This window comes from Tenebrio molitor, chromosome 4 (genome assembly GCF_963966145.1).
Source record: "Tenebrio molitor chromosome 4, icTenMoli1.1, whole genome shotgun sequence".
NCBI classification, from domain to species: domain Eukaryota; kingdom Metazoa; phylum Arthropoda; class Insecta; order Coleoptera; family Tenebrionidae; genus Tenebrio; species Tenebrio molitor.
Genome location: NC_091049.1, coordinates 9,656,373 through 9,874,951, shown reverse-complemented (window position 1 = coordinate 9,874,951; position 218,579 = coordinate 9,656,373). Strand labels below are relative to the sequence as shown.

At 35.5% G+C, this 218,579-nt stretch overlaps 8 protein-coding genes, 4 long non-coding RNA genes and 1 other non-coding gene across 26 annotated transcripts; 9 read left to right on the top strand and 4 right to left on the bottom strand.

Annotated features, from left to right (window-relative positions):
• The first annotated feature begins 3,591 nt into the window (after positions 1–3,591).
• Positions 3,592–12,557, top strand: LOC138129300 (reticulocyte-binding protein 2-like). 2 transcript variants are annotated; one of them, XM_069045601.1, is made up of 2 exons: positions 3,592–3,717; positions 11,389–12,557. In XM_069045601.1, the coding sequence occupies exon 2, from the start codon at positions 11,403–11,405 to the stop codon at positions 12,486–12,488; it is 1,086 nt and encodes a 361-aa protein (XP_068901702.1). In that variant the 5' UTR covers positions 3,592–3,717; positions 11,389–11,402; the 3' UTR covers positions 12,489–12,557. The 2 variants fall into 2 exon arrangements, with proteins under 2 accessions (XP_068901702.1, XP_068901703.1); XM_069045602.1 differs by having other exon boundaries at positions 3,660–3,717; positions 11,376–12,557.
• Positions 12,558–22,976: 10,419 nt separating this feature from the next.
• LOC138128660 (uncharacterized) lies at positions 22,977–42,539 on the top strand. The gene is made up of 2 exons (XM_069044865.1): positions 22,977–23,102; positions 36,931–42,539. Exon 2 carries the CDS (start codon positions 36,934–36,936, stop codon positions 42,238–42,240), a length of 5,307 nt encoding a protein of 1,768 aa, XP_068900966.1. The 5' UTR covers positions 22,977–23,102; positions 36,931–36,933; the 3' UTR covers positions 42,241–42,539.
• On the top strand, positions 33,073–33,989 carry LOC138129592 (uncharacterized). Of its 2 annotated transcripts, XR_011159270.1 has the most exons (4): positions 33,073–33,296; positions 33,378–33,454; positions 33,510–33,590; positions 33,648–33,989. It is a non-coding gene; the product is annotated as an uncharacterized lncRNA (long non-coding RNA). The 2 variants fall into 2 exon arrangements; XR_011159269.1 differs by having other exon boundaries at positions 33,091–33,296; positions 33,510–33,989.
• A 5,512-nt stretch (positions 42,540–48,051) lies between the features above and the next one.
• Positions 48,052–50,462, bottom strand: LOC138130037 (uncharacterized). Of its 8 annotated transcripts, none has more exons than XR_011159471.1 (6): positions 50,118–50,462; positions 49,695–50,055; positions 49,542–49,643; positions 49,007–49,476; positions 48,787–48,960; positions 48,052–48,733 (listed from the first exon to the last, which is right to left on the bottom strand). It is a non-coding gene; the product is annotated as an uncharacterized lncRNA (long non-coding RNA). The 8 variants fall into 8 exon arrangements; XR_011159469.1 differs by having other exon boundaries at positions 48,787–49,476; positions 49,695–49,817; positions 49,863–50,055; XR_011159467.1 differs by having other exon boundaries at positions 48,787–48,947; positions 50,118–50,461.
• A 970-nt stretch (positions 50,463–51,432) lies between these two features.
• On the top strand, positions 51,433–69,635 carry LOC138130036 (uncharacterized). The gene is made up of 4 exons (XM_069046403.1): positions 51,433–51,637; positions 54,061–54,241; positions 54,478–54,645; positions 64,155–69,635. Exons 3-4 carry the CDS (start codon positions 54,481–54,483, stop codon positions 69,291–69,293), a joined length of 5,304 nt encoding a protein of 1,767 aa, XP_068902504.1. The 5' UTR covers positions 51,433–51,637; positions 54,061–54,241; positions 54,478–54,480; the 3' UTR covers positions 69,294–69,635.
• Positions 69,636–74,469: 4,834 nt separating this feature from the next.
• LOC138129206 (gustatory receptor for sugar taste 64f-like) lies at positions 74,470–80,330 on the top strand. The gene is made up of 8 exons (XM_069045459.1): positions 74,470–78,153; positions 78,203–78,388; positions 78,441–78,589; positions 78,639–78,764; positions 78,813–78,967; positions 79,019–79,187; positions 79,701–79,790; positions 79,844–80,330. The coding sequence occupies exons 1-8, from the start codon at positions 77,916–77,918 to the stop codon at positions 79,898–79,900; spliced, it is 1,170 nt and encodes a 389-aa protein (XP_068901560.1). The 5' UTR covers positions 74,470–77,915; the 3' UTR covers positions 79,901–80,330.
• Positions 80,331–86,845: 6,515 nt separating this feature from the next.
• On the top strand, positions 86,846–140,023 carry LOC138128025 (uncharacterized). Of its 4 annotated transcripts, none has more exons than XR_011158493.1 (2): positions 86,846–87,264; positions 87,318–87,592. XR_011158493.1 is itself a non-coding variant. In XM_069044218.1 (2 exons), the coding sequence occupies exon 2, from the start codon at positions 134,490–134,492 to the stop codon at positions 139,692–139,694; it is 5,205 nt and encodes a 1,734-aa protein (XP_068900319.1). In that variant the 5' UTR covers positions 87,070–87,264; positions 134,487–134,489; the 3' UTR covers positions 139,695–140,023. The 4 variants fall into 4 exon arrangements, 3 of the variants coding, with proteins under 3 accessions (XP_068900319.1, XP_068900318.1, XP_068900320.1); XM_069044218.1 differs by lacking the exon at positions 87,318–87,592 and adding an exon at positions 134,487–140,023 and having other exon boundaries at positions 87,070–87,264; XM_069044217.1 differs by lacking the exons at positions 86,846–87,264; positions 87,318–87,592 and adding exons at positions 127,636–127,783; positions 134,487–140,023.
• Positions 120,351–122,414, top strand: LOC138128026 (structural maintenance of chromosomes protein 4-like). 2 transcript variants are annotated; one of them, XM_069044222.1, is made up of 3 exons: positions 120,351–120,644; positions 121,246–121,899; positions 121,963–122,414. In XM_069044222.1, the coding sequence occupies exons 2-3, from the start codon at positions 121,260–121,262 to the stop codon at positions 122,346–122,348; spliced, it is 1,026 nt and encodes a 341-aa protein (XP_068900323.1). In that variant the 5' UTR covers positions 120,351–120,644; positions 121,246–121,259; the 3' UTR covers positions 122,349–122,414. The 2 variants fall into 2 exon arrangements, with proteins under 2 accessions (XP_068900323.1, XP_068900322.1); XM_069044221.1 differs by having other exon boundaries at positions 120,352–120,644; positions 121,246–122,414.
• Positions 140,024–162,933: 22,910 nt separating the features above from the next.
• On the bottom strand, positions 162,934–164,850 carry LOC138128876 (retinol-binding protein pinta-like). Its single transcript, XM_069045082.1, has 6 exons — positions 164,615–164,850; positions 164,404–164,563; positions 164,109–164,352; positions 163,937–164,047; positions 163,784–163,886; positions 162,934–163,729 (listed from the first exon to the last, which is right to left on the bottom strand). Exons 1-6 carry the CDS (start codon positions 164,793–164,795, stop codon positions 163,581–163,583), a joined length of 948 nt encoding a protein of 315 aa, XP_068901183.1. The 5' UTR covers positions 164,796–164,850; the 3' UTR covers positions 162,934–163,580.
• Positions 164,851–172,871: 8,021 nt separating this feature from the next.
• Positions 172,872–174,799, bottom strand: LOC138129713 (uncharacterized). The gene is made up of 3 exons (XR_011159353.1): positions 174,396–174,799; positions 173,915–174,143; positions 172,872–173,852 (listed from the first exon to the last, which is right to left on the bottom strand). It is a non-coding gene; the product is annotated as an uncharacterized lncRNA (long non-coding RNA).
• An 8,753-nt stretch (positions 174,800–183,552) lies between these two features.
• On the bottom strand, positions 183,553–203,819 carry LOC138128354 (uncharacterized). The gene is made up of 2 exons (XM_069044557.1): positions 203,526–203,819; positions 183,553–184,987 (listed from the first exon to the last, which is right to left on the bottom strand). The coding sequence occupies exon 2, from the start codon at positions 184,969–184,971 to the stop codon at positions 183,661–183,663; it is 1,311 nt and encodes a 436-aa protein (XP_068900658.1). The 5' UTR covers positions 184,972–184,987; positions 203,526–203,819; the 3' UTR covers positions 183,553–183,660.
• On the top strand, positions 188,371–189,798 carry LOC138128355 (uncharacterized). The gene is made up of 2 exons (XR_011158612.1): positions 188,371–189,543; positions 189,597–189,798. It is a non-coding gene; the product is annotated as an uncharacterized lncRNA (long non-coding RNA).
• A 14,346-nt stretch (positions 203,820–218,165) lies between the features above and the next one.
• Positions 218,166–218,237, top strand: TRNAP-UGG (transfer RNA proline (anticodon UGG)). The gene has a single exon. It is a non-coding gene; the product is annotated as a tRNA-Pro (tRNA).
• The last annotated feature ends 342 nt before the right edge of the window (positions 218,238–218,579 follow it).

Here is a 218,579-nt window from a genome sequence, read left to right as displayed (position 1 = left end):
AAGCCAGCTGTGAAGATAGCAACAAAAAAGCATATACGATGTTTCTCAAAAATAAACATTGATGAACTGCGACATGATACCAAAGCATTATCATTTGATGCCATTAAGGATACCAACGATGTCAATGTAAAGATTAGTTTATTCAATGAAGAAGTGTCTAGCCTGTTTAATGAACATGCTCCACTAAAATCAGTTACTTCGAAAAGGGCTAAGCCGGAATGGTTAACTCACAACATCTCTGAAATGATAAAAGCACGACGAAAAGCATATAATGCCTTCAATCGCACAAGAGCGCAAGAAAAATGGCGGTTCTATGTTAACATACGAAATGAGGTATCAAAAGCAGTACAACGTGAAAAAAAAGCTTTGCAAAATATAAACTGGACAAATGCAGTGATGCCAAGCAGATGTGGAATGGGCTGAAGTCATTAGGAATAAAGCAAAGAACAGCAAAGTCATCTTCAAAATCCAGACCTTATTAACGACTTTTTTTATAAACCGCTCAAAAATGAATGAACATCATTTGCAGGAAGAAATCGAGTTCTACGAAAAACATAAACTTCAAGACTTCTTAAAACCATTTCAACTTCGAAGTGTCAGTGAAAGTAAAGTGCAAGATGTTCTACAAAAAATTCACTCTTGTGCGATAGGATGTGATGGTATGTCCTTACACATGTTTAAAATTATACCAGATCTATGTTTAAAATCACTAACGGACATCGTGAATTGTTCCATTGAAACAAAGGTGTCCCAAAGTCCCAAAGATGTCGCAACCTGTAGATTACGGGGATTTGAGACCTGTCTGTGTCTTGCCCGTACTATCGAATGTCTTGGAAAGGCTAATGTTTCAACAAATTATGACATTTTTAGAAGATCATAAAATTATACCAATCTGTCAATCTGGATTTAGAAAGCATCATAGTACAGCTACAGCTTTAATCAACGTTTTTGATGACATATTAAGAGCACTTGATAAAGGAATGATGACTTTATTAATATTATTGGACTTTTCTAAGGCCTTTGATACAATTAGTCATAACTTATTAATAGCCAAACTGAAATACATCGGTTTTTCTATTAATACTATAGATTGGGTAAATAGTTATTGAGTAATAGATCTCAACAGGTCACAATTAATATGGAATTTTACACGTTTGACTTTCATCATTAACATTAACATTCAATAGTATGCTGACGATACTCAAGCATACAAGTCCTTCAAAGCAACAGATATCTTAAAAACAATCAATTTATTAAACACCAATCTAAACACACAAAAATGTGAAAAACAATGTTTGAAACTTAATCCACGCAAAACACAAGCAATGCTATTTGGTCCAAAAAACATGTGATGTAATCTATGATTAAATAAAGCTTAATATTAATGACAATGATATAGAAACTGTGTCTCAAGCTAAAGATTTAGGTGTAATTATAGACAATGACTTAAGTATGTCTTCACATGTGTCTTTTATCTGTAAACGTTGTTATTGTGCTCTGAAATCTATTTACCCACTACAATACACTCTTACTGTTCAATTAAAAATAAAAATCTGTGACACGCTAATTTTATCATTGATCAATTATTGTTTCATATTTTACGGCTCTTTTCTAACCAAGGGTGAATTTTATAGGCTACTAAAAATACAAAATTCATGTTTGCGTTATTGTTATAATGTTAAACGTTACGAACATATCACACCGTATCTACGCCGATCGGGTTAGCTGAATGTAGAAAATAGATATAAGTACTACTTTTGTAGCATTATTTTTAAAATAGTAACTACGAAGACACCCGAATATTTATATAGTAGAATTACATTTAGGAAGGACATACATGATAGAAATACGAGGTCTACACAACTGATTGACATCCCAAAACATAATAAAGAAATTTACAAATCTTCATTTACTTATACAGGGTGTAACAGAAATAAGTACATTAATTTTAACTGGTAATAGAACTCAACAAAGGGAACAACTTTTCTCTCTGCCATTTTGGCGAAAAATATTGCGTAATGGCTTAAAAAAGTAGGAAAGATTTTCCTAAAACCGTTCATATCTCCAAAACTAAGCTACCTAAAAACGTGAAACAACCAGATTCTTACGAAGTGGATGCTATACGGGTGGATTTGTTTGAATTTCGATTTCTGCGTTAAAACATGTTTTCTGGATGAAAATGGAGGTTTTTTTCATATTAGCGATGATCTCAATTAGCCATTGCAGTATTTAGTGGCGTAGGGTTATTTTAGTGAAAAATCTCTCCAATTTTTTTTTTGGAATTAAACATCGTTTTTCAGGAAAATGTTAGATAGAAAAGTTGTTCCTCTTGACGAGTTCTATTACCAGTTAAAATTAATGTACTTGTTTCTGTTACACGTTGTATATGTGCTAAATTGTACAATGATTTTAATGAATGTTTTAATTGTAATTCGTATATTGCTTTTCGGGCTAAGCTCAAACAAACTGTCTAAATAAATAGGGCCCTGGGCCTCTAAATGGCATGAATGGAAAACAGTCTTCCTTGACTGAGTCATGCCTTTTGTAGCAGCAGTATTTCATATTTTTGTTCAATAATTTTAAGGTTTTGCTTTGTATTTATTTATTTTATGCTTTTTTTGGATGGCTGCAATAAACATTTATTATTATTATTTCGTATCCCACCTCCACCCGTCGGCACGGCAATTTTGCCGGAGTACATACACTATTACGGATATTACTATCAAGTAATAGTGCAGTGCTTATCAACATAATTACCGGCGTCTCGCCTCCACATTTTGACTTTTTTGTGTTTTATGTTCTGTGTCAATGTTAAGGAATTTCCTCACGATGTGACATGAGTATAATAATATACCTTTTTGAATTTCAACCACCAATGTGTTCTCTAAGTCCAAAATTTTTAAATTTTTAAAAAGAGATTGCGGTACTATTCCTGTTGCTGAAATTATAAATGGTAAAATCGAAATTTTTTCTAAACACCAAAGATTTCTCATAGCAACGGATAGTTCTAAATATTTATTAATTTTTGTATTATATGTCTGTGTTATATTGTGTGAATTTGGAACAGCTATATCTAAAAGATATGCTTGCTTTTGTTGTTTATTTAAAATAATAATGTCTGGTCTGTTATGCTGAATGTGAATGTCAGTTAAAACTGTGCGATCAAAATATAATTTGTAATTGAAAAATTATTATTATTATTATATCCCAAGCGAAGTCAGAAGACCAATTATTATCAAATAAGAGCACGAGACGAAGTCGAGGGCTTTATTTGATAATAATTGGTCTTCTGACCGAATAATTTATGGATGTTTGAGTTCATTAGCAAAAAAATTGCCGATATTAAAATTTTGCACGAGGGGTATACGGCTGATTATTTCCTGAAGAGAATGAAACCAAACGCATTATTTCCAATCCTTTTTATTCAAAATAATTTAAAAAAAAAAATCAGGTACCGACATTTTTTATCAGATGATTGCACAGTGTGCATTTTAGAGAAATTTTATCGGGTTATTTTTTGTTAATAAACTAACTGAATAATCTAACTAAAGGCATGTTAGGGTTATGCCAGGCTTTTATCAGGATTCATGACGAATCAACAATGATAAGAAAGAGTTCCGCAAAATATAAGAGAGGTACTTGTAAATAAGTGGTACATTTTAAGATTAAACGTGTAAATCATGTATGTTCTTCAGTGAACGCAAAAGTTAACATAAGGTAAGTTTAAAATGGTTTTGCTAATTATTCGAACTACAAAAGAATATAACAGTGCGTAATATCATATTTTTTTGTGAAATGTTGTGAAATCTTATACATATTATACGTATATTGTTATATCAAGTGTTAGAAATGTGTTCACCATAAACAATTTCCTTTTGCAAAAAACCTACGATAGTCCAGTCAGTAGGGAATTTTGCCTTAGAAAAGGTGGGGTAGTAATGATTTTGAAATACTATGTTGTTTGATAATAATTGGTCTTCTGACCGAATAATTTATGGATGTTTGAGTTCATTAGCAAAAAAATTGCCGATATTAAAATTTTTAAGGCAGAATATAGCCTAAGGGAGTCCGTTTCGGCTCAGGGACGCGAGGGTCGCGGGTTCGATTCCGACCCAGGGCGAAATTAAAATTAAAAAAAAAAAGAAGGCTCTATTCTGTCTCGTGATTCGGAAGTCACGTTAAGCCATTGGTCCCGGTCTATTGAGTTGGTCATCATGCCCCTCATAGATTTGTAAACCAGTCCTAGACTGGGTAACAAATTTTTATTCATCCTGAGACTGAGGGTTTTATATTTGCAATACAAGATCGTGTTATAAATACAAGAAATTATAAAAAACACATATGCGGTTTACAATCGATCATCGATAAATGTAGGATTTGCGGAACTGAAGGGGAAACCATTGAACACATCATTTCTTCTTGCACCGTTTTGGCTCAAAGCGAATATAAAAAACGTCATGATATATTCGCAAAAATTATACACATGAATTTAGCAGTTAAATTCAATTTATTAAAGGATACACAACCACATTACATTTATAAACCAGAAAGTTGTTTAGAAAATGACAATTACAAATTATATTTTAATCGCACAGTTTTAACTGACATTCACATTCAGCATAACAGACCAGACATTATTATTTTAAATAACCAACAAAAGCAAGCATATCTTTTAGATATAGCTGTTCCAAATTCACACAATATAACACAGACATATAATACAAAAATTAATAAATATTTAGAACTATCCGTTGCTATGAGAAATCTTTGGTGTTTAGAAAAAATTTCGATTTTACCATTTATAATTTCAGCAACAGGAATAGTACCGCAATCTCTTTTTAAAAATTTAAAAATTTTGGACTTAGAGAACACATTGGTGGTTGAAATTCAAAAAGGTATATTATTATACTCATGTCACATCGTGAGGAAATTCCTTAACATTGACACAGAACATAAAACACAAAAAAGTCAAAATGTGGAGGCGAGACGCCGGTAATTATGTTGATAAGCACTGCACTATTACTTGACAGTATTATCCGTAATAGTGTATGCACTCCGGCAAAATTGCCGTGCCGCCGGGTGGAGGTGGGATACGAAAAATGTTGTTTGAGTAATGCCCCTGATGTAAACTACACGTTTTCGACCTTGGGGGGTGAGCGTCAGCTGCCATCTTGAATGAAAGGTGCAAAAAACTCGATAACCGTTTATTATATGACAAAAATGTTGTTATTAGTAAATTGTGCAAATGATCAAAGCAAATATTTTGTGTAATAAATAACTACTAATAATTGGCACAAAGCGAATATAAGAAACGTCATGATATATTCGCTAAAATTATACACATGAATTTAGCAGTTAAATTCAACTTATTAAAGAATACACAACCACATTATTTTTATTACCCAGAAAGTTGTTTGGAAAATTGCCGTGCCGCTGGGTGGTGGAGGGTTAAGTTTTATTGAATTTATCAATATTATTAGTACTAGCGTATGTGAAAGTGTAATTGGAAAAGTGATACGGGGATGAACTAAAAAAATTTGAAATACACTGACCGGCACAAAAAACGACGCATTATGATTTCTTTAATAAATGATCTTGAAATTATATTTGTGCTTATTTTTCTTTATTATAGTTAAATTGGGATATTTTCAATGATCGGGAGTGCTATGGTCCCCATCGTAACCGAATTGTTTTGTTTAAATAAATTATTAGAAAATTTGCGCTACTTCCATGTTGTGTTTTTGTCGGTTGATTTACGTGTTAAAAGATTTAATTTGACAATACAAGATACTGATTCAAAATGCTGCTCAAATTTTGGCAATTTTTCATAACATACATTTTTTTCTAAAAAATTACTTTAATTTTTTTTTCATTAAAATTTTATTTGCTGTGTTTAATATTTTGTTTGTTGGATATTCTTTGGCAAAGAATAACTTAAATAACACTTGTCAATACAACATGATATCAAAAATTTTTTTCAAGACAATGAATTACTTAATTATATTAATAAAATTAAAAGTGAGTCGTTTTTTGTGCCGATCAGTGTACGTCACAATATGTAAATCATAGTATCTTCAATACTAAGTGAATAAACCGAAAATGTGATTAAACATTTTAAAAGCTTTAAAAACAGAAAGTGACAAAACCTTACTATGAATGAAACAGCCGAAAAACACTAAACACGCAGCCGCAAAAAAGTGTAAGATAAGAGTGAAAACCAAGTGAAAGGAAAAGTCAAACCAAAATCTATAACATTTTGCAAAATTCGTAAAAGTATTCCAAGATTTTTTGCCCCTCAATCTTTACCAAACGAGTCGTTTTGTGTGATTAACATTTTTCTATTTTTTGTAACCACGAGAATTTAAATTTAATTATCTAATCTTTTCTACAACAATGTAACTTTTTAACAAGGCTCCGTTTCTATAACAACAGAAAATTTTCGCCCTTTATATACTCGAAATGTTTTGGATATTGATTGTCAAACTCAAGGTCGCTTAAAACTTATGATTGAACTGTACATTAGTGAGATCTGTCATAAATTCCAGTAACCTTATTGGCGCGCCTATATGCCGTTCACGATTATTTTAAACACGCAGGAGGCCGCGATATTTTTTTGTTAGATTGGCGTCAGGTCCTGTCATATGACGTTTCGTTTTTAAATATTCGCATTGTTGTCAATTCCGTCATTAATTTAGTTAATAAGAATTTACCCAGAACTGCCCTACAAATATGTATGTTTCATTTAAATTACAATTTTACGATTATTGTTCCTAATGCGTTCAATTATTTAAAAAATGTAACAACTTGGGAGCAGTGTTCGGTTGAATTATAACCTAAAATAGATTTATTAAGACAAACCACAATACTGCCAACTAAAATGTCAGATTTTCATAGATAGTCCGAATTTGAAATAATCGTGAATGGTTTATAGTTACTTTTGCTGGTAGTGCCAACTTAACGACAAGTCCCTAATCCATATCTATAACGTTCCGACTGTACACTTTTATGGCTAATTTATTCCAAATTTTAAATCCGTTTGTAATGCTTTTTCGTAAAAATGTTATACAGTGCATTTTTTTTAACTGTTGCCATAGGGAATTGCATGGTAAAACCCCCTGTTAACTTTTGTTCTGATGAAAATATTCAAACCATTTTTGGAACAAGGTTTGAAGATTTTTTAAACTATCGGACAGAATACAATTCAATATCCTAAACTGTCGAAAAAGTTGTGAAAAAAATATTTTCTAGCGCGCCGGAATGATAGTACGTCGAGCGGCCGCCAGAATAGCGTCCCTGTCGGCTCAACCAGCCAGCACCTGACTATCTCCACTTTTGACTTTTGTCACTTTCATTTAAAAAATAAATAGCGAGATCTCCTCGAGGCTATGATTAAAATAAATAACAAAATAAAATATAAAATCTAAATTTTGTTCCCATATCGTCTACTACGTTTTTGTCAAATTATTTACGTTCATTAATTTTAATTTTGAAGAGTAAAATTAGTAAAATAAAACTGCTTGTCGTTGTTCAAACAATATGCATTACGTAGTCTTAATGATCTATTACAAAAATAAAAATTAGCACCAAACCTGCAGTGGATCATAAGTTAACAGAGGATATTATTTTTACCATGCAATTGTGTAATTCCCTATGGCAACAGTAAAAAAACGCATAAGAGGTCAACCAGAAACTGTGGAGAAATTAAGGGCAAGAATAACTGAAGCTTGGAATTCCATTACAGTGCGACATTTACAAAACACGCGAAGAAATTTTCAAGATCGCTTGGGACATTGTCCAGCAGTCGAAGGAAAACACTTTGAACAAATTCCTTTGACAATTTCTGTTAATTTCTTGAGTTACTTGTGCGTTAACGTTTTTACATTTTGTTTTTTTTTTAACAAATAAATGTTTAGATGTTCTGCCATCCAAAAGCTAATTTAATCAAGGCCTCGAGGAGATCTCGCTATTTTTTAAATGAAAGTGACAAAAGTCAAAAGTGGAGATGGTCAGGTGCTGGTTGAGCCGACAGGAACGCTATTCTGGCGGCCGCTTGACGTACTATCATTCCGGCGCGCTAGAAAATATTTTTTCCACAACTTTTTCGACAGTTTAGGATATTGAATTGTTATCTATCCGATAGTTTAAAAAATCTTTCAACTTTGTTCCAAAAATGGTTTGAATATTTTCATCAGAACAAAAGTTAACAGCGGGTATAAGTTTTACCATGCAATTCCCTATGGCAACAGTTAAAAAAAATGCACTGTAGGTAGAGAAAAGTTTAATGAATTGGCGAGTTCTTCCGCTGGTTAAAATTAACACACGTATGCTAATAGGTACTAATAAATAATATTAAGAAATTTAATTATGCCTTAAATACAATTATTAATAGTACAGTGCAGTACAGTATTATATTACTGGCAAAATTTACTAACAATAAAGTTTGACGTTTTTTGGAGTAAAAATTTCGTTAAATTGCAATTTCGTCGATTGTATCTTAATCCTTATTAAACTTACAAGAAAAGTATACTTATACATATAAAAAAATAAAAAAGAGTGTGTGCTTAAGACCGCACGACAGAAGTGAAAACTTCTATGATGCTCGTTTCTGATTTTAAGTAATACTCGTATGTATCTATTCTATAAAAAATATATCATTATGGATGATAGTACTTGGAGGAATAAGTTGCAAGGCATAAATAATTAATATTATTTAAATTCAATGCTGTTTTTAAATAAACATCAAAAATCACTATTTTTCAATAGAAACTGCAAATACGTCCGCTTTTAGAGGTACCGTAAGGCAAAATTTGTTAGGTTAGGTTTGGATGTTTAAGTTTTATTTTCTTGACGGTGATATTGAACACAACAGAAGTTTTGCTACACAAATGTTTCCAATAGATGAATTGTTGAAACCACGACCTGCTAGATAGTCAGAGTGTCTATAGCGGCCTGGGCGTAGACCGAAAAATCCTATGTTCTCAAGATTCTGACGTTTAGGGTTGATTTCGGGGGTTGCTGTTAGAGCTCGTGCCAACTCTCATGATCAATGACGCAGAAACCAAAATGCGTACCGAAGCGGCTGTACTATTCGAACTAAAAACATTGGTACCATTTTGTCACGCTTTACAGATTTCTGAGCTAATTTATGTTGATATTTATTTGGCGAGAAGCCGACAAGTCCTTAGATGATGTCGGACATTCTAATCCAAATCCTTGAACAGTGTAAAATGAAAATTTGCCGCCACCCTGAAAATTTGAACTAAACGACCAACGTTTTTACGTTTCACTTATTAAAATTGGGCTCCGCCTTCGCGCAGCTTTTGTCAAGGTCATCGATCATGACAGTTGGCACAAGCTCTAGCAACTAACTGTCATGCTATCACATCGTCATGTGCATCGTGACAATTTTGACATGCAGTCCACACACATGTATCTGCATGATGCATGCAGTCATGCGTAGTTGTCCAGTGATAAATGATACATTACTTTAATTGTAATTACAGTTTGGATAGTCTAAATGGCAAAAGCAAAATGTTGCACACTGGTTCGGTTGTGCGGGAGGGACAAAGTTTCGGGCCCGCGTTTTTTGAAAATATCTCGGTCAGTGACGAGTGCAAATTAATAGAATAATAATTTGCCCAAAATGATATTATGTATATTCAAAACTGTACAAAACGTAAAATATCCTTTCCACTTATTTCCACCAAGAATGGCACGGATTAATTAAGCAAATATAGGTAATTGTTTTGTTGTGGACCCATCTTTATCTGAAATGACCCGCTTAGGAAATAATGTAGGTACTGCAAATCCAAGAATGAGATTATAATTTTAATATTAATCTAGAAATAGGTTTACAACATTACAACTAACGGAATTTGTTGTTGCTGCATTTACCGCAATATCAGTTCTAATATGATAAAAAAGCCAGTTCATAAACACTAACAGCAAAATGCTAAAAACCAGAAACACCACACAGAACTAGCATTAACAAAATTAATAAAATTGTTGTTATTAAAGCTACTTTTAAACTGCGACACTCTTTGAGTCTTTGACACTGCATTTTGACAACTTCACTGAATTCATTACATTTATTTATAAGGTTATGATTATTTAGTGACATTCCCCCCTAAAGTGGCGCCGTGGAGATCACAGGCACTAAAGCTTCGCCCAGGCAGATGTATAGTGAAATATGTCAATCATCAAGACGGCGGTGGTTGAAACCATATAATTGAGAACTACGTATTAAATCGTACATTCATCTGTAAACTTACAATATTTGTCGTGTCTTTATCATTTATATTATATAAAACTCTACAGAGTATTTCAGGAGTGATAATGAGCCTGACGGAATAATAAATTCAACCCATAATACATTTTCAAAAAAAGCTGGACATTTTCATTTCAGAAGCCAGCTTTTTTCGGAAATATAGTGTGGGTTGCATTTTAAATTACGTCAGGCTCATAATCACTCGTGAAATATCCTGTATATACAGTTACTCCTGCAGCTCTGCACTGAGGTCAGTCAGGTCACACCACAACGTACAGTCGATGGACAAATAAAACTGGGACAAAAATGACAATCACATAAGTCAAAATTTACAAATTTGCATCGTTTAATTACGACTTTATCACAAACAGGTTAACTTTGGTATGACATATTGTATAGACACTGACAAGTATATTGACAATTCAATGGTCTGATTTACACAGACTAAATTTTAAGTGTCCCAGTTTTATTTGTCCACCGACCGTACAATGAAAATTTAAAATTGACAAGTGACGCACAGTTGATTGATTTTCGCTCGCTCCGCTAAAAAACTCGACTCCCTTGATTTTAGCTTGCCGTGTCGTGCTGCGAACGATTGTCGCTGAGCTGCGAACGATTTTTGCTTGTGCTGCGAACGATTTTATCGTGTCGAATGAAACTAATTCACTGCCCGGGCGGGAAGAAAATGTATGTGGCGCGCCTAAAGAAGTTTTCACTTCAAAAAGTTGCCAAATTTTATCCTTTACAACTTTTATTTGATCATTTTTCTCATAATCATCAACGGTTATCGAGTAATTCTGTAAAAACGTGTTTTTTTAACATTTCATTCAAGGGAGGTTGACCCCCAACTTTGAATATAAATTTAAATGAACACCCGATAGTACAGTATATTATTATAGGCGTTTAATAAGACGCTTTATTATCACATGAGTGTGTTTAAAGCACGACGAGCGTAGCGAGAAGTTCTTTAATGAAACGAATGTGATAATACGTCTTAATATTAATGATAATGATAATACGTCTTAATGAGCCAATTTGTAACGCAAAGTAGATGAAAAGTAAATATATATTTTGAACTTATTTTCCTATTTATAATATTTATGTGTAGACTTTGTTTTCAGATATATTTCTCAAAATGGGCACGGTTCAATCTCAATCAATTGTCGATGTAGTCGTAACCAATGACACTAACACCGATATTAGCACCATTTCTGTATCGAGTGTAGACGATTTTGACTGGGCCGGTGGTAGACCTTATCAGTTTAATGGAGTTTTCATAGGTGCCAATAAGATAGTGGGACGTCGGTTAGCAATCAATCCATTTGCCAGCCATTGTCCTTTCAATATGACTCTCCATTTCCGAAATGGCGACATAGACACATTTCGAATTCACGCTGTGGGTTGTTGTGGGGGCTTCCAACATATCCAGAAATCACATAACATCTATTACGAAAGGGGCCATGAGAAAATTATGATCAAAATCGAAAACACGAAAGAACAGTTGCAAAATGAAAGAGCAGAAGAACGGAACAAAGAAGGACAAGTTGCCATGAGAAAGAAACAGTACGAAACAGCGATTAAAAAGTTTGACGAAGCTTTGAAATTGGCACACAAAAGTTCTACGATTACTTCGATTAAGGATAATAAAAATGAAGCGTGTAATAAACACGGAGAGAGTTTGTTACAGAAAGCATGGGAGTTGGAAGCCGATAAGACTCAAGACAAGTCGCAAGAAGCTCAAAATATGTTTGTGGCAGCTAAAGACATGTTCCAACAAGCTGGAATCGTAAAACACACTTCTGAACAACAAGAAAATTTGAATCTCGCCAGTATGAAGGTTGAAGGAAATGAACTCTTCAATAAAGCTATTGAGGTGGAGAAAGCAGCCTTTGAGGTGTTTGAAACTGCGAGAAAATCTAATGAAAATGATGATTACAAGGCGGCGGAAAATAAATACAAGGAGGCCTTAAATACGTACGAAGCAGCTAAGAAAAAATTTGATGAGGGGAGCAAAATTGAGAGTGAAAAATTTGGAGATTGTGCGCAACTTACCAATGATCGTATTGAAGATGTTAAGAAAGTTTTAAATGGAATCGATAAAATAGAATTAACTTGCAACATTAGTAAGGTTGCCATCGAGGAACGACAAAAGGAGGAAATGAAGAGTCAAGTTGGTATTAATAGGAAGATACAAGAGCAGGTGGATGTAGCAGTTGACTGAAATTAGCATCAGAATTTGAAAATTATTGTAGTATTGGTTTAGCTTTAATTAAAATAGTATTGTTTCTTATTTTCTACGCTTTCTGAACGCTACTTCAGTAACAACATTTGTGAATCTTGAAATGTCAAGCCACGCGTCACATCCTTTAATTTGGTACCTACAAGAGGAAATCACAGGGTGTGTCAGATCAGGACTATAAGATGTTGAAATAATTTTATTTTCGAAGTTTCTTAAAAATGGTTTGGTTCTTGAGCTATACAAGATGAAACGTTGACGTGGTGCAAACATATTTTATGTTTAGGAAGTCATAAATTATTTTTTCTTCAAACGTCAGTAAAATATGATATACCTACTGCGGGATTGATAATGCTAAAGTGCCACTTCATTGTTATGGCATCTGACGAGTGGCAGATAAAGTTAGTATCTCCCCCTGACGAGGAGCAGATAAAGTAAACTAGGTAAATGATTTGAAATTCCTAACAATAATCTATATAGATAAAACTGAATGTCTGTTTGTTTGTATATTTTGTATGCAAATCTACAGTTTTACTCCGAACTTGATGAAATTTTGTGCACTTGATCTTCAAAACAAGAAGAAAATTACTGTCTACTTTAATTTTACAAAAACCAACCCCTACTACCATTTTCAACCCTGTTAAGAAAAAAAGACAGTTTTTTCAAGTTGGAAATACCCTAACCTTCGGCGCGTCACCCCTATTTCATCCTCTGAGTATATCGTCACCTTCGCCGCTTGACACCCACAAAAAGCAACCCCTATTATCATTTTTAAGCCTGTTAAGCACAAAAAAAGTTTTTTCGAGTTGGAAATCGCGTTTGCATGATATGTTCAGGTGTCATAGTCACATTTGCAGGTATCTGAAATCAAACGAGACAATCAAACAATAGGAAGATAAGGTTACAACTGAAGATAAAAGTGTTATGTTGGCGTATTTTCATGAATTGGTAAATTATCATAGCGTTAGTTTCTTATCGTATTGATCTTTTTGTTTATATAGTCGAAGAAAAAAGTAGTCTACAGTAAAGTTTTAATTATTCTTCGTAAAAAGACAAACCTCATATTGAAATTACTGCGTTTATAGCAATACATGAAAGTTAGAATTTGCGGGCAAAGCCGCGGGTAAAAACTAGATTTACATAATTGCAAAACATACTTACAAAACTATCCAAATTTAAACGGATTGACAGACGAATAATTATTAAAGAAAATTTCGGATTTTGTTCACAGCGTTGTTGTACTAAACTACTAATCATAGTCATAGTAACGCTTTCCAAAACGAGCTGCATTAATTTATCAGTCTACTCAGTCTTCTATATCTGGTTTCTTAACATTTCTCACTTCGTTCAGCAACCAAACTACAGCTTGACCAGAATAGCTTGGCGAGTGAGATGCGTACAAGAGGAAACGAGCGAGTCTCTGTAAGACAAGGATATGGCTATGGTTGTAGGTACGGTACACTCAACGAAGCAAATCTGCTCAAAACAGCCCGGACATGCTGCTCACTTGAAGCTTAAAGCGCTGATTTTAGCCCGTTTGTACACGATCTAAACACTTTCAGACCCAACAGACAACTCCGCTAGTGGGAGGGATTTCAGTCCACTGCGTCACTCGCCAAGCTGTTCTGGTCGACCTGTACCAGCCTCAGCACATAAAACTTCACTTTTTCTACTAATAACATAATATACCGTGCCTTCAATTAAATTCGGAATTAGAGTAAATAGACAAGAATAAGGAAAAGTGACCGTAAAATATCTAAGAATATTTTCAATCAATCTTTACATAGTGCTATTTACATATTTGATAAGAAAAATAAAAGATTTGCTTGTTGTACCAGTACGTTTTAGAAATACCCGTTTTAAGGTATTATTTGAACTTATGTCAAAAGTAAAAGCCACGCTTAGATTATAAATATTTTATCTAGGAAAATATATTTGACAACAGAGATTTTTATTGTATCCTTTCTGAGAATGGTAAAACGCGAATAATCAAGATTGAACAAAATTAAATATCCGTATTTGTAAGGGTAAACAGTTGTACTGAACATATTTTTTGGTAAAACCCTAAGAATGAATAGAATTAATTTATTTCATCCTGTGTCAAATTTCAATACTTTACGTCATCAGTTTGAATCCGGAAAACGCAAAAAACGGCCGGATGCCGGTTAAGTGTTGCTATTGGAAACACAAAAGTAACAATCGCAATAACAATTATTCAGGTTTATGAAATGTTTTATTCAAAACTACATCTAAATGCAAATTAACAATTTAACTATTTCGGCCACAAAGAAGATGTACTTACTTTCTCAGACTAAAAACGTTAGTTCACAAATAAAATAATACAACCATTTAAACCAAATCTAAAAAATAGGCCAGCCAGCATAACCTCTTCCGTAATTTTCTTCACATTATTTTCTGATTTCCATTTACAAAAATGGCTCAATTGTTTTTGATATCTTTCACCACACTTGCTAGGTATTAAGTCGGCACAGGCTTCTGCAGATTTTCTTACAATTTCTGGAGGATTTGCTTTACAAGTCATTTTGACGCGCACCAAATTATTTCAACAAAATCAACAAAATCAACAAAATAAACAATTGCCAAACAGCCGTTGCTAATCATGTTCCAAAAATGTGACTAGATTTGGAGCTTTGTACTTTGTCTGTCCAGGCACGAAGAAAAAGAGGATCTTATAGATCTTTCATTAATAAACTACAAAGGAAAATAAAAATTTAATGTTAATCTCACCTGGATTCTGGGTGTAAATGAAGTAGTGAGCTTTGTTAATAAACGCGAAAGTTTCGTGTATATTTTTACTTTTTACAAGATAATGCACTTGGGACATATACTTTGGTTACATGGACGACTAACAAAATGAATGGTAAACACTTTAGAACATTTGCTTGAATGACCTTACGTAAACTCGGTACACGCTTAGATTAAAGAAAATTATCACAAAACGTTTCAGTAAACATTTCTGTTTCCTCCAATTTAACATGTAGATATACTGTTAGATGAAATTTCAAATGTCCCGCCAGACGGCGAGGCCAGTGGTCGGGAGGCAGCGGGGGAAACACCGCTCTGCTCGGATCAAGAAACAGCAAGATCGGAGAGTAGTAATCAAGCTCACATGCAGTTATGTTGGTCATCTACCCAAAATAAATTCGTTTTAATTGGTCAGAGAATTTCATTTAACAAATCAGAAGTGGGATTGGCCTATGTGCTTTTCGGCATAGTGTTTCCCAAAAATAGATCGGTACGCGATAAATTGTAGTAACGATGCCTAAGAACAAGCGACATCGAAAACAATCACCATCATCTTCGAGTTCAAGTTCGAGTGTTTCGAGTGACAGTACTGACAGTACCAGTACTTCAGACAGTAGTTCAAGTGATAGTTCACAGGAAAAACGGCATCTAAAGAGAAAAGTGCGAAAACTAAAGAGGAAGTTAAGTACAAAGTCAAACCGATATGAAGGTAAAATAGACAGTGTACCAATGTTCGGTGGTGGTTTCGAGGAAATGAACGTGCAGCAATGGATACACACCATCAACGCTACTGGAGATGTATTTGGTTGGGATGATAAGGCTCGTATATTTTGCATGACCAACAAATTGCGAGGCAATGCAAAATCATGGTATACTAATCAGGACAAGCTCGATCTTTCCTGGAAACAGTGGAAGAAAAATTTGATTGAAGCGTTCCCTCCCCAGCAAGGTGTGTTTGACAAACTGAAGGAATTGGTGAATGTACAGCGGGAAAAACATCAGAGCCTGGTGGACTTCTATTACCGCAAACTAGGATTAGGTCATGCGTGCAAGCTGGACGACCACGTAACAGTGGATATTATTATTAACACCATTAACGACCCTTTCCTCAAATCTGGGGCTCGAGCTGCAGGGTGCGTAAGTACTAAACATTTATTACAGTTTCTAATTGCAAATGTGGAGCAACAAGAACCCGCTTCCGGTAGTGGATCTGTGAAAGACAGATTGGGCAAACGGTCTCCTGTTTCTGTTGCAAAAGCCTCGAAAGTGTTGAGATGCTATTTGTGCGGACGCGAGGGGCACAAAAAGGTTGACTGTTTTGTTGCAATATTTTCTTCTTTGCTCTTGTCAGGAGGTTAATAAAATTACGAACAATGAATTAAATTAAAATAAAGATGAATATATTGAATAAAATTTAAAACACTACAACACACAAATTATTTTAATAATGAACAACCGATAGAACTCTTATGACTTATTCTGATAACACTTAGGCCTCTAATTTAAGACTCTTAGTTGGGACTCTTAGTTGGGACTCTTAGTTGGGACTCTTAGTTGGGACTCCTCTCTCGAGCTTACATCCACACCTTTTACTAAAATTCAAACATCCCTCTACCATTCTTTCATCCATTCAGGATTCATTCTTTACAACGGCCAAACTGGAGCTCCAATCAGGAGTTACTTTCATTACATCATTTTTAACCGATTTCCAATTTAACCGTTGTCTTACTCATACAATTTATTAGACCGTGCATAATCCTAATGCATCGACCGTTGGTCCGATTCTTGCAAATCTCACGTTTGCCACAATTTTACGACAAACGGTCTTCAACGGTCCTAACGAACTTTCCACATTCGTTCCATTTTCACGCAATTTCCAAAATATTATAACAGTTTTAAGTATAAATCCGATAAAACCTGCAATCATTGCAAAATAAAGGGACATGTCGAAGATGAGTGTTTTAAGAAGAAAAGGGGTGAGTTTGAACCAAGTGCGTTAGAACGGATGAAGTAAACAAAAAGTTCCATAAGTAGGCGCGAGTCGCAAATAAAATTATTTCCGCATAATATTGATTTCATGGTAGTGGGTGTAATATTATGAAAATTGAAACTGCTCGTAAACTTAAACTAGAAATTAAGCCGGACGAAACTAATGTCGTGATCGAAGGTTACGGTGGCGCGATGGTAAATCCCATCGGAATCGTAAAAACTGAAGTAGAAATAGACGAAATCGAAACAGTGACAAATTTCTCTGTAGTACCGGACACGTTACAAACGGTAGATATTCTCGTAGATAGGCCTGTTACTGAGCAAGAAGGTTAAGAAGGTGTATTTGTTTACAAAACTTCCGATTCATCGAAGTTAATCCAGAAAAATTAATTCGAATAATTGCCTGGAACTGATGCGATGTTTAGCGAGGACAAGTTCGAAATTGTTTTTGCTGACCGCACAATAGTGAAGCCGGGTGTTGATTTAATTTCAGTCAAAACAAACATAAAGAACGGAACATTATTCTCTAAATTCTCCGAATCGTATCGGACCGGTGATGGCGTAATCGTACCAGTAAATAAACTTCAAATTTATGAGGGCATTTGAACTTTAAGGATTTTTAATATTAGTGGCCCTGAAATGAGAGACGTGCAGACTCTGAGAGAAGAAGCAAAGAGGCGATGTACGTAATAGCTCGAAAGATGAAAGAAAGATATGATAAGAACAGAAAGGAGGCAGTTAGATACAAGGAGGGAGATATAGTCCTTGTGGAAAGAACACTCTTGGTTAAGGGGTTAAGCAGTGTTAAACTAGTACCAAAATATTGAACCAGTGAAAATCATCTTAGGCGACGATCGTCACAGGGTAGCGTCGTTATCCAAGGACCGCAGACGGTTCAAAGGCGTAGTGGCTAGTGACCGGTTGAAATTGTTCGTAGGTACCCCAAGATGCGGAAATTGAGTAACTCACAGTGCTTGGTAGGCCGACGTGAGGTGTTAAAGAAATGTTTAATGCAGTATTTTAATAGTTTAGTGTTTAATTAGTCCACCGATGTAGTTGACAGGGATGGGCGTCGACGCGTCGACTTTATTTGTCGACATCGACACGTCGACAATACGTCATCAATGTCATCAATGTCGACAATGTCGATAAAACGTCGACACTGCGTCAACAATATCGACAATGTCGGAAATTGTAATATGTAATGTGAGGTTATGTATGACTTAAATCTCACATGCACTGTCGTATATATGCCAACAATTTATTATACAACATTCACAATTATTTCAATTTCGAAATGTCTATGAAAATCTGACATTTAAGTTGGCAATCAATAATCAATATTGTGATTTAGCATAATAAATCTATTTTAGGTTATAATTGAATTGTACTATAGTATATTATGATACGAGTCTTATAAGATGCATTTTATCGCACGCACGGTTTTAGAGCACGACGAGCTTGCGAGGAGTGCCCTAAAGGAGTAAGTGCGATAAAATGCCTTATAAACGAGATGTCATACAATATTTTTTCTACTTTGCCACTTTTTCAATGAAAAAAATTATTTAAAACGTAAAACCGTTAAAGTTGAAGGATTCCACCCAAGGTCACGTCTGCAGTCTGCCGCGACACCACAGTATCCGTCAAAATTAAAAAATTAAATTTCACTATTTTTAGTATTATTATTATATCACGCCTTTTCCTATTACGATACGCAAAACAGTATCGTAATAGCATCAGTACGAACGCAAAGTAGAAAAAATCAATTACGGAATTGACAACAAGACGAATATTTAATAACGAAAGGTCATATGACGAGACCTGACGCCAAACTAACAAAAAAATATCTTGGCCTACTGCGTGTTTAAATCAATCGTGAACAGCTATTTTTTTAATACAATTGCTCCTACTCGTACTTCATATTAGCTGTGATAAGTGTCATACGTAGACAGGTAACTATGTAAATACGGAAGCTTTGTGCGGGTGCCGGGTGGCATCGGAGAACAACTAATTGAAAGCCGTCAAAGGGTCTGCAAATTGTTTTCTCGGTGTTGCATTTTTTAGGATATTTATGTGACTGAAGGCCAGACTAATAAACCGATGGGACACCAGATGAAGATGTTGGTACCGACTGTTTCATTGTAATTTTACCTTAAAAATGTTTTGCCATAAGGGTCATTTTTGTCTCATTCATAATTCTTGTCAAATCAGGTAGAAACTCCGAACCCACAGTCCTTTCCTCAATTACAGGGATCGTTCTTAGTAAATTCAGATTTAATTGTAATACTTTGGGAAATACACCTACACAATGCCTCTCCCTGTATGTGGTGAATATTATAGTTTTATTAGATCGGCCTTCAGAGTCAGATAAATATCATATATCTTGAAAGTGTGCAGCACAACTGCTGCACTGCTAAACATTGGATAAAAAGTGTCATACTCGGCATTGAAATGTTTATTAAAGGCTTTGTTTGGGTCGGTGTTGTTTACAACAATTTGGAGCGTTAAAGGGTGTAATTTTTTGAAGCTGCCAGATGTTCGGTTTTGCCTTGAAATTTTCTACCTAACTCGAACCCGACCGGCCGCAGTCCCGTAGCGAAAACTTTTCTAATAATATAATTTTAAAACATAACGGTAAAAATGAATTTCGTATTTAGTTTCTTAAATGATAGGTAATTGTATAAATTTGGCGCAATCCTCCTTATTGACCAACCGTACTCAGCTTTAGCATTATTTCCAACTTAACCAAATTGTTAATGCGGATTGCGGACCATGTTCGATTTGATTGTTTTGGATTTTTTTTTTAATTTACATAGAGTGCATTTAAAACCATCACTTTTCTTAAATTTTTATTTCGAGAGTAAGGATGTTTTCTGAATGCAATTAAAACTTTAATTATCGGAATCTCGACATTGTTGACATTGTCGACATTGTTGACAGCTCCCAATTTGTCGACATCTAGCTAATTGTCGACGCGTCGACAATGACATAGTCGACACAAATTGTCGACACCGCCCATCCCTGGTAGTTGATAGATACTGTTAGTAACGATTAGTACTTAGTAGATAATATGTTATGTTCGTTCTGTAGTAACGATTTGTACTCAGTAGGTACTATGTTTGTTTTGTTTAAAAGCTTGTATAAGAAGGTGCTCGAGCGCTCGTTTACTCGGTCTAGTGTACCAAAAGTAGATTCGGTCCCGTGTACCAAAAGTAGATTCGGTCCCGTGTACCAAAAGTAGATTCGGTCCCGTGTACCAAAAGTAGACTCGGTCTAGTGTACCAAAAGTAGACCGATCTGGCCAATCGGAGACACAACTCAGTATGTTGTGGGGCTTAGGGAGAGAATGAGACTCCCTAGGCAAAGCAAAGTCTAGTGTACTACTGACAGTTTGCAACTCAGTATGTTGTGGGACTTAGAATGTCCATGAGACTGTCAGGCAAAGTAAGGCCCAGTGTGCCATTGAAAGTTTGCAACTTAGTATGTTGTGGGGTTTAGAATGCCAATTAGATTCCCAAGTGAGGTGTGGGCCAGTGTACCACTGAAAGCTTCATATACCTGATTTAGTAAATTAGTGAGTGAGTCCAGTGTACCACTCAAAGTTTGATGTATTTAGCCTAGTAGGTCAGCGATTCAGTCCAGTGTACTCTCTCGCAAGACGGTCCTGTACCGCCCCTCAAGGTCTAGTGTACCGCCCCTCAAGGTCTCGTGTACCGACCATAATCAAGTCAAGTGGACTTTGTTGAGAATTGGACAAGTGTACCAAAAGCAGTGTAGAAATCATCAAAGATGGACGTGGATAGCAGTCGCGAGGACGCTCCTACGTCAGGACAGCCGAATGTTAGATGAAATTTCAAATGTCCCGCCAGACGGCGAGGCCAGTGGTCGGGAGGCAGCGGGGGAAACACCGCTCTGCTCGGATCAAGAAACAGCAAGATCGGAGAGTAGTAATCAAGCTCACATGCAGTTATGTTGGTCATCTACCCAAAATAAATTCGTTTTAATTGGTCAGAGAATTTCATTTAACAATACATATATTTAAAAAAATACTTCGTAATAATCTTCTGTTAAATATCACATGCTAACTCTCACAAACCAATGTGACAACTGAAAAGTAGAGGCGAGACTAATCACACCGAAAGTTAAGCTTTAGGTTTTTTTTTTTAAGCAGCAGCGCTATTTGGCATCAAGAATGTATGCAACAGATTTTTCCATTAATTTTGATAATTAATTATTATTATTAGAGGTTGCTGTGATGGAGAGAATATGTCTAAAGAAACTAGGGAATCAACTTTACGTTTGCAAAATAATGGCATAACACAGTTTGAAAAATGTCAATTCGGGGTAATTATGAGTGCCTTTTATTAACAGAAAATATAGCATCTTTATGTCACGAGGATGGGTGTGATGACATCCAACGAATCATCACTGACACCAGAGACCTTTGCATTCTGTGGAGTAATCAGGGACAGTATTTAGAACTACTTGGTACATCTGTATCTTTAAGCATTTTTATTTTCATTTGGACTTGAAACAATTTTCTGTTTTAGCGTGTACGCATATTGATTTTGTGTTCTATTTTTTCGTATACAATTATAAAATAACAGGAGTTCTACTGGAGTGATTGAAATTTACAGAAAAAGTTGTTACGAGTCATAGCTTATGAAATGATTAATGATTCACCTAATATTCCAATGAAAAGGACCATATACTTTTGTGATTTTCGTTGTAGGTCGTAACATTTTATTGCATATTGTGAGCGATTAACGGGCACAATAGTTGGGTTTGAAAAGGTTGGGAAGCGGCGCGTGCCATTTGCCGTACAATGCAAATATGTATACAAAATGTACAATACAACCCTGCATAAAATATTACCTGGTAGTGCTAAACTAGGAAGGTCTTTACCATAAAATTTTAGGACCTACAACAAAAATGACAAAAGTATACTAAGATCAGCGGTACCAAATTCTCCCCCAAGCTGATCATGTAAGATTTTGCCATGGGTAAACTGCGCTCAGAGTAGGAACAGGTAGTCAGGGTTACTTAATCCTCAACTGAACTGCGCTCAGTACTTATAGGTACTGTTACGTTATTATTAATTAAACTTAATAAACAACAACGATTTTGAAGAGTTGACTTCTTGTCGGGTCACACAGTTGACGCCTTGAGGATGCGAAGACAGGATGTTCTAATTGTGACACTGCCCCGAGTTCAGGAATGACACAAATTTTTCCAACTAATCGTTTATTCAGGTATCGACAACGAAATAAATGAAATGGACTGCAAATGGAGCCTTACTAGCCTGATGGCGTATACAAAATTAAATATCTCTAACATCCGGCACTCTTTGGAGGGTCCTCCTCCGGGTCGGAGAGGTTCAACCGGACGAGTTTCGACGAAACAATAAAAAAATCCTTTAACGAAGGAGGAAGGGCGACTCATCATATGTAAACGTCGATATTTGGCTACGCCGTCCGCTACGCTATCTGCAATCTTTACACTCGGGTCCTGTAATAATGCTTTTATCCCACTAATTATGTAAATAACTATTATATCATTTAATTATATTACGAGTAAATGTATCTTTTCATTACATATCTAACACCTTTATTCAGTCAGGTTTAGTGTATTATTTGCACTGTTGTGATAACAACGGTAAATTTTTGAATATCAACCAAATAAAATATTTACCGATAAAAAGCAACTGTCTGTTAAAAGATTGTATGACAGTTATTTACAAACTCTTGCATGGTGTGCTAGTACAATTCTTTAATAAGGATAACGATTGAAGAATATTATTAATTAGTAAAAGTGTGAAATGTGTGACACGTGTATTTGAGCAAAGTAAGTTTGCTTTAAAAATTACGGCAACAATTTTGTGTGTTTATATAAATATAATTATTTCCCAACAAATATAGTCAAGACAAGTTCTTACCAGGGGCCTGTTTCATAAAAATAATAGAACTTGTCCGACAAGTACTTTAATACTCAAGAATTACAAATGTAACAAGTTATTGTTTCATAAAACTATAAGTGACTAGTGATTAGTGACAAGCGACAAGTTCATAACTGAGAAGCAAATTTCCCTTAAATTACTAGCGTTTTGTTTCATAAAATTACAAGTCTCATAAAATTAGTTAGTTTTATTAGTAAAAACTGACAAGTTAAGGGAGCACCGTACATTTTAATAAATACGTACTAAAATATGTATTTATACTGTTGTATAGTAAGAATGATGACCGATGGCGTTGAACAAGTTAAAATTGTAAAATCTCCCAGATTAGGTATTTCGAAAAAGAGTAAATTTTCGTTTTCAATGTTTTTCTGAATTTAATGAACGGTTCCGTCTAAGTTCTGTGAAAATGGAAGTAAATATTATCTAATGCCATTGGACATAGATTACAACACGAAACGCAAAGAAATTATGCTTCGAGTATACAGAATCAAATTCACATCAGCTTTTTTCGCTACTATCTCCAAATTTGCAGACGTGGTACAAATTTCTTGCCAAGCCTTTTGTTTAGACTGTTTAGTCACTTGGGGTGTTAAAGCTCTAAATAAAATTTGTATTTTTTTAAATTAATTTCCTGTAGGAAAGTAACTTTAACTGAATCGCTGATTGTAGAAACGACATGAGTCAATATAATATCAAAATGTTGGGAATTAAAATAAAACCACCCTGACTCGTGGGGTTTCATCACTAATTCAAGTTCTTGCACGCTGGCCATGAGTAGTTCTAATAACTAGACTCGTGGCGTTTCTTTACTCATTGTGTAAATACCTCTGTAGAATGTGAAAACAACATAAACGAAATTTAATAGAAAAATTGAATCATGTGGTTTCTGCAATCAGCGATTCAACTGCTTTTTTTGCCATTTCAAAGAATGTTACAAGTTCTTGTCAAAAAAAAATTAATCACCATAACAATTTAGGAAATTGTCATTTGTTTGACAAGTAGTAAATAATATTTTATGAAACACAAATCATTACTACTTGTCGTTACTTCAATAATCACTTGTCACTAGTCACCAATCAACTTGTAGGTTTTGTAAAACAGGCCCCAGGAGTGTAGTTGTGATAATGTATTAGATGTGAACATATTAAAATGTCAATAGCTTCCAGATGTGTGTAAACTATTCTATTAGTTTTGGAGGAAACGTAAAATTTCTTTAGAGTAAACCGTACTAAAAGTAGGGAAAGTGTTATTACGAGTGAGACTTGACAATCCAAAACAAGATACCTATTATAGTCATAATATGTCTAATATTGGTAGTACGGTTGATCTAGGACATACTTCGTTTGTTGGAAAATGAACGGAATGGTTGACTGTTCTCTTTTATTAATATCAAGCACTCGCTGCAGCCATTATTAATATAATAATAGATATTATGTGAAATAATCTGACAAGTATGTATATTATGCTACGAATATAATTATGAGTGTGGCTTGGAAAAATTGCCTAAAACTAACGAAAACTAATGTTGAAACTATTTCTTTCGCTGTTTTTTCGTATCTTCTCATTTGTGAAAAGCAAGCAACATTTTTTACTTATTATTTATTAACTAGGAGAAAGTTTGTAGGGTGACATCTGCACAGTAGAGTGGTAGCAATACTTTCCGTAGTTGGTCGTCTTACGCTAATGGATGTTTAGCCAGATTTATCGTTTTAGTCCAATTATTCTTTCCTTGGGCATTTCAAGAGTTTTCTTGTCTAATTAAATTGCTCAAAAAATGTTTTAGTAAATTTCCTTGTATTGTTGTAATCTTCGAAGGTTAGTCAAGATCGTGATAATTTCTTAAAAATCGGAAAGTAATCAAAGTTGCGTCAAGAAGCTGAAAGAAGCTACTATTGGTCCGTAATGGAGGGGTCTCTCTTCTCTCTAATAAAATTTAAAATCACCAGAATTTTAGTTACTTAATATGTATTGGGTGATTCAAAATGATTGTGGCCAAGTGTGGCAACTATGTACGAAAATTTATGTGGCAACTGTGTGAATGGGGTACAGTTAATATTTGTATGACATTTCATAAGCGTGCATTTGATTTTTTTAATTCCATTGCACATTGATTTGACAACTTTCAAAATTGCATGCCTATGAACTGTCAAAAAAATCTCAACTCTACCCTACCCACACAGTTGCCACATAAATTTTCGTACATAGTTGCCATACTTGGCCACAATCATTTTGAATCGCCCAATATATGTACTATCGAATTCATGAAAAACTAGGACAGCAAAACGTCGTAGTTATATCAACTTTTCAAAAATGTTGTAGTGTAACGTTTCTACGTACTTTATGTTAACTGGTTACTAATGTCCAACGTGTCAAGTACATAACCTAAATACTTTTGACGTTGGATTGATCATTGCTAAATTCGAACTGTCATAATCACAGACGTTTATATTTGACATTTTCATGTGGCCCAAGTTACTTCAACAAAATTTTGTTGTACTAGATTTTCATGAATTCGATAGTACGGTTGGTGGACAAAAATGACAACTATTCATTTGGCAAATTTGCACCGTTTAATTCAGGCTTGCGAACAAATGGGTTAACTATGATATGATGACATAAGACAAAAATGCCCTGTGTAAGTTGAATACTTACGAGTATATATTGCATATTTGTTTAAAACAAGTTGTTAACGAACAAAAAACCTAAACCTAATAGTGCGGTCAAGTGACCGCACCCCCTTGGCAACCGGGTGTAAACATGTACACTTGCTTTCAAAACTTTCGCGTACACATTAAAAATCAAGTAACAACGATTTTGCAAAATTTAAGCAGTGTGAACGGGTAATTTTGAGATTAGGTTAAAGGTGACATTGACAGCAATTAAAAAAATTATTATCGGTCTTCTACTCACAAGAAATGCTGAAAGTAAAAATTCACAAATTTATTAAGAGTAAGTAGATGAGATTATGAGTATTAAGTGAGATCGTTTAAATTTATAATTAGAGCAAGCTGTGACTTTAACATTATATTGGCAATACCACTGACACTTTGATTTGAATTGTCAAAGTGACGCTTCAAAATTCAATGAAACGGCGAGTTAACAGTTGTATCCAAGCCGGATGTTCTATACACCTGTTAACACGCAGTTGGATATTTTTTGTTGAATTTTGAAGCGTCACTTTGACAAACCAAATCAAAATGTCAGCGATGTTGCCAATATAATTTTCAAGTCATAGCCTGCTCTAATTATAAATTTAAATGATCTCACGGTATAATAAAAATTAAATGTTTTCCCCGGTTTCATCCTCTTCTACCTCATTTTCATCTGAAATAGTTGGTGAGCAATTGCTGCAGATTTCCCCACTACAGTTCCCACAAGCTCGCGTGCAAAAAAGTCCTGTTTTCCTGCATCCACAATTTCCTCCGCAGCCAGATTTACATTTCTAGAAAAAATTAAAATTTGTTACACAGTCTAGGACTGGTTTACAAATCTATGAGGGGCATGATGACCAACTCAATAGACCGGGACCAATGGCTTAACGTGACCTCCGAATCACGAGACAGAATATAGCCTTTTTTTTTTTTTTAATTTCGCCCTGGGTCGGAATCGAACCCGCGACCCTTGCGTCCCTGAGCCGAAACGGACTCCCTTAGGCTATATTCTAATATAATATTATTATTAAACAAAAACTGGCAAGATTACGTGACATTGGTTGTTTTTGATATTATTTATTTTGACATTGGCTATTTTTTCTAAAACGCTGTGTCTTTGTACCACTGTATTATCCTGACTTTGAAAGTTTTTGCCACACAAATTTACAGACAGATGCAAATGTCATTCCTGGAGCAAGTAGTGTCAATAACTAAAATTTGAAAAAAAAATGACATTGGTTGTTTTTGATGAAAACCCCTCAATTCATTCCAAACGTTCACCTCGGCTACGCCTTGGTAAACTATCTTAACTCTCGACAGGAATGAAACACTTCCCACCTCGGTATGTAATCTACTATTATTTATAACATATAAAAAAAATCTCGTTCAAATCCGAGCTGTTGCTACCGGTTCCGAAATAAAAATCTAACGTTGCTCCACTATTAATAGTATAGAGGCTGTTCTCGAAGTTGACGTGTTCCTTGTAACACGAGGTACTACACATTATTCTTAAGAATGTTAGCCTAAATCTTCTTAGCAAAATGTTTGTATTAACGGAAATAATTGATTGTATATTTTTATTGTTTTCTAAAATTTTAAGTCCGGTCCTGTCCATTTCTCCGCTGTACTAGATTAATAACTAATCTGGCCCAGAATGGTGTCTTTCCGGAAATCGCTTTGCAATACTCTCTGGACGCTGCAGATGCATTCTGATAACGTGATAACATTGCCCATGCATTTGCAACATATCTGTGAGCTCATTATTTTCCTAATAATAAAGCCATTTCGACTAATTAGATTACAACTCTGACAGTAGTTTTGATTAACGTCCATGCTCATTTGATTTTTTTTTTGTCAATTCCAAACTCTAACAAATCAGCGCAAATTTAAGCAGGACCGGTTTCAAAAATTTCAAAAAAATTAACTTATTGTATCTTTGTTGCCGTACACATTTTACTAAGGTGATTTTGGCTAAAATTCTTTAGAACAACGCATACTATCAGATGTTAAAAGGAACGCCTCAACTTCGAAAACACCCTGTATACACAGCATGTATCATGAAATTTTTTATGCCTTATGTCAAGCTTATGTCCATTGTGAGCAAGGACTAACAAGCGATTTAGCTTATGAATTTAAAAAGATATAACCTAAGAATAACGTAAAACGATATACCGGGTGTAGAATTGGTTTACGAGACATAGGATTTTACATGTAAAAATAAAGAGTTTCAATTATTGGCTCACCTAATAATTTTATGCCAAAATAGTCAAAATAAAAGTTAGAGAGAATTAAAAATACTGTCTAATTCCACTCTTTGTTTTTTTCTAACATCTTGTGGTACTGAAAGAAAAGCAAGAAAGGCGTTAACACAAAAATACTAAAAAGTAGCACTAGCCATGAAATTTGACTTTTAAAATACTATGTATTTGTCGGATGGTTTCTCTATTATTTAATTGTCTTTTAATTTGCCCTTCAAATGAAGTCGTACAGGACTACAGGATGAATGAAAAGGTATCTTCCATTAAATGCTCAAACTTCTCTACAATTCTTCCAATTGTTTCTGTGGCAGGAATTGATCGGTCTGGGAAACCTGAAGCAAATGTTGCTTGGAAGTTGCTTAAAAAAGATCCTCCATAATAACATTTAAAGAAAGAAATACAATTTCATGCTTAGTAATACTTTTTACTGTTTTTGTGTCAACTTTTTTCTTGCCTTTCTTTCAGTACCACAAGATGTTATAAAAAAAGTAAGACTAAAACTAGACAGCAATTTTAATTCTCTCCAACTTTCATTTTAACTATTTTGCCGTAAAATTATTAGGGGAGCCAATAATTGAAACTCTTTATTTTTACATGTAAAATCCTATGTCTCGTAAACCAATTCTACACCCGGTATATTGAAACTTTTCGACTTCCTTGACTTTTCCTCGATGATTTTTTTTTCCTTATTTGGTGTATTGTTGGTTGCCGCATTCCCTCGAATGAAATTTTGCGGAAAATTACGAAACAAAAATAATGAGAAAAGAAATATTTATGGATCCTACGTTGTGTTTTATTTTTCATTTTGTTTAATTAGGTTCTAACGAGAGGCCGTACCTTCGGAAGGTTTTTCAAAAATAGAATTAAAACGATTGAGCACACTTCACTTAAATTTTATTTAACAAATAATCGAATGTGGTGGTGTTTGGTCCCAACAAACAGTGTGAATAAATCAGTGAGTTTAATAACAGAAGTTGGTGAATATTTGACTCAGGTAGATTTGACTCGCGGCTCGCGAATTGAGATTCGACTCATGAATAAATGACTAAGCTGGGCAAATACAGAAGTTTCTGGCGCGAACAGCATTATACCAGTTTGAGATGCGAATTATGTGATCCGATTTAGATTTGAATTATTTCCCCAATTAAATTGAACCCGACGCGATGCCCTGGAATCTCGTAGATCACCCTGGTCTACTCCGGTGGTCGAAAATAAAAGGGAAAAAGGTTCTAACAGGGCCAAAGGTTACTTCTCTTCATGTGTCAGCTGGCCTAGTTTGGTCGCTGGCCCCCTTGGGGGTGACGCGGCTAATTTTGTGTTCTTACGCCGGACCACAGATAATTGAGTGCAACGGACACTGGTGGTAGCTTCCCGAACTCGAGACTCCAAGACATAAATAATGAATGGAAATGTTTTATAATGATTGTATACTACAGTCCATTCCATTTAAGTATGCAGTGTAGAATAGCATAGGGACTAATTTCCCGTTGTTGATTGGTCAAAATGAGAGAAAAGTTTACACCAGACAATGTTCGATTTTTGATACTACTGTCAAATTTTGATATTTGATAGATTTTTTGGTTATTAGTGTCAAACTTATCGAGTTTTTGTATCAAACGGATCATTAAACTACAATTTTGTTATTAGAATACCACTACCGTAAGTTCTTTTATGACTTTTTTTTTGTTAATTTTCCTTGGAATGTATGTTTTCAAATTTGCCGCGTTCGTTAGTGTGAAACGTTCTCCATGTGAAGCGACATCTACTGCATTCTTAAATGGAATGGACTGTAGTTCGGTAAATGCAAGAAGATCACATACTTCGCGATAAAGAAATTAATTCAAGATTCTAAAGGGTCACGTGACCATCAAATGCTTAAAGAAAATAATATAATTTTTATTTTGACACGATAAAGAACTAAATGCTGTTTTATTTAGTTAGTTAGTTATTATATTATATTTTATTGAGGGAAATGTCGAAAATCGGATAATTTATAAACCTGAGGTATAAGTATTAAATATACATACAACAATACTGAACTAAATGCTGTTTGACTAATTAAATCGCGACTACAAATAATGTACAAGAATTAGAGAAATAATTTACCTTGTAAATGTAAGCACGTGAATCAAAAATGCCCTGTTTCCCGTTCCGCATTCGGTTTTATCATTTCTGGCGCACCCCACTTTCGCAACCCCTACTTGACCAAAGTGACCAATCAGCTCGATTCTACTTTACGCCGATCGCGACACCTTTTCGATATCTCTAGAACTTTTGAAATTATAGTTTCCGTTTTCCACCATTATTTTAAATGTTTAAATTTAGACTTTTGTTAGGACCAGACCGAATGTACATAATTTGTTGTTGAATTAGAACTCTGAAAAAGAACACTAAATTACTGACTCTATACAATAATAAATTTCAACATCAAGAAACAAACACAATTAAAAACGGAACAAACAGAATTAAACAGGAACACTGAATTACTGACTCTATACAATAATAAAAATCAGCACCAAGAATTAAACAGAATTAAAATGAAACAAACAGAATTAAAATGAAACGAAGAGAATTAAAATGAAACAAATTAACATTATTTTGAAATCTAAATTGGGCTTGAAACGCTGTTACGCAAATGCCATGTCATGCAACTAAATTCCGTTGATCTGCTACTTTTCAAACTTGTTCTACATTGGTTTTATTCCCCAAAACTGTTCTAATTATAATTAATTCGTAATTTTCATTCTCTCTCTCTCACTCACACCTCTGATTTCTACGACTACCTGGCTTTACCGTTTCCTTTCTACTTTGCTTTGGGGCGTATCCGAGTTCCTCCCCGTGGTCACTTCTTTACCTGCATAACCCTATTTAACGGACAAGTTCCTCCCGAGGTTATCGGGGATTACTGCGATAGGTAGTGGACGAGTGGTAGCCGGACTAGATTATTATGGCGAGTATTTTGCTTGAAATTGGTAATAAATACACTGATGAGAGGGAGAAACAATTTTATTTAAAAGGATAAATTAAAATTTGTGTATAGTCCATTTTTTAATTATAGTCCGATGTATCAATTAAAAAGGAGAACAACTGTCATATTGCTATCTCTTTTCAACACAATGTAAACAAACTATTGAATTCTTGTACGTATTGTATTAAGTGTGTCCCACTATGCATCTCGCTTTAGCATGTGTGATTCGAGCAAGACACGAGTTGTACGTTTATTACATTAGCGACGTCAAATTTTTAGGTTACGTTTTAACCACATTATTTGTGATAATTTTGTTTAATTTTGCTTTAAATGTCCTCCATATGATGCCAACGAAAAGCATGTGGACAGATTCATTTACAGAATTTGTAAATTTCCAAAGTAATATTGGAATTGCGCGGAAACTTACAAGACTGGAAAGTAAACAGGTAAGGGGGTAAACTAATTCATGGCGTTGCCGAAACAAAATCTAGGAAGAAAGAAAGACAGTCTAAACGTGGTTTTTTAGTGCTGTTCTCAACAATTTTTAATATATCTGACCTATTAGTTGATATGTAAATAGTTATGAAAAGAGTTCTGAAGGGAGCGGTTTTTTGAAACACAAATTTAAAACGGAGGAATGAATTTGCCAAGAAAGCACGAAAGAACACAACTCAAAATCTTAAAAATTGAAATTTGTAATGATATCTGTCTCATGTTGCCTAAATAAATTTTCAAATGTGTATCTATTAATAGAACCATGCACTGCTGTCAAATGTCGAAAGCAGACACAGGTCATGTCGACTTCTTGATTCGGACTAAGCTCATCGGACTATAATAAAAAAATGGACTATACATGATATGAGTATACAGTGAGTTTTTTTTAAGACTGGCCGTAGGGTTTTACATGCTAATTTTTCAACCCCCTGTTAATTTTATTTTTGTGAAAATTACAAAGCCTAGCACTGTTTTTATATTAAACAATAATATTATCTAGTCATTAAAAAAAAAACTCAAGGTATATCTATTTTTGCAATAAAAAAACTTTTGAAAACATCTCCCACTTTTTCACTCAGTTTCCATGCTGACGCTTTTAAAGAAATAATTAAACTAAAAATTTTTTCCAACATCGATTATAAAAATGATACTTTCATCACTCAACCCCCTCATTCTTATCACCAGAGCTAATTCCTTACCGTTCACTACCTGCTACAAGACCTGAGAATTTCTGACCACCGGGAGGAACTCCGCTGCCGCCTTGCTTTGTTACTTTTCTAACTAAAAATGCAAACGATTCTAGTTATTTTCTACCATAAAGCGCTCTGTTTTAATTACACTGTGCCCATTTTACACCTATTAATAAAACTATCTGTAATAAAATATGGTTTATTAAAAATTTGTGAATTAAAGAATAGTTATTACATACTTTCATGAGAAGAAATTGTCTTATGTAACATTCTTTCGATTTTGTGGTAATAATTCAGAATTTATTCCTGCCACTAATCGTGCTGCTTCTGGTGTCACATTTAACTCACTTTCTGAACTAGACATTTTTTCAGTCGATTAACACACGAGAATTAAATTTTCAAGCACTAACAATGAAAATTTAACCTAATAAACACAGCAAATAATTTGTTAAGAAAAAAACAAATGAGCGGTCACGGGGTCGTCAAGGAATTGATTCCACAGCATTCGGTTCTTTATTGACGATGTCAAATTCTACAATAAAATTAGTCTTGATTTAAAAAAAATCTAATATTTTGGTCAGCCGAAAAGTTTAATACAAATTTCGTACGGGAGATATTTTCCGGCCCTCCAACTAATCAGGCACTCGGCTGCGCCATCGTGCCCGAAACCAGTTGTCGTGCCGGAAAATTCACATCCCGTACTCTAATGTAAATAACTAATGCCCGTTTGCACCGTTTTGTCTATTCAATTTGGCAACACAGCAAAATTCTAGTAATATTGGCGGCGGTTGGTATAAACTTAGTTACAAACTAGATTTTTGACAGGTGTTTCTAACCACTTCTATGTTATTGTTATCATTACAGAGAACGGTTAACGATAGTGTTTTTGACTTTTTTTACATGATGGCTAATTATCTTGAAAACAGCAACGACGATATATTCGAGGACGATTTTGATATCCTCAAAATAATTCTGAGCATTTCGATACTCTTGATGAATAAGGTTTTTATAAGAGATTCCGGTAAGTACCTATAGTCACTCACAAACCTAGCTAATGTAATAAAATAATCAAAATTTTAAAATAAATTGCATTCCTTTTTAGCCTAACCAAGCAAAACAACATTGAATTTGTTAGAGTTAATTGAAGATGAGATAGAACATCGAACATCCTACAGATTTGTAAGAAATACAGACAAATAAAGTAGCAATCATATAAATATGTACTTATTTTCAGCACATGATGCCACAATTTTTAACAGTAGTTGTGTGTAAGCAAGGTTTGATGCTGGACATTTTTCCAATTGTGTATTGTTAAGTAATGTGCAAAATCCACAAATTACATCAATAAGATTACAATAATGTATTTACTCAGGTGATAGTGGATCACCCCTACGACCATACTTTTTAACACCCATATTGAATTTCCTGTACTTGCATATGGCCTACAGTTAAAAATGGACACTGCTTTGACAGTAATTATTGCTGCAGGAGTGCTACACAACTTTGCCAAGTTAAACAATGAACAAGAAGCACCACCTGCTGAGGGCATAGAACACAATGTTTTGGAAGAAATTATCCAAATGGGACAAGTACCACCTATAAATCCAAATGCAGAGGACCATGCCAATAGAGACATTAGAAATGGATTTATAAATAATCATTTTGCAAATTTATAATAAAAAATTTATTACAATACAGAATTGTTGTTCCAGTTCTTAATTTTTTTTAATTGTTCTTTTTTTAACTCTAATTCTACTTGTAGAATTTGCATCTCCATTTTTCGTTTTTCTTCGTCAAACTCCACATTCCTCTTCAGCTGCTGCTCAGTTAATTCGGCTATAGACAGCCGTTTGTCCCATAACCTTACCTGGCAACTCATGATAAAATAGCAACAAATTTGCTGATCTAATAATTTAATGTAAAAGATTCGCCGATGCGAAGCTTCGACAACCGACAAGAAATGGATAATTTCGCGCCAGCGCCATCAACATCACAAGTCCGAACAAAATATCTTATACGCATGTGCCAAGCATTGCCTAAGAGTTAGGACAGGAATATTCGGGGGCTTAACTTAGGCACAGCTTAAGAAACCATTTGGTAGCGGTGCAAATGAAATCGGCAACTTAAGTCTGGTCCAATACTTAAGCATTACTTAGTATTGACGGTGCAAACGGCCATAAGGGGTCATTATAAATGATTGTCTCATCGCAGTAGGTGTTGGTGACGTAGTTGAATGTGCCGCAAGCTTTATAGCATGAGTGAGACTAGCATCGCCGATAGGTAGCGCTGCTGGCGGTAGTGTAAATTTGTCTACTAGTTTGTTTAACGTTGCGAAGCTAGCGGCACATGCCAAATTTGTGTGGGTTTTCAACGCCAACTGCGATGGGACAATAATTTATAATGACCCTGTATTTTGGGCTCCTTGCAAATACGCGTTGTTCACATCACATGAAACTTTGTTTTTACGGCGACTGTGTGACGGTGAATGTTTCCCACATACTATGCGGCAAAGTAAATAATCCTTGTTTTTAAACTTTAGAAACGTAGAAGAAAACCACAATTTTAAATTAATGAAGCTGGGTTTCAGGAGAACAATATGTATACATTTTGAATTCAATTAGTTTTAGAAAATAAAATCTAAAAGAAATCAAAATAGCAGCGCCATTTGTCGGTTCTTGGGTGCGTTCCATTAACATTCGAAAAATAGTAATTGTTTTTAACATTTTAAATTAAAAAATGTTAACTATAATTCGGTATTTGGGCGATAAACCAGTAAAACAGGAATTCTCAAAACAAGTAGCTTTAATCTCGGAAGCAGCTGATACAGGTCCCGACTCTTAAGTGGTTCATTCGTATCTCTCTTTTTCCGCGCGGTACTTCGTCCTGCTCCCGTCGCCGGCCGTCGGATTCCCCGAGTACCACCGAGGACGCTCACGGAGTGCTGACGTGGCGTTCGTGGAGTCCCACGGGGTTCCACCGGTTAACAAAAACGTCGGCCAAAAAGCATTATACATACCTTGTGTGTGAAGCATTTTGAAACGCTCAGTTTATGAAACACTCCGGTGCGCATCGTGTTTCAAATTAAACTTCGCGCTGCAAAATGTAACTTCTCACACTCGATTGTAAATAGCTATTTCCAACACTAAATATGAATGAAAAATGCAATGACAGATATACCATTCAAAGTAATAGAACACCTTCCTGGATTATTGATTTAATTTTTTAATACCATAATATGATTTATGCTTTGTAAATTGTAAAGTTCATTCACGTTGGATTTTCCTCGTCAAGGTCAAATTATTTAATTTTTTGGCAGTGTGATTTTTACTTCAATAATAATATGTTAGCTGTGTATGTCGCCAATACGGGCTGATAAAGTAACTATGTCATACGTAGACTGCAGAAGTTAGGTTGGGATAGGCATATTTCAGTTGTTGACTACATTTAATAAACGCAGTTTTCAAATTACCTGTTAATAAAACCTTCATTTTTCTTTCCGCCATGGTAAAATTAACCAGGAATAGGAGAGGAATAGAATTTTATGAAGAAATCTGTAACTTTATTTCACACGTCAAACTAACATTCAAAATTAAAAACGTCAAATCGCTCTAACACGATAATGTGAAAATTACTAGAAAAGGAGGTGCAGGTTTGCAACATGACAACAATTTGACAGGGAAAATCCAACGTGAATGAACTTTAGTTTGGGTTGGATTTTTACCTGGTCAGGCTCTCTATATTTCTATTTAGCTTCATCACTATCTATCTAATATCCGTCTACCTATTTTAGCGTTGGTATATTTTTTTTTTTTGACTTAAAAACAATGATTTTCTCAAGAATAGTACATATATTAAAATATAAGTTGTAGAAGGCATCTATTCAAGCACGAATTTGAAATTTCCGGCTGTGAAAAAAATTTAATTTAAAACGTCAGATTTTTTTTAAATTTTCGCATTTGATGTTTGAAAATAAATGCTGAAGAAAGTTTATTACTAACGTCGCCGCAAATGAGGCAAATTGCATAATAGACTTATTCTAAACGCAAAATATAAAAAAGGATATACATTTATTTAAAGCGTATAATAAGTCCTATGGTGTTTAAATTCTTACGATATCTATTTTTTTTTCAGTTTTACATAGGTTGCGTTAAGTTATCTATCTAATAAAAAGACGACAATTTAATAAAAACTCAAAAATTCTTATTTATGATGTCGTGAAACTGTTCTCTGCTTTTAGAAGACGATGAATCTTAGTATGCCGTTTAACTTATTCTCTTTTGACAGAGAGTCATGCTGAACCATAATTTATACCCGGTAATTATGGATACGATAACTTATGTATTTCTCACATTTCGTTGTTGTTCTTTCTGAATTTACAAAGAAATCATGTTACAAAATATTTTGATAAGATACACAACAATATATTTTTGGAAACACATTGGTTGTTAATTTCTTAACACTGGTAGATACTTTAGAATAATCTTCAATTTACGATCAGTTTTGCTATCTTGTCAAGGGCTCAATAACTCAGTTTTACTATTGTTAACTGACAGTCCTGTAATGTGCCCTTTGGATGCAAATGTTTGAGTATATCTTATTGAAATAAATAGAAATAATTTGGAGATGAATAAATAATTAATTCAAACTGTTTTCAGAAAATGAAACGAACAGAATGCATAAATAGAAAAAATGAAAAACGAAAAATCGAAACTTTGGCAAAGCAATCAACTCCGGATACTATCGAATCCGATGCAAAGATCTTAACCAAATTACTCGCCCGTATATCTTATGACAGCGAAGACATTACAAAATGTGCAAAACTGCTTTTAAAGAAATACGGCTACGACTTCGACCATCAGTTTAAACTTGTGGAGAACATCCAAAAATTTGACGAAGTTCTTGAACAAGTTGAACTTCAACAGCAAAAACCGTTATTCGTAATATTCGGCAAACCGACTAAGCGATGGATTCTCTTCTGCGTGATCTGCAGTCAAGATGGTAAGAATAAAATCCTCTACAAAGACCCCAGTGGCGCTCTTATTTCTTATAAATTGGAAATCAAACTTAACGACAAATTTGGCAATCCTAAATTAATTGCGCAGACGAATCAAGATCAAGAAACAGATGACGAATATTCTTACGGTCCGCTCTGTATTCGAAATTTGAAAATTATGCTAAACCTTTTCAAAGAAAATCCTACAAAATTTGTAAATGAATTTTCACAAATTGCTTTTGCTCAACCAACAACGATAAAGGAAGAACAACTGAAAAATGTGATCAAATTAACAAATCAGCTAGGAGAAAATGAGGATTTTAAAACTGCGCTGAAGGAGTTTATCAACAAGTTACCACTGGATATAGGTCATGGTATGTTGGAGTACCAAAAAGTGTTAGAAGAGGAACTCGAAAAAGGTGAAGAACATGCAGACCTCAATAAAATCAAAGAAGCAAGGATGAAGTATTTGAATCAAGAAACGGTCGATCAACTTCAGATTAATTACAAACTAAACGCTAAAGATAAAGAGAGAAAGGAGTACGAACTCGAAATTCAGAAAAAATTTCCAAACGAAATGAAAACATTAAACGATATTCTTGAATTTCTTGAAAAGGTTAAAGTTGATCAGCAACTCTACGATGCTGTCGAAAATATAAGTGAAATATTAGACATCGATTACCTTAAGATGAAATCGTTTTACGAACTCAAGCTTAAGAAAGAAGATAGAAGTCAAGACAAGAAGCTAACATCAGATAAGATTGACGATATCTCGAAAAACCTTCCACCTCCAAAAGAGAGTTTAACGACAGATGACACACCTCTAAATCAATTACTGAGTGAAATCACTTTAAGAATGGACCAACCTGATGCACCACCTTCGCAACATTCCCAAGAAGATATACATCAGTTAGAAACCAAGTATTATTTGGTCAAAAGTAAGTACGAACAATGGAAGGATTCCGATATTCAAGCTGTCAACAAGTGGGCTGTTGCAATCAAGGGACGTTTAGGAGTAGGCGATGACGAGGTTTGCGAAACAATTGCCATTATGGATCGAGCTTTAAATCTTCTAACAGGGGGTCATCGTCTTCGAGACACACAAATCTTGGCAGTTCTGATTTTTTTCCACAACCAAAAGAATCAAGGACGATTGTGTCAAATTAAAACCGGCGAGGGCAAAACTGTTATCATTTCGTTAATAGCAGTTATTCGAGCTCTCCAAGGTGTCACCGTAGATGTGATCACAAGCAATCCAATCCTAGCTGCGAGTGGAGTCGACGAAACTAGAACTTTCTATTCGGCGTTTGGTCTAACCGTATCGACAAACAATCCAGTAGAAAATGACAAAAGTGACTTCAAAATTGGCTACACCGCAGATGTCCTTTACGGCACCATCAGTAACTTTCAATTTGATTACCTCAAAGATACATTCGAAGGATTCAATCTCAGACACGAGAGAAGATTTGGACAAGTTATTCTAGATGAGGTCGACAGCATGCTTGTGGATAACGGAGGACACATTGCCAAACTAGCTTCACCGTACCCCGGAATGGAAAGTTTGAGATATATCTACATCAAGATTTGGCAAGAATTCCACAAAGCAGAACAAAGTTTAATCGAAGAATCAGACAAGAAATTTAAAGAATTCTTGCAGCATTATTCCGATAAGGAAGAAACAAATGTAGATTATGAAAAATTTATACAAGAAATGATTTTGTCTGAGCGAAAAATTATTAAACAGAAAATCAAAGACAGTAATCCCACTGATGTTCCTTTAGTTCCAGCCCATTTGAAGGAATATGTGAAGAGAAAATTAGATTTGTGGATCAGAAATGCCCTCCATGCGAAATATAATTGTCACGAACATCAACAGTACCGAATTATTACAAATGATTCTGGAGAGAGGGTTGTCAGCCCCGTAGATTATTTAAATACCGGAGTGACTCTAAAAAATACAATTTGGTCCAACGGACTTCACCAGTTTGTTCAGCTAAAACACAACCTTTACTTGACATTCGAAAGCTTAACAAGCAGCTTCATTTCAAATATAGGCTACATAAAAAATTATCAAGATAAAAATATTTTTGGATTGACTGGAACTTTGGGCTCTAGCGCGGAACAAGAACTTCTTTCGCACATTTACAACATAAATTACGCCAAGCTACCGACCTACAAACAGAAGAAATTTGAAGAAATTCCAGGCTTAATTGCCGACGATTCCTCTTGGGACCGTCGTGTTGCAATAGAAGTACTAGAAAAAATCGAAGAAAAACGAGCTGTTTTGGTGATATGCGAAACTGAACAAGACCTTCTTACTGTCAAAAGAAACTTAGAAATATTACAAAATACCGATTTTAGAATTAGAATATATGCCAGCGAGGATAATGTCAAAGAAACAGAGAACAAAGTGAAGATAGGTGACATAATTCTCGCCACAAATATTGCGGGACGTGGTACAAACTTCAAAACAGAAAAGGATTTGGAAGAAAAGGGTGGCTTGCACGTTTGTGTCGCTTTCCTCCCATGCAACTTACGAGTTGAGGGACAAGCATTTGGAAGAACGTCACGTCAAGGTAACAATGGTACTGCTCAACTGATCATTCGTCGAAGTGAAGTTGATGAACTTAGAATAGTTGACGACGATCCAGATTTTACTAGAATTAAGCAAGAGCGAGATCGTCTTGAAAGGGAAAGATTGAAACAGATCAAAGAAGTGTTGGTCAAAGAACTGAACTTCAAAGACAAAATTTTTGAGTACTTTTCAGAGTTCTATAGAAATTTGAAGCAAATAAAAGCAACAAGAAATTTCATGTTTGTTCTAGAAGATTTGAAAGAATTCTGGGCATTTTGGCTTGAAAAGAAAAATTTTAAGGCAGCGAATATTGCAAATACAAATCCCAAGCAAGAATTTGAAAAGTTTTTGAACAAAGCGCATCCAATAATCAACGGCACAATCAGCCACAATCCGTTTTATTGCATTGGTCTGGCCGAATATTACCTAGAAGAAAACTACAGAGAACAAGCTTCAGAAGTTTTGAAACAAGCTGTTGAAATGACTGGTACCGACAATTACGAACTGTTAGCAGGTCTTCATTTGAAACTTTTTGAATTGGCTATTATGAGTGGCGAAGAAGTGATGTCAAGATTCAAAAAGGCAACGATTAATGTTTTTTATGTTGGTGTCAGTAAGGATGAAGACTACAAGCGTAAAGCACTGAAGCAGCTGAAACATGCCAAAGCGGCTATTGAAAAAGAAATAAATTACATTGAGGAGTACCTAACAGTAAACGAAAATAAAAAGAATCCAGATTTTGAAAATATTCTGCTTGATGACAACGAGGAAAACTTGTTCTTAAAACACATCTACTCGCGTCTATACTGCTTGCAAATGCACAACGGAAACATTGACCATTTGATTAAGCAAATTGATACAACCTCAGGAGGGTTAGACTTTAACGGAAAAGCTCCAACAACCTTGCAGAACTTTGAAAAAATGAGCGGCGGGTCTCAGCTGAAAGTCGCTAACTCTGAGCTTTCTGAGCTTAAATCGATTGGAGTCGACACTATTTACGCCCTAAAAGAGATACACGACATTCCAAACGTTATAATTTACACAGCTGCAGGTCAAATCTCAGCAGGAATTGCTGCCTTAACTGTGGGATTTATCTTCGTGCCGGTGTTCCCGATTATGAGCGGCATCGCAGGTACGTTAATTTCCGAAAGCATCATGGACATAGTGATGGAACTTATATCCAATGGTTGTTCTGAATTCGACCAAAAGGACTTCATAAAAAGCAAATTTATTTCTTATGGCATCAGTTTGATCACTTTCGGTATCAGCGCCGTCACCCAGGCGGTCAAAATTTTGTCGAAAGCTGTTAGCTTCTGCAGAAAATTGTCGACGTTCCTGCGCAAGAGCACCTATTTGAAGGGGCTTTGCAACAAATTGGCCAAAATAGTTGACAAACTCGGAAATGTCTTTGAAATGAAGTTGATAACAGCACAATTCAACAAACTGACCAAAGCCCAACAACTGGATGAATTGGTAAAGTTGAAACAGATGGGTAGTTTGGATAAGTTTCAACAACTGGGAGGACTGGACAAACTGTCTGAACTCCAAAAATTAAATCAAGCCGGAAAGTTGGGTGCTCTGACCAGATCTCAGCTGCTTGTTAACTTTGCCAAAGATGTAATCAAAAATACGGCCAAGCAAGTTGTGAAATCGGTTGTTGAAGAAAAAGTTCTTAAGCCATTGTTATATTTGTTGCTTGAAGATATTATTGAAAAAATCAAGGAGAGCTTTCAAAAATCAGTAAGCGATTCGATAAGGTCCAATGAGCGTCTGATGCAAAAACTTCGAACCAACTCGACCGATACGATCAACGAAACTGTTGAGGGATTTTTGGAAGGTGACGAAGTTAAAAACACCGCCAAACAAGTTGGCTTTGAGCTTTTAGGATTATTTGAGAACAAACAAATTAACTTTTTAATGGCCGCGTTTGACACCGTTAAAGGTACAATAGATCTGGTGCTATGCAGCAATCAGTTTGTTTCTTATCTAGACCGTGAACTTCAAGATGGTAATTGTAAGAATGACGTCGATGAAATCGTTGAAGATATCAGCTCCAAGCTAGCCGATAGAATGTTCGACTTATTGTGTAATTGTGCAAAGGGTGCTAACGAGATATTAAATTTAAGTGAACGGCACCGAGATTACAAGTTCAAGAAAGTTGGCGATGAGAAAGAATCTATTGTTGCTCTCTCATCAATAAAAAAACCTGTTAATGAGGCCTACAGTATTCTTGGCCTTGAGTCTACTGCTTCTTCGTCTGAAATCAAAAGGAGCTACAGAAGATTGGCCCTCGAAGTCCATCCTGACAAGAATCCAAATGATCCGTACGCCAAACAAAAATTCCAAATGATTAACGATGCTTACCAAGAGCTTGCGAAAGAAAATAATATTAACTAAGCTAACAACAACATAACTACACTACTTTATTTTGCTTTATCAGTTATCAGAAATGTTCTATTGTGATTGCATTTAGAATAATTATCTGTATTGACAGGAATTTATTTAATTAAATTAGCGACTAAGGCAATTTTGTTCATACGAATCTCTCTGCCGTTTATAATTACATTTAAATGAAATGATCCGTTCCATTGTGAACCTACAATAATTTATTAAGATAATTAATTGACTCTTACTGTTGATTAAAAATATGATTTTCAATTTTATATTTGTATCATTATTAAATTGGTTTGTAACAAGTGTATTTTATTTTTTTACGATTTGCCTCTAATCAACTCGCAATGTAAAAACAACCAAAATTATGGATAAATATGGTGTAAGTAAATAATGAAGCACCTACCTGAGAGAAAGGGATAATACAAAACGAAAGTTTTCATGAACAATGCTTAATCTCCAGTTAACTTCAAAGAGTTTACCAACCCAAAAGCACTACTACATATTATTTTATTTGGACCAAATCAATGTAATACCTTCTTAAAATCAGAAACTAATTATTCACAATATTGCCATTAAAAGTACAATAATTACGGTTTTTGAAAAGTAATCCATGCTCTGGAAGTGTGCATTCTGGTTCTTTTGCTGCACTTACAATTTCGGGAGGTGTACACGAAAACGCTTCCTCAACAGTTTCCCTTCCTTCTACAGGCTTTTGAGCAATGTTTTTTGTAAAAACACAAAGAACACCGACACAAACTGACACAACAATTCTTTCTGTTTGTTCGTTGTCACTAGTTACAATAATCACTGGACATCTGATTTTAACAAAAAATTCGAAGAGCGAGCGTTTTGTAGGCATTTTTTCGCGCGTGAGCGACAAAGTGACAGTCCTCAGAAAACGTCAACTTTGCGCTGTCAAATGCAAGCGCAAAGACCTACTTTCTACATCGATTGTAGAAAACATATTTTTGACAATTTAAAAATCGGTTTTTATCGAATTTCGTAGGAATTTCAATATTCGTTCATTTAGTCAAATGTGGGTTTACTTCTTGAATTTAAGCATCTCATTATGTCAGATGAGATTTAAAATCAAATTGACAAGAAGAAGTGTTATCTCAAATCCACAAAGTAAAGCAATTGTTGCTTACTGAACGTTTTCAAACATACAAAATTCTTTAAATAGCTATTTTCAATACAAGTGAGCAAAATAAACTAGGCAAAAATGAATAGGGAATTCCACAATTTTTCTTGGAAAGCAAAATAATTGTCTCAATCCTCCCACGTATTCTTAAACACTAGATAAATTTTAAATGTTACAGGTACTTGAAAGATTACTTTTAATGTGTATATATTTATATTTTTAACACATTTCATTACAAATTTTAAACTGTATTTATAAAAAATTCAAAAATTGAAAAATTCCCTATTCATTTTTGCCTAGTTTAGTTGGGCGTCCGAACCGAAGGCGAGGACCCCAACCGTACGAGTGATTTAATGAACATTTGCTCATGTGTGTTGAGTCTGATTTTTTCCATGATCATAAAATACAGTCGCGGAATCGAAATTTCGGGCAGCATTTTTCTTCAACAACTTCAACAAAATCTCTGTAAACCCCAAGCAATTTCACGATTTTTCGTCAATTGAAATCTAAATAACAGGTTACAAATTTAAATACATAAGTCAAAAATAAGACAAGCTTTAGTTACTAATATTCAGAAAGTATTTTAAAAATAGATTTAAAAAAACTTTCAGTACAACATATTTGGCGCACTCTATCGACAAACTCGCAAAACATTCACTCCGCTGACAGTGAGAAATAGTTATTTATGGTATAAGTGGGTTATTTAAGATATTACCCACGAGAGGTATTTGTAACCTACGAGGGCTTGCCCGAGTAGGTTATTATCTCGAGTGGGTAGTACTTAATAACCCACGTATGCCATACAACGTTTTATCCAATATTCCAAAATTTTTAGATAATGACATTATTGATGAAATTCTGCTCCCGATGGGTTATGGACGTTAATAACCCACGGTGCTAATGGCAACGTGGGTTATGTATGTTATAACCCACGGTGCAAATGGCAACGTGGGTTATAACAACAGACTAGTTATAGCCCAGTTTACTCAATTAAAACTAACTAGTAAAACACGATATTAATATTGGATAAATATTATTTCCTCACTACTGATTCAGTTGCCATCTTTGCTCTATTATTTTCAGTGAGCGAAACCGAAAACCACCAAAATTCAATAATCACGGAAAAAAATATTTTTTAAAATTCCATAGTCGGAAATTTTTTGAAAATTTTTATTTAAAAATATAACCCAAAACGGATGATATAAATTTTAATTAATTAGAAAGTTGACCATAATCTGCCTAGTCTAGGGAAAAGTTGCAAAACAGTAGGAACTTTGGACGATAACTCCGATAACCCAGCCCTAAAAATTGTTCAGCTTAATCCTGCAACTTATTATTTATTCAATTTTGAACAGAATCTTTTCCATACATTTTTTTGTATAACTAATAGTTTCTGAGACGCAGCCGTTAATACTTGCTCACGACTGTAAAATTGCAATTAAATTGGGATATTTTCAAAGATCGGGAGTGCTATGGTCACCATGGCAACCGAATTGTTTTGTTTAAATAAATTATTGAAAAGTTTGCGCTACTTCCATGTTGTGTTTTTGTCGGTTGTTTTATGTGTTAAAAGATTTAATATGACAATACGAGATACTAATTGAAAATACTGTTCAAATTTTGACAACTTTTCATATGATAAATTTTTTTTCTAAAAAATAACTTTTATCATTTTTCATTAAATTCTTACTTCCTGTGTTTAGTGTTTTGTTTGTCGGATATTCTTTGGCAAAGAATAACTTAAATAGCAATACAATACAACATGATACCAAAAAAAAAAAAATCTAAGACAATGAATTACTTAAAATTCAAAGTGAGTCGCGAGGTGAGTCGTTTTTTGTGCCCGTTAGTGTATTTATTGCAATGCTATTTTTGAATAAAAATTCAAATAAAACAATTGCTTGATAAAAAAAGAGAATAATTTATTTAAAAAACAGAAATTAGGCCACAACGGCTGGAAATAGGCATACATAATGTTAATAAAACTGGCCTTAAAATTAAATTTTACATTTATATCTAGTGTCAAAAATGGTAGTTGCTATTTAAAAAAATGAGTTTTCGCCGTTTCTTGATTATCAATTTTGAAAAATTGCAGTAGGCATATGAAACATTAAAAAAAATGTCACTAATGTCTCAAAAGATCAGCCAAACCTTTAGGAATTCAATAAAAAAAATCAATTATTTATTTGCGATAGTTCAAGAGTTATAAATTTTTTAATAAAGCCCTGCACCCTCGCTTTTTTGAGAAAAAAATTACATAGGTGACAAACGATAACAGATAAGTATTAACAGAAGGACGTTCTAAACTAAAAATTTAACACAGAATCCAAATGTGAAATAAAAATGGCACCTTTCCGTTTAAAAAAATAAATATGGCGTCGATTTTCGGTATTTCCGGAAGTGTCGCCATTTTGAAAATATATTATTTGAACCTGGAGCAGTTGACTATAGTCGACTACCAATTTTCGTATTAATAAGATTTTGGGAAATCAGAAAGTTTCTAACGAACGGGCTATGTGAATCACTCTGTATACCTAATAATTGAAGATATTTGCCAACTAAAAACTTTTCTGTACCTTTGCAAGGTAAACCTATTTAGTGATTTCGCTAATTTTATATTTTTAAACGACGGATTATGAATGGGATATAAGATTTATGCTAGAGTTTTGGAGACATTTTAATCAATTTTCAAAATCGAGTTGGCCTATTTAGTAATAATCTCATGTGAGTACCTAGATGTATAAAGACTGAAATCGAATTGGTAATAGCACCGTTGGAGTAGATCTTTTGAGTGTGATGTCCAAATCCGAGAAAGACCAAATAGTCGACAATTTACGAAATAGACCTATCGAAACATAAATCGAATGGTGAGGAAGACTAAAATTGATTGTATTAAAACCCTTTTTTTAAATTTTTTAAAGATTCGCAATAAAAAAAAAGTGTCATATCCTATACTCGTAGATTCCTTAACGGAATCTTCTAATTTCAGTTAGACGGTTTTTAAAAGTAGTTGGCAGAAAAGTGTACATTTTGTATGAAATTCATAGGTATACAAAGTGTCCCAGAGTTGCGAAAAAGCTCCATAATTTGTTTGCTATACCGTTGGAAACCTTGTCAAAAAAGCTTTCGACCAGAATAATAAGTGCGGGGTGCCGTTTGAAAAAAATGAGTTTTTGACATTTTTAGTTTGTTATAAAAAAATTGCAGTAGGCATATGCGACTAAGCACGTTATTGAGTAAACACTTAACAGATGTGGGAAACATTCAGGAATCAAACAGCGTCATAGTTATTTATTTAACGAGTTCGTGTGTAATTTTGGCTTTTTTTGGCATGAGTGGACCTGTTTAAAACTCGAGTGAAACGAGAGTTTTAATTTATGTGCAACTATTTGGAAGGTACGAATTTTCGAAGGGACCCCTGCAATTCGGAATTCTGGTAAAAAAACGCCACTGATCGAAAACGATGACAGATAAGCAAAAATGACCTGTATAGATTTGATTCACAATTTAGCATAGAATCCAAAAATGAAATCAAACTGGGTGAGTTCCATTTAAAAAAACATAACTTTAGTGTTTTTATAAAATTGGAACACCCTGTATATATAGCGCAATATTTTCCGAATATGCAGTAGAAGCGTAGCTATCATCTAGAAAAAAGAAAAAGTTGATATCTTTAATAACAAACAAGTTATAGAACTTTATCGCAATTCTGGGACAGCCTGCATATGCACACTTTTTAGCTAAAAATGCAGTGAAATATGCACAAATATTCAAAAAATATGCATAAACATGCTATAATATGCTATATTACTTTTACAAAAAAAGACAAATTTCACATAATTAATCTATTTATTCAAAATTTATTAATATACAGTGAACGGCAAAAGTATGGAATAAATTCATTAAAAATTAAACACTTTATTTCAAAAAAATCTTTGGACGGGTCAATTTTAGTTTATAAAAATACATATTTTAAAACCAAATAAAAAGTTAAAATTAGAATTGACAAAAAAAAAATCAAATGAGCCTGGACGTTAATCAAAAATACTGTCAAAGTTGTCATCTAATTAGTCGGAATGGCTTAATCATTACGAAAATATTGAGCTCACAGATATGTTGCTAATGTATGGGCAATGTTATCAGAAATAGACAGGGCCGGACTCGAAATTTTAAAAAACAATAAAAATATACAATCAATTATCTCCGTTAATACAAACATTTTACTAAGAAGATTTAGGCTAAAATTCTTAAAAATAATAAAATTCATAGTAGCGTTATGTGATGTTTTTTGGAAAATCGCTCGGACAGGTCGATTTTATCTTGAAAAATACCATCCTGTGACGTACAACTTGTTTAAATGACGTCATTGGTTTTTGAGCAATGACGTCATCACCAATTTTTTTAAATGGCAACCCCCACTTTTTTTATCTCTTTCTGATAGACCTTCCTACTACCTAACCGATGAATGAAAAAATTTGGTACCTTACATGACAATTTTTTTTTGAGAAAATGGCAAATTTTATTTTAAAAAATTAATTTAATTTTTAATGTAAAAATTTTAATTGACCTCAAACAAATACAAACAACCATCTAAGGTTAACAATAAAGTTGAACGCAAATGTTTAAATTATTCCCTGCCAACCACTTGGCACTTACCGACACTGTACACTGCGCTTGTTACCACCGGCCCCCTGGAGCGGTCGAACTGTCGAGTCCATCTTCGGGGCCGGTGTCGAGATTTGTTGACCGATGCCGTTTTAACGCTGGAGTAGCAAATGCACCCCGTCGAAGAAGATAGCCGTTTCGCAATCCAGCCGGTTTACCCGGACCGTCAGGCCCTTTGTGCAGAAGGAGAGGAGCACGGAAAAAAAACAACCTTCTCCTCTTAGATCAGGTAGAGAAGTGCCGTGCCGTTTCCGGCCGGCGTCGACTATTTTTAGAAAGTTGGACCAAATGTGGCAAAAGAACGAGCGGGGGTGGTTTTAGACCACCCAGGCACCCAAACGAGCATACACTTCTTTTCCAACGCGTACCGACCAGTGACCGAGGGTGGGTGGAGTTTAATAATGGCGCCAATTTAAAAAAAAATTAATGTCGTGTTTCATTTAAAAACGTGAGCATTGCTGCTATCACTGACAATTAATAAAAAATAAATTTTTAGATGGATGTTTAAAAAAAAATGGGAGTCAGAAAAAACACAAATTTCATCACAAACTGCAGTAGTACTTTATATGTAAAACCAAAAAAATGTTAAATATGGTTAATTTATTTTTATTCTTGACTTCATCTCATAAAAGAGTCGGATCTGTCCCTCCACCAAGTCCAACTGACCGACCATTTTTGCTCATTATTATACTAGAAATTTAGAAATGAAATATATATCTTCAAGAATTTTGCAAAATACTCACTACTCATTTCTTAGGATAATACAATTGCTTCTCTATTTTTATTTTTCTGCATAATTGATTATTATTTGTTTCTTTCTCGATATTTTTCTTGCACTCTATTATCATCCCTTCCAATTTATCAAATGCTTCTCCCTCTAGATTCTTGGCCCAATTAACAAAATCTGCAAGTACAATCTGTAAATTACTATTACAGATAAATGACATTACTTCCAGTCCATACACTTTTAACGTAGGTACTTCCTTTCTCCTTTCAGAACTGATCAACTCGTTTCCTTTATTTTTAGATGCCTCGTCCAAATACTGGTGTAATTCACTTGTTGAAGGTTCCTCAATACATAAATTTTCCTCAGAATTTTTTCTTCTTCTGTATTTAAAATTTTCTTGAATAAAAATCCTTGATTTTTTCCTTCTTTATTCCATTCTTCAACTTTTAATGCTGTAGCTACCATATCATCTGCATCTCGTTTCTTATCAATGTTGAATCTTCTTATTAAATTTCTTAGATCTCCTCTTGTAATTAAATTTAATCGGTCCAGTTGATTGTCACGAATTTTTCTTGCATTCTCTAATATCCTGTCATTTGAAATACCTGCTCGACTATCAGTGTCTGTTTCTTCTGACACAAACGTTTCGTTCTTAATTCATCTTCATGACCCACATGTGTTTTAATAAATTTCACATTTATCGTTCCTTAAAAGTTTAACAGTAACATACATTTTAATTATTAATACTAGAAAAGACTTATTAAAAGTTACCATTTCCAGAGATTTTAGCACATATTCTTGATGGGCATATTCCACAAATCCGAATGCTACCACCAGTCTTCATAGCTCTTTTAGTACAATTACTTTTATATCCTAAAAATTTTTTTAATTACTTATTGCCGTTGAAAATTGATAAATCCCAACCTTTTGAGTTACTACGATTACAATTGTATATATAGACTTTTCACCATTAGGACGGTTTACACTTGTAGTATAAGCACTTCTCTACCTTCCTGTGTTCTCCAAGCTTCGAATTCTTCCATATTCCTAAAACTGAAATTATATTGTTCGATACCTACTTACACTGTGTACCTTCGTTAAATGTTGAATAAGGCTATCATGATTTGCTAAAAGTTCCTTTCTCTCTTCAGAGCATATTGGGCACTTAATGTGTTGGGATTTTCTTGCTTCTACTTTCTCATTATGCATTGTCTTCAAATGTCGATTCTTTGTTGAAACGCAAACAAATTTCTTCTGGCATATATGGCAAATTAGTTTATTTTCACTGAAACAAAAATTTATAATGTTTAAACGCTTCTTTTGTAGACTAAAGTTAAATTAACTGACCTCTCCATGACCCTGCTGCAACATAACCTTAAAACGAATAGGTATTATAAAAGTTATTACAAATCAAATGAAAGTTTGTAATGAAAATTGCAGATCAAAATAAGTCGTGAAACGTTAGGACGAAGCCAAAAACCAGCAAAATACTGTAAAAAACAGCAAAACACTCTAAGTCAAGGCGCCAAGTAAAATGTCAAACGACAAGTGAATTGTGGTAACGGTTTCTTTCCAACGTTCCTTTCGAAATTCGAATTCCTAAATTGGCGCCATTATTAAACTCCACCCACCCTCGGTCATTGGTCGGTACGCGTTGGAAAAGAAGTGTATACTACCCAAACGACCCACGGGTAACACGCTCAATAATGTCAGGGCTTTTCGTTCCATTTTAGAGCGAATTCGCTGCAGTAAATCTTCTAAATTCTTTGGTCGATTAAAATAAACCTTCTGTTTTAAATAAACCCATAAAAAAATACATTAAAAATTAAATTAAATTTTTGAAATAAAAATTGCCATTTTCTCAAAAAAATTGTTATGTAAGGTACCAATTCTTTTCATTCGTCGTTTAGGTAGTAGAAGGGTCTATAAAAAAGAGAAGAAAAAAGTGGGGGTTGTCATTTAAAAAAATTGCTGATGACGTCATTGCGCAAAAAGCAGTGACGTCATTTAAACAAGTTGCACGTCACAGGATGGCATTTTTCAAAATAAAATCGACCTGTCCGAGTGATTTTCTTATTATTCATTATTTTTCGTTATTATGAATTTTGTTCCAAACTTTATGTTCACACTGTATAGTACCTCGTGTTACAAGGAACGCCTCAACTTCGAAAACACCCTGTATTAAACGAATTTTTTTTATTATATGTCTAACATCTTTATTTAATCAGGCTCAGTGTATTATTTGTATTTGTGATAACAGCAGTAAATTATTTGAACATCAACCGAATATAATATTTACTGATAAAAAGCAAATGCGGTCTGTTAAAAGATTCTGTGCCATTAACAATCTGCTGTCTGGTGTGTTAGTATTATTGTTTAGTAAGGATAACGATTCAAAAATATTTATTCAGGCAAAGTGTAAAATGTGTGACAAGTGTATTTGAGCAGAGTAAGTGTGCTTTAAAAACTATATCAACAATTTTAATGTTTTTATTATTAATTATTTCCCAAGAAATATACCCAAGACTAATTCTTACTACGAGTATAGTTACGACGACGTATTAGATGCGAACAGATCAAAATGTTAATAGCTTCAAGATGTGTATAAACGGTTCTATTCATTTTGCAGGGAACGTAAATTTTTTTAGAGTAAGCTGTACTAAAAATAGGCAAAGTGCTATCTGAGACTTTACGATCCAAAACGAAATATTATCGGCAGATGTCTAATATTAGTACGGTTTTATTTAGAGTTTACTTCGCTTGCTGCAAAATGGACGGAATGGATGACTGTCCTCTCTTCTCTCTTACTCTCGTTACATACAGAGTGATTTTGGAAGTTGTGCAGATGTGATAGAACCCCACAAAAGGTAACGATTGAGTCAATAATGCCTTATACAGGGTCTCTATAAATGATTGTCTGGTCAAGCCTCAAGCCAGCCTTGGAAAAAAAAATACTGTTCCGCGTTTTTGAAACCGATGCCAAATTCTAGTTCGTTTTCACGGTCACTTCATACATTAATGACGTTTTGTTTGCGCTCGTCAGTCGAGTTTTCGTTCCTTATATTCGTTTTATCGCAGTTAATAAACACCAAACATCTGTATTTTTCAATAAAAATTGCAAGTACGTCCGCTTTTAGAGGTAAACAGACTGGCCAAATTTGTGAGGTTATGTTTTAATGTTTTATGTTTTATTTTAGCTTTATTTTCTTTACGTGTTCTATTCTGTTGAATAGAACACGTTCATTGTTGTTTTTTACTTTCGAAATTGAAGATTTATTAATGGGGAATTATCTGTTTGTAAAAATGAATTCCAGCAAAATATCCGGATAACATCTGTACGAAATTCTCACATCTCCCTTGCTTAGTCTGGACGCTCGGTTCGGAGGGCACCTGCTTGAAGTGGTTGGTGTCATAATAACGTCCCATTCGATAGGACGTACCCGCCTAACCCCGCATTATTACCTCGTTTTGTTTATGTTACATCGTGCTGGGGGTGAAAAGGAATTTTTGTTTTTAGTTTAGAATCTCGTGTTAATAAGAGAGCACGTCTCATTTACTTATACTGATCTGAATTGTTTACTACTTTTTGATATATTAATAAACTTTATAATTATTGGAATTTAAATATTTCTTACACATCCTCGATGATTGTTTGTTAATTCACATTGGGCGAATTGTGAACAGATTTTTAACAATCGGAACAATTAGCAAGCGTAAATCATCAGGACGACCACCAGTATCTGATGAAATAGTCGAGGATTTGAAAGAAACGGTGGAAAAGACTCTACAGATATCCATAGCCCCGTTATCTCAACAATCTGGTGTACCACGAAGCACTTGTCACAAAATCATTAAAAGTAGGCTAAAACCGCATCCTTATAAAATAAGTGTTGTCCAAGAACTCCAACCTGCAGATTATCAAAGTTGTGTTTAATATTGCAGGTAATCAGTTTCAAAATCACCTCAATTTCAGAATTTAGAGTGCTGAGAATCCACACCAATTTGTAGAAATTCCTTTACATGTTTTGAAAACCAATTTGTTATAGTTATTTAGTGTTGTAAATTATGTTGTTGAATACATTTGATTTTATTGAAAAACCAGTAAGACTTATTTGTCATGAAAAGAAAAACACTTATTTATATTGGAAGAAAAAATGTGAGTCAATACTGTATTCGACAATTCAGTTTAGGTCGTATTTATCACTAGCATAAAACAAGAAATGTGAAAGCAGACAAAAAGGTAGTATTGTATAGTGGCATACGGGGACAAAGTATTCTCAATATTTATCTGTTTGGATTTGTTCTCATACCAATTCCTGTACACTATGTGGCGGTACGATGGGGCCAATAATTGTTCCCCTGTTGGTGTTGATATTAAATAATAAATACATTAATGTTAGCAGGAGTAAAGCACACAGGTTAAAAGCCAACAACCTAACCTGAAAATGTGACATTCATTATTTGCCGAACAAAACGGTACATTCAAAGTTTGACAAGTTTCCATGGCTGGCTGGACCCGACAATTATTTATAGAGACCCTGTACAAATGTTGATATTTTCCGAGGCAAAGCGGCTAAAAATTTTTCAAAAAAAGTTTGGGAGAGACTGAATTTTATAAAAAATTTGTAAATAAACGTTGTGCAGCATCTTCGCGATTTCGGGCGTTTCGAAATGAACATGCGTGATCTTCGCTGCCAACTAGAAGATCGTATTTTAATTGCAGAAGAAAAAATTCACCACGAAAACCAAGACCGTCAGTTCCCGCAGTCATTTTCAATTAACGTGTTGACTGGAATTATTGAAAATCTCGCCATTTCATGAATTTTTAAACGAAGTTTTGCCCGAATTGATTCTTCTAGCAATTCGACGAGAATTGTGGTACCTTCACGATGGTGCACATCATTACATTCAAAACGCCGCTCAGGAAATTAGTGAAACCGGCATTCTGAATCGAGTTCGATTTTCTTGGATACGTCTGCTGAAGCAAATGATAGCAGGCATTTTGAGCAACTTCTGCTCCATGTTATGCTTGTATTCACAATTACAGTCTAATTTCAATCAAGAATTTATGATAAAATTTAAAAAACTTAAACAATAAAAATCAAACATAACCTCGAATGATATAAAAACTTGACATTTTAGGTTCGGCGTACGTCAGAACTGCCCGCGAAATTTTAAAATTTTCAGCGGTTCCCAAACAAACTGATTCCTTGGATTCTCTTGTAAACCATTAAAATTTGAATAGTATTAGTTGGGTTATTTTGCTTTCTTTCAACACGTATGACCGTAGGTTAAAATATCTGCACAACTTGCAAAATCACACTGTATAAATGGCTTGGAAAAATTGCCTAATTTGCTCCCTAAAAATATATCTATTTTTTGCAAATTTCTTGAATCTGGAGTACCTACATAATAAATGCAAAGGGTTCTGTATTTTGAGAAAACATTATGGGAGAAAACTTTTCCTCTAGGTATATTTCTATCAAATTAACTTCATCATAATCTATCCAATACTCGTCGACAATTGAATAATCTTCAATTTTCGATCGGTTTTGCACTCTCGTCAAAAATTGAATAACTCAGTTTTGTGATTATTAACTGACAGTCCTGATAGTGTTTTTGATGCAAATATTTGAGTATATCATATTGAAATAAATAGGAATCAATATGAAGATAAATATCTAATTAATTAGATAACTGTTTTCAGAAAATGAAACGAACAGAACTATCAAAAAGAAAAAATGAAAGAGGAAAAATTGCAACTTTGTCCAAGCAACCAACTCCAGATACTATCGAATTCGATGCAAAGATTTTAACCAAATTACTCGCCGGCAAATCTTACGACAGCGATGATATTACAAAATGTGCAAAACTTGTAGCGTTACGAAACGCCACAATGGCGATTGGCCGGAGTAGGAGGCCACGAGGTCCTACTTATGCTCGCGGGGCTAATAGATCGCAGTTCGAAGACCCGGAACTAGCAGTTAACGCACGGCATTTGGCAACGCGACGCGCCCACCCTGCCTTCAAGTTTTTTACGTCGCTCATTCCGGAAGCGGAAAGTTTCAATTTAGAGTCATTTGTGCCAGCCACCACGGGGGGGCTGGAAGAACACATGTTACCCCCGCAAATGTCAGGCTGAGGTGGCCTCACGCCTCTAGGTTGGCGAGCTGCAACCTATCTTTCAGAACCCCACTTTCACTTTCTCTTTCTCTTCACTTTCTCTTCTTCTCTTCTCAGCGATAGGTGACCGTACGGCAATGTTGGGTCCCTTTTCCTCTTTAGTAACTTGCCGGAAAGTCATCTCCTTCTTTTCAACCCCATCTTTCTTCCTGTCCTTTTTTTGACCTGCGAGTTACGGCAATTAACATCAGGATAGACGTGCACGACTTACCGACACAATACCGTCCAAAATCTGAATTCTCCCGCTCGGTATAATTTCGAGGTAAACAAACCGACGCCATGACGGTCCACCTGTCATGACACGCGCACGTGTAGTACCACCGGAAATGCACATTTTTGATTGCGCAGTACCACGCAAGCGCAGCCCGCCTTATAGCACAACTGAATAAGGTCGAGAATCGCGCGCGTGACGATTTTCGCGATTTATGGGACTGCGGTACCGAGATTAAAAATGCGGAAGTCGGACACTTCGTCGAGAGCCGTCGAAGCGACGCCAGCGAAGCGCCTTTTAGAGTTCGTGGTCGAGTGACCCCTCGCACTATAGAGGTAATTATCGTTCAATTTTGAATTCATTTCACTAAGACCATGTATTAGGGGTGGTTCGATCCAGTTTAGAGTCAATCCCGTTTGGATGAATTGATCCAGTACCGTATCGCAACTTTAGAGTACCGAAAATTTTTGAGTAAAGGAGTGCCGGAAGGACTTCGATTTAGCGCCAAGAACCCCCTTTTTCGCTGAAAGGTAATTACCGAATCTTCCGATTTTCACAACACTAACGACAATTCGTTAGGGGTCGTTCGCAGGGCGATTCGTAGCCAGATCGTTCGCAGGGCGATTCGTAGCCAGATCGTTCGCAGGGCGATTCGTAGCCAGATCGTTCGCAGAGGCGACCATTTTGGAGAACATCGTTCGCAGAGGCGATCGTTTATTTTGAGCACCGTATCGCCAAGGTCACACCGCAAGTCAAAAGGACGCTATTCGAGGAGACAACAGACCCGTCATAAAGCTAAGTCGCCATATTTTTTTACCGCGGCATTGCAAAATTTAGGAACGCCTCGAATTTCTCGCTTCTCGCTTTCATGATTTTTGTATGTTCACTAAATTTTTTTGAAACTTTGCAAATGTTTAGAATTTTTTGTAAGAACCTTTTCATTCAATCTCCAGTGTCAACTTAAAGAAATTTCAGTCAAATTTAACGTTTCGGAACTTCACCGATTTAAACTTTCCTATCAGGATCAATTTTAATTTTTTGTCAAGGTGACACCCCAATCTTGACCTTGGGTTTCATTAAGTTTACATTTAATAATTAGCTCGATCAGAAGGAAGTCTAAGTTCGGGAGGTTCCTCATCAGGAATCAAAACATCTTTTATTTCGTCGAAGAATATCATGTTTAGTTTAAGATTCGGTCACATGTGAAAGAAAAGCTTTTCTGGTTACGACCAAAGTAGATATTAAGGCCACCAAAAAGTACTGGTTCCGCATCTTTCAATTTTCATCTAGTAGTTACAAGCGAACCATTATCGCATTCGTGTGAACCAGTACCGAACCACCAAATACTGTTCTGTGGATAATTTTGCAGTAACCGAATAAACCAAAATTTGTTTAACGATCAGAAAGCGTTTGCTTTTACTTACCTTCGACGAGTAAGATCTGAGCACTTGTCCCGGCAGCTGGACAAGCAACAACCAGCTCAAGACAATAGCTGCCTGGCGCCCATTTTTTTAAAAATCCGAACCCACGCCCTCTGCCCCGAAAAACCCCCTGGGAGCCCGGAGCTGTCACTGGCCAACTTTTGGTCACACAAATTTTGACGCCCAGAACGTGGGGCCCGATTTTTTGGAGCAACCACAAATTTTCGTTTATCGTTCATCTTCAGTGAGGCTCAGTCACTTTTTTCAATCGGAGCAAAGGGAGTTGGTAAAGGTTTATTGAAAGTTGAATTTTTTGATTGTGTGTTAATGAGAAGCGGAAATTTAGCGGCGAATTCATTGTTTGAGTAGCGGTCTTATCTTGTACCCTCGACGACAAAAACCTTTTCTCGGAATCGACTATCGTGTTGCGCGCTGTTTTTTGGTAGTGTTTTGACCGGCGTTTTTATTGCGTTACCGACCCGTGGAATCGCGGTGAGTCTTCGTCAAAATGGACGAACAATTCAAGGTCAAGCATTTACTAGCTGACGAGCTGACGTATGAATTGCGTATACGCGGCATCACGACTAGCCGAAACCAGGACGATAAGAGGAAACTGTTAGCGAGAGCTCTGTCCAAAGAACTAGGTCGACCGGACGAATACTTTCTGTCACTTCATGACGCAGAGTATGATCACGACACCGAGGTCCAGGCCATTGAGGACACCCTTGAGAGCATACGCACGATTTTGACAGAATTTGAAGGAACGGCGGAAGACATGATCTTCAAACGGTTGAAGACCCGTCTAACGCACCTTTCATTTCGCATTCGGCGAATGAGACGCGAGCGAGATGCGGAGTATAGAAATGAGGCGTACGCGACATGTTTGTTGCTCGAAGCTGATCTTCACGACAAGGCAGCAGAAGCGAGCCCGGTTACGGTGGAAGCGCCACCAGTCGTCGCGACTACTCCCATTTACGTGCACCCTCACGCGAGATCTCCGGAACCGAAACTAGTGCCAATTCACACCTGGGGCGTATCTTTCAACGGGGAGGAAAATGGAATGACGGTGAACCAGTTCTTGGAACGGGTAGAGGAACTGTCGGTAGCGCGAAACGCAACCAACAGGGACCTTTTTAACGCGGCCATTGATCTCTTTAGCGGCAAAGCGCTGATTTGGTATCGTTCTGTTCGGAGCAGGTTGAGCGATTGGGACGAAGTGGTTCAGTTGTTGAAACAGGAATTTCTTCCACCGGATTTCGATGAATTGTTGTGGGACGAAATCAAGGGCAGGCTTCAGGGCAAAAGCGAGTCGATAACCATTTACGTTGCGGTTATGGAGACGCTTTTTGCTAGACTTAGTCGACCACCGGCGGAGATAACCAAGGTAAAGACGATTCGGAGGAATTTGCTTCCATGTTACCTTAACCAGCTTAGCATCACCGAAGTTGTCACCGTACCGGAGTTGATTGAGTTGTGCAAAAAAGTGGAGGAGTTATCGGCTTTGCGGCAGAAACATCGCGCTGCACCCAAGTCATCTTGCGTGTTGGAGCCAGAGTTGGCATATGTTCGGGCGAGCGAACCCGCGAAAGCGAGTCCACGCGCCATCGTCGTGAAGGAACCCTCAGGCAATTCAGCCAGACGGAGTGAACCCGCGAGTTCGTCCTCCAGGTCGTTCAAGTGCTGGAATTGTCAACAGCCGAATCATTCGTTCATGAACTGTCGACTGAAAAGAAAGCAGTTTTGCTACCGTTGTGGGGAGCCAGACGTCACCTTGGCGACCTGCAAAAAGTGTAATCCGTCGGGAAACGCGCAGTAGGGACGCGGCAGACTTGCGGCCGTGCTACGTTCCTAAAACATCCCAAGGCCGATGTAAACGCATCGATCATCGCAAAACGTACGGACACCCAGTGGAACGCTTGGTTAGACGAAGTCAAAGAGTTTTGCAAGCCTTCTCGGGCAAATTCCGCTTCCATTTTCGTCAGCAAAACCAATGACAATAGGCCATTTATCAGACTGCGTCTAAACAATAAGGAAACTGAAGGACTCGTGGATTCCGGTTCGAATTGCACTATAGTTGGTGGAAAAGGAGCCGATTTAATTCATTTTCGCGCAGGTGGAAAAACTTTCCCATCTCGGCTAAAAACCATCAGAACTGCCGACGGAAAACAACATCCGGTAACCAAAGCTATCGAACTAGAAGCAGTGTTAGACTCGTCGAGACGGCGAATTCGTGTCTACTACGTGCCAGATCTTCAGCATAGCGTCATATTAGGGTGCGACTTTTGTAGATTATTCGGACTCAAGATAGATTTCGCGGGTCACAAAATTGAAGTTGCGTCGGATATCGTAAGAGTACCAGAATGTGACGCGGTGACGGAGTGTGGCGCGGATCGGCATGAGATCACCGAGATCATCCGGAAAAATTTAGATTTGTTGAGCAACGACGGAAAGTTAGGGAGGACACACAAAATGACAGTCACAATCGACACGGGAGAAGCATTGCCGATCAAACAACGTCCGTATTGGTGGTCTCCGTACATGCTTGCGGAAGTCAACAAAGAAATTGACCGCATGCTCGAGAACAATGTCATATCGCCTTCTGACAGTCCGTGGTCTTCTCCAATTTTGTTAGTAAAGAAATCTTCCGGTGAATACCGACTTTGCTTTGACGGTCGCAGGCTCAATGCCGTGACAAAACGTGACAGTTACCCATTACCGCGTGTCGACAGGATTCTCAGTATGTTGCGAGGAGCAAAGTACATCAGTTCGATCGATCTCAAGAACGCTTTTTGGCAAATCCCGTTAGATTCAGAGTCTAGGCCGAAGACAGCTTTTGCGATTCCCGGCAGAGGTCTTTTTCATTTTAACGTATTACCGTTCGGACTGACAAACGCAGCCCAGAGGCAGCAGTGTCTCATGGACAGAATTTTCGGACCTGAACTAGAACCTCACGTCTTTGTTTACCTGGACGATCTAATCATTATCGCCCCGACATTCGAGAAACACGTACAAGTTTTGAGGGAGGTGATACGACGTCTTCGAGACGCGAAACTCACCGTGAATGCGAAAAAGTGTCAACTTTTCCGCTCAAGTTTGAAATATTTGGGTTTCATTGTCGATGAACATGGTCTAGGTACCGATCCAGACAAAGTAGCGGCCATGGTGAGCTATCCAGTCCCGAAGACTAGTACCGAAATCAAACGTTTCGTAGGCATGTGTTCTTGGTATAGGCGTTTCATCCCTCATTTTTCGACCCTCATGTCCCCGATAAACGCGTTACTTACCGGAAAGCGAAAGCGACAGAAAACGGAGTGGACTCCTGAAGCTCAGGAAGCTTTTCAGAAAATCAAGGATGCACTTGTTTCAGCACCCGTATTGTCAAGTCCTGATTTCTCGAAACCTTTCGTGATCCAAACTGACGCTTCAAACACCGGTCTAGGAGCAGTTTTAACGCAAGATTTAGACGGAGATGAGAGAGTGATCGCGTACGCCAGCCGTTCGCTAACAAAAGCCGAGCGAAATTATAGCGTTACGGAACGAGAATGTTTAGCCGTTTTGTTCGCGTTGGAAAAGTTCAGACCTTACGTTGAGGGCACCCATTTCACGATCGTGACGGACCATTATTCATTGCTCTGGTTAAACCGAATGAAGGACCCAGCAGGCAAGTTAGCGCGATGGAGTGTCAAGCTCAATCAATTTTCATTCGATTTGGTCCATCGTAAGGGCAAGCTCAATGTAGTACCGGACGCACTATCGAGACTACCTGCAGAAATTGCTGCGGTAGACATTGACAGCTTTCTCGGCGTGAACTTGAATGATTTGGACGAGTCGTACACGCGACTTCGCGACAACATAATCGCCAATCCTCAAAGAAATCCATCATGGAAAGTCGAGAACGGTCTCGTGTATCGATTCGTACCGAACAAAATTGTACTACCCGGCAACGTCCCGGAGTGGAAGCTTTTAGTACCGCGAAATCAAAGAACAAAAATTTTAGAATCATGTCATGATGCACCGACATCAGCTCATTTCGGGTACTACAAGACACTTTCAAGGTTATCCATCAATCACTTTTGGCCGAAAATGCGTCGTTCCGTCATTCGTTACGTTCGAAACTGCAAGGTTTGCAATGAGCAAAAAGCACCGAACACCGCTCGCGCAGGGCTTATGGGAAAAGAAAAAAAGGTTCAGTTTCCGTGGCAAATGATTTCCGTTGATTTGATTGGTCCATTACCGACGTCCACGAAAGGATATTCGTATCTCTTAGTGATCGTAGATTGGTTCACGAAGTACGTTGTACTATTTCCGTTACGAAAAGCTACGAGCTCAAAAGTTACAGAATGTATCGAGAACGGAATTTTTCTTGTGTATGGTGTACCGCAATTCATTTTGGTCGACAACGGCAAGCAGTTTGTCGGAAACGAATTTGTAAAGACTTGCGAGAACTACAAAGTTCAAAAGATCTGGTTCACAGCCAAGTATCACCCTCAGAGCAACCCTGTGGAGCGATACAACCGCACAGTTGGCACTGCCATACGAAGTTACGTCAAAGGCGCTCACAAAAAGTGGGATGCCGAGGTGGCAAAGATCGGGTACGCGATTCGCACAGCGGTCAACGAAGTAACCGGATTCAGTCCAGCATTTCTCAATTTTGGTAGGGTAGTACCCTGTACCGGTGAATTTTACGGCAAAGTAGCGGAAAATCCGGAAACCTTGACGACAGCTGATCGCGAAGATCACGCGAAAAATTTAGAACACCTCAAGACCATCTTGCAGGATGTAACCCAGCACCTTCACAAAGCGCACGAACGCAACGAACGCTCGTACAATCTTCGGAAGCGCGACGCTGAATTTTTTGTAGGCGACAAAGTTTGGAAACGCAACAAAGTACTTTCCAGCGCTGCGAAAGACTTTGCGCAAAAATTAGCGCCACGCTACGTGCTGTGCACGATAACGAGAAAACTATCGAAACTCGCGTACGCTCTCGAAGATGAGAACCGCGCAGATCTAGGTGTTTGGCACATGAAAGATTTGAAAGAATTCAGAGGATCTCTGGCAGAAGCCGAAGAACCGTAGCGAGCTTTGCATTTCACTTTTTCGTACCGTTCAATTTTTCGATTAATTCTTTTGTCCTCCTTTGGAATGTTGACGACAGTAAAATTTTACCGTGGAGTTTGTTCAGGAAAAGTTTATTTAAGAACCCCAAATTATGACATTTAACCGGACTTGACTTACATCATACCGCAGTACTCAAGTACTAATTGACATTGAGATTCAGTTTTCAATCGTTTGATACGCGCAGATATCGACAAGCCATTTTCGTGGCGAAACCAAAACTTTTCCAGTGATCAAATTTTGACGTTTTTTTTGTGAAGACTTCATCTTCGTTTTTTTGTAAAAAGTAAAAGGCAACTGAGTTACCTTTTCCTTTTTCTTTTTGAGGAGGGGGGTAGTGTAGCGTTACGAAACGCCACAATGGCGATTGGCCGGAGTAGGAGGCCACGAGGTCCTACTTATGCTCGCGGGGCTAATAGATCGCAGTTCGAAGACCCGGAACTAGCAGTTAACGCACGGCATTTGGCAACGCGACGCGCCCACCCTGCCTTCAAGTTTTTTACGTCGCTCATTCCGGAAGCGGAAAGTTTCAATTTAGAGTCATTTGTGCCAGCCACCACGGGGGGGCTGGAAGAACACATGTTACCCCCGCAAATGTCAGGCTGAGGTGGCCTCACGCCTCTAGGTTGGCGAGCTGCAACCTATCTTTCAGAACCCCACTTTCACTTTCTCTTTCTCTTCACTTTCTCTTCTTCTCTTCTCAGCGATAGGTGACCGTACGGCAATGTTGGGTCCCTTTTCCTCTTTAGTAACTTGCCGGAAAGTCATCTCCTTCTTTTCAACCCCATCTTTCTTCCTGTCCTTTTTTTGACCTGCGAGTTACGGCAATTAACATCAGGATAGACGTGCACGACTTACCGACACAATACCGTCCAAAATCTGAATTCTCCCGCTCGGTATAATTTCGAGGTAAACAAACCGACGCCATGACGGTCCACCTGTCATGACACGCGCACGTGTAGTACCACCGGAAATGCACATTTTTGATTGCGCAGTACCACGCAAGCGCAGCCCGCCTTATAGCACAACTGAATAAGGTCGAGAATCGCGCGCGTGACGATTTTCGCGATTTATGGGACTGCGGTACCGAGATTAAAAATGCGGAAGTCGGACACTTCGTCGAGAGCCGTCGAAGCGACGCCAGCGAAGCGCCTTTTAGAGTTCGTGGTCGAGTGACCCCTCGCACTATAGAGGTAATTATCGTTCAATTTTGAATTCATTTCACTAAGACCATGTATTAGGGGTGGTTCGATCCAGTTTAGAGTCAATCCCGTTTGGATGAATTGATCCAGTACCGTATCGCAACTTTAGAGTACCGAAAATTTTTGAGTAAAGGAGTGCCGGAAGGACTTCGATTTAGCGCCAAGAACCCCCTTTTTCGCTGAAAGGTAATTACCGAATCTTCCGATTTTCACAACACTAACGACAATTCGTTAGGGGTCGTTCGCAGGGCGATTCGTAGCCAGATCGTTCGCAGGGCGATTCGTAGCCAGATCGTTCGCAGGGCGATTCGTAGCCAGATCGTTCGCAGAGGCGACCATTTTGGAGAACATCGTTCGCAGAGGCGATCGTTTATTTTGAGCACCGTATCGCCAAGGTCACACCGCAAGTCAAAAGGACGCTATTCGAGGAGACAACAGACCCGTCATAAAGCTAAGTCGCCATATTTTTTTACCGCGGCATTGCAAAATTTAGGAACGCCTCGAATTTCTCGCTTCTCGCTTTCATGATTTTTGTATGTTCACTAAATTTTTTTGAAACTTTGCAAATGTTTAGAATTTTTTGTAAGAACCTTTTCATTCAATCTCCAGTGTCAACTTAAAGAAATTTCAGTCAAATTTAACGTTTCGGAACTTCACCGATTTAAACTTTCCTATCAGGATCAATTTTAATTTTTTGTCAAGGTGACACCCCAATCTTGACCTTGGGTTTCATTAAGTTTACATTTAATAATTAGCTCGATCAGAAGGAAGTCTAAGTTCGGGAGGTTCCTCATCAGGAATCAAAACATCTTTTATTTCGTCGAAGAATATCATGTTTAGTTTAAGATTCGGTCACATGTGAAAGAAAAGCTTTTCTGGTTACGACCAAAGTAGATATTAAGGCCACCAAAAAGTACTGGTTCCGCATCTTTCAATTTTCATCTAGTAGTTACAAGCGAACCATTATCGCATTCGTGTGAACCAGTACCGAACCACCAAATACTGTTCTGTGGATAATTTTGCAGTAACCGAATAAACCAAAATTTGTTTAACGATCAGAAAGCGTTTGCTTTTACTTACCTTCGACGAGTAAGATCTGAGCACTTGTCCCGGCAGCTGGACAAGCAACAACCAGCTCAAGACAATAGCTGCCTGGCGCCCATTTTTTTAAAAATCCGAACCCACGCCCTCTGCCCCGAAAAACCCCCTGGGAGCCCGGAGCTGTCACTGGCCAACTTTTGGTCACAAACTTCTTTTAACAAAATACGGTTACAACTTTGACCAACAGTTCAAACTTGTGGAGGACATCCAAAAATTCGACGAAGTTCTTGAAAAAGTTGAACTTCAACAGCAAAAACCGTTATTTGTAATATTCGGCAAACCGACTAAGCGATGGGTTCTCTTCTGCGTAGTGAGCTGCCAAGGTGGTAGGAACAAAATCTTCTACAAAGACCCTCGTGGTGCTCTTATTTCTTTTAAATTGGAAGTCAAACTCAACGCCAAATTTGGCAGTCCTAAATTAATTGCCCAAACGACTCAAGATCAAGAAACAGATGATGAACATTCTTACGGTACGCTCTGTATTCGAAATTTAGACATTATGCTAAACTTGCTCAAAGAAAATCCTACAAAATTTGTTAATGAATTTTCACGAATTCACTTTGCTCATCCAACCACAGTAAACGAAGAAAAACTGAAAAATGTGATCAAATTGACAAATGAGTTAGCAGAAAGTGACGATTTTAAAATTGCACTGAAGGAGTTTATCGACAAATTACCACTAGATATAGGTCAGGTTATGTTGGAGTACAAGAAAGTGTTAGAAGAGGAACTCGAAAAAGGTGAAGAACATGCAGACCTCGATAGAATTAAAGAAGCAAGGATGAAGTGCCTGAATCAAGAAACAGTCAATCAACTTCAGATTGATTACAAAATAAACGCCAAAGATGAAGAAGCTAAGAAGTACGAACTCGAGATCCAGAAAAAGTTTCCAAACGAAATGAAAAGTTTAAATGACATTCTTGAAGTTCTTGACGATGTTAAAATTGATCAGCAACTCTACGATGCTGTCGAAAATATAAGTGAAATACTGGACATCGATTATGTTAAGATGAAATCGTTTTACGAACTCAAGCTTAAAAAAGAAGATGGAAGTCAACACAAGAAGCTAACACCAGATAGCATTGATGATATCCTGAAGAACCTTCCACTTCTAAAAGAGAGTTCCACGACAGTTGGTACACCTCTAAATCAACTGTGGAGTGAAATCACTTTAGGAATGGAAAAACCTGATGGATCACCATCGCAACACTCCCAAGAAGATATACGACGCTTAGAAACCAAGTACCATTTGGTCAAAAGGAGCTACGAAGAATGGAAGGACTCCAATATTCAAGCTATCAATAAGTGGGCTGTTCAAATGAAGGGGCGTTTGGGATTCAGCGATGACGATATTTGCAAAACCATTGCCACTATGGATAGAACTTTTAATCTTTTAACAGGAGGTCATCGTCTTCGAGACACGCAAATCTTGGCAGTTCTGGTATTCTTCCATAGCCAAAATAATCAAGGCCGATTGTGTCAAATTAAAACCGGCGAGGGCAAAACAGTTATCATTTCATTAATAGTAGTTATTCGAGCTCTCCAAGGTGTAACCGTAGACGTCATCACAAGCAATCCAATCCTAGCTGCGAGTGGAGTCGACGAAACTAGAACTTTCTATTCGGCGTTTGGTCTAACCGTATCCACAAACAATCCAGTAGAAAATGACAGAAGTGACTTCAAAATTGGCTACACTGCAGATGTCCTCTACGGTACCATCAGCAACTTCCAGTTTGATTACCTCAAAGATATATTCGAAGGATTCAGTATCAGACATGAGAGAAGATTCGGCCAAGTTATTCTGGATGAGGTCGACAGCATGCTTGTGGATAACGGAGGTCACATTGCCAAACTAGCTTCTCCGTACCCCGGAATGGAAAGTTTGAGATATATCTACATCAAGATTTGGCAAGAATTGCATAAAGCAGAACAAAATTTAATCAAAGAAACAGAAAAGAAAGTTAAAGAATTTTTGAAGAATTGTTCCGATAATCAAGAAGCAAATGTAGATTATGAAAAATTTGTACAAGAAATTATTTTATCTGAGCGAAAAATTATGAAACAGAAGATCAGAGACAGCAATCCCACTGATGTTCCTTTAGTTCCAGCCCATTTGAAGGAATATGCGGAGAGAAAATTAGATTTGTGGATGAAAAATGCCCTCCATGCTAAATATAATTGTCACGAACATCAACAGTACCGAATTATTACAAATGATTCTGGAGAGAGGGTTGTCAGCCCTGTCGATTATTTAAATACCGGAGTGACTCTCAAGAATACAATTTGGTCGAACGGACTTCACCAGTTTGTTCAGCTAAAACACAACCTTTACTTGACTTTCGAAAGCTTAACAAGCAGCTTCATTTCAAATATAGGCTACATAAAAAATTATGAAGATAAAAATATTTTTGGATTTACTGGAACTTTAGGCTCTAGCGCAGAACAAGAAGTTCTTTCGCACATTTACAACATAAATTACGCCAAGCTACCAACCTACAAACAGAAGAAATTTGAAGAAATTCCAGGCTTAATTGCTGACGATTATTCTTGGGATCGTCGTGTTGCAATAGAAGTACTAGCAAAGATCGAAGAAAGACGAGCTGTTTTGGTGATATGCGAAACTGAACAAGACCTTCTCACTGTCAAAAGAAACTTAGAAATATTACAAAACACCGATTTTAGAATTAGAATATATGCCAACGAGGATAACGTCAAAGAAACAAAGAACAAAGTGAAGATTGGTGACATAATTCTCGCCACAAATATTGCGGGACGTGGTACAAACTTCAAAACAGAAAAGGATTTGGAAGAAAAGGGTGGCTTGCACGTTTGTGTCACTTTCCTCCCTTGCAACTTGAGAGTTGAGGGACAAGCATTTGGAAGAACGTCACGTCAAGGTAACAATGGTACAGCTCAATTGATCATTCGTCGAAGTGAAGTCGATGAACTTGGAATAATTGATGACGATCCAGATTTTACTAGAATTAAACAAGAGCGAGATCGTCTTGAAAGGCAAAGATTGAAACAAATCAAAGAAGTGTTGGTCAAAGAACTCAACTTCAAAGACAAGATTTTTGAATACTTCTCAGAATTTTACAGGAATTTGAAGATAGTAAGAGCAACTAGAAGTTTCATGTTTGTTTTGCAAGATCTGAAAGAGTTCTGGGCATTTTGGCTTGAAAAGAAAAATTTTAAGGCAGCGAATATTGCAAACACAAATCCCAAGCAAGAATTTGAAAAGTTCTTGGACGAGGCGCGTCCAATAATCAACGGAACAATCAGCCATAATCCGTTCTACTGCATTGGTTTGGTAGATCACTACCTAGAAGGCAATTCGAGAAGCCAAGCTTTAGAAGTTTTGAAACATGCTGTTGAAATGAGTGGCACCGACAATTATGAATTGTTGGCAGGTCTTCATTTGAAACTTTTTGAATTGGCGATCATGAGTGGTGAAGAAGTGATGGGAAGATTAAAAAAGACGATGTTTAAGATTTTTTTTATTCCTATCAGTAGGAACGAGCACTACAAGGATGAAGCACTTATTCAGCTGAAACACGCTAAAGTAGCTATCCAAAAAGAAATAAGTTACATTGAGGAGTACCTAACAGTAAATGCCAATCCAGATTTTGAAAACATTCTACTAGATGACAACGGCAAAAACTTGTTCTTAACGCACATCAACTCGCGACTGTACTGCTTGAGACTACACAATGGAAATATCGAAGAGTTGATTAAGCAGATCGAGACAAGCTCAGGAGGGTTAGATTTTAGCGGAAAAGCTCCAACGACCTTGGAAAACTTTGACAACATGAATTGCGGGTCTCAACTGAAAGTAACTAACTCTGAGCTTACTGAGCTTCAGTCGATTGGAATCGACACTATTTACGCCCTAAAAGAGATCCACGACATTCCAAGTGTTAAAATTTACGCAGCTGTAAGTGAAATCTCAGGAGGAATTGCTCTGTTATGTGTGGGACTTTGCTTCTTCCCGGTGTACCCGATTATGAGTGCCATCGCAGGTACGTTAATTTCCGAAGGCGTCATGGACATAGTAATGGAACTTATATCCAATGGTTGTTCTGAATTCGACCAAAAGGACTTCATAAAAGGTAAATTTATTTCTTACGGCATCAGCTTGATCACTTTCGGTATCGGCGCCGTCACCCAAGCGGTCAAAATTTTGTCAAAAGCTGTAAGCTTCTGCAGAAAATTGTCGACGTTCTTGCGCAAGAGCACTTATTTGAAGGAACTGTGTAACAAATTGGCCAATTTAGTGGACAAACTCGGAAATGTCTTTGAAATGAAGTTGGTAACAGCGCAATTCAACAAACTGACCAAAGCCGAACAACTGGATGAATTGGTAAAGTTGAAACAGATGGGTAGTTTCGATAAGTTTCAACAACTGGGAGGATTGGACAAACTGTCTCAACTGCAAAAGTTGAAACAAACCGGAAAGTTGGGCGAACTGGCCAGATCTCAGCTGCTTAGAAACTTTACCGAAGAGGTAATCAAAAATACAACCAAGAAAGTTGTGAAATCTATTGTTGAGGAAAAAGTGATTAATCCATTGTTGTCTTTAGCGCTCAAAGGCATTATTGAAAAAATCAAGCACATCTTCCAAAAATCAGTAAGCGATTCGATAAGATCCAATGAGTATCTGATGCAAAAACTTCGAACCAACTCGACCGATACGATCAACGAAGCAGTTAAGGGATTTTTGGAAGGTGACGAGGTTAAAAACACGGCGAAACAAGTTGGTTTTGAGCTTTTAGAATTATTTGAGAACAAAGTACTTAAGGGTTTGAAGATAGCTTTTGACACCATTGAAAGTATAGTAGATCTGGTGCGATGCGGGAATCAGTTTGTTTCTTATCTAGACAATGAACTTCAAGATGGTAACTGTGAGAATGACGTTGATGAAATCGTTGAAGAAGTCAGCTCCAAGCTAGCCGATAGAATGTTCGACTTATTGTGTAATTGTATGAAGGGTCCTGCTACTGAGACATTTAATTTGGTTAAATGCCATTTGGATTCCAAGTTCAGGAAAGTTGGCGATGGGAACGAATCAATTGTTGCTGTCTCTTCACCAATAAAAAAACCTGGTAATGAAGCTTATAGTATTCTTGGCCTCGAGCCTACAGATTCTGTGTCTGAAATCAAACGCAAGTATAGAAGATTGGCTCTCGAAGTGCATCCTGACAAGAGCCCAAATGATCCGTACGCTCAACAAAAATTCCAAATGGTTAACGATGCTTACCAAGAGCTTGTGAGGGAAAATAATATCAACTAAGCTAATAACAACATGGCTAGATTACTTTATTTTGCTTAATCACAACTATTCTATTGTAAATGCACTTAGGCTAATATCCTGTATCGGCAGGCATTTATTTAATTTAATTAGCGACTGAGGGAATATTGTTCATAGGAATCTGTGTTTTTAATTTAATTACATTTAAATAAAATGATCCGTTTCAGTGTGAACCCACAATTAAGCTTGATAAGTTAATTGAATCTTACTTTCAACAGTAAATAGTGTTGTCGGGGAGTTTCCTCTTGATTAAAAATATGATTTTCAGTTTTATGTTATTATTATTAAACTGGGTTGTAATAAATGTGTTTTATTTTTTTGCAATTTGCGTTTTACATAACTCTCCTCAACTGACATAATGAGATACTTAAATTCACAAAGTAAACCCACAAGGGCCGGTTTTACCAACGTCTGTTAAAGCTAACTGTATGTTAAAGTATACGAAAACATTGTTATAACAATAGGTAACTGAAGTAACGAAGCATTTTAATCTACAGTTAACTTTAACTGGCGTTGATGAAACCGGACCTAAATGAATGAATGTTTAAATTCCCACTAAATTCGATACAAACCGATTTATGAATTGTCAAATTGCAAAGTAAATATTTTGTTATGTGGAGTCTGCTTTGTGGTTGGCAAACATTTTGAGTTTAAGCTTGACTGAAGATTAAACATTGTCAGGGAAAATTTTCGTTCCATTTCATTCATTTCTCTCAGGTAGGTTTACTAATAGCAAATAATATTTTTGTGGTTGTTTTCAAATAGCAACATTTAAAATCAAACTGACAAGAAAAAGTCTTATTTCAAATTCAAAATAATAGAATTGTTATTTATCTTCAAGCGGTAGAAAATCGCATCTTTGTGTATCTCAGTAGAAACGGTTAAAGTGGCAACAAATCAGTTCTTATTCGGGAGTATTTTAAATAATTTAAAAAAGAAGAAAAATTGTCTCAACTGCCTCTACAAAATAAACTAGAGAAAATGGCTCAGTAGCGCATATTTCCAGCTCTACCCATGCTGTTAATAGTGAGTGGACAGGACATCTGCTTGGTCCTGATTGTCCCAAATAGCGATTTTCTGCTCACCAAGTTCACCCTGCATAGCTGGAGGTGGCTGAAGCGTCCGGACTCGTCACCCCATCATGTCCCACACATTTTCTATCGGGTTAAGGCCCAGGGGTGCGATTTTTGGGATTCGTAGATAAACAGCGATGGTGATAATTATCGAAGGCATTAACAACGACCACATGTCAATATTTGCATTTTTCACATCGATCGTTATGATGTTTATCACCCAGTGCTAATTATCGAATACAAGAATTGGCAATTACGGGAAACTTTTTATTTTAAATTTGACATATGGTTGACGTTTCGCGCTCTTCATTAACTACATGCGTAGTGGATATCCTGAATTCCCTAACAAATAGTAGTCACTGTGACCCCTTTTGTGAAGGTTTTTCATGAATGTCTGCTCATTGGAATTATTCCAAATGCATCCATCATGAGTGCTACCAAGATATCTTGCACATACATTTAAAATAATCATGTTTGAATCACATACCTAAGAATGAAAATTACTTGTGTACAGGCAGACAGCAGTGTACAGCAGTTAAAAATTTTCGGATTTTTTACCAATTGCACCATTATTGAGTGGTAATGCTTCCTGTTGACTTGGATACTCCGGGTCTTCTGTCTTTGGAGGAACTATTGCAACATACGCCCCAGCTTATATCTTTCTTATTTGACATCCGATTTTAACGAACAATACATCAAATTAAAGGGTTGAAAAAGTACTATAAACTGGATATAAAATGTTGCCCTTAGCGATCCTCCCTTGCAAGGGTCAAGGGTCAACTTTATTTTTTTAATAGCAACATACAATTTTTTTGGTGCAGTTAGATTCACTATGTTTTTTTGAGTTCAAAAATATAGCACACTCTGTATATTTAAATATCATTCTAATTTCTAATTCTAATAGCAATAAGTAGAACTTTATTCGTAACAGGCCATGAATTACTTATGAAGACATTTTTGTAGTCATGGAAACAACATTTATTAAGTGATACAAACAATAAAAATAACAATAATTTTTTTTCAACTGTTCAAATTGAGCACCATTTTGTTTGGGACACTTCGCGTGGCATTCAGAAGGCTTTCAGGTGGCGTTTCTCTGCAAGTAGTAATTTCTATTATTTCCGAAATATGCTTGCAACATATCCACAATTTCATTAATGTTCATTTTATTTCACAACACCAAATTGGAGAAAAAAATTAAACAAAAATTAAGACAAATAAAGTTTATTTTCAAAATACGAGTAAATATTTATTTTTTTGTGTTTCCATGGCTAGAAGAATATCTTAAGTAATTCATGGCCTGTTACGAATAAAGTTCTACTTATTCCTAATGATTTGTAATTGAATTTTATTTATTTCTTATGTTAGAATAACATTTAAATATACAGGGTGTGCTATATTTTTTAACTCAGAAAAACATAATGAATCTAACTATACCAAAAAAATTATATGTTGCTATTTAAAAAATTTAAGTTGCCCCTTGACCCTTGTAAGATAGGATTGCTAAGGGCAACAGTTTATATCCAGTTTATAGTACTTTTTGAACCCTTTAATTTGATATACCGCTCGTTGAAATCGGATTTCAAATAAGAAAGATATAAGCTGGGGCGTTTTTTTGTGATCACTCTGTATAATGAAGAAACCCTTATTCGAAATTCATACTCCAGTCTAAGAGCATTTAATTCGTCATAATTGTTCGGAAATTTACCCCATTCATTAAAAATAGCCGGATGATTTAGAACATTTGTCATTTCTTGCAAACTACGACTTGCAGTCGACTGACTGATGTCTAAGAACTTATTCGAGGCTACATCGAATTGGTAACTTCCCCCTGCATAAAACCTTAGCGCTGTTAAAATCTATAAGTGAATAAGTAGATAGGTAGCATATTTAAGAAAAGTATCCCATAGTATAAAATAATAATACAGACATAAGTACTCTAGTTTTGATATCAAGATCTCTTAGACGAATTTATGGTCTCATGTAAGGTTCCAAAAGGTCAATTAACCAACGGCAAACATTTTTAGATAAACGGAACGTCCGTATAAATTGCCGTTCGCTAATCAGAAGAAAAGAATCTTAGGATTGTGCTGATTGTTCAGTATTGACCTTCTAAAGCAGTTCTAAATTTTCTATAGCGAAAGCTGGCATTAACTCTTCCATGGTGTGATAAGTAAAACTAATGTTATTTTTGACATTTAATTTTTATCATTACATCCAACTGCGGTAGCTACTTATCGATTAAAACTTTTCACAAAGTGATAATTATCATAGGTCAAAAATATGTGATTTACTAATTTCGCTAGTTAATGAACGATTTGTTACTTATCGAATAGCCAAAAATTGCACCCCTGTTCTCCTTGCTGGCCATTGCATAGGAGCAATATCTACTTCGTCCAGATACTCGGGCACAATTCGGACACTGCGCAGTCTTGTATTATCATGCTGGAAGATGAAATTATCGCCGATAAATGGGGCAAATGGTACCGCATATTGTTCCAGGATAATATACGTTAATGTGTCAAAATTAAAGGTCATTGTGACGTTTTTGGATCTTTAATGTCAAAATTTTATCAATTAAATTAACAATAAAAGAAAACAAAATGCTTTTACTTTATAACTCCAAAAATATTCAATCTCGACAATACTAAAGATTTCTCTTGGTTTTGCCTTACACTGTTTGCAATATGGGCCATTGCTCTTAAACTAAATTGCTTAGGATAATATGATTTATAAAATGTTGGAAATGCTGTTAGTACAGGGTTATTCTAAATAATTGTAGTCGAAGTAAGCGTGAAAACTGAATGTAAAATTTATGGTTGCCGCTCCACATAAAAAAGATCAAAATGATGTAAATAAGTGTGTACACACCGTTTACAAACGGGAGTTAAATTGGGTGCAAAACTACTCAATATTTTTAAAATTGGTTGCAAAACAACTCAATATTTCTGGATTAAATCGTTAATTCAACAAAAATAAATAAAAATCTCATCACCGCACTTTTCACCTAAAAAACGGGAGTGACACCGAGAAAACTGACAGTTCACATGAAAGCGGCAAAAATGTAATAACATGGGCATGGCCTACTTCGACTACAATAATTTAGAATAACCGTGTATAATTTCCACTTGCCATAATGATCAGAGAATATACTATAGTCCAGACAAAATAAATTTGAATTCTGATTTTATTAAGTCAAATTATTTCACAACATGATAACGATAATATAGTTATTTACACTACGAGAGAGGAAGGTAAAGCTTTTGTTCACGCGAGTTGCGTGTTCTTCCACGACGCGCACCGGAGTGGAGGATGCAATTCAAGTGAACAAAAGCGGCCTTACTCTCGAGTGCTGTATTTGATTTTGTTCGATACCTGACCTAACTCCTTAGAAAATGAGTCTGTAATTTTATATTCAAAATTTTAAAAGATTTATGGTAGGTTGTTCTCGAAAAGGAGCAGGTATAAATAGAGCAAGTTTTCGAAATTCATTACCTGCATCTTTGGTGGTAGATAACCATCTGTTCCCCATCATAAATATTTATTATTGTTGTCTTTACATTTTCATTTGAACATGTTGTTAAATAATTTGAGATAATAAAGTCAGGATTCAGATTTATTTTGTCCGAAATATACAATAGTTATTTACGTAATTAGTGGGATAAAAGCAATATTACAGGACTCGAGTGTGAAGATTGCAGATGACGAGGGCGTTAGCCCGAGTTCATCTGTAACACACGAGTTTCCTGTAATATGCTTTAGCCCACGTGTTATGTACAACATTTTATCTACGGCTGCGAATTATTAATTAAAAAAATCAATTTTTGGCAAAAACGTCAAATTTGACATTTACAAAAATATATTTTGATAATTGTTAAATGTCAGTTTCAATCATTTTAATTCAAAATCAAAGCAACAAGATTGAAACAATTTGCTCAATACCAGGACAACCAGCTAATTCTGTTTGTAAACAACGCGTTGTTTTAAATTTTTCATGATTGAAAACCGGGTCGTTTACGACTTATCGCGGCTCTCGGAAGGGAAGTGACTTCGAAAAATGTACATTGGGGTTACCCCGACGTCAGGTGAGAAAAGTACCAGAACCTGGAATGGAAACGTATGTGATCCTGTTTCGAGGACGACCTGCAGTGCAAGAGACGAGCGTCTCTGGAGGTGTCACTGCAGTTTGCGTCGTTTTCCCAGTACGACGTGTATTACAAAGTCGTCTCTTGTGCGAGTAACCCAAAAGAGAGTAGTAGATGATATCATTAAAAATGGAAGTGAGTCTTTTTGTGCCAAGCCCAGAGATTGAAGACCGAAACGAAGTCGATGCCGGACTGGGCGAACAAAATGCAAGGACTGTGTTATGTATTTACAATAAGTACCTAGCTTTTCTTTTGTATTGTTGTATTTCAATAAATTTTGTCTGTTTGCTTCTAAATAAAAATGCGTTACGTAATGAAACCAGTGCGGTAATGAACTACATTACGCAACTCAAATTACTGTAAATGAGTGTGGTAACAACGACTTATCCGAGCAGCCGTAGATAAATTATATTAGGGTCTCAATCTTTTATTACATTTTTGTACAATATACTTATTGAAATGCATAATATTTCCTTTTATTACTACTGCATTCCTGCAGATTTATATTTTTTTTAACAACGTGTTTGTTGCCTACAAGTTTATTACAAAATTATGTATCTAAAATGCATTCTTATGTTTACGATTATGAGACAGTAGCATGTTTACGTTTATTTTAAAGTACAAGCTGTTCTTCCACACACTTGATTTAAAGTTTTTTATTTTTGGATAAACAAACAACAAAGAAATCAATTATTCTAAGCAGTTACTTTCATGTAGAGGGAATGTGGCAAGTTGATACAATGAAAACCAAGAATCAGTAATTCATTCGCTCGGGTCGAAAGGTAAACTTGGGATAATATGGACTTTTTTTTAGCACAATATGATATCTTCATATAAAGCGGACCCATATTTCATTTAGTCTCAGTTTCTTCGTCGGTTACTTTTAATTGCTTTTGCTGCTATCGACAGAAGATGAGGCAATGAATAGGCGCCAGAAAATCGGCCGTTGCAGTGCAGCATAATATGCGTGTCAATGGAACTGCTGAATTTGATGGCACAGCTCCTGCTAACCTCACGGGTCCCGGTAATGCGCATGACCCCAACCTCGAGGCCAGCCTTTGTACCATCCGAAAAAGGCTGAAAGATGGACATTTTTAAACAATTTTCTTGAAGATAAATTAGCTCACTGACAACTGAATTGCAGCCATTCTTTCATTAACAGACCAGGGATGATTATTAAAATAGTACAATCAAAGCACAAAAGATTATTACAAATACATGAATTTAGATCAAGCGTCGTCCTATAGTCCAGTCAATATGGACATAAAATAGTTTTCATTTTTTTATTTCCACCTTCTAAGTAAATGACAATTTACAGATATCTGTGGTAGGTAACTAAGTAAATGAGTAGTTACGGGTGAGCCCTGTAATATTTTACAGGCTAGAAGACACCTGTAATATTTTACGATGCTCATCAAAATAGTTTATTAAAGAACAACTTTTATAAGAGTTGATTTGGCGCACGAGTCCCAGGTGTAGAAAACGACCCGTAGGGGAGTTTTCTATGGGACGAGTGCGCCAATGACCTTATAAAACGAATACAATAATAGACCTATTAGAGACGCAAATTTGAAAATAGTATATTATACACCAAAATTAGATTCCGAGGCGTGCCGAGGGATGTAAGGCGCGAAGGCTATAAGGGACTTCTCCATCGTGGTTTATATACTATTTTTTCCACACTAGATATGTTAAAACCCTTTCTGATAACAATTATTAATAAAATTATTTTGTCCGATGCGACGATCCGAGTTCTCATTTTTCAACGGTTGCTATGAAAATCGTCTACGTTAACCAATGAAATCAACGAATATCTTTCGTTGCTAGGTGACGGTTGTTCATTAATCATTATTAATTAACCACTGGTTAATAATGAAAATCTATTAACCAGGACTCATTGCTGTTGCAATTTATAGCAAATCATCCGAAAAATTTCATTTTTCGTCCTTACAACATATAATGCATTTCCCGTTGTTTTGGCATAATGGGAGACCATGGAAATCTTGCATTCCATTTGGTAGTAAAGCTGTCTGTTGAATTGTAGCGGCAATGTCTAGTGAATTGTTGTCAGTTTTACTAGTTTGCACTAGAAGAATACTCAGACATCGCGGGAAATTAAGTGACATGCAGTGTTGCCAAATGATATTTTTGAAATCCCCCAACTGGACGCACGAAACCCCCCAAAAATAATGGTATTTTGCAGAAAAACCCCCAAAATTTCCAATAAATAAAACATTTATTTATTATACTCAACTTAAAAAAAAAAAAACCAAAAAAAAAAACGAATATGCGCCTTCAGGCACGCACAGGAAGTCCCAAAAATATAAATCAAATAGGTATACAAATTAAATTAATTCATCAGATTAAAGAGAGCTGAAAGTTGTACAGTTAAATTCAAAATATTTTGGTCGTCTATGTTATTTTTTGACAAACTTTGGCGTTAATTGTGACATTGGCGCGGCGATGTCAGGCTCATGATGCTATCGTGCGTTCATTTAAATTTATCCTCAAAGTTGGCATTAAAGACTCGATTGTGATCGCGCCACTCGTGTAAAAACGTAAGATTTAAACAGCTAATCCATGATCCGTAATACGTATAGTGCGTTCACAATCGACTCTTCAACGCCAACTTTGAGGATAAATTTAAATGAACGCACGATACTGTTGACGTTTAAATTATTTTTGATTTTTTGATGACAATAAGGCTTGATTACACAGTGTAAATTACAAAATTCTGAGTTCTGACATAAACGAATAATTTTTTAGTGACATTGACGACCAAAACGTTTTGCATTCGACTGTTCACCTACCTATGAATTTAGGGTATTCCTGAAAAAAGTTCTTCTGCTCTGCTACACATGTAAATAAATTTGAAAACATTTTTTTAAATAGTATTTTTATCTTGAATATTGATAATATGCTAGTTTCTTCCTCACCACCAAAAATAATATCCCCCCAACAAAAACCCCCAAACATTTATACCCCCCAAAATTTACCCCATCTCTCTAAAAAACCCCCATTTTTGGGGGAAAAACCCCCAATCTGGCAACACTGGCGACATGTTATGTTCATTTTGATAGGTCCGCATATCAGGCACTTTAGTGACGGAAATCAGTGTGTCCAAAGTTAAAAAAATAAATCGTGGTCTCCGATTATGCCAAAATAAAGTGAAAGGTGTTTAAATAACTATTTTCTATTGTAATTTCCCCCGTTTCCATTTACCCACATTCCATGTAAATATTTTCTTGACATTTTCATTTGCTTTTACCGTGTTGTTTACACACCAATCTCAGTTGTAGATTGAGTAAACGTTATTAAGGTCGCACTTTGGAGATACACTAAATTCATTTGATTGACCACCACGAGGTGAAGAAGTAAAGTGAACGATGTCGCACAGGATATTGTCCACAAACAATTCCCTGTGCTTCATGCTAAAATTCGCGCAATGCTTCGGGATGTTGCCGGTGTGCGGAATAAGCGACGGGGATTGCTCTTCGCTTAAATTCAAGTGGACCGCCAAGCGCACTTTGTACTCGATGGCATTTCTGTGGCTGGCGATTTTGAACACATTTTTCCAACTCTTAAAGATGGCTCGACTGGAAGTTGTAGTATTCAGACAATACGGTACTGTCGTTTAAGAAGAAAAGTTCTGCTAATCTTCAGTTACTTGCAGTTACTCTGATGTTTTTTTCTGTAACTATAATAACAGTCGCAATTTTTATTGATGTTGCAAGAAAGTGGCCCAACTTGATGAGGAAATGGGCGGAAGTCGATGACGCGATGAAACCTTACGGATTTCCGGTTGGTCTGCACAAAAAGCTCAAAATTGTAGCCGTCGTGGTCATGACCGCAGCAATTGGTTCCAATAATCTCTTGTCGTATCTCACAATGTCTTAATATTACTGTTTCAGCGGAACACTCGTTATTTCTTGGACTTGTGTTCAAATATATTCAAATAGGCGACACTTTCCAAGAAACTGTCCAACTATATTTTCAACGCATCTTTGATCAAGTATTCAATGTCGTTCCCTACAATATTGTTTTTGGTCTAATCACACAGGTGCACCTAATTCTGATCTGAATCAGTATTTTGATATATTTTGTTCCAGATTTTCAACTTGTTCAGTACTGTATCTTGGAATTTTATGGACCTTTTTATCATGCTGATTAGCTTGTCTCTTTCTTCTAGATTTAAGCAGGTAACGGGACACATCAACATCCTGGTGAAGAGGAAGGTAATGGAAACAAATCTTGTAACAAATTTTTCTTTATATTTAATTTAGGAAACTAATGAAAACAGGTGGCGGATCGTAAGAGAAAACTACACCAGGCTCTCGGCTCTTTGTGAAACAGTCGACGATGCCATTTCTACCATAATACTAGTGTCTTTTGCTAACAACATTTTTGTTGTGCTTGTCCAGCTCTATTTTAGTCTTCAGTAAAACCCAGAATAGAATGACGAAACAAAACATTTTGAATTATTTTTTAGGCGTTCACCTAGTGAAGGAGTTTTGAACAAGATTTACTACGTTTATTCTTTTTCATTTCTCATAATTCGTACCATTGTTGTCGCTTTGTATGCAGCGACTGTCCACGCAGAAAGTAAGAAACCACAATTTTATCTCAACAATTTGTCCTCTGCAGTTTATAATATCGAAGTAAGTTGAATTTTTCAAAACTAAAATTTACAAATTTCATTCACTTCAAAGCAGCTTTATTTTCATTTGTTACGATATTTCACACTGACATCACATCAACTCTTTTTTTTTTAAAACTCATTTTTTGCATCACTATAAGAAAATTACCAGTAAACACCCTTCACGCTGTTTTGGCATACTGGCAGACCATGATTTGTTTTAACGTTGGACACACTGTTTGATTTCTGTCACTAAAGTGCCTGACATGCGGACCGATCAGAATGAACATAACATGTTGCTTGAAACCGAAAACAATATCCACGTTAACTTTGCAACTGTGTTGTGGGTTGCATCTTGCATCACTCGTGAAATACCTTCCATTACATAGAAACCCCTTGTTTTCAGGCAACCAGTTAATCACCCCTATATTTAAAAAATATGGGTACATTGTGCATTGCAGGTGGCAAGTTTTCACAGCACCTTACAATATTGGAAACATTTTATAAACAGTTTTGTGAGATTTCTCTGTTTTAGATAGAGAGGTTCATACAGCAGACCAAATACGATACAGTTGCGCTAACAGGGCATCGATTTTTCAAAGTTACCAAATCCTTAATTCTGAGCGTACCTATAAAATGACTATATCTTCTTCTACATTTTAATGCTTAATCTTTTAGGTTGCAAGTGCTATTGTGTCTTACGAGTTGGTCTTAATTCAGTTTAATGTCGACTGATTAGAAGAATTAGTAGTTGGCGTGATTGGAAAAATATTTAGCAATAACAACCCTTGCATGACTGGCGTTGAAAACAAATTAATTAGTATGGAGTATAATTCGTAGCATAGGTAGTTGTTTATTTGACACCCTAAATATAGGGTCATTATAAACGATTTTTTGTAATATCTAGTTGTTAAAGGTAGCTTTCCGGACTGTTTGTCACCATGTAAACAACCTCATAAGTTAAGGGCGGCCGCTATGAGCGGGAGACTAAATAACTATAGTAACGTAGATCTAATAGTTATTTATGCAACGAGTTTCTGTGTAAATTGGGCTTTTCTAATTGCCCGAGGGACAAGATTAAAACACGAGCGTAGCAAGGGTTTTAAGGCCTCGTGGGCAATTAGAAAAGCCCAATTTACCCAGAAACGAGTTACATACAAAATTTTATTGTTTGAAACGACGATTTATAATGGCCCTGTATAAATATTTGTGTATAAAAGTCAAAAAGTGCATCTTTTTCGTCCGACTCTGAGTTTTCTGGCAGAGGCGCAGCCGAGAGTCAGAGGTGCACATTAAATTTTTGTAATCGAAGCAGGCCATGCCCATGTTATGAAATTTTTGCCGCTTTCATGTGAACTGTCAATTTTTGTCGTTGTCAGCGTCATTTTTTTAGATCAAAAGTGCAGTGATGAGAATTTTATTTATTTATTTTAAATTAACGAATGAATCCAAAAATATTGAGTTGTTTTGCACCCAATTTAACTCCTGTGGTTGAACACAGTGTACTCACTTATTCACATCATTTTGATGTTTTTTATGAAGAGAGGCGACCATAAATTTTATATTCCGTTTTTACGCTTACTTGGACTACAATCATTTATATACTCAATTTCATATAAAATGTGCATCTAAGCAAGCCACGAAAATCTGATTTTCTGTTGGTAGTAAAGCTAAAGCTAGTGATTTTAACTTTCAAAGTTGCTTGCTCTGCGCAAACCCGATTTGACTAATTTTTCAGTTTTTGTCCATTTTAACATTGCTGATTTCAAAAGCAATGTTACGTCTTTTTACTGATTAAATTAAAGTAATTCTTATTTGTTTTGTCTTTGTATTTTTACCAAGTAAAGATTTATTGGACATGACCTTCATAAATGTGACTTTTGTAATGTAACTAAATTAAAGGTGCTTTTACAAATGCACAGCTCACTTGATGAACATTTATATGAAATCAATTATAATAACCCTGTACGAGGCAAAAGACAAAAGATACATTTATTTATACATATTAAGTAACAACTTTTTTCATACTACATATTTGTTATCAGCTTGACAATAAAACTAGAAATTTATTCCAATACAATTACTTATTTACATAATTTATGGTGACAGGACAAATATTCGTTTTGTCGGTTTCCTTGCTAACTTGCTAAACAGATCAACAGATGGCGCCACGGTCAGCATCCGAAAAAGTGCGTCCGTTTTTCTTCAAGGGTGCCTAAAAAAGTAATAAATCCTGGTCGACTTGTATGTTGAGTCTTTACTCAAGTGGGTAAACGCTGATTTATCACCATCATTATTTATCTAGTTACATTGTGTTTGTTAAATTTACCTCTTGGATTATTGTCGAAGATTTTTCTCTTCATTTCTCTTTTGTTTCGGCATTTTGTAAATAATTATTGAAACAACAACAAGATTTTGCTGGTCCAAAATGTTTTTCCCTCTAAAGCGACCCCGTTAAAACAATCGAAAGTATGTAAGTGGATATTGTTTTGCCAGTCTCTGGTGTTATTCTTACGTACTAGTGTTTACACATGTTACGACCACGTTTTTACGGTAATCTACTTTTAATAAGTATTTTTTGTCGGTGCTTTGATCACACACTTAATTATACCACATTCTATCAATAATATAGTGAATAGTCGCTGACAAAACTTTATAGGAAATCGTCTAGTATGCAATTTAAAAAAGAGTGTTCGGCGAAAGAACATAATATGTATGTCGAAGGACCAGGATCCCAGAAGAAGACACTTTGTTGGGTTTTTATGGGATTTAGGTGTGTTTAAGCGCAGGTTTTGATATTTAAATTAAACTAATTATCGAGAATGAACTGATTTATTTGAAAGCAGCTATTCGACTAACTAAGAAAAACGACAAAAACGCATGGTGTGACAAAAATAGAGAGACACAAAAACTCACTCGCTTACATAAGTCACAATGGAAATAATGCACATCCGTGACATTGAAAAACTGTACTTTTTGTACAATAATAATTCAATATTCTAACACTCCCACTCAAAAATTACAGGAGCTAGATACCTTGAATTTAATTATTAACTTTATATAAAAATAAGTCTAATGGTAGGCTATAATATAATGTGACAGTAAAAACTAATATTTCCTTACTGTAACTTAAAATTATTATTCCATTCCAATAGTTAGTCGAATTTCTAGAAATTTTGCTGCTACTAGGGACTTTGTAAAAACGTCTGCCAACTGATGACCTGTTGGAACATATTTTAAAATTATTGTGTTTTGTTGTATTTGTTCTCGGATAAAATGATATTTGATATCAATATGTTTGGTCCTTTTATGATCAGTTGGGTTATTGGCAATGCTTATGCATCCATTATTATCTTCAAAAATAATTATAGGGTCTTTTATTTCAAACTGTATGCTTTTCATAAGTGATTTTAGCCACATTGCTTCTTTTACACTTTCATATAATGCCATATATTCGGCTTCAGTGGAAGAAGTTGCTACTGAGTTTTGTTTTTTAGTATTCCAACAAATCGTACAGGATTCAAAAACACGAAACAAATATCCTGTTGTACTTTTTCTATCACTCAAATCACTTCCCCAATCTGCATCAGCATAGCCAATAACTACGTTTGTATATGTAGACCTTTTATATACTAATTTGAGGTCAAGTGTCCCTTTTATATATCTCAATACTCGTTTTAAACACTGCCAAAGCTCTTTATTATTTTTACTTTGAAAACGACTCAGAACATTTATTGCTGCACAAAGATCTGGTCGTGTACAGAGCATGGCATACATTAAACATCCAATTAAATTTTTACAGGGTGCGTTATAACTTATATTCGAGTTAAGTTCTTCATAATTTATTTGTACAGGCAAAGGTGTAGCTACTGGTTTACAATCACTCTTAAACTTAAATTTTATCAAAATATTTTTAAGAAATATAGTTTGATCTAGGGTAATTTCATTTTCAGAACGGATAATTCTAATACCAAGAAACAATGAAATTTGTTTTAAATCTATCATTCGAAACTGTTGCATTAAGAATGCTTTGAAATTAGTCATGGTTTCAGCATTATAAGTAATAATTAGTACATCATCAACATACAACAGCACATAGATATTGCCTTTTAAACTACCCCTATTTAAAATATACAGACAGCGATCTACCTTTGAATTTTGAAAACCCTTTTCTTTTAAAGTTTGATCAAACAGTTCAAACCAGCATCTTGAAGATTGTTTAAGCCCGTACAATGATTTATGTAATTTGCACACCTGATTTTCATTGCATTTAACACCTTCAGGTACTTGCATGTAAATGTGCTCTTTCAAGGTACCATTTAAAAATGCAGTTTTAACATCCATATGATGCATTTGTAAATTAAATTGATTAGCAAATGCTAATAAAAATCTAAAGGTGGTGATTCTTGCAACTGGTGCAAAAGTTTCGTTATAGTCAATTGAATATTGTTGACTGAAACCTTTAGCAACTAATCTAGCTTTGTACTTTATAGGATTTCCCATTGCATCATTTTTAATTGTGAAGACCCATCTACAACCGATAATATTTTTACCAATAGGTTTATCGATTAAAGTCCAAGTTTGATTTACTTCAAGAGCTTGGATTTCTTCATTTATAGCGTCCTCCCACTGTTTGCGATCTTCCCTTTCTTTAATTTCAGTGTAAGATTTAGGGATTGTTGTATTATGAAAAGTAATCATGCAATTTAAGTATGTTTGCATTTCAGTAAGTTCATCATTATAACAGGGTTGAGGACGATTTTTAATTCTTTCACTCCTTCTAATTGGTGTTACTGATTTATCTGTTTCACTAATTTCTTTCACAGGTTTATCAGTTTCATGCGACACCGATTTGTCCACTGTTTTATCTGTTTCATGACTAGCAAGTTTGTTTTGTTTGTCCAATGATTTATCTGTTTTATTTGTACCAGATTTATCATTTTCGGACATCACAGTTTTATCCACTGTGTTACTTGCTTCATCACAATCAGTTTTAACAGTCTTAAATGGCACATAATTATTTACTGTTTTATCTGCTTTATGATTGTCAGATTTAATAACAGTTTTAGACTCTGCAATTTTCAGAGTTTCGTCCATCTGCAATAAAGGTCTCGAGATTTTAAAATTTATCTCGTCAAATATTAGATCTCTAGCGATTAGGAATTTTTGATTACTAGGGTCCCATATTTTATAACCGTTAGGTGCATATCCAACTAATATGCCCTTAAAAGATTTTTGATCAAATTTACTTTTTCTGATTTTATTATGAACATATACGGTTGACCCAAAGACTCTTAAATATTGTATTTTTGGTTTTTTGTTGTGCCACAATTCATAAGGAGTTTTATTTGCCTCGAGAGCTTTAGTGGGGCTTATATTAATAAGGTTTACTGCTGTTAAAACAGCCTCACCCCATAGGGCTTTATTTAGGTCAGCAGCAATGACCATGGTCCTGGCCCTTTCAGTAATGGTACGGTTCATCCTTTCAGATATACCGTTTTGTTGAGGCGTGTGACTAACAGTCAAATGATATGTAATGCCCTTTTGGCTACAAAAATCTTTATATTCATTCGATAAATATTCACGACCATTGTCGCAATACAAATTGACGATCTTTAGATTAAAATGGGCTTCACACTTTGCTACAAAGTCTTTAAACATAGGGAAAACATCAGATTTATAAGTTATTAAATAAACAACTGTATAATGAGTGAAGTCATCAATGAATGTCACAAAATAATTTTTGCCATCTACAGTACTAGGTTTAATTGGTCCACACACATCGGTGTGAATGATAAAAAGGGGGCGCTTTTCATGATTTTTAACTTTCGCTTTAGCGAAGGGAAGTCTAGACTGTTTACCATAAATGCAAGCTTCACAGATATTATCTGTAGGTTTTATTAATTCAAGATGATTAATGTCATCTATCATTTTATGTGTTTTTAATTGAATGAATTTTTGCTTGCTTATATGACCAAGTCGTTCATGCCATATTTTGTAATTATTATTTATTACAGATTGACTTCCTAAATTTACCATGTTTTTACACGCTTTAATTTTTACAGCTGTTAAACCATTAAATGGCTTACCTGTTAAAATGGTTACATCACCATTTTTTATTGTGACACCTGCCGCATCAAATATAGTCGTCATTCCCTTTTCCTGCATCCGACGAACGGAAAGTAGATTGTAGGGGACGTCTGGGCAATACAGCACATCTTCCAACGTTCCGTGATGTCCTAGATTCGTCTTCACTTTTACAGTACCTCTTTTTGTAGCAATGACGGAAGTATTCGTCTTGGCGACGGCAATGTTGATTGGTGGTGATAATTCATGGAATTCAGTAAAAACTCCGTCGTTATTTATTATGTGGTCTGTGGCCCCGGAATCCAAAATAAATGTAATTTGATTGTCATCATTTGTTTCTGACTGGTACTCCGTGCTTCCAATCATAAAAATAAAACCTTGATTAGCACTGTCGACATTGGTTTGAATACTTTGGATTGTTCGGGGACGATCTCCTTTTTCTATCATCCTTTTGTAGAAATAACAATCCTTCTTCATATGATTGGTACGTCCACAATGGTCGCATTTTAGGTTTGAACACTTATATTGACGTCCAGATTTAAACTTATTTTTATGACCATTTTTCTTGAAGCCCTTTTGTGGTTTATATTTGAAATGACCTGCATTTTTCTTGTGAAAGGAAAAGTTTTGATTAGAACCACTTGATCCCGGAACACTAACACTCAGAATTTTTGTACTGGTCGCATTATCACCATCACCTTTAATTTTCACTTCATAGTCTAAAAGTCTATTTTTGACAAAGGTTAAATTCAGGTTGTCTTCGTTGAGAGTCTCTAATGCTGTTATGAGACCATCATAAGTCGAAGGGAGAGTTAGCAGAAGATGTGATACTTTGTCCATTTCATCTAATTTCGCACCCGCCGCAGTTAATTCCGTTATTATTTCTTCGAATGTGTTAAAATGTGCGATCAACGTTTGATCACCTTCCAGTTTTAATGAAAGGAGTCGTTTTCTTGCTGCAAGTTGCGTGGCCAAACTTCGTCGTTCATAGATAGCATCAAGTTGATCAAAAATGGTTTTGGCGAAACGTACCTCTTTCGCGAAACTCAAGAATGCATCACTTAAGTAGTCCACAATAACACCTCTCGCCGTGGAGTCCGCCTTTAACCAATGTTCGTCTGGCAGATCTGGGATTGCATCTTCAACTGCATGAAGAATATTCAATTCACGCAATAGCGACTTTACTCGAAATTTCCAAATGCTATAGCGTTCTCCGTTGAATTGTTTGATGTTTCTTTTGTCGATCTTCTCCATGTTTTACACTTGGCACACCGGCACTTTTGTACCTTAATTTAACTTTCACGGTCGATTACAGATATTACACGATACCTGGGCCCATAACCTATGGGATTTAGGTGTGTTTAAGCGCAGGTTTTGATATTTAAATTAAACTAATTATCGAGAATGAACTGATTTATTTGAAAGCAGCTATTCGACTAACTAAGAAAAACGACAAAAACGCATGGTGTGACAAAAATAGAGAGACACAAAAACTCACTCGCTTACATAAGTCACAATGGAAATAATGCACATCCGTGACATTGAAAAACTGTACTTTTTGTACAATAATAATTCAATATTCTAACAGTTTTTGTAGTTTATTAACTTAACTAGGGGCTACATGTATTTTCGGTTCGACGATGTTATACCGAGTTCAGATACAGAGTCTATCTAGAGCTACAGAGTGTGGTTTTTTATAACGCACAAAAAACTGCTGCGTGGGCGTGGAGCCGTGCTCCGATCGCTGCCGGAAACGTCCGAACAAGTACGGGCGTTAACAAAGAGACCACTCATTTCTCTCTGTATTTTGCTCTGGTTTTCGGCCATCAGTGTTTCGGGATGTTACCGGTGACTGGAATAACGGGAGAGAACTCCATCCAGTTCTCTAATATTTCGCTGGGTTTCCAAATGAACTGTTTACTCGTTGGCATTTGCTGCAGTAGTTGCAGCGAACACATTTTTTTTGGTCTTAAAAATGGTTCGCGATTGTCGACAGGAGTTTCCGGACTGGGGTAAGGTAACATGTTTGTTTTAGAATACAAAATGTTATCTGCGGTCGTTCTAGTTACTCTTTTGTTTTTTCTGGTTACGGTGATCACACTGGTAATATTCATAGACGTAGCCAAGAAGTGGCCACCTCTTATGGAGAAATGGACAGATCGATAAAACGTATTATGTAAATATCCTCGCTCATTGGCTCTAAATATGAGGTGAAGGCGATAAAATTTTGGTTTAGTTAATTTTACCGATTGAAATTTTTTACTCCTTGTTGAATGACGAGATGCTATTGGCCGAAATTTAAACGAATGAAATAGTCAGAGAAATAAATATTTAAACCACTTTGTTATGGCGCATTTCATTTTTAAATTAATCTTTTGAAATCCAGGATATTATTAACATAAATTAGTTGATGTTTGTAAATTGTCTTTAAAGATATGTATTTCTTTTTATCAGATTTTTACACATCAGGACGAATCTCAAAGAAATTACAGATTCAAACAACTTTAAGGCGAGGTTGTACCTAGAAAAATCCGGCTGTTTTAGGCACTTCCAAAATACCGCCTAGTGGCCTTATTATTCCACCTACAGCAGCAAATTTTTTTGTGGACACAGACAAAAGTTTAAAAGAGGTACCGACGGTGTTTTTTTTTGCGCTTTGAAGTTTATTTGAAAAAAAAATACAAAGTTGGTGAAAAATTGTCACTTTCACGGTATAATATTGTTGATTTCTGATGCTTTTTTTCAAATAATAACACCGTCGGTACCATCTCTCATCTTTTACGAAGATATCTATGTATCATTTTTGTCAAATGATGAGCAAATAAAGAAATGGGACGGAATTTTGCAACACTCTGCAGCCCGAAATTGCACGCTCAAACTTTGCTTACCCTCACTCGGGCTAGGTGAAGGGGCGACGCAAGAGGGGCCTCACGCCGTCGTGTACTCGCAAAGATCTCTTGTGACTCGTAGTCTCGATCGTAGTGGAATAAATGGTTTTTCCTGGGTTTTCGCCTAACCAATAAATTAATATAAAAATGGACCGTTTAAGACTCTCAAAAAAGAGACTTTCGAAACGAAATCGTGCTAAACGAGCAAGCCAATACAGGTAAAAATATTCACCAACTGCTAAAAATAATTTTTTCTTCAAACGTCCGTAAAGTATGACATTGCACTGCTGTATTGATAATGCTAAAGTGTCACTTCATTGTCATGGAATCTAACGAGCTGACCAGCGTCCGTGAAGTTATTATCTCCGCTAAGAGCGTCCGTGAAGTTATTATCTCCGCTGATGAGCGGCAGTAAAGTAAACTAGCTAAATCATTTTAAATTCCTACCTGGTTTCTTAACATGTCTTAAATAATTTGTTATGAAGGTTTGAAGAAAAAATAGTATATGTTATTCGGAACAAAAATGGTTTTATGTGCTTTGGCTGGTTTGTCTGCCTCACTGCGTTCGGCAGCCAATCTACCAGCCGCAGCACATAAAACTTCATTTTTGCTCCTCATAACATAATATACCGGGTGGGGCATCGTATACGCGCACGCGAGAAATTGCAATTTTTAATTAAATAAAAATGTCGAAATTTTTCACAGTTACTTGGCTATTGGTAAGGTACATGTAATAATTTTTTGATAATTTTTCACTTAGAAACAAAGCCAAAAAAAAATAAAATGTAAATTTCAACCAAAAATCAAATTCTGATTTTTATACTGATCTACCCAGATTCACTTCCTATAATTATTTACGAAATCAGCGGAAAAAAACACCAATTAGATTTTGAATTAAACGCAGTTTTACATTTCAACTTTCAAAATCATTTTTATTTATGATCTGCTAGTTGTGCTGTTGTAAATTTAGGTGACAATGGAAACTGTCAATTTTATGGCAAAAAGGTTTAAAACGGTCGGTTATACCTTTTGTTGGGAAATTATACCATTGTGCCATAAATCACGCGTCTGGTTTGCGTTTAAATAAAAAAGCGAATTATTTAGCTAACCAAGTCAAAATTTGTAATTGTGCCACCAGGGTTTGATGCGCTATCAGATACAGATTCATTTAGTGTAAAAACTTTATAGGTAAATTAACAGTTAATTTCAGAAAACTAATAAAACTGTTACGGCCTTATTTATTAACAAATTTTGTTTTTTTTAAATTCGCAAGTATACCTTATCAATAATTAGTTAGGTATATAAAATTTCGACAATTTTATTTAATTAGAAGTCGCGATTTCTTGCGTGCGCGTATACGATGCCCCATCCGGTACTATTTTAGAAATAATAATAAACAAACCTATATGCCTATAATGTCTACATAATCTCTGCTCCCAAAAACAGTTTGTACATCATCTATAAGCCCAAATACCTTATCCGAACTTAATAATGTTTCTTCTCACTCAAACGTTATTACATCATTAATAATAGTTATTATACATAATATACAGGTGTCCCAAAATTGGCGTACAAACTACTTACTACCTTATCGAGGATGCTTAAATGTACATGAAAAAAATATGGAAAAAATGTTTCCGACAAAAAAATTAATTATTTTTATTATTACTATTAACGGTAATACAATGTAAACAAAGATATATTCGTACATCATTACCTTGCAATGTTACCGTAGTGGATTTAAAATATTTTTTCGATTTCCAAAGCTTCTAAATTCTCTATTATGCAGGATTAAATATTGGTAGTGAGTGATCTTGTACTTTGTGATAATATGTACGATTAGAGGTAACTGTCATACATATATTTCAAAAGAATTGACAAGTGCCACTTTCAAAGACCGCCAAATCAGCAAATAAGTTCAATAGATTTTTTTTAACATTTTTCTGACGTTTACTGTAATCTTTTCTACACCGTAGTGCACCGTTAGTACGCCATTTTTGGGACACCCTGTATTAATAAACGTTAATTGAAACAAAATAATTCTTGTTTAATTTGTCTAATTGCATATTAGATCTCAAAGCCGTAAAAATAATAATGAGACTCAAGGAGAGCTTTCAAGTTTTACAAATTGTGATGAGTAAGTTTTCTATTTGTCTTTATACACATGGACAAGTCTTATTACTTTAGCAACAACTCCGAGAGCAATAGCACTCAAAGCAGATATGATTTCATGGAGACATCTTTTCAAGACAATAGTAGTGATTCTCAATCTAAAAAAGAAGAAGTTGAAAGTATTACTTCTCAAAATAGGTATGATGGAAAAGTTATTATAAACATTTAAATAACAATTTGGCTCTCCTTAGTAATGATAATGAACTATTAGATTTGCCATATGATACAGAAATAGTAGAATCGGATCATGCTGTTTCTGCTACAATTGAAGGCAGAAGGATTTTCGACGTTGCGTTCCTTGTGGAACAATTAAAAACATTTGGACACCATTCAGAAGGTTTATTTGGTTGTAGTGGAAACAACAGAGTTTTCAAAAAGAAATTAGACGAGGAAGTTGTTTTGAGTTGGTGTTCAAATGTGATATGTGCCACAAGGTAGAAAAACTTTTTTCTGAGCCTAAAGACGAATCTTATATGGATGTCAACACAGCCACTGTGAGTTACCTGTTGTAAAATTTGTTAGTGTGCTTATTCATTTCAATATCGTCTCAAGGTACTAGGAAACACTTGTACCGGACAAAGCTTTTCCCAAATGGAACAACGCTATGCCGTGTTGAATATGCCTTCTATGTCTTCAAAAACGTATTTTAAAATAGAAGAACGTCTCCAGAAGGTAATTGGTGAGAGAGCTCTAGAGGAAATGAAGGAAGCGATTGATGAAGAGAAACAACTCGCCATAAAAAGAGGAGATGTAGACGAAAACGGGGTACCTCTTTTGACGGTAGTTGCTGACGGATCGTGGGCTAAACGGTCCTATAAATGTAATTATAGCTTTTTGTCGGGAATGGTAAATTATTTAGAATGTCAAGGTTTGTCTATTTTTAATCTTGTGGTTCTTTATAGGCTTCTATAATAGGGTTCCATACGGGAAAAGTTTTGTTTATTGGTGTACGAAACATCTTCTGTTTGCTTTGTACATTGGCGGAAAAAAGGCAAATTGACACACCAACTCATACTTGCTTCAAAATTGGTCGGGCTCTCCAAATGCAATGGAATCCGACATAATTGTTGGAGGTTTTCAACAAAGCATTCCAATGCATGGGGCCAAGTATATTCGTTTAATAGGTTTGTAAGAACATCTGCTACGATGGGTCTTATAAGACGAAAATTAATTTACAATTTTTCTACTTTTGGCTTCTATAATGTAGTTATTCTAAAATTTCATCTAGTGAATAATAAATTATTATCGAATATTATCAATATTTTCGTTTTTATAAATTATAAGTATAGGTACAATATAATGACTACATTATAGGTACATATCCAAACTAGAAAAATTTTACTTTTCTATTCAATTCGTATTTATTTGGCTTTTTTCAAAGGTGACGGTAGTAGTGTCACCGAAAAACTGAGGAGGGCTAAACCTTATGGTGTAGATTCACCAATTGAAAAAGTTGAATGCACTAATCACATCTGTCGCAATTTTAATAAACGCTTATCAGAATTATCGAAAGACAGAACTTATCCACTAGAAATGCGAAAACTACTATCAAAAAACTTGGATCGCATGAGGATCGGTGTCTATTCCGCAATCAAAAAACGTTCCAACGAGTCTACATCTATAAATGAAAAGCAAGCCAATTTAACGAAAGATCTTATGAATGCCCCAAACCATGTTTTTGGTAGACACGCCATCTGTTTGCAAACAAGCACTAATTGCAAAGATCCTGAAAATGATGTAGACTTTGTTGATGATTTAAAGACTTCTAAACTATGGGATGCTGTAATGCATTTGATAAATACCGTGCTAATTAAAAATGTGCAAAGTTTAATTTTTAACGTTAACAATAATTACTGTGAGCGCTATAATTCGGTAATTGTTAAATTTATTGGTGGGAAACGATGCAATTTTGTCCAGAGAGGTTCCTACAAAAGCAGATGTGAAGCTGCAGCTGTATCCTTCAATAACAAAAGAACATTTTACTCTAAAATTAATAAAGCTATGACACATCGCAGTCCCGGAAAGTACGTAAAACGTTTTGCAAATAATTGCAGTAAAAGAAAGAGTGCCAAATGCAAACGCTCTTTAAAATTTGAAAGAACTAAAAAAACATCCCGAGCAAAAGTAACTGGAGCAGACGAGGATTACGGTGGAGTGACGAATTTAATGGATAAAGAGGAATATGAACAAAAATCATCTCAGTTTTTAATTGAACTATCCAAACATAAAAACATTCAAGAATCTACAAGGAGTCAACACCAAAATAAATTATGGCACAACGAAAGATTCAAACGATTGACTGCCTCAAATTTTGGTAAAGTTTGCAAATTGAGAGATAGTACCAATCGGCTAACGGTTCTAAAAAATTTACTTTACTCAAATTTTGAAGGAAATAAGTATACAAGATGGGGTCAACAAAATGAGTTTAAAGCATTAAACGAAGCGTCTACAGTTTTAAATTTTAATTATGAACAATGTGGCATGTTTGTGCACAAAACATTGCCCTATTTAGGTGCATCTCCTGATGCTTTAGTAGGAAATGAGGGAATAGTTGAAATTAAGTGTCCATTTAGTGGAAAACATCTTTCTCCTGTTGAGGCAGTTCGTAAAAAAATCATTAAATTTTGTAATGTTGACACTAACAATCAACTATCTCTAAAAAAAATCATCCTTATTATTATCAAATACAGGGACAACTTGAAGTCACCGACAGAAAATATTGCATATTCATAGTTTGGACCCCTCATGGCTTTTCATCGGAAAACATACTTAGAGATCCCGAATTTTGGCATGAAAAAATTGAAGAAAAACTTAAACATTTTTATTTAACATATCAATTACCGGAATTGATAAACGCCAAAAGACAATAATTATAAGTATTAGGACTGGTGGAATTAAAAAATCTACAAGCGGTACCTATAAATAATTTGTTTTTTTGAAGTTTCTTTTGTGTCTCTGGGGAGGCAATAGTTGTGTTTTCTGTTATAATATTTTTACTTGGTTTTTCTCTTTTTTGTTAACTGCAAGAATTTATTTTTGTTGTCAGAGTACTGTTTTTATTTCTTTAGTATTATTAGTAATAATTGCTAACATTAATATGAGTACCTAATTTTATTTGCATTTTCATTAAATTTACTCTTGAGTAAATTTATCTATTTACCTCCCACTGGATAGATTATTTCCTGTAATTATTACATATGTACTAACATATTTTCATTCGAAAAATTAGTGCAATTTTTGTTATATCCCCGTTCTGCATTCTATATACATATATATATGTATATCTAACATTTTTAACTTTCTTTTACACATTTGACGAAATTGCACGTTTTGTCCATGGTATAAATGTTTAAAATATTTGTGAGTTTTTAAGCAATAGCTTCATAAGCCTGCTATAGCATGGGTTGCCATAGGTAACACGCCGACTCGATTTATTTTTTAATTGATTATAGTCAATTATCATAATATGTATGACTTTTTCTTATGTAAAGTTATAGACTGCAAAAATAATAACAAAAACCAAAGATTTATAAAATTCTTGTGTCATCTCATGGAATCTTATGTGATTTTGCTCCTCTTTCTGTTTAATTTTCTTTGTCTTCTATAAATTGAAAAAATCATGATGTGATCAAGACGAAAAAATATTCTGTGCTTTTGTGTATAATATATTATAGTTATGTACAAATCTGTCAACAAAAAATTTAAATTTTTACTTTTTGGAAATACATAGTGACTTTCCGTCCTACTCAAAAAATCGTCAATAATTCATTTCGTATATTGTTGAACAATTATTGTTCACTTGGTTACACCCCAGAGGTCGATTTTACTTACTACGGTGTATTATAAATATAATCACAAATAGGTACGTTCGAGCATATCCTAAATGTGCCGAACGTGTGCCGAACATTTCCATTCCAGCCTTGGTCTCTGCATGATTTCTTAACCTCCTCGCACTTCAGACCCCGAAAACGTTATCAGGGTTGCATATTCAAAGATTCTGTGTTCGCGGCTAGGTACAACCCCGCCTTAAAGGAGGAGGGAACAGAGATCAGCTTATAAATTTCAATATGAGATGAGATGCTGGCCCAGCTTTGTGTGCAGGAATAATAAAACCATGCTTTTAGAAAGAAGGAAACGCGTCTTTACTGATAGAATAATTCAAAAATACAGGGTCATTCGTTATAAATGATTGTAGTCCAAGTTGGCGTAAAAACTGAATGTAAAATTTATGGTTGCCGCTCCATATTAAAAAATAATGAATACTTGAATACACATCGTTCACACACAGGAGTTAAATTGGTTGCAGAACAACTCAATATTTTTAGATTCAATCGTTAATTTAGAAAGAAATAAATCGAATTCTCATCACCGCACTTTTCACCTAAAAAATGACACTAACAGTAACAAAAATTGACAATTTACACTGAAGCTGCAAAAATTTCATATCAAGGGCATGGCTTGCTTCGATTACAATAATTTATAATGACCCTGTGCATGAAATGATAAAACCAATGACCTGTTACATTTTTTGGAAAGAATTGCTTTTATCGATTGGCATCGATGCATTTCCTGAATTAAGATTATTAATTAAGTAAGTATTTTCAACATTCTCAACAGTTGCATGTAGTCAAAACATTTAATACGATAATGATCGCTGCTTATCGACAGATAAAAAAAATAAAACTGATAATGAATATGACGCGACTTCAAACTAGACTTTTAAAAAAACCGAAAATAGATTTTTTTGTTCGACACTGTCAGAATTTGAGAATTTTCTTCTATGTGAACGGATTTTGATAAATGTCACAACTTGTCAAAAGGAAACGTCAAGCTAATTTTAAAGGTTTTAAGCGATTTGGAGCCTTTAAGGGGCTCGTCGAACAAAAAAACGTTGTATTCAACTCGTTCGTGTGTAAATTGGGCCTTTTTTGGCACTCTGGCACTGGCAAATAAACTACTATTTTTCTATAATGGCTTCAAAAAATTGATATTCACGCACAGGTATCTATGCGTGAAGTGGGTCATTTTCTTACACATTATGTAATTTTTTTTACACTGTCGTAAGATTGAAACTATATAAGCCATACATTACAATGTGTGAAATCGCATTTCACTTAAGCTTTTCTGTTTTTCACTTCACGCACTGTTTTCTATTAGTTACTGAAACGTTTCGACTTCCTTGAGTCCTCGATGAAACTTTCCTCCTTTATTTGTGTATTGTTGGTTGCCGCTTTCCCTCGGAGGATATTTTTGCGGAAAAATACGAAACAAAAAAAAAAATGAGAAAAGAAATATTTATGGATCCTACGTTGTGTTTTGTTCATAATTTAATTTAATTTGGTTCAACGAGAGGCCGTACCTTCGGAAGATTTTCAGAAAATGGAACTAAACCATTGACCACATTTCACTTAAATTTTATTGAACAAGGAATCGTTTCTGGTGGTACTTGGTCCCAACAAATGGTAGAAATAAATAAATGAATTTAATAACAGAAGTTGGTGAACATTTGACTCAAGTAGATTTGACTCGCGTCCCGCGAATTGAGATCTGACTCATGAATAAATGACTAAGCTGGGCAAATACAGAAGTTTCTGGCGCGAATAGCACTATACTGTGTTTTCAATTTGGTTGTAGGTCGTAAAATTTTATGGTACTTTAAGTTAAAGATCTTGCGGGGTTTATAAATCCTAGTTTACCACTAGCAGGTAATATTTTAAGCAGGGTTGTATTGTACATTTTGTATATTTGCATTGTACGGCAAACGGCACGCGCCGCTTCCCAACCTTTTCAAACCTAACCATTGTGCCCCTTAATCACTCATAATATGCAATAAAATTTTACGACCTACAACCAAATTGAGAATACAATACGAGGGTGGATTGGAAAGTATTCTGAATGAGCCCCAAGGTGTCGCCTTTTTTAAATTGTTTTTATGTTGTTCTGAAAACAATACCTTTATGTTTATTTACTGCAAATCTCAAAAGAATTTTCCAAGTAATTTGGATTTAACAAATATTTGATTCTAACAATATTGTGTTTTCAATTATGGATAAAAACGAGATTCGAGCGGTTATCAAATTTTTTCATTTGGAAGGACAAACAAAAACGGCACCAGCTGAGTGTTTGGAAGTGCTTCAAAGGAATCCAACGGATTTCAAGAAACGATTTGTGACAATGGATGAGACCTGGATTTACCACTATGACCCGAAACAAAAAATCAGTCAAAACAGTGGATTGGACCACGTGAATCGGCTCCAAAGAAAGCAAAACCGGTAAAGTGATGCCATCGGTTTTTTGGGAATCCAAAGAAATTTTGCTAATTGAAGGGGAAAACTATTAATGGCCAATACGACCCAAGAAACTGAAAACAGCATTTCAGGAAAAGCGCCCAGGAATGACCAAGAAAAAAGGGTTATTCCACCACGACAATGCACCTGTTCATTCAAATGCAGTTGGCCAACAAAAAATAACGGGACTGAGGTTCGAACTTCTTGCGCATCACCATGTTTGCCTCATTTAGGCCCCTTGGACTTCCCAAAATTGAAAAAAATTTTAGCCGGAAAGAGATTTCGGCCGAATGAGGAGGTGATCGATGCGGTTAACACTAATTTTGAGGATCTCGAAGAAAAACAGTTCCGGGAGGGAATCGAAAAGCTGGAGAAACTTTGCACCAAGTGTGTTGAGCTTCGAGGGGATTATGTCAAAAAATAAAAAATAATTTAAATGAAATGTATGTTCTTTTCACTCTCATTCTGGAAACTTGTCAATCGACGAGTTTGAGATGCGAACTATGTGATTCGATGTAGATCTGATTTGTTTCCCCAATTAAGTTGAATCCGTCGCGATGACCTGGAATCTCATAGATCACCCTGGTCTACTCCGGTGGTTGAATAAGTGAAAAAGGTTCTAACAGGGCCAAAGGGCCTCTCTTCACGTGTCAGCTGGCCTAGTTTGGTCACTGGTCCCCTTGGGGGTGACGCGGCTAATTTTGTGCTCTTACGCCGGACCACAGCTAATTGAGTGCGACGGACACTGGCGGTAGCTTCCCGAACTTAAGACTCCAAGACACAAATAATGAATGAACATGTTTTATAATGATTGTATAATAGTTCGCCTTGGCAAGAGCACGTTTCCCCAATCGGTAAATGCAAGAAGATCACATACTTCGCGATAAAGAATTTAATCCAAGATAAAGAACTAAAGCCGTTTGACTAATTAGATCGCGAATTCAATTCAAGTACAAAATTAGATAGAATCCGCACGCTTTAAGAAGAACACGTTGAGTCATCCAAATCTGTCCGTGAAGTTTTGTCCAGTGGCGTATCACTTGCGTTCAGAAATGGGGGCATACGTTTTTATTTGAATGATTGTGATACCGCTTTTATCAATACTAAGCTCGCTCAAATAAAGAAATAAAAATTATTTGGTTCTGAAAAGAACTTTTCTTTATACCATACTGTTATTAGGATTTATCAGTACTCAATGCTTGATTGATATGATACCCATAACAGACTAGGCCGTTATTCAAAATTATCAGACCGAGGCCGTTATTTTTGCTACCGTTGCTACGGTTACGGCACAGATGACAACTAAATTTAATTTTTGAAGTAAAGAGAAATGTCAGTCTTACAAATAAATCATCGTTAAATGTTTAGTATTATTGATATAAAGAAAACTATAAAACAACATACGGCCGATATGGATATAACAGACTCGGTTGATTATAAAATCTCGACTCTGCCTCGATTTTACAATATCTCAACCTCGTCTGTTACATAACCCATATCGGCCTAATACCGTTATATACTAGATTTTAATGCAATAAAAAACAACCCTGAAATCACGAAACAACGAAACGAAACTGGCAAAGCAGATCACGAATGAACGTACGCCTCTGACGCCGCATGGCCGGTAAACGGTTCTACCTTCCCACCCTATAAATCGAAAAATGGACTCGACTAACGTAGTTGCGTCTGCCGCGCAACTTTATTGGTGTGTTCTCCTTAAATTGTTGGCACTCTAAATAATTTACCTTGTAGATTGTAGAACACAAAAATAGCTGCTGGAGGTACCGAACGTACCTCAGGCTACTTTGGAGATTAATTAATAATACGTAACTGTCAATAAAAAAAACAGCAATTCTTTTGGTTTTGTACCACAAGTTAATTTTCTTTTATATAAATAAATATATATTCCTATCGTGCGTGTGTTCGACTGAATTGGGGAGCAATGGGACGAAGGAAAACCCGGCAAGTCCATTCTGTTACCGCAAGTCGGCGGCAAACTCCTTCAAATACGGAAAGCATGTGTTCCGGTGACAAGATCAAACCTCGAGTGAATCAAAAAAAGCCTCGTTTCCCGTTACGTGTTCGGTTTCATCATTTTTCGAGCACCCCACTTTCGCAACCCCTACTTGACCAAAGTGACCAATCAGCTCGGTACGACTTTACTTCTTACTTACAAGGTTGGTAGAACTGACTAATTTGTATAATAGGTTGCCTCGTTGCTATTTAAAGCAATAGTCTGAATTTTTTCCCCCCGCAAAAGTTACTCGTGACGTCACAGTGTACTAAACTTTTACAACAGAGGCTGTCGATCATGCATTAGGTGTTCCATCGCTAGAATAAAGCCCAAAAAGCCACCCAATAAACTCCACGGAGCTTATAAACCTTGGGTTCTATTCGAACACCCAAAATTTCTGGGTTGATTTTACGTCACGAGTTACTTTCCCCCCCGCCCCGCAATTTTCAACGAGGCAACCTATTATACAAATTAGTCAGTTCTACCAACCTTGCTTACTTACGCCGCTGGCGACACCTTTTCGATATCTCTAGAACTTTTGAAATAACAGTTTCCGTTTTTCTCCGTAATTTTAAATGTTTAAATTTAGACTTTTGTTAGGACCAGACCGATTGTACTCGTACATAATCATAATTTGTTGTTGAATTAGAACTCTGAAAAAGGACACTAAATTACTGATTCTATACAATACAACAATAAACATCAGCATCAATAAACAAACAGAAATAAACATGAAACAAATTAACATTATTTTGAAACCTAAATTGGGCTCGAATTGGACTTGAAATGTTATTACGCAATTGCCATGCCGTGCATCTAAATTCCGTGAATTTGCTACTTCTAAATTGTTATACATTGGTTTGATTCCACAAAACTGTTCTAATTAATTTTTTGTTCGACACTGTCAGAATTTGAGAATTTTCTTCTATGTGAACGGATTTTGATAAATGTCATAACTTGTCAAAACAAAACGTCAACCTAATTTTAAAGATTTTAAGAGATTTGGAGCCTTTAAGGGGCTCGTCGAACAAAAAAACCTTGTATTCAACTCGTTCGTGTGTCAATTGGGCTTTTTTGGCACTCGTGGTCCTCGTTTCACTCGCGTTTTAAACTGGCCCACTCGTGCCAAAAAAAAACAATTTACACAAGAACTCGTCAAATAATAGTATATTATGATACGAGTCTTATAAGAAGCATTTTATCGCACGCACGGGTTTAGAGCACGACGAGCGTAGCGAGGAGTGCCCTAAAGGAGTAAGTGCGATAAAATGCCTTATAAACGAGATGTCATACAGAATTTTTGCTACTTTGCCACTTTTTCAATGAAAAAGAATTAAAAAAAAATTAAAACCGTTAAAGTTGAAGGATTCCACCCAAGGTCACGTCTGCGGTCTGCCGCGACACCACAGTATCCGTCAACATTAAAAAATTAAATTTCACTGTTTTTAGTATTATTATTATATTACGATACGCAAAACAGTATCGTAATAGCATCAGTACGAACGCAAAGTAGAAAAACTACTATAATAATCTTCATTCTCTCTCTCTCACTCACACATCTAGTTTCTAGAACTACCTGGGTTTACCCTTACCTTCTTTCCTGTGTTTTCTATCTACTCCTTTTCTACCTTGCCTTGTTACTTTTCTAACTATAATTGCAAACGATTTTAGTTATTTTCTACGATAAAGCGTTATCTTTCTGATCTGCAATTCTCGCCCTTTAATTACAAATATGATACAAATCTAAGGATGCCAAAAAAGTTAATCAACGATTTTTGCGATTTTGACGTTTTGATGAGATTTTGATGTACAAACAACCTCGAACATGCATTGTTTGCACTTACCAACACTGCAGCAGTTAGTGCAGCAGGGTTTTTTATATTTTATAGCTCCATAACTGCAATAATAAAAATGGAATCTAAAATTATACAACTCTGATCTAGCACAACTTAACAAAATGTTACAACCTGTAAAACTCCACGGAATATAACCTGAACAATTCTATAAAATGTTACAAAACTTTCTCTACTCTAACCCGGACAAGACTCAAACTCTAGTTATTTACACTACGAGAGAGAAAGGTAAAGCTTTTGTTCACGCGAGTTGCATGTTCGTCCACGACGCGCAGCGGAGTGGAGGATGCAATTCAAGTGAACAAAAGCGACCTAACTCTCGAGTGCTGTATTTGGTTTTGTTCGATACCTGACATAACTCCTTAGAAAATGAATCTGTAACATTATATTCAAAATTTTAAATAAAATTAAAATAAAATAAATCAATAACATTTTCGGAAAGATCTGTTGCTATGGAAAAAAATAAAATTCAAAATAAACAAAGGTTTGTAAAGTCAATAAAGTGATTGTGTGCACGTTGTGGAAATGGATTTTAAAGAATTCAATGTTCCTGAAGATGTGTTGGAAGAGGCAAGTGCCGCGAAGTACCAAATGATGCCTACGAAATCAGAATTACGATACCAGAAAGAATTGGAAATATTTACACAATGGCAGACCGAGAAACGGATCAAGGAAAAAGACGAAAATGTGATGGCATATTTTAAAAATATAGAAGCAGCATCAGCGCGGTCGTGAAATTCAATGTTGAAGAGTACACTGTTTGTATTTCAAAACGTTGACATCTCCAGGTAAGAGGTTTTTTAATAAGCTATTAGTCGTTTTAATATAATAAATGGTACAGGTTCAGCAGTCTCACCTCCTCTTTGGAAACAAAATGTAGAAATTATCAGCCGAAAAAGCTGCCAAGTTTTTCAAGAAACGATGTTTGCAAGTGTTTACTGAAAGCGGCAGATCAAGAGTGGATTCTTCAGAAAGTTGTACTGATGATGGGCATATTCGATGGCTGTCGTTGTGATGAATTATGTAAAATGATGAATTGTTATAGTTATTATTGGTATGTAATTATTTTTGTTCGATACCTCCCTAGAAAGTGGGTCTGTATCCATGGTTACCAGTGGGTGAAGGTTCCACTTTCGCTCATTCTCTTTCGCTCACGTACTTTCGCTCACGCACTTTCGCTCACGCATAATTGAAATTCGATTTTATGAAAAAGAATTCGTATATTGAAAATAATTACATACCAATAATAACTAAACGTTATTCACGTGGAGTTGAACATTTCAAGGTCAAATGATTTTATTTTTTGGCTCTGTAATTATGTTTTGTAAATAGTGACATGCAGCTAACCAACATAATGCGAATTTAGCAATGCTCAATCCATCGTGAACGGTATTTACCTGCATGTCACTATTGGCAAAATTATTTGACCTTGAAATGTTCAATTCAACGTGAATAACGTATACAGTGCGTTTTTTTAAGACTGGCCAGAGGGTTTTACATGCTAATTTTTCAACCCCCTGTTAACTTTTATTTTTGTGAAAATTACAAAACCTAGCACTGTTTTTAGATTTATTTTATTTATGTTATAACAAGTTTCTTTACTTTAATAAAAATTAAATGAAATGTTCAAAATGGCCTCCAGAGACAGTTAAGCAATCACACAATCAATTACATATCAAAATTACAAATGTCAGGTGAAATTTTAGCCTACTGAAAATTTAAAATTGGAGCAAACGGAATTCAAAAAATGTCTTTTTGCTAACTTATTCCTTGATTCTGGTTATTAAATTGAAATTGTTTCAATACATTATCATATTCCACAACTTTACTACAAAACTGGGTTGAATATTTTCATGAGGACAAAAGTTAACAGGGGGTTGAAAAATGTAGCTTGTAAAACCCTATGGCCAGTCTTAAAAAAAACTCACTGTATAACAATTCATCACTTTACATAATTCATCACGACGGCCACCGAATATGCCCATCATCAGTACAACTTTCTGAAGGATCCACTCTTGGTCCGCCGCTTCCAGTAAAAACTTGCAAACATCGTTTCTTGAAAAAGTTGTAGCTTTTTTCGGCTGATAGTTTCTACATTTTGTTTTCAAAAAGGAGGTGACACTGTTGAACCTGTACAATTTATTATATTAAAACAACTAATAGCTTATTGAAAAACCTCTTACCTGGATACCTGGAGATATAAACGTTTTGAAATACAAACAGTGTACTCTTCAACATTGAATAACCGCGCTGATGCTGCTTTCGTCTTTTCCGTTTATCTCGGTCTGCCATTGTGTAAATATTTCCAATTCTTTCTGGTATCGTAATTTTGATTTCGTAGATACCATTTGGTACTTCGCGGCACTTGCCTCTTCCAGGACGTCATCAGGAACACAGAATTTTTCGTCATCCATTTCCACAACGTGATGTGCACAATCACTTTATTGACTTTGCAAAACTTTGTTTATTTTGTATTTTATTTTTTTCCATAGCAACAGATCTCTCCGAAAATGTGATTTATTTATTTTATTTTAATTTTATTTAAAATTTTGAATATAAAGTTACAGACTCATTTTCTAAGGAGTTATGTCTGGTATCGAACAAAATCAAATACAGCACTCGAGAGTAAGGCCGCTTTTGTTCACTTGAATTGCATCGACCACTCCGCTGCGCGTCGTGGCCGAACATGCAATTCGCGTGAACAAAAGCTTTACCTTCCTCTCTCGTAGTGTAAATAACTATCAATAAACAAATTCTTTTTCATAACATCGAATTTCAATTATGCGTGAGTGAAAGTGCGTGAACGAAAGTGCGTGAGCGAAAGTGCATGAGCGAAAGTGAAACCTTCACCCACTGGTAACCATGGATACAGACCCACTTTCTAGGGAGGTATCGAACAAAATATTTTACACGCTTCCCTGTTCTGACAGGGACTAATGAGCAACCGTTTAAAAACTCCGGGTTCCTCACTGGGTCGCGCGATTCTGCGTCTTCCACCTCGTTGGCGGTGTCAAACGTTTTCTCTGAATTGAACAGCAAGTCCCGAAAACTAAAGGGGGAGGAAGACCAACCCCTTCTGCGGAAGCTAAACGATTACACCGCCCTCCGGTGAGGGGTAGGACATCGAGCTCTTCCTCCTTATCTTCAGCAAGTTTCAATTTTTACTGGTCGACAACTGGAGTCGTTGAACTTTATCAATCGCGAAATTTGTTTACCCAGTGAAGAACCGTCGCAAGAAACTGTGGTGCTCGCCGATAACTCGATGCTGACGAGGTCATTCCCAGTTGATACGGTGAAGCCGTGCATAAAAAGTTTCGCCCTTGACGCAAATTAAAATTGACCATAGTCCATTCAAAAATCAAAAAACCACCAACGTCGCATTTTCCTCGATAATCAAATTTGGTCAAATTTGGTGAAAATTATAATTTTGATGTTAAGTAGGTATTGTTACGTTATTATTTTCTCCTTAACTACTCCACCAACAAGAGAAAACTTAAATCTCCCAACTTCACCGGGGGAAATTTAAATAACGATTTCAGAGACTGATTGGTTCCGGGTCCGGCGCATAAACACACTTACGTCTCGAGAGCGAGGCTGTTGAAGTAGAAATGACGCTACACAAACACGGTGTTATACTAGGTGTTGGACAGAAACACAGATGTAATAATGAGAGTGTTTAATATTCCTTTCCTAACCTTACAGGCGACAAGTAACTATTTAACTCCAACTTAGATGCCGCTGCGGGCGAAACACAGTCGACTATGTAAGGTGATGCTAGGATACAAACCAAGTGTTATTCCAAAATGAACAAATTAAAGTTTTGAGCCTGGAGACCAAATTGAACTAACCAAAGTTAACAATATAAAGGCGAGGTTATGAGTGAACTGATGGTTCTCAAAATAACACGCTGAAGGCGCTTAAATGCTAGTTAAATTCACAAACAGTGCCGGTACTACCAGGCTATATTTCGAAACTTACAAATGACAATTCGATAAAAATTAGACGAAAACTTCCCTTACACCGGGTCTGGGGCTTGAAATCCAAGAAGAGTCCCTGGAAGAGCGAGTTGGAGGAAGGTCCTCCGAGTCCTTCTTCCGCCGCTGGTCTATCACGCCGTCCGTATCCTCGCAAAGTCCTCGGGGTCCTTCCTCCCCTCGACCCTTCCTAGGAATAGGCGTAAATTAGTCAATGTTAGCCCCGGTGAAAAAAAAATAAAATGATAATGAAGTGATAAAATTGATAAAATAAAAAAAAAACTTCCCAAAGCCAGCGAGCGCGTCGTTTCTGGCGAGGTCACTCCAGGTCTGATAACTCAATCAACGTAAAAGAAATGAGCCAAGATGGCGGACTGCAAAAGAAAGACGCTGAAGGACCTTGTCAGATATGAGTTGCTCCTGGACTCGGGTTCCTCGGCCGGGGACAGTCCGGTGTGAGGTCCTGTTCTCTGGTGGGATCCTTGGGGATGACGCCGGCCCAACAGGGTGGTGAAAATAATCCGCTGAAGCGTAGGGTCGATGACCCTCGTGAAGGAAGCCTTTCTCCGCCGCGACGTTTCGGTTGGAATTCCTCTAGGACGGTTTCCCAACCGATTCGGTCCTCCTCCACGGGTTCGCCAGCACCTGTTGCACACTGAAAATACCCCGGATAGGTCGTAACCTCTGACCTGAACTAGTCGAGAACCTCTTACATGGCGTCTGTTCCACCTTTATATCTTTTCCCCTCCTCTCGCCGAATTGACGCGGCCGGTACCGGAAGTCGGGGTCCGAGAGCCCGTTCTGGAATGTTCTAGAACGTTCTCGCCTTTACGATTTACCGCGAAATTTAAATCGTAACAGTATCTATTAAGTATCTTGTTTTTTTGAGCATATTTAAGTAAAAATAATAAGAATTAATAAATAAATGAAACGTGCTGAGCAATAATAAAACAATTTGAACGACATTAAAAGCAATTTAATTTTATTTTGAATCAAATAATGTCATAATTTACAGTTACCAACATAGTATGAAAAATAACTACCTAGGATTTTTTAAAGTTCACCAATCTAAAGCAACAGGTGGTGGTTTTTTGATTTCTGAATGGACTTTATGTACAATCTGCTAATTAAGACAAATAACGAAATGATCAATGATACAATTACGATGAGACGGTCATTAAATGTAAAGTGATAAGAAATATGAGATAACGTGGATGGGAAAATATGAATACATCGGCGGAAGCCACGGCCTAGAATGCCTAGATGAATCGAAAGTGTCACCACTGCTCCGGACTGTGCTGGTTGGTAAATCCAGGACGTTCCGATGAGTCAGGAGACGCATTGACTGGCAGGACTCGACGTGAACTTGATCCGCGTAGCGTTCGGTCCGGAAACCTGTCGCTGTGAAGTCGCTGATCCGCCATTAGGGCGGTGGTACCTGAACGAATCGTCACCAACGGCCCTTCGTGGACTCCACTACGTCGTCACGTCAGCCCAGTTAAAATCACTGGTTCACTGTCCTCTTGACTCTCCCCAGACACTACCTGCACTGTCAATCAGCCGTGAACTTCCCCTTTTTGTCCCTGGTTCCCACGATTTATAGCTTTCGCCCCCTCTCTGCGCGGATTTTTCGACGGAAGTCCGTGTAAGTTTTTGTCGCAATGGGTTCTAGAACGTTCTAGAGAAATCGTGAAGATTTACAAGCGCGCGGCGATTTAAATTGTAACAGTACATAACTCATAACCTAACTATAACCTGTTACGTATTTTATACGAGGAAGACAAACGGCAGGATAGAAGGATAGAACCTGTGGAGTATTAAATCACGGATTACTAACGCCAATTTTCGCAGAGTTATAGGAAAAGAACCGTTCTCAAGCTTTTTCTAAAATTGTCACTTTATGACAGTTCGTTCAAAACAATTATTATGATAAACACATTTACGCCTGAGTTTTCAAGTTACGCCATACGTTTTTAATGCTTTTGTTTTTCAATGCCTACTTGACCAGAAAGTTTTTAAAACATACGGTACCAAACACTTAAGTAGTTCAGATCAGTCTGCAGATAGTGCATTTTATCAGTATTTCTAATGATTTTAAATAATTTTAGATCATCAGCAAACCAACAATAGCCACTTACAAAGGCATCACAAACATTATTGACAAAAGCAGAAAATAATAAGAGGTCTAATACAGAACCTTGCGATGCTCCCAAGGGTACATTTCGTATGCATGAGACATAGTGTCTCATTCCGGTTTCCCGGGTAACGACATCAATGTAAAATTCCTTGGTTTCGTATCCTGGTATTGTTTTTAGGGCTCTTCTAGGCCCTTTCTCCTTTGACTTTTTGATATCGGATGAATTTAAATTTGACTGATAGATAAGTGAATAAGCTAAATAAATAAAAATTATTATTCATATTATAAAGTACAGAAATAGTCCTAAAGGAATGTGAGATGCGACCTATGTAATTCAACAAAGATTTGGTTTATCTCTTTTGTCAAATATGTGTCGATTTCCAACTATCAAAAATTCCGCCTACAATAAATGGTCGTTAAGAACGTTTGGTTGAAATTATTGAACGATTAAAATGCGTAATTTAACGAACCCTTACATTACCAATAAACTTTAACCAATTGGGTTTTATCAGCAAGGTAAATGAAAAACCAAAACATGAACTCACTTATTTATTTTTCTTTTCCTGCAGTTACAATCTTCAAATTTTAAGGTACTAGTAATTTCTACTTCCCTTGTTATTGGTACTTGAAGTTTCGATAATATTAGTAAAGTCTACAATGCTATCCATTCTATCCGATTTACTTTCTGCAAATTTCCACCTAAAACTTTCCCAAAATGCTGAATAATCGCGATTTGTAATTTTTAGTATCCTGAACTTTTACTACGATAGCAGAGTCCAAATCCTCGATATCTCTCGTTGTCAAATTGGTGATCTCATTGCATCGAGAGCGGTCAAACTTAGTGACAAGTAAGACAGACCTAACCTACAATATTAATTTATAATTCTTCCTCACACTTTTCGCCCGGAACTGTGGTCGGATTAGATCTACATTGAGTTTGCCGCGATCTGTAACAATTTTGGAGCCCTCATCGTGCATTTCGTTTTAGAACACTCACTTCAGATCTTTGCTAAATCCAACAAACATTATCAAACGGTAAATAGCAAACGATTACAACTTACAACTGTTTACCTATTAACAATGAAGGGCAATCTTGCGGTATTTTTGACATTTGTTTTGACATCTGATTTGACATCCACGGTAAATCTACTTTTGTACATAAAAAATTTGCAAACTTTGGAGAGTAAAGGAAAAATGTGAATAGGGGAAATATCTTTAACAGAAATAAAACGTTTTGAACAGTTCTATCTTAAATATGAATGTAATCATATTTTTATTTTTGTACAGGTAAACGTTACAGTCTACATAAAGGTTTGATTAATAATGTAGACAATTGAAAAACAGGAAAATAAATAAATAATCTGATAAGCAGTTATCATAATTTCTTGTTCAAATATAACTGATTAAAATCAATAATTAAATAATTGTACTCTATTTGCTTGTTTAGCACATCTGTTTCCAAGACGATAAGCTCTGTTTACTCATTGCAAACAATAAACTGGACGGTAAGTAATTTTTGGTGTTCTAGAACGATAAGTAAATTTATTCAAAATTAATCAATTATTACAATAATTTTTATGTAGACAAGAAGTTGAAGACAAGATGTGGGGACACTTTCTGGAAACTCATAAAGCTCTTGTAGTCGGCTTTCCTTGCCGCTGCAATGAAATAGCATTAGCAAATTTTCCTTCTTCTTGATTACACGTTGAGGTCGTTGGTTTCGAAAATTCAAAAACAAGATTGTGACGGTCACATCGTAATTTCAAGTCGAACCGCAGCAAAATTTAGAAAGGACCGTGGCTAGTTTTAGCGGTTGATTTATTTGAAAAGTGGAGTGAAAGTGATAGCAATGACGAACAACATCTACCAAAGGTACCGTTCTGTATCTACAAAATATCAGAAAGACTACATTATTAAAGAACACAGTTAGATTGAAGGATCTTCAACTATGTTTTGAAGATTACTTCACCACCATTGTTAAGAAACACCGGGACAGGTCGAAATGCATATCAAACACCCATGCATAAGTTATTTCTGACCCTGCAGTTTTATGCCAGCAGGTCATGTCAATGGTTGGTAGGAAACAGTGATTGCACGCGACAAGGTAACAATGGTACTATCCAACTAGTCAGAGTGAAGAACTAGAAATGGTGAAGAGTAACCCAAATTTCACTGAAATTAAACAGAAATAAGACAACCACGAGGAAGTATATCGTTAAAGAGCCAAACATCAATGACAAACACTTTAGGAAGTTTTATGACTTTTATCGAAAGCTCAAATCGCCAAACACATATACAGGGTGACTGACGAAAAACCTTTGATGCTATATCTTGCTTATTTTTTATCCGATTTGAATAAATGATACATCAAATGAAATAATTTTTAAAACACTTTGATACCAACTAAATAAAAAAAAAATTCTTGCGTCCAGTTTTTGACAGATGAACATCACCTTATTTTTTTCAAATAGCACTGTACATTTTTTTTTATTCAGTATTGTAGAGATTTGTCTTCTGAATATAAAAATGGAAAGAACTATACCCATTCATTAAACAAAAGTCAAGAAATTAAAGAGTAAATGTACAAAATTTAAAAATCAAGTGACCAAAATGAACAAGAGAGAAGTTTGTTCTAAATGCTCGAAATGACTAAATAAGCTCTGAATATTAATTTGTCAAAACAGTTTGATAATAATAATAATAATAATGTTGCTGTGGAAGAAAATTTCCAAAGACGATTTAGGGTTAACGTGTGGTGTGGCATTTTTGGAGATAGAATGGACTAGTGGGTCCCTTTTTTATTGATAGCAGTCTCGATCAAACAAAATATCATATTATTTATTATCAAACGAAATAAGCAACTTTCTGGATGAATAGAGTCGTGTTTCATCAGGACGGCGCCATACCACATAATACACGCATGAATGTTGTATTTTTAAATCATTTAAATCATTTTGGTGAACGATGAATTGGTCCTCATGGAGCTATTCGATGGCCCGCTAGATCCCCAGATTTGAATCCATTGAATTTCTTTATATTCATTCGAAACTTTCGAGACAATGTTTATTTGACCCCACCAGGTACCCAAAAAGAGTTAAGAAAAAGGATAGTGCGAGTATGTCAGAAAAAACCCCGAAATTTTTTACTGAATGCAAAGGTGGACATTTCTAGAAGGTATCGACAGTGTCTACAACAGCATTGAGTAAATTTTGAGCAACTAGAATAGATTTTGTATTGTTTACAAATTTGATTACTTGATTTTTTATTTTAAATTTTTTTCAATTAAAATACATTTTTTGTTTTTTCTTTTAATGTACGAATATTCAGAAGAAGATTCTTTATAAGAACGAATAAAAAAATATATAGAGTGTAATTTGAAAAAAAAAGTTGGCTATTGTCTGTCAAAAAATAGATGTCGAAAAAAATATCTAATAGGATAATAATGAAGTGTTTTTCAAACTATTTCATTTGATGTGTCATTTATTCGAATCGGATGAAGAATAAGAAAGATACAGCATCAAAGGTTTTTCGTCAGTCACCCTGTATATGTTCTGAAAATCTGAAGGAATCTTAGGCTTCTTAGCTTCAAGCGAAGGATTTTCGTGCAGAATCTATAACAAGACCTCCAGATAAAAAATATTTTTTTAAAAAAAGAAGCACTACCCATTTGTTCGATTGCTACTTGAAGACTAATGTCAGTAATAAAGCTCATGATGAATTAAAACGTGCTATTAAAATGATTGAAAATCAACTTTGCAACCTCTCTTAGATTTGGAAACCATGATAATACCTAGTGGTGAACAAAATCTTTTGCCCGAGCAAAAGTGAATTGTTTTACTTTACACAGAGAGAAAATCAAGGATTTGATAGATACGATAAACAAAATTGGTGATGAGGTAGATTTTAAAGGAAAAGCTTGAACAAATTTGGAAAATATGCCTACAACATACAAAGACACTGTTTTCAAAGCTCTGATAACTAATTTCAAGCTAAACCAGGTTCAATCGAATGGAGAGGATACTCTTTATTCTTTATGAGAAATTCACGATGTTGATATTCATACAGCTTAAGCTGAGATTGCAGCAGGAATTTTTACTCTGGCATTTGTTTACTCCCTCCATTCCTAGCTGTGAGTGAGTTTGCTGGAATACTAATTCTAGATGGCACAACGGACACAACGGTTAACAACGGTTAACTTTGCTCACATTTGATATTAGTACAACCCTAGAGTGTATCACGGTACTTACACAAACAGTGGAATTCTGTCGAAAGATGTCATCATTTTTACGTCAAAACACTAATATGCAACAACTGTATAGGGTGTTTGCCAAAATTGTGAACAAGAAGCGGTGTTGCAGAGCTTCATTAAAAAATGTATAAATCTTGAACCATTCGAAATAAATCATGGATTTTTTTTAAATTTAATTCCTAATGGTTTAACCGATCTTTTGCATTGCTAGTAACATTTTTTTAATGTTTCATACGCCAATTGCAATTTTTCAATATTCATAATTACAATATGTCAAAAATTTCATTTTTTTAAATAGGAACTACCATTTCTGACACCAGATATAAATGTAAAATTTAATTTTTAAGCCGCTGTAATTATTGTGGGGAGTGTAATTTCGTTATTTCACTTTTTTAGAGGCTGTATCTTAATGGGGATAATTTATTTATTAAATATTTTTTACACAACTGACATTAAAAGTGACGTTTTTAGTGGAAGCTAATTTGATTAAAAATTGCTCTTTATAATTTACCGTCTTAAAAGTATTTTTAACACTAGTAAAAAAAAAACTTTTAACACTAGTTATTTTTTATTTATTTATAAATGTTAAAGTGGCTCTATTTGCCGCTTTTCAATATCTGCGGGAAATCTGTCGTCGATATCGGCATCGTTAACGTCGTTTTCTTTGCATTCCATGTTTACGAATGCAATAATGTGGAATTGAAAGTGTTTTACAAAACGTAATGAAAACTTTTTTGACGTTTCTAATAAATAAACGTCAATACAAGACTAGCTACCTGATTTTTGCCGCAGAAATTAAAATAAACATTAAAAATACGACTGCGTTTTTTAATGCAATGCCAACCAGTTGAATAAAAAATAGATGTATGATGGACGTGTTAAAAGTGATTTTATTTTGTTCGTGGGGTTGGTCAACTCGCTGCGCTCGTTTCCCAATCTACCCCACTTACAAAATAAAATCTCACTTTTAACACTTACATCATAAATAACTATTGTGTAATTGATAAATAAATTGTAACAAATACTTCTACTCCGCTCAGAAAAAAATAGTATATTATAGAACGAGTTTTATAAGGGTTGATTTGGCGCACGAGTCCCGGGTGTAGAAAACGACCCGTAGGGAAGTTTTCTATGGGACGAGTGCGCCAATACCCTTATAAAACCAGTTTTTTATGTTATTTTTTAGAATTTGCACCCTTGTTTTAATTTTTAAATAAAAAAAATAAAGTTTCAAATTCTAGGGAATTTCGTATTAATTGGTAATTCAAGGTAACGGATGCAACTACATCTGCAACAGATGTTAAAAAGTAGAGTTTGAACATTAATATTGGAAGTTTTTTGGTGTAATACACTGAAATATTGATAAAAATTTTATTAAAGTTGTAATGATTTGAATACATTACTTTTTCCGCCAAATATTTGAACCTGCGCAAAACGGTAACAAATGTGGTCGTGATCGTCATCGAATCGGAATAGCCCTACGTTGTGATTTTCTTTTGGCGGAAAAAGGTTCGGAATGCAAACGGTGAGGGTTCCAGTTGGAAGAGTGCCGCAAATAAAACAAACATGTAAGGGACGCAAAATACCTTTTATTAAAAATGCCTGTAATAACTTTGATGAGAAAAAAAAATGAAACGAATCCAAAAAGACAGAAACTAAGTTTAACGAAGTACAAGAAATGAACTAGTTGAGTACATCACAAAGATAAACGACAAGATGAATGCAACAATATTTAAAATAACAGAAAACGGGTACATAACAGACAAAATGACAGGTTAAAGCTTGCAAAACAAGTGAACAAATTATGGTGCAGTTATTACAGACAGGGACGGATGAAAAACCCTCTTCAAAAACCGTATCCCATATTTTACAATTCGATTAATGGCAAAAACAATGTTTAATTTGGAGCTACGCGGTCAAGGTACGCCAACGGGAGCTTAGAGCTGGAGGTAACAAACTTTCAGCCGCGAGGGGACTCAGAAAAATAATCTGAATCGTCTTGAAAGCAGCGACATTTATAGGTACTCGGAGTATCGCGTGTCGGACTACTGTGTACCGACCAATTCCGAGTGATATAAGCGTTCGGGGTTGTACGATGAGCTCCTCAGAGTCGCATACAGCAGAACTTGTTCCACCTTCCCCAACCAACCGTTTACCGACAAACTCCCGAGATCCCTATAACTGCGACGGGGGCTTCACGTCAGCTTCTCAGAGTCGCATACAGCAGAACTTGTTCCACCTCCGTTATACGGTCCTACATAACCGTCGCCCCCACGGAAATTTGACTAAACAACCCCTCCGACCTCCTGAATGTCACCTAGCCCCCATGTGATCGTACTTACAACATTTTAACTTTAACTTTTCCGAAATCTAGCAACAACACAAAGAAAACTCAGAGTTTAATTCAATCGAACAAAGAGTAACATTAAACGATGAGAAAATCCAGCAAATCAAACCGCAACATTCAACAATGATAAAATAAGCAAAGTAAAACGCAACATTAAACCATGATAAAATAAGCAAATCAAACCGCAACATTAAACAATGAGTAAATGAAAGGGAACAAAGCGCAAAGTTAAATAACGATAAAATAAGAAAACGCTTTACCTGGCACAAATACAATAACCGCTGGCTGGTCGAGTACCGTTAGAAAGGGTTAGTGAAAGCAAAACAAAATGGACGCGCGCGGCTACTAATTTTCGAAATTACCAGATCGCCAAAAATAAAATGAACCTCCCGGGGGAAAACTTAGGGATAACGCTTAAAACTAACAAATGGGAGCTTCTCGAAAAAAACAGCATGTAACAAAATGATATTTACAACATACCCTTACCACGTGGTCCGGGTTCCAAAACCCAAAAACAAAAAGGCAACGAACGTGGGATAAATTACACGTGTGGATTAAAATAACGCCGGATTCTTCACGGGGACACAAAATATCTACTCGGAACGGTAGTGTAATTGGTTCAGATTTAACTTACAGCTTTTTGGAATATTGGATCGCTTTTTCGCAAGGTGTGTTCGTTTCGAAAAACCAAACAAAAGTGACCTACCCCCCTTCAACCACCCGCGCGAGAGAGCTTCAACCCCCGCTATATTTCCGCTCGCAGTTCCTAGTCTAGCCGCTAGTACCTTCACATTTGGCGCGCTGTTGTGGCGGTACCGGAAATTTAAATTTAAAATTTTAAACTGTATACTGTATACTGTATAAAGCCATAAACGACTCCTACTGACTGACGTTTATAGACGTATTATAAATGCAAATTCTAAAAAGACAATTTTTGTACTCATAACCTTGAAAGCAACGCTTCCAACATCCAACGCACGCTCCGAAACGAGTGCTTCCCGATCGACTCGAATGTAAAAATTGCAAAAAACACTGGCCCTTTGAGGCATTCAAAAAAAATATGTCTTGATAATAATAAAATTTGGTTCATAAAATACAACTTCCCTGGGTTTTCCTCCATTAAAAAATTACGGAAAGATTTATAATCGTTGAAAATTGTTCCTACAAAATTCACAAATTACTGCAAAAATTGAAATATCAAGTGAAGGAATTGTTTCTAATAACCAAAGATCACTACCTACTTGGTTTTATGTTCGTTTATGTTTAATGTATTAAAACAAAAAATTTTAATTTAATTTTCGTACAAAGAAAATTGTACGAACCACTTGCGTGAAGACATCTTCCGTTCATTCGCGCATTAATTAAAAAATGCGCTCATGCGGGAACATCATCTTCCCGCACTTGGTTCGTAAATAACTATTAACCGTCTCTGTGGAGATACACAAAGGCGCGATTTTCGACCGCTTAAAGATAAATTAATATTTTATACATAAAATAGGAATTACGTCGAAACGGCTGGAAATAGACATACATAATGTTAATTAAAGTGGCCTTAAAATTAAATTTTACATTTATATCTAGTCTCACAAAAGGTAGTTGTCATTTAAAAAATTATGTTTTTGACATTTTGTGATTATCAATTTTGAAAAATTGCAGTAGGCGTATCAAACATGTCACTAGTGGTGCAAAAGATCGGCCGAACTAAATATAAGGAATTAAATTTAAAAAAATCAATTATTTATTTTCAATGGTTCAGGAGTTATAATTTTTTAATGGAGCCCTGCAACCACGCTTTTTGGTGAAAAAGGTGACATTAGTCAAAAACGAAAGGACGTTCTAAACTCAGAATTTAACGTAAAATCGAAATTTGAAATAAAAATGGGGCGTTTCAATTTAAAAAAAGAAAGAAGTGTTGCCATTTTGAAAATATTTTATTTGAACTTGGAGTAGTCGATTATAGTCGGCTATCAATTTTCATATTAATACGATTTTGGGAAATCAGAAAATTTCTAACGAACGGACTACGTAAATCACCTGTATTTTAATTAATTATTGTATGTTTATGTTTGTTATCATAATAATTACAATAAATATAATTAATCAACTTAGGGCTGATTTCACCAACGGCAGTTAACGTTAACTGTGGGTTAAAATGCTTCGTTACTTATTGCCTATTGTTATGACAATGTTTTCGTATATTTTAATCTGTAGTTAAATTTAACTCACGTTGGTGAAACATTTTTGGTTTACAATACAAAAATTTCCGATAATAATGCGGAATCTGGAAAAGTGCCCCGAATGCTTGCAGCGTTTTTACGTTGAATGGCAAGGACAATTCTCTCGAAAAGGAATTTCTTTGATTTTGAATCGCCTGATTCCGCAATAAGTCGGTTTCCGATCACATTAATGAATCGACGACTTCTTTGCACCAAGGGGCTAAGGTTTCAAAGGCTAAACCTTTAAATATGTAATTTGACGAAATAATTGAACTATATTTACTATGTTTGCGTTTGCAAACCATTTCAGCGGCAAAACCTGAAATTTCAGATGTTTTCAAAACGTAACTATCTGCAAGTGTATCTACAATAGTAACGTCCCAAACTAAAGGTTGACCTTTAATCCATGGTACTAAAATCATCCCATTTGGGCGTTTTCCATCATCCCGAGACAGTCCGTTTGGTTCTAAAGTTGAATTAACATGAATAGACGATAATAGACGATAATAGAATTAATTTCAGTGTGTCTTGAAAATCTACCACTGCTTTTGGAACAACTTAGAGTGGATGCCAATTTTGTCAACTCTCCTATTGCATTTGCAAATATGAGGTGTACAAAGATTACAACCCAATCTTAAACCGATACAAACTTGGAAGGAAGTGTTATCTTAAAGAGTACCAATGTTAGGAGAAGGTATTGCATGTAACCAAAATCCTGATTCTTTACATTGCAAAGCCTTAAAACGAGCCAAGTCTCTAGGTGAATTAAAGATTAAGTCATTGGCAATTATTATTCGTTTGATTTTGATATTATCCCAGTTCTTCAGAAATTGTGGGATTGTTAGTATCTCGTTCTCATTTTCTGCATCCCAGACTGCTAAGGCTTCGTCATAATGGCGAATAATAAGCTCATTATCCTTAGAATTTAATAATAGAGAAACAAGCTTTTTAACACCATGAATTGAAGATAGGAAAGCAGGAAGACAAATAGCGGAAATGCTACGAATTCCCAGCCCACCAAATCTAATCGGTAAAGTGGACTGACACCATTGTAAATCAGTTAAACGTAAATTAAGTATTTTCTCTAAAGAAGACTTAAAAGAAGAATCAATTGAATTAACATAATTAGAAAATTTTCAAAATGGAGTTGTTCTTAATAAAAAAATAAATTTTGGTATGAAAAGACAGTTCTTGATTAAAGTATAAGCCACGTGTCTGCTAAGAAGTTCAGCTTTGTTTAAAAGATTTTCAACTATAATTATAGTTTTTTCGACAGTGTTTTTGAAACCTTGATCAAAGATTGGAGACCTTAAAAGAGATAAACCTCCTCGGTCACAAATTTTAATACCTGGTGCTAACAGAAGGACAACAGAACAACAGAACAACAGAAAATCTCGCATTTGTTAAAGTTTAATTCAAGGCCAATTTCCCCGGATAAATTGATAACTTTCTTAAAGTCGGATAAAACTACTTCTGGGTAATTAGCTAAGGTTCCATCATCTGAATACCAAATATTCAGTTGCGAATCCAAAGATAAAATAATTGGTTGAATGGCAAGACTAAAAATCAATCGACCGCAGGGATCTCCTTACTGGCCTCCAACAGAAGAAGAAATTAAATGATTACCGAAAAATAAAGTTGAAGGATTTCTATAGCATTGATAAAGATAAGGGTAAAGAAGTGGGGTATGACATTGCACTTCTTTTAGAATACAATCCCATTCGACTGAGTTAAAGGCGTTTTTAAAATCTAATTTAAGAAGAACTTTGCCACGGTCGTTATTAATAAAGGTTCGTGTGGTATGAATTATTGCTTCGCATCTTAGTTTAGTTGCCACTCCAAGTTGGTGTGGAGATAAATACGAATTTACAATATTACGACTTTGAAAACAGGCTAGCTTTGAAGTCAATCTTTGCAAACAGTTTCAGATAGCGATCGGTCTAATTCCTCCATCTTTCTTATGAAGGGCACATAAAGACGGACCATATAATAAACGACAAATTTCTGAAGGAAGTTGACCAGACAATAAAAAATTGCACAGTTTTGTTAAAGCTCTTAGTGCCTGCTGACCTGGTTCATTCGCTGACAAAGATATAATATCTTTCAAGTATTCTGGTCTCATGCCATCTAATCCTGGTGAAGAACCGGTAGGAAAGGAATTAATAGCTTCTCGAACGTTTTGCTCATTGACTATTAAAGAAATGTCTCCTGGTTTGGAAGGGTCTGGGAAAAAAAAGTTCGCGAGATGGTGAAGGATGTTTTTTTTTTGAGTTCTTCAGCAACATCTTCATTGAATGATAATAAGTCATCCGAGGACAATAATTTAATAGCTCCTCTGATGTCAAAATCGACTACTTTTGCTTCCACTTTCTTTGCTAATGATACATTTGTACGTTTCTTATATCCAGTTAGTATTTGAGGTACTCCAAATTAGAAAGATTTTCTTTTATATGCTTATTCAACGACTTATCAGATTTCTCTGCTACATTGAAAGCTCTATAAGAAAAAAGCAAAAGATTCTCAAAGGAAAAGATTGATTTGGTGGAAAGACAATTATTAATAATGGAGCTTAATTTATCTGCAGCTAAATGTCTACAAGCTTTTGGTAATCTTCTAATAGTTGGTAACTGATGTTTTAAATTAATAAGCAATTTTGTTATTGAATCGGTTGAAGAAGAAGTAGAAGAAGTTGATAGGTTATTCAGTGCGAGTCTGTTTCCAAATAGTTATAATATCGATCGTTACATTGAAAATTGGTTGTTTTAAATATTTTTTTTTAAATTAGAAAATCACTTCCGAATCAAAATTTAAAAAAATCAAGTTAATTTAGCAAATATATACTTGTTGAGATCGTCAACTTGCTTTAAGAAATCAGCAAGCTCTTTAAAAATCATTTTAAAAAACCGATCGTTAAAATAACGATCGCTAAATCATAACAATGTGTAAATGGAATCGCACAGATTATCGGCATAATACTTATCTACGTGAATTTTCAATCTGTTATTATCCTTAAAAGATTTTCCAGGACATAGAATACAAGGTAATCGTTGAGATCCACCGAATTGCTTCTCATAATCCATGGAAGTAGATGGAGTTTGATTAATTGTTCCATTTGTCCTTCTTTTTTTATCAATTTTTGAGGAAAATGATTCACACAAAAACGATTGGTTCATTGGTCCATGGATTCTTGGCCTATGAATTTTAAGGCCTTTTTCGTTTTTAAAACCCCTGTTGCAGTCTTCACATGGAAAAACTAATTTATCTCCAGAAATTGTATGATGACATTTCTTGACATTTCCGAATTTCTGTTCAAGATTAATATTAGCGTTCGTAGGACCTGCGTCGGTTAAATCTTTGTCACTAATTTTCCACTGAGTAGTTCGTAGTCGAAATCGTAAGTCTTGAGGATAGTAAATTCAACAAAACTATTATTTTCATAACAATTAAATTATTCCTCATTATCAAAATTATGCAATATTCTAATATACACACTATAAACCATGATTGTCCCAGTAATATTTATCTCATTTCATTCTTCCTTTTTTGGATGAAAAGACCTTATTTAAATTTTGCAACTAACAAATACATACAGGTCGCTACAAAGTATGAATACAGCTAAGTGTTTAAATTCTATCATCTGAGGTTTTTTCAATGTTCTATCTAAGGAGACGATCAACGGCAGGTGGGCATGATCTATTCGGATTTTTCGAGAGCGTTTGATAAAATCGACCACGAGCTTCTATTTTGTAAAGTAGAAAACTTTGGGCTTTTTGATTCTCTCATAAAACTATGTAATTGGTTCCTATCTTGTCAGAAAATCACTTTTTGTCGGTGTGGGAGGGCATAAATCTTTCTTGTTTAAACAAAACTGTGATGTATCCCAGAAATGATATAGTTGACGTAATCGATGTTTCCGCTCTCCTTTATGCTGATGACTTAAAAGCCTAGTGCACAATTGAGTCACCTCAAGATTGTACTAAAAATAACCTATTCTTAAATCCATCTAAGTGTTACTGTCCTTTACTAAAAAATACATCAACTTAGCTATGACTACAAGATCAATGGAACTTGCCTTGAAAGACCTCGTGTCATACGTGATCTTGGCGTCATCTTTGATCCTAAAATTTCCTTAAAAAATCACATTAACACCATTGTCTGTTCTGCGTTCAGGTCCTTGGGATTCGGATTCGTTATGCGTAATGGGAAACTAAAAGTTTCGTACGTGACTTACGTCAGAACTCGACTGGAATGTGCGGTCCCCCTTGTACAATATTTATATTTTGGAATTGGAGGGTGTTCATCGGAGATTTTGGAAAAGTGTTCTATACCTAACCGAAGAAACCTATCCTCAGAGAGGTTGTCCTCAAGAAATATTATTAAATGCGGTTGGTTTAACTTCTCTTATTACAAGAAAAACAGAACACTCCGTCTTGTTTTTGTTTAAAATATTACATGGAATTCAAAAAAATATTTCTCTTCTTCACCAAATATTTCTGGCAAAGTTCCTAGGAGAAACACTAGAAACGGTAACACTTTTTATTTATCAACCTCTCGGACCAATGTCTTGCTGTACTCTCCATTAAATTTTATGATAGTTACACCTTCATAGAGAATGAGATTGATATTGATATTGTATTTGATTGTGTGATGTAAAAACGTACTTCCAAATTTCGTCGGTTTAGATTTCTTTTCAATTTCTTCTCTTTGATTATATTCCTTGTCCTGTTAATGGGTTTTAATTGTACTAAACAATAATAATAATAATAATAATGAATACGTTTAACAAAATTTTGCAATCAATCATTATTATAATTAATTTTTTGATTTTTTTTACCTTTCAATAAAAATAAAGGTGGGTATGTATTACAGCACTGAATTCATAAAAAAAATACTCTTTTCAAAAATATTAAGTTTAACCCATCGTGCCTTAAAAAAAAATCAAGGTAGTCTTGTATCTTCAAAATAAACGACGTTAGAAAATCTCAGATGATAGAACTTAAAAACACTTCTAACTGTGTGAATGAAATGAAATCTGATATTGGTTTAGGGTTCACACTATCGGTTGACATTACTATCATTGAATGAACCATTTATAAAAGCATGTTTAACATTTGCCAGGCTTTTATCAAGATTTGTAACGAATCAACAATGATAAGAAAGCAAAATATATGAGATATTCGTAAATAAGTGGTTCATTCTAACGTTAAACATGTGAATCACCAATATACTTCAGTGATCTCAAACTTTGACATAAGGTAAGTTTGTAACAGTTTATTTATCTATTTAAACTACAGCTCGATAAGTTGAAATAAAATGCAGCAGTACGTAAAATTTTTCCACTTCCCCTAATGGCTCTGTTTAAATAATTTTGTTTATTGTTATTTTTTCATTTAATAGAGTCCTTTTATTCTTGTGAGTATGTCAAACTCTCTAATGTTATCATAACAAGTATGTATCAGAAACGCGTTCAAAATGAAGAGTATTATACACATATACGAGTATTATATTATCATTATACAAATAACGTGAACAGAGTAAGAGGAACGCGTTAAGATTATTAAATAGACAAAATTTAAAAAGTTAAGTAACTTAAAACTGACATAGTGTCCTGATATTTTCAAAAATATTTTCAAAAGTTTTTGCAAGATAGCAAAAATGTATGAACTTTGTTTTAAAAACAGCTTCAAGACCGGAGAGATTAATGATAATTCCTTTGGATGCACAATTTATATTTCTATATTCTATTAGTTTAAAAATATATTTCAAGCTTATTTTCTTTCTTACACTATTATTTACTATTTATACTAGTTATGTTATGTTATATTTGATACCTATGCATACTTACTTTGTTTTCAGATATATTTATCAAAATGGGTACAGTTCATGCAAGCCTCCAAGTAGTTAACAACACTGACACCGATATTACCACGATTTCAGTATCGAGTGTAGATGGTTTTGACTGGAAAGATCATTCTAGCCCTGACTTGATCTTTAAAGGAGTTTCCATAGGTGCCAAACGGTCAGAAGAGCGTCAGTTAGCAATGAAGCGGATAGCCAACCATTGTCCATTCAACATGACTCTCCATTTTCGAAATGGCAACATAGACATATTCCGAATTCACCAGAAGTACGCTGTGCGTAATTGTCGTTCAGGCTTCCAACATATCCAAAGATCACACGACATCTCTTACAAAAAAGAGGACCGCAAACTTATCATCATTATCGAAAACACGGAACAACAGTTACAAAATGAACAAGCAAAAGAACGGAGCAAAGAAGGACAAATTGCTATGGGAGAGAAACAATACGAAACAGCGATTAAAAAGTTTGACGAAGCTTTAAAATTGGCACACGAAAGTTCTACGATTAGTTCGATTAAAAATAATAAAAGTGAAGCATTGAACAAAGAAGGAGAGAGTTTGGTGCAGAAAGCAAGGCTGTTGAAAGGGGATATGACTCAAGAAATTCAAAATATACTTTTGGGAGCTAAGGACTTGTTCAAGCAAGCTGGTAATTTACGAGCCACTAATGAACAACAAGAAAATTTGAAATACGTCAGTATTATAATTGAAGGAAATGAAGACCTCAATAAGGCTCTGAAAATGGAGAAAGCAGCCTCTGAGGCGTTTGAAGCTGCCACAAATTCTAATAAAATTGGTGATTACAAGACGGCGGAAGAGAAATACGAGGAGGCCTTAAAGAAGTGCGAAGCAGCTAAGGAAAAATTTGATGAGGGAAGTAAAATTCATAGTGAAAAATTTGTGGCTTTTTCCGAACTAATTGATGATCATTTTGAAGGTGTTAAGAAAAAACTAGATCGTATCCGTGAAAAAGAATTGCGCTTCAATATGTCTACAGCTCACTTGGAGGAAGATAAAGTGGAGGAAAACGGCAACCAGGTCGGCATCAAAATAAAGACACATAAAGTGGTAGATGTAACAACAACTGATGGAAAATAGCATTAGCGTTAGGAAATTATTGTAGTAGAGTTTTTGGTTTAATTAAAATAGTATTGTTCATTATTATCCAGCTTCCTGAACTTCTGCGGAAACAATATTTTTGCACCATGTCAATGTTTCATTCTGTTCAACAACTCAAATCAACTAAACTATTTTTGAGAGACATCTTATAGTCCCGGATGTTGTGATTTTTTTTTGTTTACCAAATTAAAAGATATAACACTTGGTTTGACATTTCAAGATTTAAAAATATTTTATTTTTGAGAAGTTATAAACAATTTTCTAAACCGATAGATAAGCATATTTTCGTGAACTGCATTATGCATGTAATGTTTTCCTTAAAAACAATGATTGCATTGGGCGTAGATACTCGTATTATAAAATAAGTTCCAGTGAGACCTAATGTAGTTAGCTACCCCATTTTAAAAAAAATTCTAATAATCAAAGGGATACATTCATCAGAAAATTTAAAGTTAATAAAAATTATTAACCTTTTCAAGATTAATATGTTGAAAGTAAGGTTTAATCTGCACGAACATAGTGACTCTGATGATGACCATGATATCACCACCACACAATATTCTAATATACAGTGCCTTTTCTTAACGCTGGCCATAGGGATTTACGTGATACAAATTTTGGATCGTGTTAATAAGCTTTATAGCAGGAATGTTTAAGTGAAATTTGGCTGAATATTAGATTAGTATTTTATAAATCAATTTCAGTTTATTTTATACTACAGAATATAATGTATTAAGTACCGTGCCTTCAAATAAATTCGGAATTAGAGTTGGCTGTGATTTTATTATGCAGTTGGTAACATGCAATTTTTAAAGGCACAGCAGTAACCTTGGACAGCACAGTACACATGTTAATCGTCTATTACCAATCGTTACTAGATAAAATATACAGTGTGGAAACTTTAACTGGAAAAAATTCATAACTTTAACTTAGGTGATTTTTGTAAAAAATCCCGAAACACCTCGATTTTTGTTTTTCCTTGCCCACCTTTTGACGAATAAGGGATTTGCATATCTCCTCCAGGAAGTACGCAACCACCCCTAATTTTCTTTTTTTAAATGGAAGGGTATGCCAAGTGACATCTCGTTTGAAAGCGCACTTGGCAAAGAATATAACGCACTATTTGTTTCCTGAATATTTTCAAAGCCTACGTGCTAAAAAATAAAAACTTAATGCAACAATTTTTCACAAAAAAAATTGAACATCAACACATTTATTTACTTTTGCTGCAGTTACAGTAAAATGACAATTTTCAAACTTACAGTTTTCAAATTTTAAGACACCAGTAATTCCTAGTTCCCTTGTTGCAATGTTATTAATACTTAAAAGTTCAATAATATTAGTAAAGTCTACTAAAGTCTAAAGTTTAGTTTTTAACGTTGAACGGCTATCTTGCTATTTTTGATTTTGACATCTGTCATCCGTGCACCTGGGCGACTCGTGTTACACCACAATGGCACCGCTTAAATATTGGGTAATAATTTCGCTATTTCGCTTTTTTATAGGCTTTTTTTTAATAGGGATAATTAATAATAATATTTTGTGTAATTGTTGATAAATAAATCGTGAGAAATGCTTCAAATTATCTTACAGTTGACTCAGTCGAGCCGCCTGTCGACATTCCAAGTCCAGTTACAAAAAAAAAAAAACACTTCAATCGTTTCTATATAGAGATACACAAAGGTGAGATTTTCGACCGCTTGAAAATAAAGATTGTTAATCGGTCGATCTATTTATGTATTATCAAATTTTGAGTTTGGCGTTAGTTATTTATCTTTCAAACGATTGGTAAACAAATGCTTTTACCAATTTTTTCCACTCCTTTTCATAAAAAAACAGAGTGTGTCGTAAAGACGCACGATAGAAGTGAAACTTTTGTATTACAGGGAAACATTGTAATTATTCATCAATCACTTTTAAATAGCATATTCGCAACAAAATTGTATATTTTAATGAAGAAAATAAATTATTGTATTCTCAATTTGGTTATAGGTCGTAAAATTTTATTGCATATTATGAGGGATTAACAGGCACAACGGTTGGGTTTGAAAAAGTTGGGAAGCGGCGCGTGCCGTTTTCCGTACAATGCAAATATACAAAATGTACAATACAACCCTGCTTAAAATATTACCTGCTAGTGGTAAACTAGGATTTATAAGCCCCCCAAGATCTTTAACTTAAAGTACCATAAAATTTTACGACCTACAACCAAATTGAAAACAGTATATAAACAACGATAACACTAAACAATATCGAAATGCGTTAACTCATTGTTCATTTTTAAGCCTCCAAATTAAAAGAGAGAACATTATCGATAAATGCCGTGAGTGTGACAAAGACAAAAGTATACACAATTTTAAGAGATGTTTGTATCGTGTCAAACAGATTAACTTACATTTAAGTGAGATGGAAATATTGGCACAACCGTTGTGCGACACACTGCTCCCACTCGACCCGACAGTGTTTACCCCCACCACCACGCAATTGTGAAGGACTTATTTTCAAAACAATTTAGTTTGCGAAGAAAAAATAGTAGTTTATTTGACGAGTTTGTGTGTAAATTGGGCCTTTTTGGGCACGCGTGGGCCATTTTAAAACGCGAGTGAAACGAGCGTTTTAAAGGCCCACGAGTGCCAAAAAAAGGCCCAATTTACACACAAACGAGTTGAATACAACGTTTTTTTTGTTCGACGAGCCCCTCAAAGGCTCCAAATCGCTTAAAACCTTTAAAATTAGCTTGTCGTTTCGTTAAGACAAGTGGTGACATTTATCAAAATCCGTTCACATAGGAGAAAATTCTCAAATTCTGACAGTGTCGAACAAAAAAGGAACTTACAGATTTTTCGTTATGCAACGAATGAAAACAAATAAATATCACATGCTCCCCTCTTACAAACTTAGGTTCGTTTGAATATCACCACTGAAGATTTTTAAAGTAGAAGCGAGTTTAATGGCCACCGAAAACGAAATTTTTTAGCCATTTTCCTCCCAAATAGCAGCAGTATTTGGTGTCAAAGATGCAAGAGATATTTCCAACAGATAAATATTATAAGTTGCAATAGAAAAAAATGTGTAGAGTCCTTGGTGCCTACAAGACAAGAAATTGGTGGTCCTCCGTGAGAGGCTAGAACGCCAGAGACTGAAGATGCTGTTCTTCAGTCTGTTGAGGACGAACCTATCAATACTTTAGAAGAACCGAATTCACGACGCACTGGCTACTGTTACTCCTAATATGTTTAGACTGGCAAGGGAAAATTTAATAAAACGAGCTCGCCTATTTCTTCAGATGGAGGGTGGTCATTTTGAACGCTTATTATAAATTATTATTTTTATTTTTTTTTCTACATCGTTTAAGTTATAAAATTGAATCTTATTAAATTTTTACTAATAATGATGCTAAAATAAATACATAGATTAGTTCAATCTAGTTTTGTCTTCTGTCTTTCAGAACTGCCACTGTGCTTGATCTGTTGTTCAAAACCTACGTGTAACTCCAGCTTTTTGTAATGTCAAGAATGTTCCTAAAAGTCTTTTCTTTCATTTCGAGGATGACGCGTCCCGCTCGTGTAGCTGCGCTAATACGTTACAGATGCAGAGTGTGTGCACAGGAGTCAGGACAAATTTCTTGTGATTCTGATTCACTTCACAGGCCCTGCATATTTCGCCTTTTATTAAGATTTTCAAGGTAGTAATATTACTCACTTGGCGGTACGTCGCCATTATACCTTCCATTAACAAAGGTTCAATTCATCATATCCCTCCCGTCAATTTCCCATACCCCTCAAGGTTAAAATTGCTTGGAAATTTTCAGTCATACAGAGTGATCACAAAAAAACGCCCCAGCTTATATCTTTCTTATTTGAAATCCGATTTCAACAAGCGGTACATCAAATTAAAGGGTTCAAAAAGTAGTATAAACTGGATATAAAATGTTGCCCTTAGCAACCCTATCTTACAAGGGTCCAGGGACAACTTAAATTTTTTAAATAGCAACATATAATTTTTTTGGTACAGTTAGATTCATTATGTTTTTCTAAGTTAAAAAATATAGCACACCCTGTATATTTAAATGTTATTCTAACATAAGAATAACTGTACCAAAAAAATCGTATGTTGCCATTAAAAAAAAATAAAGTTGACCCTTGACCCTTGCAAGGGAGGGTTGCTAAGGGCAACATTTTATATCCAGTTTATAGTACTTTTTAAACCTTTTAATTTGATGTATTACTCGTTGAAATCGGATGTCAAATAAGAAAGATATAAGCTGGGGCGTTTTTTTGTGATCACTCAGTATAACAATAGTTATTTACATTACAAGCTGCGAAAGTTTAGTTTTATGTACGAGGTGTTTTTAAATGGCCGAGGCGAAGCGTAAGCGTAGCCGAGGTTATTTAAAAACCCCAAGCACGTCAAAGAGCTTTCGCAGCGTGTAATGTATTAAACTTTTCGTTCTCCCATCGACATTTAATAAAATATTTACAATGATTCAGTGATTATAATAAAATTAGTATAAGCTGGCTTGTTGTTAACGTTACTTTAGTAACAATACAAAAACATTATTTTATGACATTTATCAAATATCGTTGTCGTTGAATATAATTTTATTATTCATCGTACTACACGTTCCTTAGCAATTGAGGATCGAGCTCTATTGGTCAATTTGATCAATTCATAACTAAAAAGCTGTTGCACCCTGAATATTTTTGTAAACGTTTTTTACCTTCATTACCATCATGGAATATACACTTTAAATTTGATCCACGAGATCTGGGATACCCTGTATGTGTATATGCTTAAACTCACTCTCATTCATAGCTAAAAGATAAATCATCAAAACATTTACTTGTGCGTTGTAAAATTTTAGAATATAAATTTGGAAAAACCGAAAAAATGCATGTGTGTTTACTCTTAACCAAATCTTTTCGTAAGTACATAAATCAGACAGATCTATAATATTTAAAAATTGATAAAGGTTGTTTACTTGCGTACTTTCAATTTGTCAACAACAAATCAATTTGCTGTTACCTAAATATTTTTAAATAAATTAATGAATTTGTCATATACTTCATGAAAAATGAATGTTTGGTAGAGTTCTTTGAGAGCATCGGGTAAGTTCGATCATTTCTAATTTACACTTCATGAATCTTGTTAAGTTTAGATCATTTTATATTTTAAATGTATTTTTCCTCATACTTCTATTTAATCGGGTTTTGAACTTGTGATAACATCAGTAAAATATCTGAGTGTCAACCGAATAAAATATTCACAGATATAAAGAGTCTGCTAAAAAATTATTTGACATTTACACACTGCCCTCTGATGTACTAGTACTATTCTTTAACACTGATAACGATTCAAAAAAGTTTATTCGGCCAAAGTGTGGAATGTGTGACAAGTGTGCTTGCGCAGAGTAGGTAAGTTTGCTTTAAAAATTATTGTAACAATTTTTTTGTACCTACTAATTGGGCAGGTGAGCCCGGCCCACCACAGAATAAAACTGAAACGCTTATTAAAAACAAGATACATACGCAATAATCTAAAAATTTGAACACAAAAGTGCTGAAATGAAATGATAAAAATTTAATTTAATTATGTTCGCCGTACCTTTGGAAGGATTTCAAAAATGGAAAACGATAATTGATAAATGACTAATAAATACGTACATTTATGAACGTGAGAATTTGAGATGCGAACTATGTGTTTAACAGTATACAGGGTGGAAGCTTTAACTGGAATCAAATTCATAACTTGGAAATAGGCCATTTTTGTAAAAAATACCGAAATAAGTAAATTTTTATTTTTCGTTGACCACATTTTGACGCATATGGTTTTTGCATATCTGCTCCCGGAAGTGCGCAACCACCCTCAATTTTTTTTTTCAAACGTATACTCAATTTCATATAAATGTGCATCTAAGCAAGCCATGAAAATCTGATTTTCTGTTGGTATTAAAGCTAAAACTAGTGACTTTGACTTTCAAAGTTGCTTGCCCTGCGCGAACCCGATTTGACTAATTTTTCACTTTTTGTCCATTTTAACACTGCTGATTTCAAAAGCAATGTTACGTCTTTTTACTGATTAAATTAAAGTAATTCTTATTTGTTTTTGTCTCTGTATTTTTACCAAGTAAAGATTTATTGGACATGACCTTCATAAATGTGACTTTTGTAATGTAACAAAATCAAAGGTGCTTTTACACATGCACAGCTCACTTGATGAACATTTATAAGAAATCAACTATAATGGTATATCAAGTGGCACCTTGTTTGAAAGGCCAATTTGTAAGGAATACAACGCACTATTTGTTTCTTGAATATTTTCAAAGCCTACGTGCTAAAATAGTATATTAAAGTATAAGTGGATATTAAGGTCTTTAAAACACGCGCGATTTTTCGAGCACGACGGCGCAGCCGGTGTGTTCGAAATAGAGCAAGCGTTTTAAAGACCAGTTATCCACGAATACTTTACGATATTTTTTCTTAAATGTTAAATGAGTGAACATTTAGACTTCACGTTTCTCCGGTCCTCTCGAGTTTGGTGATGTTTCCATGGAAAACGCGCGATGTTGCCATGGAAAAGAGCGTTTTTTAAAGTTCGATTTAAACACGCTCAGGCGTGTTTTAAATGAGCAAAATTGGTTACCAATAAAAAAAAATAAAAACCAATTCTATAAGTTCAACACTATTAATGCAACAAATGTTCAAAATGGGCACCGTTTCTCTCTTGGCAAATTACAAATCAATAGTAACATGCATCCCTTACGTTTTGTAACATTTCCGGTATGATTTGGGTAATTTCATGTTTAATACGTTGCCTAAGATCTTCAATACTATTTGTTTTAAGGCATGAAATTAGGCAAATCACATCGGAAATGTTACAAAACGTAAGGGATGCAGGTTACTATCGATTTGCAATTTGCCAATAAACAAACGGTGGCCATTTTGAACATTTTTTGCATTAAATAATGTTAAACTTACAAAATTGGTTTTTATTTGTTAGCACGTAGGCTTTGAAAATATCTAGGAAACAAATAGTGCGGGAGCAGATATGCAAAAACCATATGCGTCAAAATGTGGGCAAGGAAAAATAAAAATCGACCTGTTTCGGGATTTTTTACAAAAATTGCCTATTTCCAAGTTATGAATTTTATTCCAGTTAAAGTTTCCACCCTGTATTATATCATTAAGAGTAGAAGTGTCTCTTTTTGTGCTGAGCCCAGAGATTGAAGACGCAGTTGAGGTCGACAACTGGGCGAAGCACAAAAAGAGCTTCTACTCTGAATGATATATACTATTTTATCTTCAAGTGGATCACAAAAAGAAAAAAATCGAACATGAACTCACTTATTTCTTTTTCTTTTCCTGCAGTTACAATCTTCAAATTTTAAGGCACTAGTAATTTCTATTTCCCTTGTTATTGGTACTTGATGTTTCGATAATATTAGTAAAGTCTGCAATGCTATTTAATCTATCCGATGTACTTTCTACAAATTTCCACGTAAAACTTTCCCAAAATGGTGAATGATCGCGATTTGTAATTTCTAGTATCCTGCAGCGATAGCAGAGCCCAAATCTTCGATATCTCTCATTGTCAAATTGGTGAATTCATCGCATCACAAGCTCCGGTCAGACATAACTCTACGCGCGTACCTAACCTACAATAATAATTTATAATTCTTCGTCTGGGGAACTCAGAAATTTTACCTTTGTGGCCAAATCATTGTGATTCATGAGCATTATTATACATAGACGATTAAATCATACAGTTTTCGGGACTTTGGTGGAACTAGACCCGACATAGTTTGCCGCGATCTGCTTCAATTTTCGGGGTGTTAAATCCATATCGCCACCGGACTTTAGTTATTTGCTAAATATGTATAACAAAAATTATCAAAAGGTGAATAGCAAACGATTAGAACTTACAGCTGTTTACTTTTCAACAGTGAACGGTTATCTTGCGTTATTTTTTAATTTTGACGTCATGGAATCTGACATCCAGACTGTGGCCACGCCCACAACGCCACAACGGGCGGCTCGTCTTTAAGCACAGTCGAATCGATTGAATATTGGATAATAATTTCGTTATTTCGCTTTTTTAAAGGCTTTTCTTTAAGAATAGGGATAATTTAATGGTAATTGTTCACTTTAACTACTTCTGGAATTTTCGCGTTTTTTCTGGCTAGACAGCCTCAGGGCGTCCTCCTGGATCGTTTCCCACCACTCAAACCTTGTGCAAATGCCCCATTACCCCGTGACACTAACGGGACAGTGGAGTGAATAGGGGTGCTGGGTGGGTAATAAAATCACGAAAATCACGTTAAAAACCTGTAGAACACTTGTTTTCAAGGTCATTTGAAGGTCACGTGAAGGTCATTTGAAGGTAATGCAAGGTCAAAGAAGGTAAAATTTTCAACAATAGAAATACAATTTTTAGGGTAAGGAAAATATTCGAGGATGTTAATAAAAAGAAATAACAATATCCCAATTCAAGGTAATCGCAATATTAACAAACTTACCTATTTTGTTTTGGTGTTGAGTTTCCTTTGCCTTACTGCCCGCCATATCCGACTGTATCCGGATCATTGCGTGAGCACATATTTTGCTAGTGTTCATATTTGTAATACCAAACCGGGAAATCACAGGTACCATAAGTTTATCGTAAATAATTAAAAACGTACATTTCACATTGATCGATCACTTATTTTGTCACTTATTATGTGTCCGTTCAAGTCACAAATACGTCCGATGATGATATCGTAGGCATAATACCTGTTCCGTCTGTTTATGCCTTCTTGTGATTGTAGGGACCAATAAGTGTATAAATCTAATATTTTTCGGCACTTGCGATCTGTACACGACGGATTGATCCACAACATACCTTTCACAACGTGTGCAGAAACACCATTTTGGTAACAAAATGCGGCAATATAAACCCGGTCTCGATATTGTAATTGTGAAAATATTTTTTTTTGCCTCAACAGACGATTTATACGAGGTGGCACATACTTTATCATGTCACAAAAGAAATTCCAATTGGTAACACTATTACGCGACACCATTTTCGATAATAATGAAGACGTTTTCTTCGTTGACAAAAGAAAACAAGTAATGTGAACTTTGTACGAGACCTTCCCTTAGGGGTTGCATTACTATGCAACCAACAATAATTTACTAAAAAACGGCCAACGCCTCGGATAGACCATAAACGACCAGAATACACCTGTTACCTGCCGTGTGATTAAATTGGGGATTCCCATGAGAAGGAGATCATGCATTCTGCTTGGTTTTAAACAAGTTGTTTAACGTTATTTTTTACTTAATGATTTTTACATAAACACAGTTATATTTACAGATTATCGCTGATTGGTGCATTTTCGAGAACATAGCCTCGGACCCAGTTTTCACGAAGCTATTTTTTACGTTCATTAAAGTATTATTTTAATCACAATAATCATAATAACACCATTAACAGAAAATTTCAATTTTTTATAAACCTTCTCACAAAGAATTTTCATTAATGTGGGTTTTTTTACAAAAATCACGAAAAATTGTTGGTAAATGCTTTCACCCCATTGGTCGCCGGGTGGGTGAGGCAAATCAAGGAAGAAAGAATTAGATCAAAGTGGTTACTGTGCGACGTGAGTTGTGCAACGGCCATTTTTTGTGTTTGCTGCATTTTCTGCTGTTATCCATTATTTTGTGACGATGTCGTCTCCTGCGATCGCTTCCACGTCTGCGGAGCCAGCGGAAATACTTGAACGGACACATCATTAGTGACAAAATAAGTGATCGATCAAGGTGAAATGTACGTTTTTAATTATTTACGATAAAATGATGGTACCTGTGATTTCCCGGTTTTCATATTACAAATATGAACACTAGCAAAATATGTGCTCACGCAATGATCCGGATACAGTCGGATATGGCGGGCAGTGAGGCAGAGGAAACTCAACGCCAAAACAAAAAACAAAATAGGTAAGTTTGTTAATATTGCGATTACCTTGAATTGGGATATTGTTATTTATTTTTATTAACATCCTCGAATATTTTCCTTACCCTAAAAATTGTTGAAAATTTTACCTTCCTTGACCTTGCATGACCTTGACTGACCTTCAAATGACCTTCACATAACCTTCAAATGACCTTGAAAACAAGTGTTCTACAGGTTTTTAACGTGATTTTCGTGATTTTATTACCCACCCAGCACCCCTATTCACTCCACTGTCCCGTTAGTGTCACGGGGTAATGGGGCATTTGCACAAGGTTTGAGTGGTGGGAAACGATCCAGGAGGACGCCCTGAGGCTGTCTAGCCAGAAAAAACGCGAAAATTCCAGAAGTAGTTAAAGTGAACAATTACCAATTTAATTATTACATATTTCGTGTAATTGATAATTGTAATTGATAAATAAATCGTGATAAATATTTCAAATGACCTTACATTTGACCCGGTCGAGCCGCCTGTGGGAGACTTTTACTCCTAGGACTTGAAGTACTTCTACCGCTCAGAAAAAACATGAAACTTTAACCATCTCTATGGAAATACACAAAGGCGCGATTTTCGACCGCTTGAAGATAAAGTCCATTTTTTAATTATAGTCCGATGGATCAATTAATAAACAGAGCAACTGTTATATTGCTATCTCTTTTCAACATAATGTAAAACAAGCTATTGGATTCTTGTACGTATTTGATTAAGTCCATCCCACTATGTATCTCGCTTTGGCATTTGCGTTTAGAGCAAGACACGAGTTGTACGTTTATTCTTTATTCCATTAGCGACGTCAAATTTTTAGGTTAGGTTTTAACTAGGTACATTCGTGATAATTTTGTTTAATTTTGCTTGAAATTTCTGCCGTATGATGCCAAGGAAAAGCTACGCAACTCTTTCTTGAACAGCAAACACTGGCAGAAGCGGACCATTATTATCTCGTTCCCATATAAATACATTCATAAATTTCTTATTAACGTGTAAGGGCATTGACCTTACGTGGCATTGCCGAAACAACATCTAGGAAGAAATAAAAACAGTCCAAACCTGATTGTTTAGTGTTGTTGTCAACAACTTTTAATATATTTAACCGATTAGTTGATAAATAGTTAAGTTATCAAAAGAGTTCTGAAAAGACCGTTTTTTGAAAAACAAAATGAAAACGGAGGAATGAATTTGCGGAAAAATCATGAAAGCACGAAAGAACTCAACTCTAAATCTCAAAAATTGAAATTTGTAATGATATTTGTCTCAAGATGCCAATATAAATTTTCAAATATTAGTAGCACCATGCACTGCTGTCTTCTTGATTCGGACTAAGCTCATCAGACTAAAATAAAAAAAAATGGACTGTAGATTTGAATTGCCCCCGCTAATTTAATTTTTATTTAATTTAATAATGGAACCCGACGCGATATCGCTGTAACCTCTCAGTCAAGCCTGGTCTAACCCGGGGAATAAAAATAAAAGGGAAAAAGGTACTAACAGACACATAGGGTCCCCTTTTCATGTGTCAGTTGGCCTAATTTGGTCACCATCCCAGTTAAGGAACGGATAACGAATTAAGATGTTTTACAATAATTTTAAACTAGATTGTCTTGGCGAGAACGCGTATTGTGTATTTATTGTGTACCTCTGCCTGTTTTTATGCCTCGGCTGCGCCTCGCCCAGAAAACTTAGACTCGGACTGAAAAGATGCACTTTTTGGTCTTAATACACAAATAATAATTGGAAACAAAGAAATTGCGTTAAACAAAAAAGGTATTGATCCTTTTTTAATGAACGAATTGTCAAAGAAAATAATTTACTTTTACTTTAGTTCAAAAAAAAAAAGTGATGGTGAAATTAAATTTTCAATAAACGTAAAAGTAAAAGTATCAAAAAAATTATTTACCTTGAAATTTACACCACGTGGGCACAAAAACTGACTTTGATGTTGAAAAAGTACATTTGGTTGTTAGTTTCGGAGTTCTTACTCATTGATAGTTTCAAATAATCAATCAATCAGTTTTGTTATTGTTAAATGATGGTCCGCCAATGTGCCTATTTGATGCACATATTTAAGTATACCTTTCTGAAATAAATAGGAATCCTTTTGAATCTAATTTACTAATTCAATATGTTTTCAGAAAATGGAACCAACTGTAGACACAATCGAATCCAAGGATGCAAAAATTTTAACCAAACTACTCGCTGGCAAACCTTACGACTACGAAGACATTACAAAATGTGCAGAACATCTTTTAACAAAATACGACCAAAATTTCGACCAACAGTTCAAACTTGTGGAAGGCATCAAAAAATTCGACAAAGTTCTTGAAAAAGTTGAACTCCAACAACAAAAACCTTTATTTGTAATATTCGGCAAACCGACTAAGGGATGGCTGCTCTTCTGTGTAATCAACAGTGAAGATGATAAGAACAAAATCTTCTACAAGGACCCCCGTAGCACTCCAGTTTCTTCTAAATTGAAAGACAAACTCAACGACAAATTTGGCAATCCTGAATTAATTGAGCACACGAATCAATTTCAGAAAACAGATGATAAAGATTATTATGGTCCGCTCTGTATTCGAAATTTGGACATTATGTTAAAATGGCTCAAAGAAAATCCCACAAAATTTGTTAATGAATTTTCAAAAATTTCCTTTGCTGATCCAACTGCGCTTTCGGAAGAGAAAAAGGAAAATGTCATCAAACTGATTCAAGAGCTAACAAAAGATGATCCTTTTAAAATTGCACTGAAGGAGTTTATCGATAAATTACCATTGGATATAGCTGAGGGTATGTTAGAATACAAAAAATTGTTAACTGAGGAACTCGAAAAAGATGAAGAACATGTAGACTTCAACAAAATCAAAGAAGCAAGGATGAAGTGTCTGAATCAAGAAACGGTGGATCAACTTCAGATTAATTACAAACTAAAGGCTAAAGATAAAGAGAGAAAGGAGTACGAAATCGAAATCCAGGAAAGGTTTCCAAACCAAATGAAAATTTTAAACGACATACTTGAATTTCTTGACGATCTTCGAGTTGATCAGCAACTCTACAATATTCTCGAAAATATAAGTGAAATGCTACACATCGATTACCACAAAATGAAGTCATTTTACGAACTGAAGCTTAAGAAAGGAAATAAAATTCGAGATGAAAAATTAACACCAGATAACATTAGCGATATCATCAACAATCTTCCATCTCCTAAAGAGAGTAGGACGACAGATGGCACACCTCTAAATCAATTATTGAGTGAAATCACTTTAGGAATGGACCAACCTGATGCAGCACCTTCGCAACATTCCCAAGAAGATATAGATCAGTTAAAAACCAAGTACCATTTGGTCAAAAGTAAGTACGAACAATGGAAGGACTCTGACATTCAAGCTATCAGCAAGTGGGCTGTTACAATCAAGGGGCGTTTGGGAGTTAGCGATGATAACATTTGCGAAACCATTGCCATTATGGATAGAGCTTTAAATCTACTAAAAAGAGGTCATCGTCTTCGAGACACACAAATCTTGGCAGTTCTCATCTTTTTCCACAACCAAAACAATCAAGGGCGATTGTGTGAAATTAAAACCGGCGAGGGCAAAACAGTTATCATTTCGTTCATAGCAGCTATCCGAGCTCTCCAAGGTGCCACCGTAGATGTCATCACAAGCAATCCAATTTTAGCTGCGAATGGAGTCGACGAAACTAGAACTTTCTATTCGTTGTTTAGTCTAACCGTATCGACAAACAATCCAGCGAAAAATGGCAGAAGTGACTTCAAAATTGGTTACACCGCAGATATCCTCTACGGAACCATCAGCAACTTCCAGTTTGATTACCTCAAAGATACATTCGAAGGGTGGAATATCAGAAACAAGAGAAGATTTGGACAAGTTATTCTGGATGAGGTTGACAGTATGCTTGTGGATAACGGAGGACACATTGCCAAACTAGCTTCGCCGTACCCCGGAATGGAAAGTTTGAGATATATCTACATCAAGATTTGGCAAGAATTGCATAAAGCAGAACAAAGTTTAAGCAAAGAAACACAAGAGAAAGTTAAAGAATTGTTGACGAATTACTCCAATAAAGAAGAAGCAAATCAACAGTATGAGGAATTTGTGCATGGAACGTCCGAAGCAAGAATTTTAAAACAAAAGATCAAAGACAGCAATCCCACTGATGTTCCTCTAGTTCCAGTCCATTTGAAGGAATATGTGGAGAGAAAATTAGATTTGTGGATCAAGAATGCCATCTATGCCAAATATTATTGTCACGAATATCAACAGTACCGCATTATTACAAATGATTCTGGAGAGAGGGTTGTCAGCCCTGTAGATTATTTAAATACCGGAGTGACTCTAAAAAATACAATTTGGTCCAACGGACTCCACCAGTTTGTTCAGCTAAAACACAACCTTTGCTTGACTTTCGAAAGCTTAACAAGCAGCTTCATTTCAAATATAGGCTACATAAAAAAATATGAACATAAAAATATTTTTGGAGTAACGGGAACTTTGGGCTCTAGAGCAGAACAAGAACTTCTCTCGAAGATTTACGACATAAACTATGCCAAGCTACCAACGTACAAGCACAAGAACTTTAAAGAAATTCCAGGCTTGATTGCTAACAATTCCTCTTGGGATCGCCGTGTTACTGTAGAAGTACTGGAAAAGATCGACGAAAGACGAGCCGTTCTGGTGATTTGCGAAACTGAACTAGACCTTCTTACCATCAAAGGAAACTTAGAAAAATTGCAAAACACCGATTTTAGAATTAGAATATATGCCAACGAGGATAATGTCAAAGAAACAAAGAACAAAGTGAAGATAGGTGACATAATTCTCGCCACAAATATTGCAGGACGTGGTACAAACTTCAGAACAGAAAAGGATTTGGAAGAAAAGGGCGGCTTGCACGTTTGTGTCACTTTCCTCCCTTGCAACTTGAGAGTTGAAAATCAAGCATTTGGAAGAACGTCACGTCACGGTAACAGTGGTACTGCTCAACTGATCATCCGTCGAAGTGAAGTTGATGAACTTGGAATAGTTGACGACGATCCAGATTTTACTAGAATTAAACAAGAACGAGATCGTTTTGAAGGAGAAAGATTGAAAAACATCAAAGAAATATTGGTTAAAGAACTGAACTTCAAGGACGAGATTTTTGGGTACTTTTCAGACTTCTATAGAAGATTGAAGAAAAGAACAACAACAAAAGATTTCGTATTTGTCCTTCAAGATTTGAAAGAGTTTTGGGCATTTTGGCTTGAAAAGAACAATTATAAGGCAGCAACAATTGCAAAGACAACTCCCAAAGACGAATTTGACAAGTTTTTGGACGAGGCGGAAGCAATAATCCACGGGACAATCAGCCATAATCCGTTTTATTGCATTGGTCTGGCAGATCACTACCTAGAAGAAAACTCCAGAGAACAAGCTTCAAAAGTTTTGAAACATGCTGTTGAAATGAGTGGCACCGACAAGAATGAATTGTTGGCAGGTCTTCATTTGAAACTTTTCGAATTGGCTATAATGAATGGCGAACAAATGATGGGAAGATTAAAAAAGTCAATGAAAAATGTCTTTTTTGTTCCTGTCAGTAAGGATGAAAACTACACGCGTGAAGCACTGAAGCATCTGAAACATGCCAAAGCGGCTATTGGAAAAGAAATAAATTACATTGAAGAGAACCTAACAAAAAACGACAACAAACAGAATCCAGATTTTGAAAATATTCTGCTAGTTGACAACGAGGCAAACTTGTTCCTAAAACACATCTACTCGCGTCTATACTGCTTGAAAATGCACACAGGAAACATTGATCATTTGATTACGCAAATTGATACAGCTTCGGGGGAGTTAGATTTTAACGGAAAAGCTCAAACAACCTTGGAAAACTTTGACACAATGAGTGGCGGTTCGCAACGGAGAGTAACTAGTTCTGAGCCTCCTGAGCTTCAGTCGATTGGAATCGACACAATTTACGCCCTAAGAGACATCCCTGACGTTCCAGACTCTGTAGTTCACTCAGCTGAAGGTAAAATCTTAGGAGGAATTGCTGCCTTGAGTGTGGGACTTTGCTTTCTCCCGTCATACCCAACTATGAACGGCATCGCAGGAATATTAATTCCCGAAGGCATCATGGAGGTAGTGATAACACTTTTATCCCAAGAATGTTCCGAATTGGTCCACGAGGCCGTCATCAAGAGTAAATTTATTTCATGCGCCTTCAGCTTGATCACTTTTGGTGTCAGCGCCGTCACCCAGGTTTTCAAAATTTTGTCGAAAGCTGTAGACTACTGCAGAGAATTGTCTACATTTCTGCGCAAGAGCACTTATTTGAAGGAGCTGTGCAACCAATTGGGAAATTTGGTTGACAAACTCGGAGTTGTCTTAGAAAATGTCAAATTCAACAATCTGACCAAAGCCCAACAACTGGATGAACTAGTGATGTTGAAACAGACGAATTGTTTGGATAAGTTTGAACGATTTGGAGGATCTGACAAGCTGTCTGAACTGCAGGAGCTAAAAAAAGCCGGAAGGTTGAACGAACTGAGTGGAACGCAGCTGTTTCTAAAGTTTGTCAAATATGTAGCCACGGATACGACCAAATCTCTTGTCAAAGAAAAGGTCGCTAAGGATATCTTGCGTGTGAAGTTTGAAGATATTGTTGAAAATAGCAAGAAAGGCTTTCAAGAGTCAGTGAGCAATTCGATAAAATCCAATGAGCGTTTGATGCAAAAGCTTCGAACCAACTCTACCGATACGATCATCAAAACTGCTAACGGATTCTCTAAAGTCAGCGAAGTCAAAAGCATGGCAAAAGAAGTTGCTTTATGGTTTTTGAAATTATTTCAGAGCAAAGTAATTGACGCTTTGATTGCAGTTGCTGACATCACTAAAAGTACAATTGATTTTATGCGATGCCAGGATCAGTTTATTTCTTATCTAGAGAGTGAGCTACAAGATGGTAACTGCGAGAGTGATGTCGATGAAATTGTTAAAAAAATCACTTCCAAACTAGCCAATGAAATGATCCAGTTATGGTGTAATATGAATGACACTTTTACCGAGTTACATGCCATAATAATTGAAGGGCACAAATCGGAGACAGTTGACGATGTCGTCGACACCTCTTCATCAATAAAAATACCTGTTAGTAAGGCTTACAGTATTCTTGGCCTTGAGTCGACTGCTTCCTTGTCTCAAATCAAAAGGAGTTATAGAAGATTGGCCCTCGAAGTGCATCCTGACAAGAACCCAAATGATCCCAACGCCGAACAAAAATTCCAAAGAGTTAACGATGCTTACCAAGAGCTTCTGAAGAAGAATAGTATGAATTAAGCTGAAAACGCCACATTTGTTAATTAACTTAACTAATAATTTCGCTTTATCACAGCTGTTCTATTGTGAATGCACTTAGAATAATTGGCTGTATTCGCAGGAAGTTTAATTAAATTAGCGATTAAGGCAATTTTGTTGATAGGATTCTGTCTACCGTTTATAATTATATTTAAAAGAAATGATCGGTTCCAGTGTGAACCCACAATTAAGCATGATAAGTTAATTGAATCTTACTTTCAACAGTAAATTGTTAGGTGTCGGAGAGCTTCCTGTTGATTAAAAATATGGTTTTCAATTTTGTGTTATTATTATTAAATGGTTTGTAAGAAGTGTGTGTTTTATTTATTTTTTGCAATTTGTTTCTTACGTAACTCTCCTTAACTGACATAACGAGATGCTTAAATCCACACAGTAAACCCACATTTGACCAAATACTGGTCTGAATGTTTAAATTCCCACTAAAACCGATACAAACATTATTGATTTAGGAATTGTTAAATCGCAAAGTAAATATTTTGTTAACGTAAAGTCTGCTTTGTGGTTGGCAACCTTTTTGAGGTTAACTGGAAATTAAACATTGTCAGCGCAAACTTTCGTTCCATTTTATCCATTTCTCTCAGGTAGGTGCATCAATATTTACCTATAATAAAACATGTTTATCAACAATTGTGGTGGTTTTTAGAAATAGATTTAAAATGAAATTGCCAAGAAAAATTGTTATCTCAAATCTACGACGTTATGGAATTGTTACTTATTAAATGTTTTCAAAAATACAGGGTGTATCAAAAATGATGCATAATATTTATGTCACGCAAATGTACATTGAATGCCAAACAAAAAATTCTAATTCGATTTTTTAAAATTATGATTATTATTATTATCAAAAGTGAGATTGATGACAATCCTGGTTACTTTCTGATTATAATCAAGTTCGAAAAATCATTCTAGCTTAGTTGAAATAGATTAAAATTTATCCAAGTAAATTTCCAAGTTTGACTGTTAATAACTCCATGAGCGGAGTAAATTGGTATTAGGGTTTTTTGCTTCTATTTCATCGTAGAATCATGTGATGTAAAAAATTTGAACCATTTTTAATACACCCTGTATAAGATGCTTTAAGAATTATTTGCAAAAATTTACATAAACTGGAAATTTACTAAGTTGAAAGAATAAAACCCACAAAACTCAGGTAATTACTGAATTGTTATGTAATGTCAAAATAGACCATATTCTGGATAATCCGGTGAAAAGTTGCAAAAGAGTTCTTTAGAGCTATTCCAGGCGTAAAAATTGTTTAGATTAATCCTGTAGTTTAATAAATTTTGAGCGGAATATCTTCCATACAAATTTTTGCATGACCGATAATTTCCGAGACAGCCATTAATAAAGGTGTTTTTTAAAAATTGGCATCAAAGTTGGCGTTGAATTGTCGAACGCACCACAATGTAGTGTCACCAATGTCAATTAGTTTGAAATCAATTTGGATTTTCAATTTTTGTGATATAAAATGGTTTTTTCGCAAGAACAGAAAATTTTCGTAGTCGAATCGTATTTTCGTAACGGGCATCTCATTGATGGTGAGTGACAATATTCAACTGAAGCCTGTTTCCAAGAATTTCGCCAACAATTTCCCGATGCCATGTTAACTTTTGACACTTTTCGTCACAATTCAACGCAAGGGATTCAAGTCTTTCGCGAACCTGGATCGGTTGATCGGAAAAAGGAACAGAGGAAGCAGTTGCAAACGTGAGACAAGTTATGAAAGAAGTCCCACGTCGGCTCTCACAACAAGTTCAATTGTCAACCAGCACTTATCACGGCATTTTGAAAAAGGAATCCTGTATCCCTATCGTCCGCAGGCGATATAGCCACTTCTTGAAGCTAATTATCCTGTACGTATTGAATACTACCATTGGTTTCTTAACACTATGAACGAGGATTTCCTGAACTGGAGTTTATTCACTGACGAATCTTGGTTTTTCTTGGACGGTTAGGTATATCAACTTATAAAACATGCGATGGTGGAGTTCAGGAAAACCTAATTTCTTTGAAGAGAACTACACCCTCAAAAGGTAGGAGTGTGGGCGGCTATTTCAAGACGCAGGATTATTGGGAACCAATTTTTTTTGACGGTACAAATACCATAAAAATGTTCTTCGCTAAAAAGTTAACGACAATAATTTTTTCAAAAAGGTTGACGGCTGTAAGGTATCGAGAAATCATACAGCAATTTCTTGAACAGCTTCATGATGATGATAGAGTTCCCACGAAAATTTAAGATTATGCAACACAAAATACCAAAAGCTCAAATTGCTAGATACCATGTTTAACGTTTTACAAATAAGATCAACGTTAGACAAAACTTAAAAAATAGGCCTATGTGAGTATCTTTAAGAGTAAACATGTACAGCTTGAACATCGTCTTTACGGCACTCACCAAAGATCAAAATCATGTCTGTTTTACCATTTAAATAAGTACATGATAATGATAAGATCGCGTAAAAACTGAAGTAAGAATTTTTTATTATAGGTACAGGTACCATATTGACAATGATGCCACCATGGATTATAAATTATAGATTATTATTTAAAATTAAATCAAGACACTGTTTAAACTGTATTTTGTGTTGCATAATATAAAATTTTCGCGGGATCTCTACGGCATCGGGCATCGTATACACGCACGCGAGAAATCTCGACTTCTATTCAATAAAATTGTCGAAATTTTTCACACTTAGCTGGGTATTGGTAAGGTATATTTCATAATTTTTTTTATAATTTTTCACTTAAAAACAAAGCCAAAAAAAATTAAAAGTAAAATTCAACCAAAAAGTCAAATTCTGATTTTTATACTGACCTACTCAGATTCACTTCTTATCACTTACGAAATCAGCGGGAAAAAACACCAATTAGATTTTGAATTAAACGAAATTTTATACTTTAACTTTGAAAATAATTTTTATTTATGACCTGCTACTTGTTTTACAGTAAATTCGTTTTAATAAACAATTGTCAAAATGTTATCAAGTTGCTAGAGTTGCCAAAATGTCAAACATAGTTATTTCATAAATCAATCTTGGTATCTCTGAGTGTCAGCCAAATTTCATCTATTTGACATGCGCAGGACTTGTTTAAATATAAAAGCATAAAATTCAAAATTGGTGAAGAATTTAAAGTTGAAGATAGTGCGTTCACAATCGACTCTTCAACGCCAACTTCGACACCGAATTTTAAAAAAACACCCGACATGTTGGCCCATTCGCGACTGTAAAATTGCAATGTACTTACATTTTTAATGACCAATTATGAAAGCCAACTTCTTCTTTTCAAAATCTTTTGAAAAAAAGGAACGGGTTACAAATAAAAATTTTGGACATATTTTACTGGTAATAGTCTCCTATGAGGGTCTACAAGTTGAAGATATTGAACCCAAATTGGTAACACCACTGTTCGAAGTAGATCAAATTATAAACCAAATCCTTGAAAGACCAAACAATCAACAACATACGAAATAGACCTACGGAAACAGAAATTGAGTGAGAAGACAGGGTAAAATTTGTTTTTTTTCTTTCGACAACTCGAAAAACAATTGACGTTAACAAAACAACGTATCATATCCTGCAGATTCAGAAATGTATTGATCACAGTGAGATGAATTTTAAAACCAATTGTCAAAAAAGTGTAAATTTTTTATGAAACTCATGTTGTTTAGATTGAATTCTTCATAATATTCTTCACCGTCAACAACGTAAAAATGCGGAAATATACAGGGTGACTTTGAAAGCTGCGAAGATATTTTAACCAGTAGTAGAACTCCACTTCTCCAAAATTGGTAACGGTTGAACTAATAATGCCTGATACAAAAAGGGACTAACAGTTTGGGAGCCACTGCATTTTATGAAAAAATGGATCAAAAATATCAAAATTAAGTCACATTGACAATAATCTGAACCTCAATTAAATCACAAATGGTTTTCACCAACCGAGAGAAAATCGATATGGTTTTGATGTGTGGCGAAGCCCGTGGATTGTCAGAGCACGGCCAGTCTACAGTGAAAGCTTTCCTCAAAAGATACTTCCCAATGCACGAATTTCTGTAAACGTTGTGCAACATCTTCGCGATTTCGGGCGTTTCGAAACAAATAAGCGCGATCTTGGCCGCCAACGAGAACATCGCATTTTATTAGTTGCAGAAGAAAAAATTCTTCACGAAATTGAGAGCCAGCCACGAACAAGACAAGTACTCGGCGGCTTGCAAATCATCTGAGAGTTTCTCAGTTTGCGAGTTCAAAACACCACACAGGAAATTCGTCAAAAAAGAGGCATTCTGAACCGAGTTGATGTTTTATTTTATACTTTTACTCACAATTACAATCTTCTTACTGTGTTGTTTAAGCCTTTGTTGTTTTCTGAATAAGTTGCAGGCACTATTCTATCATCACTTTACAAATTTTATCAAAAATGTATGATAAAACGCAGCACTATTCTATCATCACTTTACAAATTTTATCAAAAATGTATGATAAAACGCAAAAAACTTTAACGAAAAAAATCAAACATAACCTCGTTTTAGGTTGGTCGTACGTCAAAACTGCCCGCCAAAATTGAAATTTTTCAGCGGCTCCCAAACAAACTGATTCCTTTGATTCTCTTGTTAACCAATAACATTTGTACGAGTATAAAGCAAATTGGGTTATTTTGCCTACTTTTAACACGTACTACCTCAGGTTAAAATATCTGAACAACTTTCAAAATCAGACGGTACACGTTCTTGAAAAGTGATGAATAAATTCCAGGATAGTGCCAACTAGTAGTTTTATACAAGAGATTCAATACATGTTAACCTTTGTTAACCTGTTGCTTCTCATCGGAGTTCTTCGAGAATCGTGGTGCTGTGAACACGCAAGTTCCAGAGCCAAATAGTTCATAGAGGAAATTCTATAATTATTGGGTGAGATTAGTGCGTAAGAAAGCCAATCAGTATCTTCCGAAAACAACAACACTCCCGATAAAAACTTCACGCGAGAGTGCCGGCGTTTTTTCAACGCTCGGCTATCAGAAGACGAGATATGCACGCTATCTTCATCAGAACCCTCAATGTCTAACCTTCAAAATTCGAACCCCACAAATATGAATCCCTTTCCTAAGAAAGATCAAGCAATAATCCTGTCCGTCGACGACAATTTGAAACTCGGCGACTACGTAACCAGCATATCAGAAATAGTAGAACCAAAAAACATCACATTTGCCTCAAGAATCTCAAATAATAGAGTCTGCATATATCTAAGCAGCTCCCAATTGGCGGAATCTCTAGCGCGTCAACATAAAACAATAGTCATAAAAGGGATTGACATAAGCATTAGACGGCTGATCACTCCGTCGAAAAGAATTATTCTCTCTAGTGTTTGTCCTTCTATCCCTCACAACATGCTGGAACAACTCATTAGGCAAATTGCAAATTGGTTTGCAGCCACTCTCCACTGTTTCCTTCCTTCGAGCTGGCATCCCCGGCGAACAATTTGCCCATATTCTGAGCTTCAGAAGACAGATCTACGTCGAAGACAACAAAGACATAGAGCTACCGAGCTCCATGGTAATAACATTTGAAGACACCAGCTACAGAATCTTTCTCAATCACGACGATATGTGTTGTTTCATCTGTAAAAAATCGGGACACCTTCCAAGTCAATGCACTCAACACGCTGAACCGAGCATGGAGACTGTAGCACAAAACAGGTCAACTACGGACGCCCCTATTATTATTCCTAACCCCATAGAGCAGACCGTCTCTGATAGTGAAACTTCACCCGAATCACCACCAGTGGTTGAATTCAATAAAATTAGTACCAAACGATTGGCGACACACTCACTCCATCAACCACAGAAACTTCACCCCCATCACCCTCCTCAGGGGACGAACCATTCGCGAAGCCAACAAAGCCCCCAACACAAAACCCGAGAAAACGTCCAAAGATAGACCCAGCCATCGTTAAAGAAGATATAAAGGAGCAACTTGAACCACTACGAACATTCTTCGGCAACCTAACTCCTACCCCGACGTTCGCCCTAGAGAAGCTAATCTACCTTTTCGAAAATATATCTGGGTGTCCAAGTCCGCTAACCCTAGCTAGAGAACTAACCGACGATATCCCTGCGTTAATTAAAATTCTGGCCGACATTCATCCGCAGATAGTCTCGAAAGGGTTGAAACAAAGATGTACCAAGGCAAGGAAAAAGCTCATCAAGTTACTTAACAATCCAGAAGGCCCTCAATCTGCAATTACTGAATCCGACACCGACTGCTCTCAAACTAGCTACTAACAATCTCGTTCCCACATATTACATTCTACCTCAAAACGGATTCGATCGTGCAAAGGAACATAAACGGGTTCTACACACGTCTACTCTTGCCCGATATAGTGGAAGAAGTTGGAAGAAATATAGGCTAGCATCGACTATGAAGAATACAAGCGAATCTACACAACTCGCGCTGCGCTACACTCGAGACTTTAGCATATATCCGGCAAGAGAACATTGACATAACCCTCTGCCAAGAGCCGTACAACTACAAGACCAGCAGAGGAACATTCACAATCCCTGGGCTCATGAACCAACGCCTCATCGCCAACAACGATAACAGGTTTTTTAGCTGTCTCTTGGTGAACAACCCCACCTTGAATGTGCTGCACCTCAGACATCTGTTGTAACGGTAGTATCAATCGATGGTATATCCACAGAGTCCGTTTTTGTGATCTCGATCTACGCCACTCCAACCCCCCCCCCCCCCAACAATGACTCAATCCGTAACATGGTTACAAAATTACAGCAGATCCTAACGAACCTGCAAGACAAAACGGTTCTGCTAGGTGGGGACTTCAACTGTCGTTCAACAATTTGGTTCGACACATTATGTGATAGGAACTCACCGGTACTAGAAGATTTCATCTTGGCAAATGACCTAGTGATCTTCAACGAGGTTAACCTGCCCTGGATCAAGTAACATCGATCTTACCCTAGGCACCACGGACACGATTAACTGGGTTAGAGATTGGACAGTTCTCCAGGACGTGAACACCTCAGACCACCGGGTCATACGATTTACCTGCGGTCTGCCACTGCAGTCCGCAGCGAGCATCGAGGAATACGTGATGGACTGCTCCAACCTGAAATTAGAGGACATCGAACCAGACCTGTCGGACCTTTACAGAGGCCTGCTCCGCGACTTCCCGGTGCTGGTCTCACCTAGGACCATAGACGCTGCAGTGGACTGCTTCTATGAGGGAATAAACCGGATTGTCCGCGCCAAGGCCAAGAAGCGGAGGACCTATCCAGAGAGACCAGAATGGTGGACGAGCAAGATCGAGAGGCTCCGAAAAGTCTACCTAGCTAAGAAGAAGATTCTATACACCAACAGATACCCGGACCAGGCCAATCTCCTGGCAACTGAGATGTACTCCGCCAAGGATAAATACAAGAGGGAGCTGACCAGACAAGAGAAAAATCCTGGGCTAATTTCGTCAAAAATGACCTAGCCCCGAATCCATGGGGTGTGGTGTATAAGATTGCCACCGAAAAATTCCGCAAGAGGGAGCCATGGCGACCTTCAAAGAGGGAGATGAGGTCACCCTGACGCCCAAGCAAGCGGCGGGCTACTTGGTGAACAAACTGCTTCCAGACGACGACGAGACGTCAGAAGATGTTGTGCACAGAATCTAGCGTCAGGACTTCGAGTTCCTGGAGCACGAATATAGGTATGACATCCAGGAGGTCACGAATGAGGAACTGGAACAACTAGTACAAGCCATCAAACCAAAGAAGGCACCAGGGGTGGACCTGATAAGGGGCAAGCTGGTGAAGCTGGTGCACCCGGTGGTTCGGGGCTTCATGCTGCACCTATATAATTCGTGTCTAAGAGCAGCGTACTACCCTAGGCGCTGGAAGGAGGGCTGCCAAAAATCCTAATGAAGGACCCTGCTGGAGACCCGAGTGACAGGAAGAATTATCGACCAATAACGTTGCTCACGGAGTATGGGAAAATATTCGAAAGGTTCATCAGGAGGCGATTCTTCGCGACGACGGTGGACTTTCACTCCCGGAGGCAGTATGGCTTCATCTCGGGTCGCTCCGCTGTAAGTGCCCTTCTCAAATATAAAGAAACCATCGAGGAAACGACGGACAAATATGCGGCGACTAGGTACTTGTTGGCGACGCTGAAGAGCTACCTGACAGACAGGACAGTCACCTACAGAGACGGGTCTGTAGAGGTCTCCAAGGCCTGCACGAAGGGCTGCCCTCAGGGCTCTGTCCTGGGGCCCGCCCCTTGGAACTCGGTGCTGGACATGTACCTCGACTCGGAACTGTTGCCCAATACAGAAATCATCGCATACGCAGATGACATTGCGATAGTTGTAAGAGCAAGAACCAGACAAGAACTAAGAGACCACATCAGGGAGAGCGTTGAGCGGCTGACGGAGTGGGCTTTGAGACAGAAGCTAACAATTTCAGGCACGAAGACGAAGATCATGATAAACAAGTCCCCTCCCCGTGTGCATCACCGAGACATCAGGGTGAAGTTGGGCGACTCCAAGATCGGCATTGTCAGTGAAATGAAATACCTGGGCGTAATTGTAGACAAAAAGCTTGATTTTCACTCGCACGTGCGTGCAGTCTGCGAGCGGGCGAGGAAGATTGTGCTAGCCCTAAGGAGGAAGGTTCATGTCACATGGAATGTTCCGGTAGGGAGGTCGCTACACGCGATCTACAAGCGTGGTATTCTCCCCATTGTTGCCTACGCATCTGAGGTCTGGGCGCATCGGCTGAGGGTGTCGAGAATTCGACGGATGCTGCTGTCGTTGGGTGGTGCCGTGGGGAGGATGATCTGCGAGGGGTACAACTCAGTCTCCAGTGAGGCAGCAGGGGTGATCTCGGGCATCCCCCCCCTGGACCTGACCATGGCGGAGACAAACTGCGTAAAAATGCTTCGAAGAACGGAGACGGCGGCCTACCTAGACATGATGGTCCACAGGGAGGAATTCGAAAGCTTAAGACACCTGAGAGAGTATCTACACATTATGACGCTGGTGGCAGAGCAGATGGGACGGCTCTCGAGGAGCCCCGGTCACCCACTCGTTTTTTCCAAATGTTCCTGAGACTCCTAGAACGGAGTTCACGAGACTCAGCACCCAGGTCCTCTCCGGTCATGGACCGTTCCTCACACACTTGCAACGAGTAGGCAAATCTGACACAGGAAACTGTCCAACATGCAACACTCCGGATGACCCCATCCATCGCATTCTGGAGTGTCCCAACTTCGACGCGGAAAGGGTTGAGCTTCGGGTGGCCCTGGGTGGGATTCCAGACCTGGAGCGGATCCCGCACACCCCACTAGAACTTCTTCACGGCTTCGCGCGGGAGCCGTGAGAGTCGCCTCCCGGTATCAGGATGAAGACCCAGTAGACAACAGGCAGATTAGAGACGGACGAGCACATCAGTAGCGAACTACTAAACCGAGTCCAAAACACTGTGGAATGAAATGATTCGGAGTGTGCACTAAGAGAATAGCCCGTAAATTGCGTCGTGCTAGTAAAGTAGTGTAATAGTATTTTACAGTAGAAGTCCGTTAGGATAGCCTTTACTGCCGAGACAGAGATTTTGTGAGACGAGCTCGCAGAGCGAGTCGAATAATACTGGCGAGGCTGTAAAGGCCCTAACGGACGTGTATTGTACAATAGTTTTTGTAATATCTCGACGATTCGTTCACAATTATCTTTTTGAAATACATTTTTTTTCAACGTCATCGAAAAAACCGAATGATTAATAAGTGTGCGGAGGACGTCGTCATGTCGACCGTTGTTTGTGAAAAAAAATTGTTTCAATGTTGTTTGTCAGATTTGTTCAACGTTTAACTTTCTGTTGAAAATAAGTGAATGAAATCAATAAAAAATCGCAATCAAGATATTCCCGATGTCCTGAAGTGAGCTCCTCGTTATTGCCTGCAAAATCGCGCTTGTGTTAGTGCAGAATCATCTTCGATCTTGTGTTAGTTCTGCATCATCTTGTGTTAGTGAAGGATCATCTTCGATCTTGTCTCCATTTGCTGCTGTTTGTCAGATTTGTTCAACACTTAACTTTCCGTTGAAAATAAACGACTGAAATCAATAAAAAATTCCGATCAAGATATTCCCGATGTCAGGATGGCCGCAGAGCAAGTGAGGTCATCGTTATTCCCTGCAAAATCGCGCTTGTGTTGGTGTTAAAATTCTAAAGCATCATCTTCGATCTCGTCTACATCTGCTAGTGGCATACGGATTTCGATTAATTCAAGGTGTGTCCCATAACATTAAACATAATTATTGTACCAATTGTAAAAAAGTTGAAAAATAAAGTTTAGATCTACGTTGCTATAGTTATTTAGTCATTCATAACGGCCGCTCCCGCTCATAACGGACACCCTTAACGGACTCCGGCCGTTAAGGGGTTGTTTACATGGTGACAAACAGTCCGGAAAGCCACCTTTAACAACTAGATATTACAAAAAAATAATAATGGCCCAATCCTCAAATGTTTCACACCTGATAATATAGTCAAGCAGCAAGGTACTGTTTCCAACGTGATGTCCCTTTGGTCCCTTGAGCAACGTCCCTAAATACATCATAGGTTAAGTTATATCTTGAAATGTTTCGAAATTGTCGACCACATTTATTGATTGTACCCCGCGCCCAATTTGGCGCTTTGTTTGAATAAAGAGCCCTCGGGCTCCTTTTTTTTTGTTTTTTTTTTTTGTTGCTTCTCATTTCTGAAATCGGTTTGTAGTTTTTATTACATTATACACAAAAAACAAAAATTATAATTTTTCTCCACTCATTGTTAAGTAAAACAAAGCTGGACATTCTTTTTCACTTTCCACATGAATAAATGTGCTAAATTTAAAACTTTTGTTAGCATCAAAAATGTTTAAATTGAGAAAACAAATTAGCGTTCTAAAAGAGACAATTTTTTTCGACAAACTATAAAACCTAACTGTAAAGGAGGACTTTACAATTTGATAATTAAATTTCTTAATATAAGTTGATGTATCAAAACTAAAGATCCTTGTAACGCTTTTGGAATTTTGAGTGCTAAGGATAATATAAATTACAAAATTTATAAAGTATAATTCTCAGTTGCTGCAATAATTTAAAACTCGAAGAATGTACTACAAATTTTATTAGAGTCTAAATTTTTTATTACATTTTTGTACAAAATAGTTATTGAAACACATAATATTTCTTTTTATTACTACTGCATTCCTGCAGATTTATATTATTTTTAATAACGTGTTTGTTACCCACAAGTTTATTACAAAATTATGTATCTAAAATGCATTCTTATGTTTACGATTATGAGACAGTAGCATGTTTACGTTTATTTTAAAGTACAAGCTGTTCTTCCACACACTTGATTTAGAGTCTGTTTTTTGCATAAACAAAACAACAACAAAATCTATAATTCCGAGTAGTTATTAGCATGTAGGGGAGAATGGAGCAAATTGATACATTTTGAATATTCACCTAATTTTCAAATCTATTTAATAATAAACAAAATAATTTATTACACGTAAAGGAACAGCAGTTTCAGCTGAAAGAATCAGTTCTTATTTTATTCATACCTTACATAACAATTTTTTTAAGAAAATGATAAATTTTACTCCAAAAATTTAATTTCATTTTTATTGTAAAAAGCAAACAAACATCTAAGGTTACCAATAACATTCACCGCAGTGATGAAATTGCCTCCCGCCAACCATTTAGCACTTACCGACGCTATGTACACTGCGCTCAATAATGTCAGGGCTTAGTTGTTCCATTTCAGCGCGAATTCTCTGCCGCAAATGTTTGTTCCATTAAAATAAACCTTCGATTTTAACTAAACCCATAGAAAAAAATATATTTACCTTAAAAATTAAATTAAATTTTTGAATTATCAATTGTCATTTTCTCAAAAAAATTGTTATGTAAGGTACCAATTTTTTTTTGCTCATCATTTAGGTAGTATGAAGGTCAGGTCAGGTCAGGTCAAGTACTGAAGAATATGCGTTTTTTAAAAACAAAGTTGACCTCTTCGAGGATTTTTCTCAGAAATTAATACTTACAGTTTTATAGAATTTATTCCGAACTTTACGAACGCACTGTATAGGATATTTCACGAGTGATAATGAACCCGGCGGAATTGAAAATGCAACCCACAATACATTTCCATTGTTAATTGAGGTATAAGGAAAAACTGATTAATTAAAATCGGTGTTTTATTTAACATAATTGCTTTTTGCTTTTGATTCCTTTTCCTTTGGACTGAAATGTCTTAACGCCCTTAATGCTTGTCAAACTTTTATGCAGAATTCAATACTTAACAAAATGTATGCAATCTTGAAGTTATTATCTAAGTTCTAAAACTGATTTTGTAAATTTGTGTTTTCCCATTTTACTTTGGCATCAAATGCTAACATTTACTATCAATCAGTTTTGTAATGTCGGTAAAGTCACTTTTAGTTTGAAATATTGAGAAAGATTACCTTTAGAAACATGTTTGTTGCTATCTTTTATGTCCTCTGTCAAAGACTAATGAAAGTATCATAAATTTTTTTTGCTCAAGCAACACGATAATGTCAAATCAATTTTTGTTTAGTTAATTTTCGTTTATAATAAATAACCATTGAAAAATAAATTGTTTTGGTCGATATTTTGTACTGGTAAAACAAAACAAATTTGTTCAACTGTTTGAAAATAGGTAATTCTCAAAAAATATTTCCATTAAAATAATTAAAATTTGTCGTGATTAACTCAAAAAACCGTCAATTAGTGTTGTTAGTGCACTTAATCAAAAAGTTGTTTATTTGAAGAACAGCCTTACATAAATGTACTTGTGAAGGATAAGCAACAAACAATTTTTTTTGCTAAATCCACTTATCGAAAAATATGTTACCCATCAAAAGTGAAAGGATTTTTTTTATTTTTATGCGAACATGTGGCAACAAATTAGATTTACAACTCATTTCGGACAGGTGCGCATAAATATTGATGAAAAACAACTGAAACATTTGACAATGAAAACCAAGAATCAATAATTCATTCGATCCGATCGAAAGGTAAACCTGCGATAACATCGATTTTTGAGCACAAGGTGAGATCTTCATGTGAAGCCGACCCACATTTCGATTAGTCTCAGCCTCTTCGTTGGTTACTTTTAATCGCTTTTGCTGCGCTCGGCGGAAGATGAGACAATAAAAATAGGCGCAAGAAAAACGGTCGTTGCAGTGCAGCATAATATCCGTGTCAATGGAGCTGCTGAAATTGATCGCACAGCTCCTGCTGACCTTACGGGTCCCAGTAATCCGCATGACCTCAACCTCGAGGCCAGCGTTTGTACCATCCGAAAAAGGCTGGAAGGTGGACATTTTTAAACAGTTTTCTTGAGGATAAATTAGCTTACTGACAACTTCATTGTAGCCATTCTTTCAGACCAGGGATGATTATATCGAAATATGTAGTACATACAATGAAAACACAAAAGTAAATTCTACATAGCAATCTGAAGACTGTTTGAAATCAAAAGGTAAAAGATATTTATATTGTGTAAGAAATCTTTAAATTATAAAGCAATTATAAAGTTTATTAATACGTCAATACGGTAATTAACAATTCTATTACACAAATGAGAGGTGATCTCTTGTTAACATGTGTTTCTAAACTAAAAACTAAAATTCCTTTCTATCCCAACACGGTGTAATATAAACAAAGCTAGATGATAATGTGAGGTTAGGCGGGTGCGTCCTATTGGATTCCCATGTTATCATGACGCCAACCACTTCAAGCAGGTGCCCTCCCGAGCCAAGTATCCCGAGGGGTAAGCGGGCGAGTCGTACCTATTGGATTCCCGCAGCTCCTTATCAGCGTTTGGATGTTGTCAGAGGCCGATTTTGCTTACAATTGTTACTTTTTAAACTCAATTTTCTATTTTATAGTCTTACCAGTTTTACGTTTAGAAAAAAAATTAAACTTATTTTAATAAACTTAAATTTTGTGGAAAGCTGGGTCCACTTTGACTATGGCTGTTAGTGCTCTACGTCGGGATCTCTAACTATTTGAATGCGATAATTACTAGGCAATCTCCTCTTGATAACAAGAGTTCCAAAAGCACAAGTATCCACATTTCACCCATTTATCCATACTCCATAAGTATTTAGAAGTAATAGATAGATCACTTTCAACTTGCCATAAATAATAATTTTATAGATTTTTAATACATACAGTCGCGGACAGAAAAAATAGGACAATGTTTTTTTCGTTAATGTAAGTCGGTTTACTCTTTGTGTGTTTACTATTAAAATATTTATTTATTTATCATAGTAAGCCCGGTTTAGCCAACTCAATTTTAGCTAAATTAATACTTTTTCTGTCCGCGACTGTATTTGTTTAGCTGTTTAGCTATCAAAAAAATATATACCTAGTCAATATTTAGAGAGCTTCTTTATACCTTTTATGAATTAGCGCTTTAGATTTTATCTTATCAGTTAAATATCAATAAAAATATATTCTTTGGTAAATACAGATATTAACCCAAAGAGCGACATCATTGGGGGTTCGACCAGCTCCTCTCCACCGCAAATAGAGGAACAAATTTCGAAAGTACTATTATTCTTATTTTTAATACGAACATATTAATAAAAATCTAAATAACTATCAAGAGAAACGTTTCAAAATTCATCCATATAAACGCAGTTGTGTACCTAATATACAGAGAGTGATCAACTGATCAACAAGAAATCAAATCAAGAGTGCTACCTCATCTTTTGTTTTATCGAAACGTTAATGGTACACATATGTATACTTGTTAGACAGTCAGACAATCGTTTTATTGGTTGCCTACCTCCCAAAAAATCTATTATCAATTAATTTATTAATAATAATTAATGCTTTATCTTCCTCATTTTACCACTTATTTTGGGATAATTTTTGCTTACAATTACAGAAAATGTCCGTAAACTTTGTTGAAATCGAAAACTATTTTCAAGGTTAACATCAATACCGTTGCTTTAAAACTGACGTTTGTTTGACATTTCACCGAAAAAGTTGTTTACCAGTGGCATTGCGTTTGGTAATAAAGCTTGTAAATTAATGACCACGATGTTACTTCAAGTAATGTAATGCTAAAATTTAACAGATTGCTGAGCCAGACTGAGACGATGACGCAACATATTAGAGTTATCCACGCCGTGCATTATGATCGTCATGATTGTGTGCATTTTTCACAAATAGATTTAGATTATCACATACTCGTATAGAGTGTCGCACTTAAGATGAAGACAAGACTTCAAGAGGTATCTACTTAACTCAACTTAAGTTGTAAACCTAGCAAACTGGGATCTCACGAAAAGGGCCAACTTTCGATATTTTGCTTCGTGCTGCAAGTATTGAAAGAAAATATTAGAAGAAGTTGCTTAAAATTCCAATCTGACTTCCCATAGTTTCATCGTAAAATTCGCACTTTGATTTTTTCATTAGTTCACAGTTTGCAGTTGTTATGATGTACTGCTAGCCAACACCCTCCTTTTTAGCAGGTAGTTTAGGGATTATTTAAGAGGACGCCACCCCGGTGGTCGAGACAGTTCGTCTTATCGTTTTCTGAAAACTAGTGTAAGACTTGGTTTTTGCCCAAGGGCGTTATCCCTCAATATTTGATAATTAATCGATCAGACTCATCGATACACATTAAATTAGACAATCTCAGCTACAGTCGTACGATAATCTACAATCGGACTCACCTCCACCTCATTCAGTCATTCAAACGGTAAAGCACAGGTCCGGACTCGGGTTTGCTCAATGGGACGGTACAAACATGTAAATGATAAACACCTGACACATCTGTCGCGAATCAAGGTCATACAGTGACTCACCCGGGGGATTCCTCCCCCTAGCTTCTATCATGATGAGGGGCTCGAACCACGGGCGTCGTCTTCAGAGCGCTACGTTCCGGGATTTCGTTGGATGTTCTAGTAGCACCTGTAATAGCCCCGTGTGCAGTTTGGGGTGCACAGCCCGCCCGCAGCCTCCACAGAAGAAGGCCGCCAATGCCAGCGTGAGAGCGCGATAGCTCCCTTCCATACGTTACACTGTCCCCTCAGTACCTGGGGACCGGGCTGACCTCATAACCTTACAATCCGCAACGTATGATCTGTTACATTTGGTTGTCACCACCGGCCGTCTCTACCGACGCGCCCAGTCAACGGCCGTGCCGTGTCATGAGCCAAAGATGCCTCATCCGGACATCCGGTGCTCAGGAATTATACCATGTGCAGGAGCTATGATGCGGGTGCGAGAGAGATAACTCTCGCAGAGAGAAACAGAACACAAAAATAATAATAATGCTGATACTAATCAAATTATCAATCAATATAACACATCAGACTTGATGCAGTGTCAGGATGTCGTAATTTGGTAATTGTCAGTAAATAAAATAATTGGGTGAACATTACGTTAACAATGGTGTCATGACGGCTTGTGTTGTGGATCGAGGTGATCGTGGTCGGTACATCTATCACAGGCTTACCTCCTGTAAAATAATAAAATGGGGTGGTGAGTAACCAGTTCGCTGAAAGTGTTGTGCGAGCACAACCAATACATATTTACAATAATAAATCACACACATCTCAAATATGGTACCATCACAACGTCAACGTCAACTCTTAATATCTTTGGTGATTTGATTATCAATTATCATCACATATTCATTGAGCTCTAGTACTTTAGGTTATTATCAATTATTATTAACTCATTGAGCTTTGTCCAGGGTTGTTAGGAAAAGGAAAAGAGTAGGGTTCACTCAGAACCCCCAGGACTCTTAACAGTCCACTGCACAACTGTAATCAAACGAGGCGCCCTGATAACACTCAGCGACCCTCAATCAATTGTGATCACCAAAAACAGATGAGCGGCCCTGATGGACCTCAGCGGCACACTCGATCTGCCACACTGGCAGCATCCCCGGTCTCTGCCAGTGCATCACAATCAATTTCACCCCGCTAGCAGCTCCACGGTCTCTGCTAGCGTACAGTTGCCGGAACAAAGGAAGTTTGGACAGTCTAATTAATTAGCTCGACATGTCGGGGCTCAATCATATCAAAATTAGCAATTGCATCAAACTGTTATGACTCTGATCAAATCAACAACATAATCACCCTCAATGGTGAAAACAATATCATCTCAATTAATTATAACTCACGAGCAGTCCTGATCCCTGTCAGCGACTCTCAACTCATTATTAATTATTATAAATCATTCAAAGACTCACCATGCTAATTGTATTTAATTATGGCCATGATCATGATCAATATCAATTATTAAAATAGGTAAACTCACCACATCACCAACAGAAACAGGTTACTCAGTGATACACTCACCTTGTGTAAATTAACTACACCTTTCACAAACTCACTTTTACATAAACTTTAGTAAGATATTCTAATTGGATTCTTTGCTCTACACTCTGTCACAGTTCGTCTTCGACTGACCTAGTCCGCCCTTTAAATACCCTAATAATCAGTATCCAACAATCACGAAATGGATCTCATGATCTGACGCTGACAGATTTGTGACGGTCTGGCATCTCGCACTATTGGGGTGTGCGAGGGTTGTAAATAATGTCTCGGTACTGTTTTGTTTGTCTTGAACTATTTATCGAAATTCCTGAAGGTCCAAAACTAGTCTATAAATCCATCTAACTTTTGGACGTGAGATATGCAAAAGACGAAAACAGGAAAAAAAAAATGTGTTTAATATTTCGTTGTCCTACACATGGTATCTGCTCGAGGTTTTACGCATTGAGGTACTGATCTATAGCCCAGGTTGCCCAACCTGCTATCACCAAGTTACCGACACACCTGGTAACTGTATCTCTATTACCGGCTATCACTAGCCTAATTCACTACACCACTTCCGGGCCACAACTATTCACCTGCCGTCACTCTCGTACTCGTACCTTGGACAGCCAGTCGGTTTCAGCTGCCAAGCCCACACTGTCCCTGTCTCGCCTGTCGAACTCTTAAAAATCACCCCCGAGTCAAGGACCTTTCAGAACATAATTTATGAGCCACATGTTTGGGGTGGAAGAGGTAGTTTTTCTGTTGCGTTTTTAAAATTCTCTTACACTAGTCACAAACGTTGTAATTTTTAATTGTAAATAAATAGATTAAGGACGCCAATTTTGTTGTGTAGCCCGATTTTACGGTACTTCGCTACACTTTCTTCGGGCTGCCTGTCGTCGAATGTGTAATAATACTAGAGGTCGTCCTTAATCTATTTATTTACAATTAAAAATTACAACGTTTGTGACTAGTTTTCAGAAAACGATAAGACGAACTGTCTGGACCACCTGGGTGGCGTCCTCTTAAATAATCCCTAAACTACCTGCTAAAAGGAGGGTGTTGGCTAGCAGTACTTCATAACACACATAACACATATACAGGGTGAATTTGAAATACATACATGTGTTAATTTTAACCAGTGGAAGAACTTGTCAATTTATGAAACTTTTCTCTATAAGATTTTGCAAAATTAGCAAAAGTTATTTGATTTTTATGGTACTTTATTCAAAACTAGAAACTTATTATAAAAATCAAAATGCTAATATAAAAGGTGTAATATAAAAACGGACACCATTATAGCGCCATTGTTTCTCATGGGAAATTAAAAAGTAACACCACAAACTTGCTTTTTTAAAATGGTATCTGCTTAATATATTACACACCCTATAGTAAATAGACACTTGGTAGACACATATTATACGTAATATCCATATGTGACGATAGTTATTGATATCGCTAAGGTCATCTTTCTTGAAGGAAACACAACTTACTTCAATTTCTAGGCACGGAGAGACAGCTTTTCGTCAATATACTTGCTTATCTGATAATGTAAGATATGTGTGATCCATACCACATTATTCTCGTAATTTTAAATGAATGATACAACTTAAAACCTCACTCTCATCGGTGTGCCAGAATATTTAAAACATAGCTGATTTATTATTTTTTTCAGTAAGACTAAAACTGTCTAAAAAAGGAGTAGATAACGATGTTTGTTCTTGAATTAGATTTGTTTAAGTTTATTATATGGATAAGTTACCTAGGCTGTGTTGAAATTATAATTTTACTCTCCGAGCTTACTTTCAAGCCTTATCAGTTTTCTATTCGTTTTAGACGCACATACTTTTTCTTAATACATTTCTAGGAATTCTCTTGTATTGTAAAATGTAATGATTTATTTTCGAATTACGCTGTTTTGAAACGTAGGACAGTGGCAAACACTGTTTCAATATCTTAAGATTTTTTTAAATATATTAAGAATCACCATCACAATGTCGCCATTATTTGAGCATATACGCTTAATTTAAACCGTGTTGTCTGATGCATCGAAGTAAAAGTGAACTGGGTATAATAATTTAATAACAAATTTCGGGAAGTCTGTTGTTTCATATCCTGGTGAAAAAAGATGATAGTCAGAATTTAAATGTGGGAAAAAGATCGTGTGAGAACGAATGTGATGATTATAACTGTTACTGTCACCACGGAAGAAAACACCAACAAAGTTGTGATTTAGTACTACAAGATAAATCTGTCACATTGCGACAAATGGTGTAGGAAATGGGCTATTATCACACCTTTCGTAGTAGATCCATGAATTAGAATTGATAAATCCAACTCCAACAAGAGTGCTAAATAAATACCTTTTTAATAGACGCGCATATCCATGAAACGAATCAGCACCATTGTGAAATTTTGGATGTTCTTGCAATTTATGACACTTCTGTGACATTTTTATCAACATTACCATTTATACACATACACAACATGGAAGGTTGCCAAAAATGTCACAGCAGTCTCATTGATTGCAAGAATATCCAAAATTTCGTAATGATGCTTATGCGTTTCATGGATATGCGCATTTTAAAACCTTTTGAGAAATTGCCACGGTTTTTTCCTCTTTTTCTTGTAATACGACTGCCTTTACGGGACGAATTTTTGTGGAAGTTATTGTTTATTGTTGTTCTACATTTTAGTATAAACCCTAATAGTAGTTTATTTAACGAATTCGTGTGTAAATTGGCCTTTTTTTGGCATGAGTGGGCCAGTTTTAAAGGCCCACTAGTGCCAAAAAAAGGCCAATTTACACAAGAACGAGTCGAATACAAGGTTTTTTTGTTCTACGAGTCCCTTAAAGGCTCTAAATCGCTTAAAATCTTTAAAATTAGCTTGACGTTTTGTTTTGACAAGTTGTCAAATTTATCAAAATCTGTTCACACAGGAGAAAATTCTCAAATTCTGACAGTGTCGAACAAAAAACGATTTAATTCACAAATAAAGGGAGTTAAAATGGCGTTTTTAAGACTGGAGGTACTTCAGTAACGCGAGATTAATCTCCACACTTTAAATTGTCTATCTGATACGGTTGGCTTCAAAAAAAACGGGAACTGTCAGAAACACTTCTGTCGGATTTTATTAAATTTTTATAGTTTGAAACGACCTTTTAGAATTTAGGTTAAAAAACTGCACTTATGTGTCAGAAATACTACTGACAAACAGACACAAATTGACATAAATTGACAAATTAAATTTCCAATTCACATTAGGTCAAATTTCATTTCCCGTTTTTTTTGAAGCCAACTGTACATTTAATTAAAATATATATATTATGTACAAATAATTGAGATATAAGACCTAAAAGTCTTAGGTGGGACAGCCTGTATGATGTACAGTATGTATAGATTAACAAAAATAATTTAAATTTATTAGTGCACACCACTCTGAACAATTATTACATAATATTAATATACAACGTGTAACAGAAATAAGTACATTAATTTTAACTGGTAATAGAACTCGTCAAAAGGAACAACTTTTCTATCTACCATTTTGCCGAAAAACGATGTTTAATTCTAAAAAAAAATTGGAGAGATTTTTCACTAAAATAACCCTACGCCACTAAATACTGCAATGGCTAATTGAGATCAGCGCTAATATGAAAAAAACGTCCATTTTCATCCAGAAAACGTGTTTTAACGCAGAAATCTAAGTTCAAAGAAATCTACCCGTATAGCAAAAAATCCACTTCGTAAGAATCTGGTTGTTTCACGTTTTTAGGTAAGTAGCTTAGTTTTGGAGATATGAACGGTTTTAAGAAAATCTTTCCTATTTTTTTAAGCCACTACGCAACGTTTTTCGCCAAAATGGCAGAAAGAAAAGTTGTTCCTTTTGATGAGTTCTATTACCAGTTAAAATTAATGTACTTATTTCAGAAACACCCTGTATAATAGCTATTTTCAACACAAGTGAGCAAAGCAGTGCATTTAATCACGAGGACGGATGTTGGGCGTCCGAGCCGTAGGCGAGGGCCCCAACCGGACAAGTGATTATATGCACATTTGCTCATGTGTATTGAATCTGATTTTTTCCATGATCATAAAATACAGTCGCGGAATCGAAATTTCGGACAGCATTTTTTTTGTCATTTTTTGAATTTTGAGTTAATTGCAGTTAGTATAATTAAATCGCCGCTTTCACTTGCTGCCTACCCCTTATTACGCCGCCAATCACTATTTTTTAATGTAAATAAATCAAAATGACAAAAACATAACAAGAGTAAAAAATGAGGTTATATTAACATAAACTGTACATACCTATCATTATCTACTGCATCACTATTTTTCATAACTGTTAAAATCACTGAAACAATAACTTCTACAAAATTAGCTCAACAGGGAACTCACGAAAACAGTTTTTCACAACAAAACGTGAATCAACAAAATTCCAAACAAAAGAGGTTATGTTGTTAGGCGTTGCGTGTTTGTGATTAACTGATTAGTTTACTGATTTTAGTTTAAATCAGTGATACCAACACATAATGCTTTTAGCACGAATTTTGCCAGAAGTTTACCCCAAGCAATTTTACGTTTTTTCGTCAATTCAAATCTAAATAACAGGTTAAAAATTTAAATAAGTCAAAAATAAGACAAGCTTTAGTTATTAATAGTCAGAAAGTATTTTAAAAACAAATTTAAAAAACTCTCTGTACAACATATTTGGCGTCCTCTATCGACAAATTCGCAAGATTTTGCTACCAAGTGAGAAAATATTTTTTCCTCACTAGTGATCCAATTGCCATCTTTGTTCACTATTTTCAGTAAGCAGAGACCACTGAAATTCGATGATCATAGAAAAATAAACATTCAATAACATTTTCATTGGGTAGTCGACATTCTACAGGATGCAAAATACCTATACATTTGAAACACTTAGCATTTATTTCCTACCGCAAGAATTTTGAAAGACTTTTGTGCGTTGTTACACGCTTGCAAACTCTTTTCTTCGGACATCTTCACGTTCTATTGCCCTCACGTTCTACTGTTCTCATATCCCACTGTCCTCGAGTAACCATACCATATCTACCACTCTCATACCGATTTTCCAAGTGATGAACACTTGCCTAAATTCCTCAGAGTAATCTGTTAGTAAACCTTCATTCGAGAACTGTTACCCACAGTTTATAATTGTACAAGTTTGTGAAAGATATAATAACAGCTATCAGTAATTGATTATAATTATTCTTAGTCACAACATTTGAACCTAGAAAAACGATTCTCATGGCACCTTTCGTCATTCAAAATTTTAACGCAAGCAGTCGTGAAAAATGACTTTTGATAAATTTTAGTCGACGAGTCCTTGTCGAGAAAGTGTACAAGAAACGAAGAAATTTCTCTTACGCAATGTACACATCTCGTCGCCCTTTATTTGCGTAACAATTTCGCGTGCATCGGATTCAACCGGCGTGTAAAGACGTACCTATCTGCAATTGTGAAATTGTCGTTTGATGACGTAACTTGTTATTTAACAGGAAAATTATTTTTATGTGTTTGAGACAGTGGTCGTTGCGAAATTTGACACCGGCGACGCGTTTCAAATGGTAGATCGTGTGATGGGAATTGTAATTTGGTCGTTTCCTGCATATAGGCCAGTGTCCTGCAAAAAGTAACTGGTTTGAATGTGGCGATGGTCTCGCATATGTGCTACAAATTAAAGAAGTGGTGTACATCTTCAAGACAAATCTCTGTTGCGACATTTGCCCATTATGTGGACGAGCGGATTGGCTATTACTTCATTAAGAAGATTAACCAAATTTATTTTAATGGATATCGTAATAATGAATGTCAGTGAGCCTTAGGCTTTATTAGAAAATTATCAAAATAATACACGTAATTCTTTTATAATTAACCTATTTTTATTGAAGGACAACACATTATATAATTAGCCTAAACAGTCGAATAATAATTTAAACTAGACGTAATGTAAAAAACGTAGAACGAAATTCTGTTAAAATTAGTACCTACCTAGGTCCAACAAGTGGACATTAAGCCATGATTATGCGACACGTGCGAAAAGTGCCATTTTACACTGGTTATGATTCATCTTCATACTCGTAAGAAACTGGCACTTTTCAGCACTTGTTACATAATATACAGTATATTATATATTTTTGATCACATTTGTGGAAAAGAATTTGTTTTTACACGAATTTTTAAATATCAACGAAGTTTGTTTTGACCAAAAAACTTTTGTATTCAAAGTTCAAGAAAATCAATATAAACTGCATAAATATAGTGCAACAAAAACAAGTACAAGTTGTACTTGAAATAATTAAAGCACTTAAGTAGGTTTAAGGACGACTTCTCTTATTTAAAACTCCCACCAAGAGGAAAGACTTACGCTCCACTTTTTTATTTCTACCCTCTTCCAGAATATGACACTAAATGTCAACATGCTTCTAAGTCTTTAAAATGTTTGAGTTTCAAAGCACGGCTTTAGTCTACGTCCAATTTTTTAAAGTTGCCATAAAATCCCAATATCTCATCATTGTCAAGTTTCTCCGGTCTCAGATTTTCATTTACTCTTAGAGTATCCAGCAGATCGAAACGTTCTTGATACTGAGCAAGTTTCTGTACTGTCATTTCTTAAAAATATTACCACATTAAAATTTGACATGTTCTCAAACTCATCAAATTACCATTCATTTCTTCTAAAGAAGGACCTTCTCCTCCATAATCCTTCGGCAACGTATCATCGGTGAAGACTTCTTTCAAGACTTCAGCTTTCTGATCAACTTGAAGCTAATTCTTTTTATATCGATATTTTCAAGGTTTAGTGTGTAGGTACTTACCCTATTATAAATTTTGGGTTTCAATACGACTTTCAAAATTGACAACAACATCGAAACGTAAGGGGGAGCGTTGATGAAATAGATTTTTTTCAGTCGAAGCGAGTAGACTTTCTTGCAATTAAAATTAAATTACTCGTAGTATAGTTGTAATTATGTTAAAGGAGAGTATTACCTTGTATACAGCAACAGATTTAGCCACCAAACTAGGTGTTATGTTGTTCATATCGCTGAACGTGATGTTTTCCAAATCGAAAATGAAATAATCGTCAATTAAGCAATCTTCGTACAACCTCATCTCGAAAATATCAAATAACTGCATCATCGCATGGTGAGCATTGTAAGTATTTGGTGCTTTGGCTTTCAGAAAATAAACTCTGTGAATTCCGTTCACAGCTTTCGGGTGAGTGCAACAGTACCTTAATGAAGAAAAAAAGGAGTTTACGATTTTTGTTGTTCCTTATTCTTACGCCAGATCCCGGAAAAGCTTCATGTGTGGCAGTTTAGGATTGCTACTGTCAAAAAGATCAGGAATCACACTTCTGATGGTGTAGTACATGTCAATTTTTTGTTTCGTGTTTTCGATACTAAACTTACTCAGAGTAAGAAAATTCTTGATTTTGACGTCGTCTAAAACAATCTGAAGAAGTTTCAACGCGGACTATAGAAATATGGACTTACCCATGATTTCAGGCAGATGAATTTGAGTTTGTAGCCATTCTTTGATTATTTCAACATCTTTATTTACCATTTGAACGGTTGTACCAAATGATTGGTAAAATTCTGTCACTTTGTCTTCGTCCACATCATAGATGTTCAAGTTTTGTGTTTCTGCAGGAGATGAACTCATTCCATGGGACATTTCTGAGAGTAGTGGTCACTGCACGGTGCACACTGGAAATGCACTGCTAGCAGTTATTGTGGGTTCGAATCAAAACCTGATATTTATAAATAAACATGAATTTCAATTGATATTTAAAAATATACCTTTGAGCTCGGAGTAGAATCAAACGAGTTCAGTAATGTTGGGTTAACCTTGAAAAATCTGGAAGGATGGTTTAAATATCTGTCCTGATAACATCAAATCTAGTCTTAGTAAATAAAGAAACTTGAACTTCATTCAATTTTCAAGGTTTCAAGTAAATAAAGAAATATGTATATTGATGCGTTTATTCTTATCTTTACCATTATACAGGTGTTCTAAAATTCGTGATACGACTCAACAATACGTTGTCAACTGGTACTAGAAGAATTTGTCTCAATTAAGGTCTTATTCAAATTTAGCATTTCTAGGTGCATTTCATTTATTTTTTATTTTACATTAAAATTGTAATGCTTCCAAATAATAAATATGCCAACATGCGTCTGGTGCTATAGAGCATTCATTTTAAATGTTGGCTTTTGTAATACGAAACTCAGTGAATCTAAAACTGTGTTCAATATATTCGGGTCCAAAATTAAAGAATAGTGGGATCGAGATCAACTTTTAGAAGACCAAGTGAAACCATTAACATTTGTTGCCAATACTGGTGAATCATCTAGTGAATTTGATTCAGATGACGATTAATTTTTTATTTGTTTACGTATTTTATTATTTATTTTTTACTTACTTTAAAAGATACATGTAATGGATACTTTACTAATTAGTCTTATTTCTTTATTAAGGAATCTTATTTGTCAAATACTGTAAGAGAATTTTAAAAACGCAACAGAAAAACTACCTCTTCCACCCCAAACACGTGGCTCATAAATTATGTTCTGAAAGGTTCTTGACTCGGGGGTGATTTTTAACAGTTCCACAGGCGAGAGAGTCAGTGTGGGCTTGGCAGCTGAAACCGACGGGCTGTCCAAGGTACGAGTACGAGAGTGACGGCAGGTGAATAATTGTGATCCGGAAGTGGTGTAGTGAATAGAGATACAGTTACCAGGTGTGTTGGTAACTGGGTGATAGCAGGTTTGGGCAACCTGGGCTATAGATCAGTACCTTAATGCGTAAAACCTCCCTATACCATGGTATGATTCCTGAGCACCGGATGTCCGGGTGGGGCACCTTTGGCTCATGACACGGCTAGGCCGTTGACCGGGCGCGTTTCGTAGAGACGGCTGGTGGTGGCAACCAAATGCATCGATCATACGTGCTTGATTAAAAGGTTATGAGGTCATCCCGGTCCCCAGGTACTGAGGGGGCATAGTAACGTATGGAAGTGGGTTGTAGGCTCATACTCTGGCCGTGGCGGTCTTCCTCTGTGGAGACTGCGGGCGGGCTGTGCACCCCAAACTGCACACGGGGCCGTTACAGGTGCTGCCAGACCATCCAACGCAACCCCGGAATGTAGCGCTCTGAAGACGACGCCCGTGGTTCGAGCCCCTCATCATGATCGGGCTAGGGGGAGGAATCCCCCGGGTGAGTCACTGTATGACCTTGATTCGCGACAGATGTGTCAGGTGTTTATCATTTACATGTGTGTACCGTCCCATTGAGCAAACCCGAGTCCGGACCTGTGCTTTACCCTTTGAATGACTGAATGAGGTGGAGGTGAGTCCGATTGTAGATTATCGTATGACTGTAGCTGAGATTGTCTAATTTAATGTGTACCGATGAGTCTGATCGGTTAATTATCAAATATTGAGAGATAACGCCCTTGGGCAAAAATCAAGTCTTACAATACATTATTTAAAATCAACAATCTCTTTACATTTTTTTGGTCACTGATCACAAAATGTGTTTTAATTTTTTTTACTTGTGGATATTTTAACGTCTCTTTCTTTTGCTCGTCGACAAGATGGTAAAAGTACGACGTGGTACCAGTTTTATATGAACAGAGGGATTCCAACTTTACGGTACCGATACAATGAAAATTTGCCGCTTTCGTAATTTATGGTGTTTTGAGTTTACAACTTTACCCAACGTTTAAAATGAATGCACTATAGCAACCCTCATCATAGAAGTGTTGAAATTTTAAATAAGGCAGATTTTGCTTTAAGAATGGCGTCAGGTCAACAACGTTCTCGCAGTAAACTGTGCTAGATTTCTAGTACAATATTAAGTACCAAAAACTTTGGGTTAATCGCAACAAGACATAATCTCCAACGCCGAAGAAAATACTTCATCCGAGGAAGATTATGACATCAGTTTGATGGGATATGCATAGCATCACCCATCACGAGCTTCTAAACAAAATCACTCAGTCACGGAAAATCTAGTATTTGCTTTTGGGGATACCTCCAGTCTCCTGCACACCTGCAAAGGACCTCGTTACAACTCCCCACTTCCTCTTATTCATCCATCCCTACACATACAAATAGTAAATAAAGTTTACACCTTCTCTCACCTGTCTTCCTCGTCGTTCTCTTCTCGTGTCTATAGTTCCTCTTTCATCTTTGCTTTTTCCTCGAATTTATTTCTTTCTTACTTTCTCGTCTTTGATCAGGCCGGTCACTTGGAAGGGGAAGGCACCCCTTATGACCTCTTGCCGTTTTCTCAGTCTCTCCCAGGCTTCCTTCCTCTTCACACTCTTCTAGGACGTGCTGGGTCGTGTCCTGTGCACCTGTGAAGCAGGTACACTCACCTGTGGTTTCGGAAGACCCCCTGAACGGGAGAGACACGTCAGGAGACACAGCGCTTTGTGGTTCCAATCTCAAAGCCTTGAGTCCACCGTCCCGATGATGCTGTGATCCTTCATGTTTCGCCTTGGTCCCATTCGAGCTGCCATCTCGCAGGACGCCTTTGTCGCTTCCTTCCTGGTAATGGGAAGTTTCCACTCTTCCGGAAGCACCTCTGGCTTTTCTCTGGCCCTCTTCGCGATCTTGTCCGCCTCGGCGATTCCCCTGTTTTCTCCACAGCTTCACCTTGACTCTCAATCCATTTGAGCTCCTTGTGGATGGCGTCCGCGGTTCAGTGTTCAGTGCCACTCTGGAGTCCGTTGCGAAGTTGATGTCCATCCCTCGTCGACCTGCAACAGATTTAGTAGCAATCCCCAGCGCTCACGGAAGAACCGTGTTCTCAACCAATTAGACTGACTAAAACAGTCTATCGAAAGAAAAAGACTGGACAACAGAAAAGGTTTCATTTTTCATAGGAAGGCCAGAACGCTTCATACAACACTGGAAACGCTGTAGTGAATTAGTTTCGGGAGTTACGACATATCCACCAAATTGTACTAACCTTGCACCAACAAACAAATTAATTATGTTTTCAACAATGTCCGGAACCACACTAGTAACAAACGATTTAATAAAGACGACCACATGATGATTTACAGATTCGTCGGTTTAGTCGACGTCCGCTTTATATTGTGTAAAAATTCTGGAAAAAATCTTATAACGTCGTAAATATTATGAAAAGTTTCTGATGTCAGTTAGATTTCTATTTTTAACACCCAAAATAACAGGCAATCTTCATTTTTACTAAATTTTGAAATGCCTCTTAGCATCTACTATTTGTTGCAAAATTGTGACTTTCTTTTCAAAATGTATATTTTGTTGCTCTTTTAAAATTCTTGCACAAAATTGTACAAATATACTGCGTTGGAAAAAAGAACACAAAATATTTATTGAACGATTTTAACGAAATTAACAAAATTATCTAAACTTAACGAAACATTTCGATGATTTATTTTTTGTTTGTATCTTTACGAAGACCTGTTTTCCTTTTCCTATAACTGCTTCTAAGATAAAGTAGGCTTTAGCTATTATGGCACTTTGTGGTTTTAAAAGTTTGAAAAAATGCCCCGAGTTAGACGCCGCGCGCCCTGCAGAATATCATCACATCACCTGAACGATTTTGATTGGGGTTGTACAGCGTCATTATAAATGATTATCCCATCGCAGTTGGCGTTGAAAACCCACACAAATTTTGTATGTGCCGCCAGACAGATTTCTACTACCGCCGGTAGCGCGACCTATCGGCGATACTATACTCACTCATGTTATGAGGCTTACTGCGATGGGACAATCATTTATAATGACCTGTATTATTAGTATGCGAGAAGCGGGTCTTTCGATTCGCGATATTTCCCAAAGAGTGCGTTGTAGTGTTTCGTCATCGTACGCTGCTAGTCTAGATGGTCCGAATCTGGGAGAACAGACGTAGACCTGGATCAGGACCTCGTAGAAGAACTACAGGGCGTGAAAGTCGAGAGCTTTTCGTCTTGTTGCTGCAATTGGAAACGATTGGTTGGCACTAAATGGTCGAAGAGTATCTATAGAAAAAAATATGATGAATATTTTGTCATTTTCTCTATTGCGAAAACTGTTTCTAACTTGATTTCAAAAAATAAGACCATATGAAAATAAAAAGGCGTCGTTGCAAATCAATGTTTTCCACGATCAAATAAATCAGCTTATCAATAATATCAGCAATTTAGAGATAACGTTTAACAAACAAAATTATCAAAAATAAACAAATACTGTTTTAACTGCAAATACTCGTATAATAAATATGTACATAAACTGTTAGTACATCCTTCAACGAGCGTATAATGATGGCTATTATTCAAGAGGATAAAAATTTCATCACGAGATGTAGGCGAGTGCTGGAATCGTCCGAGTGGATAATAGCCATTGTACGCAAGGTGAAAACTATATTTTTTTCATGACTATACCAATTGAATTTAATTTGATTTTTAATATTTGCCAATTAAAATTGTGCCTTGTTGAGCGGTTGCTACGCGATGTGCGACTTAGGTATTGTTTACAAACGCATCCGAATGACGATTTGCCGGTGATAGAATGTAAATACGAGAGATGTGATTGACCGACAGCCGCAGCCGTAAGTTTCAGTATATTCTATCACTGTGTGTGGAATTTAAATCATGCTTTCATTGAATATCCGACAAGAATACATTCATTCTTTAATAGTCGTGGAGAAAATATGTCCTTTATTACTTTTATACCAAATGGTTTTTGGTTTTTATATTTTAATTAATAACACTAGGTAATTTGAATCTTTCTTATGTATAACCGTCTGATAACTGTAAAAACTAATTTAGAGCCTTTTCTCTAATGATTTTGTTGTTCCTTAGGCAAAGGTTTTAAAAAAGTGTCATCTTGAAACCGCAGCTGTTATCCATTACAAAATTTGAGTATTTTTGATTTATTTTATTTTCGATATTACTTTTATATTCAGGTCCGCATTACATAAAAACGTGAGTGCCGCATTCTACATACGTTTCAAGCTAATTCTCAGTTTAGCAGGACCAAAAATCACAGACATAAAACGCTGTTTCCAGACATAAACGACACCATAATAGTGTTTCAATAATTTATGGCCATGTCTCAGGTCTTGTTTACAAACGAAATCTTCCAACGTCGTCGCTAACTGGTTTAAGCAAAAACAATTTTTTGCTAATCGAATACTCCCAAAACGGATCCACCCAAATAGACGAAGCCAGCCGATCCGGCAACACCGCTCCGCTTTACAGACACACACATTTCGCCAAAATCCGGCGGTGCAGCGCTGCATTCTTCGTGACCTTGATTTTCCGCGAAGAAAGTTGTCTCGAGGCGACCAGTCCGCCTACTTTTGCCGTCCGAAATCCGAAGAAACTGAAGAAAGGATGCAAAAATCGCGATCGAATCGTGCGAACAAGGTCGAAAAATCCGCTCACCTTCACGATCGATGCGAAAAACTTTCTTTGCTATTGTTTTTCGGAGTGGTTGCGTCACAGTGTACGCCTTTTACGAACGGTCGGTGGAGCGTCGTCGAAGCAAAAGAAGATCGTCTAGGCCGGATGCACGTCTCTGTAACATTGCTGAGAGCAAGCAGTGGAAAAAAGAAGTCTCGAGTACAACATCCGCTTGTCATGGCACACTGCTATACTTCATCTCTAACGCTATGCAACGTCCGCCATGTTTGTCTTTTTTTGGATGCGGTTGTCTTTTATTTTCAAATTCCTAATTGCAACAGAGAAATGTTAGCTCGCTATTTATTACTATAATCCCGACAGATGGGCTGCTGCTCATTTTTTCCGGTAAACGCCTTCTTTATTTGCGCGTTTAAATGTGCACGTGTGTGGGAAATTTACATATTTGCTAAATGATGACCGGTCGGGCATATACACGGTGGGCACATAAAATTGTTCACATCACTTATGTTTCTGATTGTCCTAATATTGGTTTTATAAATAGGTATCAATCACGTCAAATCTTTCACTGAATCTACTGTTACACTAATTTAAATATGACAGTTAAATTCGTCACTGTAACTGGTTCCACTTTGCTGATGGTTTTATGAAGATTTAATATTGATCTATAAAAAAAATATTGGATTTTTTTTTTGCAATTTCTGTCAGTACGTGTAACGCAATACAGAGTGTTTGGTGTTTAAGGTAACAAACTTTTCTAAGATGCACAGCTAGGTTAAATAAACAGCTTTTCTTAATGACATTTTTTTCAATTTGCTTTTTTTATTATGCTGAAATAAACTGACTAAACTTTGTTTCCATTGTTTGAGAGCCACTGTTCGAATCTGTAATTATTAATAGCAAGCTAATAAAGATTTGTAAAGGAAAATGCCATAGCTGCCGCCTTTATAATTTAGAAATCCGGTGGATCTCACACAGTAGTTCTTCAAATTGAAAAAATGATTACTACAAAATTATAACACATACTTACTAAAAAATGTTACTAGAATACAAGTTTTATTTTGTCTATTTCTTTACACAGGAGAAGTTTGTTACCTTATACGCCAAACACCCTGTATACTTAAATTATAATTTTATTTTTTACATCATTTTTCTTTGATTAAATGCAAAGCATTTAGTTGCTTTATGATTCTAAATTCAAAAAAATTTTTAACGTAAGTGCACTTTTCTTCATACAGCAAATTACATTTGTTATGGATTTCTACCCCCAAAATCACGACTCATAATTCAACAAATTTAACCAAAATTGATACTTTCTTTGGAATTTTTCGTTAGTGTATTTGGCGGGAGTCATTCCCTTAATCTTTCTAATAGAAGTTATCTTTTATCTATTAAATTTTAACAAATGTTAGAAATATTTACCTAGTGGGTGTTTGATTCAATCAAATGAACAATCAAAATTCTACAAAACTTGAATTAGTTAATTAAATGATTGCGTTTTGCATTGCAAAATAAACCAATCAAATGATTTATGACAAAATATAACTTACAACAAAAGGATCATTTACCTTTATTTATGTAACAAGTGAGTAAAGTAATACTTTTTTTACGATAAGGGAAATTTGCCGCACGAGCGAAGCGAGTGCACAAATCCGCCGAGTAAAAAAAAAGATACTTTACTAACGAGTTGCATACAAAAAAATTTTGGCACCCGTAAATAATTATTTTTGTTCGGCACTGTCAGAATTTGAGAATTCTCTCCTGTATGAACTCGTTCGTATTTATATTTTCTATCAATTTTTGATAACGTAAATTTAAAATGACAATGTGATCGTCCAAAAAAAAAACTTGCTTGCAAAATCGTCATGTTCATTTCAAGATTTATGTTAACTTCCGTTACCATTGCGTCTTAAGTTCTTCGTATTTATTATTTCTATTCTTGTTTGTTTGTTCGAGTTTTGTGGTTCCACGTAATCTTGGCCATTATTTAGAGCTAAATTTCTCAAACAATGGGTATACGGATGTGCATCTGGTGCTATGTAGAAACATTTCTACAGCTGCTACTGTAGTGTGTTGTGACAGATACTCGTTAAGAAGACGTTTCAACAGTGATATTTTAGAAAACTGAACCGAGGAATAAAATAGACAGGAAGAGTAGCACCAACACCAACGGGTGCATTCATTAAGAACATCCCATACAATAAGATATCCTGTTTCAATTTGTTAGATGAAAAACATTCTCATGTACACTCTCCAACTAAACATGTATTCAATGTTTAGTTTGCAGAATTATTAGAAACTTCACGCATATTATTTTTTGGTACACGCTCTCCAAAATTGCCATTTTACGGATTAATTTGAATCCGTAAAATGAGTCTTTTGCGGATTCATTCCCGAAAAATTACCATGACAATTTTTCCGGATTATTTTAGATTTACAAGTAGATAATAATGTTTAGAAATTAATTTATTAAATTTAATAGTACAAGTTAAGGTAACATAGGTAAGTATGTTAATACAAAAATCATTAGGTAACAATTTCCTGTAAATACATAAACTATCCTCATTTGGAAAAATAAAAATTAAAAATACAATTATGAGCACTTTGGAAACTATTACCTGCAAATGAAATGCCACTTTCATTTGAATCAGTTATTTTGCTTTGTACATAGCTAACTGCAGGTGACGACTGCAACGGCGTTGTTGTTAATGCAATCTGAAAATTAGATAAAGCAGTGATCGACGATGTACTTGGTGATTTATCCGTTGAAATCGTTTTCTTTTCCCCCATTAACAATTTACAAACTTTTTTCTTTTTTTCGAGTGACTCTTCTATGTAACCTTCAACTACTTTAGACGACCTGAACAAAACGTGTTGTTAAAATAAATAACATTAATAATACTGATATATACTTGCTTCCAACCCCCTAGCCGCTTCAATGATGTCAAATCCACATCAGCATCAGCAGCAAGAGTAGCAGAACTTCGTCTGAAACAATGTCCTGTGTATTCCTCTGGTCTAGGCAACTTCAGAAATTCTGCCACAGTCGAAGGCATTTTCCCAAATGAATGAACGCTGACACGTTGTACAGTACACTTTGCTTTGCGGTAGGAGATAAAGAAATACTCATGTGGTACATTAGCTGGCCGAAGACGAGCATATTTTCGATACAGCTCCGATGGGTTCACAACTTCTCCTTCACCAATAACAGGAAACACCCTTTTAATGTTGGTCTGGTCTGGTCAGCGGCTGTCTTTTTCTACAATATCTTGAATCCGTAAAGAATGTAATTCTTCTCTCCTGCATGCTCCACAAACACCAATAGTAAGAGCCACCTAAGAAATTAAATAAAATTAAATAAGAGACTACTTACTTTAAAAGTCATATCACGACCAACCTTAATTAGTAAATATGTTTCATCTTCAGCATTTGACAAAAATGTATTAATCTCTTCTCTTGAGAGGACCTTGCTCTTTGTAGGCTCATAACCGACCGCATTTCGCTTTAAAAAAGCGACAACTTTTGACTTTTGGAAACGTGTTAATCTGAATATTTTCTTTGATACATAAAACTGCTTTAAGCATAGAATATTTCGACCAAACTGTTGATGGTTTTAGTGTTTGTGACTGTAATAAAATAGTATGTATACAGGGGTATTCACGAGTGATAATGAGCCCCACAGAATAAAAAATGCAACCCACAATACATTTTCAAAAAAAGCCGGACATTTTAATTTCAGTAGCCAGCTTTTTTCGGAAATGTAGTGTGGGTTGGATTTTTTATTCTGTCGGGCCCATTATTACTCGTGAATAACCCTGTATTATTTACATGAGCAAGTAAAGAAGGTTTTAGTCTTAAAGTATTTAAAAATTACTTACTTTTTCATGGAGATAATACAGTAATGCATCTTCGTTTACAAGCACTACCCCGTTATTTTCTTTCCAGCGGTTAAATGTATCGTATTCTTTATAATACATGGCACGCGATTTTGCTGGAAGTAAACCCAGTTCAATTTCTTTTGCCTTTTTCGAAATATTCTCAGGATTTTGAAGCATTTTACAAACTTTTCTGGTATTTTTTATGACAATTAATAAATCAACAAAACAAACTTGTTGCTATGGCTAAGCTACAAGTTTTTATTTACGGTTGCTCTGTTTTGAACAACTTTATCGTGATCGCAATAGAAATTTCGTAATGAAAAGTCATGTGAAAGGTTTGGAGAGCTATTACCAAAAAATTTTGTTTGTCACACGTACCTAAAACGTTTTTGCGGACTTGTAACAAAAATAACTATATTGCCTTCGGATTTTCCACAGTGTGGACATTTTTGGAGCCGGTTTTCTACACCAGATACGGGGAGAACAAATCTCATCATAAATTTGTTTTTCAATTTTTCAAGAGTAGTTCTTGTACATGATTTCCATTCTTTGTGCTCTTGAGAATCAGTTCAGACCAGTTAACCACCAGCAAAGATTAGTTTGAATGTTTGTATATTCCTCTGCTGGAGAGAATTTTTTCGAATTTGGACAAACGATTTTCAAAATTTAAATACCGAAAGTCCGTTGGCCGTACCTAATATTGTGTGATTAAAATGGTAATGTTCATCGTATAGCTCTAGTGAGGATCTTGTTGAAAGAAAATGTTGCTGGAAGATGAGCCATTTCGGTGGTCACCTAGATCCCCCGATACCACTCCCTTCTATTTATTTTGTGGTGGGTTTACATTAAATGGTGTAAATAACACCAATCCAAACTAAAGCTGATTTAAGAAGCAAAGTTTTCAAACCGGCTTCGTTCCGTAGATGGGATATAAGTACAAACTAATATGAATAGTTTTGTGAAGATCAACATGAAACATTGTTTGGTTTTCACCTTAACAAAACTTAATTCTTCGTCATATTTTCATCTGAATGTCAACTTTTTAAACTGGCTCCACCTGTGCATTAATTCTTTTAAAATAATGGGTTTAGTTACGTAAAGGTACATTTAATAAACTAGTTTGTTAATGAAAGCGATTAATAAACTTTTTTTTTGTGACAAAATTTCAAATTAAAGCCAAATCAAAACCAATTTCATCTTGTTCGATAAAGATGAGACCTTATAAAATACCTTCATTCTTTCTTTGTCCTCAGGGTAGGCCATTTTTACATTTTTCAACACTTTCTATTCACTTTTCCACAAGGAGTGTCAGAAGACGTCAACTCCATTCACATTCAATTTCACGTAAAAATCACGGTTACTAAGAAAACCTAGTTACCTTTAAAAAATATGGCATGCGAATTATAACCAAAAAGGTCGGCTTTTGAAAAAGTGAATTCATAATTGTGCAGTTGGTAAGTGCAAACAATGCATGTTCGAGGTTGTTTATACATCAAAACGTCAAAATCGTAAAAATCGTTGATTAATGAAAAATAGTGTATTAATGAGGTCCATTAATACACTATATTTTAGACAAAATAATTCATTAATATTGAAATTAACAAGCGGTCAACGGAAAAATCATTAGTCGAACTCGTTTTTGACCATTTACTATTTTTAGAATTTCATTTACATATTTCTAAGTCCAAATTAAGAATTACATATACCGAGCGATCATTTAAAAAATAAATCGAGTTTGCTTTGGAGCCTATGCTATAGCATGGGTTGCCATAGGTAACACCCCGACTCGATTTATTTTTTAATTGATCGCACCGTATAAAATTATTGGTCTTGTGTGAATCTTCCACGATTTCCAGAACTTTTTGTTCTAAAATACAGTCGAATGCAAAAAAAAGTAGACAAGAAGTTTTCGGCTGCTTGGTCCAGTCTTCCAGTTTTTCCATTTTGGTTGGCAGCTGACTACGACTGTATACTTGATTGCCTAGCCGAATGCAAAAAATAGTGAGAAGTTGTCGGAGAAAAGCCACAATTATAAAATAAAATAATAAATTTTTGTCTTTTTTTTGCATTCGACTGTATCTTCTTGAAATTAAATATTCCAAGAATTTTTTTATATCAATTATTTTTCTTTGTATATTATAAATGTGGTCTTTCATTTCAAATAATTTCATTTACAAATTTCAAACAGACTTTTCATTCTTTTTGTACACATCCAATGAACACGTGACACAAGTTATTTAATAGTATATTGTATATCAAGAGTTGAAAATGAAAGATTTCACACGAGTTTGCAGAATTGAGCCACAAGCCGTAGGCGCGTGGCTTAAGCAAACGAGTGTGAAATCGAATTTTCAACACGTGGTATACACCATATTTTTCCGAAGACCACAAAAAAAAAAAAACGCTAATATTCGGCATCCCTTCAAACTTCAAATATTATTCGACAGAGCTGCGGACAAAATAATTATGCCGTTGCGCGGAGATAGACATCGTTAATCATCGGCCCGTGTACAATATAAAAACACACAGCTGTCGGCCAATCAGATTTCTCAAATTTTTCATTTCACACGGGTAGGCCGTTGGTTCGTGTTCGTGTTGAAATCGTTTGCAATTTTAAATTTTCACTAAGGAAAAACCGTGTGAAATGTGCCATATTTCACAGTGGTCGTCTGAAAAATTGGTTTTATTCTTTTATTATTTTAGGGGACAAATAGGTATATACACTAATCAAAACGAAAAAGAAACCACTTTTATAAAGGTGAATATTTTTTTACTGGAATAATTTGTTTCGATAACTTGTTGCTATTGCAATATAGGAGACTGTTTCGTAAAAATTACTAACAATCTATTGTATCTGTTTGTGAGCAGTCATAGACCCCCCCGAATTACTACCAGCTCTGTGCGTCTATTCAAAGTTACCTCACCCCAAACCATTAGGGTCCTCCTCCAAATGGAAGTTTTTCTTCTAGGATACCATCTAAATACCGTTCCCCTGGGCGTCTCCACACTCGAACTCCTCTATCAATGTGATACAAACAGAATCTGGATTCGTCAGTGAAAAGCATGTTGCTCCGCTGCTCCAAGTTCCAATGAACATGTTCTTGAGCAATCCTTCTTGTTCTACGCTGCTCAGGGTTTAAAAAGGTACGTTAACTGATATTCTCGCGTTAAACTCACGTTCATAAAGCCTATTCCGTGTTATTTGGGTAGTTAGTCTGGTTCCTGTCGTCTCTGCCAGCTCATTTTGGAGTGTTGCAACAGTATCATATCAAACGGTCTTCACTCCATGAGGGGAATAAGGTTGTCTTCCAACAATACCATAGAATTGATACCTTATCCAGGCCTAATTTATGCCACCGCGACTAACATTTAAGATTCGGGCCTCTTCAATGGAGTGACGACTATAGCAATCTGAATCTCCGATAGGTACACTCTACGCCTTCGTGGTCTACCAAGAACATCAACATTCACGTTGCTTCTGTCACAGTTGCAACAAAATAAAAGAAGAAAATGGATAAATGCATTTATCTTTTTGTAAAAATTTGCACTTTTTGGGTTTTATGGCTTCAATGCACCAATTGTTGATAACTTTTTTGCTCCAAACCTCAATTCTCGACACTGTTTACTAAGTGGACACAAACTTTTATCGGTGTTTTTGTATCAGAAATAAAATTTAACACAACAAAGAAGTGGCTCTTTCTTCGTTTTGATTAGTGTATAATTGCATAAATGTATCCGCAAAGTTGGCGGTTTTCGTTCTTTGTGTTTCTACTCTGCACACTGACGGGTGGTGCGTTCACAATCGACTCTCAACCCCTACTTTAAGGATAAATTTAAATGAACATCCAATATATCAAAAATATATTAAATACATAGTAAAAGAAGCTGACAATGTCAAAAATGACCTTGAAAATTAGAAAAATTAACACAACTTTCTTTTGACTTTAGGAAGGAATGAATGTGATCTCAAAAATTATCAAAATCCACTGAAGAATTGAAAAGTTGAAAAATCGATTTTCTACATTTCCAACATCTTTGTAGGTTTGCCTCGGAAGAAAATTTGTATACGAATTTAACATCACTATCTCTAGATATCTCCAAATCCGAGAGATTGCTTACTGTTTCTGGGACACCTGTATATTACCCTGTAACTTCTTGTTTTACGCTTTAAAACATTTGTCAATTTTAAACATAAGAATAAAATAAAAATCCTTTCAATTTTAATTTTATTTGCATACACTTTCTTAACGTGTTAATTAGTTTTTTCTCATTTGTTACTTCACTTTCTTAAATCTAGTTGGTGGTTATCTTAATATCCATCTTATCAAATTACATTGAAATAGGTGAAATGAAAAATAAATGAGATCAATTTAAATTGTTAATTAAACATCAGATTATTGTTTATTTTCATTTTTTGTTTGTTGTGTATTATTTTTCTGAAATTTATTTTGTAATAATTCATTCGTCTTACAACTAATTGAATGTGACAAAACATTTAATACACTTTATGGTTAAAAGTCGGTGATTGCTGCATTTTATTGAGTGAAAAATACTTGATGTTATACATAAGATTGCTTTTTCGACCTGGATCTATGGCAGTCAGTGCACCACTCATATCCATAAATCAGTGTAAGCCGCACCTTTCGTCGGTCTGAAGTTCGAAGCTCGTTACACTGACCATAATTCTCGATCCAAGGCTGTTTTAGCACCTAATTAGGCCCTGAGCCACATCAGAAATTGTTATTGTCCAAGATAAACGGTGGCCGTTATAAATGGCACTTCTCAGACATGAATGAGATGGAATCTTGAGTGGATTTAAAATGATGCTTTCATGTGTCGCATTTTTGCTCGTTTTAGCATAAAATCGTCGACTCCGTAATAGTTGTAATGTTCTCCGAGATTGGAATTTTGATTAGGAGGAAAAAACGAGAGATGTGTGCGGTCTCTCGTGTCAGCATCGTGGAATGAAATGTGAGGAAATGCCGTAAATACAGAGTGAAACAGGAAAACTGAAACGACACTAATAACAAACAATTATTATTTGCGATCTGTTTTCTGAACGAACTACAATTACAATTTAATTATTCAATAGGGGTTAAAACAAATGTTCTAGATTTCGCAATCGTCAAAGTTATAACAAATTCCTAAAATCAGTTTCCAATTTTATCTTTATCTGCAATTGCGAAACAATCACCTTATTGCTGTGTTTTGTTAAGGTTGTATTGATTGCCATCACCAATCTAGCTCGCATAATCCAAGTAATTAGAGGAGATGCATGTGCTTTACATCAACTTGTCCAAGGCTTGTCATAGAATGGATTACTTTCTAATTTTATCTGTCAAGTACAAAAATACATATGACACACCGCACGACTCGGTATTAAGAACAGTTCTTAATACGTTTTGAAAAATTATCACAATATTCTCGATTGTTAAAACACGTTGGACCCTACTCTATGCTAACTGAATATCTACCACTTGATTTTAAAGAAACAATTACATATTTGTAAAGAAATTGTACTAATTCATTGTTTCCAAAGAAATATGTATTTATAGAAGAAAACAGTCTATTGGGTTGCAGTATATTTGGAGACACTTGCATTTTTTCTTGCAAAACTGATTTTTTTATTTTATGAATAAATAATTTGTGATGAGAAACTGAAACAAAATGAAAAATTACATTCTAGTTATTTACGTTAGAGTATGGTAGGGACATTTTACTGCGCCAAAACTAGGTTTCACGCACGAGGCGAAGCCGAGTGCCTGATTAGTTGAAGAAGTAAAAAGTCTATTCAGAATTTGTAAATACTACGAAAAGCAACATGAAAATAAAAATTATTGATATACCTACTTAATAGGACTGCTTCTAAGACACTTAGTACATATACATCAGATTGTCACCTTTTAAATGTAGGTAAGTAGACGAAAACATGTTTCTTACAATATTAATTATTTCAAGAAGAGATAAACTAGGCAAAAATGAATAGGGAATTCCCTATTCATTTTTGTCTAGTTTATTTCAAAAACAAAAATTCTGCAAACGTTGAAAGACAGAACGTTGTCAAAAGACCAATAACTAATTTTAATTTTATAATTATATGCTATCGCAGTAAAAGTTCAGGACACTAAAAATTACAAATCGCGATCATTCATCATTTTGGGAAAGTTTTAGAATGAAATTTGCAGAAAGTACATCGGATAGAATGGATAGCATTGTAGACTTTACTAATTTTATTGAAACTTCAAGTACCAATAACAAGGGAAATAGAAATTACTAGTGCCTTAAAATTTGAAAATTGTAGCTGCAGGAAAAGAAAAATAAATAAGTGAGTTATTGTTCGGTTTTTTTTCTGATCCGCTTGAAGATAAAATAGCATATATCATTCAGAGTAGAAGCTCTTTTTGTGCTTCGCCAAGTTGTCGACCTCAACTGCGTTTCGGTCTTCAATCTCTCAGCTTAGCACAAAAAGAGACACTTCTACTCTTAATGATATAATATACTATTTTATGTGTATATACATGTTTTGCTCCCGCTAACAGTATAGTATATTGGGACATAAGTTTAGGAAGTGCATTGTAACAAAATCGAGGAAGAGTTTGAAAAATCGACACGAAGTCGAGTCCGAAGAAAGTTATTTTCTAAACGGCATCAAAGTCGAGGGAGTTTGGGTTTATTCGGTGCAAAATTGTAATGAAGAATTTCAAGCTGAATTTCCAAATTTTTCCGTGAATTACATACAGTTTAAGAAAACTTTGGACAGAACTGTAAATTTGTGGAAGTGGTAGTGTCTTGCGAAAACCAGGCAGTGGAGCAGTTCGAAAACGTACAGACGAAATTTTTGCTAACGCTCAAGGTAATGGAAATGCACCAAAAACATCTATCCGACAATTGAGTCGCAAATTAATCTCTGTATCGGAACAACGCACATAATATTATACAAGAATTTACATCTTTATCTCTATCGTGTCACAGCAGTGCAGGAATTGAAGCCAGCAAGATTATCCAAGAAGATTACATCTTTGCAATTGGCTTGTCGACAACGTAGGCAGTAATGTGGAGCTTTCACAGATTATTTTCACGGATGAATCATGGTTCCGTACTTCAGGATATTTAAATTCGTAGAATATCGTAGCGAAAATCCACATGAAATAAATTGTCGAAGAGGCATTATACTCGTATGCTGAAAAGATTGGTGTTTTTGTAGGATTTAGTCAAAGTCGAATAATTGGAGCAATATTTTTTCAAGATAACATGAAACAAAGGAATATGTTGTGTTTAGAATATTGAATTTCATTTATTAGGTACACAGCCTGCCCAAAGATATCGAACTGAAATTTTGGATCAATTTATTGATCAACTGCATGATGATATAATTCACAAATTCTACTTTCAACAAAATGGAGTAACTCCTCACTGTACAATCGAAACTTTAAACTTATTAAGAGAATTTTTTAATGATAAATAAATAAATAAATTTATTATTAGCAATGTGCTATAAGAAATCAGGTAAAAGTTAAAATATTATACAACATAAGAAAAGTATATCAAAATGACATTTCGCGACCGCAACAGTCAACCACGAACTTAGATTTCGACCATTCTGAACATAATTTCTAATTTCTCCAATTTGGATGTTAAAAATTTCGAAAGAACGAAAATAAAGACGTATTCCGCACTTTTGCGCAATAATGCACTCAGGCGCGAAAAATATCTTCTCGCACTCGGTTCGTAATAGCTATTTACCTACCGTATGCGGGAAGTGAAATTTCCCGAGTGAGCACTTTATTTGCGGCACGACCGCACGGAGTGCTGCATTAGTGCTGACGCAGGAAATTTCTTCCCGCAAACGTTAGGTACAATATTTTTTCTAACGAATTCAAAAATATTTTAAAATAAAATCAAAAATGTAAATTATTTAATATTGGTAATTTTTTACTATTGGGTTGGTAGCACCTTCCGCCCTGATTACTAGATTATTAAAATTTAAAGCGTCGGCGCCGTCTACAGAGCTGGTTGCAAAAAAAATCGGGAAACGAAAATTTTCCTAATGTAAATTTGGTTTTGTCCATTTTTCAATTAATTGTCTACTTGACAATACCTATCAAATAATTTTAAAAAATGTCATTGAACTTTGATGTTAATTCTAACCTATCTCTCGTAAGAAGGTTTCACACTATGGAAAAATTGTAAAAATGTGTCAATTTTATTCTGACACTTCCCGTTTTTTTTGCAACCAACTATACCACGATCACATAACACGTTGAACGAATTCTTCCCCTGTTTTTACTCTTACCTTTTTGAATTGCTTATTTTTTTGTGTTGAGAATTAATTTTACAATTGCAAATGTGACGAAACGTCCATTTTGTTCAAAATGAATTGGCGTTTCCGTCTGTCTGAGTTATTAAATTATTTATTACCTTACAATGCAATTTCCCATAGATTCTGCTTGCAAATTAAGAAAAACACGGCGTGCGGGAAATCCTTGTTTCCATACTCCGAGGACAACCGGGAAATACCGATTTTGAGGCTATGAGTACAAAAATAACTATTTCCATCTCATATAGTAATGTGATACGTTACAATACTTAGGTATATCGTAAATTATTACCTATGGATGCCTTGGCATAACAGAAACACCTATCCTCAGGTCATTCCAAATGAATTTCTATACATTCGTTTGCATCACTTAGAAGAAAATCACCATTGTTATTACGCTTAAAGGCTTAAATAGCAAATAAAATTAATATCGGGTTAAATTTTATAGAGACCTCAATAGATGTCAGATCTTCTATTTTATTATCTCTTAATGAAAAAAAAACAACTGACTTTAGTTTTTTGAAAGTCGCAAATTAGCGCATACTGTGTAAAAACTTTAAAAATGCCTGTAAATTTTAATTTTAAATGATGCATTATGAAAAGTGGTGTTCTAATGAGTATCGGATTTAAACTTTAAGATAGTGCGAATGAACATTTTTAGTTTCCAAATGGCAGTGAAAAATTTTCTAAAAAGAAATACGATTAATTTTCTAAATTATGCATTAATTTTGCGGCGCAGTATATAAAGTTATGAAGACATCTGGAAATAATTTCAATGTAGCTTTTATTTTGACATTCTCACAACTTCTGAAATAAAATAAAATTACCAAGTCGCTTGACTACGGTTATATACATGATTTATTGACTTTTAAAATCAGCATATATACAAACTACAATAATATACAAGACATTAATACAAGAAGTTAAATCAGTACAATATCCTCTTTCTCACACAACTTGCACGGTTGTATAAGCGCTAAAAGTCACTTTCTTTTCATTTTTCTTCTTATTCTCATCTTTCTTGATGACACTTTTTAAATTCCCCCCTTTGTAGCTCAGCTCCCCCACACTGTTCCACCGACACTCACTCATCGACTCCGTACCAAAATCTCTCAGCTTCGGCGACAACCCAAACAATCTGTTACTCATCGGAGAGTAAGTGGGCGCAGTGTCGATGTATCTGTAAGCCATCGGTGTGAAAGCACGAGTCTCGCTCTTGCTCCTTTGCTTCTTCAACAATCTCGGCACCGAATTGGTCCACGTTGGTTCCATCTTGGGCTTGGAAGTCAACAAAGTGGTCACCAGATTCGGCTTGATCGGTTTCTTCTCCTTGAGTTGGCTCTTGGCGATGAAGTCCTTCTCTTTGATCGCGTCCACATTGACGTTGACTCTAACGTATTCCCCTCTGAGGACGTCGGAGGTAGTGGGGGTGGCCTTAGAAGGGGGCGGCGGCGGCGGCGCTTTTCCTTTAATCTTCTTGCGTCTATCTGGACGTCTGGGTGTTGTACTTAGAAGGTCTTCAGCTGAATTCCAAACTTTTCTAAGAACGGTCCTATCGAGGGTGGTTTGTGTGACTAGGGGTTGTTTTGGGGTGCTCTTCAACGTGCTGACTTTCCTCTCGCTTATCTCTGGGGTATTGATGCTAATTATACTCGTGGGCCCCTCATTCGTAGCCAAAAACTTTGACAATTCCGGTTCCCGCGTGATCTCAATATGGGTGACTCCATTATTGTCAGTTCTCTGCAACAAGTTGAACTTCCCGCCGGAATTGTTGTACGCCTTCTGATTGGTCACAGCCTTGACCGCCGTGAAATTCAGATAGAAATTCCTCAAGTTGTTCAAATTGTCGAACTTGAAAACCAGAGCTTCCTTTTTGATGACGAAAACGAGAACGTCCGGGAATTTGACGTCGGTGTAGCAGACGCAGTCGACTAGATTGTAGGACTCTCTCGGGTGGTCTCGGTTCGGCTCGCTCGTTTCCGTGTCGCTGTCGGAGCTTGCCGAACCGTTAGCGCTGTCTGTCTCGGCTGTTTTCGTTTCGAAACTTCCATCGCTCGACACGATCGACAGGCTGTCGATATCCGACTCGAAGCCCTCGTCGGGAGTTTCCGGTTTCGCGCGTAAAACCAGATCGAGTTGGTTGGGGTTGAGCTGGAGGTCGTATTCGGGAAGCGGCGGCTTGCGATGTTGCGACTTTTCCACCAAAGTCGCCAAGGAAGCCGGAGTTTCCTCCCTAAGGAGCAGAGTGGCGATGGGCATTTTCGGATGGCATTATCTGCAAGAAAAACGCAAAATCAGTCAAACTAAAAAAATTACAAGCTTACTGGAGTTGGAAATTATTCAGAAAGCACCTTACAAAGTACTGATAAAGAGTGTAGTTTTGTTGGTGCTAATCACGACTGATTCACCTGGTGCTACTCATTAGTATTGTATGTAATTTATTTGCTTTTAACATTAGCAGAAAAGTGATAATTTGCTTCGTATTCGAAATTGTCAGCTCTCTCTTAGCAGTTAATGATTTATGGAGTATACTGTTTAGAAGTGCTTTAGAAAATTAGTACATAATAAATAAACAATATCTAATTTGTTAAATGTAAAAGCGTAAAATCTACGAGTACTAATGATTTAAGTTGAAAGTTAAGATTTATAAAATATTGAAATGAATTGCGTAAAAAGTAACTGGAAATCAGTGAATTAATTTATCTTGGCAGACAAGATGGAAAAATAAACTTTTCTTTTTCATCAATACAAGAACTAGGTCGGTCACCTTGATGGTATGAGCTGGAAATGCTTCAAGATTGATCTTCAAACTTTCTTTCGGTGGGAAAACTCATACTTGTGGGTATTGTACATAATGAGAATGAAAGTTACAAAAGAAACTTTGAAAAAAACAAGAAAGGCCCGAATTTTGCAATTTATTATTGTCTTAAAAGATTGTAGATCCCAAACACGCTCAAACTATTTTTATTCCTGTCTCAAGAGAAATTTTAAATATAATTTCAGGTGACAATAGACAAGTTTTTCTGTTGTCAATTTCTGGAAAAGAAAAAGAAAACAGAGAAACGTAGAGTTTGAGTGCAATTAAAACAAGATTAGAAGAAGATTATTTTGTTATAATTCCGCTAAAAACGTTATTTTTAAGTAAAACGTGAGCTCCGAGTTTAGTTAACCTTGTAGAGGGGTTGAATTCTCTCATGGGCTGTAACCTTGGAGATATCTGCGCGAAGGCAGAGCGATAAACCAGTGAAAAATCTGTAAATGAAAAATGACCGGGCACTGTGGCCGCGTGATAGGCGGTGCCGGTTCAAATTCGGGTGGTCCGGGGTTCTAATCCCTGGCCGCACTGTTGTTGGAAAACGTTTTTTTCAGAGGTTTTCCTCATCTGGTCCGTCTTCCCCATACACAGGAGCGAATGCTGCTATGAAAAACACGCGACGACAGCGTCCCACCCGCGGGAGACTTCTCTTAACTCTACCGAGGGTCGGACCGCGGTTATATGGGCGCAATAACGGTCACTACTCCGAAAAGCCCTCAAGCCATAACAGAGTCCCAATGTGTGTGTGTGTGTGTGTTGGCCTCTACTGCAGTGTCCTGATTTAAACCCAATAGAAAACATGTGGGATGATAGTGACAATTTAGCTAAAATCCAGAATTACATTTACCTAGATAAAGTAACCGAAAATTTACGGAAAGGATCAATGCCATTAGAACCCGCTTGTGTTGGGTTCAAGACAATTTTCAAATTGTCTCTTGAATTTAAAACAGAATTTTCGTTTTGATGGTTTGGTTTTATAATTGCGCCAGCATTTATTCTACATGACAGTTTTATTTATGTAAAACGTAATTATTTCAAAATCATCATTTTATAAACAACCGAAAAACTAGCAACAATGGACAAATCTGAGAACCCTCTAATTTGTAAAAGACGTAAAGTAATAGCCGGTTCACAAGAATGTTTTTCCACTTTCTGCGAAAATGTCAACGAACCTTATTAGGCCCGAATTCCGGACCGCACACAACTCCCAAAAAACCATCTCCCCGACCGCAGTTTCCGGTCGATTCCGGCACCGACCCCGGAGCCGGTTCTGCTTTTTGCCAGAAGTGGGTAAAAAGGTGGCTGTGCATTGTCTCAGCCTACTTCCTGGTCGCGTTTACCGGAGCGGCTCCGACACAGTCACTGGAAACGCGTATCAGAATTACGACGTGTTATTAGATGACATCCAGATAGCCGTGACCACGTGACGCGTCGCCCACAAAGTGACCCACAAGCGTCATTTGTTTATTTTCAGTGGAGCCGGCGGTACCGCTCGTCCGGTCGTGACACCAACTTCGCCCGTAAAAGGTGTCCGTTAATGAAATTAGCGTTCCGGGATTCGTCCGATGCCCGGCAACAATTTGTTTTGGTGTCTGTATTGTTGGACGCATAAAAGAATTCCGCATTTATAATTTCGAGGAATCTCACAATCGCAGCTTTTTCCAGAAGAGAAACTGTAAAGCGAGGAGGATAATCGAGCTGGGGCTCTCTGAATCTAGCGTCTGACTCGGCTGATTTATGCTTGCATTGAAGATTTTTTTAGCACAACATCAATGAGGTGGAATGCTTTGAATGTTAATTTTGCGGAGACTTCCGGTTGTTGCTGCGAAAGAACAATCTTCGCGTGTTTCTTCAATAGAATTAAACTCGAATTTACTGTTCTGTTCTTAAACGAACGTGGAAGCGGATGCAGAAACATGCAACCATTGACTTTGATGGTGGCCATGATTTCCGGTGACTTTGACGCAATTATTTCGACAATTGCTCTTGAATTAGTTTGCATAATCATTACATTAGTGTTCAACTCAATCAATTCAAGTTCTTGATTAAGTTTGTTTCTCGAACAAAACCACCTGTTTTAATCTTCACATTTCAAAAAGTAATAAAATTAAATTTGTGACCTTGAATGTAAAAATGCTATGCAAATTTTTTATCACCCACAGATTTTTTGTGATCGAAGTGAACGTGTTATTATCTTCTGCTTACACAGCTTGCCCTTGCTCAGATTACACGTACTATACCATCATTTTAGTACAATGGTATCTAGTACAATAGTACTTACAGCAACATACCAAAGAAGTGTTTCAACCACCCCCACCCTTCTTGTTACGTGTGTGGCGATCTGGTGATGTCATTTTTAAAACTCAAAAGCGCAACATTAATTCATCATTCATTAAGCAACGTTAGCATCTTTATTTTGGTTGGAAAGTGGGCGACGAAGACAAGAGTAGCACTCTTCATATCTGCTGCTGCTTTTTGAGGAATGAGCAAAGCAAGCGATGATGACTCATACACTAATACCATCAGTCAAGAAGAGAAGAAAATAGCTTTTACAATGATCTTAATGTTGAAGCAAGCACTTCTTCGCGTGCGTCTCAGTTACTAACACAAGAAAACCGTGATGACTTGATGCGTGGTCTAAATTTGTTCAAAAAGTGCGCATAACTACTAGATCTAGATCAAAAGACTGGATGCAATTGATGCAAGGGTATATTACTTTCAAAATGATCAGAACAAATTTAATTTTTTTTTTGCGAGAATTAAATTTAGTATATTATAATGATGATGGTTATGTTGAAGGTACTGGATCATGATCACGATACAAAAGAGTGACATTTGCTCTTTGACTCGTCTTAAGCTGTACGCTTTCATAATGAAAATAAGTTTCCTTCATGTGAAGATCAAAAAGAGCCATTATGAAACATATTTGTGGAAAATGAACTAAAACCTGAAAATCATTGCTCTTTTTGGTTGGATAGAATCTTGGATGTAGGAAATTTTGTTGCCTCCTGTGTAAATGGGATAGCAGAGATAGAAAAAGCCATTATGTAAAAAGGGCGTGGACGAAACGTGAGCCACTTGCTCGTACTACAGGAAAGAAAAATATCTTAAACACTCTTGGCTGAACTGAAATAGTTATTTACATTAGAGTACGGGATGTGAATTTTCCGGCACGACAACTGGTTTCGGGCACGATGGCGCAGCCGAGTGCCTGATTAGTTGGAGGGCCGGAAAATACGTCCCGTACGACATTTGTATTAGACTTTTCGGCTGACCAAAATATTAAATCTTTTAAAAATCAAGACTAATTTTATTGTAGAATTTGACATCGTCAATAAAGAATCGAATGCTGTGGAATCAATTCCTTGACGACCGTGACCGCTCATTTGTTTTTTTCCTAACAAATTATTTGCCGGCTAAATTTTCACGGTCGTGCTTCAAAATTTGATTTTGGTGTATTAATCGAGTGAAAAAAATGTCTAGTATATAATATAGAGTGAGTTAAATGTGACACCAGAGGCAGTACAACTAGTGGCAGGACTAAATTCTGAATTATTACCACAAAAATCGAAACAACGTTACATAGAACAATTTTTTCTCACGAAAGTATGTAATAACTATTCTTTAATTCACAAATTTTTAATAAACCATATTTTATTACAGACAGTTTTATTAATAGGTGTTTGTGGTGCCTGTCTCCGAAAGGAGTTATATACTCTGAAAATGGAAAATGTCAAGAGAAGATATTATATTGATAACTGACACAAAAACCAATATTTGTAGATCGTTTGCCATTACCAATCCAAACTGGGTTGAAACTGTGAAGAAATACATATATGGAAGTCAGGTTAAATTGGTATTAAAACAATTTCAAATAAAATTGACAAATATTTGAACCTTGATTGCCCTATGGACACAAGATTGAAGTTCCTAAAATGATTCGTGATGACTGATGGCCTTCCTTCAACATCAAAAACAAAATGTACTGTGTTGCAGCTACAGCTCATCAAACAATGGTGAGTTGTGTCACAAACTTCGATACAGTGCTTTTATCTACTTGAATTTTTAGCAGTTGCTTCCAATGTAACCATCCAACATTGAGAATTCCATCATCAGTACCATAAGAGAAGCACCAGTACAACATATTGACATTCAACCCAGAAGTAATAAAGCTGACAGTTACCAAATTGTTTCTGCATTGTTCTCTAAAGTGGAGAATTGTAACAATAATGTTTACAACTGTAATTTTACAAAATAAATTATGTTAATAATGTTGCAAATTATTAAAATGTCTTGTACTTAACCACTACTTCCTGGTGAAAACGAATCATCTTTCTTCAGGTGAATACAAGATTTTGGGGTTAGAATGTTTTGTAGATTTTTATTTTCCAGTTGCACTTTAGCACTAACAGCTAGTACTGGATAAAGTAGGTACACAAAACCATATATCAACTTCTGTGGTTTTGTTTTATTGTGCAGATATTTATGAAATACCTGACAATTGTCAAAATTTTTGACATATAAAGCTGCCAACCCAATAGGTTGTATTTTCCCTGTTACGATTATTTTCTTTTTTGATCGATATAAATTAAACAAACACATTTATCGGAAAAATTATTCAGGGAAACGTGTTTTTTTACACCAAATTAAAGTAACGTATGGACACTTTAATTTTAAAGTAACTGTGAAAAGAATAAATCAACGGTGTCCGCACATTTTTCCCGTACTCCACTAGATTTTTCCCACATTCCACTAGAAATTTTTGACATTGTACGGGAAATCGCACCTCCTTTGACCTAAAGTGTAAGGTAACGCTATATTTCCCAGATTGGGAGGCCGAAAACATCTATTTGCCATTCTTACGCACTAAACTACGGCTTATCAAAATTTTTGTTAGGATAATGAGCAGAACAGCGATACATTTTTATATTTGAAAGAAAAATTTCCCTGAGTTAATGACGTTAAAACAAAGACAGGACATTTCCAACCTGGAAAATCGGTATAAGGGCAAGTGACTACTACTGAACACTCAAGAGGGACGCTCTTTAAGCAAAATATTCTAGGAAGTCATCTATTGTTACATTTCAGATAACTAATGTATGGTTAATAAATGTATATTTGGCTATAGTGTGTTTACATTGAAACTATGTGTCACTGAAAAACCTCATATGTTACAAAAAACAAATGTCACATTTAGGTTCGAAAGAAAAATTCTGTAAAAACCATGACTTAGTCCTAGTATGACAAAAAAAAAAAAGTGTAAACCAGTACTTTAGACAAAATAATGAGGGAACAGCTCCACAGCACCTACGAGTAGGACAGACTAAAAATAGTAATTTGTGTATCAAGGCCTAAAAAGTGCATCTTTTTCGTCCGAGTCTGGGTTTTCTAGTCGAGGCGGAGCCGAGACTTAAAACAGGCGAGGACAAAAGGCACTTTTTGGTCGAGGTCCACACAACGTTTTTCGTGTTCATTTAGTCAAAAATTTTGAAAAACATGAATAAATTGTAAATTTTGAGGTTATCTTTGACAGATGTCAAGTTAGGTATATAAACTGAAAAATTAATATATTTAGTTATACACCACTTTTCACGTTATGTATCTCGGGAAACGAATACGAAGAAAACATTTTTACGCGGCTTCTAAATCGTCACTACTTTGGCAAAGAATTGGAAAAATTGTTGGTATTTTAGACAATTAGAATCATACAAAATATATCCAACACAAAAATGTCAGCATCTTGCGAAGCATCTTACATAAAAAGTGCAATATGATCAAAAAGAAAACAAATCAGAGCAGGCGTTGCATGTCGTAGCGGATTCTGTGCAAATAAGCATTCAGACGTAGACAATTTGGAATTATAATTGTACATTTTATTACGATTATCAGATAATGGAGACAATTTATAAGATAAACAAGAGCAACATTTTACATTTGTAAGAACAGATAAATTACCAGCTTTATTTCCAAACGCGACGCCACTGGTAAGCATATTTTTGGGTGAAATGTAAAAGAAACGTCAGTTTTAAATCAACGGTGTTGATATTAACGTTGAAAAAAAGTGTAAGCAACAACTATCCCAGAATAAGTGGTAAAATGGGTTTTACCACTAATAATGAATTAATTAATGATATATTTTTCGAGAAGTAAGCAACCAATAAAACAATTGTGAATAGGAAGCATACATATGTGTACGATTAAGCTAGGACAGACGTTTCCATGAAACAAAAGATGATTGGATTTGTTTTCTTGTTGATCACTCTGTATCTTTAACTATTTATCACAGAGAAGTAAGACTGGACTTTGTTAGAAATAGTACATTAAGGAAAAACCATTAGAATAGATTTTTTTTTTTTTAACTTATTGCGCTGGTTTACAAGGAAGATTTATGCATGGATAGGACTGCTATATCTCAGAAGCCCTTATTAGTCCTTAAAAAATGCCAAAAATAAAATACCTCAGAATTCATTCAACTCCCTTCGAAGTAATCAGTAAGAAAGCATCCAAAACATTTTTCTTTAACATATTAATTTTTTCCACTATAGTGAGAACGTTCACATCGTTACTGAGTAGCTGTAGTGCTTGTGCCTACATGTTAGCTTATTATGAAAATTTATTAAAGATATTTAGTTTTTGACTAATACAACAGACAAATTCCAACCATTTTTGTAAAACAAACAAAAAATGTGTAGAGATCAAAAAGTTGTCATCAAGTGAATATTTAACATTTTTTACCTGGATAATTAACAATGAAAACAATATATTTGATTTACCACAATAGATTGTGCCAAATCAATATTCAACGACGTGTAAGAATCAGTAAGTGTCGATGTGTAAGAACGTTATATGATTGGGTAAGTAAATTATGTGACTGTAAAACGAAACATAAATGTTACATTATAAATCATCATCCGACAAAGAGAAAATGTGTGTTGTTTTTCTTGACCAGGAAGATTGTAGGATTAGAAGATTTTACAGTTGAACGAATTCGAGAACAATAAACAGAAGATTAATTGAGTGGGCATTATCATTACCTATAATAACATAAAACTACTATTCCTTAAAACTTTAATAGATTAAAATGAAACTTATTCTTCAGTGATGAATGAAAGTTCAGTTAATTTGTAACGGAATAAGATAAACACACATCCAAATAAATCGCCTGTTTGAAAATGTTTCTCATTTTTCAAATTTAGGGAAATATTGGTGTCCTAGAGTTGCGAAAAAGCTCCATAACTTGTTTGTTGTTAAAGATATCAACTTTTCCTCTTTTCTAGATGATAGCTACACTTCTACTGCACATTCGGAAAATATTGCGGTATACAGTGAGCGGCAAAAGTATGGAATAAATTCCTTAAAAATTAAACAAAATTTTTTTCAAAAAAAATCTTTGGACAGGTTAATTTTAGTTTATAAAAATACATGTTTTAGTACCAAAGAAAATTCTAAGCAGTCATTTGTTTTCAAGTTATGACGTCATCGAAAGTTTTTTTAAATGGAAACCCCCTATTTTTCTTGTTTTTGTTTGTTATAAAATTTATTTTTTTTGACTTTTTTTTTTTTCTCAAAAATTTCCTTATGTAAGGTAACAAAATTTTTATACTGGCGTTTAGACAATTAAAAGGCCTATCAGAATCAAGAAAAAAAATAGAGACTGCTTGGAATTTTATTTTGTATTAAAATATGTATTTTTATAAACTAAAATTGACCTGTCCAAAGATTTTTGTGAAAAAAATTTTGTTTAATTTTGAATGAATTTATTCCATACTTTTGCCCCTCACTGTATATACCGTCTGTCCGAATATTATAAAAACACTAAAGTTATGTTTTTTTAAACGGAACCTACCCAGTTTGATTTCATTTTTGAATTCTATGCTAAATTATCAATCAAATTTATACAGGTCGTTTTTACTTATCTGCCATCGTTTTTGATCAGTGGCGCTTTTTTTACCAGAATTTCGAATTGCGGGGGTCCGTTCGAAAATTCGTACCTTCCAAATCGTTACGCATAAATTAAAATAATTGACACTGTTTGATTCCTGAATGTTTGCCGCATCTGTTGAGTGTTTACTCAACACCCTGCTCAGTCGCGCGATTTTTTAAACATAACAAACTAAAAATTTCGAAAACTAATTTTTTTCAAATGGCATCCCGTATTTGTTATTGCACTGGTAGAAAGCTTTTTTGACAAGCTTGTCTTTAGCGGAAAAGTTCTTCCCAATTTAGTAATTTTAGGATAGCACCTAGAGTTTCACATTCGACTAATAAACCCTATACCGTTGGAAAGCTTACTTACATTCTTTTATAAACATTTTGTATTTATTATAAGTACTTGTAATCCTTCTGCATTAATATTTCTTTATTATCTGCTGCATTTGCCGAACCATTTCTGGTATTTTTGACTCTTTGAAACAAATTACAAAATTTCACAAAAATGACTAAAATGGAATTTCATTTAATTTTTATTTTGGGTCTATAACTCCAACCGTTGCTTTTGATTGTGCAGTGGTTTGAGTGTTGAGATTTGCAAAACCACATTGCCACCAAGGAATAAGTACAATAAAATTTAATGAAGTTTCAATAGCGGAAAGGATATTGTTTCTATTCTTGGATTTTCGTTTCGTATAATAGAATGTTTTCTCTACCGCATAGTACGCTTTGCTGGACCCCCCACATCCGCACCTTTTTCTTCTGTTCCATTTCAGTATTAAAAAAATTAAAACAATTCCTACAAGTTCTTTCGATAAACAAGATTTTTCTTTCATGTTTTTTAAATGTTCATAGCTGTAGTTCTTATTATGTTAGTTTGAGTGTATTGTTCTTTCAAGGGAATTATCGTTACTTGATAGAAATATCGGCAATGATAAAAAAAATCTGGCTTAGATGCTGTATCTCTTATTTTATAATAATAATAATATCAAATATTTAGGTATTAATCAATCAAATCATATTCAACACTCAATTATAAAAGAAAATTTAGAAAAGCAATTTTATTTAAGAATTAAATCTATTTTAAAATCAAAATTAAATGGTAATAATTTAATTAAAGCAGTTAATACATATGCTGTTCCATTACTGACCTATTCTTTCGGTGTTATAAAATGGTCCAAAACTAATTTACAGAACATAAACATTAAAACTAGAGTTCTTTTTACCAAATTTAGTAAACACCATCCTAAATCTGCTATTGAAAGATTTAATTTACCACGCGAAAACGGTGGGTTTTTCAAATCTAGAAATACTGCTAAAAAATCAAATTGCTTCACTAAAAAATTATTTCCTAAATAGAGCTCGTGATAACATCTTTTTCAATGCTTGGGTTTCAGCCGATAAAGGCTACACACCTTTAAATTTAAGTGATAATATAATTTCAGACATTATTAAGCCAAATATACCTGACACAATTGCAAATATAAAACAGAAGTCTTTACATGGGAGATACTTTAAAGAACTGGAACAACCAGAAGTTAATATTCAGGCCTCTCATGCATGGCTTAAGAAATCAAATATTCACCCCGAGACGGAGGGTTTTATATTTGCAATACAAGATCGTGTTATAAATACAAGAAATTATAAAAAACACATATGCGGTTTACAATCGATCATTTCTTCTTGCACCGTTTTGGCTCAAAGCGAATATAAAAAACGTCACGATATATTCGCTAAAATTATACACATGAATTTAGGTGTTAAATTCAATTTATTAAAGAATACACAACCACATTATAGTTGTACACCAGAAAGTTGTTTGGAAAATGACAGTTACAAGTTATATTCTGATAGAACAATTTTAACTGACATTCATATTAAGCATAACAGACCAGACATTATAATTTTAAATAAAAAACAAAAGCAAGCATATCTTTTAGATATAGCTGTTCCAAATTCACATAATATAACACAGACATATAACACAAAAATTAATAAATATTTAGAGCTGTCCGTTGCTATGAGAAATCTTTGGTGTTTAGAAAAAATTTCAATTTTACCACTTGTAATTTCAGCAACGGGAATAGTACCGCAATCTCTTTTTAAAAACTTAAAAATTCTGGATTTAGATAACACATTGGTAGATGAAATTCAAAAAGGTATATTATTATACTCATGTCACATCGTGAGGAAGTTCCTTAACATTGACACAGAACATAATACACAACAAAGTCAAAATGCGGAGGCAAGACGCCGGTAATTATGTTGATAAGCACTGCACTATTACTTGATAGTAATATCCGTAATAGTGTATGTACTCCGGCAAAATTGCCGTGCCGCCGGGTGGAGGTGGGATACGAAAAAAATCAAAAAACAAAATGCAATGCAGATAAAGATAAATAAATTTTGATAAAAATCCTACAATCAAGAATTATTATTGCTGTATTTAATAACTAATTTAGAAGTTAGATAACGCTGAATATATCAACTCGAAGATAAAAATCTATGTATAATTTGACAAATTTACGATGGTCCTGGTTACAGTAAAGATCAGTAAAGTGTATCTTCAGGGATTATAAAATAATAAATTCAACTAGTTTTCCAAACAAAGTTAATAATAATGTTCGTTAAAACGTTCCATTCGGATTTTATCTGGGCTTAGATCCCCAAATAAAGAACGGACGTACTTTCTCGAAACGTTTATCTTCTCAGACGTCATTTCCAGCATTTCTCAATCGTACTACAGAGGGCAGAAGATTGAGGAAAATTATTACCGATGTAGCAAACGTGGAGTACTTAATTGCCTCTGATCACACTTTAATTATCACCAGTCGACCAAACGCCGCCGCCGACCAGAGAAAGTACTCTCACGAATAGAAGATGGGTGTTATTATGTCCGAAACAGCGATAGAGCTTTAGGGGAATTCCAATTTTGACAGTTCGATTTGTTGCCGGTGAACCAGAAAACGACCACCGCGTCCAGTTTCGACCTACTGACGAACCCTCCGAGCGATTGTCGCTTTCTATTTCAGCAATGTGAATGAGGCTTGCAACACACGATAAATGCTGGACTTGTGCAAGTGGCTGGCTCTGGAGGGTTATGGTTGATTACCGTTTTCAAAGCGGTTCTAGGTCAGCGCGATTCGTTCCTATTCAAAAAACTGTTTGGAAAAATGATTAAAATCTGCACAAAATTGGTACCTAGAGAGATAATTCGATCAAAATGAAAGAAAGAAATTTGGTAGATGTATCAACCAGATAAGTGTAAATCTGAAACAATCATAATGGAAAAGAAAATGAGAAAAGAATATTTGGGACAAAGATTTGGCAGTAAAAAATGTGTAAATACTTCAATAGAGATAAAAAATATATTGGTAATTTAATAAAAACAAATATCCAAATTTAACACTCCTAGATTTTTTACTGGTAGTGTTTAGCAAATCTGTTTTTTTCTTAAAAACTATCCATTGTTACTAATTAATAATTTCGAATGGAAAACGTTTAATAAGTGACGTAAGTAAAAATTTGTCTTGTGATGTGGTACAGCAAGCACAGAAATAAGCAATTACTTATTATTAAAATACTTATCCAAGATATTTTTAAAACATATTGTTCAGGATCTGTAGGCTGGAAAATATTGATCGTAAAAAATACAATAAGAAACAAAAAATAAAAATAAAATAACAAGAGACGTGAAAGCTTATTATTAGCTCAAGTTCTAAGAATTTCTAAGATAATTTACAAAGAAATGATCAGCAAAAGCCATAGTTGAGAGCCATGACAGCTTAGCAATTTCACCACAGCCGTGCCTACTAATTACACGCTGTCCGCGAAAATCATTCAAAAATGCTAATCAAAGCTTTGCTAATTGATACAAAATTGAATAATCACCGGTGAGCAGCTTATGAATGCGACTCGTTGCGAAACTTATGATAATTTCAACTTGGCACGCTTTTAATGTCGTTCCAAACCACGAACTGAATCGGTACCAAACGGTGTCAAATCACAACAAATCACGACCAACGGAGAGCACAAAAATGATAAATAGGGCGTGTCTTGACTTCCCCCATTGCCGCCAATTCCTTAAATTCCTGCTATTATGTAGGAGTGTATAGGATCAAGTTGGACGAAAGTGGCGATCACCTCCGTTATTTGGCGTTTCTAATGCCCTCGAGGTCTTCGCCACAACACAAACGAGTGAATGTAGGCGGCTCGACCTGTTACTCTAACGCGGATTTATTGTGAAAATCCGATTCGCACATTATTTACAGATTTTAAAGAACTGATCCGGCCAGATAAAACACAATAAATTTATTTCTACTTCATAAAAGATTCGATTGCAGGAGTGATATCATAATTATATGTCGGCAAAAAATAGAAAAGCTTGATGCATGTACCTATTCATATTTCAAATCTCTTATTTTCATTAACTGTAGCTGTTTTTTTTTGGTTGTAATAGTCAATGAGTGTATAATAGTTATTTATGGTACGAGTGTGTTATGTTAGCTGTAAGTCACGCGAGAAAAAGTTTAGATATACTCGTAATTTTCTCAAGTGACGTAACACTTGAGTGAGTTACAATTATAATTCACACGTGAGTTATGACTTATAAGACACGCGTGACTTATATATGTACTACTTTACTGGTCTGAAATGAGAACAATTATGACTCTATAAGTGGCAGGTGTTGGATAAAATAAAAAATAGTGTCGAATGCGAAAAATGTTACTTCCACCCCCACAAGCATGACTTCCAATTAAACAAAATAAATCACATGGTAAGACAATCAAATGATTTACGACAAAATGTTATATTTTATCAACAAAAGGATCATTTACCTTCTTAAAGTCTCTTATTCACAGCTTCATTATGAATGTGAATCGAGCCAGCCCGATCTCAAAATACCACTACCTACTCTCCACAAATCCCATTGTCGCATAATTTACGACCCTTGAATTACGCAGATCATAAATAAAATCAATTTTTAATTTTACAATGCAAATCTAATGAATGTTTTTTCCTCTAATTTCCTAAATAAATATCTCACATCAGTGTAAAAATCAAAAATTGAAAATCTGCTGTAATTTTTTTGTATTTAAATTTATAGCTTTATTTATTAACAACAAATTACCAAACAAAATATATTCTTAATAATTAGCCAATTACGTGTACCAAGTATGATAAGATTTGTTTAATCAGAAGTCGTTATTAGTAGTAAAACTTGCCGCACCCGATATAAGACAACAAAATTTGCTTTTATCATTTTACCAAAATTATCGCTAATTTAAATAACAAACAAAAACACCTATCATCGTCCTTGATAAGTGTAAATCTCCTCTATTTTTTTTTGATTCATTGAAAATTTAACATTTCGTCATTATGTTTTTGATTTAAAAAATACATTTGAAAAAATTTGCGTCTAGATCAGAACAATAAATGGAAGTCATTCAAGAAAATAAAAGGCAAAAACAAATTGAAACTAAAACAGCCGTGATAAAACATTAAAGCAATACTTTGACATTTGTTGATTTTTAGAGCATTCTAGTACTAGATAAATAACTTGAGTTATATCTCCCAGTGCAGTAGATTTGTATTAAAACAACTTACAAAAATATATTTTGACTTTTCCTTTTTTATAATACATCGTAACATGTAGTAATTCTATGTAACTGGTAAGATCCACACGTTTCCGCCTTGACCACTTTTGAAGAATGTCGTGTTGTCATTCTCATTGCTTAATCCTTCACTGAATCAGATAAAAATGTATTCTGTCATATAGAGGCTTTGTTAAACACGCACAGATGACGTTAATTTTGTGGGAAGTACCGAATCGTCCTTTAAATCATTCATTTTGTAGCTGTAACCTGGTCACATAAAAAATTACAATTTATTCATTTATATTAATCGCACAATTGCCAAAATTTTTCTTAACGTGGAATATAATTTTAATGTTTTCATCCATTTTTAAAATCCATTTTTCATTCTGCCCCAGACTCTTTTAATAACAAATTCAATTGTGCCGCTTCAGCTTCTTAGAGGATATCTTGGGGAACAATTTCGCCGGATTCTCTACCGGAAACCAGCAAGAATACAATAGGCAATTTTTCAAATTTTTCGTAAAACAAAAGAGATAGAAAAATTATATGTATGCCTCCTTTCCTAACGACCCCAAGACTTGTCCAAGTGAGGATTTTTGGATAAAGGACCAGAGCCTTTTCAGCTACACATCAGAAATGAGTCCATGGATGGGCCTGGTGTCAGATGGGTTCGGAAGGATGGCGGTGTAGCTACGAGAGGTGATTACTGATTATGCATCTATTTACGCATATCAAGATGAAAAAATCTGGGAATATCCACACCGGGATTCGAACCCTGCACCTCTCGAATGCAAAGCAGGGTGCTTAGCGCTTGGCCACGGCGCTCGGTACATACTCCGTGGGAAGAATTCAGTAATAAAGGAATAAAAAACAAAATTTAAGAAGCTAATAAAATTAATGTAAAATGAAAAATGAGGCCATTTGCGATTTTAAATTAGTCAGTCTTGTTCAAATAATTTAAACTCAAAAATTTTTTATAATTTGAATTTTAAATATGTATCACTAGTAATTTCGTCCGTTTACTTGTACTTTTGCATCAGTGTTTATTAGTACCGATTATTTCATTATTAATTTACATAAATATTACGACAAACTTGACATTTCAAATTTATGATTCACGACAAAAACTTAACAAAACTACTACAAACATTTGTTGATATTTGTTTTCATTAATTTATGTAAACAGCATGAGCTATGTATTCCCTCTCTCGACTTGTGCTCTTTCCTCATTTAAATTTATTCCACTTTGTCTTTACCCAAATACCGATCGAATAACAGCACTTCGGCCCCGATGAACCAACCAACCCCACAGAATTTAAATATTTAAATATTTTTTATGCATCTGGGTAATTCAGCCGTCCCCAATCGCGTCACGTCACCTCCTTCACTGTTACGCGGACATTCCGCATAATGCAACAGGTGGAGCGGCGACACCCGAAACCGGAGCACCACTGCGGAAGGTCTGGTCATCGAATTGAGCGAGGGATTCCCAGAGGAGTGACAGCAGTTCCGGATAATGAAGCTTCACGCGGCACGGCTTTATCTCTTAATCTCCAACATTACGAAAGACATTAGAGCCGGAATGATTCATTATTTCGTACACGATGAACATCTTGAATAATGGTCAAGGATTTTTTTAATTGTTTATTATTAAGGAAGTTCGCTTCCGTACCGGGGAATTATCGTGTAGCCATTTCGTAACGGTCGTAATTACCATTTGCAAGAGGTTGCGGTGCGATATGAAGAACCATTTATGCAAATCTTTCTATTAAAGGCGAAAAGTGAAATTGTTGGAATTGTTGCACGAGGAAAAAGCATGAAAAAGCGAGAAATCGAGACAGCGTTGCACAACTAAACATCCAACATTCTTGCAATCAATTAATATTTTTCTGCACCGACAAATTTGACTGGCAAAAAAGCGATTTTTTATAATTCCCTCCACTTGTTTCGTTCTTGGACTAGTTTCAAGGCACGCTATGATAAATGTCCGAAAATAATACACCCATCTTTGGCCCAGTTTTTCTACTAATTAGACATCACGGTCGTTGCACCTTTAATTATTATGACTCATTTTCTGTACTTTTGTTTACATTCTAATTCAAATTTACACTAGATGGAGAGTGCTCGGTAGGTAAAAGTAGTTAAAAGTCAAATATTGGTTAAGGAATTTTCGTCGCCTAAAGATAAGACGACGAGTTTCTCCGATAACAGCAGAGAAATCTCTGTAGTGTTCCTGAAAAAATAAAGCAGTAAGTGGTGAAATTGATTCTTCTTTTCCACCACATGTTTTTAATACTTCTACGCCAAGTTGTTTTAAAAAATTAATTACAAACTCTAATCATCATCATTAGAGTGAGTTGTCAGTATAATTATAATGATCTTAAATAGGGGGCACGGCATGGGGGCCAGATTTATTTATCATTACGCCCACTTTTTACAAGACATCTATGTCAGAGTTTCTTCATTCGAAATTGTATTGAAGTTGCTTCGGCGGTCACCCATCTAAATCCTAACCGCGGCCGACGGTGCTTAACTTCACTGATCGAATAGTGACAGTGCTTTAATAGATGTTGAGCGGGAGTGAAATACAATTATTTTTATTGTCATTATTATCATTAGAGTTGTTTTTGTAATTATCACTATTAAGATTATTTTTAACAGACAAAAATACTAACAATCTACAATAATTAATATTTTCCTTTAACTCGAAAAGCGGAGTCTTGCTTGTTTTCAAATTAGAATTAGAATACATTTCTTACATTCGTAGGACTGAAATAATAAATAATAATAAAACAAAAAAAAATGCAATAAAAATAAAATAGAGATTTTTCAGGCAATAAATATTATGTTAAACAGTAAGAATAATAAACACTATTAAATCAATGACCTTTCAAAATTGGTCGATCAAAAATATTGAAGAAAGCTCAGAACAATGAATTGTGCTGGGATTGTTCTGGTGGTTTTCCTGTAATATAATTCTTAATTAACATTTACTGGCGGAGAAAAGGTGTATATCAAGAAATTGCGTTATTCGCAATTGCTTCAGGTAAAAGTAACTACAAGTGAAATTGGTCGTTAAAAGCCAAATATTGGTAAATGGCGAGGAAAGTTGTCACCAAATGAAACTAAATGAGTCGTTAACAAATTTCGTTAATTGCTGCCGGTTAGGTAACGCTCGCTTAAGAAAAAATCGAAACGGGGTCGCAAATTTCGGCATTAACTCACCGCAATTGTGCCAAAAATCTCATCTAGATATTGTATAACTCCTGCAAGAAAGTTAGTTAATCCAAATTGAAAACTTGTCAAATTTCTCCTTTTGTCGACGATGAGTAATGTCTAAACCTTTGACCGTCAACTTTGTCATTTCATCTTTCATAGGTTAATTGCATTGAAATTTATTTGTATTTGGGTGCGCTGCCCATTAATATTTACAAATGAAAATTGTTTGGCCACGATTATACCGAAAACAGAAATAAATTCGTTCGACAGGTCCGCATTGATCTAAGATCAAGGTTGGCAATCTTCGAGGAATTTTAAGCGGGATTCTGTTAATTAACGAGTGCCGGAATGAAAGCGCATCGATCGAAATGTCAAACGATCACAATTTGTAAACAAGAAAAATCCAGAAAGTCGAAGCGATCCGGTTTTGGCGGGACGGCGAAATTCGGCACGTGTCAGATCGGGCGAGGATCGAGGCAAGAGCGGTCAGCGCCACCAGTCCATCAAAAAAATTCTAACAGACATTCGGGGAAATAGACAGAACTTGGTACTCCTAAAAGATTTTTGCGTCGAAAAGAATCTACAGAAAGATCTTTGGGAAAATGGTTGAAACTGCAAGTTCGGTACTGTTTAAAAAGTTTTGGCAAATGCGGTCACGAATCCGCTTAAAAAAAATGTCACTGGCAGATCTTTGGGAAATGAGTTCGGTACTGTTCCAAGATTTTTGGAAAAAAAAATCTAATACCTCTAAGACATTGGGGAAATGGACAGAACTGTGAGTTCGGTACTGCTCAAAGATTTTTGGCAAGAGCGGTCAGAGGTACCAATCCGCCAAAAAACTCTAACTGGCAGATATTTGGGGGAATAGTTGAAACTGTGAGTTCGGTACTGTTCGCAGATTTTTGGCAAAAAAAAAATTAACAGGCAGATATTTGAGAAATTATATGGAACTATGGGTTCGGTACTGCTCAAAACTTTTTGGTAAGAGCGGTCAGCGGGACCAATCCGTCACAAAAAATTCTAACACAAAGATATTTGAGGAAACAGTTGAAACTATGGATTCGGTACTGCCCAAAAATTGTTGGCAATATCAGTACCGTCAAGGTATCCAGGAAAAAATCGCATTTGGGAAAAATAATTCTGTAAGGTACTACTCAAAGTTTTTATAATATGAAAATAAATTATTATTTTGAGACTGGCGTAAAATATTTGGAAGGATTCGCAGGTCATCTTTGAGGTACTGTCGTACTGACCTTTAAATTATCCAAAATTGAAAATGTAATCCAAATCCATAATGGGGCACACACCAACCACTGCGATCACTCCCTCATCATCACTTTTCTTGTGGAAATCGAATCACTGTAGTCTGCACAAACACCGAAAACCGTTGCGGCGAGCGCACTGTCGCGTTCCAAATCGATCAAAACACCTGTTGCTACTAAAAAGGGGGAACGAGCAAGTAGGCTGTGCACCTCCACGAGTCAGGTGAATGGTAGTACCCGGACGTACTCTCTCGAACCGTCTCGCATCGTCCATTCGATGCAGAAATCCACCATCAGAAGAAGCGCTTCGAAGCGATTTTCCGCGGGATCGTTCGCCAAATGGGTCTACAGGGGCAAGGTCAAGGTTTGGAAATTTGTTATTCTTGAGTTGCGGAACCTTGCGGATAGGACGTCGCGGTTTGTATATGCCACGGCCGAGAGTGACTTATTATCGAAAATGACCATCAGATGCCTTGCATGGCACCGCATTAATCATCTACTGACTCAATTTCTCATTTCCATAAGTTAGACGCAATGGTCAAAAACGATCGACTCCCAAGTTATGTTTTTGGAGACTTTAACGCCAGAGTGAGACAGGAGTTGCGACGAAATAGTTTCAATAGTTATTTACACTCCACATAATTGTATTAAAATTTACTATTTACATTACACACTTTTGTTGAGACAATTGAAATGGATGACATCAATGCATGAGAAAATTTTATTAACACCATTTTGTTAATTCGTTCAAAATTGATGCTAACCAATCTGCATGAAATATTCATGAAAAATATTACAGAGATGTCAACAACGTTGTTATCACAACAATATTATAAACCAAATATTTTAACTAACCAGAGATATCTTAATTAAATGTTTTATAAGTAGGTGTTATGAAATTGGAAAAGTTCCAGTATCAGCTAGGTAGGTATCTACATATATTAAAATATCTCTATCAAATCTGAAAGGTTATAATTATTATTTTGATTAAAAATTCAATTACTGATTGAATTGATATTTATTTTTTAATGCTGTTAATGCGTGAGCTCCAGGAAATATTAATCACTTTCATAATTACATATAACTATCGTAAAAATATAAATCTTATTATTATTATTTTGACAAGTTTGTTATTTGTTTCTGGATTATTTCTTTTCTTATATTATCAGTATTATTGTCATTGGTAGGAAACATATTTCGACAGATGTAACGAAATAAAAAATTGTAGATTATACAGGCTGTCTTATAACAACGGCCCACGATATGATTTTGCTATTGATGACCCAAATGAAAAAAATTATACAGGAAATGAAATGGCTCTAAAAACACTACAAACCTGAGTAATCATATAATTTTTATACCATCCACCCATTTATGGGCAATGGGCAACTTTTATTTTTCAAATGGTAAGGTATAATTTTTTTATTGATTCTGCTAGTTTTTTTTTCTGATTGTAATGTCATAAAAAATATATCCTTTGATAACAAAATTTCCGAGAAAAAAAGGAAAATATGTTGCATTAAAATTAGATTTATCCTATTTCATAAACGAAAATTTGTTGGTAGTGTGCTGGACTTAACTTAAATGTCAATTTTACGCACGTTTCATGTTGCAAATTTTATTTATTTAATTATAATTCATAAAAATCATTGGATAATGGAGGTCGCTTAACTTGATTTTTTCATTAATATGACAATAAATCTAATTTTAATCAAAGGGTATAGTTTTTATGCCATTACAATCAGAAAAAGAAACTCTAACATTATCAGTAATAAAAATTATAGGTTACCATTTAAAAAATAAAAGTTGACCATTTCTCATAAATGGGTAGATGGTATAAAAATTATATGCTCACTCAGATTTGTAGTGTTTTTGAGCCATTTCGTTTCTTGTATATTTTTTTTTCATTTGGTCATCAATAGCAAAATTATAGCGTGGGCCGTTTTTTATAAAACAGCCTGTATCATTAAGAGTAGAAGTGAGTCTTTTTGTGCTAAGCCCAGAGATTGAAGAGCGAGTCAAAGTCGAGGTCGGGAACTGGGTAAACATAAACATTATGACCTTAATGAAAGTATGGTAAATATGTTTTTAACAAAGATTTATGAATATAAATATTGTATTTGTTTATCTACCAAAAAGTCTAAAAGATCCTAATTGAATTCGATTTTTTATAAAATTTGATAGTTTTACTTTCTGCAGGGTATCTATAATAAATGATTGGCTGATCCAGCTTGCTATGAAAACTTGTGAAATTTTGAATGTGCTGCTTTATATCTAGAATAAATTCGGCAAATTCTTACTGTCACGTTTTCAGGTTAGGTTATTGGCTAAATCCTACCCTCACAATTTTTTTTAGCTATAAAACCGGACGTAAACTAGGTAAAAATGAATAGGGAATTTTTCAATTTTTAATTTTTTTGTTAATACAGTTTAAAATGTATAATGAAATGTGTTAGAAATAAATAAATAAACACATTAAATGTAATGTTTCAAGTACCTGTAACATTTTAAATTTATCAAGTGTTTAAGAATACGTGGGAGGATTGGGGCAATTATTTTGCTTTCTAAGAAAAAATGTGGAATTCCCTATTCATTTTTGTCTAGTTTATTTGAAATTTGTATTGAAAAATATAAATTTTTGGTGTTTATTAACTACGATAAAACGAATATAGGGCACAAAAACTAGATTTAAAAGGGCGAATAGAACGCCATTAATGTCAGAAGTGACAGTTATTAATAAATTAGAATTGGGCGTCTGTTTGAAAAAGACGGCACGATAATATTTTTTTCCAAAACTGGCTTGACCCGACAATTACTTATAGATACTCTGTATTAGTAGATATTCTGGTAAGTCTTTCAATTTCAAGAACCTTTTACAAAATCGACAAAATTTACAAAAAACAATTCTTTTACTTTCATTGAAAATATACTAACATGGGATAAAATATCAAAAATGGCATATTATTAACCAAGGTTAAGAAGACTATTATTACAGCCCGAGCGTCTTGGTGCCCTCGGGATTCAAAGGCGCGAGAACAATAATAGTCTTCTCAACCGTGGCAAATTTACTATTTTTTATTTATTTCAAATTATGAAACAAATAATATTTTTTGTTCGACACTGTCAGAATTTGAGAATGTTCTCCTGTGTGAACGGATTTTGATAAATTTGACAACTTGTCAAAACGAAACGTCAAGCTAATTTTAAAGATTTTAAGCGATTTAGAGCCTTTAACGGGCTCGTCGAACAAAAAAACGTTGTATTCGACTCCTCTTGTGTAAATTGGCCTTTTTTTGGCACTCGTGGGCCTTTAAAATGCCCGTTTCACTCGCATTTTAAACTGGCCCACTCATACCAAAAAAAGGCCAATTTACACACGAACTCGTTAAATAAACTACTATTGAATTTTGTTTCCATCATCCAATGCAATATTTTCAATAACTTTGCATTTGATCATTATGCGCTAGTGGTAAGTAAAAAATTCTTCTCAAACTTAACATAACTAGTTAGAGAAGAAGAAGTCTGATTTTTGAAAAAATGTTTTTCTTTGACGACCATATCATAAAGCGGACTTTTTAACACTCATATTCGTGACAAAAGTGACACTTTATTGTAGAGTGCAATAAAATTTGTCCTGAGAGGAAAAATAGCGATTTATGATACTAGTGCGAAAAATGAATGTTTAAAGTAACTGTACGAGAGTTTGCAATTCATACGGTGTCTTAACCGCACTTTTCACATACAAATGAAGTGTCATACAAGATTTTTTTTATATAAGAACTTTTCAATGTTAAAAAGTGCTTAAAAAGCTTCTTTAAATAATTAGATTTGATTCTGACTTATTCATAGTCAGTGCTTTCGCATGAGAGCATGTACTAACATTTTTCAAACTAAAATTTTATCGAACAGTAACTTAATCTACGACTGTGTGGATCTATTGAATTGTTACTTCTATTATTATATTATTGTCATTTACGCGTACTTTCAATTTTGTTTTTATAAATTCAAAAATTTTAAAATACAATTACTTTTTACGTTTTAGATTTTTCTATATTAAAATTTTAGATTTTAGGTATTTACCTATAAGGAAATAGGTATAAAATATTGACATTACCAGCTTGTATAATGTAACTTGTCTTTTTATTGCTAGTAGTCTTATAAATTTTTATTGCTCTATTACCCAACTTTATAACCTAAAACATTCACAATAACAGGAGTGTTGCGTAAGTAAATCCACCAACATAATTTTATTTTTAGAATTTGCGTCTGTAATAGGTTTATAATATAATTGTATTCAATTTGGAGTCGTTTATGGCTATCTATTAAAGCACTCGTGGTTTAATGGATCTCTAAGAAAATTTTTATCAATATTTCAGTGTATTATGTCATTTACACCAAAAAACTTCCAATATTAATGTTTTTTGTTTTTTTTTTTTTTTTTAAATTTGCCATTCCCGTTTTTGCCATACGGCTTTTACGGTACCTTTCGGTCGGACGTTTTTCAATTCATTTTCCTTTATCATTTCCATTATCCTTCTTTTTAGGTGATGCGACGGGGCTCCGGGGCACTTTCCCCGGCCACCCACGCCCATTCCACCTCACATTCACAGACATACACAATATTAATGTTCAAACTTACTTTTTAACATCTGTTGCAGATGTAGTTGCATCCGTTACCTTGAATTACCAATTAATACAAAATTCCCCAGAATTTGAAAATTTAATTTTTTTATTTAAAAATTAAAACGAGGGTGCAAATTCTAAAAAATAACATAAAAAACTCGTTTTATAATGGCATTGGCGCACTCGTCCCATACAAAACTCCCCCACGGCTCGTTTTCTACACTTGGGACTCATGCGCCAAATCAACCCTTATAAAACTCGTTCTTTAATATACTATAACATAACAAGTAATACAATAATAAGCAATTATAATAATATATTGGAGTACATCTCAATATTATCTCCTCAATTATGCTTCAACCCAAATATGCAAAAACAATGAAAACTGGGAATTTATTACTAGGTATTTAGAATATCTGAAACAATAGTCCACATTAAAATTCATATTTTTGTAAAATCAAGGCACATGAAATTATTTTTGTGAAAATATGTATAGTTAAACGAAAATTAAATATTTTAAATAAAATGGTTAGTAACGATCATACATAACCACTGTTTTAGATGGAATCTTGTTACTTAATCTAGTCTCTATCCTATTATAATAAATGGTAGTAGCAAATGAATCGTTTAGTAGCAACAAAAATATTTAATATAAGTTCTTGCTCTGATACCCAAATCTCTTTCAGTTTATGCAAAACAAATTGTTTCACCAATAAACTAAATACAAAATGGAGTAGGCAACTGTGGGAAAATGTAAATAAGATGGTTTAGTTTACAGACTGAATCATAAAATTATAATTGAAGTTGTTCAATTAATGTGAAAAATTAAAATTTAAACGCAACAGATAAAATCATAATATAATGGCCGAGTAAGTAATCTAGTTCTGTATTCTTTTTAAATAAATTTAGAAAAGAAATACAGAAGCTTGAAAAATTGACGAATAATAAGGATTCAGTGACTCAACGAGAGCTTCAAATTAAAAAACACCATACATAACCTGTGTTGTAAGCATATTTTTTTTCTTTTAGTAAAACGTTTGTAATTATTAAATATTTTCTTTCCGCAGATAACACCAATAACTGTATTTAAAAAATTATTTGTAATAGTTCAGCTGAGTTGTTGCACATTTATTTATTAAATTAAATTTCTTCAGTTTGTAGCCTTTGCACGTTATTTGCCACTTACCATTTATAAATCGTCTTATGCACCACTTAAATTGTTAAGTTTTCTGGGAAATTAGCCCACACGAATTCAGTGAGATTCAGGTCTGGCTGGCAGTGAGCCAGTCGGTTAATTCGTACATGCTCTAAATACAGATTAAGACATCTCGCAATGTGTGTTTGTGCATTGTCTTGCAGTATTGTTGTAGTCACCGCTATACAGAATAATTGAGACATCAAGTTTATAAAAAAAAAAACATTGTAACTGTTTAATGGTAATGGAGGATAATTGAAAAAAAGTCAAAAAAATAAACCCATAGCTCTGCGTATCTAATATCGGTACTATTTGCAAATGCAAATTTCTTTTAGAAACTGAAACGATTTATTCATATTTTGTGACCCAATTCTTTTCAAAGTTGTTAAAGGCAATTATCCATTGAAATGTATTGCTCTTTAAGCATAACACAGCACAATAACTAAAGAAAATGTAAGTGGGTTACTTGCCGATCGTAAAATTTATCACTGAAATTGTAACCACAATTATTTTCCCACCAACATTACAGTCTTTCATCTGAACTGGCTGAAAAGTCAACAGTTTAACAAGCACAACAATAAACAGTACTTTTTATGGTTGTTCAAAAAATGGGCAAATATTTTCTCATTGGTAGTACCGGCAGTTCCTCGAATATTGCAGAAACTAATTTTAATCGCGGACCGCTAGATCAAATCGGAAGTTACTCACAGTTCTAGGTAAATATGTTATTTCCATTTCATGCTTTATAAACAAATTCTTTTTAAATTCATCCTTGTTATTAGATGACGAGTACCTTGTTAAAAGTTATTGCTTTTTTAAGTAAACAACTTGAAAGAAAAATGAGTGAGTTACGCTGCCAAGCATAAAATTCGCCGTTAAGATCACCTCGAATAAAAATAATCGAAGGAAGAGGAGATTTACCCGCAAGAAACTCAAGCAATAAAAGGAAATAAAAATTGTCCTCTCCTTGAAACACCTTTATCTACTTTGTGGCGACTAAATGGTTAATAAATTTTTGCAAAATGTGAAACGTAATTTGCACGGAAAGTTCCGTTAGTTAAGTTGCGTCTCATGTTTTGTTATTGCAGCAAACATAAAAATTAAATAAACAGTGACTTTTAAATTAACGTCGTCTTTTAATTGGCCGTGTGCGTACGTGTTTTTATGCGACAAGAAAAAGATTTATTATTTGTGGTGAGTCAAAGTTCTGAGAAGTTAGGTAAGTTGGAATTGTGACGGTTTCCAGTACAGTTTTCTGAAATAATTAACCTGAGTCTGTGGATTACTAAGTAAATTCTAAAAGTACCACAGAAAGTTATAAAGACAAAAACGGTAATTTTTGTATGTTATTCAAATAATTCAACAATTCAAAAGTCTTCAGAACATGCATAGTTACAAAATAGCAGATTATATCATTAAGAGTAGAAGTGAGTGTTTTTGCTTAGTTACAAAATAGTAGATTATACAGGGTGTCTCAAAATTCGCAAATTCCGAATTCAGAGCGTGGTAGGGAAGGACCCAGTGGAGCTCGAAAAATACTTAAAAAAAAAAAATTCGCTCTTCCTGAAGAAGATATAAGCACTTTAATTTTGTTCAATACATAGCAGCCTTCATATGCTCAGCGACAAAATACTATTCTAGCTAGGTTGCCGTTCCATTTTTAAGAAAAATTACAAAAATTTAAGATTTTTTTACTCCAAAGTAAAGCTATTCTTCAAAAAATTGTTTTACGTTATTATTTTCCACAATCATCTACACCATAAATAACAATAAACACTTTTCAGCCTGTATTTGAAAAAACGCAGTTCAAAGAGTCCACCTTCAGACCAATGTATCTTTGTGGGGGGAGTCCCGATTTTTTTTTTATTTCCATATTTGGACTACTGAAGTGATCCCCTACAACGCTCTGAATTCGGAATTCGCGAATTTTGAGTCACCCTGTATCATTAAGAATAGAAGTGAATATTTTTGTGCTAAGCCTAGAGATCGAGATCGAGACCGAGACGAAGTCGAGGTCGCAACTGGGCTAAGCACAAAAAAATCAAAGACGAGGACCCAGATTATTACAGAAAAGTACAAATTTTCCATGGCGTAAATTAAGTAAATCTAAAAAAAAGAGGCACGGCATCGAGGCCGGATTCATTAATGTAATGTAATTTAAGTACAACAGAACGTGGTTCCCCTGGCGGTCACCCATCCAAACACTGATCGCGTCCAACATTGCTTAACTTAACTGATCCTATAATTATAATATTTTCATACAATTATCATTGTTGTCACTTTTTTGACATTTTTGTTATTAATGTTTTATCAACAACTGTATCAAGAGTTTCAGTCCAATTTTGGAAAACCTTTCAGGGCGACTCGACGCGATGAGAGCACTTCCTCTCCGTGCATTGACAGACCTGACCTTGATCTTGCCGCACGCAAGACCACGAAAGTTATAAGTTCAAAGTGTCCAGTAATAAGTGGCGTAAAGACAGCTTCCACTTTTAGATTTACGAGCCGTAATAAAACATAATGTATGCTTATTATTTCCTTATTTACAATTTAACACACAGTATGCGACGTGTACCTCGAGCGCTGCATGCACGAAATAATATATATCGGATGACCTTTCAACACAAAATCCTGATTTTTGAAAAATACCTTTCGTTCCAGGGAGTCGAAGCCTTGACGCTTCTCCCACAGTTCGTCGCTCACGCTGTCGTCGAAGTCTCCAGTGGAAATTTCGAGATTTTGACCGATTCGTGATGCCGTTTTTGTCACAGTCTGATGAAAAGCCGTCCGAGAACTAGTCGCAGTAATTTCCTTTCCTTGGGGCTCCGACTCCAGATCAAAAGCCAACCACATTCTCTCTGCATGTCTGATAATTACAATCATTCATCCCACGGTATATCTAACTATTCCGATTACAACAACGGCCCGCATACACTATATTTCTATTCCAGATAGCCGACACGCCACTCGCTTCAAAGTATAATCGGATGGCCGCGACCAAGAGTCGTCAAAAGCAACCTTCTAACACCTGGAAAAATCGAAGAAAGTGCACGGCAGGCGGGTGCAGAGAAAGTGCAATAAAACAGATAATCGCACGCCAATTCCAGTTTCCATTTCTTCAAATTGCAGGATGTGGAGATTTTTGAGGCTAGTTGTGCACACAGAAACTTGAGGAATGTAAAACAGGAAAAAACAAGCAATTGTTTGCTGCGCTCTAGAAATGAAGAAATTTGTTTTCCTGGACTGGAGAAATTCCAGGTGTTAACACAAGTTTGCAGTTTGACCTGGCATTGACGTCTCCAGCTTTTCCAATTCAGACTTAATTAATGGCCATGAAGCGACTAAAAACAACTAAAAATAAAAACTCACTTTTGCTTTTAATCGTGCAAGTAATTACGTCGCTTAATTAATTTATTTATTTACTGCCACTTCAATGACAAATTTTATGACAACCACGTAATTCGCACAAATCTCCGATACACAAGATTTATTTCCTGCGATTTAAAAATGACCCAGTTAGCACCGGACAACACTCTCATCACGATTTCCGTTTGCAATTTTTACAACAAATTCATTTGACAATATTTGCAATAGGAAACGGTTTTTATTGGGCAATAAAACAGAAATTAGCGATTTAGCATCTTCCAGCAACTAATTGAATTTGATAATTTTTACGATATGATAATAAAAATGTGTGTAGTGCACACTTTTCCAAATAAAATTGCAAATAAGGGTAATCAGTGTCAGATTTATTGTCGGCCAATTAAGTCGTTGAAACCACTGTTCCTCTCTAAGAGAAAACAAGACGTGATAATATGTCTATTCATTTTCCATAAATTATAGATATTTTCGCATAACAGGTAAAAGTGGTGAATTGTTGCACGCCGTTGTACCCGCATATCCTCCAGTTATGAATTTTAAAATCGTCGATAAATTGATCCCTTTTCACTTTCACTCGAAATTAATACCGTGTGAAAGCTAATCAAAGCGTGCATTTTCGAGAAATCATAAATTTAATTTGAAGTAGCAGTGGTTCGTGGGCTGGTGGCTACTTAACAGGAAAATTTGAATTTAGAGTGTTTGAAAAATGAGATGACATATAGCGAAAGAGAAATTGCGTACATGATAGGTAGAGTGTTTTTGCCATAAATCAGCACATTATGAAAAGATCACAAATTTCTCTTAACGTGTAAAGTCTTAATCATAAACTTGGGAATGTAAATTAAGTTTCTAAAGGTTTTGTCCACAATCCGTACAGCTGTTATGAAGACATAATTATACTGATTTCAGATGGATTATGGGCTTCATAAGACACTAGTGTTTTATTTCCCCATAAAGCAGTAGTGCTTTATAATTTGTAAGATACTAGAGAGAAATTTAAAAGATTTTATTGTCACTTATAAATACAGGGTGGAACAAAATGATTTTCATCTAAGTAGTTTGCATGGCATAATGGGAGGCCATGATTTATTTTTTTAACGTTGGTCACACTCTTTGATTTCCTTCACTAAAGTGCCTGACAAAACGAGCATAACAGGTTACTGACAACAATGCACTAGACATTGACGCTATTTATAACCTCAAACGTAAACTAAAGACAAGTGCTGTTGCTTTGTTGGTAATTTGATTTTTATAATTTTACAGTTCGAGCCTTCACAGTTATTAAATTAGAATACTGTACAATTTGGTACAACTCACAACTTTGACATCTGTCAAAAAAAAAAAAATAATTTGCTCCTAAAATCTAATCCTTGTCAGAAAACATTTGATTTCATTGAATTTAATATCAACTATAACTATCTATGTATAAGAATGTGTTCCAAATTTTTGTACACATTGTCGACTATCGGATTTAATATCACAACTGCATGAACATAACCTAAAATTTTACAAAAAACATATTATATGATCATATTTCATATGTGATCATTAAAAATAACGGGTAAAGATATCTTTCAAAGAAGTGTCTCCAGCTACTCTCCTTCTTGCACTGCACCACAAGAAATATTTCACTTTTGCTCCAGGCTAAACAGAAAACCCTAATTAAATTGTTTGCGGCAGATATCAGCACCCTGCTGACCGCCTCAACCCTGTCATCAATCATAGAGCCGGAGCTAGCCGAAAAGAAGAATGCATAAGAAGTTGTCCGAACAACATTTTTTGATAATTAAAATAATTAAGGAAATATTACATTTTTTAAAAAGAAGGCGTCGTTCTGCGTTATAGTCTTATATGGAGATTTCTTTTTAGACCAGATTTAGCCAAAATCGAGATTGTAGGACTGCATAAAAGACTAAGAAAATGTTCTTGTCACATAAATATCTCTTTCCTTCCATGTGCGATCGAGTACATGATCTAAAATTTTTACTTATCTGATCGGCAGAAGCGTGATTCACTCAACGGTGACCGTCATACCTAAACGTGTGCAATTGAGAATTAAGCGGCATCTTGTCCCAAAAAGAAAAAAACCGAAATAAATTACTGCTGTTTTAGAAATTGTTTTTGAACTTTGCCCCAAATACACGCCTGCACTAAATATCCAGTGTCCCAATTATCTACAATTTACTCTATTGGCTACTGTGGTAACTGTCGTACAAAGTGTAACTGTATTTTTAAAGTCTCAAACATCTAATTGATAATATTATGGATCAATAGTCAACATTAAACTTGTTTCATAATTACTCTACCGGAACCATAAATATTTGTGAGTGAAAATTTGAATAATCTTTCCAGGACGCGGTAAAGAATCTCCTGGAAAATTGTACCTACCTGGAAAACTATTCTTCTCTCTAAAAGAATTTTTTTAATAATTATTTTCAGAAGGTATTTTTCTTATTAATGCTGAAAATGATAACATATTAGCTTATAGTTCACTTTCATCGTTTCTTTTTCAATTTGTTTTAGTATCATGGTTATTTAGCGTTAAGTAATTTTCTTTATTTTATCATAACTTTTTTTACCACTTGGCAACTCTAACTGTGCATATACTCGAATATTTGATGTGTAATAATTATTTGCTCATTTTGTTAATAATTAATTATGCTTGTGTTGTAATTAACTGTAATTGTTAATAATCACAAAAAACAATTTAAACAAAACATCTTTAAGAATTGCTTTAAAAACAGCCAACCAAATACGAAAATCAACTGTTCCAATTTCACTGATTGACACATGGACATATAAAGCATGATACACTATACAGCTAAGTAACGAATGTGGCAATGATCACAATCACGTTACCTCTGTGATACATATTTCAAATTATTGAAAGTATTTGTCACATACAGGCTGTTTGATAAAAAACGCCTCAACCCATAACTTTTTTATTTATTATCCGATTTCAATGAACAAAAAAACCGAAGATATGGTTTTTCATGCGCTACGAAGCAGCCATAAAATATTTTTTTTGGCGTTATTTTCAGTAGCTTACGATAGTCAACTTTTTTTTTTTTAAATGGACACATGTAGTTTTTTAGGCTCAGTCTGATAAAGTTTTTTTTTCTGAATCTAACGATGTATTAAAAATTATCGTTTGGTTCATAGCTGACTGAAAAAAAAATAAAACAATTTCTAATTGTGGTTCAGTTTATTATGAAATTTTCAAGTGTGCCGTGAAAAACAATTGGAATACAAATAGCAACAAATGTCAAGTGTGAGTTTGAAAATTTTCAGGTGCAATCTTGAAGAGTTTTATTATTATTTTCTTGTTTTCTTCGTTGCTAGGTGACGGTTGTTCCTTTATTCACCACTGATTAATAATGAAAAATTATTTACCTGTCACTGAGCCAACGTAGAAAAACGAAACTTCTCAGTGTTCTATGACAACCGATAACGCTAGACTTTATTACTAGTAGTGAAAAAAATATTTTTTTTTAAATTATTATTATTTTTTCTATTAACTTTTTGTTTTTGACTAATTACGATTTTTATTACACTCGAACATAAAATAATAGTCAAATGACTGCTATCCTGCATGACTGACAATGTTATTTTATACTTAAATAAAAAAAGTTTAAAAAAGCAGATAAAAACTTCTAAGCTGACGTTTAGATGACATTTATCGTACTTTGTATTACGATTGTTTTTCACGGCACTCTTAAAAATTTTATAATAAGCTGAACAACAAAAAAATGTTTTTTTTTTTTCAGTTAGCTATGAACCAAATGATAACTTTCAATACATCATTAGATCCAGAAAAAAAAAAACCTTACCAGACCAAGCCTAAAAAACTACATGTGTCCATTAAAAAAAAAAGTTGACTATCGTTAGCTATTGAAGATAACGCCAAAAAAAAACATTTTATGGCTGTTTTGTAGCACTTGAAAAACCATATCTTTGATTTTTTTTGTTCATTGAAATCGGGTAATAAATAACAAAGTTATGGGTTGAGGCGTTTTTCATCAAACAGCCTGTATATCGGTTGTTCATTTAAATTTATTGTCACAGTATGGGTTCAAGAGTCGATTGTGAACGCACCACGCATTACAGATCAGTAATCAGTAATCACGAATCAGTTGTTTAAATCTAACCTCACTTTTTGCGTTGTTTGTTGTTCTACTCTGCAAACTGACGAGTGGTGCGTTCACAATCGAATCGTCTCTTCAACGCCAACTTCGAGGATATATTTAATAATTGAACATTCGATATTATGTACTATGTATTACATACATAAAAAATATATTTTAAAGACTTTGTTAATTTGAGTTATTGGAAATAGATTTATGCAATAATATTTAATTTTTTCTTTTCGATACTTTTAAAAAATCTGAATTCATTTTAATAATCAAATACAGTGTGGGATAAAATGATTTACATCTAGTTACCTTTGCATTACCCTTGTAAAAATACAAAAAAAAGAAAGCCTAACCTCAAAATATTCCAAAATTCCAAATGTGATTTATTGCGAAGGGATGATATGAATGCAAAGTAGAGGTTGAAATTAAAAAGGAGCTAACAAAAGCAAGTCACAGCTAGTGTTGAAAGTGGCCACCAACGTTTGTTAATTCAATTTAGTAAATTGTAACAATTGTCAATTCGATTGATGACATTTATTGACAGAACTAATAGTTCGGCACTTCAAAAAAAAAGTAGAGCGGTACAGGAAAATTTACATGTGCAAAAATTCCAAAGGTAACTAGATGTAAATCATTTTATTCCACACTGTATAAAACTTGGTAATTCTGCGACTACATATAATACATCCACACTGTAGATCTATCTGTGCCACTCTTCCTCATCTTCGCAATAAATTTCGCAATCATTAAACAACCAAAGACAGCGCAAACCATTAAATAATCGGTGCCATCGGATCCATAAAGCCTCTGAAGATAATCATCAGCATTGCTCTTTATGGTCGCATTAACAAGCACTCCTTTGACTGAGAGACCTTTAATTTTATCACCCATTAAACACATTCGAAGATTAATTACTCTCCAACTTTCATTAAAAAATTGACAGCGAAGTACGAGATGCTTTCACCGAAAACCCGAACATTCCCAGATAACTTCGATGACACTTACCATCACACTTTACCGATAGGAAAAAAAATCCTGCTGCATTAGTGACTTTCTTCTTCGCCTTCGATGAGCGAAGATTTAGTGTGAAAGTTTACTTCGGTTCATGAGAATCCTTTGACCTTTCGTTTTTATGACCTGATAAGGCTCAAGAGTCGCGAAAATCGATTGCAAAGCGCTTATCGCTCTTGTGCAGCGTTGCACTTTATTAAAGACAATAAACTCCATTTCACGGATTTACTCCAGATATCAATCTTATTTTGGTTCAGGTACTCGAATTTAATCACTCCTAAGTATCGAGGCTCAATGGTCTAGGGGTATGATTCTCGCTTTGGGTGCGAGAGGTCCCGGGTTCAAATCCCGGTTGAGCCCGCTTTTTTTTATATTTTATCAATAATCATTTAATTATTTACCCAACAGATGGCAATCGAATAACACTTATTTGATTCATTAGTGTTTATCAACACAATTGAACTAATTTATTCCAACAACTTTTTCTTGTAGCACCATATTCACCAATCCGAGAGAAATTTCGTTTAATAATCCTAATCAAATTACCTTTCACTCACGCAAAACAACAAAAACGACTTGTTTCGTTAATCGCAGCCATCTGCGACGGTGCAGTTGTTTTGTCAACCCTCGGAATTTCTCCGGAGATGATTGCAACTTCCTCCTTGCGAACAGTAGGCGGAAACGTGGGGTTTTTGTAATTGA

Bases quoted from the DNA above. Each gene is read 5' to 3' on its own strand.
- LOC138128026 (XM_069044221.1), top strand. From the start codon at position 121,260: ATGGGTACAGTTCATGCAAGCCTCCAAGTAGTTAACAACACTGACACC.
- LOC138128876 (XM_069045082.1), bottom strand. From the start codon at position 164,795: ATGTCCCATGGAATGAGTTCATCTCCTGCAGAAACACAAAACTTGAAC. The intron at 163,887-163,936 runs GTAAGTACCTAC...AAAAAGAATTAG, and splicing joins AACCCAAAATTTATAATAGG to CTTCAAGTTGATCAGAAAGC. The intron at 163,730-163,783 runs GTAATTTGATGA...AATATTTTTAAG, and splicing joins TTCTTTAGAAGAAATGAATG to AAATGACAGTACAGAAACTT.
- LOC138128660 (XM_069044865.1), top strand. From the start codon at position 36,934: ATGAAACGAACAGAATGCATAAATAGAAAAAATGAAAAACGAAAAATC.
- LOC138128354 (XM_069044557.1), bottom strand. From the start codon at position 184,971: ATGCCCATCGCCACTCTGCTCCTTAGGGAGGAAACTCCGGCTTCCTTG.
- LOC138130036 (XM_069046403.1), top strand. From the start codon at position 54,481: ATGAAACGAACAGAACTATCAAAAAGAAAAAATGAAAGAGGAAAAATT. The intron at 54,646-64,154 runs GTAGCGTTACGA...GGTCACAAACTT, and splicing joins TTACAAAATGTGCAAAACTT to CTTTTAACAAAATACGGTTA.
- LOC138129300 (XM_069045601.1), top strand. From the start codon at position 11,403: ATGGGCACGGTTCAATCTCAATCAATTGTCGATGTAGTCGTAACCAAT.
- LOC138129206 (XM_069045459.1), top strand. From the start codon at position 77,916: ATGTCGCACAGGATATTGTCCACAAACAATTCCCTGTGCTTCATGCTA. The intron at 78,590-78,638 runs GTGCACCTAATT...ATTTTGTTCCAG, and splicing joins TTTTTGGTCTAATCACACAG to ATTTTCAACTTGTTCAGTAC. The intron at 78,765-78,812 runs GTAATGGAAACA...TATTTAATTTAG, and splicing joins ACATCCTGGTGAAGAGGAAG to GAAACTAATGAAAACAGGTG.
- LOC138128025 (XM_069044218.1), top strand. From the start codon at position 134,490: ATGGAACCAACTGTAGACACAATCGAATCCAAGGATGCAAAAATTTTA.